The 214,737-nt window shown below is 41.0% G+C and overlaps 5 protein-coding genes and 1 long non-coding RNA gene across 14 annotated transcripts; 3 read left to right on the forward strand and 3 right to left on the reverse strand.

The window, feature by feature from the left end:
- Window positions 1–938: 938 nt before the first annotated feature.
- WDHD1 (WD repeat and HMG-box DNA binding protein 1) lies at window positions 939–64,518 on the reverse strand. 3 transcript variants are annotated; one of them, XM_014864693.3, is made up of 25 exons: window positions 63,881–64,126; window positions 57,347–57,458; window positions 51,796–51,947; window positions 51,010–51,121; window positions 50,784–50,834; window positions 49,174–49,269; window positions 46,379–46,471; window positions 45,041–45,147; window positions 44,673–44,814; window positions 40,756–40,966; window positions 39,203–39,390; window positions 38,331–38,515; window positions 35,629–35,870; window positions 34,129–34,266; window positions 32,417–32,573; window positions 18,009–18,123; window positions 16,831–16,962; window positions 14,329–14,552; window positions 14,113–14,231; window positions 13,872–13,928; window positions 12,846–12,889; window positions 12,010–12,177; window positions 11,294–11,424; window positions 3,996–4,134; window positions 939–1,732 (listed from the first exon to the last, which is right to left on the reverse strand). In XM_014864693.3, the coding sequence occupies exons 1-25, from the start codon at window positions 63,955–63,957 to the stop codon at window positions 1,532–1,534; spliced, it is 3,393 nt and encodes a 1,130-aa protein (XP_014720179.3). In that variant the 5' UTR covers window positions 63,958–64,126; the 3' UTR covers window positions 939–1,531. The 3 variants fall into 3 exon arrangements, with proteins under 3 accessions (XP_014720179.3, XP_044629555.2, XP_070369764.1); XM_044773620.2 differs by lacking the exon at window positions 13,872–13,928 and having other exon boundaries at window positions 63,881–64,127; XM_070513663.1 differs by lacking the exons at window positions 939–1,732; window positions 3,996–4,134; window positions 11,294–11,424; ... (5 more) ...; window positions 16,831–16,962; window positions 18,009–18,123 and adding an exon at window positions 29,067–29,266 and having other exon boundaries at window positions 63,881–64,518.
- On the forward strand, window positions 64,510–83,537 carry SOCS4 (suppressor of cytokine signaling 4). Its single transcript, XM_014864692.3, has 2 exons — window positions 64,510–64,651; window positions 78,252–83,537. The coding sequence occupies exon 2, from the start codon at window positions 78,344–78,346 to the stop codon at window positions 79,667–79,669; it is 1,326 nt and encodes a 441-aa protein (XP_014720178.2). The 5' UTR covers window positions 64,510–64,651; window positions 78,252–78,343; the 3' UTR covers window positions 79,670–83,537.
- MAPK1IP1L (mitogen-activated protein kinase 1 interacting protein 1 like) lies at window positions 64,544–99,404 on the forward strand. Of its 4 annotated transcripts, XM_044773626.2 has the most exons (5): window positions 86,186–86,313; window positions 88,406–88,488; window positions 92,683–92,704; window positions 93,399–94,103; window positions 95,063–99,404. In XM_044773626.2, exons 3-5 carry the CDS (start codon window positions 92,687–92,689, stop codon window positions 95,072–95,074), a joined length of 735 nt encoding a protein of 244 aa, XP_044629561.1. In that variant the 5' UTR covers window positions 86,186–86,313; window positions 88,406–88,488; window positions 92,683–92,686; the 3' UTR covers window positions 95,075–99,404. The 4 variants fall into 4 exon arrangements, with proteins under 4 accessions (XP_044629558.1, XP_044629560.1, XP_044629561.1 ...); XM_044773623.2 differs by lacking the exons at window positions 86,186–86,313; window positions 88,406–88,488 and adding an exon at window positions 64,544–64,651; XM_044773625.2 differs by lacking the exon at window positions 88,406–88,488 and having other exon boundaries at window positions 86,144–86,313.
- Window positions 99,405–109,543: 10,139 nt separating this feature from the next.
- Window positions 109,544–127,714, reverse strand: LOC123287099 (uncharacterized). Its single transcript, XR_006530121.2, has 3 exons — window positions 127,594–127,714; window positions 110,324–110,710; window positions 109,544–110,051 (listed from the first exon to the last, which is right to left on the reverse strand). It is a non-coding gene; the product is annotated as an uncharacterized lncRNA (long non-coding RNA).
- A 22,183-nt stretch (window positions 127,715–149,897) lies between these two features.
- LGALS3 (galectin 3) lies at window positions 149,898–163,295 on the forward strand. Its single transcript, XM_044773627.2, has 6 exons — window positions 149,898–150,099; window positions 156,064–156,085; window positions 156,735–157,022; window positions 158,883–158,971; window positions 161,503–161,668; window positions 162,988–163,295. Exons 2-6 carry the CDS (start codon window positions 156,068–156,070, stop codon window positions 163,141–163,143), a joined length of 717 nt encoding a protein of 238 aa, XP_044629562.1. The 5' UTR covers window positions 149,898–150,099; window positions 156,064–156,067; the 3' UTR covers window positions 163,144–163,295.
- A 2,985-nt stretch (window positions 163,296–166,280) lies between these two features.
- Window positions 166,281–194,396, reverse strand: DLGAP5 (DLG associated protein 5). 4 transcript variants are annotated; one of them, XM_070513664.1, is made up of 15 exons: window positions 194,260–194,396; window positions 193,519–193,754; window positions 188,817–189,001; window positions 184,905–184,986; window positions 184,643–184,810; window positions 183,801–183,871; window positions 181,324–181,595; window positions 180,303–180,418; window positions 179,786–179,909; window positions 177,425–177,510; window positions 176,537–176,697; window positions 173,875–173,967; window positions 170,525–170,744; window positions 168,583–168,629; window positions 166,281–166,657 (listed from the first exon to the last, which is right to left on the reverse strand). In XM_070513664.1, exons 2-15 carry the CDS (start codon window positions 193,751–193,753, stop codon window positions 166,517–166,519), a joined length of 2,001 nt encoding a protein of 666 aa, XP_070369765.1. In that variant the 5' UTR covers window position 193,754; window positions 194,260–194,396; the 3' UTR covers window positions 166,281–166,516. The 4 variants fall into 4 exon arrangements, with proteins under 4 accessions (XP_070369765.1, XP_014720174.1, XP_014720173.1 ...); XM_014864688.3 differs by having other exon boundaries at window positions 168,583–168,632; XM_014864687.3 differs by having other exon boundaries at window positions 184,643–184,813.
- Between the last annotated feature and the right edge of the window lie 20,341 nt (window positions 194,397–214,737).

The raw sequence follows: 214,737 nt of genomic DNA on the forward strand, positions 1-214,737 counted from the left end.
GCTTCACCGGTTTGGATCCCGAGTGCAGACACAGCACCGCTTGGCACACCATGCTATGGTAGGCATCCCACATATAAAGTAGAGGAAGATGGGCACGATGTTAGCTCAGGGCCAGTCTTCCTCAGCAAAAAGAAGAGGATTGGCAGCAGTTAGCTCAGGGCTAATCTTTCTCAAAAAAAAAAAAATTACTATGTGCTAGGAACTAAGTGCTTTTATCTCATTTAATTCTCATGACAACCCTATGTTATATGCTTTTTATAGAGTGGACAAAGGCTAGAACCAAAGGCTAGAAGTTGCTCAAGGTTATTCAGCTGGCAGGTACTGCAGTGGGTCTTCAAACTGGGTAGTCTGGCTTTGAAATCCGTATTCCCAACCACTGTGCTACGTCTCTCACACCAGCTACTCATTAAAAAATCAGACGTGTCCCTGCCTAACCTTAGTCATCTGAGATAAGGAGTATCCTTTGGCTCCTATACTTTGAAATTTTCTACATATTTTGCTTCTTCCAACCTGTAAAATTATCCTCAATTTTGAGCCATGTGATTTTATTTTACTACTAGCCCCAACCCCTGTACTTTGCCTTCATTAAAGTGGCTGCATTTGTATTAAGCTCTGCTTAACCAAAAATACTTAATTAAGCATGAAATACTTAATTAAATCTTGTTTGTTCAAAATAAAAAGGAGTTAAACATTTTCCCTAACTCTTAACTTCTCTCTTATCAAGGCTTCAAAGACTTGCTCAGAAAAGTACTGCTGATGCTGATACCAGATTATCTTACCAGGACCACACTGTGCCCTCGGCTGCAATACTATGGAAACAATATCTCCGATTCTTCTCTTCTGTGTGTACAATGTGTAGCAGGATGGGGGCAGTAGTGGAAATTATGGTAATAAATACTATAAAATAATACAATGTTAAGACCATATCAAGCCAAATATGGAAACGTGAAAATTTTATTTATTTAAATAAAACCAGGCTATATAGACAATCGAAAGTCACATATGAAGAAATTACTAAAACACACAGAAGAAAAAGTCTCATCTACAAAATTATTTACATGTTTAGGGCCCACATAAGACAACATGGTCCCCTAGGTCCAGGCTAGACACAGAGAACAGTCTACTGCAGCCACTCGGGAAGAGGTCGACTATGGTACCTCCCAGCACGGCACAAACCAAACAAGGAGACTCCTACGAGGTACTCCAAAGCTCAGAGGTTTTAAGATCTTGGCTTTGATGATTTTGATGGCAAGAAATGGAATCAAACTGACTTCCATTGGGACATGCCAGTGGCCTCCAGTCAGTGACCACAATCACAGTGCTGAATGTCCCTCCATTTGGGGGCAGAGCAATCTGCAGAGATGACAGTTTTTACACCTGCCCTACACCAATACACTATCTTATAAAGACAAACAGTTGTCTTTAAATTCTTTTAAAAATATATAATGAGTTTCCTAAAGATTAAAAAAACTTAAAGTCCAGATTCCTCAAAGATGAGCAAAAAATCCATTACTTTCCTAAGGTTACTTCTTTATTCCTGCTTAAATGCAAAAGTCGACAGTCTCTGATTCGTAGAAAGATCTAAAGGTTTTTGCTTTTTGGGTGAATTCAGGTTCTCCTTTGCTTTTTCTTTCTGGTTTTCAGTTTCATGACTTTCATCAACGACACGTTTTCGTTTCTTTGCTCCCACTCCATCACTTGCAGCCTCTCCTTTGCCCTTGGTAGCCCATGCCTTTGCAAAAATATTGGAGGAGAAAAGATTTTTAGACAATAACAAAGAAATAGGAAAGAAATGCTTTCTTTACTTTTCCAGGTAACATTCCAGCACAGATGGCAGCATAATTAGCCCTTCAATTGTTAAGCTAATCATTAAGGGTTCTCATTGTTAGCAAATCTCCTATCACCTAATTGCAGAGCACTAAGAAAATTTACATTCTACCTCTATATTTTAATCTAAACTCTGCTTGTATTTAACCATATTAAGTGCAAAATACTGTAACTGCAGGTACTTTTTGCTTTGGGATCATTGTAGATTCACATGCAGCTGTAGGAAATAACACAGAAAGATCCTGTGCACCCTTTTCCCAGTGTCTCCCAATGGCAGCATCTTGCAAAACTGAAGTGCAATATCATAACCAGGATATTGACATCAATACAATCTCCCTTTTTAGTTCTACTCATTTGTGTGTGTCTGTGTATTTAATTCTATTGTACGTTTTTGTATTTACCACCACATTCAAGATACAGAAGAGCTCCATCACTACAAGGGTCCCTCATGTTGCCCTCCCCCCACACATACACTTTTCATCCAGGCCCCAACTCCTGGCAATCAGTACTCTGCTCTTCATCCCTATCACTTTGTCATTTCAGGATGTTACATACAGCACACACTGTGTTGGGGCCCAGGGCAGGCCACCCCAAAATATCCCACAATAGCTTATTGATTATTTTGAATTAAAATTACTTGAGAAGCAAAAAGGGCATTCTGACCCTCTTGTCTCTCGTCCCCTGAAAAGCAGGGAAGGAATTTCCCATGTAGAAGGCGCTCTCCCTGCATCCTTATCACAGAACTAGGGGTTTGGCACGGAGAAGCCCCCAGAAACGACCCTTGCTAATTTCCTACCTCAAGACTAAACTCCATGTAAATTCCTCACTGATTACGTACCTCAAACCTGTTTCTTTGTCCTGTCAATTCTTTACAAATTTCTGTTTCTTTGTGTAAAAGACATATATCCTGCCTGCTTGTTCACTTTCTGAGCATTTTTCTTTATGATCACTAATATGTACATACTAAACTGGGTTTTTCTCCTGTTAATCTGGTCTTGCGTCAATTTTACTATTGGCCCAACCAGAAGAACACAAGAAGGGAAGAAAGGGGATTTTCCTCCCCGACAATATCCTTTTGGAATTGGCTTCTACTCACTCAGCAGGACCCTAACAAGATTCACTGTCTCCATCTCTTAAACCTCAGTAGTTCCTCCTCCTGCTTTATTTCCTTTCCCATGTATTTACTGTAGAAAAAGGATGCTTTGAGCTGTAGAATTTCTCACGTTAACAGACTGAATTTAAGTAAATGTTTAAGGTTTACCTTGAAAATATTGGTTACATTTTGAAGTATTCAAAACACAGTTAGGACTTTTGTTAAGTCTCTTCCTCTTTTGCTGCATCAGGCTTAGTCATTCAGATGCCATTTTATCTAATTCTTTAGAATTTGTGTCTTTTTATAAACACTTACAAAAAATGAGCAACACAAAGTTGCTGATGAGATTCTAAATGAGGCTAGAGGTGGTCAGACCAGTTTCTAGCTTCCTCATTTTGCAATACCTTTATAAAACCCAGCTGATCGAGGTAAGTATGTGTGTCACTAGGTGCCCAGGCTGCGCACTGCCACCCCTGGGGAAGTGAAGTGTAAGAACTTCATGCATACACCATACACATTCCTTCCCCTTGCAACAGAAAGCTGCTCCCAGCCTTCCTTCACGCGGCAGGAATTTACATGAGGAACAACAGGTACACGCCCCCTGTCCTAACTTCCCTGTGAAAGGCTGGAACAGAACGCCAGCATTTTCCCCCAAAAGTAGTATTCTCATTTAGTATTCAATGTGTAAGTAAACAGCACTTTTAAAAATTTTGCTTACAAGGACCCTAAAGTAGTAATCCAAAAACATGAATTAATTTCATTTTTACTTATTAATTTTATTTGCTTTTGATTTATAAGTAATGTACTTTTTCTTGAAGTAGTCCCCTAACTTACAATATGCAGGAGCTTACACAGATGTAAACAGTATATCTGACACAAAATTAATCATCAGCACTAATAATAATAATTACATATCCAAATGTTCAACGCTGACACTTCAATTATTTAATGTCCTCTTCACCAAGAGTTTACTGAAATGTATTCAATTTTCAAAACCAGAAAAAGGTATTTTCTATAAGAATTTTTAGAACCTGGGAATTCACTGAGATCTCAGTCTTAGAACAATCACCCTTACCTTCCTTTCGTCAGTTGACAACGCTCGAAATCGAATCATTCCTTCTTTTATTATGTCTGCTTCATCAACAAAGTCAGGATTGTCAGACAAAATATTACTTCTGTTTTCTTCCAGCCACATCTGGAACCCAGTCTTTGGCCTAAAATAGCAATTATGTGAAAAAATTTCATGCTTAACACACAGTGTAAAGTGCTTTATGATTTTTCAGGTGAGTAACTAACCATAAGTTTTTGCATACGGATATAAAGTAAGAGAGACACAATTAATTACACTTGTTAATATTCATATTACATATTACTTAAAACTGCCTGGAGACTGCAGGAATAATGAACTGATAAATCCTTTGTAAGGTCAATTCAAAGGGTTTACTCACATTTGTATTTTCCAAGTGTAGCAACTTTGAACTCTGTACTTTCAACTCTCTTATGAATGTTGGCAGGCTCAAGGTCTCCAATCTCACCCAGCCCCTCTGGCCCAGGAAAATTCTTCCACAGATACTTGGTAGGCTCTTTCTCCATTTCCCAAACCAGCTATTTGAAATCCTCACAACATCTCTCAAGCTCCTTATCCGTCCCCTCACCCCTGCTCTCACAGCTGACCTGGGAGTGTGGGTCCCTTCTGATATCATCATTATGTAAAGCATAGACACAGCACACTTGTCAATTTTATGAGATTTCACTTCTGACACAAATTGTCTTTAGGTCACAAGTAAAGGTTTAATGCAAACATTTAATATTTACTGAACACTATTTTTTCCATAGAGCCAGGTGACACTATAAAAAATTGAATCTTCTTAAATAAAATTTTTAATATCGAAATTAAATTCAGAACAAAATAGAAAACATAAAAACCATAGCTACCCCTTCAAATTAAACTGGTTAACATAGATACTGGTAAAATGAAATACACAATGCTAAAAATGAAATGGTGACTTTTTCAATTTAACATTAAAATTTAATGCATTTTAAATAAATCTAGCATAATAGAGATCAAGAAATTTGGTGACATATTACATTCGTGGACAAATAGGATATGGACAAACAGGAACTCTCTTATTGCTAGGGGTGTATGAAATGATATAATATCAATGCAGAAAAATTTGGCAATATCTTTTGGAATTACAAGAATACATTAATTTGAACCATACAGGAATCATCTTATAGCTACATGTATATGTGAGAAACGACATTCATATAAAGTTACTCATTGTAGTACTGTTCGTACTATCAAAAGACCAGCAATCACTTTTTGTCTACCAGTAGAGAACTAAATAAATGGTATATCCATTCAATGGATGTAAAAAGATTAAAGAAACTTTATGTGGTAATATGAAATGATCTGCAAAAGCTCCTAAGTGAAAAAAAGCAAGGTATAGAACAATGTGTATATCACTACTTCTGTAAAACTAAAAAAAGAGGCCAGCGGTTAAGTTCGTGTGCTGTGCTTCGGCGGCCTGGGGTTCGCTGGTTTGAAGCCCAGGTGTGGACCTACGCACCACTTATCAAGCCACACTGTGGCAGGCGTCCCACAAATAAAACAGGAAGGTGGGCACAGAGGTTAGCTCAGGGCCAGTCTTCCTCAGCAAAAAGAGGAAGATTGGCAGCAGATGTTAGCTAAGGGCTAATCTTCCTCAAAAAAAAAAAAGAAAACACTAAAAAAATATACAAATATAAGTGCTTGTACTTGAATAGAACAATTGTAGAGGCTATATAAGAATCTTACTGCAGAGGGGTGTCAAGACAGCAGCGTAGGGAGACTCTGAATTCACCTCCTCCCACCAACATAACCAATTCACAACTACTCTTGGAACAGTTACCCCTGAGAGAAAACTTGAAACTGGATAAAAAGAACCCCCGAAACAAGGGACAGTCCTGACTGAGGTGGAAGAGGCAGAAATTCCTTTCTGGAGATTAAAAAAAGCCACCTTTGCAAGCCACGGGGCTTCACGGCTGGCCAGGAGCATTCCTAAGGTACACAGCATTCACTGGAGGAGCAGGGGACCTGAGCAGGGGAGTGTTACCACTGTAAGCATCCTTTGGACTCAGCACAACTGAGACGAGTGTCATACTATGGCTTTGCTGGCTATTAACAACAATGGGCAATATCCATAGAAAAGCTATAGGACATAAGAGAAAATAAAGCTGGTTCTTAAAGGGCCCACACACAGATTCACCCATTTCAGAAAGCAACCTAACATCACCAGAAAGAAAGGTGCACAGTCCTTTGGTGAAAAGATACTCAATTGATAGGCTCTGGGTGCATCTTGGTGAGAGGTGAAACCTCTCCAGGGACAGAGACATTGGTGGCAGCCATTATTGATATGCCATTGGAGTTCTTCCCCTGGTCTGTTAGCCCAGGGGTCTGCCCACCCACTAAGGTACTGATTTAATCCAGCTCAGCAAGGGCAGGCAGCCAGCCCTAGGCTCGGTCCCTGGATCCCTGCAGCCAAGTGGGTCTGCTTCTGAGGGGTAGGGCATGTGTAAGGAGTGGGTGGAGTGTGTGGGGCCTCCGCAGGGGATGATTGGGTCTGCTTCAGGGGGTGAGGACACGCACACAGGGCGGGTCTGTGTTGATGGTGTGTGTGGCTCTGTGGGTTCCAGGAATTCTCAGCTGCAGAAGACTCAAGCTTCTCAAACAGCCCATAGAAGATCAACCCCACCTTCTAAAGCCTGAAACAACTGAGTGCTCCCATGCCTGGGGCCAGCCCCACTCAGCTGCAATCCTGAGAGCTGACAACAGCCTTGAAGGCTGGAGGCCTACAGCAATTGTAAGCCCTTGAGTCTAGCAACCAGTCATGCTGGGGCCTACTCACATAACAGAACAGGAAACTGCAACAGCAATGTGCAATTAGACCTTGCAGCTAACTGTGCTGGGGCTCCCCACACCTGATAAAGTGACTGAAGGGTCCAGAGGAGCCACATGCAGCTGAGAACTACAACCAGCCAGCCAGGGGGACAGTCTAGCCTCCCTGGACACCTGGAGGAAGAGCAACCTTGGTACAACAGAAGGACACACATAGCCCATATAGAGGTCACTCCTGGAACATTTGGAACTGGTGATGAGAGGGAGGCACACTGTTGAGCCTCATAAGGCATCTCTTACATAAGGCCACCTCTCCAAAATCAGAAGATGAAGTTGACCTACTGAATATGTAGATATAAGTACAGAGAAAGAGGCAAAGGAATATGTTCCAAATAAGGGAACGGGACAAAACCCCAGAAAAACAAATAAATGAAAAAGAAAGAAACAACCTACCTGACAAAGAGTTCAAACAAAAAGTCATAGGGATGCTCACTGATCTTGGGAGAAGAATGGATGAACTCAGTGAGAATGTCAACAAAGAATTGGAAAATATAAAAAAGAACCAATCAAAACAGAAGAATACAATACTGGAAATGAAAAATTCACTAGAGGGATTTAATAGCAGAGTAGATGACACAGAAGAATGGATCAGCGAGCTGGATGAAAGACTAGAGGAAATCACCCAAGCTGAACAGATAAAAGAAAAAAAGAATTAAAAACAACGAGAACAGACTAATGGACCTCTGGAACAACATCAAGCACACTAACATCCATATTATAGGTGTCCCAGAAGTAGAAGAGAGAAAGGGGCAGAGAATCTATTTGAAGAAATAATCGCTGAACTCTCCTAACCTAAGGAAGGAAATAGACATCCAAGTACAGGAAGAAGAAAGAGCACCAAATAAGATAAGTTCAAAGAGGCCCACAACAAGACACATTATAATTAAAATGTCCAAAATTAAAGATAAAGGGAGAACCCTAAAACCTGCAAGAGAAAGGCAACAAGTTACACATAGAGGAAACCTATAAAGCTATCAGCTGACTTCTCAGCTGAAATCCTACAGGCTAGAAGAGAGGGGCACGATATATTTAAAGTGCTGAAAGGAAAAAACTTACAGCAAAGAATACTCTACCTGGCAAAGTTGTCAGTGAGAATGGAAGGAGAAATAAAGAGTTTCACAGATAAGCAATAATTAAAGGAGTTTATCACCAAGAAATCAGTTCTATGAGAAACTGAAGGGACTTATTTAAATGGGAAAGAGAAGACCACAAATAGGAATAAGAAAATTACAAAAAAAAACACCCCAAAACCCAAAAACCAGCAATAAAATCACTGGTAAATGCAAAAATACAGTAAAGGTAGCAGATCAACCACCTAGCAAGATAATAAGACAAAAGTACTAAAATTACCTATTTTGATGATAAGAGGGTAATGGATAGACACACAAAATAAGAGTTTAGATATGATTTCAAAAACAGAAATGTGGGATGGGAGGAAGGGAGTAAAAGAACAGAGCTTTTAGAAAGATATCAAACTGAAGAGACTATCAACTCAATATAGATTGTTATATATGTAGAATATTATACAGGAACCTCATGGTAATCACAAACTGGAAATCTATAATAAATAAATCAGTGAGAGAAAGGAAATCAAACATATTACTAAAGAAAGGCATCAAACCACAAGGGAAGAGAGCAAGACAAGAAGAAATGAACAGAGAAGAGCTACTAAAATACTCAGAAAAAAAGTGACAAAATGGCAATACATATATATTTATCATAACCACAGCTAATATCATTCCCAGCGGAGAAAAACTGAACTCTATTCTTCTAAGAACAGGAACGAGACAAGGATGCCCACTTTCACCACTTTTATTTAACACAGTATTGGAAGTACTAGCGAGAGCAATCAGGCAAGAAAAAGAAGTAAAAGGGATTCAAATTGGAAAAGAAGAAGTGAAACTGTCACTATTTACAGATCACATGATTTTACACAGAGAAAACCCTAAAGAATCCACTAAAAAACTTTCAGAAATAATAAATGAATATGGTAAAGTTGCAGGATACAATATGAACACACAAAAATCAGTTGCATTTCTATACACTAACAACAAAGTAGCAGAAAGAGAAATTAAGAATACGATCCCATTTACAAAGAAATTGAAGACGACACACAGAAATGGAAAGATAAACCATGCTCTTGGATTGGAAGAATTAATATAGTTAAAATGTTCATACTTCCTAAAGCAATCTGCAGATTCAATGCAATCTCGATCAAAGTTCCAACAACCTTTTTCCCAGAAATAGAATAAAGAATCCTAAAATTTGGGGCCGGCCTGGTGGCACAGCAGTTAAGTTCGCACGTTCCACTTCGGCAGCCCAGGGCTTGCCGGTTTGGATCCCAGGTGCAGACATGGCACTGCTTGGCAAGCCATGCTGTGGTGGGCATCCCACATATAAAGTAGAGGAAGATAGGCACGGATGTTAGCTCAGGGCTAGTCCTCCTCAGCAAAAAGAGGAGGATTGGCAGCAGATGTTAGCTCATGGTTAATCTTCCTCAAAAAAAAAGAATCCTAAATTTTATACAGAACAAGAAAAGCCCCTGAATAGCCAAAGGAATCCTGAGAAAAAAGAACAAAGCTGGAGGTATCACACTCTCTGATCTCAAACTATACTACAAAGCTATAGTAACCAAAATAGCATGGTACTGGCACAAGAACAGACACACAGATCAATGGAGCAAAATAGAGAGCCCAGAAATAAACCCACACATCTATGGACAACTAATTTTTGACAAGGGAGCCAAGAGCATAGAATGGAGAAAGGAGAGTCTCTTCAATAAATAGTGATGGAAAAACTGGACACCCACATGCAAAAGAATGAAAGTAGATCATTATCTTACACCATACACAAAAATTAACTCAAAATGGATTAAAGACTTGAATGTAAGGTTGGAAACTATGAAACTTCTGGAAGAAAACACAGGCAGCATGCTCTTCAACATTGGTATTAGCAGCATTTTTTCAAGTACCACGTCTGACCGGGCAAAGGGAAACAACAGAAAAAATAAACAAATGGGACTACATCAAACTAAAAAGCTTCTGCACAGCAAAGGAAACCATCAACAAAACGAAAAGACAACCTAATAATTTGGAGAAGATACTTGCAAACCATATACCTGATAAGAGGTTAATATCCAAAATATATAAAGAACTCATACATGTCAACAACAAAAAGCTAACACCCCAATTGCACAAACATTTCTCCAAAGAAGATATACAGATGGCCAACAGGAACATGAAAGGACGTTCAACATCATTAACTCTCAGGGAAATGAAAATCAAAACGACAATGAGATATCACCTCACTCCGGTCAGAATGGGTATAATTAACATGACAGGAAACAACAAATGCTGCAGAGTATGTGGTGAGAAGGGAACCCTTATACACTGCTGGTGGGAGTGCAAACTGGTACAGCCACTATGGAAAACAGTATGGAGATTCCCCCAAAATTTAAGAATAGAACTACCATACAATGCAGCTATTTCACTGCTGGGTATTTATCCAAAGAACATGAAAACACAAATGTGTAGAGATACACTCCTATGTTCGTTTCAGCATTGTTCACAGTAGCCAAGACTTGGAAGCAACCTAGATGCCCACTAAGGGACAAAGAGATAAAGAAGATGTGGTATATATACACAATGGAATACTACTCAGCCATAAGAAATGATGAAATCCGGCCATTTGTGACAACATGGATGGACCTTGAGGGTATTATGCTAAGTGAAGTAAGTCAGAGGGACAAAGCCAAATACTGTATGATCTCACTCATAAGTAGAAGATAAAAACAATGACAAACAAACACAGAGAGAGAGAGATTGGATTGGTAGTTACCAGAGGGGAAGCGGGGAGGGAGGAGGGCAAAAGGGATGATTAGGCATGTGTGTGGTGATGGACTGTAATCAGTCTTTGGGTGGTGAATGTGATGTCATCTACACAGGACTTGAAACATAATGATGTACACCTGAAATTTATTTAATGTTATAATCCAATGTTACTGAGAAAAAATAAAACAAAAAAAGCAACTTATTGCAGTGACTATTTGTGGAGAGTGGAACTGGGTGGATAGGAAAGAGATTTACTCTTCATCACATCTTTTTCTATCTTTGCACTGTGTTTCACCCATGTAGCTCTACTATCTAAAGGCAAACAAAAAAAGTGAACTAATTATGAAATATAATGTCCCAATAAAATGTATCTATAATTTAAAACACATGTACAATTTTTCAAAGCCTACTTTAATACGTAATATAAATAGACCTTAATCAATATTTGTGGGTTCCTTAGAGTTACAGGTGTTCAGAATACCACTACCAGTGCCAACATATTATTTGTAATAATAAATAACATAGTTGCATATTGTATTGCTGCTTCTGTGTGCCTTTTACTGGGATACTGAATCTTGAGAATACTAAACTTCTCTATGTCCTGACCTCTGGTTTTCGGTGTTTTGAGGACACACAGCTGGCGTTTCAGATGATGAACTTTTAGGATTTTGTTCTTTCACTTCCTCAGTCTTATCATCTTGGGAAGTTCTTTTCTGGAAATAGGATGCTGCAGATGCCTATAAAAACACATAATGAATACTGCAACAAAATCTAATGATTTTATATGTTACAAGCAAGTTTTGACAAATGTGGGACAATATTTATAATTATTTAGAATTCTTATACCCACATGTGAAGTCCTAAGGTTCTCAGTTGAAAATAGACATGCATATACACACTAAACAAAAAAACGATACTTCAAATTCCATGTTTTCTAAATGAATAAAATTATATGAAATGGAAAAGATAAACAATAGATTTACTGATGACAAATTTGTAAAGACAGCTGGGAGGCAAAATCAGAATATAGAAGAAGGCAAGATTAAAACCAGGTACTATACTACTCACCAGCAAAGAGGGATATGCATCAGAACCATCTGGGAAATTAAAAAAAATGCAGATAGATGCCAGAGTCCCTTGGGTCTGGCTACATACATTTTTAAAAAGTGATTCTGAAGCAAAACCAGAATTAAAAACCAACGCCCTCACAGACAATCACTTACAAACAACTGGAGTCTCCCCCTATACCTGAAAAGTGAACAAAATGAAAGGAAGACAGATCCCGTGCTGCTGAGTGCAGGCGTGGACAGTGGAAACGGTACCTGCTTCGACTTTGGCTTTGGGACCAGAGGCTTTATAACTGGAGACTTTTCATTGTTGGTACCTCGATTAAGCACAAGAGATTTCCTGGATGACTTGTTCATATTGTCTAAAATATTAGCTGAACGTGAATTCACTGAAATGGCTGGCTCTTTGGAATTGGCTGATATCTAAAGAGGAAACGAGTATTAGCACTTTATGTTTAAAGAAGAAAAGAAAAATCCCAAGAGATTTATTTTTCCTTTAAATTTCTGTTAAGTGCGTACAGTAGTCTCACCTTTGGAATTGAATACATTTGGTACCCAAATTAAGACTGATGCACATATTCTCAAATACACATCCCCAAGAAAAAAAGGGAGCCTCTTTCAAAACCATAGGTACTTAGGCGGCCGGCCCGGTGGCACAGCGGTTAAGTCCGCACGTTCCGCTTCTCGGCGGCCCTGGGTTCGCCGGTTTGGATCCCGGGTGCGGACATGGCACTGCTTGGCAAAAGCCATGCTGTGGTAGACGTCCCACATATAAAGCAGAGGAAGATGGGCATGGATGTTAGCTCAGGGCAAGTCTTCCTCAGCAAAAAAGAGGAGGATTGGCAGTAGTTAGCTCAGGGCAAATCTTCCTCAAAAAAAAAAAAAACAACCCATAGGTACTTAGAAGATAAGCAGAAAATATAACCCTTATCCCAAGTGTGAAGTAGGGTTGCTTTCGTCTTTGCTTTCACAAAGACCTGCTTCAGTCTTTAATGCCTCCAAGTCTGGGGAGGGTTATCTGATGGTTTGGAAATATTTCTCTATATGGAAATGTGTTTAAATAATAGGAAATATTACTGGAAAGAGTTTACCTTAAAGGGGTTTACTCGTCCTTGGCTGCCAGAGGTAACCGCACCTTTCATAAGAAAGAAACCCTCATTTAATAGTGGTAAAACATAAAAGACTTCTGACTTCTATAACAATAAATGAAATATTTTATCTGTATTACATGAAAATAAATGTACTCTGCAACTTTAAAACTATTAACAACTATATATGACCACACCTTGAACTTCCACACTCTCTACGTCATCTCTTCTGAAACATCTCTTCGATTCTTTCCATTCTTTCTACCATCACTACCACCAACCTAGTCCAGGCCACTAATCAACCTCACTTGGACTGCCTAAGTAGTCTCCTTATATGCATTCCTCCTTTGCACAATGTGCCATGCTATGCTCCTTCCTGAAAACCTACAACAGCTTCCCAGAGACCTTAGAAGAAACATCAAAATCCTTACTATGGCCTACATGCATCTGCCCATTGCTCCAAAACCACTCAGCACCACTTTTTCTTAGCTCTCCGTGCTCTCCATACCACACTTACACTCTTCATACATGTTGTTCTTTAAGCCTACATACTTTTCCTCTGGTTCTGCCCCCACCCACCTCTGCCTACCTAACTCTTATTCCTCCTTCAGCTCTTTGCTTTAAACACTTCATGAGGTCTTCCTTGGGGTCCCAGCCCATTCCCCTCACTGACTAGATTACAGACACCTGTTATATGCTCTTTTAATACACTGTACATGTTTTAAAAGGTAATTTTTTTAATCAAAGTAATATATGTACATAGTTTAAAAAGTCAACTGATGTCATAAGGTTTATGCAGGGATTAATCATGCATGCCTGCTTGACTTCTGTTTCCCCCATCTAGTCAAATACCTGACACCCAACAGGCATTTAATAAATATTTGTTAAATGCTACAGTTCACAAACAATATCTCTGATAAAAACAAAAAACAAAAGGCCGTAAAGGGTAAGGTGTATTGAGTAGATGTATCATTTGAAAGACTACTTGTGAAATTTCCTGGATATTACAGAACCACAAATATTTCCTACCTGACTTAATAGCTGGCACATCAGCGGAATTTGCACTTTTGGAAAATGGGTTCTGTCCTATAGAATAATTAAGATAAAACAATATAATGTACGGGGGAAGATAAAGTCATCCTCTATAATCAACAATCACACAGGAAAGATGTCTTGAAAAAGTATGGGTATTCAATTTTCCTCAGCTTAGTAAAATGGGGAGAAACAAACCAATGACATTTCTCAACTTTGCATTAAAAATGCATCTTACCATGCTTACGTATTTCCGGTTTTTCTTCTACATCATTGACTTCTCCAGTGTCCTCTTCATCTTCTTCAACTTGATTTCCGAGGCTTGGCTGGCTCCACTCTGTAGCAGTATTACTATAACTAAAAGACAGTAATGTTATTCAATAAAGAGCTATGCAAAGATCAATTTAATATCCAGGATGATGAAGAAAACTTCAAACAACAGAATGTTTCTTACCCAGCGTTCAGCTTTTTTCTGAAATCCTCTTCTTCCTCTTTGTCCTGTTCCACCTGGGTTGCTGCCAATTCTGCTGCCTTCTCTGCAGCCAGTTCACTAAGTCTTTGGGCTAATATTAATCTCCGAGAACGAGAGGCATATTTAATGGCTAAATTCACAGCATTTTGAGTCATTAGATCAGCAAGTTCCACACAACGAAATTCCCGCTCCAGTTTACAAGAAAGCTAACTCAAAAGAAAAGAAAAAGGAGCCATGTTAAGTAAACTTTTTAAAAATAAAAGAATGATACTACTAGTAAAACTGAGACAACAGTCTTCTAGATACTGTGTCTCATTGATTCTAAGATGCACATTTTTACACATTTTAACATCTCTGAAATTGGAAAGAGTCTTACAATTAATGGTGGGTCAGAATTTAATTGGCAGCATTTTTTTCTGTCTCAGTGGCTTAAAGAAATAAAATAATGGTACAATTTACAATCAATAGTAGCATAGATTCAATGAAATATGGCATATCATTTCAAGCTATTAATTGCAAGGAAAGTAAGAGATTCATTTAAAATTCAAATGTGGTTCTCTTAAATTTGTTTTCCTGCCCTCACCAAGTAGGGTAGCAAATTGAAAGAAGGAATACATTGTAAATGATTTATTTGTTATTACTTTGCCCAGAATTGGCATATAAATGCTACTAAGTGAATTTGGGTGGGGGCAAGTAGACTTATCCATTAATTTTTAAGTGTGATTATCTATGATCCCCAACTATCAGAAACAGTTACACAACTTCCACATTAACAAAGAACTTCCTTTTTCTTGCTCTACCTTTTATACTTAATATAAAACAAAATGCATTCGGTTAACATCTCTTAGAAAAAACTATTTTTCTTTTGGTATGAATTTTGACAACTCAAAGTGAGGCACCTCAAGTATAATGTGAGGAAAATTAATACTTCTAAGACCACTAAGGGTGTCCTAACTCATAGGGTAGAAGGTTTATTTTGTTACTTAGACATCCCATGTCTGATCCATCAGCACAGAGCTTTAGCCATTCACCTGCGTGTCCTCAAGTTTTGAAGTATCACTTATCTATAAGCAGCACTTCTCAAAGTGGTACTCTGCCTCAGGGGGCATTTGAAAATGCAAGGGAATATAGTCACACACCACATAACAATGTTTTGGTCAACGAGGGACCACATGTACAATGGTGGTCCCATAGATTAGAACCATATAGCCTAGGTGTGCAGTAGGCTACACCATATAGGTTTGTGTAAATTGTGCGCACTCTCAAGTTTGCACGACGACAAAATTGCCTAATGATTCATTTCTCAGAACATATCCTTAACATCAAGCGACGTATGACTGTAATTTGGTTCTCACCGTAACCAGTCTGAACTACAGGCATTTGCCAGTGGGCCAGAAATGCTAAAGAAGAACTGACCAGGCCCAAAGCGATGAGTATCCTGCTGAGAAACACCGCTCCAGAGGAAAAGCTCCTCAAAGGCTAAGTGGCAAGTAATCAGACATGTTTTTCCTTACATGTGTTGTAGGAAGTAGAAAAGTTACTAGTTCCCAGACCACAAATGACACTTTATAAAAGGAACAAAACTTACTCTACACAAACTAATCAAATTTCTTCAATACTAAACTCAAGGCAGTGTTGCATAGAGATGAGAGCAGTGAATATCACTTTTTGGAGACTGGAGTTACAACTAGCCCTGGGGTCTGAGATATCACTTTTCCCTCAGAACCTTCTTCCTCAACTTTAAAATGAAAAGTCTGGACCATTTACTCCCTCAAGAAATACTGAGGTCTACTACGTATTAGACACTGCGCCAGGGCCTGGAATGGTCACTGCCCTGAAGGAGCTTACAGTCTACTGCAAGATGAGCAGACGGGAAATTATAGGCTACTCCTCTCCAGAAACCAACCTGGAGTGAGGACACAAACATCTGAACCTTATGTTTCAAAAGGTTCATTTTTCTCCAAAGATAAAAGTACTTAAAAATCCAAGGCACCAAACCTGTCACTGTTTGTCACTGGCCACAGACAAACTTCCACCACACGCAGTTGTCTAAGAGGATGACAAAAGTTAAACCTAAAAGCCTCATCGAAGTTCTTAAGCCCGCCCAGCATGGGAGGTTTGAAAGCCCACCAAGTTTATTTGTTGCACACGATCGGAGCAGGAGCTACAGCCCCAGTTCCAAACCGTATTAAGCATCAGAATCCCCTGAAGGGTCTGCTCACACTGTGCGGTGGGCAAAGGTAAAATGAGAGGCAGCACCAGGACAGTGTATTTCTGCCTATGATCTTAAATACAAGGTCATGTTTTAAATATTTTAACTGCAACATCAACTGGGAAACAGAACTTTAAGGGAGAAAAACACCACCAAATAAAACTTAGGAGTTCTAGGTTGTGGAACTCAGTGCTAATTCACATACCTTTAAGAAATTCAACCTATAGAAAAGCATTTGACTTTAATCTTTTCAATATATTTATTTTACTTACCGCAAGCATTTTCATTAAAAGTTCCTGCTGTTCTTTTATTGCTTGATTTTTAGTACTCTCTTCATATTCATAACCATTTTTAGCTAAATAGTCAAGGTGGTTGTGAAACATAACTGAACGCCAAAACTGTTCCTACAAAAGTGGAAAAAATTGTTTAGAGTCAACTATCAGCTTAATATCAGGCAAGTGTTAAATATTTATCTTAAGATACGAGTTTCTGAATAAAATATTTTCTGAAAAACTCCTTTCTATAGCTTATTTTACAATTCGAATTCTAATGTGATACTATGGCTTGACTTTATCTTCTATCCTTAAAAAAAAGGGGAGGAAATTCAGCATTTTAAAGAGTTTCCTAGCTATTGTAGTTAAGGCTCAGAAAACTCAGTAAACTAGTTTTTTTTTTTTAAAGATTTTTATTTTTTTCCTTTTTCTCCCCAAAGCCCCCCAGTACATAGTTGTATATTCTTCGTTGTGGGGCCTTCCAGTTGTGGCATGTGGGACGCCACCTCAGCAGGGCCTGATGAGCAGTGCCATGTCCACGCCCAGGATTCGAACCAATGAAACACTGGGCCGCCTGCAGTGCAGCGTGCAAACTTAACCACTCGGCCACCGGGCCAGCCCCTCGGTAAACTAGTTCTTTAGAAGCCAATCTGCTGCTTGTTTAGAATAACTAACTGCAAGATTTCAAATGACTTTTGATGATGCAGGGCTCCTGCAAGATGAGCACACAAAAAATTATAGGCTACTCCTCTCCAGAAACCAATCTGGAGTGAGGACACAAACATCTGAACCTTATGTTTCAAAAGGTTCATTTTTCTCCAAAGATAAAAGTACTTAAATATCCAAGGCACCAAACCTAAGTGCCTAGGCGCCGACTAGGGTGAGGCAAGCCAGGTGCCTATGGCACACAGCTGATGGAGGCAACCGCCTCAGGCACTTGCTCCACCCTGAAAGCGAGTGCCTTACCCTAGCGAGAGCTTGGCACAGACAAAGCCCCTAGAAGCAGCTATGGCCCTCAGGTGCCCTGGAGGTCATAAGCAGTCCTCCTCCCTCCCTGCTACTGCTATTTATTTAATTATAAAGTAACAAATACTCAACACTGGTCATCAGGATAATTTTTAAATGTCACAGGCAGTGTATCGTGAAATTCAGAGTGTCAAGGTAAGGTTTCCACATACCTCCATTTGTCCTTTCTCTGTTGCAATCTGACAGTAAGGAAGCTTGAAGGACAATATAGCTACAGCAGGGCGAGGAAGGGTGGGAGGAAACCGAGAACCTTTACAAGGAATGCACCTGTCAGTAAAGAAAAAGTCGCACCATGAAAACTTCCTAAAAGGTCTTAAAAGCTGCTAAAATATAAACATTTTCCAAAAGTTAGTAACTTGGAATAATAATATTATTCCAATAGTTGGCTTAATAAAATACAACAAATTCCTCTTTTAAAAAAAGCACGTTAGGCTTGATCAGGTATAAAAACTATCCCTCTGTGCATTTTAAGAATTTTTAAAAATCCTTCCTCACATCAGCTTTATGAAATAGCAAACCCTAAAAGTGAAATCAGCTCTCTTCAGAGTTTCTTTAGCAAACTGGCTACTTTTAAAAACATAAAAATTCTGCTATAAACACTTCTCACGGGATCCATGTTCTAAAATGGGTCACCCTAAGATAAAATGCTAATGAAGTATGTTTACTTTCATTCATCAACTTGGGAATACTCAGTACTGTTAGTAGAAAGTGTCAAATAAAAGGAAAAGATGGCAAAATGTCCAATACAGAACAGTGTTTATTATTAGATATTGATGAGAGTGGAGCAGAAAATCCAGGATCATCAAAAAGATTATAATGTATACCAGCTGTGCTAAAGCAAAGGTTGCCTTACATGGTTAATAGCTCAGTGGGCAAGGACTTTGCCTAAACTTTTCTGACTAGGATATGCAAGGCACTCAAAGATGCCCATCAGGATGAGCACAACTGCAATTTATTAACCAAAAAGCATTCACTGACCACAGAATGACTTATATTCACAGAATACTCTTACTCCAAATTATTTCTAAGAAAAGCACTGGGAAACTATGATTGCACACTGTAAGTATCACAGGCATTTAATTTATAGTATAGTCTTTTAGTCACGGCTTGAAGTTCTTGAATGAAACGCTAAGTAGAAATAAGGCCCTGGGTTTAACTTTTTTTTTCATAAGTATCTTCTGGTATTATCAAATGAACACTCGAGTAACCAAAAAATAAGTGGGAATACTTAGGAATCTTTTTCAAACTACACAGACTCCCTTCCTAGTAAGATCTCAATACACCTTTCCTTCTTTTTGTGACTAGACAATAAAAAACCATGTTTTTAGAGTTCCAATCTTTCTGAACACACAATCTCATTTTTTCTTCCTTATCTCTTTGTATGACTTCATAGAAATCAGTGGTTTTCACCACACAGTATGAGGTGGCAGTGCGAATTCTTCGAGTTTGAAAAATCTCTTGTGGCGATTCTGCCATGCACCTATTCATAAAAACCACTGTTACTAATCATGGAAAAGGAAACAGAACATGTGCATTCAGAAAGGATGAGTCCAACTACACACACATATGCACATTAACAAAATTAGGAGGAACGTTAGGAATAACCTTAACTGCCTTGACGTTCTTTTTTCTATAAAGTGACATCTTGTTTAAAAACATTTTAAAGTTCAAATACTTTTTTCAAATACTTTAAAGATTTGAATAAAAAGATCTTTTCTCTGTAAATATGCAAAAAGAAGAGGAAAAAACAAACTCATTTAACTGTTAATTTGGTGTGTTTTGCCTACAATGAATGAGTTTCCTGGAAACTATGTGGCTAAATCATTTGGAGGAGAAAATGTCAAAAATAATAAACCACAGTTTACTAATGAGACAAATTACTTCAATTCCTCTTCAAATCACAAAATTTGTTCTTTTATTATATTAAAGGAAGAGATGAAAAATATCAAACTGGAGAAAACTGGGGCTGATGTCCAGACTGAGCTTCCCCCAAGTGAGTTTTGCTGTCTTCTGGTTGCACAGGGCTCTCCTGCGTTCAAGGGGACTTTGTTCACAACTCTTTTAGAGCATTTACTCAGGAGTAGATAAGGATTTTACAAGCCAACTCATCCAGGCTGCTGGCCCTATTTCTCTCTGTCTAGCGCAGCACACATAGTCAGTACTGTAACAAATATTTGTTAAATGAACACCACTTAAAAAAAAGTCTGTTTCCAAGCACTTTAAATAACTCAAGACAGAGCTTTTAAAAACCAAAGAGAAAAGGAAGGGTGATGTTTGTAGAAAGCAAGTTAAATTAACACACAAACTTAGTAAACTCTCAGCTATGGATTAACCAGTAGTGATCATGTGAAAGGTCCTTAGAGAAACAGACAGCTTTGCTAAACTGAAGTTCATTTCAAACGGAGGGAGGAGTGGCACCTCTACAGATCAGTAATTACTCATTCATAATTAAAGGCAAGCGTTTTGTACTGACTCAAATAAGTATTTTAGAAATTATTTTTACCAAAATGTACTCCCTGACCAAAAAGAAAGCATAAATATTGCTGAATCTGAGTTAAAAAAAGCACTTAAAATGAAAAGATTAAAGAAACAGGTACTACTAACCATGAAATACAAGGCTAAATGCCTTTAAGTAAACTCCTGTTTTTCTCTTTCCCTTAAGAAAACTGCTGCTGTTATTATTAAGAGCTGGCATTCAAAGAATGCTCACTAATGGCCAGGCACTTTTCTAAGTACAAGCTACATATTAACTCACTTCATCTTCTCAGCAATTCTGTGAGAGGGGTACTAGTTTCCTCCTGGTTTTAGAGATGAGGGAAGGGGCAGAGACAGTCTAAGAGTCAGGGCCAGGGCTACCCAGTGTGCACTTCCCTCAGGACACCACCACAGGCAGCGTGATTCCAGAGCCTGCGCTGTGGGCCACTTGGCAACACTGCCTTCTCCAAGGAGCAAGTGGCTCTTCATCTTTACCACAGACACTGAGAGCAAACAGAAGTATCGGAGGTTTCAGGTCACCATCAAGGGTGAAGTTCCTGACAGCAAAGATAGGGAATCTCATTAAACACAGCAGTAGGCTACTAAAGGTGGCTGTAGACTTTTCTGCCCTGAACTTTCATGTATCTCTACCTATAAGAAGAATATTAATCATCTCTAAATGTGTCAAAACATAAAGAAAGCTGGCATGAAAAGTGCAGTAAGCCATACTGAAAAATGTAGCTCCCAATCTTTGAAAAATACTCTGATTCAAGTTTATTCTTCCAAAATAAAGCCAGGAAAAAATAAAAAACATTCTGATCAATATATCATAGTATAGACATTTTTATGAACAGATTTTCCAGCACTTCTCCTCAGTGTTTCAAATGTCTTCTGGATGAGACTCCCTCTGTAATTCAGTTATTCTCCTAGAATAAGTTGGTTCTTAAGTGAGAAGTGTTTATTCTTTCGATCTCCTTATCCACTCAACTTCCATTGTTCCTATACTTCAATACGCGCAGAGAATATAGTAACTTTTTTGCCACTAACTAGCTGTGTGATCTCAAATAAGTGACAATCTTTCTGGATCTCAGTTTTCTCGCCTGTAAAAATTGGGGAGGAGGGCTGGGAGTGAAGGCAGAGAGCACAGGACCTGGACCAGAAGAAACTGGTGGCTCCCCTTCTTTTATTCCCGTGGTCTACTGTTGCACGGTGTCCATGCATTCATACAGGCACCATGAACTGTCAGTAGAATAAATTTAAGGTGCCACTTTATGTACTAGAATTACCACGTGCATGTAGATGCTGTAATTTATAAATACAAATTGATGTTAAAATATAATTTTTAGGTCTATAGAAGCTTTCTGTTATTTTAGATTCTCTCTCAACTGACAGTAAATGTAGAGCCACTATCATTTAGAGGTCATGGAATGTTTTGACATTTGAAAGAGCTCTTATACTTTAAAATGTCAGGAGCCAGTGGCCTAGACAATTTCTAAAATCCTTCCAAGTCTAAGAGCTGTAATTTAGAGTCCATTATTTCTTTATCCTGTGTTGAATCTAACAGTTAAATGTTACCAGCTGTAATTACCATGTCCTTTAATGAGAGTTAAAACTCTTTGCAGACCTTAACTGAAAAGCAGGTAAGAATGGAAGGCCGGTTGTGTAAATGGCTAGGGGGTATAAAAATTAAACTTAATAAAATATTTCTAATATTAAAATTAAATGAAAAAAATTATTCATTGCAAATAAATAATTTCACATACCGCCTTAAGATCACAAATGACATTCACTAACAAAATGAATCATCTTACTTGAATAAACATTAGATGGAATAGTAAAAATCCTTATAGATTCAAAACTTAACCTCTTAGTAAGATAAAATGTGAATTCTTTCATTCAAATTACTAAATAACTTGATTCCTGGAAATGGACATGCAAGAAATTCCAGAGAAAAATTTACACTCTAAGAACTGCTAAAAACAGTTAACTAATATACTCCTGATACCAAACATGTCAATAATGGAATACTTGGAGATTTTGAAAAGACAAGAGAGAATTGATAACCAGCAATTCATCTATGGTTCTCTACTAAGTTCAATTTTGTGTTTTCTAAGAAGGCTATGATTCTCTTCTCAAACATCCCACACTGCCTTAAAAATACCCTCAACCTTGCTTCATTAGACAGGAATTCCTGTCACCTTTAATTACCAAATCTATCCGTATTTGTGTCTATCTTCTTCCTTCTCACTACAACTGATAAAATGTCTTACCTTTCTATTCTGGGTAGGTGGTCTAAAATCTATCACTTTTTTTTGTTTTTTGAGAATTTCATTCCTTTGGTTGTCTTCTTTTCTTACATTGTCAATCTCACCCTCTTTACTGAATTTATTGCCAAAAAGACTATAAAAATGCTCTACAATCACCCAAGCTAAATAATACCTTCCTTGACTTCTCATCCTCCTTTAGATACCTCCCCAGATCACTGCTCCTCTTCACAGCAAAACTTCTTGAAGACTTATCTATATATTATGCTTTCATTTCTTTACCTCCCATGCTCTCAGCCCACCCCAATCTGGAATTTATCATGATACTAAAACCACTTTTATAAGGGTTACCAGTAAATTCCATGCAGCCAAATTAAGAAGTCTTCTTGAATTTGACTTCTAGACTTATCTTATTCAGGTTATTGAATTGCCTCCTTCATTTAAAAAAAAAAATCAACTTAATTTTTGAACAAGTAATATATTTACATGCACAAAAAGTAAAAAAATACAGAGAAATTTCCCATACTATCCTCTGAGTTTTCCTCTACCAGGTAACTATTGTTGTTAGTTTCCTTTTTACTCTTCCTTTTTACTCTTTGGCATAAATAAGCAAATACAATTGTGTAGTGTTCTTATTCTCTTTCCCGTTTTATACAAATGGGATTCATTTCACTTAACACATCTTTCAGATCTTTCCACATCATTACACAGAGCGTCCTTACTCTCTTTTTATATATTTTTTGATTGAGGTCATATAGTTTATAACACTATGAAATTTCAGTTGTACATTCTTATTTGTCAGTCACCATATAAACGTGCCCCTCCATCCCTTTTGCCAACTCCCCAACCCCCTTCACCACTGGTAACCACTAGACTGTTCTCTTTGTCTGTGTTAGTTTATCCTCCATCTATGAGTGAAATCATATGGTGTTTGTCTTTGTCTTTGTCTGGCTTATTTCGCTTAACATAATACTCTCAAAGTCCATCACGTTGTTGCAAATGGTACAATTTTGTCTTCTTTTATGGCTGAGTAGTGCTCCCTTGTATATGTACCACATCTTCTTTATCCAATCATCGGTGGATGGGCACTTGGGTTGCTTCCACTCCTTGGCTATAGTAAATAATGCTGCAATGAATAAAGAGGTGCACAAGTCTCTTTGAACAGTTGATTTCTAGTTCTCTGGATAGATACCCAGTAGTGGGATAGCTGGGTCATATGGTATTTCTATTTTTAATTTTTTGAGAAATCTGCATACCGTTTTCCATAGTGGCCGCACCAGTTTACATTCCCACCAGCAGTGTATGAGGGTTCCCTTTTCTCCACACCCTCTCCAACATGTGTTCTTTTTTCTCATGGTGATTATAGCCATTCTAATGGGTGTAAGGTGATATCTTAGTGTAGTTCTGATTTCCATTTTCCTGATGATTAGTGATGTTGAACATCTTTTCATGCACCTATTTGCCATCTGTATACCTTCTTTGGAAAAACGTCTGCTCATATCCTTTGCCCATTGTTTGATCGGGTTTGCTTTTTTGTTTTTTAGTTGTGTGAGTTCTTTACATATTTTGGAGATTACCCCCCTGTCAGATATATGATTTGCAAATATTTTCTCCCAGTTTGTGGGTTGTCTTTTCGTTTTGTTCCTAGTTTTCTTTGTCTTGCAGAATCTCTTTAGTCTGATGAAGTCCCACTAGCTTATTTTTTTTGTTTCCCCTGTCCGAGTAGGCATGGCATTTGAAAAGATCCTTCTAAAACTGACGTCAAAGAGTGTATTGCCTATATTTTCTTCTAGGAGCTTTATGGTTTCAGTTCTTACCTTAAAGTCTTTGATCCATTTTGAGTTAATTTTTTTGTATGGCACAAGATAGTGATCTACTTTCGTTCTTTTGCATGTGGCTGTCCAGTTTTCCCAACACCATTTATTGAAGAGACTTCCCTTTCTCTATTGTATGTTCTTGGCTCCTTTGTCAAAGATCAGCTGTCCATAGATGTGTGGTTTTATTTCTGGGCTTTCAATCCTGTTCCATTGATCTATGTCTTTGCTTTTGTACCAGTACCATGCTGTTTTGATTACCTTGGCTTTGTAATATATTTGGAAGTCTGGGAGTGTGATGCCTCCAGCTTTGTTCTTTCTTCTCAGCATTTCTTTAGCTCTTGGGGGTCTCTTGTTGCCCCACAGGAATTTTAGGATTCTTTCCTCTAATTCCGTGAAGAATGTCACTGGGATTCTGATTGGGATTACACTGAATCTGTAGATTGCTTTAAGTAGTATGGACATTGCAACTATATTTATTCTTCCAAGCAACGTGCATGGAATAGCTTTCCAGCTCTATGTCATCATCGATTTCTTTTGGTAACGTCTTATGGTTTTCATTGTATAGATCTTTCACCTCCTTGGTTAATTTATTCCTAGATATTTTATTCTTTTTGTTGTGATTGTATTCTTGAGTTCTCTTTCTGCTAGTTTGTTACTAGAGTCTAGAAACACAACTGATTTTTTTAAGTTGATTTCGTACCCTGCAACTTTGCTGTAATTGTTGATTATCTCTAATAGTTTTCCAATGGATTCTTTAGGGTTTTCTATATATAAAATCATATTGGCTGGATACAGTGGGAGTTTCACTTCTTCACTGCCTATATGGACTCCTTTTATTTCTTTTTCTTGCCTAACTGCTCTGGCCAAAACCTCCAGTACTATGTTGAATAAGAGTGGTGAGAGTGGGCACCCTTGTCTTGTTCCTGTTCTCAGAGGGATGGCTTTCAGCTTTTCCCCATTGAGTATGATGTTGGCTGTGCATTTGTCACATATAGCCTTTATCATGTTGAGGTGCTTTCCTTCTATACCCATTTTATTGAGAATTTTTATCGTAAATGGATGCTGCATCTCGTCAAATGCTTTCTCTGTATCTACTGAGATGATCATGTGGTTTTTATTCCTCATTTTGTGAACGTAGTGTATCACATTGATTGATCTGCACATGTTTAACCATCCCTGTGTCCCTGGTGAAAATCCCACTTGATCATGGTGTACGATCTTTTTAATGTATTGCTGTATTTGGTTTGCCAATATTTTGTTAAGGATTTCTGCATTTATGTTCATCAGCAATATTGGCCTGCAATTTTTCTTCTTTGTGTTATCCTTGTCTGGCTTTGGTATCAGGATGATGTTAACCTTGTAGAATGTGTTAGGATGTGTTCTGACTTGCTCAATTTTTTTGTAGTAGTCTGAGAAGGATAGGTATTTAAATCTTCTTTGAATGTTTGGCAGAATTCTTCAGAAAAGTCACCTGGTCCTGGACTTTTGTTTTTTGGGAGGTTTTTGATTATTGTTTCAATCTCTTTACTTGTGACTGGTCGATTCAGATTATCTATTTCTTGTTGGTTCAGTATTGGGAGGCTGTATCAGTGTAAGAATTTATGCATTTCTGCTAGATCGTCCAATTTGTTAGCATATAGTTTTTCATACTATTCTCTTATAATCCTTTATATCTCTGTGGTATCTGTTGCAATTTCTCCTGTTTGATTTCTAATTTTATTTATTTGGGGCTTCTCTTTTTTCTTTAGTGAGTCTGGCTAAGGGTTTGTCAATTTTGTTTATCTTCTCGAAGAATCAGCTCATTGCTTCACTGATCCTTTAAAGCATTTTTTTTGTTTCAATTTCATTTATTTCTGCTCTAATTTTTATTATTGCCCTCCTGCTGACTTTGGGCTTTGTTCTTCTTTTTCTAATTCTGTTAGATGTACTTTAAGATTGCTTATTTGAGATTTTTCTTGTTTGTTAAGGTGGACCTGTAGTGCTTGAATTTCCCTCTTCCCTTTTCCTGCATCCCATGTGAGCTGGTATGGTGTATTTTCATTCTAATTTGTCTCCAGATATCTTTTGATTTCTCCTTTAATTTCTTCAATGATCCACTGGTCATTTAGTAGCATACTGTTTAGTTTCCACATGTCTGTCACTTTCCCAGCTTTTTTCTTGTAGTTGATTTCTAGTTTCATAGCATTATGGTTGGAAAAAGTACTTGATATGATTTCAATCTTCTTAAATTTACTGATGCTTGCCTTGTTTCCCAACATATGGTCTATCCTTGAGAATGTTCCATGTGCACTTGAGAAGAATGTGTATTCTGTTGTTTTTGGATGGAGTGTTCTATATATGCCTATTAAGTCCATCTGGTCTAGTTTTCGTTTAAAGCTACTATTTCTTTGTTGGCTTTCTGTCTGGATGATCTACCCATTGACTAAAGTAAAGTATTAAGGTCCCCTACTACTGTTATGTTGTTGTTAATATCTCCTTTCAGGTTCCTTAATAGTTGCTTTATGTACTTTGGTGCTCCTGCGTTGGGTGCACACATATTTATAAGAGTTATGTCTTCTTGGTAGAGTGTCCCTTTGATCATTATATACTGCCCCTCTTTGTCTCTCATTGCTTGTTCTATCTTGAAGTCTACTTTGTCTGATATAAGGATGGCCCACACCTGCTTTCTTTCGTTTTCCATCAGCTTGGAGTATTGTCTTCCATCCCTTCTCTCTGAGCCTGTGTTAGTCTTTAGAGCTGAGATGTGTTCCGGGAGGCAGCATATTGTTGGGTCTAGGTTTTTAATCCATCCCACCACTCTGTGTCTTTCTATTAGAGAATTCAAGCCATTTACTTTTAGAGTGATTGATATATGAGGGCTTAATGCTATCATTTTATTGCTCATTTTCGAGTTCTTCTGCATTTCCCTTGTTTCTCGTCCCATGTATTTTGGACTAACAATTCAGTTTGGTAGCTCTCTATGATGGTTTTCTTAGTTTTTTCTTTATTCATCATTTGTGTCTCTGTTCCTATTACTTTTCTAGTGGTTACCATAAGGTTTGTATAGAAAATCTCATAGATGAGATAGTCCATTTTCTGATAGCCTCTTATTTCCTTAGACTAAGCCAATTCCATGCCTTTCCTCTTCCCCTTCTAAATTACTATTGTCAGAACTTATTCCATCTTGTATTGTGGGTTTCTGATTAAAATGACAAGATTACATTCATTTTTGATGTTTTTCTTCCCTTTATCTTTAATGTTATAATTGTTTGCTAAACCATTCTGATAGAGAGTTGCAATTTTCTGATTTTATCTACCTATGTATCTCCTTGCTCAAGGCTTGGTAAACCCTTTCTTTTGTTTTCAGGTATGAGGACCTTCTTGAGCATTTCTTGCAGGGGGGTCTTGTGGGATGAACTCCCTTAGCTTTTGTTTATCTGGGTAAGTTTTTATTTCTCCATCATATCTAAAGGATATGGGTGCTTGTCATTTTCTCTGGATAGAGTACTCTTTGCTGAAAGTTTTTGTCTTTCAGAATTTTGAACATATGATTCCACTCTTTCCTAGGCTGTACTGTTTTCACCGAGAAATCCGCTGAAAGCCTGATAGGAGTTCTTTGGTAAGTTATTTTCTTCCGCCTTGCTGCCTTTATTATTTTTTCTTTGTCATTGACTTTTGCCAGCTTCACTACTATATGTCTTGCAGTAGGTCTTTTTACATTGACATAGTTAGGAGATCTGGTGGCCTCCTCCAGGTGGATTTCCATCTCCTTCCCCAGGTTTGGGAAATTCTCCGCTACTATTTCTTTGAACAAGCTTTATGCTCTATTCTCCTCTTCTCCCTCTGGAATACCTATAATCCTTATGTTGCATTTCCTAATTGAGTCTGATATTTCTCGGAGAATTTCTTCATTTCTTTTTACCCTTAGTTCTCTCTCCTCCTCCATCTGAAGCATTTCTATATTTCTGTCCTCCAGACTGCTAATTCTATCCTCCATAATATCAGCTCTGTCATCCAGGGAATCTAGATTTTTCTTTATCTCATCCATTATGTTTTTCATCTCTAACATTTCATTGGTTTTTCTTTACAGTTTCAATCTCTTTTGTGAAGAATTCCCTCTGTTCATTAATTCTGTTCCTGATTTAATTGAACTATGTGTATTTTCTTGAAACTCATTGAGTTTTTTATGGTAGCTATTTTGAATTCTCTGTCATTTAGATTATAAATTCAGGCTTGATTTCTCGGTGCTTGTCAGTTTCCTTCTGGTCTGCAGTATTAATATATTTCTTGATACTATTTGATGGCATGGATTTGTGACTTTGCATAGTGATAGTATCTGGTCGCAGTTTCCACCTGCCACCAATGGGTAGTGGGGTCAAAAACTGTATTCTGAGCTGGTCATGATCCCTGGTGTCTGTGCCCATCTGTGACTGCCAGTTTGCTTGCTCACAGCTGCTTCTTTTCTATCATTTGGGCAGGCGCTCTGGCCAACTGGCTGAGCTGGAGCACTGGGCAGGGGGAGTGGCACTTTCTTTCACCTGCACAGTCTCAGGGGCATTCTCCCTCTGCCCTCACTATCTGCTCTCCTGCAGTGCTGGCTTGATGGAGACACTGACTATAGCTTACCTACTTCTGTGTGGAGCTTTCCCACAGGCTGTGAGGGAACTTGGACAGCAAAGGTGTTCCCGTGGAGGGTCGCCCCTCCCCGCCTCTTCTCAGAGCTGTGCACGGTCCTGCACCCTGGGTTGCTATTGTTGGAGAGGAAGAAGAGGACCCCTTACCTCCTTTCCACTTCCTCCAGGGTGTCCAGCACCTCCACCTTCAGACGTGTGGCTGCGTGGGTCTCTCAGATGTCTTGTGTTGTGTGAATGTCCTCTGTTGGCATATGAATGTCATTTTCATTGTATCTTAGGGGGGAGCATCTAAGGCGAGAGCTCACTCTGCCATGGTGCTGATGTCACTCCTATCCTTACTCTTTTTAATAATAGTTTTATTAACATATAGTTCATATACCAGAGTTTACACAGAATGTACCATAGCCCTGTCACACCAGAGTGTACAATTCAGTTTTTAGTATATTCACAGAGTTGTGCTTGTATTACCACTATCTAATTCCAAAACATTTTCATTACCCCAAAGAGAAACCTCACACAAACTACCAGTCACTCCCTATTCTCCAGAGACCTCTCCTGTGCAAACCCCTGGCAATCACTAACCTAGCTTGCGTCTCTATAGATTTGCCTATTCTGGACATTTCATATAAATGAAATCATATAATCTACAGCCGTTTGTGTCTGGCTTCCTTTATTTAGCATGTTTTCAAGGTTCATCCATGTTGTAGCATGTATCAGTATTTCATTTCTTTTACAGCCCAATAATCCACTGTATGGATATACCATGATTTACTTTTATCCATTCATCAGTTGATAGACATTTGCATTGTTTCCACTTTTTAGCTATTATGAATAAATCTACTGTGAACGTTCAAGTACAAGTTTTTGTATGGATGTTTTCAGTTCTCTTGGTTATATACCTAGGAGTGGAACAGCTGGGTCATGTGGTAACCCTATGTTTAACTTTTTGAGGAACTGCTAAACTGTAACATTTTACATCTTCACACGTGATGTTTGAGGGTTCTAATTTCTCTGCATCCTCATCAACACGTGTTATTGTCTGTCTCTTTGGATTATAGCCATCCCAGTGTGTGTGAAGCAGTATCTCTGGTTTCTATTTGAATTTCCCTAATGACTAATGACATTGAATATCTTTTCATATGCTTTTTGGCCATGCATATATCTTCTTTGGAGAAATGTCTATTCAAATCCTTTGCCTATTTTTTAACTGCATTGTCCTCTTTTGAGTTTTAAGAGTTCTTTATATATTCTGGATACATGTCCCTTATCATATATATGATTTGTTTCACCCTTTAAAAAAAAATTACATAGTATTCTAGTGAATAGATATACAGAATATACTTCTCTATTCTACTAACGGATATTTAGGTTTCCAATCTCTTGCTAATATTAACAATCCTACAATGTAGGATATCTTTTACATGTATCATTTCCCACATTTGCTAGCAGCAGACTTCCTAAACTTTAACATGCATACAAATCACCTGAAGATCTTGTTAAAATGCAGGTTCTGATTTAGTAGGTCTGATCTGAGATTCAGCATTTCTAATAAGCTATCTGGTGATGCTGATGCTGCTGGTCCATGGATCATACTTTAAATAGCAAGCGTCACTGTATCTGTAGGACTAATCCTAAAAGTAGAATTATTGGATCAAAGGGCATATGTATTAACACTGGCAGTTCTTGACAAACTGCCTTCCATAGGGATTGTAACCGATTTATGCTCTTACCAGCAATGTATAAATGTGATTATTTCCTCACAGCCTCACCAACCAAGAGTTTATTAAATTTTCAGATTTTTCCAATTTTATATGTAAAAAGAGAATTTTCTTTTTAGTTTGGAGTTGTATTTACCTTATTTTGAGTGGTATCAATCATCTTTTTATATATATATTTTTTAAAGATTTTATTGTTTTTTTTCCCTTTTTCTCCCCAAAGCCCCCCAGTACACAGTTGTATATTCTTCCTTGTGGGTCCTTCTAGTTGTGGCATGTGGGACGCTGCCTCAGTGTCGTTTGATGAGCAGTGCCATGTCCACACCCAGGATTCGAACCAACGAAACACTGGGCCGCCTGCAGCAGAGCGCGCAAACTTTACCACTCGGCCACAGGGCCAGCCCCTATCTTTTTATATTTTTGAGAGCAATTTTTATTTCCCTTTCTGACTACTGCCTGTTTCTTGAAATAGTCTTCACTTCTAGCTTCTGTGATATGACCCTCTTCAGGTGATTTTCTCTTACTTGCTTAGTTAACCCTCTTTTTTTTCTCATTCAAAAGCTCCTACTCCAATATCTGACCTCTAAATGTTGGAATTTCTTAGGTTTGGGTTCTGAGGCCTTTTTTCTAAGTCATCTCACTCATTACTATGACTTGAAATACTTTCTATACTCTGGTGATTCTAAAATTTATATCTCTAGCCAAAATTCTTCCTCTAAATTTAAATTGTATATTCCAATACCTTCTTAATAGCTCTATTTGAAAATTTTGCAGGCCATTTCAAACTTAGCACACACAAGAGAGAATTCATTTTCATCTCCCTTATTTCTTTAAATGGTACGACTACCCATCTAGTTGCTTTACTAGAAACATGGGTGTCATTATTGATTCTTCTCTCTCACGCTCAATCCCCACTGTAACAGAAAATACTACTGTTTCTATCTTGAATCTGCTTCTCTTCATTTACACCACCTGCACAATAGTTCCAGCCATAGTTACAGCTCAGCTAGATGACAGCAAAATCTTCCTCGGTGTTTCTCAATGGAGGCACTGAATGTGTCCTTCCATGATTCTCCATCACAAGTCTGCTCAGATTAATTAGTGGCGTTTACCCCAAGGAGTAATTACTATTTACTTGTTTCTATCTCTCTCCTCAGATTGTAAGCTCTATGAAAGCAGAGACCTCTTTGTTCACCAAGTACCTACACAACATCACTGACAATCTTTTAGATCAATAAGATATCAGGTGTCAAAAAGAGGAAAATCTTCAACCCAATACTGAATAGAGACTAAATGGATTGAGAATTCTACATTTGCAGTCAACTACTAAATTTCTACTAGCCTTCTCCCCAACTACAATAATTAAGCTAAAAAATCTCAAAAAGCACCCAAATTATATACATTCAATTCTAACTCACAGTTAAAAATAAAAAGCTGCAATAAAACATGAAACACTGTGTTTAACCAGAACTTTCCTCCCTGTCTGGCTGAAATGATGCTACAGTCACACTAACTTAATTTCTGTTTTGTTCAATAAGTTCCAAGTTAAGCAACTGGTTGAAAACTCCAGAGTGAATATACACAAATTCCTAATTTAGTGACTATGGAAAGCAAGCAAATGAACTAAGGTGAAAGCCAAATAAAAAACACACTTTAAGCATTTTCTAATAGCCCACCTCAGTTGCTGGGGATTTTCATGGATACCAACCACCCAGTAGTGATCAGATTTTCCTTTGCAGTGTTCTCTTGTGTTACATACTGGAGTCCATGTATTACCAAACCCTCTGTTAAGCATTCGAACAATGCCTTCTGAATCCACATAACATGGGGTGCCTATACAGCAAGAGAAAAACAAGTCATTTGGAGACGCAGTTACATATTTGTTAAATAAATCATATTTTAAGACTACATACCAATGATTCAACTTCCAATTCAAAATAAAAAAACAAAACAAAAAGGCAAATAATTCAAGATTATTTCCCACAAAAACTCACTAACGACATAGAGTAAGATCTAACTGAAGGGAAAAAAATTGCATATATGACTGAAATTTACCCAAATAAGAGAAAAAAACTGATAGTTTCAGTAAAAACTATGCCACCTGCTGGAATAGAGTAATAGTTTTAGAAGCCAATTTCAGTAAAAAATTAAAATTTGAATCTGAAGCCTCCCTGGCTAAGAGATACTTGGAAAAATGACCAGCACCCAGAGCAAGGCGATGATGCAGGGAAGTCCACCTTCAGTCCTCCTCCTCCCCCCCTCGCTCTCAGCCTTGCCGCTGTTCTGCCCGCCAACTCCTAGGTAAGCAACTCTTACCTAGGAGACAAGTAAGATCCCTACTCCCACCTACGCTGGTCCCATCGCAGGACACGTGCGGCAACTTCCCTAATTACGCCTTCTCTTATCTATGACTCCACAGCCTCTCACTCTGCAAACAGCAGTTTCCTCAGTCTAGATTTGATTGGGAATTGGAAAAAATAAAGCTATACAAATGGAAGTTAGCAATGGTCACATTATTAAAGCATAAACAACTAATAATATCCCAATAGAAAACACATCCAAAAATGGTTGATGTTTTAAAGACACATTGGAGTTTCCAATGATGTAACTGAAGGGCACAAATCTCCAATAACAGAAATATTTAAGCCAGGAGACAGGGTTAACAGGTGCCTTAAAATAAGATACTCCTCAGTGTCCTTCAAATCATCTGTCATAAGCCACCATGAAATGAGTCTACAACAGCACTGTCCAACAGAAATATCATGTGAGCCACAAACGTAATTTTTAATTTCCTAGTGCTACATGAGAAAAGAGAAAAAAAAAATGAAGCTAATTCCAATAATATGTTTTATTAAGTCTAATACATCCAAAAAATAATCATTTTAACAGGTAATCAATGAAAAGAATTATTAATGAGATTTTTTTACATTCTTTTTTTCATACTAAGTCTTCAAAATTTGGAGAGTATTTTATACTTACAGCACATCTCAATTCAGATTAGCCACATTTCAAGTGCTCAGTAGCCACATGCGGCTAATGGTTACTGTAGTAGACAGTGTAACAATAGAAAATTCCTGATTTTTGTGTAGAATCTACTGGAAAGCCACAACTTTACCATGTGTATTTCCTCCTTGCTATCTAAAAAACTTTCAGAAAAATATATTTCCGTCTTTGTAAGTTTTCTAGTGAGAAGGCTTGCAAAAAAAAAAGACCTTGTACATAAAAAAATGGCTACCTTGCCTAATAATTCCAGTTCCAGTTTTGCCAACATATTAAAATAAAAAAATTAAACATATTATATGGAAAACTCATCTTTAAATAAATTAGGAAAAAACAGTGAAATCAATTTCTTCTTAAAAAATGTCTTTAATAAATTAATTTGTCTTGCCTTCAGCTGAAAATCCAACCCATACAAGGTAGGATTTCCTTGTAAGAGGAAGAGGATCACCATACAAAATTTGCTTTTTCTCTTTCCCCAGCTCTAGCAGTTGAACTCCAAGGCACTGATCCCCATCAAATCCTGTACCTAGTGAGAAAATGTAAACATAAATCAGGTATCAAAGGTTATTTAGCTATAATGCAGTCTAAATTATTTCCCGTGAATTGAACCGATTTTGTGATGAATTCTTAGATTAAGTAGCACTACTTTTTATGGCTAACTCTAACTGAGGCACCATTCAGGTATTAGAAGTAGAATACTATGCTACATGGACTATTTATAGAAAGCAGTTATAAGTGGTAATTCGTTCACTCAAGAAACATTTACAGAGAGCTAACTGTGCCAGACACTGGGACTATAATGGTAAACAAGGCAAAGTCATTGTTCTCATGAAATTAATATTTAGGTAGAAGACAAATTAATAAAACAAAAAGAACAAAAATGCTAAGTGAGCAGCTGCATTGACAATATGCCATCTTCTGAGATGGGGAAACTAAGTAAGAACCAAGTTTGGAGGGGAAAAAAAATCAAAGGTTTTATTGTGACCAAGTTAAATTTGAGATGCGTATCGAAACTCTACATAGAGATTCCAAGTGGGCAAATGGATATGTAAGTCTAGAGACACAAGAAGAGTGTAGGGCTGGCAATATTAATTTACAAGTCATGGACACATAGATGCATGTAAAGCCATGGGCCTTGATAAGATTCCCCAGGGCAGTTTCTCAAACTGCATTTTTTGTCCTACGAGTCATGAAATCAGTTTAGAGTTGCAACCAGCATTTAAAGAAAAATGAAACCAAGGAGTAAATATTGTCCATTAGACTTTCATTTCAGTTACATTTGCAGAGATGTACAGGATAGCAATGTAGAATCTACTTCTTACCATGGCTAAGCAGTCAAAAGACTGAAAGTTCCTGACCTAGAGAGAGCAGGGAAGAGGGGCTGTGACTAAGTCCTGGAACTTCAGAGGAGGAGGAGCCAGCAAGAGAGCTGAGGGAGGTATCAGAGAGAAAAAAATAAGCATAAAGAGATCATTGGCAACCTTGATAAAACCAGTCTGAGCACAGCAGTAGGGACTGCAGAGAGAATGTGAGGTGGGGAAAAGAAGGCAGCAACTTTTTAAAAAGTCACAAGAGTGAGTTTACTTTCTGAGGTATTTAAACTTTGCAAATTCTTATAAGATACAGACATGGAAGTATTTAACCAAACCCTACCTGGAAATTCTTTCTCTAATACAGTTCTTCTATAAATAAAATGTTTTAATTTTCATTGTTATTAGTAAATACAACAAAATTCTGCATGCTCAAAGATTACCCTAATTCAAATGCTAAAATAACTGCAAAAAAGAGGGATATAATCCAAGACAAAAAAAGAGGAAGGAAAAAAGCTCATGCAATTTCCGTTTTACTTCAGGTCATGGTAAAATTATAAGACAAGGAAAAAACCTACCTCTATGATAAACAATGAGAAGCTGTTCTCCATGTCCTGCCATTGACACCACAGGCCCAAGAAGACTGAAGACCTCTTTCTGAACACCTCCAATAGTGAACAATCGAAGGAGCAAGGCACTAGAGGCAGCAGCAGCCCACCCCTGACCAAGACAAATGGCTTCAACATCCTCATTCTGGGGCATGTCTACTATCCACTCTTTGCTTGAATCCCAAGAACTAAAGTGCAGGCAGTGAAGCTTGCTAAAAATTAAAACAAGACAGATATATATTTTATATATATATATAACTAATCATGATACCTAGTAACAAAACCAAATAGTTTATTTTCCTGTTACACACAAAAAGTACAAGAAATGGCTTTAAGAAAGCAATTTTAAAATATACTTAAAGTGAACTATATTAAAACCACTAAGAGTCATGTTATTGAAGAATATTTAAAGATACAGGAAAATGCTCACAACACAACATTAAACGAAAAAAGTAGGCCAAATCTAGAGTATGTTCCTAGGTTGTACACACGCACAAAATTCACAACCAAACTATAAAAAAGGAAAGCAGCAACAAAATGTTAGGAAACAGTTCACTCGCTGCCAAAAAAAATTTAGTATGGAAGAATAAAAAAAGAGAAAAATCACACAAAATCTCACCAGCAAGATTACCAACTATTGCTTACAATTTATGTTTCCAGTCTTTTTTCTTTGCAGACATATACCTTATTAAGCTTAAGCTTCGAAATGCAGATACCATAGTATCTAGAATCAGAGACAGTACTGACTTTCTGAACAGTAATAATGAAAAGGTAACACTGTATATAGCTGTGAAATAATATGTCTAGGAAAATAAAGAAAAAGACAAATTTTGAAATTAAAATTACACATAGAGGGGCTGGCCCTGTGGCTGAGTGGTTAAATTTGCACACTCTGCTTTGGTGGCCTGGGTTCACAGGTTCGGATCCTGGGCACAGTCCTATACCACTTATCAGCCGTGCTGTGGTGAACCCACAAGCAAAATAGAGGAAGACTGGCACAGATGTTAGCTCAGGGCTAATCTTCCTCAAGCAAAAAAAGAGGAAGATTGGCAATAGATATTAGCTCAGGATAAATCTTCCTCAGCAAAAAACAAAAACAAAAACACCCCCAAAAAAACCCATGGAAATGTTCTAATTATGTAAGATATTCTGAGTTAGAGACACTGAGTCAACAGTGATTTATTTTAGTAAATTGATTTATTCAATTATGAAGTATTGAGTTGATTTTACAATGCGTAAATTAGGAAACCGATGAAAATGGTAAAATGATCTACTATAGTGTTTCTTAGACTTTAACAGATACTCAGTCACCTGAGGATATGGTTAAAACGCAGATTCTGATTCAGAAGGTCTGAGGTGGGGTCTGAGATTCTGTGTTTTCAACAAGCTCCCAGGTGATGAAGGCCCCTAGTTTGTGGACCACATTTGGAGCAGCAAGGAACGAATATATCCAATCAGAAGGATTTGAATTTCAAATCACGTGGGAGTTAGTAAACTGTATAATCAAGTATATAAGCAATAAGATCACCTGAAGAAAAGAGATCAGAAGAGGGCAATCTGGCTGGAATGACAAAATACTGAGTAAAATATTTTTTCTTCATTAAAAAAAATATGGATTCTGCATCCATTGCTTTTCCATCATGACTTTTTGTCTACCTACCCACCTATCAAAATATCTAAGAGGTACAAAATATATTAAGTAAAAAAATCAAACTGATAATTGAATAGCACTCATAACATTTTTTGGTGTGTTTTTCCTTTTCCCTTTTTTTTTTTTAGAAGAGAAGTTTCAAATCTAATGTATAGTGACAAACAAACTCAGATCAGTAATTGTCCAAGGCTGGGACTGCGTTAACTGCAAAGGGATATGAGGGAACGTTTTTGGGTGATAAAAAATAGTTTGCTTGTAACAGCGGTTACCTAAGTATATATATATTTGTGAAACTCATCAAACTACACACTTACGTATTTTATTGTACATAAGTTATACCTCAATAAGTAAATTTTAAAAAGGAGGGGTTCATACAAAAAGAAACCTAAAAGAATACAGATCAAATTGTTAACGGTAGTTGTATTTGAGAGTAGAAGTCTGGGGGAACTTTCATCTTCTAGAAATTCTGTACTTGTTTGTTTGTTTACAATTAGTATATATTACTCTTATAATGCTAATAAAAACAATAACAACATAAAAAACAGCCCCACTTCTCTTGCATTATAAATCATGTCACATCATTTTGACATGTATTAGAGAATGTAATGACAGGACATATGTTCTGAGGTATTATAGGTGGGCTGGTATTTGTACCAAAATCTTCTTTCTGAAATTCCATGCTACAAGAGATACAACAATTTTATTAACTTTTTTTTTTTTAAAAGATTTTACTTTTCCTTTTTCTCCCCAAAGCCCCCTGGTACATAGTTGTATATTTTAGTTGTTGGTCCTTCTACTTGTGGCATGTGGGATGCCTCCTCAGTGTAGCCTGACGAGCAGTGCCACGTCCGCGCCCAGGACCCGAACCGGCAAAACCCTGGGCTGCCGAAGCAGAGCGCGCAAACTTAACCACTCGGCCACGGAGCTGGTCCCTAATTTTATTAACTTTTTGTATTAAATTTCAACAATTATTTCTAACAGTTCAACAGTGACAAATTCTTCCTAATAATCTTGAATTTACCTTGCTAGTTCATCAGTGCTTTCGCACGCCAACAAAATAGCTTCATGAGAAAGATCTGCCACTGTATAATTCAAAGTGTTTGATAAGTGTGTTGCATGGTGTATGGAGGTATCATGGAACTCCACATCTATGGCATTGTCTTGCTCATCATTATAGCAGCGAATAATTCCAACAGAGTTCCACACCTACAAACATGTAAGGTTAAATACAAGTCTGAGAACAACTGAGGCGCTGACAATCAGCAGGCTAAAGCAGTACAAATTAACAAATGTTACAATTCAGTCTGTATCGAGCTTTAAGTTACAGGAGCAACCACAGCTCTTCCACCTCTAGATAGTTCCAGGTACCACTAGTAACATCAGAGCCACAATTATTCTTTTCTTCATGAGAAGATGGTATGTATATACTTAGTTATTAGGAAATGGAATATTTAATATTTTTTTAAATAAAAATTCCATGACTGGCATTTAAAAAATACTTTACAACTGGCCTTTGAACAACCAAACCAGCTGCCTTCTAAAAACACGTTCTAACTAGTGTTCTGGAATCAGCATAATCTCCTATATAAAACTAAAATAATATGAGAAATAAGGCTTGGAAGTATACCCAAGAAAACTGCAAGATATAGTCACATTTACTAATGCTCATTATATATCATCTTGCAAAGCAGAATTTTATTTAACACAATTTTCAACAAGGTTGAAATAAGACTAAAACTGTGAGTTAACTGTAAAATAAATCAACCACAAAATTATAATTAGCCAAGTGTTGCAAGCCAGTTAATCAAGGTTTTTTAAAATATTCTTTACCAAACAAAATTAACTATAGTGAGATAAAACTATGTAAAAGTTAAGTGTAGCCCTAAGGCTCACCATGAATCTGTGAGTGAGGTGCAAGGGTGTGGAACCCGACTGGAATGGCTTTTGCCGGGGAGTTGGCATAGGTCCATCATAAAATGGCCTGTGAGATGTTACAAGTGGTAGATTGTGAATGCCGCCTGCCTGATCATCTTCTTCCTCCTCTTTGAGAAGACCAGAACCAGTTTTTAGCATTGTAACATCTGGAATACAAAAGATTATAATTCGAGAATCATAAATACCAATGACCTGGAAAAAGAAAAGCATTATGAAATCTAATAACCTTTTCTACTCATATTTAACAACACTAACATGCGATTTGCCTCTTTCACTGTGTTAACATTTGCAGTGACGATGCGAAAACAATGGAGAGTAAAACTGTTGGTGCATTAGCATGAATCAAGGCAGTGGTACCAATTTGTTTTAATAACCAATGCATTGTCAGCCAGCACTGAATTGTAGTAAAAATATTAATTTTATTAAATTTTGATCCTTGCATAAATGTTTAAAAAAATGTTATCTGTGCTAAAATGGGAAGCATGCATAAAGAAGCGGGATGGTTGTCTCAAAAAAAAGCATTTAGGCAATTGAGCTGTAAGCTGAACTAACTGACTTTTTCATGGAACACCACTTTTACTTGAAAGAATGCCAGACAAACTATGGTTATACAGACTTGGGTATCTGGCAAACATTTTCTTGAAAATGAATGAAGTGAGCCTGTCATTTAAGAAAAATAACTGACAGAATTTGTTGCCAATGATTAAAAAACTTGGGCTTTCAAGTGAAAATCAGAATATTGGAAAACTTATATCTGCCGCCATGAGCCTGACTGCTTCTTAATATTTAAAAACTTCCGATGAAATTGGTGATGATACTAACAAATACAATTTTGGATAATACATCAATGTTAAGAAGCTCTGCAAACCTTAGGGAGCCAGTATTTTCCAAATTACCAATGCATATGTTACAAAATCAAACACAATAAAAAAGCCATTCAAAGTTCAAGTTAGACCAATGGATTTCAATGTAATAGAGTTGAAAAGTTTTCAGATTCCACATTACAAACAATCTTCAAGAAGCTATCATTTGTTGAGTTTTGGTGCAGCATCAAAGAATATCCACAATTATTTGAATAGGCTATTAAAATACTTCTCCCTTTTCAAACTACTTATTTGTGTGAGGCTGAATTTTCTTCATATACTTCCCACAAAAATAACACACAGCAGTAGACTGAATCCAGGAGGAGATGAGAGAATCCAGCTGTCTCCGATGCCAGACATGGAAGAGACTTGTAGAAAAGGTAAAATAATGCCACTTTTCTTACTAAAGTATTCTTGTTTTTCATAAAAAAATGTTATGTTTATATATAATGAATTTATTAATGTTATTTTAACGTGAATAAATATTTTTGAAACCTTTTTTAACCTATTTAATGCTATAAACTCCCCTCTATTCACTGCTTTAGATACGTTCTACAAATTTAATAATGACTTTAAATAAGTTTTAATAAAAAATTGAAAATATTAATCAAAAGGATGGATCATCAGATCCACAAAGTCAATTCATACCAACTGAGTTTTCATCATCTTCTAAGATGTGACTTCGTTGTCTAGGACGACCTGAAGCCAGCATGAGGTTATCATCATCCTCATCATCATTTATAATCCCTTTTGAAAAAGAAGGCGTCTCAACTGCATTGTCATTTAGAAAATCACCAGCATTACTCGTATCATCTCCATCAAAAAGATCATTGTAATCCTTTTCCACTCTGCTAGATACCTTGAACAAATTAATACAAATTAGAAAGTATTAGTGAACTATTTGGATGAACTCAATTATTCAAAAGGCAATCTGTTAATATGCATCTAAAAACTCTACTAAGTAAGCAAATGCCCTAAGAATATGTAGTAAATATATTTATGAGGACTGTATTTATATTTATATTAAGACCTAGTCCTTACTTTAAATGCCTTATAGTCTTCAGATGCAGGATTGTAGGACAGTAAAGAAATACTGTAACATACCCAAATATAAGGCAAGATTTTATTCCTCAAGTCATTCCCCAGAAAAGAAGTCACCAAGAAGTCGCTATAAAGTCCCTCGTTTACTTTTATTTTGAACAAGATACACTAAGGTAAGACATATTTGCTTTAAATGATCTCAGTTAAAGCTAGTATTTTTTTTTTTTTAAGATTTTTTTATTATTTCCTTTTTCTCCCCAAAGCCCCCCGGTACATAGTTGTATATTCTTCGTTGTGGGTTCTTCTAGTTGTGGCATGTGGGACGCTGCCTCAGCGTGGTCTGATGAGCAGTGCCATGTCCGCGCCCAGGATTCGAACCAACGAAACTCCGCCTGCAGCGGAGCGCGCGAACTTAACCACTCGGCCACGGGGCCAGCCCCTTAAAGCTAGTATTTTTGATGCTTATAGAAGTAAATGGATAGAACCAATAGAAAAACAAAGAAGGCAAAGAAATTCAACACAGAGTTAATCACTGATTCGTAGGAATATGAACATACCCATTGCCTGTATTGGATCTCACTGTAAAGTTTTTGAAATCACTTTAAAAAATGAAATAGTAAGCAGATACATTGTAGAGATCACAAGTTATTCCTATAAGATGAATGAAAACTGTACAAATGTTAAGTCAATAGAAAAATAATATAAATACATATATAATCATATAAAGTAAATAAATATGTAAGTATATATAATATATAAATATAATTATATTAAATTATATTTTTAAATTATATAAATATACATAGTTATAGAAAGTAAAACTTACAGTGTAAAATTTTGTTTTTTAAAGATCGGCACCTGAGCTAACAACTGTTGCCAATCTTTTTTTTTTCCCTGCTTTTTTCTCCCCAAATCCCCTCAGTATATAGTTGTATATTTTAGTTGTGGGTCCTTCTAGCTGTGGCATGTGGGACGCCACCTCAGCATGGCCTGATGAGTGGTCCCATGTCCGTGCCCAGGATGCAAGGCAGCGAAACCCTGGGCCACTGAAGCAGAGCGTGTGAACTTAACCATTCGGCCACGGGGCCAGCCCCTTACAATGTAAAATTCTAATGAGAACAACATTAAGGGATTCAAAAGGGACTATACCACAAAGCTTTTAGATGGAAGTACATGTGATTGTGTTCTGGAAAACTGATATTTAATAAAATGAGGGAACAGAAAAAAATACCCTCATATATTCATATGATTGAAACAAATGATTTCATATATTCATATATTGAAACAAATGATTTGATATGAGTAATTAATAACTAAATGCTATAAGATATTTAACTATTTCATCTATAGTCCTAAATGTACTCAAGTTGATCAAGAAAATTTTTTTGGATTTTCTTATTGGAAAAATGAAGGTTTTGCCTTCTATTTACAGTGAGCGCAATAAAGTGTTAGAGATGTGACAGAAATATGTACTGTGAGGAGTAAAAGCAAAAAGGAGAAAGTAGGCAACTCTGGAGAGAATGGTTAAAGGTTTTACAAGAGGTAACCTTTGAACTAAACATTATTTCTCAATTTACTTTTTGTTTTTAGCACTGTTACACATGAATATAAATTAGTCTAACGGTGTTACAAGGCTTATTGTAAAAATGAAAATAGTCCTCTGCAGAGCATCTGCTCTTTCAGTTGTTTCTTTTGATACCTCCTCCATACTTGTAAATATATTCTAGTGCTATTTTTTCATTTTTCAGTTTGAATCATTATCTATTTAATAGGTCCCATTAACTTCCTTTTATTAGGGAAAATGAGGATTTGGTGCCATTTTTCAACCACCCCTATCCCCATGTATACATGCACACTATTCTCTTACCCTGATCTTCCCAATATAGATATATTCTCATATTGGTTGGATCAATATACAGTATTTAGATTATTATGACCATGTAAATGCTATTTATGGTTGAATAAAAATAATACTAGCAACACTTATAAAGTGTGCTAGGAACTATTCTAATTCTTCATACATAATTCATCTAATTCTCACAACCCTTGGTGATAGGCATTATTTCTATCCTCATTTTACAAATGTAATGCAAAATGATCATTTTTTCTTCCTTTTACAACTTTTTGTTTCTCCTGGAGTTAAGAATCTTCTCGCTCTTTAGGTCTTTTTTCTTAGACAGATTTCCCAAAGATGACTCTTCCAATTTTCTGCCTGAAAAGCATAAGACTGGTGACAACGCTCTGGGAGCCAAGGACGAAAAGTGAGCCGGGAATTTCAACACTGAAATATCATACTTTCATTTAACCCTTTTCAGTACAGTATTTCCCCTTCACCCAAAGCCACTCAACTGTTCTCAGCATCCCTGGAGCAAAGATGCCTATTCCACCTCTTCTAGAGAATAAATCTCCAGCGTTCTGCCAGAATGTACACGGGGGTGAGGGTGGGGAGACATGGCTGTGCTCACTGACGTTGGGACTGGAGGGATGGACTTATTTATTAATCCAACCCTCCTGTTTTCAGCCCCACTTTTAGAAAAATACCTAGTACTACCAAATTCTGAATCTTTGGGGACTCAGTTAGACAAACTGAATTGCACCTCCGCCTTCCCCTACCGAGGTCTTAGGATTCAACTTTTTGACAAGCTAAAGTTAGTTTCCAATCATCTTTCTATTTTCCAGCCTCCAGAATTTTATTACCATTATCACTTCAACTGTCTTCTTTAACTTTATGGAATTATGCATTTTTAAAAATTGCTTTAGGAGCCAGCCCAGTGGCATAGTTGTTAAGTGTGTGCTCCACTTTGGCAGCAAGGGGGTTAACAGGTTCAGATCCCGGGCGCAGACCTAGCACTGCTTATCAAGAAACGCTGTGGCAGCATCCCACATAAAATAGAGAAAGATGGGCACAGATGTTAGCTCAGTGACAGGGTTTCAGGTATCAGGTAACTGAGCAGAAATCAATGAGTGTAAAGAGTACATTCTTTAACTGGAAGTCTAAACCAAGACTTGAAATAGGAATGGGGATATGTGTTTGGCAGGGAAATCATGAACCAAAAGGAGGGATAAGACACGGTGGCCTGTGTAAAGCAGTTCAGTAAGGCTGGATGGCTCAGCATGAGAGGTACGTGGGTAGCCGTAAGAGTTAAGGCTAATTCAGAGCAGAAAAAGTTTATAGGGTAAACTAAATTATAGTTATTAACTCTAATTTTTATCTATAAAATATTTATTTAACAAACAATCCCCAGAACATCAGTTTAGTAAAATAGCATTTCACAAAGGTAATCCTTGGAAAGCCAAGGAATATTAACAGGCATTATACGGAGGTAAGAAAGTTTCCTAGTAAAATATACTCGGGAAATATGAGGTTGAACCAGTTTAAACAGTTTTCGTTACTCTGGATCATCACTGAGCATCTCATATAGTAACACGAATTCCCAAGAAAGTAATGTAGTTTGTGGTGTTTTCAAAACTCGTGTGACTACAGAAAGACCTTGAAGACAGTGTCCTATCATAGTACTTATTACCTTACTACTTGATGCCTTTCCATTGTGGTCACAGACATTCTCCAGGAGCCCGAGGTTTCCTTCTGCATCAGTATAAGCTATCTGACCACAAGTAGGATGCCATGCCAGGCCGCAAACTGCATAACCTTTCTCATGTTTCACCCTAAATATTAAAAAGTAAGTTCTTAAAACATTGTAAAGAAAAATAAAAACTATACATTTCTTTATGTAAATTTAGTTGGAAAAGGTTAAATGATTTTTGATAAACTAAAAGCTATGTGTTTACATTTTGACAATCTAATGATTACAAATTTGAAATGTTTCATACTGAGACAAACAAAAATATGGTAGAAATAAGCAAAAGAGACAAAAGATATATTGAATCATACCTTTCCAAGCAATCTTTGGTTTCCACATTCCAAACTATAATTAAACCATTAATACTCCCTGCAGCTAAATATTGCCCACAAGGAGACCAGGTTACTATATTGAGGGTCTATAAAGAAAAACAATTAATAAATAACAATTTTGTATAATTTGGAACTAAACAGTCATACTACTAAATTCAAATTTTTATAACCCCTATTCTATGTAACTTCTCATTAGATCTGATATACGAATGGCAAGATGAAGTTTGCTTATTTTTTAACTTTCTTTTTCAATAATATTCAGCTATTACTGTATCATGAGGAAATTATACTGGCACAATTTTTTTTTTTAATTGGCCCTGAGCTAACATCTGCCCACCAATCTTTTTTTTCCCTTCTTCTCCCCAAAGCCCCCCTGGACAGTTGTATATCCTAGTTACAGGTCCTTCTAGTTGTGCTATGTGGGACGCTGCCTCAGCATGGCTTGATGAGTGCTGCTAGGCCTGCACCCAGGATCTGAACCAGGCAACCCTGGGCCGCTGAAGCAGAGCACAGGAACTTAACCACTTGGCCACAGGGCTGGCCCCTACTGGCACAATCTTTTAAAGCAAAATCTGAAAAACGTTATTATCGAGGAAGGAGAAACAACACAAGGCATCCATTTAGCAGTCACCATCAAGATGAAGAGAACTAGTAAGTGAAGTGAACTTTAATAAGCCATTGCTGATACTGGGTTTCCTTAACTGCAAAACAGGTGTGTGTGAGAGAAAGCACAAGAATGAATACAGACCAACAATCTTTCCTGCTCTACAATTCTAGTCTGTGATCACAAGTTTCAGTGAAACTCCTTTAACAATAAAGGCTATCGTGCGCTCTGCTTTGGCAGCCTGGGGTTTCGTCGGTTCAGATCCCGGGCGCGGACATGGCACCACTCATCAGGCCATGCTGAGGCGGTGAACCACACAGCACAACCAGAGGCTCTCAAGTAGAATATACAACTAGGTACTGGGGGGCTTTGGGGAGAAGAAGAAAGAAAAAAAACAATAAAGCCTAATTACTGATAAGGTGAGAATAACTTATTCTAATACCATGCTAGGATTAAATTTGACTTCTCATAAATTAAAAGATTTCCTTATCAAATTTCACAATGGAGAAAGGTCAGATAGGACCTAGCAAAGACCTATCTACTGCACAATTATTGGCTAAACAAAGGAAGGTTGAGGGGCAAAAGGTGGATACATGCACAACAGTCTGGAGTTGTTTTCCACTTCCAACAATATTTAACTGCAAGTGTATTTAGGCAAAGTCTGCGTTAAATATCCCCTTTAGCATACTGAAAGAGCCACTTACAAAACCTACCTGAGAGATGAAATTGTCTGAAAGATCAAACTGATTACTCCAAGTTTCTCTTCTATATAGCTTAACAGATTTATCCACAGGAACTGCCAGTAACTATTCGGAAAGATAAATGATTTAAACAAATTTACGTTAAATTAAATCTGAGGAGGAAAAAAAGCAGAAAATTCATTCAAATAAGCCTACAAAACATAAGGGCAAATTTGTATTTTAACTGACAACTAACAAAGCTCAGAAATTTACTTAAAATTTTGATAAGCAAAGAATGGGTAATGATCCCCCTACTGCTTGTACTGAAAAGCAGAGCACTTGTACTTACTAGCATTTTTAACACCACTTCTTAAGGAATTTAAGCCCTTTCAATCTAAATACACATCTCATTTGCTGGAAGAAAAGAAACAGAGCCAGAATGCTTTGAATATCTTAAGAAAAGGAAATTTATCTTCCTATGTATTCTTCCTAATAGATTAGTGGAAAAAATAAAAATAGTATATTCTTTCCATGTTTATCAAAAAAAACAAAAAAAGAAAATGTATTATTTATGAACAGTAAAACTATACTAATTTTATATTAATTACATTAATTAATGTTTAGTAAGCAACGAAAAAATACATGCTACATTCCCCAACTATCACTTTAATGCCGAATATACACCTTAAAAGTTCACGACACAAAAGGACATATACTGAGAAAAAAGTCTCCCTCCCATCCCTAAATTCTATTTCTATTTCCCGACAGCAAATATAAGCATAGACTATACAAGAATGCATAGGTACATATATACTAGTACACACACACACAATTTAATAAACAGTAACCTTCTATCTATGTTCTACCGCTTGATGTTTTTTACTTAACAATATATCTGAAGATTACTCCATGTGAGGGCATACAGATATACCTGATTCTAACAGTTGCAGAATATTCTACTTTCAGAAATACCACAATTTATTTAACCAGTTCCCTATTAATAAGCATTTAGGATGTTTCCAATCTTTTGCTACTATAATCAATGGGGCAACATTTTCATTGCACATATCCTGTAGGGAATATGTATGAATATGTTTATAGGATATATGCCTAGTAGTAGTAGTGTCAATCATTTATTCTGATAAAATGGCCACACCCTCTTCCACATATGACCATCTCATAAATGAAAAACAGACTATCACTATAGCCTCAATTTGTATTTTTTAGTATGAAAGGTTGAATATACTTTCCTATGCTAAAAGCCATCTGTACATTTTTTTCTGTACCTTGTCTGCTCATGTCCTTGTTCATCTTTCTATTGGGATCTTACTCGTTTTTAAGAACTCTTTGTATATAGAAAATTAGCTCTTTGTCATACTATTTCAAACTTTTTTCCCAGTTTGTCAGTTGTCCTTTGACCCTGAAATATTTTTATCATACAAAAATACTTTTTACATTGTCAAGTTTATTAATCTTTTCTGAAAAATTTCACACATACAGAAAAGTTTAAATAATAATATAGCGAATATCTATATAAAGATTCTCCATGTGGTAGGAAGCCTCCAAGATGGTTCTCAACGATTCTCATCTGGTATCCACGCCCTTTGCCAACAGATTTACTAAATCTTTTCTCCATCTTTACCATACACGAATCCCATATATATTGTATCTATTTCTCTGTTTAATAGATATCTGTCTATTCATGAGTCAGTAGCAAGCTTTCAATTCTTACAGCATCATAGTATGTTATATTTGGCTGGATTAGACTCCATCACTTTTCTTTTTCAAGACTTTTAGTTTTCCATATGGAAATTAGCTCTATTTGGTCTCCCCAAAAATCTTATTGATACATTTGAATGTTGTCAAAACTATAGATTAATTTAGGGAAGAACTGACATCTTTATTTATATCAAAAATTCTTTTCTAAGAATGGGATATATTTTTCTATTTAACATCTTCCTTTCCTCCTCTTGACAGCATGGTAAAATTTTCTTTATATAGATCTTTCACATTTCTTAGTAAGTTTATCCCTAGTTATCTATTTTGATTTCACAGTCAACGCATTATTTTCTCCCACCATATTTTCTAAATGGCTATTGTTTGTATACAGAATTGTTATTGGTTTTGAATATTAATTTTGCTTACAACTACCTTACTAAATTTTCTTATTATTAATAATATTTTCTCCCAGTTGATTTTCTTAGAATTTCCTTGTATACAAGCATTTTATTTGCAAATAACAAGCATTTTCCTTCTCATTTCACACCTCTCACACCTTTATACTATCAGCTAGTACCTCCAAAATGTTTAAATACCAGCAGTAAGAGTGGACATAATGAGACTGTTTCCAGAGTTGTTCCATTAAACATAAATGTAAAGAAGAATATAAAATTAAGTCATTCATGCAAAATGTCATCTTTAAAAAGTTGAAATATTTCCTTTTTTTTAAAAGATTTTACTTTTCCTCTTTCTCCCCAAAGCCCCCCGGTACATAGTTGGGTATTTTTTTTCAGTTGTGGGTCCTTCTAGTTGCGGCACGTGGGATGCCGCCTCAGCGTGGCTGGACAAGTGGTGCCATGTCCGCACCCAGGATCCAAACCAGCAAAACCCTGGGCCACCAAAGCGGAGCACACAAACCCAACAACTCGGCCATGGGGCCGGCCCCTGAAATATTTCTTAAAGCATTTCAATATTAATTTATTGGCTTAGGGTTCTAAAATTTATAATCCAAATGAAACAGTTACAACTTAAAAAACTATTCTTACATTCAAAGTTAACAAGGACTGGAATAAATAATTAAAAGAAAGGTTGAAACAACAGTCATTTACCTTCCCACTTTTTGGCTGCCAAGCAAGTCTGCAGATTGATTTTGCATTTATCACATCATTGCATTTTTGTAGCAGTGGCCAACTAACAGCACATGTCTGATTTCAAAAAATAAGAAAATTTATTTCCCTTTATGAAAATTCTCCCCCAAAATACGCAGAACTGAATACACTTAATAGGTGGTTTCTTCAAATTGATATATAGTGCAGAAAAAAACAACTTAATTCACTTTAATCTAATTATTATCATGTTTGATTTACCTAAATTAAGTCCTTCAGAGGTAAAAAGAGCAGAAGTCTTAAAATAATTAAATAAGAGTATTGCCTACGTAGAATAAGCAAACAATATACTCACTGAATAAATGTACATACATTAAAAAAACCCCAATATATGAAAAACTCAAAGTGTCTATGAAAGTAAACTTCAGAGATCTACTAAAAACGGTTAGGGTGTCAAAGTCAGTCCTTCTAAATAGTTCAAGAACGAGGGGAAGGAACCGTGGCTACTGAGGCACATGTGTGGGGGATATTTCTCATCAGCCACATCACTTCTAGAAATGCCAAGGCATCTCTGACTGCCTCAGGAAGAATTAATTGTTCCCTCTGCTAATCTAGAGAGCACTTTCTTCATACCTCCTCATAAACAAATGGCCAGCAATAGGGTATATTGGAGTATATGAGGAAGCCATTTGGTGTAAACCTAATTTGGCCTGACCTTGTTTTTCCAAAAGGGCCTGACATGGACATTGAGCATGCACTGTATATCTGCTTTAAGCATTTGCTATGTCCCAAAAGGCAAGAACAAATGCCCTGAAGATAAACGTGCACCTTCCCCCACATTGGCATTTCCTTAAGGATAAGCATCTCTCCCTGGGCTAGGAATTGCTTCACTCACCAGACAACAGATGGGCTACCTGCTGTGCCCATCGAGAAGGCAGACCTGCTACCTGCTGTGTGAACAGCTGTGCTGTGCCTGCAAGGCAATCTAGTGACTGCTGTAAAAGGGACATTCCTATCATATGTGATGTACGCTCTTTGTTCCAAGACGGTAGATAACCAGTCTGCAAACCCCACTTCTTTGGTGCCCCTTACCTCCTTGGGGAAGGAAGTCCCCAGGCTAGGCTAGTCCTCAGATCTAGCTCATAATAAACTCATCCCAATTTTGATTTATAGATTGGTTATGGATTATTTGCATTGACCCTCCTTCAAAACTTTTATCAGGATAGGTTAGAATAAGTTGTTTATGTGACTTTCCAAACCAAGTGTGGCCCATGCCTTATTTTATTTTTGTACCCCTAACATCTAGGGCCCAACACATGGTAGTCAGTTTGTAAATATATAATGATTGAATTTCAGCCGTTGACTTATAAAACCTAAAACTGAAATATAAATCTATAATTTCCCATGATTAGTACAAAAGCAATTAGTCTTCAACATATTTACTTCTGCATTAGATTATTATGGAATTTGATCACAAAAACAGTATTTAATGCTACTCAAAAGAAGCAAACTATAAAAAACAAGAATTATTAATTTGGCCAAATACAATTTGTAACACCCAATATATAATGGAAATGGGCAAAAAAGTTTTAAATTCAAATTGATGAGCTTACCTGATCTGAAATTTGCCACACTCTGACAGATCCATCACAACTAGCTGATGCCTGCAGGAATAAAACAACAGATTTCTCTACAGTTACAACCATAATACCATACGGAAACTGGTTCAATTGATAAGTCAAAGAGCCTTTCACCAAGTGTGTGAAATTTTCTGCTAATTCTCTGACAATTTTGAACATATTCAAGAAAAATGCAAAGAAAGAGGGAAAAAATGATTACCAGATAGATGTCCTTAGGATCAAAGGAAAGACTTAAAACAGGGGCGTCATGTCCTCGAAATGTTTTCTGTTGGCTGCAGTCCTTCACATCCACCACTTTGACCAGAAAATCACTATAACAACAAGAGCAATGCACACGAACAAAGGTCAACACAGAAGCCTCTCCTAAAAGCTGGGGCCCAAATAGTCAAAAATCACTAGAATAAATGCCATAATTTCTTTATAGCAATTAGTGAAATTTGGCACCCAAATTAACAACCTTTTAATTTTGTTCTATAAGAATGCTAAAAACACAAGTCAAGATTTCCCATTATGGTAAAATACAAATACCTCCTAAGTGGCTTCCTCAGTTACATCTTAAGCTTCTATTATTTGCTAATCTAATTACAGTCACAACCATTTTTAAAAGTACTATGCCTTTTATTCCACCACAGCAACTCACCAATTACCTCTTTTTCCTATGACAAATAAGCATCAAGGGAAACAGCAAAAATTCTGATTGTACAGACCAGATTCTACCAAATGTAATTTTTAAAATTTTCTCTCAAACTGTCATTTTTCTCCAATCTTTTTCAGCACTTACTGAATAGGCTGTTTGCAAAGCAATATATCTCAATTCACAAAGAAGAACAAGATTGTCCTCAAAAACCTTTAGATAAGAGACTTGAATATAAAAATTAAGTGACCAGGAAAAAAAAGAGGCAGAGTCCTAAAAATGTTACCTTGAACCAATGAATGAGGCCATTCTGTTCTAACACTATTTCCTTTTCTGATATCTGAGCCTTACCTAGATCCAGCAGCAATTTTTGCACCATCCCCATTAAAGACCACATGGTTTGCATTCGTGGTAAAGCGTGTCAGTATACCATCTGGAACTCCTTCAGGAAATGTGTGGACTTGAACAGTATTGTTAGATACTGCAGTGACCAATTTTCCATTCTAAAAGAAAAATAAATGTAAGAAACGTGGCAAAACAAATGTAAATCGATTGGGAGTCTCTCTACAGTTAAAAATCCTTTAAAAAACAAAAAATCTTATATATAGTTCATGCCAAGAGAGAAATTATCAATGTACAACTTTCCTGAAATGTCTATTAACAACAAAAATTTACTTGCTATCTTTAGGAAACTTACTTCCCCCTTCATCAGCCAAACTTTTAACCTCTGGTTTTTCTTTTACTTCTGGTGAGAAAAATATTTAAATAGTATTTTTATGGATTCCCAATGTCATAAAAAGGGAGGCTCGAGAGCTTTTCAGAGAAATTACCTAGTCTCTGTGAGGGAAGAGCACACCAGCAGGCATGGCCATGATGGCCACACGAGAGTTTCTACAATGGAATCATTCTACGTCTTTTGGAGTAGGTAAAGCGTAAACGCAGAATCCACGGATCCTTTTTAAAAACACTAAATAAATAAAGTTTTAGGCCCTGAAAATGATCAGCAGACACCATTGCTTTACAGAGCAATTAGCTAAGAATTATCAAAGGTCAGGGATTTGCCCCAGCACCTTAGTTTTATTCCTTTTCCAGGAGGGATTAAGTCCTAACAGACTAAATCATAGTCTACCAACCTCATAGAGGCTTCGATAAATCATATGGTCAACTCACTACTTTAGATCAAATGACAACTGCCAAGAGAAACAAACTACTCAAGTTTGCTAATGAATATACTCTATCCTATAGCAATAGGTCTCAGCCACAGGTCTCTCGCACACTTAGGACCCTCAGCCTATCTAAAGCACCTGCTCTCACTCCAGCAGAACACGCACTAGTGATAACAATAACATGTTTCCATATAGCAAAATTTGAGAGGATATATACATCTATTCAAATAACAGTACAGATGATTCAAATGTGAACTATAACATACACTTCTCTTCAAGTTTGATCGCTGGAAAACTGGTGAAAAATACTGTTTATGCCTACATTGTAACTACTGTAATTAACTAAACAATACACAATAAACTAAATTCATAACGTTGAAGCTAAGCTAACAATAATTTAAATGTGCAAACAAGAAGAGAATCAATAAAAAACTATAACCAGCTCAAAACAACACTGACGGTGCTAAGTGTTCTTTGGCAAAACTGCAGAAACACCGACAATTTATGTGCGTACATGTATAGGAATTTTGCAACATGACTGTGCTTTTCTGGCAGACAGATTTCTTAGCAGAACACTGACTAAGCAGCCTCAGTTAGCTCTAGTAAAGAATTTTGGGAATTCTTTAGCAACACATTAACTAGCCCTCTATTCATGTGTAAACATTAAAATATATAACTATACTCACTCACCAGGGACACCTGAATAAAGTACTTGCTTTGAAGTCATTTTCCAACAAATCTATGGAAAACCAAATCACCCTCAATACTTTGTCAACTAGTAAAACGAAAAAACCAAGAAACTGTCTGAAGGGTCAGGGCTCTGGTGAGGCTCTCGTCAGACCACTCTTCTCCCCTGTGGGTTAAGGGAAGAGAACGCAGCACAGCACGACTTGAGCTCCAGCACACTGTACTCTGTACTGACTATGTCATCTGACCCTCCTCTGAGCTTTGGTTTTCCCAAGAATAAAATGGAGGTCATCCCACATATCTCTCCGTATCTTTGTTGAAAGGCCTTGACAACATAAAATACTTTGTAAGTGTTAACTACTACTACCCACAAATATGTTGATTCATCCCAGTTTCACTATTTTGGAAGGTGATATTTTCTCCATTTTGTTCTCAAAGAAAACATCTAACTGTATTTTCCTGTACTACTGAATCCCGAAAACAGAAAGTATTTGTTTATAGGTAATTACCTTTTAAAAGAAATACACTGCAAAACTGTCAATTTTGCATGGCTATTTGGTATTGTCATTTCATTGAAGTACCATACACTCCATTCCTAAAGCCAAAGAAAACATTTTAGCACTGACTGTGGGACTAGCAGTGGGTTGAATAACGGCCCCTAAAAGACATGACTAAGTCGTAAGCCCAGGTACCTGTGAACCTGACCTTATTTGGAAATAGGGTCTTTGCCGATATAATAAGTTAAGGATTAAATCCAATGATTGGTGTCTTGTAAGAAAAAGGAGCAGGGTGCCGGCCCGGTGGTGCAGCGGGTAAGTGCGCACATTCCGCTTTGGCGGCCCAGGGTTCGCTGTTTCGGATCCCGGGTGCGGACATGGCACTGCTTGACACACCATGCTGTGGTAGGTTTCCCACATACAAAGTAGAGGAAGATGGGCACGGATGTTAGCTCAGGGCCAGTCTTCCTCAGCAAAAAGAGGAGGATTGGCAACAGTTAGCTCAGGGCTAATCTTCCTCAAAAAATAAAAAATTTAAAAAAAAGAAAAAGGAGCAGGAGATTTGAGACATAAAGACAGTGATGTGAAGATGTAGGCAGACTGGGAAGTGATGTTTCTCCAGGCCAAGGAACATCGAGGACCACCAGCAACCACCAGAAGCATGCTCCCCCAGAGCCTCCAAAAGGAGCCACCCCTGTCAACACCTTGATTTCTGACTTCTTGCCTTCTGAACTGCAAGACAGTAACTTCCTGTTGTTCTAAGCCATCAAGTTTGTGACAATTTGTCACAGCAGCCCTAGGAAACTACTACAAGACCACTTTTACTTTTTTCTTCTTTACAGTCTTTTTCACACACAAAAGCAGTACATACTTACTGTAGAAGAAAAAATAACAATATGAAAGTGTCCTGAGCAGAGAGTGAGTTTCCCTACTCTTATGAAGTAATTTCCATTAACATTCCGGAGTTATGTCTTTTTAACTTTCTTTTATACACATGCAAATTGCAAATATACACATATATATATCCTTTAACAAACATAAGACTACACTATACTGACTGCTCTGCAACTCACTCTTTTTCATTTTTCAACTTATTGTAAACATCTTTTCAGCTGAAGACATACAGCACTCCCCCATTTTTTAGTGGCTGCATAACATTACATTACATGGCTCTACTAAAATTTATAAAAATCTATTCTCTATCAAGAGAAACCTCAATTGCTTCTAACTTGTATTATTATAAACAATGTTTTTATTAACATCCTTGTCCTTCCTTAGAGTAAACAGCCAGAAATGACCATGTGCATTGAAGTTCCTCAGTTACACTTCCAGCAACTGTGTGTGATAATACTGCAAAACAACAGAAAACACATATTGGTCTCTGTCCCGAGTTCCAGGTACAGAGCTCCTGAGACCCTTGTAATTTTCTAATTTATAAGAACAATAGGAACATCTTTTGTTCTAATATTTGGTCTTTGACCCTGGTTCCTGACACAGAGCTCCCAAATCCCTTGGAATTTCCTGGGTAGTAGAGGTATCTTTGTTCTAATGAGGCATCCTTCGTAGGCTCCTGGATAGCCTCAGGATGGGGCTAGTCACCAGAAAGATCAAGCCAAGATTAGAAGCTTGGAACATTCAGCCCCACACCTGCACCCTCCAGGAAGGGGAGAGGGGCTGGAAATGGAGTTAGAAATTGATCATGCCCGTGTGATGAAGCCTCCATAGAAATACAATAGCATGGGGTGTGAGGAGCTTCCGGGTTGGTGAACACATTCACATACCAAGAGGGTAGCACATCCCAACTCCACAGGGACAGAAGCTCCTGAACTCAGGACCCTCCCAAACCTCATCCGTTGTATCTCTTCATCTGGCTGTTATCTGTATCCTTTATTGTATAATAAACTGGTAAACATAAGTTAGTGTTTCCTGAGTTCTGTGATCTGTTCTAGCAAATGATAGAATCCAAGGAGGGGGCCATGGGAACCCCCAATCTGTAGCCAAGTTGGGCAGAAGTTGTGGGTAACCTGGGGACCCACTACCTGTGATTGGTATCTGATGTTGGGGATAGCCTAGTGGGACTAAGCTGTCAACTTGTAGGGTCTGCGCTAACTCCAGTTAGTGTCAGAACTGAAGTGCACTGTAGGACACCCAGCTGATGCTGTAGAGAACTTGATGTGGGAAAGAAATCAACACACCTGGTGTCAGAAGCGTTGTCAGCATAGTAGTAGTTAAAGGAAAAACATAGGAGGAGAGTGTTTGTCCTGTACAAATATTTATTTCTCCAAGGTCTCATTATTACTGGGATTAACAATATTTTTCATCCTTGCCAATCTTATAGAAAGAAAAATCCAATTATTTAATTTACACTTCTTTGCTTATTAGTGATATTTAGCTTGTATTTGACGTACGTTGGTCATTTATATTTTTTCTTCTGGGAATGTATTTTCTATTATATATGACCATTTAAAAAAGAATACCTAAAGTATCTAAAGACCATCTTAACTGCCTTAATGAGCCTGTTTGGAAAAAATATGAATTCTGTGGAAATTTTTTTCTATAAAAATACAATATACTCAACTTAAAATTTATCAAAAATAAAATGCTTAGTGGCTTTTAGAGACTTAATTTGCAAAGTTGTTCTGAAAACGTGTCTGCATTCTCCAAGTAACCTACATCTCATTGCCATATTTACCTTACATAAAACATTAGAAACATGAAATATATATATATCTTGAAAAACTTAACAGAACATTTCTCTTTTCTACAATAATTCCTCAAGTTATCTGAATTAGTGAGCTAAAAACCTGAAAATGCCGTATGACTCCACTCATATGAAAAATTTAAAAATGCAGACAAAGAGAACAGATTAGTGGCTACTAGGGGAAAGGTGGCGTGGGGGGTGGGCACAAAGGGTGAAGAGGTGCACTTACAACACGACTGACAAACAGTAATATACAACTGAAATTTCACAAGATTGTAACCTATCATTAACTCAATAAAAACTAAATTAAAAAAAAAACACCTGAAAATGCCAGTTTTCTTCAAAGGAAAAGAAGGAACATTTAAACCTCCCTCTCAAAAGGCAAAGTATAATTTCTTACATATATTTTAATTGATTCATCATTAATATCCATTAATCACCTTTAATAAACCATTCAGATTTTAAATGTAAAAATTTTGGGCAAGTTACAGTATTATTATATTTTTTTCTTCTTCTTCCTCTCCTTAAAGCCCCCCAGTACAGTTGTATATCCCAGTCGTGAGTGCCTCCGGCTGTGCCATGTTGAACACTGCCTCAGGGTGGCCTGACGAGCAGTGCCACGTCCGTACCCAGGATCCAAACTGGTGAAACCCTGGGCTGCTGAAGCAGAGCCCGCAAAGTCAACCACTCGGCCACGGGGCCAGCCCCACATTTTCTAATATTATTATTTCATAAGAGAAACAAACAAAACGGTACATCTATAATCAAAACTTCTATAAAAATATTTTTCATCCAAGCCTAACAATCACATGGCAGTACCATTTCACATCAGTTTCTGTAGTTTTTAATACCTTCAAAGCACATGAATATGCCTTTTCTCCAACATTAATGGACTTAGGATCATCATCATCCAAATCTTCCCAAATCCTCACATCACCATCACTTCCACAAGTCACAATACAACTGTGAAGGAAACACATTCATTAAAAAGACACCCAGTTTCAGCCTATTAATTTTTTTGGAATGCCACTTTATCTTTTTTCAATAAAATCAAGATATTAGCCAATGTTTTCTCATTTCACAGACATAAATCTCAATAATAAGGACAGCTAATCTCCTATTCTATAAAATAAAAGGTGTTCTCTACAGTTCCTCCCTGGCATAAAATTCTTTATTTATTTGTAATAATGTAAGAAAGATGAGTGTGTAAACTCTGTAACAGCAGGGACCAGGCCTACTCTGCTCACCATTGTGTCTCTAGCACAAACAGTTTCCGACATACAGAAGCCTTAATAAATATCTGTCAGATAAATAAATGGCTGGATGCAAGAGCTCAATTATCCAAAGCTGATTATTTAAAGTGCTATCTGTATCTCTCAAATCTTGTTTTAAACCTCTTGTCTTCTGAGTCCTTTTATTCATTTGGTATGTGTTCTATCTAGACATATACAAAAGCAAATAAAATGGTAAGTGGCAAAGAGAAGCCATATAAAGAACTACAGATGTCTAGAAGAAAAAGATTAATTACCACATGGAAAAACAGAAGGGTGATATTTACATTGGGGAGTCAAAGGACAAATAGCTCTGGATATGCTGAGACTGGTGAAAAGGGCAGTTCCAAAGAGATGAAACCACATGAACCAAAAGATGAAGTCAGTAAAGCATAAGGGATTTTACCTGGAGCAGACAGGCCACGAAATTGAGAGAGGAAATGTGGATTGAGGTCATTCTATTTATACCTTAATACCACAGTAAGGAGCTTGCACTGCCTTCTATAGAAAATAAATAGGAGGACAATAAGTCTCAACTTGCCCAGAACATTCCTGATTTATGCATCCAGCTGGTTTGGCATCTGTCCTTGATTTTTCACTTTCAAAGATATTAGTATCAGTTGCACCAAAATTGGTAGGGTGGTTTTGACAGATCTCTTTGCACTGCCAGCTTCTGCCATGATCTTACTTTAGCAGAGTAATACATACAATGAATAGAGTTCTCACTTTAACACATAGGTAAATCTGGAAGACAACCAGTGATAACCCATCTCCCCCTTTCCAATTCTTTCTTGATGCAACATAACTAACACTGCCTTTCAAAGACAACAGGTGTTAACCAACGCAAACCAAAGTGAAGTCAGACATGAGCCCCTAGGGAGAGCGATTTCTTTCAGCCTCCAATGGTGATGGCAGAAGTATTTCATAATTGCCATCCATACTGACTATTTGGTGTATTAGCCAGGTGCACTGAGGGAGATGTAGAAAGCTGCAGGTGCCAGTGGGTGGTGTCAGTGGGAAATTATAGAGAAATACAGTGGAATTAAAGAGAAATACATGCAAGAAATAGAGTTAAGGGGTCGGCCCAGTGGTGCAGCAGTTACGCTTGCAGGCTCCGCTTCAGCGGCCCGGGGTTCACCAGTTTGGATCCTGGGTGTGGACTTACATACTACTTATGAAGCCACGCTATGGCAGGCATACCACTTATAAAGTAGAGGAAGATGGACACAGATGTTAGCTCAGGGCTAATCTTCCTCCAAATAAATAAATAAGTAAAAAGAAATAAGAGTTAAGCAGTCCCTTGAAGAACTTTTAGAGTAGTCTGAAAATTCTTCCTAGTGTTTTTGACATTTACTGTAGGAATAAAACTACATATTAATTTTATTATTGGCTATGCTCTTTAAATTTTGAGGGGAAAAAAAACCCCACATCCTTTCAGTAGCAATGAGCTGGGAAAAAATACATCAAGCACATGCTTAATAAAAAATTAAATACTGCGGCCAGCCCCCTGGCTGAGTGGTTAAGTTCATGCACTCCGCTTTGACCGCCTGGGGTTTCTCCAGTTCGGATCCTGGGCACGGACACGGCACTGCTCGTCAGGCCATACTGAGGCAGCATCCCACATGCCACAACTAGAGGGACCTACAACTAGAATATACAACTATGTACTGGGGGGCTTTGGAGAGAAGAAGAAAGGAAAAAAAGCAGAAGACGACTGGCAACAGATGTTAGCTCAGGTGCCAATCTAAAAACAAAACAAAAAATTAAATACTAAATTTCTGTGTCTTCAGAAGTTGATAATGAAAGCATAACTTGAACAAAATGTTAGTTGATATTTACCATGAGGGCTATAGTGAAAACACCAATCACAGGAAAGTCAGAAGACCGAACTCCTGAAGAAGCATCAGCATCTGTGTTGTAAGTTAGCGGTTATCTTAAGACTGCCTGAAAACCACGCTTCTGCAGCTACAGAAAATGAGTCTGCAGCATGTCAAGCATGACTTTCATAAGAACTCAGCACTATCCAAGAGAACTTTCTGAGATGATGGAGATAGTCCACATCTAGATACTAAGCAATTAAAATGTGGCTAGTGCGATTGAGGAACTGAATTTTTAATTTAGTTAATTTTAATAAATTTAAATCTAAATAGCCATGTGTAGCTAGTGGCTACTGTATTGGCCAGTGCTGCATTAAAACAAATGACAGTTGTTCTAAATTAATTTTGTTCATTTTTCATTCTAACTTTTCTACCGTAAGTATGAAAAGTGAAGCGATAGCTGTTAATATGATGTCCATTAGTAAAAGAACTTTTCAAACAGTTAAATGATACTGGTTTCATATCAACGTCATTAGACGTTTTAAATAGAAAATCAGTCAGATTAATTCCAATAATGGTTTAGTTTTCCCTTCAGTTCATGGAAACAAAGCAAAGCTTCTAGAAGATCATTCTGTGAAAAGTGAAACATTTGACATTATTAGGAATTCTATGTAACTTCATTTGAAAAGTTCAATGCTAAAGATAAAATTCTTAATTTTTACAGTAATAATACACATTTTGGCAGAGCACAGCACTGTAGTAAAAACAATGCTCTTACTAAATTAAGAAATCTATGAAACACAAATGTACATGGAATTAGAATTATAATTCATATTGTGCCCAAATGAACTGTGACAATGTACCAATCAAAATAGAAACCATAGTTGTCAAATTTTTAGATAATAATTTTACTTAGAATAATTGAACAACAAAATTTTTGCAACAAACTGATGTTAAATACACAAAATACTTCAAAATCGCAGGAGGGGCTTTCTAACACTGCCTACCATCAAATAGATTTTTAAAATATTTGAGCCTTTGAAGACTGACTTTATAAAATCCAAGCGTCCTATAATGATGGTATTATTGAAAACAAGTTCTCTAAATCTTAGTTGCATTGTTCAAAATCAGTTAGAAATCTATAATCAAAGCAATCAACTTAAGCCTTTGAAGCTTAGTGAAATAAAATTAATGAAAACAAAGCTTATGCACAGGAAGACACTGAAATTTCCCTACAAAAGCAAAGAACTGAACAAATTGTACATTAAAAGTTGAAACAGTGAGGGGCTGGCCCAACCCGGTGGTGCAGCAGTTAAGTTCGCATGTTCTACCTCAGTGGCCCAGGGTTCTTCGATTTGGATCCTGAGTGTGGACCTACACACCACTTGTCAAGCCATGCTGTGGCAGGCATCCCACATATAAAGTAGAGGAAGATGGGCACAGATCTTAGCTCAGGGCCAGTCTTCCTCAGCAAAAAAGAGGATTGGCAGTAGATATTAGCTCAGGGCTAACCTTCCTCAAAAAAAAAAAAAAAGGAAAAGTTGAAACAGTGAAAGAACATAATTCTGAAATTCTGTAATTGCCCTTTGGAATATCTTGACTTGTAGGAAGAACCTTTTCATGAAATTCATATTTATTTATTTATTTTTTGCGAGGAAGATTGGCCCTGAGCTAACATCTGAGCCAATCTTTCTCTTCTTTATGTGGGATGCTGCCACAGCACGGCTTGACAAGTGGTGATAGGTCCACACCCAGGATTCAAACCTGCGAACCCTGGGCTACCAAAGCAGAGTGTACAAACTTAACCACTACGCCACCAGGCCAGCCCTGGAATTCCTATTTTTAATTGGATAAATTTTTCTGTGCCAGAATGAAATGAAATTGAGTAGGCCTAAAATTTGTGAAACATTCAAAGGAATCATAAATAGAGACAACTTACTTGATGAATTTGTCATTAAAAATAGTGAAGACCTTATTATTGAAAAAGAGTATTCTAGTTCAGGTAAAAAGACAGAACTTGGAGAAATACTATGGATGAAATTATTTACCCATTTCAATTAAAACAAATTTTAAAAAGTTGAGACACTTCCATTTAGTAGAATTTGCTTTGGGCTTACCAGGTACTGAGAACCTAGAGAGTATGTTCTCATTGAAAAGCATTATGGTCTAAAGAAAAGAATTAACTGAGATTGGCAGAGAGGTTAGCTCAGCAACAATATTCCTCAAGCAAAAAGAGGAAGACTGACAACATGTTAGCTCAGGGCCAATCTTCCTTACCCCGCCCCCCGCCCCCTAAAAAGCTCAAGTTCATCCATTGCCTCCACATCACTAAATCTAATGATGAATTCTCAGTCCTCAACTTGACCCACCATCAGCATTTGACATAGTTTATTATTTCCTCCTCCTTAAAAGGCTTACTTCATTCGGCTTCTAGACATCATTCTTGTCTCTTGGTTTTCTACTTTTCTAGCCACCCCTTCCTGGTCTTCTTAGCTGGATCTTCCTTCTCTAACTTGATCTCTAAAAATTTTGGAGTGCGCCAGGGCTTAGCCCTTGATTCTTCTTACATACATTCCCCCAGCATGAGGGTGATTTCATCCAAGTTCATAGCAGTAAATATCACCTACATATTGACAACTCCCACATTTAGATTTCCAGCCAAGATCTCAATCCTAAATTCCAGGAGGCAACAGTTAAAGATGCAGATTTCTATCTCTAGGTCACATTTCTTCTCTGAGCTTTACACCCATTTATCCAACCCAGTCTACATCTCTAGTTGGGTATCTCAAAGAAATTCTACACTAACCATGTCCAAATGCAAACTCGTAATCCCCACCCTCTCTTCTACCTATGAAATATGCTCCTCTCCAAGTGCCCACTGCAAATGGCACCATCATTTCCCCAAATGTAACATCCAGAAAGGCAGAAGTTATCTCAGACACCTCTTTCATCCTTAATATCTGATCCATCCTGTTGATTTTACCTTTTAAAATATTTCCTGAATGTATCCTCTTTTCTTCATACCCATGTCTACTGTAGTCCAGGTTTCCATCACACTTAACCAGACTAATACAGACACCTCCTAAGAGTCTCTCTTCATCTACTCCTGCTCCTTTTCAATTCATTGTCCACGCATCTTCTCAAAAATGAGTCTGCTTACATCTCTCTGCTTCAAATCTTTAACACCTTCCTACTGCTTTTAGGATAAAAACAAGATTTCTTAATAAAGTCCAGAAAGCCTTGGATAGGATGCCCATTGCCTGCCTTCACAGATTCATCTCTCATCAATCTCTGCATCACTCCACACTTTAGCATCACTAGCTTTTTTTCAGTCCTTTGAGCATACCATGGTCCTTCCCCTCACTGGAACTTTGCACGTAGTGTTCCCTCTGCCTGGACTGCCAATGGGCCACCCTACTGCCACCACCACCCATCCTTTATACTTAACGCCTGCTCCATCTTCAGATCTCACCTCAGGAAACACCTCCTCAGGGAAGCCTTCCCTACCTCCTCAAACTAGATCAACATTCCCTCATATATGCTTATCATTGCTCATAATATTTCTAAGTGTAATTCTAAACGTACATTTATTTTTGAGATTCATTTGTGCTCAATGTCTGTCAATCTAAAAAGACCTTAAGGTAACTGAAGGAAAAGCTGTGCTTTGTTTGCACTGCTGTAGCCCAGCCCCCAGCCAGCAGGGACGCACAGGCCCGTCTCAATGAATGAGAATCAACGCAGGAGGAACCATGGAGGCCACACAACTGGACAGAACTGCAGAGGAATGGGATTTAGAAAGATGAAAGGGACCAGAGTAACCCTGGGGAAATATCACTATTTAGGAATCAAGCAGAGATAAGAAGTTAGGAAAAAAAGCCGCCAGAAAGTTAAAATCAACAATAAAAAAGGAAACAGCATCACAAAAGCCAGAAGAGAATAAAATGCCAAAAAGACAGAACGGCACCGCACTTGACAAGTAGGCAGCCAGCGATCTGACAAAGTAACAACGTGGGAGACAACGCAGAGAGGCAGTGTGAACAAAGGGAAAATCTGGGGAAAGCTCACGTCTTTCCAACTGCTCTGGAAGGAAGACTTCAACTTTTTTAACGTACTAAAACCACCATGACGGTCTGAACCGCACAACAATCTAAGGAAAACATGCGTGCCGCTTCGTATTTCAGCCTCTTTCTCTCTAGCTGGATGCGTCCTTTTAAGCTGACTGCTTACACGACATTCAAGAATAAACGTCCTCATATTTACACGTGAAACGTTCTTTTTGTTTCCCAAAGTCCCTTACCTCCCAGAATCATCGAAACAGACATCTGTGTGGCCCTCTGTGTGCCCGTATCTCATCGGCTTCTGCGTGGCAGGCATCTTCTCCTTTGCCTGGAAAGGTTTAGGACCGCTGGTGTTGTTCGAGAGGAGAGGACAGCCGAGGCTGAAGGGAAGAAGGCAGGCTGTCTCCTCCCAGGAACGCTCTCGGCAGCCCCGCTCCCGCCCCGAGGCGGCACCAGCAGGACACAGCCGAGGGTCTGTCTGACGAGCAGCCGGGAAGAGGACACGCCGCTCCTTGGCGGGCGGCACGGACACGGGCAGCGGGAGGCAGGGCCCACGGAGGCCACCGACCCTCTGCGACCGAGGAAGGGCGAGACGCCAACGCCCGCGAGGTACGGCTTCCCGCGCTCGGGCGCGCCGGCCCCGGTGCGCTTGCGCCGGCCCGCCCACGCCGCGCAGGGCCCGACCGAGGTCGCGGGGTGGTGGCGTCAGCGGCGCGCTGGCTGCCAGGAAAAAAGCCAGTGGCTGGGGGAGCGAGGAAGAAAGGGAGGGAGCCAGACGCGGAAGTGGTGGCAGCGCCTGGGGACCAGGTGGAGGCGGTGACCGCGACGTCTGAGACGAGATCCCAGCGCCGAGGGGAGCGGCCTTGCAGAAAGGCATCCGCCTTGTAGGACCTATATGAGGTGCAGAGGCGCCTGGGCCTCCCTTCTCCGCCTCAGCGAGCTCCCAGAGTGATGGCGATGGTGATGGCGGCAGTGCCTCGGACAGCCCCAGTGAAACCGCGCTTCGAGAGGTGAGCGGGGGAAGGGCGGTTGCTCCCTGGTCTTGTTCCTTCCTTCCAGGCTCTCGTCACTTACAGGGTTATGATTATTTCGGGATCCCTGGACCGTCCAGCCCCTCCTTTGGGCATTTTCTTTAGAGGAGAGGAGAGCGAGACCCTTCTCAAGCTTGTAATCTTGGCATACTTCCCGCCCTAACCTTGTCGTTTCTATAGAGGTAAAGGAGGGAAGAACAGTCTCAGTTCGCGGTCCCTGGAGGTATGGCGTGTACTTTTATGCTTATTCTTTGGGACTCTTTACATAGATCCCTTAAGAAAGGAACCTGGATTTCTCTGCTCAGACCCCACCTAAAGTTCACTGAAGTGCGTACTGAGATCTAAAAGAAGAGCTAGAACTAAAGTACATTGTTGATGACTTCGGTCCTTGCAACCTGTTCTGAGGTCTTGACCATTGAGTTTATGCTTTGCTTGTGTCTTCACGTTCTCCATGTTGGGAGACTGGTCTCTGATGAAAACCTTCGCAATGATATTTTGTGTGTGTGTGTGGTACCCACCTTCTAGTCTCAAGCAGACCTCGTTGTGGCATGACTGAGACATTTTTCTCTTGTACGGATGTCCCCCATTGTTTTGCAAGCTAGTTCCATTGTGAAAAGTTCCAAACGCACAGTTAGACAAACCGTGGTCTTGTTCTTACCGTGCTGGCCTTGTGTAACGGGTTATTTTGAATACTGGGGCTCCAGATAGGCTTGCTAGACGCTGAGGTTTGGTATATGAAGGAAGAGGAAGAGTGACTGGCAGAAAAAGAACTTGGGATTTGTGGAAAAAGAACCCACCCATTGTTGATTCCCCACAAGAGCAAAAGATACCTGAGACGATTCTTTGTGAGTGACTTAGTCTTATTTGGAGATCATTCATTTTTTAGATACACCTATTTATAATTTTTTTATCCAAGTAAATATCATTGGATAGACCATGGGGTTCAAGATGAACTCTGATAACATTTGCCCCTTTGTGAATAAATCACGATGAGATTTCAGTGTGGGACTCTTCGGAGCTCAGCATAAGAAGAATCTGCAAATTGGAACAAGAGCTATACAATACCCTAACTATACTATCTGTAGTACCACGTGTCTTTAAAACTGTGAGTGGTGTCCACTCTTCTGTCCTTTCAGTCGGCCTTAGCAGTCAAGCCGTGTGAGTCATAGGTTAAAGAAAAATTTTATTTACAGATTTCACATAGATGGAAAGAGCTTGGGCCGTAGAGTTGAACAGCCTAGGTTTTAATTTTGACTCTGACAGTTTCTCATTGTGTGACCTTGAATATGCTTCTTTACTTTTTCTGAATCTCAGATTCCTCATCTCTAAAATGCAGGTGATACCTCCCTCTATCGAATTGTTAAAGGATATAGGAGATACTCATGGATGTAGAAAACTAATTATGTCTCATATTATTTATGGAGTACTTTGGGTGAGCATTTACTGGTTTCATTTAAAATGAAGTTGGTTTAAATCATCCAGTAAAATTTTTCAAATACTAAAAGATACATTCTTACTTTTGCTAGTATTATGTTTTGACAGTTCCATCCCATTTCAATCAAATGCCTACAAATTTTAATGTCTTCAGTGAGTTCATGGTCTTGTTGAGGGAAAAAGACATTCAAACAATATGTACAAAATGATAGTGTGGTAATGAAATGTGTGCAACTTAAATGTTAGCAAAATTGGTTATTTAAGATCACATAGCTTTTAAAAAAAGACCATTGTAGCTGTCTGTCACTGATATGGCTGTCAGAATTTTCCAGATGGATTTATTTATCAGTAATAGTGCATGTCTGATAGGAGTGGGTAGCTGAATGAACGGACTGAAAATGATGCCAAGGTCACAGGTTCAGTTGCAGTGAAGGTTAGTTAACTGTGCTGTGTTGTGACCACTCGTAGTACCCTTAGGCTCCTGAATATTGTTGGTCTCAAGGGCAATAGGGTGAGAAAACATGAATATATTACCATTCTGCTGATGGTAGTGAGTAATATCTGTATAAATGATAATATCACATAATCTTAGAGAGTCAGCTTATCCAAGAGACATGTCTGTATTGCCTTTTGGAAGGAGTTTTTAAAATGCCTTTTTAGTAAAGTATGTACTTGACATAAAAGTCACTAATCCGTTGAAAGATAAGGCTGGAAGAGAGTGTAACAATAACTGAGGAGAACAGAGTATGGAAAAAATAACATTGAAGGCAGTTTAGAAATCTGAAGATTTTTATATCCCTGAAAGTGTCATGAAACTTACCAGCCTATTTAATTTATTTTTAGGGTAAATAATATTTGCACGTGTATAAACTTTCTAAGGTATAAAAGGGACTACAGTAAAAGTCCTACTCCCAGCTGCTTAGTTCCCCTGCCTTAAAGCCGGTATTTGATTCTTGTGTTGTTACATTAACGGTGGATCCTTACCACAGCAAGATAGATATAATCATTGTTTTACTGGTGAAAAAACTGAGACTCAGAAAGGTTGTGATTTTTCCGAGGTCACAGTCCTACCAAATGTCAGAGCTAGAAATAGAACCCGAGTCTTTTACCTTCTAATCCTAGGTAGTCTTACCACACTGCCTCTCCAAATCATAACTATTGCCATAAAACTTAGAATTTAGTAAAACATATCAGAACATAATAGTGATTTTATTTAAGTCTATCATCGCCTTATACTAGTTTTTAGGCAAAACTTGTTCCCAAGCTTAAGTGTAAGCATACATAATTATTATACAGCAATGAAAAGAATAATCTATAGTTAGTTTAAAAAAAAAACTTTGCCCACTATTTCTCTTGAAATCTATTTATTTACTAAGTTAGCTTGCAAAAACTACAATTTTTTTATAATTAAAAGTTTGGTTATTTAGACCCATAATATTTTTAAAGAGTTTAAAACTTTTTAAAAAGACCATGTTTAATAAAATCAGGAGTGTGGGGCTGGCCCCGTGGCCGAGTGGTTAAGTTCGCGCGCTCCGCTGCAGGCGGCCCAGTGTTTCGTTGGTTCGAATCCTGGGCGCGGACATGGCACTGCTCATCAGACCACGCTGAGGCAGCGTCCCACATGCCACAACTAGAAGAACCCACAACGAAGAATACACAACTATGTACCGGGGGGCTTTGGGGAGAAAAAGGAAAAAATAAAATCTTTAAAAAAAAAAAAAAAAAAACATGGTTTTTAAAAAAAAAATAAATAAAAAAAAAATAAAATCAGGAGTGCTTTATAATATTTCAGAAATGGTGAAGCCTTCTCAGCATCAGATTTTTGAGTTATGTTTTCATGCAGATTTTCTTGCCTTATGTGTAGGCTTTGTTTCCTTTCTTGTTTTTCTTAATTTTGCCACTTTCCCATCTTTCATTTTTAGAAATTACTTTCTTCTGCATGAAAAGGCTGCTGTTACATATTTTCATTAAGCTCAATGTATGCTGTTTTCGTACATTTTAGTCCTGGCAGTAAAAACATGAGATAGCTGGCATTATCCAGATTTTACAATAGGAAAACAAGCAAAATGAGATTTTTTAAAAATCAGGTGAGTAGTAAGTGACAGTCTGTATTTTGGCTCGTGTTTGACAATTTAGCAACTCATGCTATTTCGTCTACACCATGCTTCATTTTTAAATATGGTACAGTGAAAACTATAGATTGTTAAATTTTTATGGATCTTTAAAACTTAAAAATTTTCTCCTTGGACTAAATTGCTCTTATATGGGCAAAAATGTCTAAATTGATTGCCTCTAGGTAACTGAATTATAGGTTTCTTCTTTTTTAAACTTTTCTAAATGTTCCATATATTTTATAATGAGCATATATTATTTTTATAATTAAAAAGTCATTGAGGGGCCGGCCCGGTGGTGCAGCAGTTAAGTGCACATGTTCCGCGTCGGCGGCCCGGGGTTCACTGGTTCGGATCCTGGGTGTGGACATGGCACCGCTTGGCAAGCCATGCTGTGGTGGGCATCCCACATATAAAGTAGAGGAAGATGGGCACGGATGTTAGCTCAGGGCCAGTCTTCCGCAGCAAAAAGAGGAGGATTGGCAGCAGTTAGCTCAGGGTTAATCTTCCTCAAAAAAAAAAGTTATTGAAAGGAAAAAATACATCTGTACAATCCAATTTATTCCCTAAAGAGTTACAATAGTATATCTTAAATGTTCTCATTTCTAAGATTCTGTTAAGGTCCTTCCACTTCTAGAAGTCCATGTACTGCCAGCTCTTAGTTTTCTGTTCTCTCTCCACTCTAGATTAACCTTCTTCAGTGACAGGTTCCTAGACATTTTATCTTTAGCATGCTCAGGAAATGTACATTCATTTTAATATTAGCCCAAGTTAAAGTTTCTCCAAAATTTGTTCCACAAAAAGGATTTTTGGTAAGTTAAATATAGGAAACTATGGCTTCAGCCCGTCTCTGAACTGAAGGACCTCTTGGAACTTTTGGCTAAATATGCATTGTAGTCTTTCAGAAGGGAAGCATTTCCCAAACTTGTATGACAGGGAAACCCCTATTTCTCTAACATATGTATTAACATCTTTTAGAATTGGTGTCTATAAGAGTACAGATTGGGGAACACTGGCGTAAGCAAACAATAATTAGGAAAGTAAGTGGAGAAAGTGGGGAGAACGGAAGGAGACTATGGTGGTACTAATCACTGGTTCCTTTTTTATCCAGTTAAGTCCCATGAGCCCTGGCTTGGTAGCATGAAAAAAGGTGATACTTTAAAATATTTACTGGAAAATGAACCTGTGTTGCTTTTGTAATGAGAAAAAACATTTTTCGCTTCAGAGATTTTTCTCACACGAAAACCCTGGTCATATTTTTTCCTTAACATTCTGAGGAATCCATCTGTTGTCAACTATCCAATATATTCCATTTGTAGAGCATAAATGTTTCCACAGAATCCAACTCAAATATCACGCTCTGATCAAATATGGAGGATATGACCCACAGAATCCAATTCAAATATCACAGAGTATGGTCAGAATACTCCCAAGGAGTTTCGGGGCACATAATGGCAGGTAAACTTAGGAATCATGGATTTGGTAAGGAAGTTCCCACAGCAGAATTACTACCAGAATAATAATTTATTCTTGAATTCTTTTTGTAGTATAGTAAATTATTCTTTATAGGATCAAACTGATTTTAATTTAGTGTTTACACGAATTCTGGTCTTAGGAATACATCAACATTGTAGATATAGTAGTTGTTCAATGAATAAATAATATGTACAGTAATGCTCTGTTATCCAGCATCAGCGAGAATATAAATGAGTTTTCCAGATAAATGAAATTTAACCCTTTAATTGTTGGCTTTTTAACAGTTTTCTATAGAAATCTTGAATTAGAATTACCTTCCTAGCCTTATTCAGCAGAACTAACTAAATGTTATTTAAATCTGTTGTTAAAAGTGTAGGATGGCTAGGTTGAGCCTTCTGTTATCACTGTCACTGCAATTGGTGGTAGAACCTAGGCCCAAATGGCAACTAAATCTGGGAACTTGTTTTCTTGAAAAAGGATTTTATGTAAACTTGCTTTTTAGACATTTGCCTCTGGCTCATTAAGAAATAATAATTAAAAAAAAAAAGTCACCGTGTACTCCCCAGGGCAATGTAACTTAGCTGCCTTCATAAAAAATTAATTATTGAATCAAGAGCCAAAACAACCTTCTCCCAAGTGATTCTTTCGCCCTCTTTAAAGAAAAAAAAAAGCATCTTTGCAGCTTCCAACAAAGGTCTTTGATTTGTCAGTACCTTTCAAAGTATCATCTTTGATTTCTGTACTACATAAAAGAGTGGTAGTAAAGCCACCTTATTATCATTTTGTATCTCTTCTTCTACCTCATTTATACAAAATTTGTGTGAAGTTCCAAGAATACTTGAAACTAATTACGTTTATGTCAATTTTACCTCAATTAAAAGTAAAAGAATTAATGATGCGCTATTTGAAAGGAGTCGTTCAGATTCAGAGGCCTACACTTTTTTAAATTCAGATTTTACATGTATAAGCAAGACACCAAGGTACTTTTTTAAAACTCATCTTTAGTCTTTAAAAACATAACAATAAAAATAATTTTGTTCTTACTAAAAATTAATAATGTTATTTTTATTGAGAGAAATGTGATTGAAGTTTTTATTTTTAAATTTTGGTTTAATGAAACTTCTGGGAGAGATTAAAAAAATACTTTTCCCATGTTTTAAGTTTAAAGATGTGAGATTTATATATATGATGTATTTTTATCCTTTTTTATAACAAAATCATGGAATAGTGAAAGAAATTCTGAATATCTTTTTTCTAAAAAAATCTCTCCATAGCATAAGTATTTTAAAGCAGATACTTTCTCAGTAATTATTAAGATGTTACTTAGACCATGAAGTGACCAGGTAAATGTTTTGTTTTGCCTTTCTTTCTTAATATATCTGCTAAGTAGCTTTTGAGAGCCCCTTGTTATCCCAGTAAAGGTCATCAAATTTAGAACACTTGGCATTTTGTAAAAGCAAAATGCTTAACTCATCTGAAAAGTTCAACAACTTAAGTATTTTGGCCTCAGATAACTAGCAAACCTTGTGTGTTATAAATTTTTCACGATCGTGTCTATTTACAAAGTATTGTAAAGATTTTTCATTTAAGATAATATAATCCACAAATCGATTCCAGCAACATGCAAGCAGTTGTGGTAAACTGAAAGTCAACAAAGAAATGGAGAAGGTTGCCATTAAGTCCTCAGCTTTTTGGAACTCCTTTTCTTCCCTCAGAAACAGCACCCCATCAGACAAGTAACCATCTGACAGTGAGTGATTACAATATTGTCAACCATAAATTCAATAATAATAATCTTTAAAAAATTGTTAGACAAATATAAACAGAGGTTAACTTTTCTTTCTACTTTGAAGACCACAACATTAAATGACATTCTGGCCTGGGTCTTGATATGCTGTGTTTTGCTAAATCAATTTTTTTTTTTTTAAGATTTTATTTTTTCCTTTTTCTCCCCAAAGCCCCCCGGTACATAGTTGTATATTCTTCGTTGTGGGTCCTTCTAGTTGTGGCATGTGGGATGCTGCCTCAGCGTGGTTTGATGAGCAGTGCCATGTCCGCGCCCAAGATTCGAACCAACGAAACACTGGGCTGCCTGCAGGGGAGGGCGCGAACTTAACCACTCAGCCACGGGGCCAGCCCCGCTAAGTCAATTTTTTGCCATAACAGTTCTGAAAGTGAGATTTCTGAAGCCTGAACTCAGTTTTCCAGCAAAAGAATAGCTATGTGAAATTTATATAAGGCTATAATTCTGAGATAGATACAAAAAGTTAACTAGTCAGAAGATTTTCTATGCATTAACTCTTTTAAGTACAGGTAAATGTATGGAAAATTCATCTAGGGTGATGATATTTACCCCTTTATCTTATGGACACTTGCAGCATTAGCACATGTAAGAACAGTTAACCTAAAATTCAGAGATACTTAATTGATTGGTACCTATTATATATATGTTGGTAAGCCTTGCCAAAGTAAACCTGTTATGTTAGCATATAAACTTGTATACAAGAAGGCTGGAAATTAGTTCTTTGGGGGAAAATGTCCAGTTGTTCTATAGCTTCATGGTCTCTTGAGTTTCACCTACATTTGGCATAGTGATCCATTTTCACTTTGAAACATTAGTTATCCTCCTGAAAATTTTATTTGCTCATAAACTTTGTAGGTACCATTGGGCTAGAGACAGAGGTATTCAGTGATTTCTTCGTTATGAACTATTTGTAAAAAAGTGGCTTAGGCGCTTTAATAAAATATCTAATATGTTTCCTTTTTTTTTTTCTTTTTAAAGATTTTATTTTTCCTTTTTCTCCCCAAAGCCCCCTGGTACATAGTAGTATATTTTTTTAATTGTGGATCCTTCTAGTTGTGGCATGTGGGGCGCAACTGAAGCATGGCTTGATGAGCTGTGCCATGTCTGTGCCCAGGATCTGAACCAGTGAAACCCCGGGCCGCTGAAGCGGAGCTCGCGAACTTAACTAGTGGGCCTCAGGGCTGGCCTCCTCTGTTTCCTTTTTTAAAAAAATATATGTTAACATTTATTGAGTACTTAACACATTTAGGATCTGAGCTGAGTACTTTACATGCATTATTTCATTTAATCCCCAACAGCCCATGTAATAGATAGCATCAATACCCACATTTTAGAGATAAGGAAACTGAGGTTTCAAGGTCATATGGCTAGTACAAAATAGACTGGACTCAAACCATATTTCTGATGCCTGCTGTCACTGTGCTGTGGAACTGCATCCTCGTCATATACATGTATAGACATAGTGAAAACGTTAAAATGGTTACTAGATAGTAGGATTATGGCTATTTTTTTCTTCACAACTTTATTCCTACTTTGAATTTTTCACAGTATGAATTAGTTATTTTTATTTATGTTCATCAAAATGATATGTGCACCTAGGTTAAAAATCAAATTATGCTGAAAAGCTTAGGTAAGGTAAGAAACGCTGCAGTCCTCTCCTACCCATCCCAAAGGCACCTACTTTCAAATCTTTTAATTGTTTTTCTGATGTTTTTAAGTAACATGCTGATACTTCTCTTTCTTGATTCACCAATTATTAGACATTTTCAGTTGAGTTCTTATGATATGTGAGGATTTCCCTCTCTTTTAGTCTCCTTCCTGTCTTTCCATTCTGTTATTACAATTAAGTCACAATTTTGGTGAATATGTAACATGCAGAGCCAGGTGTTTTCCAATTCTATTTTCTTTCTTGTGTGTTTGAATTTTCCAATAATCAATAATTACCTAATTCTTTTTCCATTGCTTTCTTCTCACAACTGAATTTTCCCAAAGTCAGTTCTGTTTTTTTTTTTTGTTTTTTTTTTTTTAAAGGTTTTATTTTTTCCTTTTTCTCCCCAAAGCCCCCCGGTACATAGTTGTGTATTCTTCGTTGTGGGTTCTTCTAGTTGTGGCATGTGGGACGCTGCCTCAGCGTGGTCTGATGAGCAGTGCCATGTCCGCGCCCAGGATTCGAACTAACGAAACACTGGGCCGCCTGCTGCGGAGTGCGCGAACTTAACCACTCGGCCACGGGGCCAGCCCCTCAGTTCTGTTTTTTTCCTCAAGATCTTCCACCTTGGAGCCTTATGCCCTCGTGTGGTTGGTTGTATGGACAGGTTGCTCTCTAGCAGCTTTGGATACCATGTTGTCTGGAGACCTCCCTTCATCATCTCAAGAATTCACATCTCCTCTCTCCTATGTTAAGTATCTTGTTTCCTGTGTTGCGTCCTTTGTTTTGGGTTTACATTGTAATTTTAGAAGAGCACAGCATCCAATGTGAGGTAAAATTGTTGATACTTTGCACATCTGAAATTTTATCCGCGTATTTGATTGATAATTTGGCTGTTATCTTTTTAAGGTTGGAAACTAGCTTTTAGCTTCAACGTTACTGTTGAGAAACCAAGTCCCAGTTTATTTACAGTCCTTTGATTGTGACTTTTTTCCCTCAGGAAGATGTTTTTTATTATTTTTTTAGCTTGGTTACTTTTATTTATTTATTGACTTACATTTTTGTTTTAGCTTATAGTATTATTTTATTCACTTAGCATGAGATTTACCCTCCTAACAGATTTTTAAGCATACAAGACAATATTGTTGGCTTATAAGGTAGGAAGACTTTAGTATCTCCTCTTTATCTCTAGGGTTCTGAAATTTTAGAATAATATAACTTAGTGTGTGTGTGTTTTTTCCCACATTGTGCTGGGAACTCACTGGCCTCTTTGAGCATGGAGGCTCATGTCTTTCAGTTCTGGGAAATTTTCTTTCTTTTTTTTTTTTAAAGATTTTATTTTTCCTTTTTCTCCCCAAAGTCCCCCAGTACATAGTTGTATATATATTTTTTTAGTTGTTGGTCCTTCTAGTTGTGGCATGTGGGATGCCACCTTAGCATGGCCCAATGAACAGTGCCAGGTCCGCACCCAGGATCCGAACCCTGGGCCGCCAAAGCAGAGCACGCCAACTTAACCACTTGGGCGCGGGGCTGGCCCCTGGGAAATTTTCTAATATAGTTTCTTTGATAATTTCCCCCCTCCGTTTTGTTATTTTCTGAGAAATATCTGTATTGATCCTCTAATATTCTTATCTTTTCTGTCTAGTTAACTATTGTTTTTCCTATTTCTTGTCATTTCTTCAACTCATCCTCCAACTTTCCTATTGAATATTTTATTTCTGCAGTTATATTTTCAATTTCCAAAACTTTCTTATTCTCTGATTGTCCCCACCTCTTCTTACTCATTCACAGGTCTAATAATATCTTCACCTAACTTGGAAGAAATCAATTTGATTTTCAGCTCCTTTCGTGGTTAATGTTTTCTTCAAGTTTTGTTTTAGTCTCTCTCGTTTATGTTAGAGGCTTTTCTCGAAAGTCTGATGACCTCTGAGTATTCATTTATATTCTAGAGCAAATGAAGCACAATGATACTGCCTAAAAACTGTACACGAGTAGGCGGGGCCTGTAGACTAGTGAGCTTCCCTGCATGCTTGACTGGTCTTCCAGCTCTTTATTGGCAGATGCCCACATATCAGCATTTACAGGCCTTTTCTCTTAGGCCATTCTGTTTCTCCAGCAAACTCTCTTCCAGTCTTCTATTAGGAGGTATGAGTCTGGCAGCTGGAGTTCTGGGAGCTGAATGGAGGAAAGAGGGAATTTTCATTCTGATTTTAGTCCCAAGCCTCCCCTCTACCCTTGCTATGTCTGGTATCCAAAATCTTGAACCTCTGTGGTTCAGTTTCTCCAAATAATAAATATCCCATCTCCTCTAAATGTAGGAGTAAGAGCTGGAGAGATCTAACTGCTCTTATGTAAATTTTCAACCTACCTCCCCATTTTCCGCCCTGTCCTCCACCCACACTTTCTGTAGCACCGTGTGCCTCTGAGTCCTGGACTTTGCCTGCTCTGTTGCCTGCCTTCCATCCAGGCACCTCTGTGCCTGATGTCACCAGCCTCTCCACTGCTGAGTCAGTTATTGCTCCTCCATTCATTTTCTGTCTCCATTTTGTGACTCACATTATAGATATCTGCTAGTTTCATTGAAGATGAAGTTTGTGTTTTTACTTCTCATTTTTCCTTGCTTTGGGCTGACTTCTGAGAAGGATGGAGCAAAAAGATTTTCACTCAGCCATGTCAAACCAGATAATTACTTCTTTTATAATCAGAAAAAAACCCTGAAAGCTGTTTTCATTTTGAGGGGAAATCAGGTTACACCAGTCATTAAGGAATTTAGTAATGGAAAGCAGCATTTATAACTAAAGGAAGCATTAGAATCACTAAGAGATTTTATGGAGAAGTTTGTTGTTTTTGAAGGCAGGGAGAAACTGAAGCAGGCGCTGGTAAAAGTGGGAATGTCAAGAACAGAGGTAGAGAGCTTAGCTCTGATATTGAAGGAAGAAATGTCACAAGTTAGAGGCAGCAAGGAGACAAGATGAGGGAACTCGCATCCAGTAAACAAAAGTTGGTCGTATGGCAAATAAACTGCTATTTTGATATGTATAATTTTTAAATGGTTGGTTTGTCTTAACTTCTTTTTTTTTTTAAAGATTTTATTTTTCCTTTTTCTTCCCAAAGTCCCCTGGTACATAGTTGTGTATTTTTAGTTGTGGGTCCTTCTGGCTGTGCTCTGTGGGACACCACCTCAGCATGGCTTGATGAGCAGTGCCCTGTCTGCGCCCAATATTTGAACTGGCAAAACCCTGGGCCGCTGAAGCAGAGCACACAAACTTAACCATTTGGCTACGGGGCGGCCCCTGATATTTTTTTAATAAATAAAAGCACCAGGCATTTCAAACCTTAGATGATATATTTTTTCACATTATCATGCTGAATAAAAAAGTTGAAATTATGTAGTATAACAAAAAAATGTCTACTTGGGGCTCTTTTTTTTTTGGAAGAAGATTAGCCCTGAGCTCACATCTGTGCCCATCTTCCTCTACTTTATATGTGAGACACCTGCCACACCATGGCTTGACAAGTGGTGTGTGGGTCCACACCCGGGATCTGAACCGGTGAACCCTGGGCTGCCGAAGCGGAACGTTGCGAACTTAACCACCGCACCACTGGCGTGGCCCCTCATTATTTTTTTTATCTTGAACAATATATTAAAGTGTAAGTTCTTAGTAACAAGTAAGTGTGTCTTCTAATGAACGACTCTTCATTTTCTTCAGCCTACTTGGTTGTTTCTGTTTGTTTATTTTTGTTCAGGGGAATTTAGTCAGTGAACAACCAAATCATACTGTTGAGTATAATTTTGGTGTACTAAGTGATGATATTTCTTTCAAAATTATATTGAAAATATTTTTCCCTATGGATTTTAATGATTATATATACCAGTTAGCTCACTAAATCAAAATCATAAGTATAATCACCAGATGCTATTCAATGTTCAGAAATGGAGTACCTTACATGGCAAGTCTGTATCATTAGTTCACACTTTTAAGCACTTCCCAATCATATTTGCCACTGCAGATGCTGTTTCAAATCTTACTGCTTGAAAATTGATTCAAGTAGCTCTAAACATTTACTTGACTGGTGGGATTGTTAATGCTTCTCTGACATAATCAGAAACTTAATTATAATCAGAATGTTGAATGCAACTGATTTTCTCAGTCACAAAATTCAGCTTTCATTTGCAAAATATTTGAGATTATAGAACCCTTCCCTCCCAGTTCTGGGCTTAAATCTTATTCTGCCTAAGAATAAAGTAAATTCTGTCTACAACCAATCATTACTATTAGTCGTAATAAAACTCCATATTTTACATTGTAAAATAGTTTAGCCAATTTCATAGGAAAGGCATTGCCCTATAGAAATTTATCTGCTTGTTTTTCAAAATTATCAAGGAGAATACAAGGAAGAGTGTGTGTGTGTGTGTTTGTGTGTGTGTATGAAATACCAAATTGTTATGCAATTCCATATTTTCTAAAAATTGCCTAGACTGATAGTGAAGTTGACCAGTTATTGAAATAAGTTGACAAAACTGCATTGGGAATGCTTGCATGGCAGTCCTACTGTTCAGTGGTGATTATTTATTTAATAAATTCTTTAACAACTTTTATAACTTAAAACTGTTCCTATTTTCAAACAATAGGAGAGAAAACTGGGGGAGGGAAGTGAAGAAACTATATAAGGTAGTGGTCCTCAACCACTAGCTCATGGAGTTCTCACTGTCTCTTACAAAGAATTCACTGGCCTGCTGTGAAATAAAAATAAAGGGAGGAGAGATGGGCATAAGATGTACCCCAAGAGTACAAATTATTCAGATTTTGAGCATATATTTTGGCTGAGAGAGGAGACTTGGCTTTTTCTGATCCACAATGAAAAAAAATTAGCTGTGGGAAAGGAACTCAGATTCTTGATTCCATGCCATTATGAAATTATTAGTATATGGTAAAGCAATTTCTTTAAGTGGGAACAGAATATGTTTAACTGCCTCCCAACATATCCAGTACTCTGTCTTTTTCATGTACTAACTATGCTTTTTCATCTTATGTCTAATTGGGGCTTAATATATAAACTATACAATGTGAAAGACCAATGATTAATGATTTTTTTTTTCCTTAGATACGTCCAGAAAGTGCCCAGAAGAAACTTCCTGCCAGAAAAACTGAAAAAACAATATTCATAATACTGGAATTTGTGGATAATTTGTTAAAATGGCAGAAAATAGTGAAAATAATAGTAAAAATCTAGATGTAAGGCCCAAAACTAGTCGGAGTCGAAGTGCTGACAGAAAGGACGGTTATGTGTGGAGTGGAAAGAAGTTATCTTGGTCAAAAAAGAGTGAAAGCTGTTCAGATGCTGAAACAGTGAATTCTATAGAGAAAACTGAAGTTCCTTTAAGGAGCCAAGAAAGAAAGCACAGCTGTTCATCTATCGAGTTGGATTTAGATCATTCCTGTGGGCATAGATTTTTAGGTCGATCTCTTAAACAGAAACTGCAAGATGCTATGGGGCAGTGTTTTCCAATAAAGAATTGTAGTAGTCGGCATCCTTCAGGGCTTTCATCTAAAAGAAAAATTCATATCAGTGAACTCATGTTAGATAAGTGTCCTTTCCCACCTCGATCAGATTTAGCCTTTAGGTGGCATTTTATTAAACGACACACTGCTCCTATAAATCCCAAATCAGATGAATGGGTAAGCAGAGACTTGTCTCAGAGTGAATTAAGGGATGGTCAGCTAAAACAAAGAAGAACCGCGGAAGAAGAGGTGAACTGTTTCCCCCATACCATTGTTCAGCCCTGTGTCATAACCACCAACAATGCTTCATGTCGAGGTGGTCCTATGACTGGCTCTGTGATGAACCTGGTTTCAAATAACAGTATAGAAGATAGTGATATGGATTCAGATGATGAAATTATAACACTTTGCACAAGTTCCAGGAAAAGAAACAAACCCAAATGGGAAACAGATGAAGAAATCCTGCAGTTGGAAACACCACCTAAGTATCACACCCAGATTGATTACGTTCACTGTCTTGTACCAGACCTCCTTCAGATCAATAACAATCCGTGTTACTGGGGAGTTATGGATAAATATGCAGCTGAAGCTCTACTAGAAGGAAAACCAGAGGGTACCTTTTTACTTCGAGACTCAGCACAGGAAGACTATTTATTCTCTGTTAGTTTTAGACGTTATAGTCGTTCTCTTCATGCTAGAATTGAACAGTGGAATCACAACTTTAGCTTTGATGCACATGATCCGTGTGTCTTCCATTCTCCTGACATTACTGGGCTCCTAGAACACTATAAGGACCCAAGTGCCTGTATGTTCTTTGAACCACTTTTATCCACTCCTTTAATTCGGACTTTCCCGTTTTCCCTGCAGCACATATGCAGAACAGTCATTTGTAACTGTACAACTTATGATGGCATTGATGCCCTTCCAGTTCCTTCTGCTATGAAATTATATCTGAAGGAATATCACTATAAATCAAAAGTTAGAGTACTCAGGATTGATGCACCAGAACAACAGTGCTAAGAAAAGGGTAGGAACACGGGAATGATTATATATGTATTTTTATTTAATATTTTTCTTATTATGCAGCTTTGAATTTTTCTACAAGGGCAGTTAGAGTCCAAAATAAACCTCTGCCCTAAATTTTACTTCCAAATCAGTTTTATTTTTCTTATGATACACTGATTGTTTAAGGTTACAGACCAGGGGTTAATGGATATTTTTAACCAGGTGTTTGGTTTTTGTTTTTACCATGTAGATTGTATACTTAATTTTTTTCTTTTCTTCATTGTAATTTGCATATGATCCATGGATATTTGACATTTGGTAGGCATTGCAAATAGTTAACTAATCTGTATTTCAGACTTTTCTTCCAAAATAATCTTATGTCCTTTCCTACCATGTAAAATGCTTTAACCTATGCCATTGATATTCCTATACAGAAAATATAATTTCCCCAACCCCTTTTCAGGCTTGTTTTAAAATTTTTTGGTAAAGCTGAGTGTGTTGTAGTTCACAATCCATACTAATGTAATTGACTTTTGTAATTTACTAATAGGGATGTTAAAGGTAACAAAATTGATTAAAATCAAACTAGATGTATTTTCATTTTAAATATTAACTATAAGCAGAATTACAGGATTACTAAATTCGATTAATCTGGTCAGTAAGAATCAAATGAGACCATGACATTTTGGAGGTGAATTTATTCTACAGTGTGGCATGGTCATTTGTTATTCCTGGAATAGATCGTTCTCTCAATGTGGAAGAGTTACCCTCTTCAGAACATAAATATTGTTCTTTTCTCATTGGAAGTTTTAAAAATAATGATAACACTATTAATAACTAATAGTTACTAAAGTACTAAAGCAACTGTGGGGTTTTTCTGTATTTATTTATGAACTGTTGTTTCTACTTAGCTTTTTTATAGAAAATCTGAGCCTGTTACTTTGGGGAGATGCCACAGTTTATACAGCCACAAATTTCCATTGGTAACTAAAGTGTACCTAAGTAGTTTTTAGTTATTTTAAAATTGAGCTTGAATAAAGACTCAAGAAGTAAACATGGAACTCAGTATTCAAGAAGCTTAATAGTGTTTTTAATTTTCAGGTTTCAAATAATTATTTCTGTCTTCAGAATTAACATGTCTTCATTGTGGCTTCAAAAAAAGAAGACATTTTGAGAGCTCATGGCTTATGCCATACTGAACAATACTGGGCACCAGGTGTAATCTTTCAAATTTACTATCCCAAGAGCAGGGAAACATTTCTAGAAACATCAATATCCCAATATAATAAAGATAAATGGAGTGATATCCTATCCTACTCCTCTTTTTTTAAAGAATCAATGAATAATAAATTTCCTAGACAGTTGTTTCTTCTGGCAAACTATATACCCCTTGTAGAAACTGGCATTTTAAATATCATAGTAATTGATTTCTTGATGGTAGTTTAGCTCTAGTACGAAGCTGCTTCTACCAGGATTGTAAGAAATTTGACTCAGATTTCCAAGTTAGAACAGATGTTTCTTAAGTATCATTGCTTTTGTGTGGAAGTAGCATTTCCCTTTCCGAAATTCTGCTGTTAACATAAAGATGGCATTTTTTTCTCAGTGATCTCAAGATTGTCTTGGTCCCAGTGAGGGATAGCTAGTAAAGTGGCACCTCTCTTAGCAGTGATGAGGCTCAGAATATCGTAACACCAATGTCAGGATAAATATCTCTTCTAAAGATGATATTTCCCTTTACAAAAGTAGGAAAGTCTCATACTACCTCATCTTTCTTGTGGCGCTTTTGTAGATCACTGAGAAGCTTATCTTATTTACCAATATAACAATTCCTAAATATCCATCTTTGGTGAAAGAAAATTAATAGTATAGTAAGACTCTACCCATGATTATAGTTTTTTATCAGAATTTGATAATAAGACTTTCTGTTTCTGTGAAACAATTATTATTTTAAATATCTTTCCTTTAAAAATAACTTTTTATCTACAGAAAAACCTAAGGGGTGACTAGCTAACAAATATTCTGTTAAAGGGTAATTTTATAAAGAAAAATGAAATATAGTTACGTTGTCTTTTATAATGATAAAAATTAGTGTTTATATGAAAATCAAGATCTGAGTAGCTTTTCATATATTCAAACTGGTTGCTTGTGATATATTTTCTCTGGCTTTCTTATTTTTTCAACTTCAAGGTATTAATAGCTATTACCATTTTCAAAGTACTGCCATAAATATAGCCTTTAAGTGATGATCTGATAAATGAGAGCAGGGAAGAGACTCGTTTACTCTGAAATGGTTTGTATTTTTCCTTTGGTATTTGCTACAGTGAAAAGAAATCTGGAAAGTGGAAATATAAAGACTTGAGATGGGAACTGTTTATGATGAAGGAAAAAGAAAAGTGATAATTTTTTAAAGCACTAAGGGGTTGGAATTTAGGAAAGTTAACCCCTTTCTCAGTGACTTTATGAGGACTCATTTAGAAGAGCATGCAAAGAGCATCCATTTAGAAACTAATTCATTTAAAAAATATAATTATTGGAATCTATAAGTAAAATGAGTAAGTTTTGAGAGGAACAATGTGGAAAGCTACAAGTATATCTAAATATAAATTTTGTGAGTCTAAGACGCTGTGAGCATGTGAAAAGTGTACATTCCAGAGTTGAGAAAGCATTCAGCATGGTGGAAATGTTCAGAGCTTATTGGTAAGAGAGGCTGGGGCTAAAATAAACAAGATAAAATATTAAAATTAAGAATTTAGGCATTACCTCAGGGAAAAGCCTTGACAGTGAAAGGGACCTATTTAATCGCTAAAAGCTAGTCTGGACCACACACTTAACTGCACTTTGGGAATCCTGCACTAATCAGAACTATGCTTGACTTTTCTATTTCTCTCTGAAGCTTTTCAGGACATACCCCTCCCTCCCCACCCCTTTTTTTAAGCTACAGCATCTTGATTTATAATATAATTCCTGAAATATGCTGAATGGATTGTTTTAGGTTCCATGAGCATTTTTGTATGAAGAATTGTATGTGATCTTTCTATAACCATGCCATTCACTTAAATAATTCATAGAGGGAATGGTTTAATTTAAAGGAAGACCTAATAGGAAGAAGATTAAAGGAAGCTTTTAGCCTGTGGCTAGATTTATTGACTTGGTGATCAGACCTGTGTTCTTTCCTGAATTTCAGCTAATGGCAAACTGTGGTCGAAAAATGGCTTTCAGTTAAAAGTTTGACTTATTATAAATAATATAAAGAATCTCTTAGTAATTAGAAATCCTTTAAAAAGTAGAGCAAATGTGGGAAATAGGACTCATATCATTATACAAATTCCATTTCTTGTTATAAGAAAAACACAAACCATTATCATTTATTCATGAGCCAAAGCCATTAAGAACATAAATCAAGTTATCAGCTTCCTGTCTCTCTCAAGTTTGGATCATATTATAGATCCACGTAATAGAGAGCTTCCTTCCTGTGAAACAAAAACCTTGAGACCTGGTTCTTATAAATATACTCTTAGTTTTCATTAAAAAATTTTGTCAGTTTTAGCTATATCAGTCAAATAGGTTATATATTGATTTTGGTAGAGCAAATTTCACAGGAAAGCAGACTTATAAGACATTCCTGGAGACAACACAAGGAAAACAGTGTTTAAATGTATAATAGCCCGTGGGTTAGATAATTTAATACTCAAATGAATAAAAGATTCTAAGTCAAGCAGATTATTCTTCCTACTTTGGGAAAAAAGTCTTTGCAATTTTGGTTTTAACAATCAGTTTCATTATTTCTAAAGATTGAACACAAAGCACAAAGGGTTTTTCTTTTTTAATGGCCTGCCAGAAATGAGCAACACTACAAGAGTCTCTATATATTCTAATACATTAAGATATTGGACACAAGATGGAGGTAACTTTTTGAAACAGATTGGCTTCTAAGTTGAAATGTAAACTAATGGATATAACCCAATGGAAAGGGATTTAGGGCACGAGTCCTATTTCAAATAAAGCCCGAGTCTATTTTTTATTTGCTTTTTAATTTTGAATAATCCTAAATCTTTGCCTTCGTATCCTAGCATATAAAATGTAAGTAATAGTACTTGTCACTTGACTTCCTGAAGGATAATTCTTCAGTTAAGAGGTGAACCCTTGAAGCGTACTTGAAAATAATTTCTGTACAGCCATTAAGTACTAATGTGATGATAGGTTTTCAAAGCATCCCCTTCGTGGACCCTGCAGATTCACATTCACTTTGGCTTGACAATAGAGATAACAGTACAATTTGAATTTATGGTTTAGACTCTGCAATTAAATGAAGAGTTGCAGTTTCCTCCTACTCTTAATAAGGTTTATGTAATAGTGATGTTTGCCTAAGTTATCCTCAAAGTTAATTACACTTGCAGGAAGTAAAGAGAATCGCTTTTGCAGTGGTTATAATCAAATCTAAGCTTTCAGATTTGAGAGAGTGTAAAATTCAAAGAGGTTTACTTTAATTATGGTGACTTTTCTAGAACTGGATAAATTCTGTATAAATCAAGTCTGAACTTGATATATACTTGGATATACAGAGTATAAGTAGTGACTGCACAAAGCTATTAGAACTCTTGACAGTCAGGTTTGTATGATCCACTTCTCACCCAAAAAGAAGGGAGGCTCTTTCCATTTCTAGTTGTAATCCTGAAGTTGAATGTTTCTTCTTGGATGTGAGTTCAAATAAATTGAATAAATTTTCATTTCTTCTTAATTAAAACTTCATATATAAAATCCAAAGGCTTTGTATTTTGTTTTAAAAACGTATACCCTAGGGCCGGCCGGGTGGCCAAGTGGTTAAGTTCATGTGCTCCGCTTGGGTGGCCAAGGGTTCCACCAGTTCCGATCTTGGGCATGGACATGGCACCACCACTCAAGCCACGCTGAGGTGGCATCCCACATGCCACAACTAGAAGGACCCACAACTAAAAGTACACAACTATGTACGCGGGGGGCTTTGGGGATAAAAAGGAAGAATAAAATCTCTAAAAAAAAAAAAAAAGTATATCCTTACCTCACACGTTCAATGTAGAATCTAAGAAAAACTTTATATTCTTCCACATTTTCTCATGTATAATACACTCCTTTCAGTTTTTTGTGTGTCAGTTTGGGTCTTCCAGAAACATGCCAAAATGCAATTAAATGTGCAAGGGATTTATTGGTGGGGGGCGGTAGGAGGGGCGCCTATGAAGGATAAAGGGGAAGGGAGCAGGAGAAGGTGGGGAGTCTTCATACCACGTTGCACGTCTGACATCTGTGAAAGAAAGGGAAGGATTGGGTAGGGTGGGCTTTAGACTGCAAGGCAGTTCTGGGAAAGCTAGATGGGGATTTAGTTTCCAAGCAAAGATTGCCTGTGGGAGCCCACGTGGGACAGGAATGGCCCAGCTCTAGAACCCCCACCATGCTCAGTTATTGGCTGGGAGCTTGGGCAAAGCTGGAGGCTGTCAGTCACCTGACCAGGACTAGGGTGAAGTGAGTGAGGCACTCAACCTGGGGTCACAGTTTTTTTGACCAAAAAGCTCAGTAATGAAAATATTTCGGTGCAACATTTAAGCATAAGAAAATGCAAATTAAAAACCCCTATAATGAGCAAAATATCAAAATTTTTAATTATGGTTAGCGCTGTTTTACTGATCTTTCCTGTTGCTGCAGGCTTCCTGTGGCTCCCCAAGGCACCGGCTGATTCACTGCCTCATGAGGGCAGAGGAGGTCGTTTACACTTTTGGCATTTTCCATGGACTGTTGTCTCTATGCAAAAATATGTCTTCCCCAGGCTTAGGTATTTGAAGTTCTTCTGTTGCTCATTTTTCGGTATGAGAATTATGTGTGCTGTGCAGCATACCCAAAAGTTAGTTTTCGTTTAGGTTTACAGTAAAATGTCCACCCACTGATCCACTAACGACTTACATACAGAAGCAAAATGTAAGAATATTGCATACTTTTAATAAATTTTTACATATAAAATATATGTAGGTATATGCATATTATCTTGCACACCATAGACATAATTATGACATGTTCATTACTAGCTAGCAGGTTCCTTGACGGCTCGGCCGTATGACAATCATCTTTTGGGCCTGACAAAGTAAGCACTTAAAGGTTTGTTCAAAAGTGAAACATGGGGAGAAGAGGCCCGGATCAGGACAAGTCTGCAAAGACCGCTGTTCCTTTAGTTAATATCAGTTTGTCAAGCCATTTGCAACGTCTTCCCTTTCCCGTATTGTTTAGTTCTCCCCAGCTGCGGCCCGAGGGTCCGTGTCCCCGAGTTGGGCCGCATTCACAGCCAGCCAGCTTCGAGGCCTGGCTGTGAAAACCGCTCAACGTAGGGAATCCAGAACCAGCCCGCGAGCCGTTCCCCCAGGCCGCCTAGAGCGCCCCCGCCCACCACTCCGGCGAGCGCGCGAGCTCCGCCCCCCGCGGGCGCACACGCCCCCAGCGCCGAGCGCGCCGAGCAGCCGCAGTGCCGCCGGGGGCCTGCTGGGGCGCGCGCGGGCGCGGGCGGCGCTCGGCGCTTCCTGTTCCGGCGCCAGGAGGGGCCGCGCGCTGCTGGTGCTGCCGCCGCCGCTGCCGCCGCTCGGGCTGCGCTCGGTTCCATCGCCGCCTCAAGGCCTTGCTGCGGGTTCGGATCTCGCCCGGTAAGGCTCCTCGGCGCTGGCAGGGGTCGAGCGGGGGGCGAGGGAGCGCGCCCGAGTGGGACGCGGGCGCGGTAACGGAGGTCCTCGAGCCGCCTTTTCGGGGCCGGGCCGAGCGCTTCGCCCCGGCGTCGTCCTGCCCCCGCGCGCGGGCCCCCGCGGCCCCCAGGGAGGTGGCGGCGGAGGCGGCGACGTCGCGCCTGGCGGCTGTCTGCGCTGGACGGCAGGCCTGGCTGGGGCGCGGCGCGGCGGGAGCGGCCCCCTCCCCTTCTCTCCCGCCCCGCAGGCCGGCGCGCTCCGGCCGAGCCCGGACCCCTTTGTCGGCCCGGCCCGCGAGGGCGCTGGCCTGGCGCGCCGCGGCCCCGGTCCTTCGCCCGTTCCTTAGTGTCTGGCGGAAGGGCAGACGGAGGCCTGAGCAGATCCTTGGGGGGCCTTCGACGCCTGTCCGAGGCCTCCGGCCCGTCCCGCCGCTCGGGGCTTTCTCCCTGGAGGAGCGGCCGGCGCGCGCGGGCGCCCTGGGCGGAGCCGGGCCTGCGGCGCCAGGCCGTGCTCTCGGACCTTGGCGTCTTTACAGCGTGGCTCCTAAAGCAGTCCGCCCGCGCGCTGGAGGTGGCACGGCCTGCCCTGACCGCGCGCCGCCGGGGGGCGGCGGGGCCTTCCGAGCCCCCGCGCGGCTCGGTTCGGCCGTGGGGCGCGCAGGAAGAGACGCTGGCTTCGGGCGGCCCCACGCCTCCTCTGCAAGGCGCTGTGTCGCGGACTGGGCTTAGGTACGCGGGCACGTCCCTGTCCTCGCCGGGGAGGGCCGAGACCCACCCTCACCGAAAGCCTTGAGGCCGGGGTGTGCGGGAATGCGGGACCCTTTGGGTTTGGGAGAGGGGACGCCCCTCGTCCCGGCTGGCGTGCGCGGCGCCACACGCCGCCTCAGGTCGGGTTTGCCCCGAGTAAGTTCTGCCAACCCTGGGAACGTCTCTTTCCTGTTCACAGGTTTCGGAGTTGAGCACTGCACACAAAGGTCTGTGGCCGTGTGCTGGCGGCTGTCCCCGCTCGCACGTGCTGGGCTTGGCCGTGTGCCGGACAGGGGCCGGGAGGCTGGGTGCCGGGGGTGGCGGCGCCCCGTCCGCTCCCCGCCGCGGGCTGGCGGGCGCTGTGGTCCCCGCGCGCTGCGCTGGCGGACGCCGGGCCCCGAGTGTGTCCCGCCCACCAGATGTTTTCCGAGCGCTAGTATTCTAGGCGCTTGATTGACGGGCCCCGTTTAGCCTCTCAAGTTACTGGCCCTTTCTTCATAGTGGGAGAAATTGATGTTCCTTCGGGCGAGCAGCCTCTGAGCCGCGCACACTTGGTCCGGGGGCGCTCTGCTGAGACTGCGTGTGCCCCGGTCCTTGTCCCAGCGGGCCTCGGAACTGCTGCCGCTCCCCACCGGTCTCTCCCGCCTCCCTCTCGCTTTTGTGCAAACTGCTGTTTCTCTGGGACCTGCCCAACCATCCCCTGCGCTCTCCTCGTTGTTCTTCCACGCTGCAAAGGCACCACGTCTCAGGGTTCTTCCCCTGAGCCCCCTTTGACTCCTGGAGGAGCTGTTGGGGGCTGCTTGCCCCAAGTAATGTAGTTACTGTTTAAATGGTAGTTCTCTACCAGGCTGTGAACTCCTGAAGCGTTTATTCTGTGCAATACCACTCATTTCCCCAAAACCCAACACAGTGCCTGGCACATAAGTTCCAATAAGTATCTGAATAAATGTAGAAAATTGGCTGACAGGAGGTTGTTGAAAAACGATTTTTTTAATTATATGTTTTAAAGAAATTTAAAATGTTCAAATCTCGAATTTCTTGAGTTGCTCAAATTGCAAATATAATGTGACTGATAAAAGAGCCAATACTGAAAACTATCATATATTCTAACTCAAAGTTTGTATTTTCATTACAATATATTATCATCATCCTCCCTTTGTATGTGCTAAGCAGAACTGTGCAAAACTGATTTCCCTTAGTTTCTCTTAATAAACACTTTACATGCCTATAGCACTCTATAGATTATTAAATGTGTTGCTTTTAATTAATTATCTGTGAAGTAGTCAGGAATTATTATAACTGTTTTGCAGATGAAAGAATAGGCTCTGGTTAAGAAGCTTGCCTTCGTCAAAAGACTCAGCCAAAAGGATTGATGTCTGGGTTTCATAACCAGGTGATCCCATACTGTGCCATCACAATTTGATGGCCGTCTGAAATATTTCTCATCCAATAGTCACTAGTAATGTATGAAGTTTATCTTTCTTAAACCTCCCTGTGATTGAATTACCATTTTTACTCTAAAGGCCATAGGAATTACAAAAATGTCATTTTATTTTTCTAGAATATGTCAAAAGAAATTTTGTACTCTGTTTTAGAATTACTATTCTTGCTGCTCAGGAAATACAGTGATTATTTTTCACTTGATGTGTAGATCCTGCAGTAAAGTGATTACAGGAAGTTTTAGAAGCAGTATTTTTGCTGAGGAAAATTGGCCCTGAGCTAACATCTGTGTCATTCTTCCTCTATTTTGTATGTGGGATGCTGCCACAGCGTGGCTTGATGAGTGGTATGTATGTCCAGGCCCGGGATCTGAACTTGTGAACCCCATGCTGCTGAAGTGGAACACACGAACTTAACCGCTATGCCACTGGGCTGGCTCCCCAAAAACCTTTCTTGATTATAAACCTTTGTGAGTGTATGTGTGGCCAGTTCAAGGTTACATTGACCTTATCTTAATAATTAGCATACTTCAGATGTTTCAGAATAGCTTTTTAGAAAATCTAGATATTTTTATATTCTGTAGCTTTTATCATATTGAAACGCTAATGTCCAAATCTATTTTTTACCTTTTTATGATGAAAGTATCCCCCAAAAGTAAATTGGAATGTTTTCAGTGAACATGAACGCTGTTTATTCTGGGCATCGAGATTAGGTCGCTCTGCTATGTGGTGCTGTAGAACAGGAAGTGACCTATTTCTGTCCCTTTGGTCAGGGCTTCATTATTTTAATCATAGTATTCTAGTACCTTCTCTGTTTTCTAGAGTTTGATTTGGAAAGCCAGAATGGTGGATCAGTTTAGTATTGTTAACTTGTGGACTAATTTATATTTTAATGTCATTCTGTGACTAACTAACTGTATATTATGTATATATGTTTTTCAAAAACTAAGAAAATAATTCTGAAACCTGAACAGCAAGACCATATGAAATTGAATGGGTTGATTTGTTATAGTCTCTGCTCCGTAATTAATGTGAACTTTGGCACAGAACCATTTTTGGTTTCAGAAAGGCTCACCCTCTTTGAAAAGCATGTTAGAGTTATGTAGACTTTAAACTTGTCATGCACTGATAAAGTTTCTTCAGGTGTTAGTCTTAAGAATTTTCTATCGTGTGATGTGACATTTTAGTGTAAAACAAACCTTATCATGGGAATGAATGGGTAGTTGTATTTGCTATATATTCAGGTGTGTTTTTTGGTATTCTGAATAAAAAACAAAGATATAGCAGTTGTGACTTAGTAGGTGTCATATTCTTCTTCTCCCTCATTCCGCATGATAACCAAATCATACTGAAAAATAAAACTCTAAGAATGCAAGGATATCTCATTGTTAAGCAATGTATTCATTTAATTAACTGTGGGGATGGATAAGGGAGAAAAACTAAGATCATTTCGTTAGATGCCAAAGATGTTCTGAAGAAATTCATTGTCTTCTCTGACTTTCTTTTAACTAGCAAAATAAATAAATTTGGCAACATAGACATAAATAGAAACTTCCTTAATGTAATTTTTTAAAATTAAAAATGAGAATCTTAAACATTAGGAGCCTTCCCAGTAGAGCTGGGAAGGAGACTACTGTGCTATCACTATTTAACATTTCATTGTTTTTTAAGTCCTCGTTGATGCAAAAGAGAAAAGAGGTGTAACTATGGGAAAGAGAAGGTAAAATTATTTTTTGCAAATCCCATAGTTCTTTACCTGGAAATCCCAGAGAAGCAATTGAGAAACTTTTAGGAATAAAATAATTCTGGAATGATGCTGCCTACAAAAGCAGTGCACTAAAATTTGAAAAGCTTTTCCCACGTGTGAACAACCAAGTAGGAAATACAGTGACAGAAGAGAGCCAGTGTACAACCACAAGAAAGTCTATCAGTGAGAAAGCTAAGCTTTCAGTTAGAAATCTGTCTCAGGAGAAATGTGTAGGAGACCTGATTTTTAAAAGTTACTGAGTGATACTAAATGACAGTTACAGGACCCAGGAAGACATACCTTGTTCTTGAATGAGAAGATTTGATTTTTTTTTTTTTTTTTTTTTTTTTTTTTTTGAGGAAGATCAGCCCTGAGCTAACTACTGCCAATCCTCCTCTTTTTGCTGAGGAAGCCTGGCCCCGAGCTAATACGCATGCCCATCTTCCTGTACGTTATATGTGGGACACCTACCACAGCATGGCTTTTGCTAGGCAGTGCCATGTCCAGACCCGGGATCCAAACCTGCGGGCCCCGGCCGGCGAGAAGCAGAACGTGCAAACTTAACTGCTGCGCCACCAGGCCGGCCCCAGTTTGGTATTTTAGATATATCAAATATCTCCTAAATTTATCTGCAAAGTTAATGCATTTCCAACCAGAAGACCAGCAGATTTTTTAAAAAAATTTTTTATGAAATGATCTGGAAAAGTTATACATGAGACTATTCAGGAAAATCTGAAAAAAGAACAGTAATAGGACGACTGATGTTAAAATTTATTAAAAATAGAAAGCCACCATAATTAAGATGGAATTTTATGGCACAGATAAGTAGAAAAGAATAGAGTCCACAATACCTGTGGGGAATGATGGAGGCTCTCCAGCTTGGGGGTTAGGAGCCTCCGCTCTGGAGTCAGACTGCCTGAGTGTGAACCCCTTTTCTAATTGTCACTAGCTCTATGACCTTAAACAAGTTAACTTGCTGAGCTTCCTTTTCTCCAGCTGTAAACTGGAGCTGGTAATAGAAAGTTAAACCATGGGAATACTGTAAGAAAGCATAGGTGAATATTTTTGAAATCTTGCGGTAGGAAAGGCCTTTGTAAAACAGAAGCCACATGCTGTTCAGAAAGATTGATAAATTTGACTACACGAGATTAAAAACTTGTAGTGCCCAAAAAATACCATTTAAAAGATGTACAAATAAAGGGAACTCAGGATAAAATTTTGTCTCATAACGGAAGAGAGCTAGTTTGCTTACTAGCTTCAAAAGCATTTTTAAAAATGTACTACTAAGTAGTAAAATGATCAAAGTCAAAAAGAGTACATACTGTCTTATTCTAGTTGTATCAAGTCAAAGAATAAGCAAAAAGCTAAGAAAGTGATTGCTGGGTGGGAGGGGGAATGAATTAGAAAGGAGCATGAGTAAACCTTCTGGAGCGAGGGAAATATTCTGTATCTTGGGTAGTTACAGGGGCATAGACAGAGCTTGTTGACCTAATACTTAAGATCTGTGCATTTTATTGAGTGTTAATTATACTTCAGTTTAAAAAATTGATAAGAGTGGTCCAAGGACATGAGCAAATTCACAGAAAAAGAAGTATCAATGGGGTATTAAATTAAAAAGATGATCTACTTTCTACTTAAAGTCTAAAGTTATAACAAGTAAAGAAGTAAGATGCCAGGGCCAGCCCGGTGGCACAGCGGTTAAGTTCGCACGTTCTGTTTCGGCGGCCTGGGGTTCACTGGCTCGAATCCCGGGTGTGGACATGGCACCGCTGGTGAAGCCATGCTGTGGGAGGCGTCCCACATATAAAGTAGAGGAAGATGGACATGGATGTTAGCTCAGGGCTAATCTTCCTCCAAAAAAAAAAAAAAAGACGCCAGTGTTTAATCTATTGTAATTGAAAACAATTTGTCAATTTGATAATATGCAGTGATAGAAGAGGAACTAGAGGAAAAGAAAAGCAGACGGTGTGAACAGGCGAGGGGCTTTTAAATCGGCATGGACTTTTGAGATGGATTTTAGGTAACCTTACCTGTTCACTGTAAATTTTATTTCTAGTATTTTCTTGGTGATAGATTCACAAGTGAGCAAAGATATGTGTTCGGACGTGTTCACTGTATCATTGTTTCAAACAACCCAAAATGCAAACACAGCTAACCTGCCACCAAAATGAGAGTGTAAACTAAATTATGGACCACTTTTGTATCAGGCGCAGCTGGGGAAAAGGAATGAAGTTGATAGAGCTGTAGGAGCTATTAGGGAAATTTTTCCTACATAAAGAAAAACACTGCATAGATGATTGATTCCATTTAAGTAAAAATAATGTATGCATAGGAAGTTCCTTAATGTATAAGAAACGGTAAACAATAGTTTTGTAATACTCCTTTTTTCTTATTTTTTTAGGAAAATGTCTGATGAATTTTCGGTAAGTTGATACATTTATGCTTTATAAGTTTTTTGGCTCTTAAGAGAACAGCATAGTGCTAACTGTGGGCCATAAGTCTTAATTTAAAAGCTTCCTGTGGTTCTAGGATTTGGGGGCATGTGACTTTGATAGGTGATTTGCCTTAACTTACTTAGATGAAACATGATTGAAAATGCTTCTCTAGTGTTTATTTCTTTATGAATTCTTAAGTAAAAAATTTTACAAGCATGACTTCTCTTGTTCTCTTTTAACCTGATATTATTAATGATAGCCAGTGTTTACTGAATATTATATACCAGGCACTGTGTTAAGTGCATTATGTGAATTATCTCATTTAAGCCTCAAGTTAACCCTAAACTGGTTTTTGAAAATGAGGAAACTAAAGCTCAGAGAGTGTGTGTAACTTGTTTGAGGTAAAGAGCCAGTATTCAAATCCACAATACGTTGATTAGCTGTATTTAGAAAGCACGAGCTTCTCTGAGGAATTTGCATTGTAAAGTTGATATTTGAAGTAACCCCTCAAATTTTGTATTAAATGAATTGTTTTTAAACTGAACAACTTGGCTTTTGAAGATGTTATAGAGGTTTATAATCCCTGACCCTATGGCTTACTATGGTTTCTGGGTTTATAATCACATTTGGCATGACTCGTCCCTGAATAGAATTGGTAAGACGTGCCTGTTTTGTATTCCAGCTGGCAGATGCGCTACCTGAACATTCCCCTGCCAAAAACTCTGCTGTGAGCAATTCCAAACCCGGCCAACATCCTCAAGGCTGGCCAAGCTCCAGCCCTTGGAATAGCCCGAGTGCTCCTCCCTCCGTGCCGTCTGGACTCCCGCCAAGCGCAGCGCCCTCCACTGTGCCTTTTGGACCAGCGCCCACAGGAATGTATCCCTCTGTGCCTCCCACTGGACCACCTCCAGGACCCCCAGCACCATTTCCTCCTTCTGGACCATCCTGCCCCCCACCTGGTGGTCCTTATCCAGCCCCAACTGTACCAGGCCCTGGCCCCACAGGGCCATATCCTACACCAAATATGCCCTTTCCAGAGCTTCCAAGACCATATGGTGCACCCACAGATCCAGCTGCAGCTGGTCATTTAGGTCCATGGGGATCCATGTCTTCTGGACCTTGGGCACCAGGAATAGGAGGGCAATATCCCACCCCCAATATGCCGTATCCATCTCCAGGGCCATATCCCACTCCTCCTCCCCAAGCACCAGGGGCAGCACCACCTGTTCCATGGGGCACTGTTCCGCCAGGAGCCTGGGGACCACCAGCACCATATCCTGCCCCAGCAGGGTCATATCCCACACCAGGACTCTATCCCACTCCCAATAATCCTTTTCAAGTGCCTTCAGGACCTTCTGGTGCTCCACCAATGCCTGGTGGCCCCCATGTGAGTGTTTAATTTGTTACTTAACACGCACTAATAGTCTCATAAACACTTCTGAAAGATTCTGTGTCTCCAGATTTGGATGGATGATTAGAAAACTTTTAAAACAAGGTGTATATGTATATAAAGAGTAAATTTCAAACTTCAGGTAAAGCATTTAAAAGGATGAAAACACAAGTATTCGCAGTACTAAAAACAGAAAAATTTCCCCCCAATCCCCGAAGACCTTGTAATGTAATAAGCAATGTCCTCAATAGCGTCTTTGAGGTAAACTCAGAGATAGATTTCATTGGACTTTTTTTTTTAAAAAGTATTTCTCAATAATGTGTTTTAGCATCACACCAAAGCACAATTCAATAAAAGCAATCTCTGCCTGTCTGGCTTGATATAGAGGTAGACTTCTAGAGACTACAGGGCAGTGAATATGTAACGTTGCCCATCTTTCATGCACAACTGAGTGTTTCTCAGCCAAGGTTTTGTTAGACTCTGACTGTGCATTGTGGAATACTTTATGCTTTACTGTCCTCCAAGCTGGAGTTGCCATCTTAGTTAAGGAGCCCGTCTTGGGCATGTGATCAAATTGAAAAGCTCCCCACTTCCCCCGTGAAGTACGCCAAGTGAGTATCCAGATGCAGAGTCAGGGTTCTCCTTGAGGGGAAAAACCCTGTTTGCTCTTAGCACAATAACAAATCAGATCTCCAACTAAGTTCATTAAACATCCATCTCAACTGTAAAGGAAGAAAATCTTAATAAAGTGCCCCCACAGCTTCCTCTTATTAGTGTAATTTCTTGCTATATACATTCTCTGAAAAGTTTATTTTTTGTAAATTGTATGCTGAAATAAGTGAGAGGACTGGCTGTTTGGATTTATGAAGCAGTAAGTCAATATTAAGCCACAGAAAGGAGTTAATAAACTCCATTTACAAAATCTAGAAGTTTACTTTTTCTTTTTTCTATTGCAGTCTTACCATTAAGTTAACAGTGGACGAAGAGATGACGCTTTGCTTTTTGAAGTACATGTATATGCACACGCATGCATATAGAAACATTGCTGGTTTCACTGTTCTAGAGGGCATTCATGAATGAACAGCTCTTGCACCTCTCAGAGAAGATACCTGCCTCTTGTACTTGGATGTGTAGGACATCAGATGGATACAATCAGATAAAACTGTAAATCATTCAAATGTGATTTTTATTCAGTTTTTATGGAGAGTTAAAGTGATTAAGTATATTGAATAACTCTTTGATACAATTGGTTTAAAACAAATTTTCAGTTTGTTTAAATTATGAAACTACGTGGATTATTGTTAGAATCTGCAAGCTCATTGGCAAATTATTTCAAGTATTTTTCTATAGTCACTTTTTCCCCTTAATAAACACTTTGAAAACAATCACATTGTCATAACTTAAACAAATGGTGGCCTCTCAACATCCTGAGCTAGTCCATAGGATGGATAAACCTGGTCCTCTTGAGGTTGTTTTTTGGATATACATTTTAAAACTGTTGGTATTTATTGTCAGATGTTGAGTTAGTTAGCAGGCAGTGTTCATTTTTATCCTCGAGCTTTTAGTAAAGACTTTTCCTTCATTTTGAGTTCCACCTGATTTATTTTTCGCCACCTGGGTTATACAGCTCTAAATTCTGCCTTTTATGGAAGCTTTTTTTTTATGCAGGCCAATGTGTATGTAAATTATGTTCTTAGAGAATTGGTGATCTCTTTGTATTGCTTTAGAATAGATTATGAGATGTCCGTATTGCTTTAGGAAGAACTCAAGGAAGGAAGTAATTCTCTCCTTAGTCTGGAACCTCAAACTGGAGGAAACCCTGGGAACTGCTTCATAGTGACAAGTTGCATTCCCACAAAACACTCTTCTTCCCAGTAGCCCCCTCTCCCTCAGTTCTTGAGAAGGAGCATGTCCCTTAATTCCTCCCTGCTGTGGAAAACTGGCGCCCTCTCGGGTTCTGTCATAAACTCGTAGAGCCGCTGTATGTAGAGAACCGTAGTCGCACAGATGTGACTGTTCTCTTTAGAAGTGCGGTCAGAAGATGTATTTGTCTTTCAGAGTCTGGCAAGACTATGTCATTGTCTCTGGCATAGTTTCCTCCATCTGTTTGTAAAGTGCTTATGGCTGACATTTCAGTTATGCGTTTGTTGACAGGAAATAGGTAGAATTGAGTGCCATCCTTAAAAATTATCCTCCAGCTCTGACAGTGAAAATAATGATGAATTGTAGATCTCTGCCATCGAGTTTAAAGCAGCGTGACTGTTACTTAATAAGTTTTGCTTGTAACCACCAGAAGAACCCACGTAGCTTTTTGACACCTTATGTTTAAATCAGGTTCTTAGATTTGGAATAGGACTAACCATGTTAGTTGTCAAATAACATTTTGAAACTGAATGTATCTGTTGGGTTACTAAAATGTTTTGTGAATTTCTTGACCGGTATAGGAGAGATTTATGGTAGAGCTGTTGTTTTTGCTTAGAAATAAAATGTTTAGTAGTTTATTTCTGTTATAATTAAAATGTCATGAACGTCAAATGCAACCATTTAATGGTTTGATAGCTACCTCCTTTTAAGAAAGCAGGATGGTCACCTTTGAGAGGAACATTCAGTGTTTAAGCCTCCCTTTTAAGTAGATGATGGATTCAAGCTGAGAATTGAAATTAATTTGTTTAGATATTTTCGGACTGGGAAATGTTGTTAGACAGCTCTTACATAGTGGCGCAAGTGGTCTTTTTTTCTTTCACTACCTTGCAAGGACAAGTGGCAGCTACCTACAACATTGTAGCTGCCAAGTAGCCTCCAAGTTACAAGGCAGGTAGCCTTTGAAGGTGTCATAGCTTAAATGGTCAGTCAGCATCACCATGTCCCTTAGCTCTGAAGGCATAAGATGATAGGGAAAGTGAGATGGCAGCGAAGATCTCTCCTAATGGTTGTCCTACATTGGGATAAGTTGACACCTCTGGCTTTAGATGCAATATTTAATTTAACACTAGAGAGGATGATGTTTGACTAAAAGAAAAGGAAGTAGCAAGTTTGGGAATCTGTAATTGTGAAGTCCATTTATTATCAGAGAAAATCTTTTGCTAAAGGATTTGAAGGACCATGAACGCAGGATTTGGAATTATACTCCCAATAGGTATATTAACTTTGCTAGTGACCCATACTGCCCAGTGTGCCTCAGTGGTACTGCCTTTTTAATCTTTGCTTTTCAAGGACTTTCCAACTGGTATTTGGGTTTTTTGTTTTTGTTTTTTTTTTTACTTAAGAATGGAAATAAAAGGGAATAGAATTTGCTTCTATGTTATTTTAAGTTCTTTAGACTATCATTTTTTAAATTGGGACAGGGGCCCTCAGTTCTCGTGGGCACTAGGGCACACTTTTAGGTTCAGGGTGGCGTTAAGGATGTCAGAGTTGTTTCAGTGGGGGAAAGCATCTAGGAAGGTTCTTTCTCTTTACAAGGGAATAATGTTGCTTTCAAAACCGTCTTCGTAGTCTGAGATCGGTTTATGGAAGAGATTGCTTGTTAATATCTTTGATTTTTAGGAATACTCTGGCATTGGGACTTGGCAAAGCAAGAATATTAAGGTAAATTTGATGGAGATGGTTGAGATGTGTTGAGGAATACTATTTCTGGAGTTAGAATCTTGGATTTTGAAATGTTGAACCTAAAAATGACAGGGAAAAATTAAAATATAGGCCTTAAGTCCTCATTCGCATGCTCGGTTCCCAAGAATCAAGGCTCCTTAAAGGAGTGCTTCGCATGCCTTGGCATGTCTGTGCTGGGCTTGGCCTGACACCTCATGCTTTTGAAGATGACTGTTTACAGCTCTGACTCCACAGCCCTGTTTTGTGTAAAGTAATAATTGGTTATCCAGGAATAGACAATACATGTTTTAATTACCCAACGGCCTCCTTCCTTCTTTGTCAGTTTTACTGTTTGTTTTCAGTAGAGAATAATAAAAAGTCAGAGAAGAAAAGGGAGGCATTTTGGGCCTTGAGTGGTCACACCACTGCAATGGAATATTGGAATATTTTCTAGGAAAGAAGTCTTGCCCTTGATATTTTACCTCACAAATAATTAGTGCTACCTAGTGTACTCAAATGTGCAGCTTTTGAAATTTGGGTAGATGAACATAGCTCTACTCAAAGCTGCAGTGAAAATGCTGTGCCTGGTTTGCGTGTCAGTCAGTTGTGTGCTCTTCTAAATGATGAGTGCCAGTGTCTTCCTTCCTCGCCCTGAGTGATCTAGTGCCAGTTTTATAAAATGCCAAGGTTATAAACCTAAGCACAGACCTTCAAGTGTTAAATTTTTCAAAAGCATAAGGTTAAATTCAGTTGGATCACACTGCTGTACTGTGCATAGAAAGTGGTGGCTGGCTTTTGGGGAAGACTATAATCTTAATAAAGCAATATTTAGTATTGAAGACAGACACTATTTTATTTTCAGAATGCTGCCAAGTAAAATAAAACTTGCCAATAGAATAATCAATATTAAATACCATGCAAGCTTCTGGCTATAGAAAATGTCTGAGAACTGCATTCATTCAACAGACACTTAAATGTCCGTGATCCAGGTGCTTTGCCAGGTGCCAGAGATAACAGAGATGAAAGAGAATGCCTGTCCTTGAGAGGGTCACCGTCCAGAGCTGGCATGACGGAATTCCTCAGTACACCCATGATTGGTGTACCAAGATAAACATATTTTAGTCTTGCCGCACTGGTGGAAATTATAGACCAGCCTTTGGGCATTTTAAAGAGCAAAGTATGGTATATCTTTTCTTGTAAGTAAGAAATTACTGTTTTTCAAGGTTGAAGTTTTGTTGCAACTCTTCAAGCGTGTGGAGTAATGGAACGTGGTTCCTCTTCCCTTTCCCCTGGAGAAGGCACTTTCACTGCCTGTCACTCATTAGCAGATACTGATTTGTGGCCATTAAGTAAGCTTCTTATACGTGCTCTATAAAGGTTTTTGTATTTTTTCCTTGATATTGTGACTTTTTCATTTGCTTAATAATGACAAATTTAATGTATGTAATTGTCTGCATTTTAAGTTAAACTGCCTAAAATGTGATTTGAGACATATACATCTGTTTGTATTATGAACTGTAAGCAATCTGTTCGAGTTGTTAGGTTTTCTATCACCTGCTGCTGTATTTGTAAACAAAGACATATTGCTTTAAGAAGTAATTATAATTAGAAATAGTCTTTGAATGTGATACTTGATATTTTTTAAGCTAAACTTGTTTGCTTTTGTGTATTATACCTGAAAACGTTTTTTAAAAATGTATTTTCATGTTTTCACAGTTTTTCCATGTATTTTTTTCTTTAGGCCCAATTCTGGGCTTCCTTGAGCAAATCCAGAGCCTAACTAACTGCAAATTTGTTGTCAAAGAAAGAAAAAAAGGGCCTGAGCTACCCCTCTGTGTGCCTGAGCTCACTAAGGCCCTTAAATAGGTTGCCTGGGAACAAGCCTTTCTGGAAACACAGACCTCCTTTAGCAAGGTGGTGCGCATCGTGGGGCTTTCCTCTGCTCCCCTCAGGGCTGGGCTCTTTGTAAGCACGTCACCTGTTTGTACTAAGTTAGGGCTTTCCTGCTCTGCCCTGCAGCCTCCACCCCTCCTTCCTTTGTGAAAGGCAGTTCTGCTCTTGCCGGGCCTGCTCTGCCCTCAGTGTAGTTTGCCATTTCCTTCCACGGGGGCTTCGCTAGCCTTTCTTCAACCCCAGTTAGAGGGGGCTGTGAATGAGTGAACAATTTGTAGTACATTCTGCTTTTGAAAGGAATTTCTTTTGTAGTTGGACAAAATGCAACTGTAAATTTTTAAATGACCTTTGACGTCTTATTTCACATCCCCTGAAAGTACCCACCTAAAAGGGAGCTGTGAAATAGGTAGTGAAATATGAGACCATTCTGGAGCAGGGCCGGGTTTTTTTCCCTCGTGAAATGACGTTGCTTTAACCAACACATTCTTCCCTCAGTGCCTGGTCCAAGCAGGTTCCTTGTTTATAACCACCATATTAAAACTTAGTGCCAGTCCTTATGCAGCAGGTCTCTAAAGCAAAATAGAATCCTAACTGTTAGCTCACTTGATTTAAATAAGACAGTGCAATAGAATTCTAATACCAGAAGAGAACTTTGGCCATCCCTCAGTGTGTAGCATTTGACATTATTCTTCTTTGGGCAGCTTTGTATGTTGGTGCATAAATAACATTTATTTTCATACTGTATTTTGCAGAGCTCTGAGATTCCAGGGCTGAGGAGGGGACCAAACAGGTAGAATTTAGTCCCTCTCTGCTCCCTGCTTTCAATGGAGCAATCCTACCCTTCGACTTTACATATTTTACTTACTGTATATTAACGTGGGCTGCTGTGACTATGTATCAGACTCTGGGTGGCTGAAACAAGAGGAATGTATTTCTCACAGTTGTGGAGGCAGGAAGTCCAAGATCAGGGTGCTGGCCAACTGAATTCACAGTGAGGGCTCTCCCTGACTTGCAGATGGCCACCTGTTGCTGTGTCCTCACACAGTGGATAAGAAGCAAGCTCTCTCATCTCTTGCAAGGCTCTAATCCCATCGTGACGCCCCACTTTCAGGAGCTTATCTAATTGACTTCTCAAAGGCCCCAAATACCATCACATTGCAGAAGAGAGCTTCAACATGAATTTGAGAGGGACACAGTTTGCTTCAGAGCACTTACAGATAAGTTGTTTGGGGGGACAAAAAGATTTGCTGCTTTTAAATTTTAAAAACTATTGTAGATGACCATGTCTCCTAGTTGAGATTTGCTAAAATCATAATCACAGATTCACAAGTACAATAGAATCCCAGGCCATCTAGAATTCTAAGCCATGCTTAAAGTGTTAGTGTTACGTAAGAAAAGAGGAAAGTTAACATTTTCAGTTTTTGCTGTGGTCATGTTTTATGTTAGGCCTCATTTTTTAAAAGGTCACTTAGACTAGTATCCCTTACAGGTAGGTAGATTAAAAAGATAATCTCTTTTACAGATAAGGAAACCTTTAAAAGAGGTTAAGTAAATTCCTAAGGTCCTACTATATCGAGAATGGCGCCAGCTCTTCCACCGTCTAGGCGGAGGGTCTGTCCGCTGAGTGGTTTTGCTCAGGTGTCTGGCACCCTTTTCATGGAGTTCCTTAGTCAGCCGTCCAGGCCCCTGCCTTTTCTCTTCCACAAGATATGCTGATTTGTTCTTGCTTGTCCTCTTAAGATGCCACTGAGTAGGTTCCAAAACTGCGAAAACTCTGCTAAGATAATGCTCAACTATTAACTTTTTAGATGAAGAGGCCAAGTTAAATCGAGCTTCATAGTATTGTCCGGCTTCTATCCAGCTTCATTTCCTGGGAGCTAACACGGTAGCTCTTAGGCGCACTTCATATACTTTAGCTCTTTCATTGGTTAGCAGCATTGCCTTTGAGATGGCTACAGTCTAGATGGAGACAGAAGTAGTTGACCCCACTAAAGACTTTACGTGCACTCTCTCAGTCCAGCCTCTGAGACGGGACAGTTTTACCCCCATTTTATAGATAGGAAACTAAAGCTGAGGTTAGATCTCAAAGCTCCTGTGTTGGGGAACTGAGAGTCCTGGGTGTGACTGGTAGCAAAGTTTCTGCCTTAAACCACTATACTACAGAACGCTGCTTTCTGAGTTCTGCATGTGACATGTGCCTGTCATGGTTGCTCCGTGCTGGAGTTCTGCTTTCAAAACTGTACACAGATCTAACATTTATTGAATGTTATGTAGCAGACCTTTGTCACACGTCATTGAATGAGTTTCATTGGATATTTACTGTAAAAAGCTAGTGTCTATGTTTGAAAGGCATATCCTTAAACCGCTGAGGACTTAGTTATATTTTCATAAACAAGGGCAAATAATGTTCAAAGGTGTAGCAGTTAAGAGTAGGTTTAAGATATGAGTGTGAGAATTGTTACAAAAGGTTCTGGATGCTCAAGCCGTTAGTTACAGTCCTGCTGACTATTTGGAAATACTCTGGGTGTCCAGCTGCCCTGCAGTGGGAAGGCTCACACGGGGCTGTCAGAGTGGCTGAGACAGACGCGGTCTCTGTTAGTGGAGGAACTGTACGGAGGTGGGAGAGGCCCAAGGAGGTTCTGCCAAGCATGGCTCGACAGTGCTTTTTTAAACTTGGCCTACACAGGACATGCTAATTAAAACATCGTGACTTTGCTTAGTTACTGCAACACACAAAACCCCAAGTACTAAACTTAGTGAATACCTGGATCCCTTCTTGAATGCCCGAGAAATCTTTACAAAAAAGACCAAACAACAGTGACTAATGATCAGGACTTGTACTGAGGGTTTTTATAGAAATGGGGTGAAGAGGATTAATGTGAATTAGGAAAAGCCTCTTTACAAACCTCACAAGATTTCTTATCTGAAAGGTGTTAGTAAGCGTACACCTCTGGTGAATCCATAGTAGAAATCTGGTCAGGTTCTGGAAGGCAGCCCTTCATGGTTCAGTGAGTAACACATTTGCCAGGGGTTTAAGGGGCAGAGTTTTTAGCTTTGAGCCCAGCTCTGCAGTATGATTGTGTGCAGTTAGCTAGTTTCCCATGCTCATTTACCTCATCTGTAAAACATAATATTGCTCGAAGTACCATGAGGGAAAAAATGGAACATTCTTCCTTCCCTCTAGACAAAGGGATCTGTTTGGTGTATTAGCATACTTAAAAAAATACACATTATAGTGTCTCTATTAATGTTCCTTTTTATCAGCTTGTGAAGTTTGAGGGCTTTTAAAGTTATCCAATGTGATAATATATTAGTATTTATTGAACGCCAAGGTTGCACCCTAAGTGGTCGTACATCCCGCTCTGCCTGGAACAATGCTGATTTGTTATTGTCTGGGCATAATTATTAGTAGCACCTTCTTGGCGTTCTCAGAAGTGTCCTGGTTTTAAGGATAAATTATATAGTTATCCTAACTGTAACAAGAATATGAGTGAAGACTTTCTGTTTTATTTCCTGAGAGAAAAAATTTGTTCTAAAAAACATGTTTTAGAAGTTAACCTTTGAGGCCGGCCAGGTGGCGCAGCAGTTAAGTGCACATGTGCCACTTCAGCTGCCCAGGGTTTGCCGGTTTGGATCCCGGGTGCAGACAAGGCACCACTTGGCAAGCCACGGTGTGGTGGCGTCCCACATGTAAAGTAGAGGAAGACGGGCACGGATCTTAGCTCAGGTCAAGTCTTCCTCAGCAAATAGTGGAGGATTGGCAGTGGATGTTAGTTCAGGGCTAATGTTCCTCAAAGAAAATTTTTTTAAAAAGTTAACCTTTGATTCACATATATTATTTAGGGTGTTACTTACACTGCATCTTTTAAAGGTGAAGAAAAAATATCCAAGTCACTTAATTGCAGCCATATTGTCTTCAGCAAATACCAAAAGCCGGAAGAGAGCACATTGCAGTCATAGAACAGGAAGCCAGGCTTTTCTTTAGGATAGAGAAGCTGGATAGGAGAGATGGGAATAAGGGTTCCTGCTTTTCTGGGCATCGCTCCAGCGGTTTCTGCCTCATGACCTAAATGTGCCTTTCTTTTCCCAATTCTGAAAGGAATTGCCCTTAGAGCTCCAAGTATTTTGCTAACTTAATTCTCTTACAAACTGAGTAGCACCAAAGGTTATGTCTAGTGTTTTGGGTCTTTGAGCTGCTGCGTACAAACATTAGCAAATCTGTTGTAGAATTACATTTCATTTCCTCTAACCCTGGGCTGACATGAGTATTTCTAATTCACATGAATTAGAGGGGAGGGGAGGGGACAGTGCCATTATTTCATAGGTACATTAGTGGCAGGGAATAAATGAATACTTGTTAAACCGCTTCAGAAATATCTCATAGTTCACAATTTTTTGGTGTTCGGGGCACATTTTTTTTTTAAGATTGGCCCCTGAGCTACCATCTGTTCCAATCTTTTTTTTCTTCTTATTCTCCCCAAAGGCCCCCTAGTACATAGTTGAATATTCTAGTTGTAGGTCCTTGTGGTTGTGCTACGTGGGATGCCACCTCAGCATGGCTTGACGAGCGGTGCCATGTCCCCACCCAGGATCTGAACCAGTGCAACCCTGGGCCACCGTGGCAGAGCATGTGCACCTAACCACTCAGCCACGGGGCTGGTGGGCACGGTTTTTAATACTAGAACTTGTAGCTCTCTTGTAAAGATCAAATGCTTCAGGAGTTATCACACTGTATTCATCAGGCTGATTGAGTAGAGTGTCTGCTCCCACATCCAAGTTTGCTCACGGTTACTCAGCACGGTTCTCGAGGGCTGCAGGAAGCAACTTTTCCTTGATGCTGGCTCAGTGGGGTGCTCCTTCACCATCTGCAGCCAGTGCCGTAAAAGTACACGTCCTCATCTGTGGCAAAAATTGATTTTGCACATGGACCACAATTTAGCGACACGTCTGTTCTCAGCACACTGTTATCCTGCAGTGGTTGTGAAGTTAGAATTGGAAACAGCGTGGAGTGGAAAACATCAGTTTGAATAGAAAGTGAAACCTCAAAATATCCCGTTTGAATGTCCATTTGCTGCTAACACCTTTCATAACAAAGCGCTCAGGAGTCACATCTGACTTATCCATCAGGAAATTCTTGCTCTCAAACAGTCATACTCTTTGTGTAATGTAAAGCATATTAGCATTACCAGGGGGAGGGGTACATGGAGGACTTCGTAGAATCTGATAACGGTCTGTTGAGTGAGTGGTGGCTATAGGAGGATTCATTCTATTTAACTCCAAAGATATGTAATACTCTTGAATGTACAACTAATATGTTTTTTAAAAGCATATGGAGCCTGAGCACCTCATATTGAAAGGTAATCTCAGGTTCACCCAGACTCTCTGAGAAAGGTCAACAGGCCTCTCTCCAGTGGTGACTGATTCCTGAGGCCTGTACCAATAGCACGAGGCTGGCCCAGTCAATGTTTTCCTTTCTATTAATAACTGAACATTTCAGTTGCTTTGAGAAACAAATGGTTGTCATTAAGGACACACACAAGAGGCATAAAGGGTCTGCCCAGTGGTTCACTCAGTCTATGCACAGCCTGACAATGGCACCAATAGATCTGTGAAAGAAGATAATTGGGACATAAACCCAGCATGCCAAACCCAGCACTAGACAAATGGAGACGTGGTTGTAAAGCCTTCCATCATATGAGGCATTGTGCTCTGCCAGGAAAAAGAATCAGAATTAACATAGCCCCGCAAACACAGGAAGAGACCATAGGGATGGTACATTCCAGGGTGGTATTAGGAGAAGTGGAGAAAAATGAGGAAAGCATAATTAGAGTGAGGACTGAGGTGGGGTGGTACAGTGGGAAAGAGCACAACTTCTGCAACCTGATCAGCTATATTTAAATACCTACTGGCTCCACCACTCACGAGATATATCACGTTGGTTGAGTTACTTAACCTTTTGGTGCCTCTGTTTCTTCAGCTATAAAATGCAGATAACAGTAATTCCTAATTCTGTAGGGTTTTGGGAATTGAAGGCAGTAGCCCATGTAAAGCACTTAGGGCTTGACGTCATAAGCACCCAACAAATACGAGCTTACCATGAGACCTGGAAAGCGTTTTTCTAGGTGTTGGGCCTGCAAGGGTGTTGCATTTTAACAGGAAAGATGAGTGACCATTTTCATCCAGTGTGATGCTGATGCAGGAGGCACAGATTACTCCAACACCAGCCAAGGAGCACCTACCTAATAGTTAAAATAGCTAAAATGTTCTGAGCACTACGTACTGTCCAGTGTTTGAGGGCTTTAATCACATTATCTCATTGAGTCCTCACAACAACTTCCAGCCAATGGTGAAATTCAGCTGTGGAGTGCAAAGCCATGTTCTTTCTCCTTCGCAATGCAGATCTCCATTTGTGCTCCTTGCACTTCAGAAAATGTCCTGTCTCAGAGAAAGAGTACCAGAGGGAGACTGCCCTCCCCTCCAGCTATTTTGACCCTGGCCATAGTTTCCTGCTCCCATCCGTACCCTGTTTGAAGGTGGTTGACTTTGGGTGGTCTCAGGAAATCAAGGCACCAGGCATGAGTATGTGAGTGAGCTTCAGGGAGAGGAGAGGCAGGCAAGTACTCTGGGGAGGGACTGACTGAAGCAGGCCACGTGTAACTATTCTACCTCTGAGTGGCCATGTTCCCAACATTCCAGAGCACGGCCCCACCCTGGAACAGCTTTCCATGTATCATTCCCCATGATGCCAGCCGCATACTTGTGAACACAACTTGTTTCCTGGCTGCCCAGAGCTGCACCATTCCTTCTTGCTAGATTTTGGGAGTACACATGAACTATTCATTATGGAGTCTCAGTCCCGCTAGGAACTCCGAACACCTTGTGTTTAAAAGGAGAGCACTGCTTTCCCAGGCTCCTTTCCTCCAGATTATGAGAGATTTTAGCCTATCTAAAGTGATGTCAGCTACTGCTCTGATCGGGGAATAGGTAAGAAACATTTCTTGGCATGAGTGTGGGCAATCTGAGCCGCAGACAAAGGGAGTTGAGAAGACTGACCTAGAACAAAGGGAGACAGAACAACTCTAAGTTGAATGAGCAAAAATATATCGGCACCTAAATTTTTCAGTTATTCAACTGGTATTTGCTGACCACGTAATCTGTGTCATGTACTGGGAATTCAGGGGTGAAGTGTTCAAACAGTTTCTGCCCTCACACAGCTTACATGTTAGTGGAAGAGATAATCATTAAATAATATTAATTATACTTAAGACAAGTGATGGGGGGAAGTATAAGCTAGTATGTAGGAGTCAAGTCAAGCTCACCAGAGGAAACCACATTTGAGCTGCAGTCTGAAGGATGCAGGATTTAGGCAGGAGACAAATTGGAGGCGGCGGGCGGGGGGTGGGGGGGTGGGGGGCGGGTAGGGATGGCCAGGAAGAGAATACAAGAGGGTCAGAAAAAGGCATTCCTTGTTTGCAGGAAGAAATGGGCCAGGCGTGGGGACACCTGCCTACATGTTGATGGTGTGGGGCAGAGGATGTGAAAGGGAACACACTGGGGTAGGAGACGTGGGTGGGCTCTATTTTTCCTCTCTTGTCTACTGGATTAAGTTAGCTGTGCTCCCATCAACAAATGCAGAGGGCTCTATAAACTCAGCTTCAAGTCTTTAGACTCCCTTGACCCTCCAGGGTAACCATACCAGGGAGACCCTTTGCACAGAGATCAGGGCTCCCTGAGGTCCCATTAGGCATATTTTCCCAGCCTGGTGGAAGAGGAAATCTCCTTTTTATAATCTTAATATCTTTCAAAGCACCTGATTACGTGGCAGTGTATAAGGGATTTGTGAAGAATCAGTGTCAACACTGTGCTGATTGGGGGATGGGGCATCATCTGTGGATTTACTCCAAAAGCGAAATTAGAGAAACCCTTGATTGAATAATTTGGTCAGATCACATCCCAAGAAACTTCGATTTCCCTATCTGGCTTCTAGTCATAGTTTTCTTTCTGACCCAGAAAAGTAGAATGTGTTATACCTTATAAGGTGCACAAGAGAATTTCAGATTAACGGCTTAGTCCCTGGCTGCTATAGTAAACATTTACATTTCCCAGCCCTCTTTAAGGCTTTGCACAGAGCAATCCCCAAGGCAGCGTTTCCCGAGATGTGTTCCATAGAACACTGATTGCTAGACATGAACCTCGAATAAAGAGTTCCATGGGTCAGTCAGTGTGAGGACACTGCGTGTGATATCCACTCATAGGTTCCACCACATTACTGCCTTAATCCGCTAACAAGTCCTAGGATAAAGAAACCCAATATTTCTCACGTGTTTTTAACTACAGGAACTATGACTATGTTTCTATGGCAAGAGTACCTGAGGGTTTTGTCATGGAGGATGTGGAGCAACTGGAACTCTCATAGGCTACTGATAAGAATGCAAAATGGTACAACCATTTAGAAAACAATTTGGCAGTTTCTTAAAAACTTAAACATATACCTGACTTATGACCCACCCATTCTACTCCCAGGAGAAATGTAAGCATATTTCCATACAAAGAGTTGTACACAAATGTTAATACAAATTTTATTTCTAATACCTCAAAACTGGAAACAACCCAAATGTCCATCAGTAGGTGAATGAATAAACAAATTGCTGTGTATCTACTCAGCAATTGATACACTCAGCAACATGGATGAATCTCAGAATAATGCTGGGTGAAAGATGCCGAAAAAGAGTGGCTACTATATGATTCCATTTATATAATATTCTGGAAAATGCAAGCTAACATATAGAGACACAGAGTAAACACTGGTTTCCTGTAGACAGGGAAAGGGATTACAAAAGGATATAAACTCTTGAGGGTTATGGATATGTTCATTAACTAGATTGTGGTGATGGTTTCACAGATGTGTACACATCAAAACTTATGACACTGTTTGGGCCAGCCCCATGGCCAAGTGGTTAAGTTTGCAATTCATGTGCTCCTCTTTGGAGGCCCAAGGTTTGCCGGTTCGGATCCTGGGAGCAGATCTATGCACTGCTCATCAAACCATGCTGTGGCGGTGTCCCGCATAGAAGAACTAGAATGACCTACAACTGGGATATACCACTATGTAATGGAGAGAAAAAAAAAAGGAGGAAGATTGGCAACAGATGTTAGCGCAGGGCCAATCTTCCTCACCAAAAAGCACACTTAAAAGAAAGAGGAGAAAAAAACCCAAAACTTATGACACTGTATACTTTAAACATGTACAGTGTATATTATATGTCCATTACCTCAATAAAACTGTTAAAAAGAGCAGAGAGTAGAATTTTCCAAAATAAATGGAGTACCTATTTAAAAAATAATAGCTAATATTTACTGAACATTTCTTGTATGCCAAACTCTATGCTACTTAAGTGTTATTACTTCCTTTTGTCCTCCCAGTAACCTTGTGAGGGAGGAACTATTGGTATTTCCACTAAGTAACTCACTCAAATCACACAAGCCAGTGAGATGCTAAACCAGAATTCAGACCCCGGACCATTGACTTCACTACCCAAAACCATAACACTGTATAACCTGCTTCCAGGAAGCCTTCACGGAATTTACAGTCCAGTGGAGAGACAGACACCACCCCCCAACAGACAAGAGAGTAAATGAAGGGAAGAGAAGAAAAATTTTAGTGAAGATGAAATCAATCTCTTGCTAGGTTCCAAACTGGACCATTGACCCAATAGCATGGGCAATGCTCTAGACAGAATCCTGGTGCTTCTGTCAGGCCACTGGAGAAGGGACGAGAGAAGGAAGGATGGGAAGCCTAGCCAGACTGAAAGAGATTGGCCCATGCACACTTGGTTCAGGCAGCTCCAACAGTCAGGACTCCTCCAGTTTCTGCCCATGTTAAAGACAATCAGAAGCATCTGAGCAGACATTGCCTTGACCCATTTCAGGAGTTCCAAGAGAGGTTTTTTTTTTTTTTTAAAGATTTTAGTTTTCTCCTTTTTCTCCCCAAAGTCCCCCAGTACATAGTTGTATATCCTTCGTTGTGGGTCCTTCTAGTTGTGGCATGTGGGACACTGCCTCAGCGTGGTTTGATGAGCAGTGCCATGTCCGCACCCAGGATTCGAACCAACGAAACACTGGGCCCCCTGCAGCGGAGCGCGCCAACTTAACCACTCGGCCACGGGGCCAGCCCCTCCAAGAGAGGTTTTTAATTCAAAGACCTTAGACTTAGAACCTTGGGTGAGTCATTTCACTGCTCAGTGTTCCCACTTGCTTGTCTCTAAGATGGGGAAGTTGACTGGTGGTGGTGTGGTTCCTCCTAGGTCTCATATGCTCTGTCCTGGCCTATTTTTATGGTTTTCCCAAAGAGTATGAAGGTTCTGATGGGCATCCATGAAGTGTCTAGTAGGGTGACTTGACGTCTCTCGGCAGCTCTGCTGACTACAGGGAAATGTACTGAGATTACGAAGCAGCATCGTTAAATCACTAAAGAAGAAAATAATTAAGTTTAGATGCCTTTATAGTAATAGCTAGTTTTCTGAATATAAAATAATACAGGTTAAATATAGGCATTTTAGAAAATACAGATTGTGAGGAAATTGTTAAGACAGCAGGTCTTGCTGCTTACTCCTCACATGTCTCTAAGGGACCCATGATTAACCATTGGCCACCCGCTGGGAACGTGGTCCCTAGAGTGTTCTTTATGGTAGTGATTGATTGTTTTGTTATATACACTGGAGCGATGGACCATGCCATACCTGCTTGTCAGGTTGCTTTGTACAAACGTCAAGATCAGTGATGTGCACCTGGTTTCATGGTGAGGGTCGTGAGTTTTGGTTGTCGTGGCTGGTTGCATGGCAGAATATACCCGTGTGGCCAGATCTCCATAAAAGCCTTGGACTCTGAGACTCAAACAGGCTTCCATGGGCAAAGGCATTCCACACATGTCCCCACAGTTAATGGTGAGAGGGAGTTCTCCTGTGTGGCCTTGAACCACGAAGGATATTGGAAGTCTGTGTTGAACCTCTCTGGGCTCCATTCATGCACGTCTTTTTCCTGCTGCTGTCGCTCTGTATCCTTTGCTTTATACGTCTCAGTGAGTCTGTAACCTGCTGTGGAGTCTTGTGGGCCCTTCTGTTGAATCACTGAATGAAACACACACAAATATAAAAAAAAGAACGGTTTCATCTCTGACTTAGTCCTTAATTTGGAATCCAACTTTTAATCTTGATTGGGTTCCTACAGGAAGAAACAGGACATTTTACGAGAAATGGCTCTATAATGTCCCCCAGGAACAAGTGGTGATAGGCAGAGATCGCCTGCACATGAGAGATTTGGGGAGACAAGGGGCAGGAAGTGGCCGGGGAGAGCTACCTTCCATGTACCCAACACTGTAACTCACTCTTCCTCGACAACTTTCCTCAATACCCTTAGTAATAATCATAATAATAACCATTAGCATTTTATCAAGTACTTGCTCTGAGCCAGACACCATTCTAAGCACGTTTTCTCTTATTTAATCTTCCCAACAGCCTGTTCAGTAAATATTACTATTTTCTCCTTTGTGCAAGTGAAGAAACCAAGGCTAAGTATGACTAAGTAGCTAGTAAGTGAGCCGGGACTGGACTTAATCCTGAACTCAGAAGGTCGGCTGCTATACTTCATGTCCCTCTATGTTCATTCAGGTGAGATGTCCCCGATATAGAATGGGGTTTGGAGCTGCGTTTTGTATTAGTCAGGGTTCTCCAGGGAAACGGAGCCAATAGGAGATATATACTCAGACGCGCGCACACAGACTTGTTTTAAGGAATTGCCTCAAACGACTGTGGGGACTGACAAGTTTGAATTCGTAAAGCAGGCTGGCCGGATAGAAACTCAGGGAAGAGCAGACGTTGCAGTCTGGAATTTGAAGTCTGCAGGATGGAAACTCAGGCAGAGCTTCTTACTGCAGGCTTGAAGCAGAGTTTTTTCTTCAGGAAACCTCAGTTTTTGCTCCTAAGGATAAGGCCCAACCACGTTATGGAAGGTAAAAACGTCTACTGATTTCATTGTTAATTGCACATAAATTAACCATCCGTTTTGGCTTTTCTCTTTTGAAGAAGAAAGGGACTGTGGATCCCAAACATGATTCACTCAAGACAACCCGACAGGGAGCCTGCTCCCAAGTGGAAAACCAGTGCCCACGAGCTGGCAGTCCCCTAGCCACAGCCATGCAAGTGTGGCTTTGGCCAGAAGAGGGCACTGCCTCCTACTTGTGGTATTACCTGCACGGGAACCAATAGGCTGCAAGAGATTTTGACACCACTTTCAATTATCATTTTTTACAGCCCTTGGTTTAGCTTAGCACAACCTTTCATAAAATAAATGTTTGTGAACTTTTGGTTTCACAGTGAGATCAAATTGGCCTCATTCACAGTACTCAAACTTTGCATTCAGCGATGCAAGAACACATGGAATGACGGTGTCCTTTGGCTTTCCTGGTCCAGTCAGACAGAGCTGAACCAAACAGTCTTTCCAGATCAGGTCAACTCAGGCTGATGCAAGGGAAAGGAGGAAGCTGGGGCATTTGGTGATTGAAAGATAGAATTGGGAGGCCCCCTGGTGCTCCAGGCAGTTAAGGAATCTTCTGGTGAGACTGAAGGACAGGCTGGGGAGGTTACTCACTATGTCTGAGTTTAAGAGAATAATACTACAGGTCCCTTTGGCGATACAATTCTGTCTAGCAGAGCAGTTAATCTGATCTCTAGATTCTTAATTGGAAATGGAAATTCACATAAGTATAGTTATTCTTTAGTTCTCATTAATAATTAAAAAGCTGCCTCCTCTGCTTCCATTTTAATGACAGCTTGCATTTGTGCAGCGTGAGTCTTGGCAGAGGGCTGTCCGTCCCACAGCAAGTAATAGAGCAGGTACTAATTATTTCTAGTTTATAGTTGAGGAGGCACAGAGAGTAAGTGGTTTGCTCTGGTTCCTCCCTAATCCAAGCCTGGGAAGGGACCAGAAGCCTAGGGCCCGATCTTAGCTCTGTGCTCCTCCTCTATCAAAAATGCATGCCTGGGGCCGGCCCCTTGGCGCAGTGGTTAAGTTCGCACGTTCTGCTTCGGCGGCCCAGGGTTCGCTGGTTCGGATCCCAGGTGTGGACACGGCACCGCTTGTCAAGCCATGCTGTGGCAGGTGTCCCACATATAAAGTAGAGGAAGATGGGCTCGGTTGTTACTCAGGGCCAGGCTTCCTCAAAAAAAAAAAAGCATTCCTATCATTCACTGCTGTTTCGCAAGTCCATTAAAGCTGAATGTGTGCAAACACTGTGACCCAGCAGCTCCACTTGTAAGAATGTGCACCAGAAATGCGTGCACACGAGTACCGAGAGGCATGTGCAAAACTTCCTAGAAGTAGAATTTGAAATAGCCAAAAATGGCAAACAGCCCCAAATCCCATCAACACAGATGAAGCAAACTGTGGTATATTTCTATCATGGAATACTATATAGTAATGAGAGTAAATGAATAAGATCTGTGCAAACTGTGGATAAATGTCACGAATATATATGAAGTTCAAAAACAGGCAAAATTAGTATAAAGTACTGAAAGTCAAGGTAGTGGTTATACCACAAAGGTCTAGTAACTGGGAGAGGAGATACATCGGGTCTTCTGGGATGCCACTAATGTTCTACTTCCTGACTCGGTTAGCTGGGGGACACAGGTGTGTTGACTTTGCACAGATTCACCGAGCAGTATGTTCATGATGCATGCACTTTTCTGTATGTATGTTACACTTCAATAAAAAAGTTTAAAAACACTGATTTGTTTAAATAAATTGCTTTCAATGAGCAAAGTTTCGTACTGTCCAAATGGAGCTCATCCCCGAGGAAAGCAGATTTGTTTGTTGCTCTGCTCTGACGGTGACCACACCAGCATTCCCCAAAGGGGTTCTGAAGGGTTGAGAGAGCAGGTCAGCATCTGCCTTTGCATTTGTGCGTGCAAGAATACACTTCAGTAGGGCTGCCACACAGGAAGTTCATCCCCTGCCTCCAATACTGCAAACATATGTTCTCTCTGTGTGTCCAGAAAGTAAGGACGAAGAAAACGCCCAAGCAGGATAAGCCAAACCCAGCAAACATGTCATCCAAATGACAAAGCTCCCCCGCCTGTCCCATTTTTAACAGCCAATGACACTAGCACTATTTTGCAGGAAACAACCTCACATCTTAAAGGCGCAGATGGCATCTGTAGCCAAGGGAGACCCAAAGCACTGGGCAGCAAACGAGCTGCTCAGAATTCCATGGCTGGCCCTGGTGAAGTCATAATGGAACCAGATTTCCTGTTTCCCAGAGTACAGCCTGCTCCTCATTAGCCCTTGCTGCTTCTTCCAGGACCACAGTGCTTGAAAATCTTATTTTTTTTTTTTCTCCTGCTTTTTTCTCCCCAAATCCTCCCGGTACATAGTTGCACATTTTTTAGTTGTGGATCCTTCTATTTGTGGCATGTGGGATGCTGCCTCAACATGGCCTAATGAGTGGTGCCATGTCCGCGCCCAGGATCCGAACCCTGGGCCGCTGAAGCGGAGCACACGAACTTAACCACTCGGCCACAGAGCCAGTCCCAGAGTGCTTGAAAACCTTAAAGGACAAAAGTACGACAACATCAAGGGTTAAATCAAGGCTTGGCTATCTCCATCCACGGGCCAAGGACGTTTGCTCCAGGGCTAAGCTAAACACATGCACACACACACCCCACCTCATATTCCCTTTCTTCTATCTGCTGCTTTGGAGAATTTCTGCTAGCACTTCAGCTCCTTGTATCTTCTACGACAGGGATTCACTGGTGTTTCAGTCCCACACCCCATTCCAGGGGCAAAAAAATGAGAATCTTGAAAACCACTTTGATAGGTACCCACTCGCACACTTTCTCCCGCTGGATTGCAGTTGGAGAAGCTGGCCCTCTTTCTTTCCTCCCAAGAGTCAGAGGGTCGCCAGCTGGACTTTTTGTATCTTTCCACGACATGGCAGTGTTGTCAGAACTCTGGTGGCTGGCCGTAAGGTGTATATGCTGTGATCTCCACAGCCCAGCAAGAAGGCAGGAGCAGAGGCCAGGACGGAGCCAGGGTGGCGTTCTTCAAAGGTCCACATGAGTCTTGGAGGTAGCAGAGATTGCCTGGGCTGTGCACAGTTGGAGCCCAACACCAGCAGTTTTCTGGCAGTGGCAATACTGGAAGCCGGGGAGGTGGCACAAAGACACACTAAGGGGTTGACTGCAGCACTGTTATAGAGAAAAACAAGAAGCAACCAAAGCATCCAGCAACAGAAAGTGTTAAATTATATGATATTTTCATGTATCGTGGGTTATTGTGCAGCCATGAGAAAGAGTGAGGCAGCTCTGTATTAATTAACACAGAAAGTGGTCTATGCTGTAAAATAATAAAGGCAAATTGGAGAAAACCATACATAGCCTGATTCCATTTACGTATTTAAAAAATCCTATAGGCATGCACATACAGTCTCAGACACGCTAGCATTGGTAAATGGACAGAAAAAGATCAAGGGAGATACACACAAAACTATTACCAGCTTACCTCTGGGAAAGGGAGTGGAAGTAGGGAAGTGAGGGGAACTTTCCAATTTTGCCATATTTATTTCTGTATTATTTGTTTACGATGTACCCATAGTTCTTTTGTAATTTAAAAAGCAATTTAAAAAACCAAGGCTATGGGGATGGGGTATGGAGGAGGCACATTTCATGGGGAGTGGTCAGCACAGCCAGAGGCTTCTGTGAGTCAGCATGAAGACTGGGAAGCAGACCCTCCGAGAGTTGAGGGAGAGGCTCCAGGCTCCTGATTATGCATTACAGGCCCTTTTTGTCTTGTTTTCCCTCTTTGGGGGCATGTGCTCTTGGTTCTCTTTGAGTCACTTCCAACATTAGGCACCTGGAGGAGAAAGCCCCTCCCTAGGAAGGCCCAGGAAGGACGGCTCAGGCCACTTTGGCCCTAGGCCTTAGGAATAAACCTCCTCTTTCCCTTGGTGCCCATTTCTTTGGGGTTCTTTTCCTGGGTCTTTGCTATCAGAGCACAAGATCTCCAGAGGCTGAGGAAAAGGGACCACAGCACTCGGCCAATGTTTAGTCTAGCCTACTGCTGTTCTCCAGCCAGACTCTACCTTAGGATTGCTTAGGGAGCTCTTAAAAAATACAGACCTCAAATATAGACTTATACCTTGAAATGCAGAATAAATGTTTTGTTAGGAAATAACTGATGCCAGGTAAAACAGAAATTTTCATCGATTCTGGAATGATTGTAAATTGGTTAACAGCCTTTTGAAAAGCAGTTGGACAATATCAAGAGTCTAATCTATTTTCACAGTATTTTATGTGGGATGCTGCCACAGCATGGCTTGACAAGCGGTGCTAGGTGCGTGCCTGGGATCTGGGCCTGCAAACCCCGGGCTGCTGAAGCAGAGCGCGTTAACTTAACCACTACGCCACAGGGCCAGCCCCTATTTTCATACTATTTTGTCTGGTGATAAAACTCCTGGGAATTTCTCTTAACGAAATACAAAACACTTCACATAAGGAAAATTTATGTGAAGATTGCTCTCATTATGTTTCCTCTTATAATAGCTAAAAATTGGAAACAAACTAAGTGGTAGGTGAATGGTTAAATACGTGCAGTTCACGGAACATTTTGCAACAATTAAAATTGTAATGGAAATCTGTAGTAATAAGTAAAAATGTACGAATGATGGACTTGTAACTTTTTTTGGACAAAATACTTTTATACTTAAGTGAAAGCTCATTTCAGAAGAAAGAATAAACGTGTGGGCCTTCTCCCAGTCTAATTAAACCAGAAGCTCAGGGGGTGGACCCAGACATCAGAATTTTAAAAAATTTCCCCAGATGATTCTAATTGAAGCCAAGGCTGAGAGAGTACCCTTAGCCTTGGACCCAGATGGGACTGCCCCAGTCCAGCTCATCTGAATGGAGTTCTACACGGGCTACTAAGTGGTCCGTGTTTCCCTTGCCTTTTCCCTGCAGACGGGGACCAGTGGGTCCAGTGGTAGCCCCACCAGGAGGTAAATCATAAATTTGACATCATGGCCAAATAGCTTTACTTCTTACTACAACTGGAGGCAGGTAGACTCATGAGGAAGCAGATGGTTAAAATAATCTAGGTAACTGAGAGGCGGCGCAAAATGGCGGGGTGAGCTGACCCGGGACTCTCCGCCCTCCAAACTACAACAAAGGACTGGAAAAAACCTGAATTTCAGCTAATAAACCTAATGCCAGGATGTCAGAGACCTACAGTATCAAAAAGACGGAGGATGGAGACCTTGCTGCAGCCTCAGAGGAGCTGGAACGGGGTAGGAGAGAACTTCGCTCCCTCCCCTAGAGACGAGGATCGCTGCTCGGGTTGGGGAAGGAGCGGGGGAGGGGCTGTGCGACTTGGGGATCGTCCAGGACTCCTGCCGCTGGTGCAGTGGAAACCCACTGATGGGGGAAAGCTTCCCTGCGCCGGGACCCTATAAACCTAGGGCCCCGAGAGTCCAGAGAACAGAGCTGATCCCAATCCAGATTGGTGCGTGAGAGAAACCGCCCCTCCCCGCCCTGGCAAACCGCGCTGGGTGCCGCCATCTTGCCCGAAGGCAGAGAGCTCAGAACTTGCTGCTCTCGACCCCCATCTAGTGGCGACAGGCTGTAACTGCAACCAAATTCTACCATCATGTGAAAAAACCGCTCCTCTACCATCCAGCAATTTATAAAAGCCCCAGACCAGAAGGAAAACAATAAAAACACAGAACTGAGTCCTGAGGACTTGGAAATAGGTAAACTAAGTGAAAATGAGTTCAGAGCAGCTATAATCAAAAAACTCAATGAGGTAGAGAGAAAGACAGAGAAACAAGCCGAGTTCTGGAGTTACTTCACAAAAGAGATTGAAATTATAAAGAAGAATCAAACAGAATTACTAGAGATGAAAAACACAATGGACCAGATAAAACAGAATACAGATTCCCTGAATGCCCGTGTAGACACCATAGAGGAGCAAATTAGCATAATCGAAGATAGACAGCTGAATGGCTCCAGACAGAGGAAGAAAGAGAGCTAAGAATTAAAAAAATGAGGAAAACCTCCGAGAGATAGTGGATTCAATGAGGAGAAAGAATTTAAGGATCATAGGAATTCCCGAGAGTGTGGAAAAGGAAAATGGAGCAGAAAGTGTGCTTAATGAAATTATAGAGGAGAACTTCCCAAATCTAGGGATTGAGGGAGAAATGTGTGTGGAGGAAGCTTTCATATCTCCTAGATTTGTCAATGCAAAGAGACCTACTGCAAGGCATATAGTAGTACAAATGGCAAAAATGAAAGACAAAGAAAGAATACTCAGGGAAGCAAGACAGAAGAAAATAACCTACAAAGGAACTCCTATCAGACTTTCAGTGGATTTCTCTACAGAAACCTTACAAGCTAGGAGAGAATGGAGTGACATATTCAAAACTTTAAAAGATAAAAATCTTCAGCCGAGAATACTCTATCCAGCAAGAATTTCCTTCAGATATGAGGGAGAAATTAAATCTTTTCCAGACAAACAAAAGTTAAGGGAATTTGTAACCAAAAGTCCTCCACTACAAGAAATCCTCAAGAAGGCTCTCATACCTGAAAAAGAAAAAAGGGAGAAAGGGGCCACAAACCACAGAGTAGGGAGACAGATAGATAGAACCAGAATAGAATAGCAAATATTCAACTATAGCATTAGGGTAAAGGGAAGGAAACTACCAAAGCAAAGACGATCTTATCACTCTAACTGCAAACTCATAACACGTGTTGGAATAGGAAATGAAAATAACAGCTTAGGAGGGGAAGAGCAAAGGGACTAAATCAGTCTAGGCCAAGTAAGTAAGAGACCACCAGAGAATAGACTATATTATACACGAGATTCTAAATACAAACTTCAGGGTACCCACTAAACTAAAAAACAGAACAGAGCCACAAAACATAAATAAGCAAAAATCTAAGAAACCCAGCATAAGAAATTGCAGTATTAAATGGATAGGCTAAAGCACACAGGAGAAGAAACACAGGAAATCCAGATAATGAGCAACAGATTGACAGCATTAAGTCCACATGCATCAATAATCACTCTCAATGTAAATGGATTGAACTCTCCAATAAAAAGACACAGAGTGGCAAAATGGATTAAAGAACAAGATCCAACAATTTGTTGCCTCCAGGAAACACACCTCAGCCCCAAGGACAAACACAGGCTCAGAGTGAGGGGGTGGAGGACAATACTTCAAGCTAATAGAAAGCAGAAAAAAGCAGGTGTTGCAATTCTTATATCAGACAAAGTGGATTTCAAAATGAGACAGGTAAAGAGAGACACAGAGGGACAATATATAATGATCAAAGGGACACTTCATCAAGAAGAAATAATGCTTATAAATATCTATGCACCCAACATAGGAACACCAAGATTCATAAAGCAACTATTAACAGACCTAAAGGAAGATATTAAAAACAACACAATAATAGTAGGGGAGCTCAACACCCCACTCACATCAATGGACAGATCATCCAGACAGAAAATCAACAAGGAAATAGTGGAGCTAAATGAAAAACTAAAACAATTGGACTTAATAGACATATATAGATCACTTCATCCTGAAACAGCAGAATACACATTCTTCTCAAGTGCACATGGAACATTCTCAAGGATATGTTGGGAAACAAGGCAAGCCTCTACAAATTTAAAAAAATTGAAATAATAACAAGCATCTTCTCTGATCATAAGGCTATAAGGCTAGAAATTAATTACAAGAAAAAAGCTGAGAAAGGCACAAAGATGTGGAGACTAAACAATACACTACTGAACAAGCAATGGATCATTGAAGAAATTACAGAAGAAATCAAAAAATACCTGGAAACAAATGAAAATGATAACATGCCATACCAACTCATATGGGATACAGCAAAAGCTGTATTAAGAGGAAAATTCATCGCAATACAGGCACCTCTTAACAAACAAGAAAAATCCCAATCTTAAACTACACCTAACTGAGCTAGAGAAAGAAGAACAAATAAAAGCCAAAGTCAGCAGAAGGAGAGAAATAATAAAAATCAGAGCAGAAATAAATACTATTGAAACGAAAAAGGCGGTAGAAAGGATCAATGAAACAAAAAGCTGGTTCTTTGAGAAGATAAATAAAATTGACAAACCTCTAGCCAGATTTACAAAGAAAAAATGAGAGAAAGCTCAAATAAACAAAATCAGAAATGAAAGAGGAGAAATAACAACAGACTCTGCAGACATACAACGGATTATAAGAGAATACTATGAAAAGCTATATGCCAACAAAATGGATAACCTAGAGGAAATGGATAAATTCTTGGACTCCTACAATCTCCCAAAGCTCACTCAAGAAGAAGCAGACAATTGGAACAGACCAATCACAAGGAAAGAGATTGAAACAGCAATCAAAAACATCCCAAAGAATAAAACCCCAGGACCAGATGGCTTTCCTGGGGAATTCTACCAAACTTTCAGAGAGGATTTAATACCTATCCTTTTCAAGCTGTTCCAAAAAATTAGGGAAGATGGAATACTTCCTAACACATTCTACGAGGCCAACATCACACTGATACCAAAGCCTCACAAGGACACCACGAAAAAAGAGAACTACAGGCCAATATCACTGATGAACACAGATGCAAAAATTCTCAACAAAATTTTGGCAACCAGAATTCAGCAATTCATCAAAAGGATCATACATCATGATCAAGTGGGATTCATACCAGGGACACAGGGATGGTTCAACATCCGCAAATCAATCAACGTGATACACCACATCAACAAACTGAGCAATAAAAACCACATGATCATCTCAATAGATGCAGAGAAAGCATGTGACAAGATCCAACAGCCATTTATGATAAAAACTCTGAACAAAATGGGCATAGAAGGGAACTACCTCAACATAATAAAGGCCATATATGACAAACCCACAGCCAACATCATACTCAATGGGCAAAAACTGAGTGCCATCCCCCTGAAAACAGGAACGAGACAAGGATGCCCTCTATCACCACTCTTATTTAACATAGTACTGGAGGTCCTGGCCAGAGCAATCAGGCAAGAAAAAGGAATAAAGCGAATCCAAATAGGGAGGGAAGAAGTGAAACTCTCGCTGTTTGCAGACAACATGATCTTATATATAGAAAACCCCAAAGAATCCATTGGAAAACTCTTAGAAGTAATCAACAACTACAGCAAAGTTGCAGGGTATAAAATCAATTTGCATAAATCAGTAGCATTTCTATATTCTAATAACGAACTAACAGAAAAAGAACTCAAGAACACAATACCATTCACAATCGCGACAAAAAGAATAAAATACCTCAGGGTAAATTTAACTAAGGAAGTGAAGGACCTATATAATGAAAATTACAAGGCCTTTCTGAGAGAATTGGACAACAACATAAGGAGATGGAAAGACATTCCATGTACATGGATTGGAAGAATAAACATAGTTAAAATGTCTGTTCTACCTAAAGCAATCTGCAGATTCAACGCTATCCCAATCAGAATCCCAATGACATTCTTTACAGAATTAGAACAAAGAATCCTAAAATTCATATGGGGCAACAAAAGACCCCGAATTGCTAAAGCAATGCTGAGAAAAAAGAACAAAACAGGAGGCATCACAATCCCTGACCTCGAAACATACTACAAAGCTACAGTAATCAAAACAGCATGGTAGTGGTACAAAAACAGGTGCACAGATCAATGGAACAGAATTGAAAGCCCAGAAATAAAACCACACATATATGAACAGCTAATCTTCGAGAAAGGAGCTGAGGGCCTACAATGGAGAAAAGAAAGTCTGTCCAACAAATGGTGCTGGGAAAACTGGACAGCCACATGTAAAAGAATGAAAATTGACCATTCTTTTTCACCATTCACAAAAGTAAACTTAAAATGGATCAAAGACCTAAAGATAAGACCTGAAACCGTAAGGCTTCTAGAAGAAAACGTAGGCAGTACACTCTTTGACATCAGTATTAAAAGGATCTTTTTGGACACCATGTCTTCTCAGAGAAGGGAAACAATAGAAAGAATAAACAAATGGGACTTCATCAGACTAAAGAGCTTCTTCAAGGCAAATGAAAACAGGATTGAAACGAAAAAACAACCCACTAACTGGGAAAAAATATTTGCAAGTCATACATCTGAAAAAGGCTTAATATCTATAATATGTAAAGAACTCGCACAACTCAACAACAAAAAGTCAAACAACCTGATCAAAAAATGGGCTGGAGACATGAACAAACATTTCTCCAAAGAAGATATACAGATGGCCAATAGGCACATGAAAAGATGCTCATCATCGCTGATCATCAGGGAAGTGCAAATCAAAACTACACTAATATATCACCTTACACCCATTAGAATGACAAAAATATCTAAAACTAATAGTAACAAATGTTGGAGAGGTTGTGGAGAAAAAGGAACCCTCATACACTGCTGGTGGGAATGCAAACTGGTGCAGCCACTATGGAAAACAGTATGGAGATTCCTCAAAAAATTAATAATAGAACTACCATACGATCCAGCCATTCCACTACTGGGTGTCTATCCAAAGAGCTTGAAGTCAGCAATCCTGAAAGTCCTATGCACCCCAATGTTTATTGCAGCATTATTTACAATAGCCAAGACATGGAAGCAACCTAAGTGCCCATCAACAGATGAATGGATAAAGAAGATGTGGTATATATATACAATGGAATACTACTCAGCTACAAAACAGAACAAAATCATTCCATTTGCAACAACATGGATGGACCTTGAGGGAATTATGTTAAGTGAAATAAGCCAGTTAGAGAAGGATAATCTCTGTATGACTCCACTCATATGAGGAATTTAAAAATGTGGACAAAGAGAACAGATTAATGGCTACCAGGGGAAAGGTGGGGTGGGGGGTGGGCACAAAGGGTGAAGTGGTGCACCTACAACACGAATGACAAACATTAATGTACAACCGAAATTTCACAAGATTGTAACCTACCATTAACTCAATAAAAAAAAAAAAGTGGTAAATGTAGATAAAGGTAAAAAAAAAATCTAGGTAAGAGTGAAGGCTTGAGCAGGGTCAGGACAGCTGTGGGAGGCACGACAGAGGCAGATCCTACACAGCTGAGCAAATGAAGGAGGCTGAGGAGTTGGAACCAAATCCTGGACTGTATGTCGCCTGTCACGGAGGGGATCCAGCCCTACAGAGCCCCTGGGGTCTGTCTGCTGGTGCCACCCTCCACAGTCTTGCTAGCAGGGATAAAAGAAGAAAGCTTAGAAGGTTTGCCACCAGGAGATTCTGGCAAGAGATGCTGGTGTCTGCAGGGCTCTTTAGAAGAAGGTGCTACAGCCAATTTGTTCTTGGGCAAAGGAAATAAATGAAAATTGAATAGGAGAGAGAAAGTGCAGGAAAAGTAGACAGCAGAACGTGTCCACCAGCAGAAGATAATGATCCCTTTATGGCCCACCATTCTGAGGGCCTCAGGGGAAGAGGATTGTAGCGATGTGGCACAGCTGGAGGGGCAGCTCATAAATATCCTTCTCACCCGGGCTCCCTGTTGCCCGTAATCCCACTAGTCAGTTAATTCCACTTGGGTTATTAAGCGCTGCCCCTTCCTGGCTGTCCTCTTCTAAAATGCAGACTCCTGAAAGGAATAACACTTTAATTCAAGAACAAGTGGAATGAGTTTATGATTTATTCAGCCAAAGTGAGTGCCTACTCTGTTTGGTACTGCACTAGGAGCTGGGATACAACGGAAAGAAGACCTGTCGAGGTGACTAAGAAGACTCAGTTCAATTCAGAAGTAGCTACTGAACACCTCCTGTCACCTGACATGGAGCCAGTGCTCCAGGAGGAGCCAGGAGGAAAACAGAAAAATGCGTGACAAAGTCACCTCCCTCAAGGAGCCTTTAGCCTACTTGGGGGGAATCCAAGCACACAACAGACAGACAGGACAAGCAACTGCTTATTAAACTGCTGCTATCATCAACACCCGCAAGAAGAGTGGAGCTAAGTACCTTCAGACCAAAGAGCCTTTCTGGTTGCTCTTCTGATTGACCCACACTAGCCCTTTTCATTAGGGAGCCTGGAAAATGAGCTATTATAACCCCACTGTCTTCTAAATATTAACGTGGGTGTGACTTCCTGGTTCTGAGGCCACCCCTTAGTTTCTACCCTTCACCACTGGGCTCTGGCTAGACCGAGCACTACTGAAAGGGAGTTATTCATTAAGCATTTACAGGGTGTGTAGGGGCACACCCATTTTCTCTACATGTGCCCCCACTTCTGGCTACTTGCCCCGTCTTGGCGGTGGGATGAGTGGCTTCACATTTACTAAATGCAGACAAGATACATGGTCTCTGTCTTTCATGGTAGTGCTCGTGAGGTACCCCCTGAGCGACTGGCTCTGCTGTCACTGGGAAGGCAGGATTCTGACATTCACCCTACCGGAGAACGGCAGCAAGATTTAGGAACGGAGGAGCCAGCACGGCTGAGAGTCCAGGCATCAAGCAGGGCCAGACAGGGCAATATTGCTCACTCTTGAGGAGCTGTGCCTTTTTTACGAAACGGTCATTGGTAAATTGTGTTATCCTGGCAGCACATTCCAGGCCAGGTATCCCTGGGGCTGGATCAAAAGCCCAGGAAGAAAGAGGGATGCAGACTACTGCAGGAACGAAATCAACATCCACCCCAGGGGAGGAGAAGACTGCGTTGGCACCAGGGATCAGCAAAGACTGGAGGCAGCACTGGCAATCAAATCTAGGATTGCCATGGAAGAGCAGACATAACACAATCCTAGGGTAGGCACTGAGGTGGCACCAGGTTCAGAGCCGGAGGGGCCAGGCCGCTGGCACAGTGGTTAAGTTGCACATTCTGCTTCGGCGGCCCAGGCTTCGCTGGTTTGGATCCCTGTTGCAGACCTATGCACACCTTGTCAAGCCATGCTGTGGCGGGCGTCCCACATGAAAAATAGAGGAAGACGGGCACGGATGTTAGCTCAGGGCCAGTCTTCCTGAGCAAAAAGAGGAGGATTAGTGGCAGATGTTAGCTCAGGGCTAATCTTCCTCAAAAATAAACAGAGCTGGAGAGCTCAGGGTAGGGCACCGGATGAAGATGGAGATTCAAACCAGGGGAGCTACTTGTTGTCTACAGACTAAGTAAGATATTGGGAACAGTGGTTGCCTCTGCTGGTAGGGGCACTGATGGGAAGAAACACAAGGGCACTTCCTGAGAAGATACAAAGATGTCTTGTATGGAGAAAGAAGTGTGAGTTACACAGATGTATCCATTTGCCAAAAGTCATTGAATTGCATACTTAGGATTTGTGCATTTCAATGGATGTAAATTTTTCCTAAAAACGTTGTCAACAAATCGCACTCTTATTAGATTTACTTTTAGCAGCGCTATAGATCGATAATTCTACAGCTACAGTCTCGGTATTCGTGAGCGTGAGGCCAATGGGAGCCAACTTCTCAGTTTTGGGGAAAGAAATTATAAATATGGAAAAGGTGTTTGTTGCATTGGAGTTATCAGTATAACTGTATATCTATGTCTAATATACATATGTCTCTAATATATTTCTAATGTCTGTCTATGCCTCTGTATCTGTCTGTTTCTGTGTGTGTGTAACATCACCTAATTCGGTCTGCTAAGAGGACCTAGAAGCAATGACACACCAGTAGGAATGAGCATATTTAGCACCCAGATCCTGGTTTCTACTAAAGGAACCACGATCCTTGAGAAATGGTTTATTCCAAGCCTGGGCAGGGAAAGCAAAGGATGAGCCTGGAGTATCTTGTGCCAAAATGTAAGGAAGTGCTCAAAGAATCATGGGAAAATGTTGAAAGGACTCAGAAGCCAGCTTGAAGGGGCTCCCACTGGCCAAATCTTGGACAAATTGAGCATCAAAATAAATAATATTTGTAATGGATTATACCACATTGCATAAAATAAGCCTCCATATTGATATAAATGAATGAATGAATGAGTGAATGAATGAGTGAATAAATGGAGGTAAAGGGAAACCTCTTCATTATGGTAGAATATCAGCTAATAAATATAAAAAGAATGTTGGTGGTAAAAAGTCACCAATGGATGCTAAAACTGATGGGTAAAAATTTATAATAGGATTTAAATAGGATAATTAATATTAAATAATATTAATTTATATTAAATAATAAATATAATATTTATTTATATAATAATATTTATATATTATTAATATTAATAAATATAAATAATATTTAAATAGGATAATTGCAGAGTTGCAAAGTATGCCCCCTCCTAAATTACTTATTGACTATAAAGAAAAAAAATAATAACTCCACAATGCAGATACCACTTAAGTCATCAAACCTAATATCACTAATAATACAATATACAATCCAATAAACCAATATACAATATCATGTGCCTCCAATTAGTATGCTTGGAAAAGGACATACCATTAATTCTGTGATATTCCTGCCAAAAATGCATAATCTGAATCTGATTATGAGGAAACATGAGACAAACCCAAAGTGAAAGACATTCTACAAAATAACTGGCCTGTACTCTTTTAAAATGTTAGGATCAAGAAACACAAAGAAAGCTGACCCAATGTTCCAGAATAAAGGAAAATAAATAGACCTGACAAGTAAATGTCCTGCATCGTCTTGGATTTGATCCTGGACTCAGGGGAGAAAAACAGTAAGGATGTGTTGGGGGCGACTGATGGAATAGATATTGTATTAATGCTTAATTTTCTGATTGTGTTAACTGTACTGTCGTTCTATAAGAGAATGTCTTCTTGGAAAACACGCCCTGGAGTATGTAGGGGTAAAAGGGCGCCACATCTCCAACTTATTCTTAAATGGGAGAGAGAGAGAGAATGATAAAGCAAGTGAGGCAGACATGCAAACAAACGGATCAAAGGTTGTAGGAGTTCCTGTACTCTTCTTGTAATTTTTCTGTAAAATTGAAATTATACCATAATAAAAAGATCTTCCCCAAAACAAAACAAAGCAAACAACTCTATGAGTGTGGTCAGGAGCCAGCAACACTGGGTCATGGCAGCCAGGAGGCCTGCGCTTCCTGCTGGGCCTGAGCCAGCCCACAGCCGCAGTTCCAGGGCCCGCAGCACAGAGCCACCCTGCGGGGCAGGCTGAGTTGCCTGGAACGTGTATCACATAAATTCTGTCAGACATGAGACCACAAACTGGGGTGCAGCTCCAGGCAGAGCCTGTCACACCCTCACAGCTGGTGTGTGTCAGATGATTCATAAACAACACGCAGCAAACAGAGGAGAACCGTGGGTAAATGCACGCACTGTGCTCACATCTCAGCCCTTCATAACTAATTATTTTTTGTCTTCTGTTTTTGTTACAGCCCATCAAAAAACAGAAATGTGTTTGTATTTTGCAAAAAGGGCTGGATTTTTAAAATCTGGTAAAACAATCTAAGGTCAAAAGAGTTTAAGGTAAAAGTACTTTGAGTTTTCCTATTTAGTAAGAGTATAATTAAGGCATACAGCTTCCCTAAGTAGTTCCTTTCCAGAAAGAAGTATACGTTTAAACATAATTCATTAATATCTCTTCTGCGGTCCTTACCCCGTGCCCGGCCTTCCGCCACAGCCCTGGAGCACACTGATCTTCTTCTCTGCCGTCTCTTTATTTGGCCAGAGATTCGGAGAATCTCTGAATTGCTAATTACATGATTTCCTCTGTTTTGCTCCAAGAAACTTAGTCAGATTTTTTTCCCCAGCAAATTGATGCCCCACAAATCAAAGACCAATTTGGCTTCCTCACACAAGCTCTAGGGGTCTATCAACTGTCTCTTTCTCAAAGCAAAAGGCAGCCACTCTGCCAGTTCCCGTCTCGGTTGACTGCACTATGTAAGTTGTTCCCAACCTCTAGCTTACACCTCTAGGCTGTGCCTGGGAAGGGCCAAGAGTGAGTGCAGTTTGGGGAGTGGAACAAACCAGACTTCTTCCCTTACCTCTGCCACCTGTGGAGAGCGTTTTTTACCTCCCATCTCCCTCGCACAGGGCAGTGTGGCGGCCTGGACAGCACTGGGGCGGGAAGGCCTGGAAAACACAGCTCCTTAGATCTGGGCTGAGTCATCAGGGTGTGGAGGCTGTTGGGTCACATTCTTGCAACATGACAAGCAAGCGGAGCACAGGCAGGACAGAGCCAGACTGTGGATTTTGTAAAACCTTTTCAAGGCCCGTGCACAAAGGCCTTCACCAGCTCTGTGAGGGTGAAAGAAAAGCGAGCAGAGCCACAGCCCCAGACTCCGGTCAGTCAGAACCACACAAGGTCAGGGTAGCCCGGGGTTGACCCCAGACAGCAACGGAAGGGGCCTCTTGAAAAGCAAATACCATCTGAGGTCTGAAACCTGATTTATGAAGAGGGTTTTGAGAAGCAGCCTCTCATGGGGAGTCTCAGCACGTCCCTTACGAGCCTCTGGGCCCCAGCTCTAACTGCTCTCGGTCCGCATCTCCAAGCTGGACAGAACTGACCGCAGGGGAATGCAGCCCTTCGTACCCCTGGGGACCAGACAGAGAGAAGTGCTTTGAAACAGATCTGTTTCCAGGGCATAATTGGCTCAGACCTCTGAAACTGGAAGACGAAAATCCAGTTTGTTAGGGATCAATAGCTTGTGAGAGGCAGTTTACTGGAACCTGGAGGTTCACACAGACGAGTCGAGGCAGCCCAATTTGTTCTCCTCGGAGCTCAAAACCACTTCTTTCAGGCAATGATCTGAAGAGGGACACCTGGCCCTGAGACCAAACTGAATGTTCATCCCTCTAAGTAAATGCTTCCAATAGATCAAATGGTGGGAGCCCACAGAGAGCAAAGAATGCCGAGACTAACACACTGGTGTGATGGCCACGCCCACCTCCAGTGTGGACCCCACCTCCCCAGCAGGACAGCATTTAACAAGCCATGAGACGCTTGTTTTCACTGGTGATTAAAGTATGAGAGACGCCTTCTGCCTTCTTGCCATTGGTTATTTTTCTCCCACTTCCTGAGCTGGGCTGAGGAGAGACAGAAAAGAAGAGGAAGGGGAAACCCAGAAAGACATGAGAAGTTCCTCCCATCCTTGAACAGATTTCTGTTCTGCTCTTGCAGCTGTGAAGCCAGGGCCCAGCATGGCTGCCCTGCTCCACTCCCGTTCTAGTCATGTTCTCTCTAAGGTATGGATGACCAGCACCTCCACTTGTGTTGAATGTTTCCGTCCAAGGCCTGGGTGCAGTCTTGCAAATGCATCATTGACAGCAAGGAGAGCCAGGCATGGTTATGGATGGTGAGACGCAAGGTCATCTTTGCCTCTGGAAAAACAAGTCAAAAGGCATGCCTTTCTGAAAGTAGTCAGGATCCCTCTAAATCCAGAATGTTTTACAGCATTACGGGATACAAAGGAGACGAGAAGTAACATTTGTTGGGGACACTTTAGTTGTGTTCTCAATCCACCAACAACTCTGAGGCAGATGGCATTATACCCATTTTACAGACGAGGAAACTGGGGCTATGTACTTGATAAGGGTTACCTCAGGTCTTGGCTGCCAGACCTGAAGTAACCCACAGAGTTGGGAATGGAACCCAGGTTGACGCTTTCCACAGCACCACGCATACTGTGCTTTGGTTGTTTCCTGTCACCCATGCTTCTGAGCTCTTCCATGCTTTTTCAGATTGCCAAGACTGATGGTAAGGGCACTAGTGATCTGACTTTCATCTTTTAAATATTTTTATATTTTGAATACATTTTATTTGAATTTCATATTTTAAATATATTTGGTTTGAATTTCATATTTTAAATATACTTGGCTTTCATTTTTTAAATATATTTAAAACTATTTTTTTAAACTTTAATTAAAAATACAAACATGGGCTGTGTTAGCTACCAAATTATAACCCAGTGGAAACCACTGGCACATAAACTTTTGCTGACAGATTTTTGAGCAAATCTTGGAATAAAGCTTCTTGGGGCCTCCCACCTTCTCTCTCTCTCTCTCTGCTAACAGGATTTTTTTTTTCTTTGAGGAAGAGTAGCCCTGAGCTAACGTCTGCAGCCAATCCTCCTCTTTTTGCTCAGGAAGACTGGCCCTGAGCTAACATCTGTGCCCATCTTCCTGTACTTTATCTGTGGGACACCTACCACATCATGGCTTGCCAGGCGGTGCCATGTCCGCACCCAGGATCCCAACTGGCGAACCCCCGGCCGCTGAAGCGGGACGTTTGAACTTAACAGCTGCGCCGCCCGGGGGCCCCAGGATTTGCTTTTTTTAAAGATTGGGATCTGAGCTAACATCTGTTGCCAATCTTTTCTTCTTCCTCTTCTCTTCCTCCTCCTCCCCTCCCCCTCCCCTCCTCTCCTCCGTCTTTCCCTCTTCCCCTCTCTCCACCTCCCCCTCTTCTTCTTCCCTCCTCCCGCTCCCCTCTCCCCCCCTTCCCCCCACAGCCCCCCAGTACATAGTTGTATATTCTAGTTGTAGGTCCCTCTGGTTGTGCTATGTGGGACGCTGCCTCGGTGTGGCCTGATGAGTGGTACTAGGTCCCTGCCCAGGATCTGAGCCTGCTAAACCCCAGGCCGGCTCAGCTGCACGCAGACTTAACCACTCGCCACACAGCTGGCCCCCTGCTAACAGGACTTTGAGGTATAACTTACCTACAGTAAAATGTGCAATTCTTAAGTATGCAGCTCATGAATTTTCACACGTACATACTCCGTATAACCATCCATATCAAGATGTACAGCATGTCCAGCACTCCAGAAAGTTCCTTTGTGCCCCTTTCAAGTCCCTAGCCCTTGCCTCCCCCTCACTGTTCTGACCATCTCCGTGGACTAGTTAGTCATGTGCCATTGATCAGGAAGGTCACGGGTCTGCACTGGCCTGTAACTGTCCCAGGAGCACAGCGCTCAGTCGACAGAAGCGTCTCTGTGGTCCGTGCTCTTCTCAGGCCCTGGTGGGCTCTCACAGCGAGAGTGTAACCTGCCACGTGGCTCTACCCCTTATAAAAAGTGTTGGGCATTTCATTCCTGACTTTTGTATCTAGGACAAGAAATTTAATAGTCTTGATGATTCAATTTGGAAATTAAAAAATGTTTTGGTTGCCTAGAGGTTGGGTTCGTGGCCTCTGCTTTGGTGGCCTGGGGTCTGTGCGTTCGGATCCTGGGTACGGACCTACACACCACTCGTGAAAGCCATGCTGAGGCAGTGTCCACAGACAAAATAGAGGAGGACTGGCTCAGATGTTAGCTCAGGGCCAGTCTTCCTTACACACACACAAAAATGTTTTGGTATTGCCTTTCAAGCTTCTGGATTAGGGCCGGCCGGTGGCACAGTGGTTAAGTGCGCACGCTCCGCTTTGGCAGCCTGGGGTTCGCAGGTTCGGATCCTGGGTGCAGACATGGCACTGTTTGACAAGCCATGCCGTGGTGGGCATCCCACGTATAAAGTAGAGGAAGATGGGCATGGATGTTAGCTCAGGGCCAGCCTTCCTCAGCAAAAAGAGCAGGATTGGCAGCAGTTAGCTCAGGGCTAATCTTCCTCAAAAAAAAAAAAGCTCTGGATCAGTTTAAACAACAGACAGATGATAAGGCAAGCTATTTTTTAAAAAAATATTTATTTTTTGTTACTAAAATAATGTGTAGAAGTAAATTAAACACTGAGCTTGATTGAAGATTGCAATGGTCACGCCTACATTAACTATTGCAAATTTTGGCATTCATTGAAACTTATTTTTCCTCATAAATTAACTTTATAAGTGAATGCTAAATAAGTTTTAACTTAAAATGTATACACATAAATTATTTTAAAAATATTTTAAAATTAGGGTTCATATAAAATTTGTCTGAAAAAGTTATACTACTAAAAAGTTTGCAACCCACATCCTAGGACATAATTTGTCTGGGCCTACAGATTTCATGGTTCTTAACACAGTGGATTTTCTCTTCCTGACATGCGATTTATCTCAGACTGACATTCTTCTGGACAGCCCTTGTTCTTTTCCTACTGCGTCTGAAGCACTTTGTCCATCTGTGGGAGCAAAGGAAACAAGCAGTTAACACTCCAGCGCCTTCACCAGGAGAGCCCCACCTGCGCCCTTCTTTGTAAGCCTGGTTTTAAAAAGCCTCTTCAGAGTGTATGCTCTGTGTGTGTGTGTGTGTGTGTGTGTCTGTGTGTGTGTGTGTGTGTGTGTGTGTGTGTGTGAGCAACAGCACTGAGGATTGCCATTCTCTTCCTTGTAGGTGAAAAGAACTTTTTCATTCTTTGAAAAGAAGGGAGACCATTCTCAAAAGCCTTTTCCTGCAATAAAGCTGGGCGGGGGTGGTGCGGGGGTGGTGCGGGGCCTGGGGCTTGGGCGTGAGGCCAATGAGTCATCAGAAAACAGCTGGGAGAGATCACGGGGCTTTGGGCATGAGCTGGGGAAGCCTTGCTTAATCCGGAGCACAACGTGTGGGCCTCCCTCCGTGAGAAGAGGGCCGAACCAGAGGTCCAGAGGAGGCTGATGCCCGGGATGGCTGCCAGCCGAGGGCTGTTGGAGGTACAAGTGGAAGGCAGACAGGTCCTGGGATATTGGCTAGAGACACTCAGCTGCTGGAAAAACGAGGTTCAGGAAGCTGTGTGGACTGTCTGAAGCGAGACTTGTGATAGAAGCGACCTTAACACTTGGTTAGGTAATCCATACCTCAGATACATTGAACAGGGATGTGAGCTAGACCCTGAAAAGAGGCAGGACTTCCAAGGTGGGAAGTGGGAGCGGAGAGTGAAACAGAAGGGGCAACTGTGCAGTCAGTGCAGGGGCCTGAGGCCCTGAGAAGAATCCCTGGGCTCCCAACCTGGATTAGATTCAAGCAGTTGCCGAGTAGAAGGGCCAGGGGGCAACCAGGAGGCCCTAAGCAGAGTGGAAACTGAGGAGGAGGTTCTGAAAGAGGCTGCAGAGCCCACAGTCAGGCAGTGAGGGCAGCCCACTCCCACCCCAGCTGAAACCGGACAGCGTGACTCTAGCCCCCAACTCTGTAGGCAGTGGGGGAGGGGGAGGAGGATTTTCCAGATGAAACCTAGACCAACAAGTCCTTCTAGAGCTTTGAAGAAGGAACTGGGGAAGCGAGACCACGAGACGCCTGGTCCCACTGTGTGAAGCTGTGACATCACGAGTGACTTACTCTAAGTTTTGCTGTGGTCAGCTGCCCATCGTTTGCTACCTGTTATCCTTTATTTCTCAGTAATTAGCAGTGATTAAGAACGGTCAAGAAACCAGACTGCCTGGCTTCATATTCCAGCTCTGCCACTTACTAACTGTGAATTTGGCCGTGTTTCTAAATGTCCCCGAGTTTCTATTTCTTCATCTGTAAAGCTGGCATAATGAGAGGACTGACTCCTGGGGTGAAGAAGATTAACCCAGATTCTGCCCCTAAAGCCCTTGCCTCAGAGTAAGGGCTCAGTCAAGGTTTGCCTGTGGCGATGGTGAGGCTGGAAGTAATAGCAGCAGCAGAAGTAATGATAGTGACAAACTGAAACAGTCGTGTACTTGTTTCCAGGCTAGGAGAGGAGATGAGAACTTGGGAAATGGCGCCCTACCAGCTTGGCATGCAGAGGAATCCGAGAGGAAGAGCTTCCTACTGGGATTAATCTCTGAGCGCCTCACCGTCCCAGGCTGGTTCCCTTCAGCCTGCCCACAGCTCCGGACATCCTCCATTCCTTCAGATCTCTGCACTGGAACCAGCTCAGTGGAGTGTGTTTCCTGCTGGGACCCTGGCTGATCAGTACCTGATGGTCATTTTGTGTCTTTCCAGCTGTCTTTTGTGCTAGTTCTCAAACTCGTGCCTTCTCCCAACTGCCCCCTTGGCTGTGGGCGCCAGCATTTCCCAAGGACTGGGGAGTGACTTTTAGTCATCTGTGACTGGTTGCTCCCATTCCCTGATCCCCCGCAATCTGACAAGTCCCCACCCCCTGAGACTCTAACCCCACAGAATCCCTCATGCCCTCCCCCCCTTTCCCTTCTCATGGCTTCTCCTTCCCTTTCACTCCCTTCTCACTGCCCACTCAAAGGGCTATGACAAGACCATCCTAACTAGACCCCCAGCCTCAAGGCTCCTTCTCTGAATTCCTAATTCGGCCTACGATTTGCCGCCAGATTAATCTTCCGAAAGCTGGGGCTTTCACATTTTTTGGCCATGATTCACAATAAGCAATGTATTTTACTTCACAACCCAGCACACTCGTACAAAACTCACAAGGCAGTACTGCACTCTGATATTTTTTTAAGATTTTATTTTCCTTTTTCTCCCCAAAGCCCCCCTGTACATAGTTGTATATTTTAGTTGTGAGTCCTTCTAGTTGTGGCATGTGGGACGCCGCCTCAGCATGGCCTGATGAGCGGTGCCATGTCGGTGCCCAGGATCCGAACCGGCGAAACCCTGAGCCACCAAAGCGGAGTGCGAATTTAACCACTCGGACACCGGGCTGGCCCCCCCTTTTTTTTGTATTTAAGGTTTTTATGATGTTTGTTTAATTAATGACCCACGAAATTGAGTTTGTGGCCCACTAATGGGTCGTATCACACAGTTTGAAAAGACTGCCCCACCACAGCTCTAATTATGTCATACCCCAGTGAAAGCTTTCTGTTGTCCCCATTGTTGACTGAATTTAGTACAAGTTGTTTAACCTGGCATTTAAAGTTTCTAAGGAGGACCCCAATTTGACTGTCTAAAGATTTCCCTCCCTACCTCCATTTATGTCATTTAAACTCTCTGGGCCTTAGGAGTCTAATATATAGGATGGGAATGAAAATATTTCCCCAGCCTGAAGGAGTTGAAGACTAGATAATCCATTTAGTTTCCTCTATAAGAACTATGATTCTGGGATTGTAAGTGCCCAGTATCCAGAAACCAAACATGTCTCCTCTCTGGTCTCCATATCCTCCCATGTCCATGTCTTGGTTCATTTGTCCTTTGGCCATCTTCCTCTATCTCCCTCTATCTTTCATGTTAAATCCCGTCAAATTTCAACAAGAGCAAAGGATAGAGGGAAGAAAAGTCAGAACATACTCAAGGAATGCAACTAGTCCTCTAAGGGTGGAACCACTAAGGTTACACGCAGGTGAGAAGGAAGAGATGGAACTAAAGAGGCGGTCTAGCTAGATCAGCCAAGCCAAAAGCCTCAGGCTGAGATTTCAACTGAATTTAGAAGTCGTAGGGATTCCGTTGATAGTTTCTGAGCAGATGTGACATGATCAAAGGTGAGGCTTAAGAAGACTGACTTGCCTTGAGCTGGGGACATCAGAGGTTGTTTCAAACTTTTTTAAAATTGCTTTTTCTCCCCAATCCCCCCAGTACATAGTTGTATATTTCAGTTGTGGGTCCTTCTTGTTGTGGCATGTGGGACGCCACTTCAACATGGCCTGACGAGTGGTGCTATGTCCTCGCCCAGGATCCGAACCGGTGAAACCCTGGGCTGCGGAAGCGGAGCGCCAACCTAACCACTCGGCCATGGGGCCGGCCCCCAGAGGTTATTTCAATAGCAAAACTGACACAGCCTGAACGACACTGGGATCAGGACAGGCCAGACCAGGGATGGATCCTAGAAATCCAGACAGGCAGCACCTGGGAGGTTGTCACAGCCACCGAAGGGCCATCCGGGGGAGCAGAAGGAATATCGTGTCTAAGGGGCAGACTCGAGCAGAGGGCCAAGTAGGTGGCTGGCTCCCGCCCACTCTGGCAACGTTGCACAGGGACACAGCCAGGAGCTGGGGCTTGGGAGCAGGAGGCCGGTCCCTGAGGGCTGGTGAGAGCCAAGCTTCTGGCAGAAAAGAAACGGAATCACCCTTTCCTCAGTCCTGCATGTGACAGTTTCTCTGCCCGCCCTTTTGCACACTGGTCTATCTGACTCCAAAGCTGGAAGTCTGAATGACACTAAACAACCACCAATGTCTCTGAGGACAAGCAGCAAGTTCTCTCTCCTCCTGGGCCCTGGCACATATTTATACAGAGTAAGCCTGGGTAAATATTTGTCGGATTAAATTGAAAAGGGGTTGTCCTTCCTATCACCCCCCCACATATCACTGCCTGTTGTCTGCCTTCGGTGGGAGTTCATGGTGTCCTGGGCCTTACGCTGTGTAACTGCAAAAACCTGAAAACCAAAGCTCTGTGGCTGATTATACTGATACTGTGAATTCATTAACCTAAAGGGATTTCTAGATGAAAGGCTTAAGGTGCAGCTTCAATGACTGATGATGTGTGCACGGCCAAGGGACAAGTGAGTGTTACTGTCATCTTTCATCCCAGAGGCCTTGGGGAGCAGTGAGAGCTCAGCTTGGCAATGTGGTGAAATGTGAACGATAAATCATCGTGAGATTTGTTTTCCCCTCGTGCAGAGGGAGAAACCAGCACTATTATTATTTCTCATTTCACGTGCTCTCTTCCAGGTGTATCATGAACATCTGGGTCCCCGCTGCCCCAAGGTGCTCAGTAGATGGGTAGTGCCACTCAAAGAGCAGCCATGGAGGGAGGAAGCCGAGTCTCGGGCTGGAGCTGCCAGGATCTGTGTGGGTCCCACTGAAGTCCGGCAGCCCCGCCAGGAGTGCAAGAAGCTGGCTGTGGTCCCTCTGGAGCAGTGCACTCCTGGGGTAAACAAGCAGTGTTTGCCAGGAAAAGGGTATGGAACTGTTTCTCTTGGTAAAGTCTCCAAAAACACGTATTATTTGGAATCCCTGGCTCCTAGTTATTCAAACACTTACCAAAAGCACCTCTGCCAGCAGGGAAGTAGAGGAAAGGCAGGCAATTACACTTCTGAGGCTCCTAGGATATTAAAAAAAGGTATAAATGGCTAAACAGGATTTAAAAACCATAGTATATTTTAATGTTTGTGTTTTTAAAATTAAAGTTGTATGATAAATATTGTCTTCTTTCCCTCCTGTTAGGAAAACTTTGCGTCTGAATCATAACCTCATTGGCAGATAGCTCAAAAGTCTAAATTTGAGGCTCTTCATGAATACGGGACCTGGATGTCTTGCCCCCTAATCCTACCCACGGTTCCCCCCTTGTCTCCTACCAGGCCCTGAGGTCCAGAATACAGCTCATTATGGTTTTGACTAATACCAGACTGTCCACTGCTCCATTCAACCACAGAGGCTCCCTTTGACCTCAAATCGAGCCTGAGTTTCCATCAGCCCCGGGGCTGCCCCGCATGCTAGACTCTGTCCTTGTCTGAAGCAAGTCTCCTGGGTCGTGAGAGCCTTTGCTGCAAACTCAGCCAATAAACCATGCTACTTGGCTTGAGTTCTCTCTCTGATTTCCCCACATGCACTAAAATTGTGAGAACTCTTTATTTCTAAATGCTCGGACACGTTCACCTGTAGCAACAGGGAAAGAAGGAATTCCCCAGAGACACTCTTTCGCTTGGGCACATGACAATTGCCTTCAAACCCATGGGGCCAAGAATAGGAGGTGCCCGGACGTCCTAAAACAGAAGCGCCTGATTTGGTTTCCATTGTAATAATACGAGGCACCGCCAGCACCCTCTTTTGAAAAATGGCCAAAGGGACTTAACCCAAAACATTAGCACATCTGCCTACGAGATTTTGACTTTAGGGAGCAATGGTCAGAGGGACCCGTTTCTTCGGAATGGGTGAATCTGCTTCTTCTCCAGCTTTGGGGGGACCCAAGCTGGGGGCTCCTACAAGGCCAACTGACTTCCAAGTCAAAATCTAGTTGGGTGTTCCTTACTGAGACCTTTCCTCTAAGAATTTCAAGTCTATTTTAAAAGAATTAAGGAATTAGCACTCAACCCTTACACTCTCCAGCAACAGCAGGGGTTCCATCTCTTCTAGAAGTGGGAAATCTGAGGCCTTGGGGCCTGTTCTGTGTCCTTGGGTGGTGGACCTGATTCCTGCCTCAGAGTTCACCGACAGCTGAAAACATAAAGAGCTGGTGAGGAACAGGGAGTGACACCATTAGAAAGAGCTATCTGAAGAACTCTATACGGTACCCTAGAAATTATTATTATTTTTTTAAAGTTTGGCACCTGAGCTAACAACTGTTGCCAATCTTCTTTTTTTTTTTTCTGCTTTTTCTCCCAAAATCCCCCCAGTACATAGTTGTATATTCTAGTTGTGGGTCCTTCCACTTGTGACATGTAGGGTGCCACGTCAACGTGGTCTGATGAGCAGTGCCATGTCCGCACCCAGGATCCAAACCAGCGAAATCCCGGGCCGCCAAAGTGGAGCACTTGAACTTAACCACTCGGCCACGTGGCTGTCCCCAACCTGGAAATTACTGATGTGTAATAGTGCCTACCCTTCAGAAAAAGAAGATAAGTGGAGAGCAGAAGGAATAACATAGAGCATATAATATCATTAAAGGAATAAAAATATTTTTTCATATCAATCATCTTAATTATAGAGAGGTACAAATATGATGATGTAGCTGCCACTATATTTTTTGGCAAATGGCTATGTAATTTTATTCCCTCACAGGCTATGGCAAAGAGAAAACATTAAAAAATTTTTTTAATCCCAAGGAATAATAAAGATACAAATGAAAGGAACACTTTTTTCCCAGACCTGATCACACTTATATTTGAAAAATGAGCACGCCTCTAAACATAGAAAGCTTCTGCCCACCAGACAAATGCTAGAAAACAGAGCTAGTTACTCTGTATTTATCTTGGGTGTTAAAGGAAGAGAAAATTATAAAGGAAGCATCACATGCATGACTAATTACTGATCTTTGTAAGTCCTCATCCCATGACTTCCCGTGTGCCTTTCTAAAGGACATCATCACCCCCGCCTCTCCCCACCCTGTAATGCTCTTTCTCCATCAGGCAGTGCTCTCTTCCTTCTCCTTACACGGCTGGGGGACGGCGTTCCCAGGGTTCGGTCCTCAGCCCTCTTTCGTCTCCTCTCCATGCTGGGAGATGGCCTTCAGGCTCCAGGCTTCAACAACACTCTCCAGTCACAGCTCCAGCTGAATCTCTCCTGACCTCAGACCTATATTTCATCTCCACCTTTACTCTTGGATGCCCTGTTGGACTTCAGATCTGAGGATATGCAAAACAAAACTCATAGTTTTCCCTCCCAGCTACTCCTTCTCTGTTCTCTATTGCAATCTATAACATCACTTTCCATTCAGGACCCACGTCAGAAGCCTCCAAGTTATCTGTGACCACACTTCCTTCTTCATTCAGGCATTCTATCTGCCATGGAGTCCTGTTAGTGTCCACCCCTAAAATATCTATCCTGATGTGCAATGGCAAATGGGTTTCATCTAATGTACTAACTCCGACTGATTAGTAGTGGCTGCCTGGAGCCCTGTGTTGAGAAGGATTCTGAGGTAGCATCTGATCTCATCAAGAAAAAGCCCTGTGATCATTGATCAGTTCTGCTTTGGGTGGTGGTACACATGCCAAGTACTTGCCACCCAGCTCTAAATCTTCCCTGGTGAACAGAGTAACTCCGTCCTGTTCCCACATCCACTGCTCTGGAGACTCTCTTAGAATAGGATTGCAATAGCCTTTTATGAGTTGCCTCCTTTCTGTCTCTCTCTCTCCTCCTCCAGTCTGTCATTCATCCAGCTCTTGCTTTATTCCTCTAAAGCAAAGAACTATCTAATCATGTGTGTTTCAAAAGGCACTCTCATACTCGGATAAAGCATGCAGCATTAAAGGCCATTCAGAATCTGACGACAGCCCACCTATCCAGCGCCATATGCCCCGAGCGCTCCCAGATCAGACAGTACAGCCCTGTGTTCACAGCAGGACTCCAGGCCTCCCTGCCCAGTTTCAAACTCCAACTCTGCCACTTAACAGTTTGTGACCCTGAGCAAGTTATTTGACTCTATGGCCTCAGTTTCCTCATCAGCAAAATAGGAGAATAATCATACCTAGCTCATAGGATTATTGTGGGGATTAAATGAGTTAAAGTGTAGAAAAGGCCTGCAAGGGTTCCTGGCATGTAATAAACCCAGTGTAAATGTTCACTCCTCTCATTGCTACACGCCCGGCACACTTGCCCCTTGGACTTTGATCGGGCTGTTTCCATCGGCCCTGCCCCACCTTTCCCACTCCAGGAAGAAGAAAGTGTTCCTGCCCCGTCCTCGCGTAGCATGTACCATGTCCCTCCACGCCAGCAGTTAGCATGTTGTGCTGCAGTTGGTTGGTTACGGTATGTCCGACCTAATAGTTGGGAGCTCCTTGAGGGCAGAGAAGGTGCTTTACTTGCTTTTCGGTCCTCTACTTCCACCACGGTGTCTGCAAAAAACCCAGTAGACACAAATATGTCTGAATGATGACGTGATGAATGAATGAACGAATTGGCAGGAGAGGCAGAATGAGCACTGGGCAGTGATGATGACTATAGTTGAAACTGTTTGTTTATCTCCAAGAGAGACAATAAATAACAGTTTACCTCCTGGAATACTACACTAGCAGTGGGTAAATCTCTTCTAGATCTTGTACCAGCACGTCAGCAGAAATCGGTCACCCAGCTCTGACTTTTTCTGTGCCCTCAGGAAGGGCTTGTATTAATTTAAATGTTATCGTGCTCATTCTCATCTCTAGAAACATGAACTTCACTTTTCATGGCCTAAGTCCTCCCCCACCTCCAATTCTATGCTAGATATAGAAGAAACAAACAGAAGCTCCCTGTTTGATTATAAGACCCTTGACCTTTACTCTTGATGGGACCATGGGCAAGTAGCTTGGAGGCGCCCGTGACCATGAGTATCATTGCAGCTAATATCATTGCACTGGGGGAGAGAAAAGATGAGGGTGGAATTGGCTGAGGGATAGGTGGGAAGCAGAGTGACAGTCCTGGAGAATGCAGCTGATAACGGAGAACTTGGATTTACAACCTGGATTAGAAAGAATGAGCCCTCTTCTGCAAAATACCCACCACCATTTGCCACCTCACACTCTGGCTGTGATTTAGAATGTGCTTTTGTAGACACTAGACTTCCACAGTTTATAGTAAACAGCCAGGTGTAACTACACGCCTCTAAGCTTCTCTTCCAGGTTTATGACCTTGGTTCTGCCTTTGTGGGCTCAGAGCACGGGGCACGCCCTTCAAAAATGCAGAGAGGGGAAAACCTGTCTCTATGTTCTCCTACTTTCTGCAGAAGCCAGATGGCCCTAGTTCATTCCACAGAGAGATTTATGATTGCTGACTAGCAGATGCACTGAAAATATGCACAGCAGGTTGCCAATGTGCAGATCTAGAAGGATCTCTGAGCAGGAATCTCTTGGTCTTGTGCCCCACCCCGCCACAGCCCTGGCAATGCCCACAGTTCTGTTTGCGCTGAGAGCACTGTAGCTCCACGGAGGTGATGTATCTCAACAGCGGCAGACACACTTTCTGGTTGACATCCTCCTCTCTGCTCTCTCTTCCAGAACAGTCTGGTAGGCTGGAGAAGATGCACTCAGAGAGCGTTTTGACAGTTCCATTTTTAGCAAAAACCTAGGGGAAATCCACATAAAACAAGCCTGTGCTCTTGGGGTGGGGGCGGGGAGGGGGTGGGGGACTATGATTTTGGGGGAGAGAAAAGATGAGGATGGAATCTGCTGAGGGATAGGTGGGAAGCAGAATGACGGCCCTGGAGAATGCAGCAAGGTGAAGGCCAGACTCATGAGGATTTGTTGGGGATGAAGACCAAAATCTCGCGGATCTGAGCAAGCCTGAGCTGACAGTGGACAGGCTGCAGAGCAGAGAAGGTGCAGTCCAACACCAAGTTCCCAGAAAAGACTTCCTGGGAGCAGGGTGTCTCCCAGGCCCCTGAGTCATGGGTGGGCAGTGTGGGATTCAGTGGGGAAATCCAGGAACAGAGTCAAAGAGCAGTAGCTATGGCAGCAACGCTGAAAGCCAGTTCTCTCTGGCTCCAGTCTCAAGCAGCACACACACAGGACCCAGCCTTCCACGTCACATGGGCTCCAGTGAGATTCTGCTTTAGGGCTCCTTGGTGGCAAGTGACAGAACCTGGCTTCAGCAAGCTGAAACAGAAAAAAGATTTTAAAAAGAGAGGGGCCAGGTAAGAGTGACGTACAAAATCCAATTGCAGGAATGAGACTAGGCCTCTGACAGGCCCTGGACCCAGGAATTTAAGTACTTCAGAACTCTCTATGTCTCATCTCTTCCCTCCCTGAAACTTCTTGTTTCATCTCTGTGGACAAGCTTTCTCTGCTCATCACTTCATGTGGCAGAGCGTCTCATGTGGTTCCCAAGTTTACATGGCACAGACGCAGCCACATGTACCAACTGACCGACGGTCCTCAGGGGCCCAAATCCAAGCTCCCAGGTGAGAGAATCCAAATGCTCAGCTGTTTCAAGAGTTCACTCCTGATTCTATCAACTCCAGCCAGGGTGAGAGGTCATGAAGTATCAACATGGCTGCTGAGAGCCACCCCTGTGGGAATGGCAGGGAGGGGGGTTCTGGGAGAAGTGGGCAGGAAAAGATGTTTATTCTGCAACTTGTCTCTGTTGCCACTCTCAGTGTTGCTCTTGCTGCTCCCTCTTTCCTCACATCTGTACATGGGTGTCCCCTGCTCATTATTTAGGTCTCAGCTCAAACGTCACCTCCTTGGGAAAACGGTTCCCGACCACATTAGCTAAAATAGTGATCAACCCCTCCCCACCTCTTCACATTCTCTGTCATGGGCTGAATTGTGTCCCCCCAAAATTCCTATGTTGCAATCTGAACCCTGAGTACCGCAGAATGTGACTGTATTTGGAGATAAGGTCTTTAAAGGGGTGGTTAAAGTTAAAATTAGGCCATTAGGATGGGCCCTAATCCAGTTTCACTAGTATCCTTGTAAGAAGAGGAGATTTGGACAAAGACGTGTACAGAGGAAAGACCATGTGAGGACACAGGGAGAAGGAGGCCGTCCGCAAGCCAAGGAGAGAGGCCTCAGAAGAGCCAACCCCGCCGACGCCGTGATCGCAGACGTCCAGCCTCCAGAACTGGGAGAGAGTAAGTGTCTGTTATTGAAGTCACCACCCCGTGGTGCTTTGTGACGGCAGCCTTAGCAGACTAGGAAGCCCTATTCCTTTCCCTTGTTTTATGTTTCCTCAGAGAGGCAGATTGCATACTGGTTGAGTGCACAGACCCTGGCTCTGGGCTCTGTCAGTAGTAATGGCAGCAGCTGTGACAGGGCCTGGTGGGTATGCCAGAAGCCCTGCAGACGTAGAGAAGTGGCTGTGGTTGGAATGTGGGTTTCGGTAGTAGCTAGTGCAGAAGACAGGCCTGGGGTCAGGCTCAAGGAAGGGCTGAGGTGGCCAGGGAAGGCCCTTTCCACCTGCTGTGGCACCAGCGTGACCTTTTACTCTCCGGTGCTGCTGGCTTCCCCATCCAAGAAGACAGGTCTCCCTTCTAAGCAGGTTATGGCCTCCACTGAACCTTGAGGGGCTCTAGTTGAAGTATGGCAGGAGGATCTTGCAAACCAGCATCTGGCGTGTCACTGCCACCAACCCCATTTCATTTATTGACAGGTTTTGATGACCCTGTTCACTAGGTGAACTGGAAGGGGCAGATTTTGCGAAACGGCTGAGGCATATGTTAGGCCCCTCACTGAACACCTCTGCGGTGAAAGGAGTGTGTTCAGATGGCGGGAATAGACACAACAGACAGGCATGATCACTTTGTTCTGGATTTGGGAATTGGTCTGTCCTTAAAGCATAAATTGTGTCCCCATGACACCCAGCATCTCCTTCAACCCCTCAGTCTGCCAGCCACATGTTCCACATCTTTCCAACTCAGAATCCAGTCGTTGGCATCAGATAGACTGAATGTCCAAATGCCTGACTCAACTTCTCACTTGTCTCTTGGAAGTGTGGACACTATGTGGACACAGAATTGCCAGACTTGCCGTGGGTTCCTCAGGGTCCAATGTGAGAACTGGAAAGATCTGTTTGTTTTCTTTTTTCTGGCTGTTCCTGTGTTGTGCTGTCTGTAAGACTTACTATCAGCGTATTTTTGTTTATATCTCATAAGAGCTGCATCTTTTGTGAGACAGTCTTTCCTCATCGGCCCGCTGTAGGCTAGTTTCTCACCTCTTTTCTGATTTGTTCTAGGTTCACTCACACCTTTTGTATTTCCATAGTTCTATCCTCCTCTCTCTATCCTTCCTTTCCAATTTTATTTTCCTATTAAAAACTTGCCTCTGAAAAAAAATTGGCTGCGCTCTCTCCTCCAGGGTATTTTTTCTTTCTCTTGGTTACTCATCCTGGGAGACGCCCTCTTTGCTCTCGTCTTCATCTCCTAGTCTCTCCTGGCTCACTCTAACTGACGCTCCCCTCATCTAGATGCCCTCCGGGCCTTCTGGCATGCCACCAGCTTCCTCAAAGTTCCTCCTCCTCCTAACGAGATGCCTTTCCTAGGGTCCTGGGTTTTTTGTCGGGGTCCTCAAACCTCTGTGTTTGTAGAAATCAGCCACCCTATTGCTTGAGGGCTAATACTGGGCTTGTCCCTTATTTTAAATAGCACAGTAATATGTACATAGAAGTTACTGCATGATATTTTTATCAATTTCGTTAGATTGCTTTTTACGCTTATCTTTCAAAGAGTTTATATAGGCTTTGGGTTGGGTACTAATGAGCCATTTACTGCATATGTACATAAGTTCCCCGACACACCCTGATCATAGCCTTGGTTAGCTTTAAGGGGCATGAAACTGGGACCAAAGGTTACATGGGGATGTGCAAGTAAGGAAGTGAAGCCAAAAAGCTACCTGATCACATGATTAGGTGTAAGTGAGCCCGCTAAGTAGCAATGGCATGAGCTTTATCTATCCCTGAAATGACCAAAAATTACCAGAAAGACAGGCAAGAGGGTGACTCACCCAGTGTCTCCATAACAACCCAGCTGGCCGTTCCTTTTTCTTCCTACCAATGGCCACCCATTGAAGGGCAGCAGTGCCACACCTGACTATGTGGCCTTGTGACTCAAAGTCTTAAGATTTACAGCATTTTCTTAAGAGACAAAGGTCATTTCTGTGGGTAGCTCCTTTTTAATACCCACGGGTTAGTCATTTAATATGGACGATTCATTCAAGTAAGCTGCCAAGTTCCCTCTGCAGAGAAGAGGTTATATTTTCATAATGCGTTCCCAACCACACAGCAACTTCTGTGTGCAAGCCTAGAGGGGATAACAATGCAAGAAGAGTACCAGTGTTGAGGCACTTTCCAACTGATCCTAGAGGACGCCAAGATACCTTCTCAATTCCCTCAAATGGGTGCTTCCTGTGCACATTTCCCTCCTATGGTGGAAAACGGAATGAAACAATTTATCTTTACACAATGCATTATTTGGTTGTTTTAGGGAGTATAGGAATTATTTAGGAACCAGATTATACCTGGCTTTCTCTCTAGTTTACATAATCCAGTGGTTCCTGCAGGCTCGATGTTTTTCTAGATGAATCGTATGAGTCAGGTCTTCCCGATTCTGTTGCCAGACATGGATGAGTTTGGATGAGTAAATCACTTTCCCTAACAGTAAAAATAAGACAAATAATGCTTATCTATTTCCTCCAACAAAAAGATAAGCGGAAGTTAAAAGGAGAGTATACATAATTTGAATTTCCTGTGAAAAATGTATTAAAGAGGTGGCTGATAATTACTTCATAGCAAAGTTGCTTAGGGACTCGGTCTATTTATCCAAAATAAGTGGTCAAGCTTTAGTCGGTTCCCTGGGGAATAGATATTAAAAGAAATTTTTTATAAGCATGGCAACCTATTAATTGAAATCTTCACTCAAATTTTTTATCATTTTTAAGGGGCATTTGTTAACCAGAGGGAAGAGCTTTGAAAGTGGTAAAGTCAAACAGCCACAGGATTCTTCCCCAGTGCCCACACTATGAATTTATTCACTTAGCAAGTACTGAGTGCCTACTGTGTGCCACTGGATCCATCAGTAAATAACACAGCAAAGAACTCTGCATTCAGGGAGGGGAGAGGAAGGTAGGCAAATGAACCATACACAGTAGATGTAAGAAATAGGTAAAGTCTATAGCATGCTGGAAATTGATAGATACCATGGAAAAAAAGAAAAAGTAGGGCAAGGTCAAGGGGGACCAGCAGCATGAGGTGCCGGGGAAGGTCGCAGCTGTGATTTTGAAGGGGGTGGTAAAAGAGTAGACTCACAGAGAAGATGACATTGAACAAAGACTTGAGGGATGTGAGAGAGAGTCAGGAGAGAACGGGAGAAGAGAGTTCCAGATATTGGGAACAGCCTGCGCAAGGATACCAAGTCCAGAGTGAACACAGCATCCAGGGAAGGAAAGCAAGGGGGCCCTTGTGGCCTGGTGGGGTGAGCAAGGGGAGGGTAATAGGAGAGGAGGTCCGGGTTAAACTCCAAATTTAAATGTCTGCGTCCTTCAATTTTCTCTCTTCTTTTTTTTCCCCAAGATTGGCACCTGAGCTAACAACTGTTGCCAATCTTTCTTTTTTTTTTTTCCTGCTTTTTTACTCCCCAGAACCCCCAGTATATAGTTGTAAATTTTAGTTGTGGGTCCTTCTAGTTGTGGCATGTGGGATGCCGCCTCACCGTGGCCTGATTAGTGATGCCATGTCCTCGCCCAGCACCTGAACTGGTGAAACCCTGGGCCACCAAAGCAGAGCGCGAGAACTTAACCACTTGGCCACGGGGCCGGCCCCTGCTTCAATTTTCTTAGTAGCAATATTTTCTAGTAAAGTGTAATTTGGACTTTTCATTAATTCCCACCCTTCAATCACAGTGTATCAGTGAGATTACACCACAATACCACATTTCCAATTTCCATTTTGGTTTACTGAGTGAAGTCATTGCCCAAAACACAGAACACGTGGACCTGTTTCACCACGTTACATCAGAACCACCAGTTGGCCAGTGCTAGCCAGGCCTCCTCTGTCCCACTGAGGGTGTTCATAGGCTCCCCACAGTCCTGTTCTTGTATGAGCAGTGTGCCTCCCCTAGCTCCCTCCTGCTCAGTGCGCCCCACCCCCTGATCGGAGCAGACCCCTCTCATGCTAACAAACCAGTGTGTCAGCTGCAACATCTGACTCCCGCCTAGGGAAGTGCGCATCACCTCCCTGAGGGAACTCCCAGGGACACCGCCAGTAGTGGGCCCTGGTGAGAATGCTGCTGGCTGCTCTGGAAGTCTGCAAAGAGCCAGCTCAGAGCCAGGGTGTGTGCAGAAGAGGGAAGAACGCTGCCTCATGCCCAGGACTGGATTTGTCACTTAGGCCTTGATGCAACTTCTCTCAAAGCTCACACGAAGACAGCCCCGCCAGCTTCTGGCCCGGTCCTCCCCCCGTGGGGCCCCAACTCAGCAAAAGAGGCTGGGCTGCGATGGGTTCCGACATACCCTCCTTAATCCTTTGTCCTTATTCCATTCTCTAGCACCAAATCCCTTCCTCCTCTAGCCCAAAAGCCAAAAGCTCCCAGACATAGGTCAAGCAGGTCTGGAGGCATTCTCACATATGCGATCAGCCGACACAGAACCCCAGTGTGAGAGAAGAAACCGCCTCTCAAACTGCAGCACTGGAATCAAAGAGCAACCCAGCGCCTCCATCCCCTCGAAGAACAGAGAAGTTTTCACCCTGTGGTCAGCCGTTCTTTCCACTTCTGGACGACCCCTTCCAACTGCTAGATGTACCAACTTCTGGTGGCCTGTTGGTAGTGGGATTTTCTTTCTTTCTTCCCTCCCCTCTCATCCCTTTCTTTCCTCTTTTTCTTTCTTTCTTCCTTCCTCCCTTTCTTTCTTTCTTTCTTTCTTTCTTTCTTTCTTTCTCTTTCCTTCTTTTTCTTCCTTCCTTCCTTCCTCTTTCTTTCTTTCTTTTCTTTCCCTCTCTGTCTCTCTTTCTCTCTTTCTTTCTCTCAGTTTATTCTTCACCCCAATCTGTTGAATGGCAAATATCCCAGTTCCAAACACTTATTTCTCAGACCCTGACATACTTTCAGTTGGATCTATGTTGTGATCCCGGCCGTATCTAATTCTCTGTGCCCATCTCTAAAATGGGGATAAAAACACCCCCCCCCATATACGCACGAAAAGCACTAGGCAAAGCACAAGGTACATAACCAGTGCTCGATGAGTAGCAGTAGTGATCTAACTTCATTGTTTGATAACCTTTATTTTTTGATAAGTGATTACCATAATAAAGTTAATTAACACACCCATCACCTCACATACTTACCATTTTGTGTGTGTGTGTGGTGAGAACATTTAAGACTATTCTCTTAGCAACTTTCAAATAAAAATATAGTATTGTTAACTGTGCTGCACACTAGATCCCCAGAACTACTCATCTGGCAACTGGAAGTTGGTACTTTGACCAACGTCTCCCCTTTCTCTCAACCCCCAGCCTCTGCTAACTGCCATGCTACTCTGTTTCTATGAGTTTGGCCTTTTCAGATTCCACATATAAGTGAGACCATGCAGTATTTGTCTTTCTCTGTCTGACTTATCTCACTTAGCATAATGCCCTCAAGGTCCATCCATGGTGTCAAAAATGGCAGGATTTCCTTCTTTCTCAGGGCTGAATAATATTCCTGTGTGTGTGTGTGTGTGTGTGTGTGTGATTTTCTTTGTCCATTCATCCATCACCAGGCACATAGGTTGTTTCCATGTCTTGGTTATTGCCAACAATGCTTCAATGAACATGGGGATCTTCAAGACAGTGATTTCATCTTCAGTGGACATATACCCAGCAGTGGAATTGCTGGATCATAAGGTAGTTCTATTCTTAATTTTTTGAGGAACCTCCATACTAGTTCCCATAATGGCTGCACCAATTTACATTCCCACCAACAGGGCACAAGGGTTCCATTTTCTCCACATCCTCCACAGCACTTGTTTTCTCTAGTCTTTATGATAATATCCATTCTAACGGGCATGAGGTGATATCTCATTTGGTTTTGATTTGCATTTCCCTGATGATTAGTACCTTTTCAGCACCTGTTGGCCATCTGTATGTCTTCTTTGGAAAAATGTTTATTCAGATCCTTCACCCATTTTTTAATTGGATTATTTGGTTTTTTGCTATTAAGTTGTATGAGTTCCTTATATATTTTAGAGATTAACCTCTTACCAGATATACGGTTTGCAAATATTTTCTCCCATTCAGTAGGTTGCCTGTTCATTTTGTTGATGCTTTCCTTTGCTGAGCGTTTTAGTTTGATGTAGACCCACCTGCTTATCTTTGCTTTTGTTGCTTGTGCTTTGGTGTCATATCCAGAAAATCATTGCCAAGACCAACGCGAGGGAGCTTTATCCCTACGTTTTCTTCTAGGAGTTTTAGGTTTTCAGGTCTTACAATTAAGTCTTTAATTCATTTTGAGTTAATTTTTGTGAGTGGATATATTTTTTAAAATCCATCTTGGACACCTTTAACCATTTCACTCAGCTATTACCCAGCTAAATGATACCAAATAAATACGACCTCTTTTGCAAGCATCGCTCTTTGTTGTAACAACCTTTCTTAGAACTGTAGCTTTGTCCTGTTCCTGCCTTGACCAGACGTACTTTCGTATTTAACTGTTCCTTCCTTCATCAGGACCCTCCGCAATCTTTGAGAAAACAGATAGTCGGACTTTCTAGGAAGAAATTCATTATTTCGCTTCTTCATTCGTGAAACAAATATTTACTGAGAACCTAGTAGGCAGCAAACCCTGCGTAGACGATGAGGATGCAGTGGGGAGCAAACAGCAAAACAGCTCAGGGCTCTCCGGCTGAGAGGTGTGCACCTGCGTCTCAGTTCAGAAGCGGAAGGAATGCGAGGCTAAGAACAGGGGAGCATCTCACCCAGCATCTCAGAAACTCCACAGGGCACTGTGCGCTTCTTGGGAAGCCTTCGATGCTGAGAGACGGTTTAGGTAAAGTAAACACAGAAAGGAGGGAGCGCCTGCAATTCCAGCAGAAAATCAGTAAGCACGGGTAAAGCAACAAGCAAAACTCCCTAAAGAAGCGCGCAATAGGGGCCCGCCTGGTGGTGTTAAGTGCGTACGTTCCGCTTTGGCAGCCTGAGGTTCGCCTGGTCCGATCCCGGGTGCAGACATGGCACTGCTTGGCAAACCATACTGTGGTAGGCATCCCACATATAAAGTAGAAGAAGATGGGCACGACTGTTAGCTCAGGGCCAGCATTCCTCAGAAAAAAAGAGGACGATTGGCAGCAGTTAACTCAGGGCTAATCTTCCTCAAAAAAAAAAAAGAAGCGCGCACTAAACCCTCCGCAGACTCTCGCGTCTCAGCCCAAGAAGTCGCCAGGGCAACCTGGAGAGAGGGCGGAGAGCGCGGCCACATCCCAGGCGCGGGCGGCGGCCGGGCGGGGCCGCCCACCAGGGGTGCCCCGCTCCCGGGCCAGGCCGGCGCCCGGCTGTCGGGCGGGGAGAGGTCGGGGTGCAGGCGGCGGCCCCGCCCCGGGAGAGGCGGGCAGGGCGGGGGTATTAGAGGCGCGGAGCCGCCGCCCAGTCCTGCACTGAGCGCGTCGCAGGAGCCACCCGGAGCGAGCGAGCCAGCGAGTGCCGGCGCGGGGTGAGGGGCTCGGGGCCGGGCCCGGGGACGGGGTTGAGACGGGATGGGTCGGAACGGGGACGGGCCGGGCCGGGGCCGGGGACTGGCCTGCGGGCGGCTCCCACCGGGCAGGGCGAGGCGCCCGGGCGCGGCTCGGAGCGCGGCCTTCTTTGGGGCGCGCGGCGGGCGCCTGGGATGGGGGTCTTGGCCTCCTGGGGTCGGGGCAGTGGGCGCCTTCTGGGCAGGGCTCCAGAGCCTTTCATCCCCCGAGAGAGGATTCTGAGACCCAGGGAGAGTCAGCGACGCCTTACGGAGTCTCCGGTTCCTCGTCGGCTGCGGGGCTGCGGCCGCGGCACCGGGCCCTCTGCGACCCCGGGAGGCCGTGTCCGGCGGCGGGTGGGCGCTCTCATCCGACCCAGCGGCCGCTCCAGCTGGGTGTTAGGAGCCGGGCCCCCTTCCCCAGGACACGGGGGTACTGCCAAGGACTCTATCGGGCGGCTCCTGCGACCCGTGACCTGGCTGCCCGGCCCCTTGATCTTGCTGTGGGGCGCGAGTGAGGTCTTCTCCCAAGCCCGGCAGCGTCAGGGGCTGCAGCCGCTCTTTGGATGTTGATCCCACGGAAGATGGTGCTGCCCCAAGGCCTGAGTGGGCATGTGCCCGGCCCGGCAAAGACCGCAGACCCCGAAGTTTTGCAAATCAGTGATTCATCCCTGCCCCAATTGGCTAATTGGGTTTGAGGCTCTCAGATCTGAGCTGAGATGTGGGGTGGGGACGGAGTGTTGATCGCAGTGTGCAGAGCCCTAGCGCGGGCGGTGGGAGGGGAGAGTTTAAACGTGTGCTCCAGGATTTGCTCTGAATTATCAGTTGCTCAAATGGAGCAAGACAGTGAGTGCGCCCCGAGGGGCCGCAGCTCAGGGCCTGGCGTCGGGGCGCGCGGGGGCGGCTGTGGCGCAGGCTTCAGGCCGGCTCCTTCGAGTCTGCGATTCCTGTTCCAGACACTGTGTAGTAATATTTGTAAGGTGGCTCCGGGGAGCTGGGCTGCTCGACAGTGAGGGCGCTGGACCTCAGGGACCCAGTCTGTTTCTAGGGTTCTGCGAAAGGAACGCAGACAGGCTCAGTTAATTCTGAAGAAAAGGATAGCAGTAAAAATTGACTGCTTGGGCACAGAGCATGAGAGAGAATTTTCACCAACTTCAAAATTCTGACTCACTTGCCTGAAGTTTATGACGTTTATCTTTTGTACTAGGAAATTGTGTTTCCATTTAAGTTAAAATTTAATAGGAATCATTTTTTCCACGACAGTCGCCTCTTCAGACATTGACCCCGAATCCCTGGGGTGGAGTCTACTCCTTGGGTGGGCGTGCCTCCTCTTTGATCCTGGGGAGGCTGGAGCTGCCTCCTGCATCCCTAACGTTTGGGGGTTAGAGTTAAAATCAGCGCTTACTCCATATTCTGGGGAGAAGTTTGATGATGGTCCTTGAATGTTTCGAGCTTAGAAGTAGGATGTCTCCCCGGGTTCCATAACTAGTAGAAGGGGGAGCGCTGGCTGACGGGTTGACCCCAGAGCTGGTTAGTTCAGTGCGAGAGGCAGTCTCCCTCTGCGGAGGGGTCCTCGATGATATTCGCTATGCCGCAGATATACCTAAGTGCTTCATAAAGACTTTTCTCTTATTGCTAATGAGGTCAAAAGGCCAATGTTGGTCTCAGGTATAATTTACGTACCTGTTTCCCCAGAACCCTCATCAGCCAGACTCTGTCTTAACTGCCGCAGAGACCTGTATTCATATAGTGTAACTGGAGAGTCTCACGCTGACCTTAACGCCAACTGTTTTGTCAACTCAACGTCCCTGAGACTCCTGGGAACTGATCTGAAACACAGCCTCTCTTCCTGTGTTGGTTCGGGACACAGGCTCCTGCTGAGGATCACTCAGTAACAGTGTGGTGCGTGAGCTGGCTCTTCTCGGGAGATGTGGACGAGTGAGCCTGCCAGGCTGTGCTTGCTGTCTGCTTCCAATCTGCCGCTGACTAAGTGTCATGTGTTCTCTCCTGACTGATGTTCTGCTTTTCCATAGGGAAAAAAAATCAGTAACTGAGAGGCACAAAGTAACTTTACCTTCCTTGATGCTGAGGAACTGAGAAAGAAATCCTAGTACAGGACCCGTTTCCTTTATCCCAGCTCAGCATTACTGAATTTGGCTTTGGGAACCGGACTTTCCTCAAGCCCCACTCTGTGTTCAGCAGGGCCAGGAAGCAGACGGCCTCTCCCGTGTCCTTGGGAGAGGAGTGTGGGCAGAGCCGGGGCGGGGGGGGGGGTTCTGAGGAAGTACCTTCTGGATCTGCTTCTCCTACAGCTTCTATAAAGGTCAGGGCCCTTTGTGAGCAGAAATTTCAGAAGTGCTCTGGGAACCTGGAGAACTGGATTAATGGCTGGGTGGGTCTAGAGTAGCACAGTGCAGTGGGTAGCCACTCTATTAACGGGAGAAGCTGCAACTAACAGCCAATTAAAATGGTCAGTATTCTGACTCATTTGAATTCATATTCCAAAGTGCCACTCAACTACTTCCTGCAGGTTTTTCCAGATGTGCAAACCCAGGTGGTAGTTCCTCTATTTTTGTTTGTCTTTGATGCAATATTTCTTTTCTGGCTCTTCAGAGTTCTCTGATTCTGGAAACGGGTGGACAGAGTTCACATATCTAGAATGTCTGAAGGGGGGAGATTTTTCACATTTGATTCTCTCTCCATAAACTACTCATCTAAAAGAAAGAAAGAAATTTTCCAGGGAAGCAAGGCAGCTGTTTATCCAAATAGATTTGTTTTTAAGTTCTAAGGTTACTAACCTTGATTTCAAAAGAGCATTGGTGATAACTCTTTTCAAAAAAGAGATCTGATGGTTGGGAGTTAACCTAATCAAAACAATGCATACCCAATTTTTGGAAAAATACACTTTATTGGTTTAAATGTGGTTATAATTAGTAAAGGGACTGTGCAAAATGACTTCCTTGTCTTCAGTATCACTGCACACTGAATGAGTCATCCAGCTAGTTTTCTGATGAAAACATGATTTCTTTTAAAATTTATTTACAATTTCATATGTCATGTAGTTCTGGATGAATAAGCCAGAGAATCAATTTCTAAATGAGGTAATTAACACTTTCAAAGAATTTTACTTTAGAATTTCAAAGTGTGAGGTTTTATATTGGTGTACAATGAGCCTGAAGTAGGATGCTTGGACCCTGGTCCTTGGCCAGCCAGTGACCAGTGACTTTGGGCCACCACATTAGCCTCCTGAGTCCCCGCTTCCCACCTCTGCAGTGGGAACGGTAACTCTCCCCCGTCAGTCTCATAAGATTATCAGAGTCAAAACAGGCGTGTGAAAGTGCTCTGTAGACTGAAAAGCCCCACGCACGTGGCTGTTCTTGTTCTAAGGGCCTCGGCTAATGTGTCACAACACAGTCCAAACTGTCCTCTGAGGTGCTGTCTCAAAAACAGTGGAAATAAAGGCAGATCTGCTTTGTTTCTCAAATTGTTTTGTTCGGGTTGGAAAATAAACTGAAGAAAGTTGAGCAGAGACTTTGAAAAGAATGTGTTCAATTTTGGAAATGCTGTCTTTAGGTGAATTTCTGGGTGTAATCAGCTTTTAAACACATCTTAGTTTCATTTGAGTTATGGTAATAGGACGCTTTATGAGGCGAATGGTGTAGATTTCCTAGTTTTAGCAGTTGGAACTGTGTGTGTGTGTGTTGCACTGGCCTGCGTGTGTGCATTTATGCAGGGATGCACATCAGCCTAGGCCAGTGGTTCTCACCAGGCAGGATTGTGTCCCCTCCCGCCTCCCCCAGGGATATTTGGCCATGTCTTAAGACATTTTGGATTGTCTCTGTTGAGGCGGGGCTGGTGTGCTACTGGCCCCTTCTGTACTGAAGCCAGGGATGCTGCTAGACATCCTGTAACGCACCGGACAGCCCTCACAACAAAGTGTCCGACCTGAGACGTCAGTGGTGCTGAGGCTGGGAATCAGCCCCTACACAATGGGGATATTTAAAAGAAGTCAAAACACTTATCAAGTTATTGCTGGGTCTCTGGTGCGCTGCCCAGGACTGGAAGAAGAGTTTGTATAATCAAAGGAACCAAACTCTCTTCAGTTCACGTTCAGTTCAAGATTGTTTCCTACTGGGGTCTAAAATGAGTGAGGCTTTTATTTTCCTAAGACATATCCTTCCTTTTCTCTTCCGTAATGACTCTTCTCTCAAGTTCCTCTTGTGTCAGCAGCACAGTTTTGCGGGCAGTGTCAGCCCTGTGGGGGAGGGAGCACAAGCAGCGGAACACCCAATGTTTGCTTTAAGAGGTCAGATGCTATAGGAAACACAGTGAATATAAGCCTGTAAGTGTCACCATGACTTCCCGGTCAAATCGCCAGCAGTTTCCTACCTGGGAAGATGGGCATGGTCGTAACCTAACTGCTTCCAAGTATGTTTCAGAATGACCAAGTTGAAAAAGAGATGTGCAAAAAAATTAGTGCAAAGTAATATTTAACTATGATATAAATAACAGCAGAGTAGGATAAAATATCTGGTGTGTGAAATTGAAGCACACATTAAATCCTAGGAGGAGCTCTGCCTGTTTGAGTTGTTATAAAAAATTCTAATATTTTACATTTTTAGAACCTATCAAGTAGTTCCTATTTATTGGATCCCTTGGGAAAATGTCATTTCTTAAAATAATTGAGTCAATTTCACAAGTGACTAACTCAAGGAAAAAGAGCTTCTGATTGTTTAAGGTCTAGGGAATTTTGGCCATAGCACCGTTGATTGTGAGCTGAGAAGACTCCCCCAGGCCTCAGGAGTCCAAAGCTGCCCTGGTCCCCTCACTGCTGGAGTGTCTGCCGCGGGAGCAGGTGTGAAACATCGTGTGTGCCGCTGGGGACCTGGCACCTGGGGAGCAGCAGGAGTGATGTCTCAAGGCCACCCCATGAGGCAGCTTTGGGCAAGGCCAACCCTTTTGGTAGCATCCTACCCAAAAGTATTTTCCTCCACATTGCTTGACTTTTTTTTTTAACGTTAGTTTGTTATACTGCCAGAGATTTCACTTGGAATAGCAAGTCTCATTAAAAAAAAAAAAAAGCAAGCCTCTTATACCCGCCTTTCTTCTTCATTGCTCCGGATCCCCATCTCAGCTCTCCTCAGAGGCTTAGCTCAGACAGCGCTTCCCTCTTAGAGGTAATCGGTCTGGTTGTGACTTTCCACGCCATGCAGTCGAACTCACAGCATCAATTACTGGTGATCCTAGGGGCTTTTGGGCCCTTGGACCATGCAGATTTTGACCTGTCCATCCTCACACGCAGACAGAAGCCCACACAGTGCCTGGCCCAGAGCAGGTGTAAATGTGTGCCAATGAGGGAAGAAATAGTCGGCCGCAACTACTTGCAGGGGGCATGTCTTTCAAGTCTCAGCAGGAAGAGACCAACTCTGCCTTCCTCCTAAGACCCAGACAAGGGTGTGGATCGGCTGGCGAGACTGGGAGGGGAGGGGAGCTCTAGCAACACACGGAGCCTTCATAAGAGGTGGTGGAGAAAGAGACAGGCAGGCGGGCGACGGAGGACCAAAGATAAAAGCAGGACTGTGTCCATTTGTTCCTTTGGGATGAGGCAGAACATTTTCTTCCTTATTCTTCTCCCTGCTCCGTTGTCTGGCCTGTTACTCCCGATAGTCACACAGGCTCGTGTGATTAGAGGTCAAAGTTATGAGTTATGAGTTAAAGGGCTTGGTGATCCAGCTGGAGTGCGTCGCCGCCCTTCCAGGAGACATTTCTGTGGTTCTACACTATTGGTTTAGGCGTGTTCATGGAATGGACTTGCTTGGGTTAGAAGAATGCCTGTAGATTGACTAGAACTGCACAATGAACTAATCGTGATGTTAAATTTGTATGGAACCCGGTGAAATCTTTTAGGATCATATGATAACCTATCTTTTTTTTTCCTCCTCTCAGGAAAATGTCAGACGGTTTTTCGGTAAGTGTTTGATGTCTGTTTTCCTAGGTAATACACATTCCACACAGGTTGAGGTTTATTTTTTTTTTTTTTACCGCCAGGCTCTCCCTTCTAACTCTCCCACTGCTGGCCTCCCGTGTCCAATGAGGGCTTGTTAGCTGGAGTTTTGTTTTTCTAGCCGCGGATTCGGGAAGAGAGCCAGTCAGAGGGAGGTCTGGGACTTACAATGGTAGTAACTCTGTCACTGTGAGGCCTGGGACAGAAGCCGGAGGATTCCGCCTGGAGGAGCTGAGAAATAAACTGGGCGATGGGAGCTGTGTGCAGTCTGAGCATCCTGATTTTTGTGATTGGTTTTCTCCTGCCTACAGAAAGTATGTGCTTTCGCGTAGAGGACAGCCACCTCCCGACTTTAGCAAATTACGAAAAGGCCACCCTCCGCGATATGAGATGATGGGAGGCAAGAGCCAAGTGACAAGCATGTGTAATCCCAAAGTCTAATCTTAATCTTAGGAACTCAAAACTATTCAATACGTGGAAAAAATGTTATGGATACAAATTTCATATCTTGACCATATCCCTCTACTTCTTAGATCGCATATTTCTGTTTTCCTGAAAATTCTGTTTTTGTGAACGTTTTTCATCCTGTAATGGTTTATGTCTTTCTTTCCAGCTTAAAGATGCCTTATCTGGGTCTGGAAACCCAAACCCTCAAGGATGGCCTGGTCCCTGGGGAAACCAGCCTGCTGGGGCAGGGGGCTACCCAGGGTCCGCCTATCCCGGCGCCTACCCTGGACAGGCACACCCTGGCGCCTACCCTGGCTCAACCCCTGCTTATCCTGGACCAAATGCATCAGGAGGCTACCCTAGTGGGCCTGGTGCCTACCCATCTCCTGGACAGCCAGGTGCTCCTGGAGCCTACCCTGCTGCCGGGCCCTATGGCGTCCCTGCTGGACCACTGGTAAGATGGAGTTAGTCACTTCATATACTTGATTGTGATCAGGACAAAGCTAATGAAGAATGCAGCAAATGTCTGGAGTGGTCGTGCCATCACTTTGCAGTGCTCTGGCTGGGGGCTGGCTCTGGGCACTCACCTGCAAAGGGCTTCAGGGAGACCTGAAGCTTCTAACTCACAGCTCAGAGCCACTTTCTCAAGGACCTGCATGGTGTACGTCCATCCAGTAGAAAAAGTAGTTGTTTGTATTGAGTTTATTATGTGTACTGTTAGTATAAAGAGAAGTTAATCCATCTTTTAAAGACATCTGTAAAGCAGCTTTAATATAAATCAAGTTAAATCATAGTAATGGGGGAAGTTTTGGCTATTATTATTAATAAACCCTGAGTACATAACATGTACCAGCAGCATGCTTCTACACGGATGACCTCAGGGAACCCACGACTACCCTATAAGATGCTGCTGGTATCCCCATTTTCCACTGTGGGAATGGAGCAGTCCGGAGTTCTGGAACTTGCTCAGAGGCATGGAGGGAACATGCGGGGGAACCAAGGTGATCTGGTTTTGACAACTGTTCTAAAGATTATTTTGCAATCTAAGGATTGAATTTTCATTTACATTAAAACACACTTTAGCAAATGAATTCAAAGTGTAAAACCTAACTCTGTGAGGCTCCAGACATGTCTCAAACACAGATCCTTCCCTTTCAGATGTCTAGGCTAGTTTGGAGGTAGATACAGACGTGAGGAAAGAGCTCCATCGCAGTGTGGGTCAGACCCTTTCAGGCCTGTGGAGAAGATGGCGCAGGCAGCGTGTTAGAGGACAGTGCAGAAAAAGCGTTGGAGGCATGGGTGCCATTGAGCAGGGCCTAGGCCACAGGTTAGTCGGGTGCAGAGGAGGACATGGAGGCTGTGGAAAGGAAGATGCAGACGTGGGCAAGCTTGCAGGAAGAACCCCAGGATGTAGTGGTGAAGTCTCAGGAGTCAGAGACGACTCTGGCTTTTCAATGCTGGACATCTAGAGCACCAGCCAAGGGTCTGTCCAAACTGGGAACTCAGGAAGGGGACCTGAAGGGGGAGGGGCAGGGGAGACGATTCCAGTTCATACCTGTTGGATTTGCGGCACCAGAAGCAAATCCAGACAGGAGGAAGTACAGGACTGGTGCAGATCAGGGCTAGAGAAAAGACTTGGGGGATAGTTGAACCCAGGGGGAAAATTATAAAGGGAAAGAGAAGAGGCCAGAGAGAGAGCCCTGGGAATATTCACAGCACCTTGAACATAGATGGCCAATACATATTTGCAGAATGACGTAGGGAGTGTATGAGCTGGGAAGTGTTCATTTCACAAATATCGGATGTCTGCCACATTCAAAGCACTCTGCTGGGGCCGTGTGATTAGAACACATGAGAACTCAGAAGCCCCAGAGTGTGACACAATGCCCGCCCTCAGGGAGCAGAATAACCACCAAGAAGGGTGTTATGTGAAAGGAGTCTTAAGAGCAGCACAAAAAAGGTAATGTTGACTGCGAGGTCTAGCTTAAGCCTTTCTGAAAAATAGTCTAAGCGCATGAGTTATAGCTAGGGATGTCCTGGTAAGGAGAGACCCCGTGCTCCAAAAGGGAATATGTTCTGCCCTTGGCACCAAATAACTCATGGCTTTACTCTCGATTACTCGTTGTGCATGTAGGGAGCCTTATATCTTCAGGCCCTGGGCAAGGTGGCCCGAGAGTCTGGAAAGATGGCTTCCCTTAGGGTTATGTGACAGTCACACATATTAATAGTGATTGAACTTTAGCAACATCTTTTTCTTTCTTTCCCCAAGAAAACATGACTCTTTATTGATACATATACATTTTTTTATTCCCAGACTGTGCCTTATGACCTGCCTTTGCCTGGAGGAGTCACGCCTCGCATGCTGATAACAATTCTGGGCACAGTGAAGCCCAATGCAAACAGGTGAACAGCAAGATTAGCAAGTCTGACATATTGGTTGATTGGTTTAGAATTTTAAAAACTACACATTTAGAATCTTGGCTATACCACAGTACTGGATTATCCCATAAATCAATATGTATTCCCAATAGGGGGACAATGTTTCCCTCACTGAGTCTTAAACCAGAAGAATCAAGAATAAAACAGAGTCCCACTTTCTGAGGACAAAGAGGAAGAGCAGGAAACCCATTCTGTTGGTGTTTCCTGGCAGTGAAAGCCTTAGAGGTCAAGGAAACGTAGAGCTTTTGTAATGTGATGCCTGGCCGTCCCTCCACCTCTGAGCCATATATTGTCTAAAAAACCAAGCATGCACTTTATGTCTACATGCCCGTCAAAAACAAGGTGCGAAAACAAAAAGACCCCACTGGACATTGTTCGAGTTGGTCGGAGCGCTTGAATGTGATGCCACTCTGTCCTGATGTGCGTCCAAATCTCCCCGCAGTTGTGCAGGTCACAGTGCAGTCTCGGACCTTGCGAGCTCAGCTGCCATTTCTATCTTCATAGTGGTGGCAACAGCAGGGTCACAGATTCCTATGGTGTCAGCCTGGTCTACAGATGATAAGGGGCAGGATGGGGAACCCCAGCCTTCTGAGTAGACACTGTTTACTTAAAAGATTTGAACAGATTCTACAAGTTACAAGACTTCCGCAAAATAAATCAACCTTTGCCATCGGAACTGGTTTGACTGAGGTGAGCTAGGATGGGGTAAGATTGGAGCTAACAGGTAAATCCACGCTGATTCCTGGCTGCCCTGGGATGCCTGGCCCTGGTTATCACCACTGGTTATACCTACGTGTAAAACAAGAAGGCTAAGGATATCCTGAAGCCGTCCAGTACGCCCATCCCTGAGGTCAGTGGTGCCACTAAAGCTACTGCAGCCATTAATTCATCTGTGTTTCTGGGTCTTATGGACAGTACACAAAAGGCACAAAGTCAAGCTATGTACACAGGTTTATTCAATAATCTGCAAACAGACTCCATGAGTGTCTGTCACCTTGTTCCTGGTGAATCAAAGGGAGCCACCTCCTCTGTTAGCAGGAGATAGACTCAGCTCTGATCTGATCGTTTTACTTCCAAATGGCCCACTCACTCCAACCTCCAGCCAGCTTCCTCTGGTTCTGCGTGAAGGTCACCACCCTAAGCCAACTGTTACTTCTGAAAGCACAGTTCTTCCCTGCACAATAAAGCTTGCCTCACAGCAAACTATGAAACGTATATCCTCTGCCTCTGTCCTTGTCCATCTTTCCTCCCAACATAAGGTAGGACCCTGCACACCTTACCCTGTGCATACAGCACTCACAATTTGTTAATACCTGCTCTCCTCCCTGTACAACCCCTCTCATGCAGAACCACACTGATTATATATATCTTTGCTTTATTTAGGGTTATTGCACTGGAAACTTTAGCTCCAGTAACACTAGAGATGCAGACTGACACTGTGGCCGGTCAAAACTAATTTTGGTTGAAATGGTTAAGTGGTCTAAACTGAAAAAGTTATTGCTTGGTCCTGCAAATTCTGTGTGAGGAATTATGTGGAAAAAAAAGAATGCTGAAGGCGGTAGAGATGACAGTATCTTCCTTTTCACTGCAGAGGAAATATAGCCATCAGATATTCAGTCAAATACACATTCTATTGCCATTTGGCTATCTTGGTCTTTTCCCTGTGAATTTAATCATTGGAAGATACAGTGTGGTGTATGTGTCCATTACTGGGTGAATCAAAACATACAGAGAATCATTGTTAAAAGGTCTAGAGTGCAGACGTTGCTTTAAAGCCAGAGCACCTGCTGATTCTGATGTCAGTGCTCTATGGGGTTCGCTGAGACACTGAGGGAAAGAGTTAGTGCTTCGACAGCCAGGACTTGTGTTTGCCTTGACATCCAAGTACAGGAACTGGGGTCAAAAAGCCAAGCAGCACTTTCATTAGTTCACATCATGGAATGTTTACCACATTTATTGTCAGGACTTTACAACTTAGCATCGGAATACTGAACTTTAACGACATTATCTCGTTCTTGCCGTTTTAGGACTTGGCTTTTGGTTAACTCTGAGGAAGCCAGGTATTTGAAAGCTCTTATTTGTGTGACTGGTTTGCCTTAATAGGTATTAAAAGCAACCTGGCAGGGCAGAAAGGAGGTAACCGTTATTCTCTGCAAAGTAAAGCATAAAGTGCCCTCTGAGTGGCCCTAAACCTCTGTGAGAAAACCTTGAGGAGCTTTCATGGGTAGAGGCAGTAAAGAGGGAATGACAGCTGACTAGAATGATGTGACCAAGACAACGAGGCAAAAAACTCAGCACGTTGTCTTGCTTCCTTTCAGATGCTACCATATGACATCCAGTCCTTGGCCTAGTGTACTGTCCAGTGTGCTTTCTGTTTAGAAAATTTTCCTGTATTTTATACAATGATTTGCTCTTTAGAAAATTGCATGTTCTTCACTTGGTACAAACGCACAGCTTGAATCATTTTACTAACTCTGGTCTTTGGTTTAAAACAGGTTTGCTTTAAATTTCAACAGAGGGCATGATGTTGCCTTCCACTTTAACCCGCGCTTCAACGAGAACAACAGGAGAGTCATTGTTTGCAATACAAAGCAGGATAATGTCTGGGGAAGGGAAGAAAGACAGGCGGTTTTCCCATTTGAAAGTGGTAAACCATTCAAAGTAAGTTATTGCTACTATGAGATATTGAAAATGTCTGTTGCTCATGGGACTCGCTCTAAACCACAATGCACTTGAAATGAATTTTCACCAGCTCTCCTGAGACACCTAACTAGGACATCTCCTCCCCATCCCAGGGGACCAGGCGTTGCAGGCTGGAACAGGGCCAGGAGCGGCTGTCGTGCTTGCGGCCACCACTCTGAGTTTAAGCTCTTCTGGAAATGAGAAAAATATCATCCTTAAAAAAAAGGCAGAAAGTCTTTGCGGTGCAGTTGGACTGAGACTCGCTTCCTTAAATCAACATAGTTGGCACGGCAATCAAAACTAAAATTTTTTTTAATTCTAAAATTAATACATGGTTGTTTTATGAAAAAAAATTTATAGATTTTTAAATTAACTGAAAAGTCCTCCATCCTTCATCCCATCCCCCATCCTCACAAAAGTTGCAGCTTGCTGAATATCTTTCCAGTATCGTCTACGACACACAGCACACTTTTTGTTTTTAAGTGCTGCTTCAATAAATATTTCCTAGGTCCTCCCTGTTGGGCCATGGCTGGCTGTAGAGTGGGCAGCAAACAGCTCGACTGTAAGCTCCTCGAGGGCAGGGAGAGGAGGGACCCTATTCTACATCTGGTGGACATCTTTTCCTCTTGAACATTGTTACCCAATGGTATATCATTGTTGAGATATGTGATAATTCAACCAGTACCCTATTGATGAAAATTTGGAGCATGGAAAATTCCAAACAAGTAAAACCTGGGAAGGTTTATTTATTTATTTTACTGAAATACTGTAATAACTATTCTTATAAATCTTTGCTCCCGAGAAGAACAATTTTATTCAAAGAATAGACATGTTTAAAATTTAGAGAAGATATTGCCAAAGTGCTGAAGGATGTGAGAATTAACACATCCACTAGCTCCTGGAAGAGAATGTTTTTTCGTACTCTTGCCAAAACTGGTTATTACAGAGCTTCATAACGTTTGCCACTTTATCAGGGGTTTCCTACTTTAGTGTTTATTTTTCACTTTTACGTGTTTTAGACCATAAAAAACTTAAGTTTTTATGTAAGCTTTATGTTTTCATTAATCTTTTCCTTTATGGCTTCAACTGTATATTTTTTTCTAACAAATTTATCATTTTATTTTATGTAAATCTTTGAATAATCTAGAGTTTATTTTTGCTGTAAAGTTAACTCTTTCTGCACTTTAATCAGTTCCACAAATGATCGTAAAGATGAAAGGTTGGGCATCCTGAGCTCAGGCAGTCTGGTTTTGAAATTAACGGGCATTTCTAACAGTTCTGCGTATGTGCCATTTCAGATACAAGTGCTGGTTGAAGCTGACCACTTCAAGGTTGCGGTCAATGATGCTCACTTGTTGCAGTACAATCATCGGATGAGAAATCTCAGAGAAATCAACACACTGGGCATTTCTGGTGACATAAATCTCACCAGTGCTTCGCACACTATGATATAATCTTAAAGGGGCAGATGCTTTTTAAAAAAAGGAAATTGAATGTAAACTTTACACATTTAAAGGGTTCATGTTGACTAGGAGTGAAAAGTTTTACCTTTATTCATTGATGTCCTTCTTGTAAATCATCCATTGAATAAATACTCTAAGAGTTACCTGTCTTCATGTGTCATTTAATTGGGACAGTTTATTCTCGATAATGCAGAATGGGAAAAGAAATATGTAGCAATATTAATACTGTGTTGGAGTCTCCCAAAGCTTTCTATATTTGCTAAAATATTTTTTAAGACAGGAAACAGGAGTAAATATTACCCCTAAATTAACCTCTCTCTTCTTGGGTTTCATAAAAACCAGGAGATGCTACGAGGAAATCATTCTCCTGTTTTCTTACTTAAGGAAATAAAATATATTCAGGAAATGAGAAAAGCAGAGAGTTTACCCGTAGATGACCCTTGACCCATAGGCAATTACTGGTAGCATTCTATTTCTTTTGACTCCTTTTAAATCCCATTTTATGTCTCTAAACTAGACTTCACTGCTTTCAAATCAGCATTGGATACTGATATGAGACTCTCTCTCCATAGGTTTTCTTGGTTTTTATGAAATCTCTAAATTTGTAGAAGGAAAAATAGTCATTTCTTAATTAAGCGTATATCAGCTTCAAAAATTTAATCGTTCCCATTGTCAACATTCTTAACTTTGCCTTTCTGCCCTTCCTTACTCCCAGCAAGCCCAAAGAATAGTGAAATTTCAAAACTAGGTTGTGGTCACACCATTTTATAGAAGACCGAAATATTATCGTATCTGTTATTGTCTCTACAGTACCATCTTCTCAAATCCTTTAAGCTGCTCATTGTCACAGGTTGGGTTCCCTGGGAAGCAAAGAGATCAGAATGCAAGAGGTTTATGAGGGAGCACTCTTGTGATCAACTGCTGTAGGGGCGAGAAGGGACAGGATTTGGCAGAGGAGGACATGGGGCGTGGATGCCTCAGCCCACCCTGCAGGGGAGCTGAAGCTGGGATGATCCTTTAGAGTAGTCAAGAGGGGGACAGGTCCTTGTAGCCAAACTCCAGTCACCGAGTACAGGCCACCTGGGAAACAGGGCGGAAACGTGGGTGAAGGGTCTGTCTTCACCTGAGGCCCTTCTCACAGGGGATGATAGCTGTGGGCTGTCTGCGCTTCTGATGACTGGAGGAGTGGGTTCTTTAGTCCGTCAGAGGGATCGGGCAGCACATCACAGCACATTTTAAAAACTACATAAATCCCTTAACCTAACATCTGGTCTTGACCGCCCTTCTCCTATGGTTAAATGGAAGAACATAAGCTTTGGAGAAAAGAGGGAACTATGTTTACGCAAAATAACTCCTCTGAGCCTCGATTCTTTTGTCTATAAAATGGGCAGTATAGTACATCTTTTGTAGGTTTACTGTGATCGCTAAATATTGTTTGCAAAGGGGTCGTCATGTAGTAGGTCTTCAATAAATGGAAATGCCCTTTTCTTTCATTTGGTCTTTAAAGAGTTTTCTCAGGCCTCATGATTCTAGAGTCCAATAGCCCAGGAACACTCTTTCTAGTTGTAGGAGACACTGATGGCTGCCTTCCCATTTATTCCCCGTTTCCCATCCCCTACTGACTCCTATTGATCTGAAGATGGGCAGGTGGCATCACTTGGCCCAACCAGACCAAAGGGAAAGACACAGCTTTGATTACCACCCACAACCATCTTATGACCCCGAAAGGACCCAGCCTTGGAGAAGCCGACACCAAGGGTGACCGAGTGAACTACGAACTGAATGTGGACCTTGGTGCTATCACTGAGCTGTTGATAGTAAAGTGCCTGGAATCATCCTGATGACTTATTGTTAAGCCAGTTTGAGTTCACTTTACTGCTACTTAACAGCCAAAAGTTTTCTGAACGATTCAGTAGTAGATCTTATTAAACCTACCACAGAGAAAAATCGTGTTTACAGACTCTGTCTCATTCTCATCTACTTTATCCTCGAGGGCAAATATTATTTTATGTTGCATATTGTTACTTTGCACTCACCTCTTTTACACGTTCCTGGCTCTGCACCCTTAGTAAACCCTAGCTTCTATATATATTTCTTTGTTCTGCTTAAATTATTCATTGACAGACTTAATGAATAAAAGCTACCTTAATCTCTGGTAAGACTAGGCATTCTGGGAACATTCCTGACACAGCCTCCCAACTGCTCACATGGACTTGGTAATAAACATCGTCTCCCCCACAAGCCGAACACACCTTCCTCTGACAACAGAAGTGGATGCATTTTCTTTTCTTGTTTGCAAACCCCTAATCTCGAGGGATTATCCATCAAGTTCCTGCTTGTTTGGTCAACACCTCCAACCCTCAACCCATTTGCTGACAGAAACAAGTGGACCCAGGTCTGGTCACAGCTTTAGCTACTCCGAGTCTTCTTGGTGCTCCGTTATTCTGACGGTCCTGCCTTCTACAATCTCATAGGTGAGAGTCTTATAAAAGAACATTTCAAACCCATTGTGATTGATATAATTCTCCTCAAAGGAAGAAGGCATTTCCTTCAAAGGCTGTCAGTTATGTCAAAGGAAAAAGGAAAAAGGCAAAACTTTAATGGGCACCTCTAATAATTTGACCATTTGAAACAGCAGCATGTAAACTGAGTTCAGAATCCAGAAAGCTCATCTAAAGAAACGCAGTACACCTGGAAAATGCAGCCTGCAAAGCTGCTCAACACCAACAAATTTAAGACTTCAAACTAAGAATAGCGTATGAAAGGATGTAAATATTTCTGTCAAAGTTTAACATGTTTTGATTAAACTGAAGAATGTTCATAAGCTGTAAGTATACTTAGCTTTAAGCTTAACTTTTTTTTTTTTTTGAGGGAGATTAGCCCTGAGCTAATATCTGCCGCCAATCCTCCTCTTTTTGTTGAGGAAGCCTGGCCCTGAGCTAACATCTGTGCCCATCTTCCTCTACTTTATATGTGGGATGCCCACCACAGCATGGCGTGCCAAGCGGTGCCATGTCTGCACCCGGGATCCGAACCAGCGAACCCCGGGCCGCCGAAGCAGAGCACGAGAACTTAACCACTGCGCCACTGGGCCAGCCCCTAGGCTTAAACATTTTAAACAAGAGAGGCTAGGCACAGTGCATTTTTTATTCTGCATAAAGTACAAAATATCCCCACTTCCCTTGAGAAACAGTATCATATCTAAAACACACTTTGGTGAACACTGAATATTAAGACATTACACGACATTATATAAGTGAATTAAATAGAAGTGAACACAAATCCATATTCTTTAACTTTTCAATATTTGAAGAATACACTACAGCATGGAGGATATGAAGAGAAATGTTTTGCTTTTTCTAATTCATAGTTCTTCTGGTTGATTTCCACTAGGAGGCGTGCGAGGTGAAAAGGCAATTAAGTCCCCACCAAAGGAAGCGGGTCTGGCGTGCTCCTGTCGTCTCCTCTCCACCTGCGTGAAGGGTTCGCTGCACCCCGGGCGTGGCTAGAGAACAAAGTCAGAGAAGTCACTAAAGTAACGCTCGAGTTTCACCAACTTAGTCTGCAACATTGCAAGCTAATAGTGGATTAATTAATAACATAAATAACATTTTGTACATAATAAAATTATTAACATAATGATTATGCTACTTTCCAGCAGATATAATTTTAAAACTATAGCTTTTTTCATTGAAAAGGCGATTAGCATGTAAATGGACTCAGCAGCACATGCAGGATGAATAAAACTGAGGCCACATCTTAAGCCTCTTCTGTAGAGTCCACAAATCCTAACCCACAGAGCCGCACTCAATACGCCGTTTACTAGTGGGATCCTGTGGGATCCTTTCCTCTGTTCCCCCTCAAGCCCCGGTTCAGGCTCAAATGATGCCATGGAGCAAGTCATAATGTGGGTCTGAAATGGACCAGGGGACCAACAAGAGTATATCAAAAAATCAAAATTCTAATATATACAGAAGTAGAAAAGAATTCACAGGGAGAGTAAATTATTAGGTACTAAAATTTATCAGCAAGATAATGTATAGATAACTGTGAAGTACTTGTAATCATATTACTAATATATGAAAAACAGAATACTATGATTCATTAGCTTCAGGATTTACTTATAAGATCATATATTATCAGAACCTATCATTCTGAGTTCAGATCTAGGAATAAGAAGAAGTCAGGTTTCTGTAAATGGGCCTTATGCTGAAGTGCCTGACCCTCCGGTCTCAGCCTGCGATTAAAAGCAGCTGGAACCAAGAAGGACCAGAGTGTGGGTCACAGTAACACACTTCCTTCTGCCCCGGAGACACCCAGACACACCAAGAAGGCATCTTTGAGAGCCAATGAAAGCCAAGATAACAGAGGTCCTGAAGGAGCTGGTGGCTTCAGGAAGCCAAGCATTGGCCAGGCTTCATGAGGTTAACAACAGTTGCTGCTGTTTGATCCTATACTTGCCGTAATGAATTGTTTATATCCGGAAATCAAAGATCAGCAAACCAAGGCCATTCCCTGAGCCATTTTAGCGATTGCCCTGGAAAATTTCAAGGTAAGGCTGTACACCAGAGTTGTCAGCCGGGCTACACATTAAAATCACCTGGCGAAGGTCTACCCCAGGTCGCTGAGCTAGAACCACGTGGAAGAGCAGAAAACCAGGGCAGCAAACCCGCAGTGGGCAAGAGAGCACTGCTGCATCGAGCCTGTGCCAGTGGCCCTGAACACGAGCCAGATGCTCTGGTGGAGACGGGCCCAGGGTGGGAAATGGAGCCCTGAAGTTACAACATGCTTTAGGAACATAACATTCATATCACTCTCCTCATAAGACATTAAACGTGTGCAACTGTGCCTGGACATGAGGCAACACGGGAGTGATGAGAGTGTCTACAGGAAGCCCGCCCAGAGGGCTAATGCTGGAGCTGGAGTTAGAGGCAAGAGGTCACCAAAAGTAAAGGCTGGGGGCTTCCAAATAAAATAAAACATAAATAGAGTAATCTAAGCAAATGACAATGAAAACAGCCAATGACAAATGAAGCTAGGCTAGACATCGTGTCCCCAAGCGCATGCTTCAGATGGACGGAAACCTTGCCTTACACTTTCCTGCATCACTTAGAAACACCTGCATAACCCGGGCCACATGTTAGATATTCAAGTACTCAACCGACTCATCACAGCACATTTGACATATAAGTCACATAAGGAAATACACCTTCAGAGTGTAATACTAAAACATACTATATTTTAAAGTATGTAAACATGAAATTTTGTTCCCATTTTGATAAAAATGAATAACAAATAGATTTCAGAGTAAAAAAACAATAACAAGATGCAAATTTTAAGCTGTACTTCAATTAAAAACTGAGTAACATTCACTTTACAAAACAAATCTAGAATATAAAGAAACTTTTCAGATTAAGTTGGGAAACTTACTGAATCAAGAAGATGGCATTCAGTCATGAGATTTTTATTATCAAATACTGCTGAAAAAAAAAGAAGAATTTTTAATTTTTTAAAGAATATTCTCTGGGGCCGCCCAGTGGTTGGGTTTGCGTGCTCCGCTTAGGCAGCCCAGGGTTTCACCAGTTCAGATCCTGGGTGCGGACATGGCACCGCTCATCAGGCCACGCTGAGGCGGCGTCCCACATGGCACAGCTGGAAGGACCTACAACTAGAATATGCAACTATGTACTGGGGGGCTTTGGGGAGAAGAAGAAGGAAAAATAAAAAATTAAAAAAAAAAAAGAGGAATATTCTTACAGCCAAGGGTTGTTAGAAATGGACAAAGCTTTGAAAGATACGAAAAGTTCCATATATCAAATGCTAAGACAAAAATGTAGGTCATCTTATGGTACAACTTTTTTTTTTTGAGGAAGATCAGTGCTGAGCTAACATCTGCTGCCAATCCTCCTCTTTTTGCTGAGGAAGACTGACCCTGAGCTAACATCCGTGCCCATCTTCCTCTACTTTATACGTGGGACGCCTGCCACAGCATGGCTTGACAAGCGGTGCGTAGGTCTGCACCCAGGACTTGAACTGGCAAACCCTGGGCCGCCGAAGCAGAACATGCGAACTTAACTGCTGCACCACCAGACGGCCCCCATAACATTTTTCAAACGTAGTTAAATGTCTTAGTAAAAGTTTCATCCTTAATTTCAGTATAAAGAGTCTCCTACAAACAAATCTCATGCTTGTAATATTAAAGGTACCGAAAAGATGCTCAATGAGGAACACAGCTGGAGAACATGAAATGTCTGGCCAAGGTGATGTTTATTTTGCCTTAGGCCCCAGCCAGAAGAGCACCACAGAGCAGCAACAGAAGAGAGGCAGCAAAACTATCACGCACCACATTATAACAAAAACACAAGAGCCCTTTCCTAACACATGACAATCGCAACAAAGTAGGTAGGAGGAGTCATTAGGGAAGAAAAATTGGTCATTTTGAAGAAAGGTTTGAGGATGTCCTTTTCAACGGAGGAGAACTAAAAAAACTTCAGGGAATTTCTCTAATTCTGAGTCTTCACAAACAATAAAGGATCCCCAATAGTTAGGTCTAATGTAAAATGCTACTTATATCCAACATGGATTAGTATCTGCTGTTGATTTTTTTTTTTTTTGGTGAGGAAGATTGCCACTGAGCCAACCTCTGTGGCAATCGTCCTCCATTTGGTATATGGGATGCTGCTACAGCATGGCTTGATGAACAGTGTGTAGGTCTGTGCCCAGGATTCAAACCGGCAAACCCTGGGCCACCGAAGCATAGTGCACAAGCCCGGCCACTATGCCACCAGGAAGGCCCAGCCCCTGTTGTTGATTTTTAATAGGTCTTACTTCATCTGGGGTCTACCTTAGGTGGTTTCATTGGAATATTTTGAAATTAGCACATTTACTGTGTTTCAAGAAGATCTGGGCAAAAGTTTTGATACAAATGAAAATAAAACCAAACCCACCTTCCATAAGCATCATTTTTAAGCACAGCCAGAGAAGTGTGATGTTTTGGTGCCTAAGCTTCCTTTGCTGCTGAAATTCTCATCCAGCCTGGCACCAACCTGAAGAAAATCACCTCACTCCTCATGCTCATCATCTCCCTTCCCTCTTGGGACCTGTGACCTTCCTCCCAGGACCGTGGGGTTAGGGGCTAATAACAGAAGTGAAGTCACTCAGGAAACACAGAAATGCAACTCCAGGAGATATGTCACTTCAGGTAATCTAATCCCATCCATCAAACGAAATCTGCAAGTGTTTAGGGGTGAGGATGTGGTCTATTTTCCGGAAACAACAGACAGCTTATATCGCTTCCTGTGAAAACTTTTTCACCTCCTGTACAAGCTCCCATCCAACCCAAATACTTAGTAGTCTCAGCAGAAAAACTAACCTGAGAACGATTTAACGGGACTTTCAATTCTAAAAAATCCAGCGTCAAACACTATTTGATCAACTTCCTTCGGCACCGCAGAGCCCGCGGCCCCAGCCTGCTCTCCCCGCTGCATCCTCTCTCTCACCGCCTTCTTCACAGCAGCAAGGCGACTTCTGGCTGCAATTCTCCCAGCATCGTCCTGTTTTGGTTTACTTGCTATACCCGAAACAACTTTTTTCTATAAAGAGAAATTATGACATTTACTAAAGCGACTCATTATCATTTTATAAGAAAAGTAAATAAAGCATACCTAAAATATTTCACACATTCGTCTCATACTTATCAAGTTCCTAGTATGTGCTAAACATGCTGGGGTCAAAGGTAAAGGACAAAGTTCCTGCCCTCAGGGAGTTCGTGCTTCACAGTGAAGAGTTAGGCAGATAAAGATAAATGGCATGCTGGAGAGAAATCAGAGGGTTGTAAGAGCATACGGGAATAACACCCAAACATCCTTCAGAGGCACCAAGAAAGGCTTACAGGAAGCAGCACCCAAGCTGAAATCACAGCTAGCCAGGCTAAGAGACGGGGTGAGGGAAGGGCCCCGAGAGAGAACAGCATGTTTACTAAACCAGAAGTGAAGGAAAGCCTAAAGCAAGAGAGGAGCCCCAGCTGGATCATAACGTCGCTGGCACGTAAGGAGCTGCATTACACAGAGGACAAAGGAACAGCGACTCCTGAGGAGTGTTCATCAGGAGATTAACATCATTGGACCTGTGTTTTAGAAAGGTCACTCTGGCTACAGCCTGGAGAAGGGACTGGAGGGTTACAGCCAATTAGGGAGGACACTACTGCAGTGGTGCTGGGAAAAGACGAAGGTGGTTAAACTGAGGAAAAAGTGGGAAAAGCGAAGAGCTATTTAACAGGTAGAGTGGAGAGGACTTAGCATACTGGATGTGTGGGGTGGGGATGGAGAAATAGAGAAAGCAAAGAAACAAAGGAGATGCCCAGGCTTCTATCTTGGACACCTGGTGGGATGGTAATGCCATTCTCTGAGACAGGGGCACACCAGGGTGTGTGGAGACGGTTTCAGTTGGGGATATATTGATTTTAAGGTATACTGAGTCAGGATATACAGACCTAGAGCTTAGCAAAAAGTGTGGTTTGAAATACAGATTTGGGAATCTTCACAGGGTAGGTAAGATTGCACAGGAAGAATACGGAAGGAGAGAGGAGAGTTGAGGTAGGAAGTCTGAACATCACAAAAAATTGAAGGGATAAATGGAAAACAGAAACTTGCAAATAAGACTAAAGAATAGGCACAGAGGGGCTAGCCCTGTGGCTGAGTGGTTAAGTTAGTGCGCTCTGATTTGGTGGCCTGGGGTTCACTGATTTGGACCCTGGGTGCATGCCTACACACCGCTGATCAAGCCATGCTGAGGCAACATCCCACATAGAACTAGAATGACTTTCAACTAGGATATACAACTAGGATATACAACAGCCCCAAAGCTGGGGCTTTGGGAGAAAAAAAATAGGAAAAAAAAATTGGCAACAGATGTTAGCTCAGGGCCAATCTTCTTCAACAAAAAGAAAGAAAGAAAGAAAAAAAAAGCATGGGCACAGAGGTAGGAGGAAAATCAGCAGGAAGTAATTTCATGAAACAGCAAGTAGACTGTGTTTAATGCTGCAGAGGGGTTAGATTTTATAATTCTTAAGTGCCTAATAATTCCAGCAACAGGTGGATCAATAACCTTGGTGACAACTGTTCTAGGGGTATAGAGAGGGGTGAGGCTGAACTGCAGTGAGCTGGAGAGGTAACTGGGAATCCAAATAGTAAAGACAGTCTAGACAACTTCCTCAGGAGGCTTGGCCGGGGTTGGGGAGAAAGACAGCAACGGGGCACAGATAACTGGAGGGGCAAGCGGACACCATAGGGTTAGCTGTTGTTGAATGTAAACAAAGACAAGACCCTTCAACATGTCTAAAAACTCATGGAAAAGCGAGAACAAGGCTAACTGATGGAATGAGAGGTCAATGAATAAGAGGTCTGAGGGAATGGTTTCAAAGTACAGATAAAAGATTAGTTTGATTTTACTTGTTCAGTAATCTTAACGGTGGCCTATAAAATAAGGTAGGAGAGAGACACCTGGTGGTAAGGGGCAGAATTACAAGGCTCCAATAGAACCCCATAGTGGCACAGCCATATCAGTGTCACTGATGGTGTTCTGTTCCCAGGACTAAGCACCCGATAAGAAATGCCCACAGGAGGTCCAAATGTTCAAGCATCCTTCCTGTTTAATAGACTTGAAATTCATTCAGTCAATCTCGTCACTGTCCTCAGGGCCTTTGTCATTAGTAAGACATTACTAATGTCTTTCTAAGACATTACTTCATTAGTAAAATAAGGAGACTTCATTAGTAAAATAATCCTACAATAATCTTTTAATACTCTAACATCTTAAACTCCTAAGATAGGATTCAAAACAGAGTTTTTCTTCGGATTACATAGCATAATAAAGTACCAGATTAGAAACTTCATTTTACAACCACACGCATTTCTCTAAAATCTAAAAGAAAAAGTGGCAGTGCTCCAAGGTGGTTTGAGAAGTATCAATCTGAACTAAAAACTTGGAGTTAAAATATTTCTAGGAAAAAAACTGCTACAAATAGATAAGAATGGAATCTATCATGTCAACAAAGCCAATTTTACAGAGAAAATAGGAAATTTTACATGATAAAATTTGGGAAGAAGAGAGAGATTCTAAGAGTCATTGTTCCCCTTTTCTCCTTAAAAAGTTCTTTCACTTTGAAATATATCACACACAAGAGTATATGAAGCAGAGAGACGGCACAGCCCGTGGGTTAAGAACATGGGTTCTGGAGTGAGAAATCCAGCTCCACCTTGGGCACATGGTCGAGTCTTCCTGGGCCTCAGATTCCCCACCCAGGATAACGGCACCCACCTCACAGGGCTGTTGTGAGGATTAACTGAGTCAATGTGTGTGACGGCCTGGGAAGCATATTTGGCACATACTAAGCATTATATAAATTATGTACCACTGCTATTATTACTACAAAACAATGTATAGGTACAGTTTAAAGAATAAAACACACAGGTACATACCACTACTTAGCAACTCAGAAGCTATCAGGGGGACCAAATCCAATCTCAGCCCCCACCTGCCCCTCAGAAATGACCATCCTGAATTTTGTGTTGACCTTTCCTTACTCTTTCTTCAAAGACAATCAGGACATTATAAGTAATAGAAGACACATTTTGTGAAATGATGAAAAATCTGAAGCCAAATGTTTCTAAAGCTTAAATTCATTAAAGTAAAACAGTCTATATTAGAAATCCACAAATTTACCTGAAAGACTTTTTTGCTTGGATTATTATTGTTTTGCCATTCACACTCCTCCAGTTTGGTCAGATTGTTGAATTTTTGGTTTACATCCTGTACCTGTTAATAAGTAAAGCACAAGTTTATCAGATTAATGCTAACCAAATTAAATTTACAAACTGATGAACTGAAGCTTCAAAAAATTTGAAAAAGACTTGGACTGGTGACATAAAATTAGACTAAATCATTCTCAATTTAGTATTCAAATAAAAAATTCTTATGGTAAAATTGTTCACTGTTATTTTTGGTGTTATAAACCTCAAAAATCTACATAAAGAATGCCATATGTGAATAACTCTCCTAAATTATTTTGATGACTAAAATGGTAGGAGAGATATCCTAAACTGTACAGTGTGAACACAATCTCTCTCCCTTTTTTTGTTTTCGTTTTTGTTTTTTTACAGTTTATGTATCCCTTCTCCTACTGAGGAGCATATTCGTTGCTTCCAAGTCTTGGCAATTATGAATAAAGCTGCTATTAACATCTGTGCGCACATTTTTGTATGGACACAGGTTTTCAACTCATTTGGATAAACACCAAGGAGCGAGATTGCAGGATCGTATGGTTAAGACTGTTTAGTTTTGTAAGAAACTGCCAAACTGTCTTCCAAAGTGGCTGCTCCATTTTGCACCCCCACCAGCGATGAATGAGCGCTCCTGTTGCTCCACATCCTCACCAGCATCCGGTGCTGTCAGCGGTTTGGATCTTTGCCATTCTAATAAGTGTGTACTGGTGTCTGATTGTAGTTTTAACTGGCAATTCCCCAAGGGCATATGATGTTGAGCATCTTATCTTTTCATACACTTACTTGCCATCCATCTGTCTTCTTTGATAAAGTGTCTCTCTGTTCAGGTCTTTTGCCCATTTTTTAATCAGGTTGTTTGTTGTATTATTGTTGAGTTTTAAGAGTTCTTTGTATATTTTAGAAAACAGCCCTTTATCAGATAGGTCTTTTGCAAAATTTTCCCCCAGTCTGTAGCTTGCCTTCTCTTTCTCTTGACACAATCTCATTTTATTTTTATTTTTATTTTTTTGGCAAGGAGATCGGCCCTGAGCTAACATAAGTTACCAATCCTCTTCTTTTTTTGCTTGAGGAAGACTGGCCCTGAGCTAACATTTGTGCCAGTCTTCCCCTATTTTGTATGTGGGTCGCCACCACAGCATGGCTTGATGAGTGGTGTAGGTCCATGCCTGGGATTGGAATCCACAAACCCTGGGCCAATGAAGTGGAATGTGCCATGTTTAACCACTATACCACTGGGCTGACCCTGACACAATCTCATTTTAAAGGACTCAAATAGGGGCTGGCCCCGTGGCCGAGTGGTTAAGTTTGTGCGCTCCGCTGCAGGCGGCCCAGTGTTTCGTTGGTTCGAATCCTGGGCACGGACATGGCACTGCTCATCAAACCACACTGAGGCAGCATCCCACATGCCACAATTAGAAGGACCCACAACGAAGAATATACAACTATGTACTGGGGGGCTTTGGGGAGAAAAAGGAAAAAAATACAAAAAAAAAAAATCTTAAAAAATAAAAAAATAAAGGACTCAAATAATATACATACTAGCAGGATGGGAATGTGTGATCCCCATCCTTCTGGTATTTCCAATCTCCTCAAAGTGGTAACCACTGTCAACAGTTGGGTAAATATGCTTTGAGTCTCCTTACTATGCATTTACACATGTAGGTCCTCTCAATCTTGCTCTCTCAAAGAAATTTAAATGACCAACTGATTTTCAACAAAAGTGCCAATGCAATTCAATGAAGAAAAGATAGTTTTTTCAACAAACAGTACTGGGAAAAGTGGATATCCACAAGAAAAAATATGAATTTAGACTCTTTCCCACGCCACACACAAAAATGGATTCCGGAGCCAGCCCTGATAACCTAGTGGTCAAAGTTCGGTATGCTCTGCTTCAGCAGCCCAGGTTCGGTTCCCGGTTGTGGAACCACATCACTTGTCTGGCAGTAGCTATGCTGTGGCAGCTCACACAGAAGAACTAGTAGGACTTACAACTAGACTACACAACTATGTAGTGGGGCTTTGGGGAGAAAAAAAAAGAGAGGAAGATTGGCAACAGATTCGCTCAGGGCAAATCTTTCCTAGCAAAAAAAAAAAAATTAATCACAACTTAATTTTTTAAAAAACTGAACTCCAAATGTTCACAGACCTAAGTGAAAGAGATAAAAGTTTTAAAAGAAAACATAAGATAAAATCTTTGTGACCTATGGTTAGGCAAAAAGAGTTCTTGGAAATAATGCCAAAATCACAACATAAAAAAATTGATAAACTGAACTTCATCAAAATTAAAAACATCTGCATTTCAAAAGATACCATTAAGAAAATTAAAGAACAAGCCACAAACTGGGAGGAAATATTTGCAAATATTTCTGATAAAGGACTTGTATCCAGAATATACAAAGAACACTTACAACTCAATAATAAAAAGACAAACTCAATTAAAAAATGGGCAAAAAGATTTGAACAGATATTTCACCGAAGAAGACACATGAATGTCTAACAAGCACATGAAAAGATGCTGATCATCATTACTCATTAGGGAATGCAAATCACTTCCAAAAACATGAGACTCGAAAGTTAATCCATTCCAAATCCTGACCACATACCTGAAGGCTAACCATATCCCAAAAGCCATCCAGGTCTGTACAGGTGGTATCCTTTTCGCCTCGTTTATATTCACAATCGTCCACCAGTTCTTCAAACTGTTTGAACCTTTCTTTCATAAGGAGTCTTGTTTGACCAACTGCGAGGCGAATAAGATCTTTGGCTAAAGGAAACATGAGATTTTTAAAAGTTAAAGAACAAAACAGGACCTTGATTGCAAGTCAGCCAGCTGATAAGACGACCTCACCCCAAATATCCTGGGGCTTCCAGAATCAAACTCTTACCTTAAAGCAAAACAAAAAAACATCTACTACAAAACTTTGTCATACAAATACTGAGCATTGACTGTCTGCTTCTGTTCCCGCTAAAACGTAGCAATATTCATTCTCATATATGTTGCTACATAGTAAACAGCATTCTGCTCACCTTGAGTTTTATAAGAATTCAACCTCAAACAACTCACTGTACATCAGCATCTAAGGACTTCACACAGACACAAATGATTTTTTCAGCTTCCCCAAATAAGATTAAGGAACTTTTCAGAAAATCTGTTCCATATTTATTTAGGTAATTTTCATTCAGAAAATATTTTTGCATAATTAAACAATACTAGATATAGATGTCACTCAAAAAAGTCATAAAAAAATCTAATAGGCAAGCGTTTAACTCTCAGGAATGATGGTTAATATTCTAATTACTTACATATTTTAAGCCATGTACCATTTTAGCACAGAGATATTAGCAAACATATGTTGAGATACGAAAAATTCTTGCTAGTTTGAATAACAAAACTATAAAGTTGGACAACACTAGATTTTTATGTTTCAGATAAATGTAAACATATTAAAATAAACAAAGGTAAGACATAAAAGATATAAATGTTCCCTCACCTTCATCTGGAATGTCCAATTCAAGCTTCCTTTCCCACTCAAGGCAGTGTGAGGTTAGTTTTTCAGTTTCTGACTGGAGAATCTTTCTAAAATTACGACATATGTTTCAATTTTACAAATGTTTCTCATACTAATAGCTAAATATTAGCAATATGACATTTATACAATAGTAATTTTCCAGAGTTGATGCTTCATTATTTTACGAGCTGTGATATACTAAAATTCATAAATACAAGTTGATAGCCTATATATGTCCATCCTTCTACACCTAAAACTTATGTGGACGATTAATGCCAAGAGCCACTTTTCAGCTAATATTTCTAGTTCTTTCTGTTCTTATTTTTCAGAGGCTGAAGAGAAAGAACCAGACACGCCTGAGTTCCATTTTTAGTTCTGGTATTGCCCATGGAACTAAGACCAACCCAACTGCCAAGAGTAAGTTGAAGCTAAACTCTGTAAGTCTGGAATTACAGTGTTAGGGCCTCACAGATTCTAATTAGTAGGCTTTGCTTGTCCCAGGGCAGTGGTTCTCAACACAGGTCAATTTTTCCCCCAAGGGGACATCTGGCAATGTCTAGAGTATCTTTTTTTCTTTTTTTTTTTTTTGAGGAAGATTAGCCCTGAGCTAACCGCCACCAATCCTCCTCTTTTTGCTGAGGAAGATTGGCCCTGAGCTAACGTCCGTGCCCATCTTCCTCTACTTTATATATGGGATGCCTACCACAGCATGGCGTGCCAAGCAGTGCCATGTCTGCACCTGGGATCCGAACCGGCGAACCTCGGGCCGCCAAAGTGGAATGTGCACACTTAACCGCTGTGTCACTGGGCCAGCCCCAAGAGCATCTTTGATTGTCACAAACCCGAGGAGTGCTACTGGCCTGGGATGTTACAAAATATCCTGCAATGCAGAGGATGGCCCCACAACAAGAATTATCCAATCTGAAGTGTGAGTAGTGCCAGTTGAGAAACCCCGGCCCAAGGTAAATTTAAAGTTTCTTTATAAAAAGTATCTTAGCAGGAGAAACTGAGGACAGTCTTTGTTTCTCAGCAGAAAAATTTAGCTGTTTATATCTAAGGGCATAACAGAGAACAACTTAATTAATGAAAAAGGAGACCTGGCTTAGATCCAACGTTATTTAGTTGGGTAAATTGATTATTATTTCAACGTCTCAGTTGTAAATTGCTTATTATTTCAACGTCTCAGGCCAACAACACAGTGGAGTAGCTCATCTCTAAAATCCATTGCAATCATAAAACCTTATGTTCTAAAAACAGTTGAAGTGGCTCTCAATCATATAAAAAGATACTCATTCATAATACAACAAATGAGTACTAAAACTATAACAAGATAATATCGCCTCCATTTGATTGGCAAAGCTCAAAAAAATTGTTAGTACTGCATTGGAAAAGGTGTGAGAATTTTCTTGCTACATTCACTGCAGAACATAGTATGTAATCATTTCCCGTGTGATATGGAGCATTGGGGCCTTTCTCCAGATGCAGTCCTCTGATCTGTGACCAAGCCATTCAGGTGACATGGCATTTAGGTTCCCAAACAGGATGTTAATTTTCAGTCTTCACAGTTGGAGAAACATAATCCTATCTCATGATTTAGTGGGCCAAGGAGCCTCCAACCATCTCCCTCTATCCTTCTTTTATAAAATAAACATTAACTTAGTTTTTTTGCTTGAAAAAAAAAGGTATGAGAAAATAGGAACTCCCATACTTTACTGGAGGGAATGTAAATTGGGGTCTTTATATATTTGCACAGGAGAGGATTGAAAAGCATCCAAGCTTGTTCTTTGCAGGCTTGACAGTAATACTACTACACTGAACTCAAGGGAAACAACCAGCAACAGGGGCCTATTACGTAAATCGTGGTGTATCCATACAACCGGATACCATGTGGCCATTAAAACACACACAAAACAGCATGAGAGAGTTCTTAAAGGACTAAAATGGAATCTCTTACAAACGAAAACAGAATAGTATGCTACTGTTTACATAAAAAAAGAAAAGTATCTGTTTATCTACATATACGTTATCTATCTCTGGAAGTATTCACAAGAAATGAATAACACTTGCCTCTGTGGAAGGTTTGAACTGTGGGTTTGGGAGCAGAGTTGGGAAAAAGACTTCTCACTTGTACCTTTTTTTACATTTTAAATTAGGAACCACATGAATATACTATACTAGCCATTGAAAAACAAATTTTAATTTAAAAGGTAAATAAAAAATCACCCAAAGTCAGTTTCCTCCTAATTCATCTACGTCTTATATTAAGGTTAAAATAGTTTGATCTTGGATTTAACTGTCTGGACATTAATACCCAATGCTTACACTGGGAACACACGCACAGACCTGAAATACAGCACATGTCGTGGCTGAGATGTCTGATCCTCATTTATTTCAAGTGATGGGACTTCTTTTATTGGAAGGCCATGTAAATTTTCAGTAGTAGTTTCATTTTTATTTAAGACACGATCTATAGATTAAAGAAAACATTACATATACATTTCAAAGCAGCAACTCCTAAAATGACATCCCCCACAAGACAAATTTCTTAAATCCTTCAATTTCCTCAACATTGAAATTTAAAATTTCATTTCTGCCTCAATGATTTCATTCATCAGATCTCCTTCTAAAGCGTCTCCAATGTTCTTCATCTCTTCAAATTTACATTTCGGTCCCCCTCTCAGTCTGCAGTCCTCATTCCAGCTCTGTCATCAGATAGCCCTCCCCATGCTTTTCCATCTCCGCTGACCCTGAGATCACACCCTGAGCTACATGGTGAGCCATATGGTGAAAAGGGCTCTGAACAATCTCTGATAAATCATAACCCAGAGAAGCGAGTGAAAAGTTCATGAAAACGCCACACCTGTGCTCCCGACTGCCAGGGAACTCAAAGGACGGCGCCATCCATCGCACTCTTGATGTGCTGAAGGTTTACATTTCTGTGCCAAAGTTTCTTTTGTTGCTTCTGGAGCCCTATCACTAAACAAGAGCAAAAATACACTTCATGAAACATGAACCCCATATAGCTCATTGAAGGATTTCAAAATTATGTTGTTTTTTAAAAACATGGGATAAAATAGAAATATGTTTCTGTTTTTTAAAATGTGTCTAATCTGGAGGGAAAACCGTAGACACCTCCAGCGGGAAGGCCCATCTTTACTCCCTGCAATGAGATCCACAGATGCAAAGACCTCTCAACCGGACATATGCACTTAGGAGTCTCGGATGTGGCTGAGCAGTTCTTAGTCAATCTGCCACCAGCCAGTCTTTGGAAAGCAACCTTGCCATTTCTTTTCCTTTTTTTTTTTGAGGAAGATTAGCCCTGAGCTAACTACTGCCAATCCTCCTCCTTTTGCTGAGGAAGACTGCCCATCTTCCTCTACTTTGTAAGTGGGACGCCTACCACAGCATGGCTTTTGCCAAGCGGTGCCATGTCCGCACCAGCAAACCCCAGGCCACCAAGAAGTGGAATGTGTGCACTTAACCGCTGCGCCACCGGGCTGGCCCCTAGAGATAGTTTTTATAAAGTAATACTTGGTAAAAAAACCACAAATAAACAAAAAAATCCAAACCACGTGTGAGCTACAGTATAGCAATTTCTTCTTTCTAAAAATCTAATTCTAAGTCTTATAATAAAGTCACTTATTAAAAGCAAAAAAAAAAGCAAATTGAATCATGAAAATAATAGCAATGCACAGAAAATATCAAACCTGTCAAATACATTATGGTAGCCTTCTGAAGAACTTTTTGGAAAGGTCAAATTTTCATGATTTATAATGAACATAGTTTACTAAGTAAATAACTTACAAAGCACAGGCCAAATCTAAGAAAGGCATTCGTTATCCATCTCAGCAAGGAATTCATTAATAACATCTCATTCTTACACTTCCGTGTTTAAAGAGCTGCAGCTGTAAGCGGCCGTCCAGGCAGCGGTGCTTGTGGGAGTCCTAGGTGTTATCTCGTAGCTCTTCAGACCATCCGGAGGCTGAAATACGAAATCTACTGGTGCGAAGGATGGCCTCCCTTTCACTGCTGCAAGATTCGTCTTAGGTAACTTTTCCATTTTTGATAAGACTCCATCTGGATCCGTTCCATTTGTCACAATGGTTTGTGACTCCAAAGTATTTTCTTCACTGTCAACTTTAAAAGAAACGACCTGGATGCGAATAAACAGAATAGAATGAGAATCTCTCTTCTGGGGATATATTCGACCAATTTTTTAGGCCCGAAAATGTCAAGTTAAGAGACATGTCCCATGCACGTAATTTAAAGAGACAAAAACAAATACAATTAAATGTATACATGGAGTCAGAAGACCAGCTACATAAACCATTGCTATGGTCCAGAAAGAGAGAGAACCTTATTTAAAAAAACTAAATAATAGGTTTTAGGTATTACAACAAATTAAAAAAAAATAGAAAATTGAGGTGGAAAAATTTACTCACTTAACAAATACCTATCTTTTTACTTAAATTATGTTGATAATTACAGTGGTTTGAGAATCAGAAATCCAATGTTTATTGGATGACTAGTATTGTCAAGGACTAAATCCTTTTTTTAAATAACCTTGGATTTTTATGAATAACTTTATCAAATGAGCAAAAATATTTTTCAACATGACATAGTAAGATTAACCATAAAAAATGTGAAGCAGGGGCTGGCCCCGTGGCCAAGTGGTTAAGTTCGCGCGCTCCGCTGCAGGCGGCCCAGTGTTTCGTTAGTTCGAATCCTGGGCGCGGACATGGCACTGCTCATCAGACCACGCTGAGGCGGCGTCCCACATGCCACAACTGGAAGAACCCACAACGAAGAATACACAACTATGTACCGGGGGGCTTTGGGGAGAAAAAGGAAAAAATAAAATCTTAACAAAAATGTGAAGCAGGAGAAAACAAAAAATGTGAAGCAGGGCCCACCCGCTGGCATAGTGGTTAAGTTTGCATGCTCCACTTTGGGATCCCCGGGTTCACAGGTTCAAATCCCAGGTGTGGACCAACACATCGCTTGTCAAGCCACGCTGTAGTGGCATCCCACATACAAAATAAAGGAAGACTGGCACAGACGTCAGCTCAGGGACAATCTTCCTCAAGCAAAAAGAGAAATGTTGGCAACACATGTTAGCTCAGGGCCAATCTACCTAACCAAAAAAAGAAAATAAAAAATGTGACGCATATTTTCTTTCCCAAGTCAATTTGTTATTTGGTATTTTTTTTACTGTAATATAATTGGCATACAACATTACATTAGTTTCAGGTATACAACATAATGATTCAATATTTGTATATCGTGCAATGATCACCACTGTAAGTCTAGTTAACATCCATCATCATGCACAGTTATAAATTTTTTTTCTTGTGATCAGAACTTTTAAGATCTACTCTCTTAGCAACAAATATACAATATTATTAACTGTGGTCACCATGCAGTACATTACATTCTCTACTTACTTATTTTGTAAATGGAAGTTTGCACCTTGTGACCACCTTCGCCCATTTAACCCACCCATTTAAACATAATTTTTAGAGGTTTCTACATTTCTGAGTTTTAATGAGATATGAATTGAAAGCAGAGTATTTCTCCCTGGAGGAGAGTTTAAGGGTGACACTGTCCCTGAGGCCTGTGTGGCTGCAAAGGTAGACACTAGCAATGATCCTTAAGGAGAAAACGAATCTCGAGGGAGGAGCTGTGAGGCCCAGCTGTTTGCCTGTGAAGATCACCCTGTACTGCCTTCCTTGGAGGAACTATGTCTGATTTTTAGTAAGAATCTAGCCAGGTTTCTTACACTTTGGCATAACTTTTTTTTTTTTAAGGCTAAGGAATTGTAGCATGGATTATAAATCAAGGGATTGGGGCCTTGAAATGGTGGCTCTTTTTGAAGACTCTACCAGGCACTACGCTAGATGCTATTAGAAACGTCAGGTGATTTAATTCTTAACACGACTCTATGTAGATATTACATGTTACAGTTGGGAGAACAAACACATAATTTCCCCAAGATTACATAGCCAATTGGAAGCAAGACAATATGCAAATCAGGGCTAGCTGAATCCAGAGTTGATGCATTTCACCCACTGCACCCCATCTCCTAGTTGATTCTCACATGAAGGTTTCCGTCAGCTGTGTTTTTATTTTCTCTCTTCTGTTAACCAAACTACACGTTCTCTACCTATAAGGTTTTGAAGATGAGACACCTCACAAACCATAACAGTAAACCCTCTTGATGCTTCCCTGTGCTTCAAGAGGTTTTCACACACGTGGAGGTTAACCTCTTGAAGCAGTTCTGTCAGCTTAATTTCAGCTTCATGAAAATCGCAATGTGATTTTCAAAGCATCTAGAAATAAAAAGATGTTTATACTCTACCTTGCCAGGTTTTCTTTCTATCTTTTTGGCAGGCCTTCCTTGATTGGGTACTTTTCCTTCTGTTTCATTATCTAAAATAAAAATGAATAAGAGATCCATTTTGACTAGATAGAAAATACCGCATTAAAAGTACTAGGTAATTTGGGAAAGGAAAAAAGGCAACAATAGGAATGTATGTCTTAAAGGATTTTATGATTAAAAGTCACATTCTAAAATAGGATAAAAACAGATGAAATTTCTTGCCAAAGTATAGGCTGTTTTCAAAACAAAAGGTGTTAATGTATTTTACCTTTTGCCTCTGAATATCAAATATGTACTTATTGTAGAAAATTAGAAGAAAAGCACAAAAACAACAATCCAAAAAAATCACCCACGATTACATTACTCAGAGATCATCACTGCTGACACTTCAGGGTGTGCTTTTCCAGTTTTCTCCTATGTTCACATATTCACATACATATTTTAGAATTGTGATCATACTGTTCAGAATTTGACCTGTTTTCTTTGCCCATTTAATATATCCTGAACCGTCATGAAGTGTCTTTCACAGGATCGTTCTTAAACGGTACACTGTATTCCACCAAACGAACGGGCTGTAATTTACTGGGGCCATTAATCTTCACTTTGAAGCGCTGCCTACAGCGATGCAGATACTTCACCGCTTGAGTGCCCACTGTGTGCTAAGTGGATGGTGGGGCACTGAACCTGTCTTCGGGACCTGGAATCTCCCGTTTCCTCCTCTCCTACTCAAACAAGTACACGATGACTTTAAAAACTGAACACAAAAAACCTCAGGGACCAGAACATTCTACTTCAGCCACTGATGAAGGAACAGTTCTCACCACGCGCAGCTCGCGTGGCCGGCGCGGCGGAGGCTGCACGGGCGGAGGCTGCAGGGGCGGAGGCTGCAGGGGCGGAGGCTGCACTGGCGGCGCCTGCTCCCGCGGTCTGCTTCGCTCTTTGAGTCATCGATCGAGTGGTTCTCAGGGACGTGGGCATTGCAGGCTGCCCTGCTGTGGGAACAATCAAGTTAAATGCTTTCGGTAATTACTAAAGCATTGTTGGGGCAACATCAGAGCTTATAATAATTGCTAACACTCCTACCTGTTTTCTCTTTGGACACTTTCTTTTCAGAAGTTTGTCTTTGACCAGATCGGGTTGCTCGAACATCACTCCCATTACCAATCTATTTAAAAGATTAAGTGCTACATGATTTAATTGCTTAAAGAATCAAACTACCACATTTTTAATCTGCATTTTGACGCCTCATCTGAAATCTGACTATTGTAAATGACCCAGCAAAAAATCCACCACCCCAAATAAAATGAGATGAAAAAAGTTTTCCATGATATAAATTTCCTTACAAGCTTTTTTACAATCCTAGAATTTGGAAAACGCTAATAGCCTACGTTATTAAAAATAGCTAACTATAATCTTCCGAGAGTCCTTAAACATACCAGCATGTTTTCACTTCAAAACTTTTGAATTTTGCCTGGAAAAGTCTTCTCCTGGATAGAAAACACTTCCCACAGTTCACTCTCCCACTTCCTTGAAGACTTCATTCAAAACGCCACCCTCTCAGCGAGGCCCCATCAGACGTCCACCCTGTACCAGCTTCAGTACTCCCCATCTGCCTTCTCTCTTTTTTTTATTTCCCCCATAATACTTATGACCATCGCATACTATTTATTTTTCTTTTTATTGCTTATCTCACATGTAAGCTCCATGAAAACAGGGAATTTTGCTTTATTCATTACTATATCCTAGAGCCTAGAGGAACATGGTAGTGACTCAAAATTTATTGAATACATGAAACGGAGCCTTCTCACCTGATACAGAGACATATTATTTCCCTCCTTGCCCGATTCACTTTATTTTAGTAATCGTCCTATTAACTTTGTCCATAATGGTGTTCTGAAGACCCATGAGTTTATCACCCACCCTACGTGCTTTATATCCCTATCTGCATTTTATAGTGACACAGATGCACAATAGAGCCCAGTAAACAAACAAAGAGAGTGACACACAGAGTTGGCATAGATCTCATATGGGATGTTTGGCGATGAAAATTTTAAGTGAGTTTTTCCTTAGCATCTAGCTAAAACTGCTCCATGTTACCATACCAATAACAGGGATTTTGGTACTGTTACCTCTAGTTAGATAATCACTATGCTTGAAGCTGATATTAGATTTAGAATGAATTTACTTACTCTGAGAAAAAAGTACAATTTGTCTTTTTAGTAACGATTATCTACTAACTATCAACTATACCCTAGTCAGCTCCGTTTGGGCTTTGGCCTTTGACCTTGTAATCTATACAAGATGGAACAATCTTAAAACAGTCAAAAGAAGATAAAGTTTAAAAAAAAAAATTAGAGGCCGGCCCCGTGGCCGAGTGGTTAAGTTCACGTGCTCTGCTTCGGCGGCCCGGGGTTTCGCCAGCTCGAATCCTGGGTGTGGACATGGCACCACCATCAAGCCATGCTGAGGCGGCATCCCACATGCCACAACTAGAAGGACCCACAACTAAAAATACACAACTATGTACCAGGGGGCTTTGGGGAGAAAAAGGAAAAATAAAATCTTAAAAAAAAAAATTAACTGGCAAAATTTACTTCCATGTCTCATTATGAAATAAAGTTTCCATTTCAAAGTTAAATTTTACCCTTAATCATTCAACCCTTAATCATTTATGGCAAAAAGATACTTGCTAACTTAAATTACTATTTTTTCTGGTTCTGGCTTGATTTAAATTATGCTTAAGGGGCCAGCCCCATGGCGCAGTGGTTAAGTTTGTATGTTCTGCTTTGGCGGCCCAGGGTTCACTGGTTTGGATCTGGGTGCGGACATGGCACCGCTTGGCAAGCCATGCTATGGTAGGCATCCCACATATAAGGTAGAGGAAGATGGGCACGGATGTTAGCTCAGGGCCAGTCTTCCTCAGCAAAAAGAGGAGGCTTGACATCAGATGTTAGCTCAGGGCTAATCTTCCTCAAAAAAAAAAAATTATGCTTAAAAGCTTCAAAACTTACTCATATTTCTCAGTGAGGAGAAAGAAGAAATTTCATATTATATTTTCCAGGCATGAGAATCCTTGATAATATGATTAACTGGAAATATTTGGAAGGGGTCGATGAAGAGACTAGATTATTAGGATCACTTCTTTCCTGTTTATGAAAAGATACTGCACAGCTTACTTTCCTAGCTTTGACAGTTTGCCTTCAAATCCAATGATTATGCAGTTGTCCTCTGTCAATAAGAAAATGGAGACCTGATCACAAAGCATGGAAGAAATCCAGCGAGAAGGACTGATTAAAAGTGATAAGATATTTATCAACTCTAAAATTCCTGAAGAAGCACAATCAGACTTCTCCTCTAGATTAGGAGCCACTTGCTTCTCCAAATCTCAGGGAAGATCTTGTGCTGAAGAAACGAGGCACAAAGTGACTAACATTCAGCGATGGCTATTGTCTAAGTAGAATAAAAAATGGCTATTGGTGAATCTTATTATTTAACACAACGATGTGTGTCTTTTCCCCCTACATATAACACTTTGTAAATAGCTGTTTACAGTTTAGACCAATGACTGGTGTCCTACATAGTCTTGAGAAGCCAGATTAAGTTCAGCCCCTTCCAAGAGGTCTTCTCTGATGTTCCTCCAAACAGAAACAATCTCGCCCTCGTCTAACACATACACACCATATTTTTCTGTATCTTTCCACCTTGAGCTACATTCTACTAATTTTGGTCACTTCCACGTTATCCTAAGGTCACACACAGAGTAATCAAAGGTCTGTCAAATAAATCAATGAGATTCCTGAACCAAAGAAAAACAGGCAATATCTTGAGCTTTTACGTTGTTCAATTCTTATTTAAATCAGGAATGAATACACAGCCAAAAAGAGACTATCTTGAAAAGAGCAAATCACCAGTGACTACCTAATTTACAAATCCAGCTGCCTGTGTTCAAACTTCATCCCTCTAGACTCATGGATCATTCTCTTCTTTAGATCACCCCTCCTCCAGCTTCTGTCCTGTTTTAGCTCTCCTGCCACTCTGACCTATCACTGGTACCTGACTTCTGCCCACCCGAAGGTGCTCTCTAGACATCACTCTTTCACAATGTATGTATCTTTACTGGAGTGGTCTCATTTAGCCCTACAGCTGAAACCCCCATCCATACTCCCAACATCATATCCTAAATTCACATCTCAGCATGGATCTCCATCCTGATTTTCAAATTTTTATTCCCAACTGCCTCTTATCCAGATGGCCCAAATGAGCTTAAACAAAAGAAGAAAAAGCATTATTAATACACACCCATTTAGGCATGTTCCTTTTCTAGCCTTCCACACCTCTTTTAGCAGCAGCACAATTTATATGGTTGCTCAAACTAATTTGTCTTCAGAATCATCTTATCTCCGACTCCTCAATTTCCTTCACCCCTCACCATCTACTTGGTCCCCATCAAATTTCTCTCCTAAGATGTCTCACACCTATTTCTTCCTTTTAAGCCCACTGCCCCAGTCCCCTTATCCTGTCTCACCTACTCTATCACGACAGTCTCACTACAGTCTTCCTACCTATAAGTTCTTCCCCTTCCAGACTACGATCTTCCAGGCCAGGGTAATCTTCCTGAATTATTAATCTGATCATGGTACAAGCTCATGTATAAGCCTCTCTTGACTCTGCATCCGAGAGGATGGACGCCAAATCCTTCACACGGCCGTCACCATTCAGCCCGGCTCTAACTGCTTTGCTGGTTTTATCCCGTGTCAACCTACCTATGGCTACACCGAGAGACCTGATCTCCATCTTCTGAACTATTAGGATGTCATTCCCGGCTCCTGCCAACTAGCTAAGTGAATAAAGGGACTACAGGGAAAGGGTTATTTTAGTCATTTAAACTCTCAAAGAATCACTTCTGGGCCTTTTGGCTAAGATCAAGTGTAATCTCTTTAAGAAAACTCCTGTTAGGAACTATTGCTGTATATCAAGTTAGGATACTAAATTTACCTTTTTTGGGTGGTATTCTGTTCTTGCTGAAAGAAAACAAGGCTTATCAGGTCTATAAAGACCCACTTTAAATACTCCTTGCTGAGCTTTCTCTCTCTGCTCTTTCAATTTTTTAAGTTGCTTTTCCTCCTGGTATTTCTGGAGCATTTGTCTTCGTTGATCACTTAGAACAGATTTCACTGACCCTAAGCAGGGGGAAAAAACAGTATATAAAACATTTCAGATAAAAAGTTATCCAAATGTCTAAAATACCATTGTCCAACTTCAACTGCTGCTAAGAAATGCTTTCAGTAACTTCTTAAGAATTCCTTAGCACTCTAACCGCAAGTCATTTCAACCCTATCCTTTTAAAATTTCTCTCCCTTTTGCCTTCTCTTGTTCACATATTTATTAACTACTTGCCATGTACTAGGCATGCATTACTTCACTTTTAAATTAATTAACTTCTATGATCACCCACCTCTAAGCTGACCTCCAGTGATTCTCACCTCCTGGTAGTCACGCCCTTGTGTTGTCCCCTCCACACAGAATAGGGCTGAGCTGTGTCACCAAGAAAAGTGCGGGAATGATGGAGTGTGGCGTCCAAGACTGGGTCATTAAAGACAGTGCAGCTTGGCCCTGCTCTCTCTCAGATCACTTGAGCTGGGGAAGTCAGTGGCCATGTGGAGCCTTAAGGAGACTCAAGCAGCCCTAAGGAGATGCCACATGACGAAGAACTAAGGCCTCCTGCCAAAAGCCAGCATCCACTTGCCAGTCATGAGAGTGAGTCATCTTGGAAACGGCTCTTCCAGCCTCAGTCAAGCTTCAGAGGCATCCCTGAACCATTTGGCCCCACCAGGACCTACCCTCTGCTGACCTACATTCATCTTTTTACTGTCTCTCACCTCCCTCGTGTTCTCAAGTTTCTTCTTATCCAGTTTAGATTCCATGATTCATCATCATCATTACTACTTCAACTTTCTGACTCCTCTCTTAATGTGTTATACCCTGGCAAAATTCCAACTCCAATTAAATGCCACTCTCTGCTTCCTTCCCACCTGCAATGCTCAACTGAATGTGGCTAGAAAAACACACAAGGCATGCTGCCCCATCTCTTCCTCTCTATGACTACAAACCTCAGTTGGACCCTACATTTCCCTATTTCATCACTCTCTCATTCTCCAGGATTATTATTTTACACATTATCCTCTCCTCAAAACCGAAACAGCCCCCTCCCATCTGTGTTCAAAGCTCCCACCTGGGCATCTGGGCCTAAAGACTTTGCCTTTAGATGGGCTGAGGGTGCTCCTACATAAGGCCAACTCCTCCACCTAGCTCCAGACTCTATGCCTTCTCACCTACTCAAGGACATTCTTCCAGCAATTTACCCTGTCACTCACCTATTTCTCTCTTTATACTAGGGTCTTGCCACCAGAAAGTTACAAACATGCAGGAATTCCTCCCAACCCACATCCTCATCTAGCCACATGCCTCATTTCTCCATTCCCACTTAAGGCAAAATTCTCCACCAGAGTTACTCATATCCCTATTTCCGGTTCTCCTTTTGTCCCCGCTCACTTTTTATAAAATTATGAAAAATTTCAAATACACACACAAATGGAATATAGTGAACTCCCCATATACCTATCACTCAGATTCAACAATTTTCCACATTTTGCTGCACTTGCTTTTATTCCCCTGAAGTATTTGAAAATAAATTCTACTCACAAAATTTTATCCATAAATCTTTCAGTATGAACCTCTAAAAATAAAGGCATTTCCTTTCATAACCACAATACCATATCACACTTAAAAAAATTAGCAGTTGGGCTGGCCCGGTGGCACAGCGGTTAAGTTCGCACGTTCTGCTTCAGTGGCCTGGGGTTTGCCAGTTTGGATCTTGGGTGCGGACATGGCACCACTTGGCACATCATGTGGTGGGCGTCCCACATATAAAGTAGAGGAAGATGGGCACGGAGGTTAGCTCAGGGCCAGCCTTCCTCAGCAAAAAGAGGAGGATTGGCAACAGTTAGCTCAGGGCTAATCTTCCTCAAAAAAAAAAAAAAAATTAGCAGTAATTCCGTATTATCATCTACTACGGGGACCAGATTTAGACCTCGTTTGCTTCAGACAGGTCTTTAATTGTTTTAAACCATTAGTTCGTTCAAGTCAGGAATCAAGCGAGATCCATGTATTGTATGTGAGTGTCTTATAAGTCTCTTCATCTGAAACAGATCCTCCGCCTCACCCTTTTCTCCAGGCCATCATCTTGTTGACAAAAGCTATTCAGTTGTCCTACAGAATCTCCTGCACTCTACATTTGCCTGTTTCCTTTCTCATGCTTTTTACTCATTCCTCTAGCCCTCATATTTTCTATAAATTGAAAATACCTAAGGGTTTGATTAGACTCAAGCTCAACTTTTGGGGCAAGAAGATGTCCTAGGTGGTGCTGCCATTCTCTCTGGAACCCATTCCAATCTGCCTTTCACACCCTGAGCTTGGCTCCACCAAAAGTATTCATTAAGATCACCAGCGACCCCTACAATGAAGGCCAAATTCTCACTTCTAACGTGACTTGACCTAACAGGCAGCACTGGCATAATCAGTCTGTCCTCCATGATATGCTTGTTTCACTTGGTTTCTAAGACACCACACTCTGCTGGTTGTCCTCTTACTTTATGTTGCTCCTCAGTTCTTTGCTAGTTTCCCCGCATGTCCTCACCCTCTAAATGTTAGAGTGCTCACCCCTCTTCTCTCCTTTTTCCATAGCAAAACTCTGGGTAATCACATGTGGTTTTACAGCTTCAAACACCACGTATAAGGTGACAACCCCAGAATTTACATCTCCAGCTCGGATGTCTCCCATGAATCCATCTTGTATATCCAACTGCCTTTGCAGCACCTCTTCTTATATGTCTAATAGGCACCTCAAATTTAACGCATCCAAAACTGAACTCTTAATTTTACTGCCCCCCAAAAAACTGTTCCTCTTTTACAATTTAGTAATGGCCACTCCATTTTTTCAGTTGCTCAGGCCCAAACCCTTAGAACCATCCTGACTTTTCTTTATCAACCTACATCCTCTCCATTAGGAAATCCTATTGGTTCAAACTTCAAAGTAAATCCAGAATGCAACCACCCAGGGTTGCCGTTCCCACTGTGATCAACCATGAGCTAAATTATTGCAATTATCTCCTAGCTGGTCTCCCAGAGGCCATGCTTGTCACCCTACAATCCATAAGTGATGCTTTAAAACATAAATCAGATTATAAACACACTAATCCAATAATGGCTTCTCATTTCACTCAGAGTAAAAGCTCGTCTCCCCGTAAAGAAGGCCCTCGGGGCTCTATGGTCACTGTCGCCCTTGTTCGTTCTTCTCTAGCCACGCTCACCTACTTGCTTCTCTGGAACATGCCAGGCCTACTGCCACCTCTAGACCTTCGCAAATGCAAAATAAAGGATATTTTAACAGCATACTGACAGAGTTAGACTTTCCTTCGAGAGATTTTGGTCAAGGAACGGAGTATTTGAGAGGGCTGGAGTAGAACCAAGGAGCTGATGTAGGCGGCAATATCAACTCCTCAGCAAAAAATGTCTAGCTCTTCCTTTAAAAGTCACCCTATATCATTCTATGGCCCAGTTTTCATTTCCTCCCAACTCCTAAGAGATGTTATTCTTTACTTTCTCCCCTTCACTACCAACCCATTTCCTTTGACCTTCAAACATGCACTGATCATGTCATCTCAAAAACAAAAACAACCCCACAACACTTCTGTCCAATTCTTCTCTCTCACTTTCCTTTAGAATCACAAAAGTGATAAATCTGGAAGAAATATTTTAGACCAACCCTCTCTTTTACAGAATCAATTAAGCTTGAATATGTTGAATGTGTTGTACATGCTGCATATTTCACTGGTCCTGGAAAATGACAAAATTGAAGCAGTGAACATTTAAACAACTTGACATCTCATTTCTCTACAAAACTTCTATTTTAATGTCCCTTATCCATTTATCTTGTCAACACTCATCTTATTCACACTCCAGAAGTGAGAACTTTAGTATTCCTATCTGGCAATATAGATAATACAGTGTTATGATACTCCATAGGTGAATGGCTTTAGCCTAGCTAGGAAACTTCACAGCCTTTACCTCAAATAGAGAGCATTTAGTTGTAGAAAACACCAAGTTATTTAGAATAGTATTTCAAATTCTTCTGGGTAATGTTTCTTTTTTGTTTTTTCGGTGAGGAAGTTTGGCCCTGAGCTAACGTCTGTGACATTTTCCTCTATTTTGTTTGTGGGACGTTGCCACAACATGGCTTGATGAGCGGTGTGTAGGTCTGTGCCCAGGATCCAAGCCCATGAACCTGGGGCTGACCCCTGGTCAAGGTTTCTTAACCCCAGGTCTTAAACCAACTTTTATTCCCTCTTCAAAGCACTTAATGGGGTCGGCCTGGTGGCGCAGTGGTTAAGTGCACACATTCCACTTTGGCGGCCTGGGGTTCGCTGGTTCGGATCCTGGGTGCGCACATGGCACTGCTTGGCAAGCCATGCTGTGGTAGGCGTCCCACATATAAAGTAGAGGAAGATGGGCATGGATGTTAGCTCAGGGCCAGTCTTCTCAGCAAAAAAGAGGGAGACTGGCAGCAGATGTTAGCTCAGGGCTAATCTTCCTCAAAAAAAAAAAAAAGCATTTAAAATCACAACAGCTCTTTACTTACTTGGCTTGACACTCATCTCTTCTGGAATAAGCTCTTGAGACGTGTCCTCTAATTCAAGATTTCTACGTTCCAAGGTTGGAATGTTGACATCTTTCAAACCAAAGCGTCTATTTTGTTCATATTCCTTATGTCTGTTTGCTTTCTGAGACAGAGATTTCCTATGAACAATTTTAGTTCTAATCATATCAACACTTAAATCCTTTCTCAGTCGACTGGCAAAATGTGATGAAGCCATCCTGTCAGGGAAAAGAAAGATAGACCAACTTATATAGATTTTCATATTATTTTAAAAATTAAGATTCTGGTTCACCCCCTGTCCCACCTCAGACCATTCTGAAATAAAAAATTTTAAGTACAAAATGGAAAAAACATGTGACACTGAAAGTCTAGAATGGCTTAGTGTTGCTTGCCTAGAGGTTCCCAACCAGGGCGGTTTTAGTTGTCGCCGGCTCTGGGAGCAGCTACTGGAAGTGAATGTGGGGGCCAAGGATGCTAAGCAGCGTCCCGCCCCAGAGGCCAGTCACGGCCCGGTGGTGAAACGCTGACTGCTACACAGATCATAGCAACACCTATTTACTCTTCTGGAGGACGGAGCCATGGCTGCGGGAAGGACAGGTAACTGGTCCTAGAGGAGCCTCCCCTGAGCGGCGTCCAGCTCGCCGCTGCCCACCTCAGACCCTTCCAGACCTTCTAGAAGGAGGCGAGCCAGCGCCCTCCCTCCAGCTCCCAGCACCCACCTACCTGAGGCAGCCTGTAGCGTGAAACCTCAGTCAAACCAAAAGGAAAGAAACGCTCGGGGTCTGGAGGGCCGCCCACAGCCGAGCCCCGGCCGAATTCAAACTTCCCGCACCCAGCCTCTGATTGGACTGCTGCGGAGCAACACCTCCGGGTAAGGGACCCGCCCCTTCCTGTCGACGAGGCTTGCGATTGGTTCTCGCCTTGCGCTATTCGCATTGATTGAAAGGTGAACGGACGGTTCAAAGGATGGGCGGGTCTGAAGGGATTATGCGGCGGGCTGGGGGCACCCGGGCTCCGGGGCAGGTACGGGCGCTCCGCAGGTGAGGCCGTGTGGTCCCAAATCTGCCCTGGAGCTTAGCTTATTGGATCGTCTTCTTCACTTAATATTTTTTAAAAGAGTTTACTACACCAGGTTTCTCCTTATGATGCCGGCTCAGAGCGCCAAGGAGTCGAAGAAAAGATTTCTTGAACTCTCAAGTTCTGATAGTAGTGCTCCTTTATTCAGAGAATAGCATGGGGACAGGACCCATGGGCAGTGAAGGGCTGCAGCATGGGGACAGGACCCATGGGCAGTGAAGGGCTGCAGGCATGGGGACAGGACCCATGGGCAGTGAAGAGCTGCAGGCATGGGGACAGGACCCATGGGCAGTGAGGGCTGCAGCATGGGGACAGGACCCATGGGCAGTGGAGGGCTGCAGCATGGGGACAGGACCCATGGGCAGTGAGGGCTGCAGCATGGGGACAGGACCCATGGGCAGTGGAGGGCTGCAGGCATGGGGACAGGACCCATGGGCAGTGGAGGGCTGCAGGCATGGGGACAGGACCCATGGGCAGTGGAGGGCTGCAGGCATGGGGACAGGACCCATGGGCAGTGAAGAGGTGCAGGCATGGGGACAGGACCCATGGGCAGGAAGAGCTGCAGGCATGGGGACAGGACCCATGGGCAGGAAGAGCTGCAGGCATGGGGACAGGACCCATGGGCAGTGAAGGGCTGCAGCATGGGGACAGGACCCATGGGCAGTGAAGGGCTGCAGGCATGGGGACAGGACCCATGGGCAGTGAAGAGCTGCAGGCATGGGGACAGGACCCATGGGCAGTGAGGGCTGCAGCATGGGGACAGGACCCATGGGCAGTGAGGGCTGCAGCATGGCGACAGGACCCATGGGCAGTGAAGGGCTGCAGCATGAGGACAGGACCCATGGGCAGTGAAGAGCTGCAGCATGGGGACAGGACCCATGGGCAGTGAAGAGCTGCAGCATGAGGACAGGACCCATGGGCAGTGAAGAGCTGCAATGTGTCGAGGGTTAGGGCTAAATTTATAAAGCATGAACTACACAAAGGAAAGATGATGTAAAAAGTCATTAAATGGTATCAGTGCAGGTGGGGTCTGGTTATTGTGTGGTCGTATAACTTTAGATAGGAATCGGGTCATATAGATTGGCATGTAGGCCAGAATGCCCTGGGCTTCTCTCCCTGGGGCAGCCTTGATCCACATCACTTACATCACTTAGTGTTACTTTCCATCGTTGCCAGTCTTCTTTTTGTCCATTTTTTTATTGAGGTAAAATTTAAAATAACGTGTAAAGGATTGATCTTTTAGTGTGTGATTTGATGAATTTTGCTAAATGCAAACAGCTGTGTAAGGACCACCCAATCAGGATACAGAGCATTTCCATCACCCAAGAGTTCCCTCATTCCCTTTCCAGTCGCCCACCCCTAGGCAGCCAGCCTCTGCTCTGATTTCCATCACCACACACATAAAGGGGGTAGGTCCTCTTCCAGGTGGGCCTTCTTTCTCTAAGCATGCTTTCCAGATCCATCCCTACTGTTGTGTGATCAGGAGTTAGTTGTTTTTATTGCTGAAAAGTATTCCATTGAATACTTTGTCTATCCATTCACCCGTTTCTGGACATCTGGAATGTTTCTGTTTCTACCTATTATGAATAAAGTCGTGTGGAAATTAATCAACAGAAACTCATTAAATTGGAGTCTGGGGGCCCAAGGGGAGAGCTCTCACACCCTACCTCCTAGCAGAGCCCAACAGGAAGAAGGCAGACTTCCTCTTCTTCAGCAAGAGGCTCAGCCAATGAGAGATGGTCACAACTCAGCTAGTGAAATGCTGCTACACCTCTGGACTCCTTGTTTCCAATAGCCCTCCCAACTTCCTCTTCTGCCTATAAAAGAATTTCTCCTCCCCGTGCTGCTAGGGACCTGCACCTGGCTCACCATGGTTGCAGACTTCGAATTGCAGTTCTTTCTTGGTCCCAAATAAAACCATTATTGCTCGAGAGATAAGTGTCTGTCTGTCTGTTTAAGGTCAACAGTTGCTATAAACATTCTTGTACAAATCTTTTTTGTGGGCATGTTTTATTTCTCTTGGGGAAATATAGATGTGGTATTTCTGGGTCATTCTGGGTATGCTTAACTTTATAAGAAATTGCTAAGCAGTTTTCTAAAGTGGTTGTACCATTTTACGCTCCTGCTAGCAATGTGTGACAGTTCCAGTGTTCCTCATGCTTACCAACATTTGGAGTCGTCACTCTAATAACTCCCCAGTGAATGGGAAATGGTATCCGGTTTTAATATTGTAGTTCCTCAATGACTAATGATGATGAGCATCTTTTCATGCGCTCATTGACTATTTTTATATCTTGTTTTGTAAAATGTCTGTTCAAGTTTTTTGTTTATGTTTTTAAAATTGGGGGTTATCTTTTTAAATTGAGTTATCTTTTTAGTATTCATTTGTAGGAGTTCTGTCTATTCTGGGTACAAGTCCTTTGTCAGGTATATGTATTTTGAATATATTCTCCCAGTCTGCGGGTTGTCTTTTTTCAAGAATAAACTTTTAATTTAACTTCTTTTTTTCCTCAGGAAGATTCACCCAGAGGTAACATCCATGCCAATCTTCCTCTATTTTGTATGTGGGATGCCACCACAGCATGGCTTCATGAATGGTATAGATCCACACCCAGGATCTGAACTCGCGAACCAGGGCCACTGAAGCAGAGCACGCTGAACTTACACCACTGTGCCACCAGGCCGGCCCCAAAAAACTTTTAATTTCAGAATAGTTTTAGATTCACAGAAAAATTGCAAAGATAGTAGAGTGAGTTCCCATATGCCCCACATCCATTTCCCCCTGTTAAATAGTATGGTACATTTGTTACAATTAATGAAACAATACTGATGATTATTATTAACTAACATCCATACTTTATTCAAATTTCTTTAGTTTTTACCCACTGATCTTTTTCTGTCCCAGGATTCCATGTTACATTTAGTCAGCAGGTTGCCTTAGGCTCCCTAGACTGACAGTTTCTCAGACCTTTCCTTGTTTTTGGTAACCTTGACAGTTTGAGGAGTACTGGTCAAGTATTTTGTAGAATACCCCTCAACTGGAATTTGCTGATGTTTTTTCCCATGATAAGCCCAGTCTTGGGGTTATGGGTTTTGGGGAGGAAGACCATAGAGGTGAAGTGCCATTCTCATCATGTTACATCAAGAGTACATAATATCAACATTATTTATCACTGTTAACATTAATCTTGATCACTCGGTTGCAGTAGTGTTTGTGAGGTTTCTCCACTGTGAAATTACTGTTTTCCCACCTTTCCATGCTGTGCTCTTTGGAAGGAAATAACCATGGGCATCGATACTTAAGGAGTGGGAAGTTATGTTCCATCTTCTTGATGACAGACTATGAACATAAACTATTTGGAGTGATTCTGCATGAGAGACTTGTCTCTTCTCCCCTTACTTATTTATTCAATCATCTATGTCAGGACTCGTGGATATTAGTTTATACTTTGGGTTATACTCTAATACTACTTTATTTTTTTGCTCAAATCATTCTAACTTTGGTCATTGGCACTTTCAGTTTATTCCTCTGTCACTTCGACATTTTCCCATCATTGTGGGGTTTTATGTTTTTGTTTGTTTGTTTTAGTACTTCCTTAGTTTCTGTCTCTACCAGATGCTCCAGGTTCATCTAGTATATTCCCCGCCCCACTACTAGAATCAGCCATTTCTCCAAGGAATCCGGGTTCCTTTTCCTGGAGAACAGTACTAGAAACTAAGATCTGGACACTAGACTTGGTCCTTTTTTCTAGGGAGTCTCTCAGCTGACAGAGTGGAGAAATATATCTGTCTATACTAACGTATGTATATACATATGTATAAATATTTCTATCTGTAACCCTCTGTATCTATATCAAGCTAATCACGAGTTCATGCTGATGTTTCCAACTCTAATCCATCACCACGTGGATCATTCTCGTCTCCCCGCCTTGCTTATCTGTAACCTCCTGCTCCACCAGTGGAGGACCTGACTCTGCTGGTTGCCCTTTCATTTTCTTCATAGCACCATTGGTGAGTAGAGGATTTTAAGTTTGATGAAGTCTAATTTATCAGTGTTTTCTTTTATCTTTAGTGCTTTGTTTCCTCTCTACCATGAGGTCATGAAGTTATTCTTGTATATTTTCTTCTAGAAATTTGGTAGTTTTAGCTCTTATGTTTAGGTCTGTGATCCATCTTGAATAAATTCATGTGTGGTATTGCCAATCTTTTTTGCTTTTTTTTATACATTGTCCAGGAGCACATATAAATGAAACCTGTATGTATGGCTGTTTGTGGGTAAAGTTCCCTATGCACACACTCAGGTGATTCTCTGAGTTAACTAAAAACTGTAGTACTTTAGTGCATTAAGAAATATAAGGGGCCGCCCCATGGCCGAGTGATTAAGTTCACACGCTCCATTTCAGCAGCCCAGGGTGTCACCGGTTCGGATCCTGGGCACGGACATGGCACCGCTCATCAGGCCATAATGAGGTGGCGTCCCACATGCCACAACTAGAAGGACCCACAACTAAAATATGCAACTATGTACTGAGGGGCTTTGGGGAGAAAAAACAGAAAAAAAAAAAAAGAAGATTGGCAACGGTTGTTAGCTCAGGTGCCAATCTTTAAAAAAAAAAAAGAAATATAAAAGAGAGCATAACATATGGGAAGGATGTAGCATTGAATGTTCAGTCCATTTAGCAACAAGGATGAGATTGGCAGCCTCGGAGAGAACAATTTCAGTGGAACAATGGTGGCAGAAACCATGCTGCGATGAATTAAAGCCTCATTGGCAATTACTGAAAAACAGGCCGAGAGTCTAAGTGAAGAATCAGAGTTTTTAGTGATGGAAAGGACGTTGAAGCTTAATGACTTGTACAAGAGGTCACAGCTAATTAAGCAGCAGAGCCAGGACTCAGATCCAGGTCTTTTCATCCTCCTGGCTGGAAACACGGCTTGTTTCACCGTTTACGTAAAGTATAGGCTTTGAGTCAAATAAATGTGGTTTAAAATTGCTCCCTTACCTTGGGCAAGTTTTCTGCAGTTCTCTGAATCTCTATTTCCTTATCTACCTTTTAGGTATGTTGAGAGGATTAAATGAAATAGTTACTTCCAGTTCTGCTTCCTACCAAGATGCTGACAAAGTAAAATGACTGGCTCCCTCCCACAAGATCAACTTCAGAGGAGCTACAGAGGGGAAAAGAACCCCGCCAAGTTACCTGGTAAACACCAAATACTGAAAAAACAGAAAAGTCTGCGGCAGTGCAGCTGTCTGAACTGTTGTGTGTGAGAGGATGGGTGTAGCCTGGGGCCGGAGGCAATGGAGGACAAAACAGGAAAGAAACTGGTAGAGTTTGGCTTTTGCTTCTCCCCTGCCATTCTCTTGGGACAAGCTGTGCCTGTTCCTATAGAGCAGCAACAAAGATCTCCAGAACATACAGAGAGAAAAATACAAACAGATATTTGAAGGTGAGAAAATACCTTTGCAATGTTTATGTTGTTTAAAAAATGCTAAGACCATAGGAAAAAGAGAACATACGTTCATAATCACCTAGAATTCAAGTCTCTAGATCATATCAAGTTTTGGAAAGTGGGCGTGAAGGGAAAACAAAGGGTAAGGAGATGCGCTAAAATTCTTATTTAATAAGAGGCTTTCAGGGGCCTGCCCATGGCCGAGTGGTTAAGTTCGCGTGCTCGGCTTCAGTGTCCCAGGGTTCGGATCCTGGGCGCGGACGTGGCACCGCTCATCAGGCCATGTTGAGGCGGCATCCCACGTGCCGCAACTAGAAGGACTACAACTAAAATATACAACTAAATACTGGGGGGATTTGGGGAGAAAAAAGCAGAAAAAAAAAAAGAGGCTTTCACATGCATCATTGTGTTAAAAGTAGGAACACGGAAAAAGTAGAACAAACTGAAATTACAAATTCACATGACAGAAAAAGTTACAAACATATCAATAATTACGGTAAATGTAAATGGGGTACACTCACCAGGCAGAAGATAGACAGACTGAATTTTTTTTCTTTTTTGAAGATTGGCACCTGGGCTAACAACTGTTGCCAATCATCTTTTTTTTCCCCTGCTTGTTTTCTCCCCAAATCTCCCCAGTACACAGTTGTATATTTTAGTTGTGGGTCCGTCTAGTTGTGGCACGTGGGACGCCGCCTCAGCATGGTCTGATGAGTGGTACCATGTCTGTGCCCAGGATCCAAACCGGCGAAACCCTGGGCCGCCCGAGAGGAGTGAGTGTGCTAACTTAACCACTTGGCCATGGGGCCGGCCCCAGACTGAATTCTTTAAATCCAGATGTATGCTGTTTATAAGAGATATGCCCAAAGCACAAGGATATAAAGAATGAAAAATAAAAGGACAGTACATACTATATCAAGGAGATACTAACCAAAAGAAAGCAGGCACATTATTAGGAACGGAGAGGGACATGCTGCAATGATAAAAGATTCTAGGGGCCAGCCCAGTGGCGCAGTGGTTAAGTTCACGCCTTCCAATTTGGTGGCCTAGGGCTCACCAGTTTGGATCCTGGATTCGGACATGGCACCGCTTGGCAAGCCATGCTGTGGTAGGCATCCCACATATAAAGTAGAGGAAGATGGGCATGGATGTTAGCTCAGGGCCAGTCTTCCTCAGCAAAAAAGAGGAAGATTGGCAGCAGATGTTAGCTCAGGGCTAGTCTTCCTCAAAAAAATAAAAATAAATAAATAAATAAAAGATTCTATTTACCAAGCTAGAACAATTTAAAACGTATGCATCTAATAAAATAGCCTCATAATTGATGAGGCAAAAATTTACAGAACTACAGAAAAAAAATTGATAAATCTGCCATTATTGTGAGTGATTCAACACACCTCTCAGTGCTGATTGACCAGACAAAATTTAGCAATGATATATAGAAAATATGAACAAAACAATTAACCAACTTGACCAAATGAACATTCAACAGTCAGAGAATACATATTTTCCTTAAGTGCATATGGAAGAGTTACAAATGATCACACAATAGGCCATGAACAAAGCTTTGGCAAACTTCATAGATCCAATAAATTTAGAAATTAAGAGCAAAAACATAAATTTAAAATCCCTGTTTAATAACTTCTGGGTTTAAGAAAAACTTATGATGGAAAACTTAAATGTCTAAAACTAAAAGATAATGAAAAAGCAAATCAAAACTTATGGGATATAGCAAAATCGGTGCTTTGAAAGAAATTGTAAAAGCTTATATTAGAAAAGAAGAAGTCTTAAAATTAATGAGATATGTGTCCCTCTTAAGAAATTATAAAAATAATAACTGAGTAAAGTCAAAGAAAATAGAAAGAAAAGAACAGAAAGCAGCGAAACAGAAAGATACAATAAGAAAATCAACAAAGTTAAAACTTCATTCTTTGAAAAAATTAAAATAGATAAAACTCTAGCAAGATTGATCAAAAAAAGAAGATACAGACAACATCATGAATGAGAATACACAAAGGGGACTGTATCAGTTATCTATTTCTGTGTAGCAAATTATTCCAAAATTTTTAGCGTAAAACAACCACCATTTTATTTGCTCTTGATTCAATGGGTCAGGAATTTGGACAGATCTCAGTGGAACAAGTCATCTGTGTTTCATGTCTGTGTTCTCAGCTTGGTTGGCTCAAAAGGCCAGGCACTGGCTGGGATGGGTATTGATCCCCTTTCTAATTCTCTCATCTCATTCTCCCACTAGAGTGAGAGGATCCAAGGCCGTCTCACTCATCTTTGTGGGCCCTGTTGCTGACTATCAAGTGGGGCCATTCTCTCCACATGGTTAGTCTTTCCTTCTCCAGCAGATTCTCCATTTGGTCTCTCCAGCAAACTAGCTTGGACTTCTTTACATGGTAGCTGGGTTCCTTCTTGGCATATGTGGAAGGCCTCATAAGACCTCGATTTGGAAGTTCCAGAATGTCACTTCTACCTCATTCTATGGGTCAAAGCAAATCACAGGGCCGGCCCAGATGCAAGGGGGTTGAATCTTGATGGGAGGAGTAGCAAAGTCACATTCAAGGGGGAAAAGGCACAAGGAGGAATGATTCATTGGGAGCCATTTTTAGCAATCCACAGCAGAGGCATAATTACGGATAAAGAATTAAAAGATAAGAAGAGAATACCATCAAGAGTGAATGCCAATTTTGAAAACTTACATTAATGGATAAATTCAATAAAAAGTTTAAATAGCCCTACAACTAATTAAAGAAGTTAAAACTGCAGTTAAAAACCTTCCCATATAGGAAATGCCAGGTCCAGATGGGTTTATAGACAATGAGTTCTAACACGTTCTTCCTCCAACTCGGTTCACGGTAAAATTAAATAGCGGAAGGAAAGCATGTATAAAGAATGTCGTCCTCCTTACTGAAAATAACACCCAGAACCTCTGAGGTTCCCACTATAAGTGGTGGCAGCTGTCTTTGCAGCGCCCGCTTATTCTCCCTGAAATATATCATCGCTTAGGGTCTTTAGTCCACATGGTCAGTCCACTGATTCCTTGTAGCGGAAACAAGACTGGCTTGTTTCAAACAGGACTTTATTTTAAATGCTAGAGGATTATAAAAGGAAAATACCTGTCGTGCTGTATTTCTCCAATGTTTTCCATCGTGTAGACGTGAGGGTGAAGAGTTCATGATATCTTCAGTGTTCTGAGGCAGCAAAGTGTTCCATCACGTTCTAAAGTCAAACTCTCATATTTTTCCTTAAAAGCCATATTGATGCATTTTTCTTGATAAAAGGTGAAGTCTATATGGAATTTATTTTAATATTAAAGTTGTATTTTATTCCCAAAATCTTCAGTGGAGGTAGATGCTCCAGGAGGGAGCCCCACAATTATCCTGTGATCAGGTGTTTCCAGAGAAGCACAGAAGATAATCTGATTTGCTCCAGACCTGGTGCAGGCCCCCGGGAACCCAGAGATAAAGAGATCTTGCATAATTTTTCCCTCTTCACCTTCTTGCCTCTCTTCACATTTTCGGCATATCTGTTAAGCCCACTGCCCAGAGTCTGCTCCTACAGGTCTAGACAAGATCTGTCTACTTTTCTACAGCTGGCCTGCACAGTGCTGGCTTCCTGATGGAAGAGCCACTTCTCTGTAAGGTATATGGGGTGACCTCATTCAGAAAGGCCGTCTAAATAGAGATGTGGCTTTACTCTTTCAAACTTCAGCAGGATAATCATATTTTGATACAACGTAACAACCTCAATATTTAATGGAGAAAAATGCACATATATAGTCAGGGGAGAGGAGTTCAGTTGTACAGTGTCATCTTGTTTTTTTTTTTTTTAAAGATTGGCACCTGAGCTAACAACTGTTGCCAATCTTTTTTTTTTTCTCTGCTTTTTTCTCCCCAAATCCCCCCAGTACATAGTTATATACTTTTTTTGGTTGTGGGTCCTTCTAATTGTGGCATGTGGGATGCCACCTCACCGGGGCCTGATGAGCGGTGCCATGTCCTCACCCAGGATTGGAATTGGTGAAACCATGGGCTGCCGAAGCAGAGCATGTAAACTTAACCACTCGACCATGGGGCCGGCCCCCATCGTTTTATTATCATAAGATGAAAAATTCCTGGCCAAGAGCTGAGCTGGATTTCAGTCTTAGCCACACCACTTATTAGATGTTTATCTTTGGGGAAGTGGTGGCTCTGACCCTTAGTTTCCTCGTATACAAACTATGGTAATGACAATATCTATCTACATACTTGATAGAGTTGACAGGATGAAATGGAAATAATGCATGTGAAAATGTTCTGAAAACTGTAAAGCTCTGTATAGATAAAATCTGCTGTTGTTGTTAAAGCATTGTTAATTGGAAAAAATGGAAACTATGTTTATAAATAAAATAGTTTATTTACACTATTTTTCCAAAATTACTCATTAGGCTCTCCTGATACAGGGTCTTCAGAAATATGTTTCCTAACAGTGATTGTCTGGGGGTAGTTATTCCTCTTAACAAATTCAACAAACAAGATAGGGATAGATGGAAATAGAGAGAACCTCGGGAGCAAAATGAGCTACTGAATTTCTATGGAATTTTCTTTCTCGATGTTCTATTTAAGCACTTCTAGGTTCAACTCCATAATGAAATTGGCAAAGATAGCACAGTGCTTTGAGTTGAGATTTTTACCATCAGAAGGACACATTCTTCCTAGTTTAAAAAATATTTTTGTTTGTACTTATTAGTACAGTTCTGCAAAATTATTGTCCTTTCTATCAACTTTGTGAAACTTTTATGATAAATTCCAGCTTAAAATAATGCTGACCTAAAATCGGAATAGTATCTCAGTATTGAAAATTAATGAATCAGCAGTTATTGTAATAGTAGAACAAAAAAGCTGTCAAGAAAGAGGCTGTGGAAGAGGTCATAGTGCCACTTAAAAATATAGAAAAATTCCATTATTATGTATTTTAGGGTAAATTAATATACATATGTGTATAAATAATGCATATAAATAAAATGGTGATTTTCTTTGTGGCAGGGAAATTATGCCAAAGTCATATTTATAACAGTGAATTCAGGTGTGTGGATGGTGAATTATTTTTACAGAGCTGATGGCACTCTAAATTAATATGGTCATTTTGGAAAGCACTTTGGCAGTATGTGCCGGGAGCCATAAAAACTTCAGAGCCTTTTTGACCCCAAAAAGCCATATCTGGTGATTTATCATAAAATCAGATGCCTAAAGATGTTCACTCGTTGCCTGACAATGAAGAACTGGAGCAATTTAAATGTCAGCGATGGGGGAATGGTTTAGCAAACAGTCCCATCCATGTGATGGCATATCATGCAATCACTAAAACAAACTGTAAAAGCCAAACAACAACGGAGAAAAACGCATGTGAGGTACTGTTAGTGTTGAAGGAAATGGACCACGCTCATTCACTGTTGAAAACGTGAACCGGAATATACCAAAATTGTAATAGCGTGACAAAGTGGAGATAGAGAAGACTTTTTTCTTTCCTCTTTTCTTCAAAATGTTTGATAGCAGGATACTGTTACTTTACAACTGCAAATGTGTGAAATTATTCCCACAGCGACTGTAAGTTTTAGACGTCCGTGTTCGGTGGTTATTTGGAGGCTTGGAGATTATAAGATCTCAGTGTGTTTACATAGTTTGGAAAGTCGAGCAATTGCTCCTCTCCTCCAATTGCATGCCCGTTTTCAATCCTCTCAAAGGGTATTAACCAAATGGTAAGGAGCGGCCGGGCGGCAGGGAGGAACCCAGCAACCTCGAGTTAACCTAATTGTAGCATTAATTTGTATTATTCATTTACCTATTTTTAATCGTTATAGCACCTATCAAATTCAGATAACTGGTTATCTAATTTTTAATTTTTTGTGGAGTTTAATTCAGCATGCATTCAGCCCTAAGTACCAGGTACTATATTTAAGCATTGAGGACAGCACAAGTGAGTAAGATACAGTTCTTGCTCTCAAATAGTTCTTCTAATGGTGAACTTGTAAACAAATGCCTTGTGCTAAATTCAGAGGAGTTGTGGTGCCCTCTTTCAGCATTAATCAGCTTCTTTTATTGAAACAATCACTTAGCTAACTAGCACCTGCTTATTGAATGCCTGCTATTGATGACTAAATTAAAATTAGTGAAATTTTAATGAGCACTAATAAGCTCTGAACCTTATACTATTTTCTGTCTTTTAAATCATAGTAGTCTTCTATGTTTTACAGAAATATATCTTTTAAATGAGTACAGTCTCAGTTGGATGCTGGTGAATTGTGCCCTCCACAAAAATCTCCAAACAATTCTTCCAAAAGAGGATTCTGCTGCCATCTAGAGCAATAACTTTAGCCATGAGGCTTTTTTCTTTCTTTCTTTTCTTTTTTTGAGGAAGATTAGCACTGAGCTCACATCTGCTGCCAATCCTCCTGTTTTTGCTGAGGAAGGCTGGCCCTGAGCTGACATCCGTGCCCATCTTCCTCTACTTTATACGTGGGATGCCCACCACAGCATGGTGTGCCAAGCGGTGCATAGGTCCACACCCGGGATCCAAACTAGGGAACCCTGCACCGCCGAAGCAGAGTGTCTGAACTTAACTGCTGCTCCACCAGGCTGGCCCCTCCATGAGGTTTTTAAAAATATTCACATAAGGAAAAAAATGAGTGAGGTGAGAAAGTACTATCAAAGTAATGCAAAGTTAGAAAAAAGCAGAATGAAAAAATATAGTTTTAATGCAGTTTTGGAAAATAAAAACATTAATATCTAATTATGATAATTGCTAATAGTAAATAAGCTCTTGCTGTGTGCCAAGTGGTGTTCTAGAAGTGCTCTGCCCATTGAATCTTCGCAGGAGCCTCCTGAGGGAGCTGGGGTTAGGAAACTGAGACTCAGAGAGTAAGGAACTTGCCTTAAAGTAACCCGCCCAGAACACACATGGAAGGCGGATGAAGAAAAATTATTTGAAGGAAATAGTAAAATTCTAATTATTCTTAGATCTAGAGAGTATAATAGATCATTTTCATTTTCTTCTTTGGTTACATGTTTTCCTAATTTTTCCACAATGAACTTAAATTGTTTTATAATTATAAAATATGATAAAAATATCATAAAAGACAGTCAATAAAAATTGCTCAATAAAATACTAGTAAAAGGAGTGCTGTAAGTCAACATATTTCAATGAGCACGTAAAGAGCATTCGTATTGACTGTTCGATCACATTTTCTGTAGTGTGAATGTGGAAATGAAATGACCTAGGAAGTGTGTTGATGAGTCAGACTGTTCGTCTCAGTGAGTGTAAAAATCCTTAGGCTTGCATTTGGAGCCTGTTTCACACACACCCTTCCATGGGGACACATGTATAAGATGTAACTCTACGCAAAACTTCTGCAGAATGAATCTAATACCTATGTATTAATCCAGTCCTGATCTGGGGCAGCGGAGCATTCAGAGTCCGCAAGACTGCTATAGTCTCTGGTTCTGACTCCAAGTCCCCACTTTAAACCACATCTTAAAGGGAGAACACTTCTTAGTGCCTTGACCACTTGGCTACAGATTTGAATTCACACCTTTCTGACCTTAGTGTTTATACTCTTTCTAGAACACCAGGCTGCCTCTCAAAATGATCATAGGGGCCGGCCCATGGCCTAGTGCTTAAGTTCAGCAAGCTCTCCTTCGGCAGTCCAGCTTCAGTTCCCAGGTGCAGACCCACACCACTCATCAGCAGCTCCATACAAAATGGAGGAAGGTTGGCACAGATGTTAGCTCGGGGCAAATCTTCCTCAGGGGAAAAAAAATAGATATGATCATACCATATTATTTCTCTTTGGCTCCTTTTGTTCTGAAAATTGAAGATGTTAACACAGTACCAAAGCAAGTATCAGCGTACACCTCAGAAAACATGCTCATTAAAATTCTTTACCCCGACTTGGGGCACTTCTAATTATTTCTCTCCCAAGGAACCTGCAGTGTGTCTTACTGTAACGGCATCTAATTTCAGGGAAGAGCTTTGAAAAACTTCTTTATAATTTCTTTATGCCGTTAGGGAAGTACTTGGAAGAAGTAGAAGATACTGTCCCCATTTTACAATGACGATAGAATGCCTGCAAAGGGGAGAGAACAGGGCTGATCAGCAGCCCTGACCTTAGATTTCGGGTAGCCGGCCTGCTTTGCAGCTGAAGAGAACAACTGGGATCTAAGAAAACTGAGAATTTACTTAGTGTGGCAGGGAATTTGTGGTTACAAAAACGATGGGAGAGGAGAAAAAAGAACTAGGCATAATGTGAACACGTAAAATCTGCTTTTGTTAGTTACCATAATGGCATGGTGGTGAGAAAACTCGTTCTCTGGAATCATAGACCTGAGCTGTCCAACATGGCTGCCACCAGCCACACGTGGCCAATGAGCGCCTCAAATGTAGTGTGACTGAGGAACTGAATTTTTAATTTTACTTAATCTTAGGTAGTTTAAAGTTGAATTTACAAACTGGTACTTGATTCAGTTATTGAAAAACTCTTACATATGTCTGGAACAACTTGGGTAAACTGGAAATTTAATGACATCTAAATACAAATAAAATATTCCATTGAAAGTCTAAAGTCTAAAGTCTAAATTGAGATATACTGTACTGGATTTTAGAGATGGTACGAAAAAAGGAAGTGAAATATCTAATTTAATATTTCCTTGTATTTATTCTGTGTTGAAATAATAATGTTTTGGATATATTGAGTTAAAGTATATTAATAAAGTTGATTTCACCTGCTTCTTTCTAATGTGGCTATTAGAAAAGTTGTAATCGTGGTTGTGGCTCACGTTACATTTCTGTTGGAAGATGCCGTCATCGATTATGAGAAACTGCCATAGGAGCTGTCAGTGAGAATGGAATGTCTCACTTCCGCTGAAGATCTGAGACCTCTGGGCTACTTTCACACAGGGAAGCAGCTCAATTCCAACCCAGAGCTTCAGATAAGAGGTTTTTAGGTTGCAGTTTCCAAGGAAACAGGTGATCAGACTGGAATACTCCTAACAGAACCTAAAATTATGTTTCCCGTGGGAGGAGGCCAGGGCTATGTAAGCAGCGTTTCTCCTCAGGCTATGCAGCTCCACCTTTGGAGGGATTACTGCTTTTTACCAGTGACATCCCCTGCTCTGCTTTGTTCCTGTTGCCTCCAGAACAACTACAGAGAAACCTCAGTTGCTAAACTGTCCCTGCTTCATGACAGCAACAATCCAGAGCTGATCCCCACTTCCTGGGTCCCTCCCCAGAATCATCCAGCAGGGCCCACACCCTGAGGTGAGCCCCTCCCAGGTCTCTGTACCCAGACTGCCCAGGGTTCCCTGAGAGGCCTCATGTTCTCCCTTGCAGCAGCAAATAAATAAACCAAACTTTGCTTAACTGCAACTTGTGATACCAAACCTCTTAATCTCAAATTCGTGTGCTCGTGCGCAGGTAAGGCGAACACAGAGACATGGGTGCCTGGAGGCAGAGAAAGATTTATTCAAATTGGCCAAAACAAGAAGGAGGGGGATAGGTTCTCTCAAATCCACCTTCACAAGAGAGGAAGGTGGGGGGTTTCATAAGCTAATGGTGTTGGCAGGAGGAGTGTCAGAGAAACAAAGGGGAAATCATGGTGTTCCTTTCACTCCAGATAAGCTCTTGGGCAATCTGACTTCGGGGCATCAAGGGCAGCTGGGGGCTGGTTATCTGGTGATTGTAACTTCATTGAAGGCATTCTTGGGGCCGGCCTGGTGGTGTGGCAGTTAGGTTCATGCACTCTACTTTGGTGGCCTGAGGTTCACGGGTTTGGATCCTGGGACACAACACCTGTCAAGCCATGCTGTGGTGCCGTCCCATATACAAAATAGAGAAAGATGGGCACAGATGTGAGCTCAGGAACAGTCTTCCTCAAGCAAAAAGAGGAAGATTGGCCATGGATTTTAGCTCAGGGTCAATCTTCCTCATCAAAAAAATAACAAAATTAAATTTAATTTAAAAATAATGAAAATGAAGGCATTCTTTTTCTTCTGCAAAACAAGCTTATAAATCCTTGTTACCCTTGAGTCACCCCTCAAGTTAAACAAGAACACAGTAAGTTGACAAGATTGACTTCTTTTCATCTATGCCTGTGTTGGGAACAATGTGAAAAGAATTGAACATTTACAGTAACCCTCAGGTACCCAGCTTCATGTGTTCTTGGTGGTCTCCATCTGATGGCTGCTTTATCTGTAGACATCTTGAGATGGAGTCTTGAAATCTTGAAATTGGATTACCAAAAAGGAGAAAGAGAAATCATTCATTAATTGAAGAAAAAAAATTGTAACGTAAAGAGTGGATAGTAGTTTTAGAGTCTGACCAACCTGGGCTCTAGTCCTGGAGCTGCTCAATTTCTGTTCTCAAACTTCATTGATGTGAGTCATATCAACACCTACTTCATAAGTGACAGGAGATTTTCACATACTGAGTATATGGGGTAGTATTCTGGTTCAAAACTGATTTGGTTTGAACTAAAAAAGCTTGACTTATTGCCTATCAAACATACATTGTACATCTGCTTTAACTGTTAAAGAATGCATTCTCTTACAAGAACGCATACTTCCCCTCCTACAATGCCAGTATCCACCAGTATCACCAGTATCGGTAATGCCCTATCAGTAACACCCACATCAGCACTCCTGAAGATAAGTTCCGTTTCCTGGACATCAGGGTCAGGTTGACCTGCTAATTTGCAACTGAATACCTCTTTGAAAGTTCGATGAATATGTATCCTGGGCATGTTTAACGTATGTTCTTTGTTCTAAAAAGTTATAAAATTGTACTGAAAACCATGCTTCTCTGGAACACTTTCTTCCTTTGTGGAAACTGCCTTCCCGGGTTATAATCCTCAACTTGGCTCAAATAAAACTAACCTTCTCTCTCTAATCTATAGAATGGTTATTGGTTATTTTGTGTAGACATAAGGTTGTTGTGAGAATGAAATGAAATACCCTATCTAAAAAGCATAGCATAGCAGCTGGCATGCAGTAAGGACTTCAAAAAATGGTAGTTACTGTTAGCTGACCACTAAAGGGAAAAGTTGGAATGAGGCTCAAATCCTGTGAGTGCCCTTGTGTTCTCAGACCAGCCCTGTTCCTGGCAAGGCAGGGAGTGGGGCTTAGGTGGAGAATGGGACTTAATTACTCAATTAATCTATTTGCCTGTAACAGTTAAAGCTGAAAGGAAGATAACGGGGCTCTAAATTCTCCATTGGAATTAAAGGATGAAAGAATTACAAATAAAGGATTCTCCATTTCAAAAATCTGTTCTGTTTTCCTGAGTTTTAAAGATGCTCTCTAGAGCCAGCCCTGATGTCCTGGCAGTTAAAGTTCAGCATGCTCCACTTCAGCAGCCGGCGTTCAGTTCCCGGGCGCGGAACCAGACCACTTGTTTGTCAGTAGCCATGCTATGGTAGCAGCTCACATAGAAGAACTTACAACTATACACAACTATGTACTGGGGGCTTTGGGGGGATAAAAGGAAGAAAAAAGGAGGAAGATTGGCAACAGACGTTAGGGCAAATCTCCCCCTGCAAAAATAAATAAATAAACAAACAAATAAATACATAAAGATGCTCTCACTTTGTGTGCCTAATAGACTTTTAATGCCTAATGGCTCCAGAGTCCATGTAAACCAAGCCTTGGATTAGCAGGGGCCTGAGATGAGTACAGGGTAGTGGCAAAGAGTGAGGGCTTTGACTTAGGTTTTAATCTCTACCCTGCCACTGTTTTAAATCCAAAGGTTGAAGGCCATACATGGCCTTGGGCAATAGATGCATGCTCCATAAGCCTCAGTTTGATAACAATCTCTTCTCCATGGAATTTTAAGATAAATGATATTACAGTACCTGGCAAATAATAGATTTTCAATAAATGGCACTTTAAAGTACTAATAATGACAACAACAATAATAACAATATCCTTGGATCTACCAATAGAAATTATGAGCATTTTTAGTTAAAGTATTCAGACATCAAGAGCAAGAGGTATTGCTATAAAAAATTAGAAAGAATGACAAAATTTAACATTAGTTGGCCACAAGTATAAACTGGTGGAGTCTTTCTAGAAAACAAATATAGAGATGTTTCCCAATCAGTCTTACATGTTTAGAGGATGAATAGGCTCTCACTTAATCCACAACACTGTCAGCCATTGCTCTGAATCAGCATTTTCCCCCTTAAGTGTCCATTTGGAGACGTAAAGAAAGTAGAACTCATTCAAACTTTTCTTTTTTCATCCGCTTATTGCTGCGTTCTTCCACCAATAAGTAAAAGCTGTTGATGGTTCTTCCCTCAAAAACTGTCTGAGAAAACATAGCAGAGATACAATAAATATGTTGATTGACATTTTTATTATGTAGATGTTTTATATAAAGTGACAAATATTTCATTTTTATGGTGCTGTAGAATTCATAAAAGATGATTGAAAACACTTTAAAAAACTCTGTAAAATTTAAGCACACATCTCCAAAATCATCTCTGAAAATGTATAAATACAGAGTTCACAGATTACAATTATTCACAACTTACACACACATATTGACAAAGCCTGGAAGGAGCTGGGTGATCTGGCAAGATCATGTGAACCTTTCTTGTGTTTTAATTTCCACTAGCATTGTAATAGCTGTTTTTATACAAAAAAATATAGCTTAAAAATTACTGCAAATAGGGCCAGCCCAGTGGCACAGTGGTTAAGTTCCCACATTCCACTTCGGCAGCCCAGGGTTCATGGGTTCGGATCTCAGGTGTGGACATGGCACCACTCAGCAAGCCAAGTTGTGGCAGGCATCCCACATATAAAGTAGAGGAAGATGGGCACGGATGTCAGCTCAGGGCCAGTCTTCCTCAGCGAAAAAAGAGGAGGATTGGCAGCAGATGTTAGCTCAGGGCTAATCTTCCTCAAAAAAATAAATTACTTCAAATAGCTCAATCTGACTATATGTCCCTGATTACCTAATTAAATGTTAAAATTTTCAGTTATTAAAAAACTCATGTTTTTCTTTAAAAGAAAATATTTTAATTAATTGCTGCATAATTTACTATATTTTATAGATGCTATTTATTGCAAATTAATCATTCTCTTCTTATTAGCTATTTGAGCTATTTTTAATTTTCCTATTATACCTAATCCTTTAATTAACATCTTTTAAAATGTCAATTTTTGTTCAAGCTTCTCTTTTATATGACAACATTTTTTATTTCCCTGGCCTTTACAGTGGAAGAGAGGAATGATATATTTTTAAAAACTGAAAGAGAGGCCAGTCCCACGGTCAAGTGGTTAAGTTCGCACACTCTGCTTCAGCAGCCAGGGCTTCCCCAGTTCGGATCCTGGGCACAGACCTACACATCACTCGTCAAGCCGTTTTGTGGCAGCATCCCACATAGAAAAACTAGAATGACCTATAACTAAGATATACAACTATGTACTGGGGCCTTGGGGGGGAAAAAAAGAGGAAGATTTGCAAGAGCTATTATCTCAGGGCCAATCTTCCTCACAAAACAAACAAACAAGAAACTGAAAGGAGTTAAAATGTCTGTCAAACAATGCAAAATTTATACATTTACACCTCTTCCTGTCCTTCCCCACCATTGCCATTTCCACATAAGTGTGATCCCTTTCAGTGTGTCCAAGTTTCTGATAATTTCCTAGGAGACAATCCCAGACAGGGGAATTACTGAGTAACTTAGACATTATGGAAACATTAAAGGGAATTATTGGTGGCAAAATAAAAAAATTCAAATACTATATATACATAAAATAAGAAACATTTACACCAAAGAAAACAAAGATAAAAAGAAAGCCAACAGAGTGGGGCAATGCTTGCCATTAGTATGTCGGAGGGTAGTCTGGTGTCTAAAAGACAGAACTGCTGATAAATTTCTTTGGACAGTAACTAGCATCCAGTGGATGAATAAATATTGACAGAGGAGAAAAATGAGAGCTGGAGGTAAAGGAACTTGCCCACCTTCTGAAGGAAAGTGGATTGTGAAGTGTACACTGAGTCTGTGTGCTTGACTGTGCCATCTTGCACTCTCTCTTTTATTCAGGATGATGTGTATTTTTTACATGAAGCTTAGATCTCACGAATAAGTATATAGTGTGATGTGTGTGATATATAGAGAATATATATAGGAACTGTGATTTAATTTAGCAGAGTGCTGGAATATATATATATGTATATATATATATATATTTTTTTTTTTAAGATTTTATTTTCTTTTTTCTCCCCAAAGCCCCCTGGTACATAGTTGTATATTTAGTTGTAGGTCCTTCTAGTTGTGCTATGTGGGATGCTGCCTCAGCGTGGGCTGTCAAGTGATGCCATATCCACGCCCAGGATCTGAACCGGCGAAACCCTGGGCTGCCCAAGCAGAGCACGTGAACTTAACCACTCAGCCATGGTGCCAGCCCCTGGAATATATTTTTTAAAATGTTTTTACTGGGAGTGATGTCAGCATTATGGCAGAGTGAGTTCTCCCCAAAAACTCTCCCCTCAAAGATACAACAAATAGGACATTCATATTCCAACAGAGGACATCCACACAACACAAAAGAGGTCTGAGAGACCCACACAGCCATCCACTGGAAGGTGAAGGTTCTGGAGCCACCCCCCCTGAGGAAGTGGAATGAGGTAAGC

The sequence above is a fragment of the Equus asinus genome, chromosome 7 (genome assembly GCF_041296235.1).
Source record: "Equus asinus isolate D_3611 breed Donkey chromosome 7, EquAss-T2T_v2, whole genome shotgun sequence".
Lineage (NCBI taxonomy): Eukaryota > Metazoa > Chordata > Mammalia > Perissodactyla > Equidae > Equus > Equus asinus.

Coding starts and splice junctions, on each gene's coding strand:
- WDHD1 (XM_014864693.3), bottom strand. CDS start 63,957: ATGCCTGCCACGCAGAAGCCGATGAGATACGGGCACACAGAGGGCCAC. Junction 50,835..51,009: donor ATCCTAAGGACATCTATCTG/GTAATCATTTTT, acceptor TTATTCCTGCAG/GCATCAGCTAGTTGTGATGG. Junction 12,890..13,871: donor TGTGCCAGCTATTAAGTCAG/GTAGGAAATATT, acceptor TTCTTATGAAAG/GTGCGGTTACCTCTGGCAGC.
- MAPK1IP1L (XM_044773623.2), top strand. CDS start 64,593: ATGGCGATGGTGATGGCGGCAGTGCCTCGGACAGCCCCAGTGAAACCG. Junction 64,652..92,682: donor GTGAAACCGCGCTTCGAGAG/GTGAGCGGGGGA, acceptor TTATTTTTTTAG/GAAAATGTCTGATGAATTTT. Junction 92,705..93,398: donor AAATGTCTGATGAATTTTCG/GTAAGTTGATAC, acceptor TTTGTATTCCAG/CTGGCAGATGCGCTACCTGA.
- SOCS4 (XM_014864692.3), top strand. CDS start 78,344: ATGGCAGAAAATAGTGAAAATAATAGTAAAAATCTAGATGTAAGGCCC.
- LGALS3 (XM_044773627.2), top strand. Junction 157,023..158,882: donor GCGTCCCTGCTGGACCACTG/GTAAGATGGAGT, acceptor TTTTATTCCCAG/ACTGTGCCTTATGACCTGCC. Junction 158,972..161,502: donor GTGAAGCCCAATGCAAACAG/GTGAACAGCAAG, acceptor GGTTTAAAACAG/GTTTGCTTTAAATTTCAACA.
- DLGAP5 (XM_014864686.3), bottom strand. CDS start 193,753: ATGGCTTCATCACATTTTGCCAGTCGACTGAGAAAGGATTTAAGTGTT. Junction 183,872..184,642: donor GGCCACGCGAGCTGCGCGTG/GTGAGAACTGTT, acceptor TTTTTATTTTAG/ATAATGAAACAGAAGGAAAA. Junction 181,596..183,800: donor TAGAAAGAAAACCTGGCAAG/GTAGAGTATAAA, acceptor ATTCGCATCCAG/GTCGTTTCTTTTAAAGTTGA.